Raw genomic sequence first — 288,358 nt, 5'->3', positions numbered from 1 at the left:
CTTTTTTGTTAGTTCATTGCATCTGATGCAAGGGGATCTTTTTAACTCTAGGCTTGTATGCCTCCTATGTTATCGGTTATTAATATTAATATTGTACAGGATTTATATAGCGCCAACAGTTTGTACAGCGCTTTACAATTTGAGAGAAGACAATACAGTTACAATACAATTAAATACAGGAGGAATTAGAGGGCCCTGCTCGTTAGAGCTTACAATCTAGAAGGGGGGTCAAGTGAAACAAAAGGCAATAATATCGGATGGGATATAAGATACTTTTGAGGAGAGATGCAACCCCTTCTTAGGTTAGGGATATTATACTACACTCACACATGGAGAAATAAAGGTAATTTTGTTGAAAAATTTGGAATGGTTTACTATTTGAGATATATATATATATATATATATATATATATATATATATATATATATATATATATATATATATATTTATTATATCTCTGCAAATGTATCGTTTGATGTTATGTGGATGTTGGCTAACAAATATAACTCACAGTATAAATACAATAATGCAATATATTTCCTTTGCATGTACCACAAATGGACTTTCTTGCAAGAAATGTGTTGGATGAAAAACAACTATTGCTAAATGGCCTGTAATGTGCACTGTATACGAAATCTGCTACAATAGATTTATTATGTTTTTAACAAAAATATTTTTTGTGTTGGGACTTTAAAATAAGATAAAAATATTTGTGTTTGATTTGAGTCATTATCATACCTAAAATATAATTTTCTTCTGACATACTTTTTACTACATGTTTAGTGGGAGGCAGTTATTTCCTCTGAAATTCCACAATACCTTCTTTTTTGACAAAGGGATGAACTCATAAGTCTCATGCTTCTCCTTTCACTATCCAGTTACAGGCTAAGGGGGCAAGACCAGTAAATATAACTGCAGCTAAAAAGAATCAGGATTTGTGGGCCACCAGCTAGGGCTGTGCGGCATCTCTGGACTGCATTGTAAAATACAGATCTTTGGTAGGTAAAGCAGTTTCCTTGTATGTACAGTATCTCACAAAGTAAGTACACCCCTCCCATTTTTGTAAATATTTTATTCTATCTTTTCATGTGACAAGAAATTACACTTTGCTACAATGTAAAGTAGTGAGTGTACAGCTTGTATAAGTGTGTACATTTGCTGTCCCCTCAAAATAACTCAACACAGCCATTAATATCTAAACCGCTGGCAACAAAAGTAAGTACACCCCCTAAGTGAACATGTCCAAATTGGGCCCAAAGTGTTAATATTTTGTGTAGCCACCATTATTTTCCAGCAATGCCTTTAACCCTCTTGGGCATGGAGGTCACCAGAGCTTCACAGGTTGCCACTGGAGTCCTCCTCCATGACGACATCACAGAGCTGGTGGATGTTAGAGACCTTGCGCTCTACCACCTTCCGTTTGAGGCTGCCCCACAGATGCTCAATAGGGTTTAGGTCTGGAGACATGCTTGACCAGTCCATCACCTTTACCCTCAGCTCCTTTAGCAAGGCAGTGGTCGCCTTGGAGGTGTGTTTGGGGTCGTTATCATGTTGGAATACTGCCCTGCGGCCCAGTCTCTGAAGGGAGGGCATCATGCTCTGCTTCAGAATGTCACAGTACATGTTATCATTCATGGTTTCTCTTAATGAACTGTAGCTCCCCAGTGCCGGAAGCACTCATGCAGCCCCAGACCATGACACTTCCACCACCATGCTTGACTGTAGGCAAGACACACTTGTCTTTGTACTCCTCATCTGGTTGCCACCACAAACGCTTGACACCATCTGAACCAAATAAGTTAATCTTGGTCTCATCAGACCTCAGAACGTGGTTCCAGTAATCCATGTCCTTAGTTTGTTGGTCTTCAGCAAACTGTTTGCGGGCTTTCATGTGCATCATCTTTAGAAGAGGCTTCCTTCTGGGATGACAGCCATGCAGACCAATTTGATGCAGTGTGCAGCGTATGGTCTGAGCACTGACAGGCTGACCCCCCCCCCCCCCCACCCATTAAATCTCTGCAGGAATGCTGGCAGCACTCATAGTTTATTTCCCAAAGACAACCTCTGGATATGATGCTGAGCACGTGCACTCAACTTCTTTGGTCAACCATGGCGAGGCCTGTTCTGAGTGGAACCTGTCTTGTTAAACTGCTGTATGGTCTTGGACACCATGCTGCAGCTCAGTTTCAGGGTCTTGGCAATCTTCTTATAACCTAGGCTATCTTTATGTAGAGCAACCATTTTTTTTTCCAGCTCCTCAGAGAGTTATTTGCCATGAGGTGCCATGCTGAACTTCCAGTGACCAGTATGAGAGAGTGAGAGTGATAACATCAAAGTTAACACACCTGCTCCCCATTCACACCTGAGACCTTGTAACACTAACGAGTCACATGACACCGGGGATGGAAAATGGCTGATTGGGCCCAATTTGGACATGTACACTTAGTGAATTTCTATCTGCTGCCCCATTCCTCTGCTATCAGCACAAGTCATTTCTGACAGGTTGTGCTGACTCCAAGGAATCAAGGGGGGCAGGGGTGCTCCAGCGCACAGCCAGAGATTACCAGCCGCCTCAGCTGTGAATGTTTCCCTATGAAATTGTGTAGAGAGGGGTGTGTCCTTTTTCTATAGTCAGGCCTCAAATTACACTCAGCTCTCCTCTATAAGCTGTGCAGTTTGTGATGTCAGATACCCAACTCCTGTCTCTGCAAGCTCAGACAAGCTGTGTACATTCTGCACTTTGAAATGATAGATAAGAGATACATTAAAACAGGTACAACTTATGTAGGAAAATTTGTTTCATCTCTGTGTACCACCTGAGGTAATCACTTCTCTGGATTTATGTATGTAAGGGTGTTCCTGCTACTTGTAGTTCTGAACATGTGTGCTTTTTTTGCGCACATTTTAAAATGTTATTGTAGTTACTGCATTTACCAATCCGCAACAAATGTCACTTGTACCAGAGGTTACATAGACCTTTCAGGAAATCAGGAAGCTCAATTGAAAGCCTAATTTAAGTACTAGAAATATAACAAAACATGAACTGGACAATTGTTAAGGTTTGTTTTTTCTTCTTCTTTAAAAGCTAGAATTTTGAACTTGTTCCACTTTTCAAGCATGTATACTGCAAACAAACATCTTTCAATAGTGTGTATTTTTAAAATAAAAGCTTTAAAAAAACATGCACTTGTAGCTCTACTGAAACCCTCTTCAATAGGATAGCATAAAATAAGTCAGGATGTTTTTAAAGCTGACTGTCATCTCCACATTTTCCATTTCTATCTATTGCCACAATACTCCATATTTATCAAGTTGTGTCTTTTGAAGAGTTTTTTTTTCTAAATGTTCCCATTTTATCTTTCAAGCTTGCATCCTTCCTTATATTACTGAATTCTACTCCCGAAGGTAACACTCTCTTCTCCTCTATTGACCACTGCAATTTCTTTGAGAATTTCTACATTATATTTATCAGATCCCTTTTCAGTCCATCACTTTCTGACAGCTATTTTTTATTACTTATTCAGTAAAATCCAGCTGCACGAATCTGACAAAGATTAAATCTGCACTTTTTCCCTTTATGAATTCCCTAAAAGGAACTATTGACAAAATCTCCATCATGCTCATTGAAAAAAAAAAACACCTTTGTGCTCAGGCGGTATTAAAGATTGCAGCTTTCAGATGTATACTTTTGTATTTGTACTCTGCAATATTGCTTCTTTAATTTCTTATCTCTTGCTTCTATAAATGTTACCTATTTTTGATGTGCCAGTGCTGCCGATAAAGTATTTTGTCATATACATCTATAATTACATATTGAACAGGTAAAGCATTTTGTAAAGTAAATATGAAAGATTTATAACATATGCAGTGATTTTTTTTTTACCATGTCTCCTGAAGGGCTATAACAGCAAACACTAAAGACTGTAGTATGTGGACATCCAACTCAATGGTGATACCTTGATACATCTTGCAAAGGCTGCATACTCCACACCTCAGTGAAGGACATAGGCTATAAGTCTGATAAATTAAGCCGGAGAATCACATACTATATACTAAGTGTCATTTCAAGGTAGATTATCAGATGTGATAATAATTCTTAATTCATCAAGGAGACAGGAATTTCAGTCTTTTTTTTTCACTTGTAGCTTTTTCAAAGTGAAGGTTCATGCATTATTAAACCATGGCATTTTCCCTTGCAGTTTTATCAACTGATTCAGGCAGTTTTGTCAATAGAGAGATTGGCTAATTTTCTGTGTTATGATTGCTTTAACATTTCACCTGTCAGAACCAGATGAAAAGCTAGTTATCGCATAGTATACAGTACAATGCTGCTGTAGAGTGATGATGAGTAAAAGTCATGAATTAGCAAACTACACATTTATTTTATATACATTATATATATATATATATATACACAAATATTATGGGGGGTATTCAAGAAAGCTGCTACACCACTTTTCTGGTGTTAATCGCTCTTATTAAGGTATTGTGCAAAATTCATAAAGCATATGCAACACTTTTGGCTCTGACAGCTACTCGTGCACCAAAATCCTAAATTTGACACTTTCATTAAATATGCCAGAATCAATTGGTTTATGTTCAGTGCCACAAATTCAAAATAAAATATTGACAATTTGTATCATACGAAAGTGAGCTTGAATAAGACTTATGCCTCGTACACACGCAACGATTATCGGCCGACCGATCGTCTGACTTTTGTCCAGAGTGGTGTTTTGTTGGTTGGAATGTGCCTAGACTGCACACGAATTTTCTCGGCCAACAAAAATCTACTTCAGAAGTGATGTGCTGGTTTACTTTCCGTGTGTTTTTTCTTCTCTGAGCATGCCCAGTCTTGCTCATCAGATTTTTGTCTGCCGAAATCTGTACTGACTTACGGAAAATCAGCCGTTGTGTTGATGGCCAGGATGGGGGTGATGGCGAGTGAGTGCCCCCCCTCCTGTACCATACCAGGCCACATGCCCTCAACATGGGGGGTGCTTTGGGGCAGGGGGGGCTCTGCCCCCCCACCCCAAAGCACCTTGCCCCCATGTTGATGGGCTGTGGTTGTGAGCTGTGGTTGTGGGGGTCTGCGGGGGAAGGCTTATCGAAATCTGGAAGCCCCCAGATCCCGCCCCCATGGTGATGGGCTGTGGTTGTTGGCCCCCAGAAATTTGGCCCCATGTTGATGGGCTGTGGTTGTGGGGGGGGTAGGCTTATCAGAAACTGGAAGCCCCCTTTAACAAGGGGCCCCCAGATCCCGCCCTCCCCATGTGAATGGATATCGGGTACATCGTACCCCTACCCATTCACCAAAAAAGTGTACAAAAAATAAAGACAAAAGCCAGTTTTGAACAAGTCCTTCATTAAAAAATAAAAAAAAAAATAGTGTCCCCCCTGATGATAAGTTGCCCGCACGAAAAATAGAAAACAAAAAAAAAGAAGCTCCTGTTTCTTCGGACGCTTCCTGCACTATGAGCTATTTTGAGTTTGACACCTCTTTTATAGGGATCTGACGCCATGAGCTGTCCCACAATGCACTGCTCAGGTACAGTGAATAAATTACATGTCAGTGACTGATCATAGGAGAACACTTTTTTGGTGAATGGGTAGGGGTATGATGCACCCGACATCCATTCACATGGGGGGGCCAGGATCTGGGGGCCCCCTTGTTAAAGCGGGCTTCCAGAGTCCGATAAGCCTCCCCCTGCAGACCCCCACAACCACAGCCCAGGGTTGTGGGAAGAGATCCCTGTCCCCATCAACATGGGGGCAAGGTGCTTTGGGGTAGGGGGGCAGAGCCCCCCCTGCCCCAAAGCACCCCCCCTCATGTTGAGGGCATGTGGCCTGGTATGGCTCAGGAAGGGGGGGGCGCTCGCTCGCCCCTACCTCCATCCTGGCCAGCCAGGCTGTGTGCTCGGATAAGGGTCTGGTATGGATCGTAGGGGGAACCCCACGCCAAGTTTTTTTTTTTTTTTTAAATCAATACCATACCTGAGGGGCCTGGTATGGACTTGGGTGGGGGGAGAAAATATGCCGTTTTTTTCATTTTTTTTATCTGTATTGCCCGGAGCTGACAATACATTACAGCCGTGAGCAAGTTTAAATGACTTTTTTTTTCCTTTAGAAATGTCAGTATTGCTGCAGCAGGCTACAAACATCGCATAAATGTGCCACTTTACAGGCACATTAAGGGGACCCCCCAAGCACGATATTTAATGGAATTTTTCATTTTTATTGTTTCACTTTAAGCATTATTAAAATCACTGCTCCTGTAAAAATGATTGTTTTAAATAAAATGTTTTGCATTGATTCATGTCCCCCAGGGCAGTATCCAGAGCCCCATACACTTTTTTGGGCCAATAATTTGCATTTAAGCCTTTAAAAGGACTTTTGACTTTACATGTGCGTGTCCCATAGACTAATGGAGTTCGCATTGTTCGCTAGAACATTTCCCCTGGTCGAGATGTTCTGGTGCAAACCGAACAGGGGGGTGTTCTGCTCATCACTAGTGTGCATTCTAAGAGTGGTGTAGCATGAGTAAAATTCAAGTACAAGTTCTGGACAGGTTCATGTATTTGGCTCATGTTGTGCCACTTTTAGTACACATGAGAGGCACTTTCGCAAAATATGTCTGCACCAATCTTTATGAAATCCTGAGTATGTGTTTACCGCTTGTTTTTTTTTTTCATTTGTAATTTTAATTATTTTTTTTGTGAATAATTAACAATAATTAAACCTTGTTAAACCCTGACACTCAATAAAGCATTCCAAACAAGATCACAACCAAGTGGCTCCTCACGCCTCTTAGGGCTTGGATATAGGGACGGTCCCACTTAGTATTGTTTAAAAGGCATTCAAAATCTTTTTGTTGTTTTAACCCGGTATTAGTGTAGTTATATCCCCTGTGCTGTTTGTTTGCCTTGCCTTGTAATGATGGGCACACATGGTGTGGCTGCAGTTTCTAGCGTCATGGCTCATCATTTCCCCATGTCCGTATATTGCTTCAGCTAGTTTTTCCCTATTCACCAAAGAGACAAGACAATTTCCTGTTCCAGGCTACACAGCACCCAAATCAGGTCTTGTCCTGGATTGGATGTTGTGTTGTATCACAAATGTGGGAGTTTTAATGTAAAAAATAAAATAAACATATTCCAGCTACATGATGTATCTGTAAATGTTTTGCCTGTTTGTGTCTGTTTCAGATCTAATAGCTGTGTAGCTCTTACCTGCACAAGCACAAGACGGAGAGACTCAGGGATTGTGGGATATATAGTTTCTTCACAGGAAATGTCAGACCTCACACCACAGACAGAGGTCATGTCTTAACCTGTGCAGAGCCATGCCAGGTACCTCATGTTTCTACACAAACAGAAACTGTTGATAGAGGAATTTGAAGAACTACTCTACTATAGGCTGTGTATACAATGCATATCCTTTGCAAGTGAAAAACAAAAGGTACAAGTAGAAAGGTTAGAATGCAGAAAACAATGAGGAAGTATTTCCATGGGACTTCCTATTATCCTAGTATGTGCAAGCTATATTAGGTAGAACACCAAATATGGTAATGTTTTTTTCTATGTTAAAAGCACTGTATAATCTCTAAACATTATATAAAGCCCATATGTCGACAATATCTATGGAGGGTGAATAGGGAGGTGAAAAACAACTCGCTCATTTAGAATAATTGCAGCTATGTGAGATGCTTGGGGATCCCTTGTAGGGTTTATACATGAATTTACTTTGTGAATGCTAATGGGGTCCAAATTTAAAGTGGGGTCAAAAACCCTACATTACGGGAAAAAAAAAAAAACCTTACACTAGTTGTTCCTCTAACACTTACTTGTCACCTCTTTTGATCCAGTGCTGTGCCCATCTGCAACAGCACTGGTCTATTCTTCTGCCTTCACAGGACAGACTGAGAGTAGTGGGAGCCATTGGCTCCTGCTGCTGTCAGTCAAATACTATGAGGAGGGAGCGAGATGCATGGCAGAGCTGCACTGTATGTGTCTATGGATGCACACAGCCTAGCTCTGGGGCTGACCCTCTCATGACTTGCTATGGGGGTACACATAGAGGCGGAGGAGCGGAGAGCACTGGTGGGAGCCTTTATTGTCACATAAACATCAGTAACCTAGCTACAAGACTGAAAATCACGCATGCAGTTTGACCTTTGTGGATTTATGTAAAACAAAAACAAAAATGTGGCAATTAAAATACTGCCTGTTACAGACTACCTGCTTTAATATTAGGTCAGAGCTTTTATGTTATACAGCTGGTTGCTGATTTCCTCTGGACCTAAGCCTGAAAAAGTGAAGGTCAATGTATTTCTTTGTTCCAAGGATGACAATATTTGAAGCTGAACCTCAGATGTAGATTGTGTTATTTTAACCTCTCTATTCACAGCTAGAAAAAGGTTTTATGTGGAATTTGGCTATCAATGTAATGAGAGTACTGTTTCTCATATGAAAATTACTGTACATTACATAGATGCCAATGCAATAATCGGATATGGTTTATTAGCAAAAGAAGACTGAAAGGATACATAGTGATATTTAAGAGCCATCTTTGCCTAAAACTGACATAGACAAGATAAACTCTTTTTACAGCTGGATTCTCAAAACATTATTTACCCAAAATTACAGAGAATTTTTTCAGGAAAACACGATACAAAACTAGAAATTGTGGTTATCAATTGAGTTATCATGGCCCTTGGGTAAAAGTAAAAGAAGCCAGCATGTGATTCAACTGATCATCATTCACATAAAAATGTTATCTTTGCGTTCAGCTAACATTTGACAAAAATCCACAAACCATTAAAGCTGGATACACACTATCCAACCTTTGTGGTTAGATTTCCTTCAGATTTACCTTTTCTATGTAGTGCAAGGGCCTGCCAGATTGCATACAAATTGAAAGTGTTTAGGTTTGACCTCATATTATCTGGTTTTGGTAAGTCTAAAGGAAAAAGTCTTCAGAAAATCTTATAGTGTGTATGGCCCTTAAGACCCATTCACATTCCTGTGTTCTTGTAATGTACAGTAAAAAGTGTGTTTTAATGCTCATTACTACAACACACAATAAAACATGAACACAATGTGGTGCATTGCAATGTTTTTGGATGGAATTCCAACACACCAGAGAGTGTAGCAGAACCCATGTGCATTTTAGCGCATGCATGTGAACAACTTTTGGATTGGAGTGTGCTGCCTTGCTAAATGTCCAGTAAAATATGCCTTGAAGAGCATTGACAATCCATTCTAAATGAATGACTGCCATGACAAAAAATACATCAACACACAAAATACCACCCACTAATTTGTGTGGAAGGCGGCAGTCTGAATGGGCTCTAGAACAAGTTAGGATTCATCTCTGATTTCTCTTGTTTATGAAGTACCTAATAACCTTAAAGCGGAACTCCACTTTTATTGAGAAAAAACATTTCCCTCTGGGTGATCTCTGTACATTACAAGGATTTTAACAAACTTTGTTGCAGATTCCAACCTTTTGTTATTCTGAAGGAATCCCTGTTTGTTCCTCTGTGCCTCTGTGCTGAGTGGGTCTAATGGGAGTGGTTTCATAATTATCTATCAGCTGTGGCAGCTGCAGGCCACTAATGAGGAAAGCTGCTGGGCCTGCATCCCTTTAGACGTGTTTGTATTGGAAGTATCTCACCAAAAATGACATTTTTGTTGCAGGGGTTGCCAGAAATCTTAGTGCAGACTTCTGGGAAAATTGGTTAGCCAATCACACAAGCAGGAAATGATGTTTCTGGGGTGTGGTCAGTATACATTCTGTGTACAGAACAGCTCCAGGTAGCCATATTGCATTGCATTTTCAGAAAATGACAACAGCTGCAGATTGAAAAGGAAAGGTAATTTTTAATAACATTTAAATACGATTTGTGTCGCAATTGTATACGCTATACTGTTTTTTCTTTATTTGCTATTTTTTTTCCCCACAAAAGTGGAGTTACTCTTTAAAGTAGAACTTCAGCTTTGGGTGTGCATCCCACACACTGGCCCACCCCCACTTCCTAAAGCACCAAGGTCTTTCATCTTAAAAACAAAGCCCCCTATTAATACTTTTGTCCTGCAATCTTCTAGTCACTGTGATGACATCACAGGACCTTTCTCTTCATTTGTGGTGGTGACAGGGATTCCTCCTAGACTGAGCCTTGGAGTACTGTGAGACTGTCAATCCTTCAGGAGTATGTGTCAACGACAGGCTGGACTTCCCAATGGGCTTCTTTTTCAGCTTCCTATTTTGAAGTATTTTTTTTTTTCACAATTTGGAACCGTATGGTTTATTTTTATTTTTTTTCCATAATTCGTATGGTTTATGAACATTGTTTTGGGTGGAGCACAATTTTTGTTTGGAGTGGACATTACTATTCTGTTGATTCACCCACTTATCATTTATGAGTAGGGACTTTGATGTGAATTCTTTCTAGCGTTGCCCCATTCACTTTTGGTGTGGTATGCACTTGTAAAGGTAGCAGCTTGGGAGGTTAACTTGTATTTCAGATTAATAATCATTTCTTTGGTTTAGCACTGCCCCACACATACTATTAAAAGCTACGTTCAAGAACTGTGCATCTAAACCACTTCACATTATATCACTCACATTCATACATCTGTAACCTCTTCATTCCTATATCAAACAGTTTCTTTGTGTATTTGTTGGGTATATATATATATAGGGGAGGAGATCAACTAGAAAAATGTGCCAGTGAAGGGTATCATCCCTACAGTAAATATATTGCAAAGAAAAGTAGGTAGTGGGATTTTAAATACCCCTCCAGTGATCACACAAGTACACTATGTACAAAATCTTTATTTTAAACAATAAAATATTTAAAAACATGGATCAAACTGTCATGGCTTGCATATTGGTACCAGTAAAACATTATCACCTACAAACATGTATTATATGGGTGTTTGTCAAGATAAGGAACTAGGGTTAACACATTTTGCGGAAATGACCGCTTCTTCAGGTCCTCTTAAATGTACATGATCACAAAAGTATATTCTAAGAACAAAATGTAAATCTAAGTATAATTTTCAGAACATCAAAAAACAATTACATTTATTTATATTAATCACTGGATCAGGGAAAGAAACAAAATACCTATCTCCAAAGAGAAACTGATAGCTGGGGAGGGGGGAGAGAAAAAAACGATATGTCTAAATATGATACCTTTTTCCGGAAGATTTCAGTTTATATATATTTCATACATCCTGTAACTAGACCTCACAGTATACAGAGATGTACTGGTGGAATATCAAGTGGGGTATAGTCTTGCCGACCCATGGGAGAAAGATCATCCCCAGAGTAGAGCTCTACAGGAAATGTGAAAAATAATTAATGAGCAAATGATAGTAGCTTGCTGAAAATGTGAGCAATTATGTAAATATATTGGGGGGTGTCCTCAATATGTGAAGGTGTAAAAAAAAAAAAAGCTAATTATTTGTAATCAATATAGATGTAGTGTAAACTAGTGAAAAGTGTGGTCTAGTTACAAGATGCAAACATATATAAACTGAAATCTTCTGGAAAAAGGTATCATATTTAGACATATTGTTTTTTCTCACCCCCCTCCCCTGCTCTCAGTTTCCCATTGGGGATTGGTATTTTGTTTCTTTCCCAGATCCAATGATTATTATAAATAAATGTAATTGTTTTTAATGTTCTGCAAATTATACTCATATTTATATTTTGGTCTTAGAATCTACTTTTGTGCTCATGTACATTTAAAAAGTCCTGAAGAAGCAATCATTTCCGCCAAATGCATTGACCCTAGTTCCTCATCTCAACAAACAGTCATACATGGTGATAATGTTTTGCTGGTGTCAGTATTCAAGCCATGACAGTTTGATATATGTTTTTAAATATTTTATTGTTTTAAATAAAGATTTTGTACATATTTTTTCTTTCATAAATGTACTTGTGTGATCACTGGAGGGGTATTTAAAATCCCACTACCTACCTTTTGTTGCAATATATCTTCATTTCTTTGGAGAGCTTGATAGAAATTGGGCAGCAGCAGGAATTGCATCAGTGAGAACAGGGACAGCTTTTAACCACTTAAGCCCTGGAAGATTTTACCCCCTTCCTGACCAGGGGGTATTTTGCGATTCGGCACTGCGTGACATTAACGGACAATTGCACGGTCGTGCGATGCTGTACCTAAACAAATTTGACGTCTTTTTTTTACCACAAACAGAGATTTCTTTTGGTGGTATTTGATCACCTGTGCGATTTTTTGATCATGCGCTATAAACAAAAAAAGAGCATCAATTTTGCAAAAATAACAATATTATTCACATTTTTTTATGTGAAATTCCCCCCATGCTATACATATGCACTGTTACTGTAAAAATGGCACTGGCAGTGAAGGGGTTAACTTTTTTTGAGAGGGAGGGGTTAAGTGTGTCCCTAGGGGCGTGCTTCTAACTGTGATTGGATGTGGCTTGAGGTGTAAGAACAGAGATCAACGGTCCTACATAGCAGAACCCTATGATCTCCATTCTTAGACAGGGAAGAATGACAGGTGGCTTTGTTTACATTAGCCGCCTGCCTTTCTCCCTCTGTAACGGGCAATCGCGAGTGCCCGGCAGACATCGGGTCTGCCTGGGAACACGCGCGGGGGGGTCTGTGACCGAGCGGGAGCGGGAGCGCGCCTCCGGCAGCTTGTGCTCGCTCCCTAGGGCCTTACAGGCTAGCGACGTAGTCCTACGTCGTTTTGCCTGTGTGGGGCTGACCGCCGCAGTAAATACTCGTGCGGCGGTCGGCAAGTGGTTAAAAGCTACTGGACAATTTTTAGTCACTGGTCAAAGGGAATATATTACTGTTTGATAAATAAGTGTTGGTGCTACATTTGAAGCATTTCTTCAAACTATAATGTATCAGGCTGCTGTGCTACTGCTGTATGTATGTCAAACTAATTCTAAAAAAAAATAAAATTCTTCAACTAAACATGCATGGCCACAAGTGTATTGTTCTCTAATGCCACATACAGATTTAAAATGCTATTTCTTTTTATTTTCCTTGTACTTGACTGGGAATTATTTGCATAGTGAACCCTTACCACTTTCACTAAGCTCTTGGGAAACTTTCTTTGTAAAGTAATCAGCCTATTTGCCTATAGTAAATCACCCCATTGTGCATTTTCAATGCTGCCCTTGAAGTCACATGAAAATACTCTTTCCCCACTGTAAAGTATTTTAATTATTATTTGTTATTATTAATTTTCTTTTGCATTGATACGTCTCCCATGTCAATGCTCAGCTTTCTATGACTTTTTGAGTTTTAGTTTCATAACAATGGTCATATTTGCCAAAAAGATTCACTGAACCCATAGCAAGTTAACCACTTTAGCCCCGGAGGATTTGGCTGTTTAATAACCAGGCCCTATTTTGTGATTCGGCACTGCGTGACTTTAATGGACAATTGCGCGGTCATGCGAAGATGTACCCAAATAAAATTGATGTCCTTTTTTCCCCACAAATAGAGCTTTCTTTTAGTGGTATTTGATCACCTGTGCGATTTTTATTTTTTGCGCTATAAATAAAAAAAGAGTGACAATTTTGAAAAAATAACAACATTTTTCACATCCTTTTATAAGAAATTCTCAAAAAAAAAATTTAAAAATCAAAACTTTTTAACATTTTAGGCCAATTTGTTTTCTGCTACATATTTTTAGTAAAAAAAATTTCAATAAGCGTATTTTGATTGGTTTGCGCAAAAGTTATTGCACTTACTAACTACGGGAAAGATTTATGTCATTTTTATTGTTTTTTTTTTTTTTTACTAGTAATGGCGGTGATCTGCATTTTTTTGCGGGACTGCGACATTGCAGCAAACAGATCGGACCCCTAACTGACATTTTTGACACTTTTGGGGGTACCAGTGACATTACTACAGTAATCAATGCTAAAAATATGCACTGTTACTGCAAAAATGACACTGGCAGGGAAGGGGTTAACCGTATAGGTGATCAAGGGGTTAAATGTGTCCCTAGGGGCATGATTCTAACTGTCAGGGGGTGTGGCTTGTGAAGTCATCACAGAGACATGCGATCCTATATAGCAGGATCCCATAGCCTCTGTGATCACTTCAGGGAGAATGACAGACGGCTGTGTTTACAGCAGCCGTCTGTCCTTCTCTCTCAGCTGCGGGAGATCGCAAGTGGCCGGCGGCTATCGGAGCCGCCTGTCACACCCACTGGCTCCCCGGCTGACGAGCGGGGTGGGAGCCCCCTAGAGTCTCCTGAGCGAGCGACATAGTACTATGTTGGTTTGCCCAGGAGTGGCTGCCTGCCGCAGTACATCTGCGGTGGGTGGTCATTAAGTGGTTACATTTGGGCAGAATCACCCATCACTACTCCCTAAAAGTTTGCCTTACTGTCTGTATCTCTGTTGGAAATTTTCAACTATTTTCCCTGTTTTGTCAGGTGTCAGACATAACTAGTGGGTGGAAAATGTCCCCAACATAGAACACATAAAGCAGTACAGGGTTGAGTGGAGAAGGTTTGAAACCAGGGGTGGACTGACAACTCATGGGGCCCCCGGGCAATCAGAGATCATGGGGCCCCCTGTGTCCACACTCAAGCCACACAAAGCCCCACCTACAAATTGCAGCTCAGCCACATAGAGTGGACATTTAAATATCTACCACAGCATAGCCTGCATGGAAGTTCCTGGCTTCTTTCTGTAGTGTGTAGCCTCTCATGGGGCCCCCTACTGACCCTAGGCCCTCGGGCAGTGCCCTAATCCCCGAATGGTCAGTCCGCCCCTGTTTGAAACCTTTTTCTGTTTCTTATTGCAGTCTAAATCTCCATTGAAAGAATGTATCCTCACTTCCTGTCTTTGTCACTGTGATCAGGAGATCACCTCTGCAATAGGGTACATACATAAATACATATAATTATAGAAGAATGAGCAAGCATTGGAAGCATTGTCAGGTTATACATCTGCTGTAGCTTGAACCCTGTAGGAAACTTTCCCTCTCTTCCTCTATGAATGACTGTGGTCAACAGAATAGGAAGGTGAAATCTCAGAGGAAAAAGAAACATAAAAAAAACACCAAGAGGTGAAGTACTTGTTGTTAGCAAACAGAATGTGCTAAAGTTTATGTTCTGTAAGTGTTTTAATAATGTCATTGAAATCTGTAACCACAGTATGTTATCATCCAGAAATAAAGAATGCATTAAAAACCCCAAGAGAGGTTCAAGGGCCGGTTCACACTTGTGCGATGCGGGAAGGCTGCGAATTTGCAGCCTGTTCCCGCATCGCAAACGCACATCTGGCAGTTCACGCTGCCATATGCGATACGCAGGGGGTGTCAATTAAATGTTAACGACACCCCCAGTTTGATCGCATATCGCAGTGCGATCTGACAGTTCGCACAGGATCGGATCGCACAAGTGTGAACCACTGTACGATCCGATCCTGATGCGGCTGAAAAAATGCCTCCTGTGCGTCTTTGGTGCGGGTGCAGTGCGAATTTTAGGCATACAAAGTGTATGGCTGAATTCGCATCCGCACAGGAGATCGCATGTAATGAAGGAGCAGTGCGCTCCGAATTACATGCGATCTCCGCAGCCGCACATATGTGAACCGGCACTAAAGGTCCAACCCTTCAATACTATATCCAAAACAAAAACATAGAGCTTGATTAACTAAATACAGATAGACTATGTACTTTTAAAAGTGCATTTGCACTCTGCGAGAGCAGTTGCTCCGTAGCTCAGTAGATGAGGGGAAGCTGTGCTGACTTCCATCATCCAATCATATGCAGGCAAAAATGCTGGATTTTTTTTTTTTTTTTCTTGCACATGATTGTGTATTCTTTGCAAGGTGAAGCTTTACCTCATTTACTAAGCTCTGGGGCAACTGCCCTTGCAGAGTGCTACAGCACTTTGCAAAGTGCAGAGCCTATTTGCCTTTAGTAAATCTTGGCTGGAGGTACAGTCTACATTTTATGTTTCTATTCTTTGCACATACAGTATTCATTGCAAAAGCACTTGCTTTTTTTTTTGTCAGCAGAGCAGTGTTAAACTCATCCTGGTAAATGTGTTTTGACATATACAGTGCATAAGGTGAATCATAAGTGATTTTGCTGTTTATATATGAGGTGTTACAATGTGTCTCAGTGCCACACTTTCAAACACTTTCCTTTTTTCAGTTTCCTGATTATAGTTTTTGCTACAACTGCAGATTTTACAAACAAACCTATACCATCTAAAATATTCTCCTATTGTAGTACTGCAAGCATTGTTGTCCAAAGTTAAAAATGCATATAAACCCTAACTATAGACCAGTGGTCTGTTGAATATACAATTGAAAGTGTTTTGCTATAACCAAGGCCCTGTCCTCTTTAACCTGTCACTAAACACAGCCTGTCACTTCCTCTACTGGTTTCTATGTGCTATAGGCACTCAGGGCATATATTAACTACTTTCCGACCGCCCCATGCAGATTTACTGCGGCAGGGTGGCTCGGCTGAACATAATCACATAGATCTACGTGATTATGTGCACGTGGATTGTTGTGGATGTTAAGACACAGTGGGAGCCAGGCTGCGGGAGGAGCGGGCTTGATCGCCACTGGCCTCCCGCGATCTAGAATAACAGAAGAGCTGCTTGCCTATGTAAACATAGCAGGCGGATTTTCTGTCAGAGAGGCAGGGAAAGATTGTGTGATTCAGCTAAGCTGAATCACCGATCTCTCTCTGCTTCTGTCCAACCCAATCCCTCCACACAGTTAGTAAGCACAAAAGAGAACACATTTAACCCCTTGATCACCCCCAGTGTTAACCCCTTCCCTACCAGTGTCATTTATACAGTAACAGTGCATATTATTTAGCACTGATTACTGTATTAATGTCACTGGTCCCCAAAAAATGTAAAAAATGTCCGTTAGGTGACCGATCTGTCCGCCGCAATGTCGCAGTCCTGATAAAAATTGCTGACCACCGCCATTACTAATAAAAAATAAATAAATAAAAAGTCCATAAATCTATCCCATAGTTTGTAAACACTATAACCTTTGCGCAAACCAATTAATATACATTTTTGGGATTTTTATTACAAAAAGTATGTAGCAGAATGCAAAATGGCTTAAAATTGTAAAAAAAAAAATTGATTTTTTAATTTTTTTTTATTGGGAATGTTTTAAAGCAGAAAGTAAAAAATATTGTGTTTTTTTTCAAAATTCTTTTTTTGTTTATAGCACAAAATCTAAAAAGTGCAGAGGTGATCAAATACCACCAAAAGAAATCTCTATTTGTGGAAAAAAAAGGACATCAATTGTATTTGGGTACAGCAGCACACGAATTGTCAGTTAAAGCAATGCCATGCCGAATCACAAAAAATGGCCTGGTCATTAAGGGGGTAAAACCCTCCCGACCTGAAGTGGTTAAAGGGTGCCCCGGGTCCCCAAGCCACAACTGCTACATTTTTTTTACTCATGTGGTGATTTGAGAGAACGCTCCTGTCCTACCCTACCTGTCAGATCTGTGTAGCACAGAGCTAAGTTAAGTGTTCTGAAACTCATCCTCGGCTCTGTGCTACAGGTCTGAAAATGGAAGACAGCACTGTATGGAAAAGAAAAAAAGCCCATGCACACCTAACACAGCATTGCTGGCTGCAACACTGTGAAGCTTTAGGGGTGAGAGAAAGCTGTGGAGGGGGGGGGGGGGGGCAGAGAGGCGTCTGTGGGGAGGTGACAACTGGGAAGTGGGGGAATTTGTGAAAACAGCAGTGAATGACAATGGGGATGAATTTGTGAAAAGAGTTGACTGCTGTAAAAGGAAAGGGGAGCAGGTTGCGCAAAGTGAGCTGTGGACAGGGGAAGAAAAAGGAGAACTGTGGACAGGGGAGGAAGAGGTGAGCTGTGGATGGGAAAAAAAGAGGTGACCTGTGGATGGGGAAAGAAGAGGTCAGCTGCGGACAGGAGAAACAAGAAGTGAGCTGCAGACAGGGGGAAGAAGAGGTGAGCTGTTGATGGGAGGAAGAAGAGGTGAGCTGTTGATGGAAGGAAGAAGAGGTGAGCTGTAGACTGGGGAAGAAAAGGTAAGTTGTGGAGGGGAGAAGAAGAGGTGTACTGTGGATAGGTGAAGAAGAGATGAGCTGTGGATGGGGAAATAAGAGATGAGCTGTGGATGGGGAAAGAAGAGGTGAGCTGCGGACAGGAGAAAGAAGAAGTGAGCTGCAGACAGGGGGAAGAAGAGGTGAGCTGTTGATGGGAGGAAGAACAGGTGAGCTGTTGATGGAAGGAAGAAGAGGTGAGCTGTAGACTGGGGGAAGAAAAGGTAAGTTGTGGAGGGGAGAAGAAGAGGTGTACTATGGATAGGAGGTATACAGTGGGTACGGAAAGTATTCAGACCCCCTTAAATTTTTCACTCTTTGTTATATTGCAGCCATTTGCTAAAATCATTTAAGTTCATTCTTCTTCCTCATGAATGTACACACAGCTCCCCATATTGACAGAAAAACACAGAATTGTTGACATTGTTGCAGATTTATTAAAAAGGAAAAACTTAAATATCACATGGTCCTAAGTATTCAGACCCTTTGCTGTGACACTCATATATTTAACTCAGGTGCTTTCCATTTCTTCTGATCATCCTTGAGATGGTTCTACACCTTCATTTGAGTCCAGCTGTGTTTGATTATACTGATTGGACTTGATTAGGAAAGCCACACACCTGTCTATATAAGACCTTCCAGATCACAATGCATGTCAGAGCAAATGCGAATCATGAGGTCAAAGGAACTGCCTGAAGAGCTCAGAGACAGAATTGTGGCAAGGCACAGATCTGGCCAAGGTTACAAAAAGATTTCTGCTGCACTTAACATTCCTAAGAGCACAGTGGCCTCCATAATCCTCAAATGGAAGACGTTTGGGACGACCAGAACCCTTCCTAGAGCTGGCCGTCCGGCCAAACTGAGCTATCGGGGGAGAAGAGCCTTGGTGAGAGAGGTAAAGAAGAACCCAAAGATCACTGTTGCTGAGCTCCAGAGATGCTGTCAGGAGATGGGAGAAAGTTGTAGAAAGTCAACCATCACTGCAGCCCTCCACCAGTCGGGGCTTTATGGCAGAGTGGCCCGACGGAAGCCTCTCCTCAGTGTAAGACACATGAAAGCCCGCATGGAGTTTGCTAAAAAACACCTGAAGGACTCCAAGATGGTGAGAAAGAAGATTCTCTGGTCTGATGAGACCAAAATAGAACTTTTTGGCCTTAATTCTAAGCGGTATGTTTGGAGAAAACCAGGCACTGCTCATCACCTGTCCAATACAGTCCCAACAGTGAAGCATGGTGGTGGCAGCATCATGCTGTGGGGGTGTTTTTCAGCTGCAGGGACAGGACGACTGGTTGCAATCGAGGGAAAGATGAATGCGGCCAAGTACAGGGATATCCTGGACAAAAACCTTCTCCAGAGTGCTCTGGACCTCAGACTGGGCCGAAGGTTTACCTTCCAACAAGACAATGACCCTAAGCACACAGCTAAAATAACGAAGGAGTGGCTTCACAACAACTCCGTGACTGTTCTTGAATGGCCCAGCCAGAGCCCTGACTTAAACCCAATTGAGCATCTCTGGAGAGACCTAAAATTGGCTGTCCACCAACGTTTACCATCCAACCTGACAGAACTGGAGAGGATCTGCAAGGAGGAATGGCAGAGGATCCCCAAATCCAGGTGTGAAAGACTTGTTGCATCTTTCCCAAAAAGACTCCTGGCTGTATTAGATCAAAAGGGGGCTTCTAGTAAATACTGAGCAAAGGGTCTGAATACTTAGGACCATGTGATATTTCAGTTTTTCTTTTTTAATAAATCTGCAACAATGTCAACAATTCTGTGTTTTTCTGTCAGTATGGGGTGCTATGTGTACATTCATGAGGAAGAAGAATGAACCTAAATGATTTTAGCAAATGGCTGCAATATAACAAAGAGTGAAAAATTTAAGGGGGTCTGAATACTTTCCGTACCCACTGTATGTGAGCTGTGAACAGGGGGCCCAGAGGTCAGCAAAAGATGGTTTCATTGAGGGAGATATATAAGTACTGTCCCTTGTGCTGATTTTTTTCTGTGCCCTATGTGGTACACACATCTCAAAACCACACAGTATACACTCCTGAGCCCCGTGTGTTATACACTCTAGAGTGCGGTACCTTGTGCCTTTTTTACCTTGACCAATGTGCAGATTTTACACTATACTTCTCTCCCTGGTGATTGGGGACAGAGAGCTGTCCGGGAGTTCCTGCACCTATTGTCTAAGACAAAAAGCCCTGGCTATATCTGTTTTAAAAGGGCAAAATACTTGTTGATCTTATTAAAAATCTTGTCACTCCCTGTAGTTAGCTGACAACAGATGTGTTGCATTGAAATCCCAAAGAGACTTTTCAGCCCTACCAAGCCTACTTCTGTGGATTACAGAGGGTATTACACTAGGATGGCAATGCTGCTGCTTCATAGGTAAAGTATACAAATGAAGGCTCCTTGAACCACTTTAGAAAAAGGGAGCCTTGACAGATGGAAGCATTGCTCGGGTATACAATGCATGAAGGTAAACAACCTTGTGCCTTTACAACAACTTTAAAGCAGAGTTTACAAAGTGGGTCATACCAAAGCAGAGCAAGAAAAAAAAAACAAGACTACAGTGCATAAAGTAAAGAACAGACACATCTCCAAAGAAGTTGACAAAGTGACCATTCTCTTATATTGCAGCAAACAAGGTCTAGTGCACAAACAAAGAAGCTGAATCTTTCCAGAACACAATTGGAGATGATTAAAGGAAAAGGCAAATACACTATTCAATTTGCAAGTTAAGTTGAGCATTGCAAGGGAATTTGCCCCAGAGGTTATTGAATACCATGAAGCTTGACTTTGCAAACAATACCCAGTAACATGCAAGGAAAAAAAAAACATATTTGCTTGCACATGATTGGATGATAGAAGTCAGCAGTGCTTCACCCCAATCACTTTGCTTTGGAGTAAATTCCCTTTCAAAGTGAACAGTCTGTCTGCCTTTAGAGAAACAACTTCATTGTAAAATACTAATTAAACTTTTAAATATTCTATGCATTTCTATGCATTTGTGGACAACACACCACTTGCAACAAATTCAAAAAATATCTAACGATAAACTATGTAGTTGATTTACAAAAGATAAATACACTGTATACTTTGCAAGGATAATTGCATTTTGCAAGGTCATTTTCACCAGAGTTTAGTGAATGAGGTAGAGTTCTTACGACTTCCATCATCAAATCATGTGCAAGCAAAATGCTGTTTTTTTTTTCCTTGCACATGACTGGGCATTCTTTGCAAAGTGAAGCTTCACTGTATTTACTAACTTTGGGGTCTATTCCCTTACAGAATTTAACTTCCCTTGTAAATTGAACAGTGTATTTGCTTTTCTTTAACCACTTGACCACTGTAAGGTGTTACTCCCTTCCTCCCTTCATGACTGAACCATGTGTTGCTATTTTATGTTTTTAATTGTACAGTCATGCAGCACTGTATCCAAATACCATTGATATCATTTTTTTTTCACACAAATAGGGCTTTTGGTGGTATTCAATCACCACTGTTTTTTTTGTTTTTTTTGTTTTTATTATTATATAGTCGATAACAGACTCATATGTGTCTTTGGTTAAAAAAGAAAAATCCCAATGGTCATAAAAAGAAAAATCAAAAATAATATTGATTGATTGATTGGTTTGTGGGACAGTTATAGTGCCTACAAACTCTATACATATACTGTAGACTATATACTGGAATTTACACAGATATAGATGCTATACTGTAATGATGATGATCAGTGACATATAGTGTAATTGTGATAGTGTGGCGGCCAATCTGTAATTAACATACGCTGGCTGGGAAGGTCACTAAATGATACTGATGTCTCTAGTGACACTAATACAGTGATCGGTGATAATAATGTATACTTTACTAATGGCACTGGCTAGGAAGGTGTTAACATCAAGAGGTAATCAAGGTGTTAACTGCCTAACAAGTGTAATGTGTGTAACATGTGCTGCTTTTACTTACTTTACTGATCTGGCTGTTTTTTTTTTTTTTCTCCCTGCTTTTCAGGGAGAAGAAACAGTCAGATCACTATTCTTTGTACACTGTGTATTTATAAACACTCAGTCAATACTGCGTCAATAATATTACCCCTATGTAGGCTATGTTTACACATAGAACTATCACTGCTGCATCCCTGAGAAGCTATCTGTGCTCACATTGCTTTTCAGGGGCATTTGGCAGGTGGTGTGGAGGTGATATGTCAATTCCTCCGAGCCTGTTTTGAGTACAGTGTTTGGTGAGCATTAGGACAGATCTTTTCACAAACGTACTTGATTTTAGGGACTGACTTGGAGCTGATCTCTGCCTAGAAGTTATTTGCAGAGCTCACAGTACGCTAAGCTTTGTAAATAAGGCACATCTTCTGTGCTCAGACCAATCAATCAGTCATGCACTTTAAATGTCTTTGTTTTTTCTTAGCACTTTATTGGTTATTCAAAATGAACATTTTATTTATTAAAATTTACTTTGAAAAATGAACATACAGAATACAAAGAGAACAACATTTGAGAGCACAAATCAAACCCAGTGTTTCCTTAGATAAATGATTGTTTCCTTGATCCTATTATCATCTCACATCTGTGAGAGACTAAGGTGTATGAACGGCTTTTTGTTTAAAAAATTGGGACAAAATGTTCCGAAGTAAACACTGAATTTGGAGTGTGGCTGAATTGTGTCACTGTTGGGTAACAGTTGGAGGGGTTTAAAAGGGCATGGTTAAATAAAAACTAAATCCACTACTCGAAACAGAAAACATATGCCACAGTCCTTTTAGCCCCCCATGCCCATATTTCCCACAGTACAGATCTCCACTATCATACCTAAATCCCCATTTTCCAGTACAGACCCCCTCCCCGGTACAGACCCTTCAGCCCGAGACCCCAATCCCTAGTACAGACCCCTCAGTACATAACCATTCCCTGGCATAGACCTCTTAGTACAGACTCCCTGTTACAGAATTCTTAGTACAGACACTTCTCCACAGGACAGTCACCCCAGTAAACCCCCCCTCCCAGTACAATCCCCTCAGGGCAATCACCCCCCCTCCCCACCCGACAGACACCTCTCCCCAGTACAGACACCTCAGGACAGTCACTCACCAGTACAGACCCCCCCCTCCCTGTACCGACCTCTCAGTATAGATAATCTTCAAGTGCAGACCTCTCAGTACAAACACCCCTCCCCAGTACAGACCCTGTAGGACAGCCATCCCCAGTATATACCCTCTTCCCCAAGAAAGATCCCTCAGTGTAGAGAAATCCCCCCCCCAATTTCCAGTACAGACTTTCTAAAATGAAGTACAGACAACACTCTTCTCCAGTACCGACCCGTCAATACAGATAATATAGATCCCCTTTTAAATACAGATCTCTCAGTACAGACACCCCCTCCCCAGTACAGACCCATTAGGCTAGTCATCCCATAGTACAGACCCCCTCTCCCCCTCTTCCCAGTATTAGGTACAGATCCCTCAGTGCAGAGACACCTCCCCCTTCCCAGTATGGACCTCCTTAAAAGGATCCCCCCAAAAAATGCATGCAGCCCTGTCCAACATAAGAAAAGAATGTTGGATGAACACAGCAACCCTAGAGAGATGGCTCCTGATGCAGACCACAACCTCCACACACCCCACTGTAACTACGTGGGATGGCATTTCATAGAGAAACCACAATGGGACCTCTTTCTTTCTAATCTCCATCACAATAGTAATATCTCTAATTACTTTAGTAGTTGTATTTATGCCATTATACTGTATTTGCTGCTAACCAATACAGTACTACAAGGTACATTTTAAATAAAATATTCAATAAGGAAACAAAATAGGATTTGTATGTAGAAGAGAGAAAATGCTTGAAAGTGTTGCACAATGGGACACATTGCAACACCTCATGTAAACAGACTGTGAAAACTCTTGTAAGATTAATTGTATACAGCATGTATGCCAGAATGCATTTCATCTATGATTCCCACAGAGCCATGTGTTAAATTATCCGAGAGGAAAGAAAGAATACTCTAAACTTGTGAATATGCTACGTATGTTAGCTTCAAACTTTGCGCCTGTAAATTATATGTAATTTCAGTTTAACATATTTACATACAGCAGTTGCTGTATGTAACATTTGTGAGCATGACTTACTAAAGTAATAGACCTTGTTAAGTTATAAAGGAAATATTAACTTGTAACAAATCTTCTGCTGCTATTGAGGAAGAAGTTTGCTAACGTGCCCCTTTCACGGGTCAATTCTTGTGTACAGCAAATGTTTGGGGGATTTGCTCTACATTAGTGGGTTTCTTGTAAGTGTAATAATTTTTTGGTTTATTTAAATGATATTCTATACTATCTGGTGCACTGTCTATGGGACACAAGGCTGCTAGCATACACAGTAGGGGTTAGCTTGTGCTAATACTGGATGAGTGTGTTCCTATAAGCTAACCATAGGGACGAGGGACTCAACTGAATTTGCATCCAGCTTTGGAAAACAACTTCAAAATTAAAAAAAATAAAAATAAAAAAAAATAAGAGCTTTTCATCAAACTAGGGGAAGGGAAAGGGGGTGATATTCAATTAGTTCCTTTTGTGGGGGTATTATACAAATTATTGTAAAAAATAGGCATGGAAGCTGGGCACTGGCATGGGAGACATGTATCAATGCTAAAATAAGAATAAAAATAAAAAAATAACCGTATACGTTATAAGCTTACGTACGCTATAAGCTATACATGGAGTTATGAAATAGCACAGTGCACACTAACAGTCTCAGATACTGTGCAAAACAAAACCAGAGAAATTCCTTGCTCAACATACCTGCAAACAACTGAATTATCCTGTCTAACAGTATGCATTAAAAACAGGGGTTTATTCTGCACATATTCGCAAATACATGTGTAAGCTGCAGTCACATCAAGGCACCCGGTATTTTCTGTAGTTTCAGCTCTACATTTTGAGAGCCTCCACAGTGGAAGTACATGCATGAAATGGATAGGCAGAGGGCAAGTGAGTCTGTAGGGAGCCCACCCCTTCTTAAAGGCACTAGGGTGCACTGAACAACTAGCACATAGCACTATGGCATCAAAGGTGTCCAGTGAGTCCCCTCAGCAATATTTTTACAGTACAAAAAGATGGCCACTGCCTCTAAGTGCCCTTTGCAGCAAGGAGCATATGGAAGGACAATGCATGCAAAACAAAACCAGAGAAATTCCCTGATCAACTTACCGACTAGCCTACAAACAACAAATCATCCTGTCTAACATTACACGTTAAAAACAGGGGTTTAGTCTATACACATTTGCAAATACAAGCGTAAGCTACAGAGCCCCTTCAAGGCACCCCTGGTATTTTCTGTAGTCCTAACTCTAAATTTTTAGAGCCTCCACAGTGGAAGCACATGCATTATAATAGATAGGAGGAGGTAAGGTGATCCTGGAGGGGGCCCACTCCTCTTTAAGGGACAGGGGCGCACTCATTTGTGCCCTCGCCTATAACTGCCCTTTGCAGCAAGGAGCATATGGAATGGCAATGCATGCAAAACAAAACCAGAAAAACGCTCAACTCACCCACCAGCCTGCAAACAGCCTTGCTGCAAAGGGCAGTTATAGGTGAGGGCAGTGGCCATTTGTTTTTACTGTTAAGATATTATAGATATCATACTCTGGCAGCTCATAATTAGCTGTTGAATTAAGTGGTTTACTTACAGCAGCACCCCTGTTTTATTTCAGGTCTTTTTTTTTTTTTTAGCTTGGTTTATAAGGAACACATACTGTATGTCATTGAGAACAATGTTGTCCTCCAACTGCTCAACCCACTTATTGTATGCATACTGCTTGTTTTGTGAAGGTGTATAAGTCCTCCCAGTAGCCTGTCTGCCTTCCTCCTTTTCCTCCCCTCCAGCACCCTCAGCTTTCCCCTTCTTGGCCTAATAAAGGCAGCACTGGCACATATGCAAAAGCCGATGCTATCTCCAAACTGGGTCTACACTCATACCTTGTGATTAGCAGCCTTTGCCTGCAAGTGGATAAAGCAAATAATTTGCTTTTTTTTTTTTTTAAACATGGACTTTATTTGAAAAAAAAAAAAAAAAAAAAACTTTGTTTAAAAAAAAAAAGGACAGTGCAAAACATTTTAGCCTAGCCTCAATAGGCTTACAAGTCAGAAGCACTTGATAGGAGTTTTTCTACAATAAAAATGCTAACTTTGCAGCTGAGACACACACAGCTACAAAATAAAAATAAAAATCCCAGTGAGAAGACATTGTGTTTTTTAGGTGAAATAGACCTCAAATTCAGCAACGTGGCCAGGGGTCTCCTGCAAACAATTTCTGAGACACAGCTACTAGAAAATCAATTCCAGTGTGAGGGCAACACACTTTTAGGCTAGGCATCAAATTCAGGACACAACTACTTAAAAAAATGATTTCTCTGTAAGAGGACAGCATGCTTTTAACCACTTTACCCATAAAAGGTTTTATCCCCTTCATTACCAAGGCATTTCTTTGCTATTCGGCACTGTTCTACTTGACCTGGCAATTTTTCAGTCATGCAACACTGTAAATTAACTGCTTGCCGACCGCCAACAGTAATATTACTGCTGCAGGTTGGCTCCCTTGGGTCCAGCGACGTAGACCTACGTCACTGGACTCCCAGTGATTCTGATTGCCGCCTTCCTCTCCCGACCGTCGGGGAAACGGTGAGAAGACCCACCTGCTTATGAAAACAAAGCAGGCGGATCTTCTCAGTGACAGACAGGAAGAGATCAGCAGATTCAGCATAGGCTGAAACTGCGATCTCTGTGTCTGTCATAGAACCCCCCCCCCCCCACACACACACACATGTCAGTAAGCAAAAGGCATACATTTAACCCCTTCATCACCTACAGTATTAACCCCTTCCCTGCCAGTGCCATTATTACAGTAACAGTGCATATTTTAAGCACTGATTACTGTAGTAATGTCACTGGTACCCCCAAAAGTGTCAAAAATTTTAGTTAGGGGTCCGATTATGCCCGCCGCAATGTCGCAGTCCTGCTAAAAATCGCAGATCGCCGCCATTACTAGTAAAAAAAAAAAACTATAAAAATATTGTTTTTTTTTTCAAAATTGTCGCTCTTTTTTTGTTTATAGCGCAAAAATTAAAAATCGCACAGGTGATCAAATACTACCAAAAGAAAGCTCTATTGGTGGGAAAAAAGGGCGTAAATTTCGTTTGGGTACAGCGCAGAACGACTGCGCAATTGTTTGTTAAAGTAACGCAGTGCCAAATCGCAAAATGGGGCCTGGTCAGAAAGGGGGCAAATCATTTTTTTTCACACAAATAAAGCTGTCTTTTGATGGTATTTAACCGCTTCCATACAGAGCAGTTAGACCCCCTTCCTGCCCAGACCAATTTTCAGCTTTCAGCACTCTCACACTTTGAATGACAATTGCTCAGTCATGCTACACTGTAACCAAACAAAATTTTTATCATTTTTTTCACACAAATAGAGCTTTCTTTTGGTGGTATTTGATCACAACTGGGGTTTTTTTTTTTCGTGATATAAGCAAAAAAAGAGCAAAAATTTTGCAAAAAAAACACTTTTTTTTAGTTTCTATTATAAAATTTTGCAAAAAATTAATTTTTCTTCATACATTTGGGCCAAAATTTATACTGCTACATATCTCTGGTAACATTAACCCAAATTAGTGTATATTATTTAGTCTGTGTGAAAGTTATTGAGTCTAGAAGCTATGGTACCAATTACTGAAAATTGATCACACCAGATGTACTGATGGCCTATCTCCTTTCTTGAGGCCCTGAAATGTCAGGACAGTACAAATACCCCCCAAATGACCCCTTTTTGTAAAGTAGACAGTCCAAGGTATTTAGTAAGAGGCATGGTGAGTTTTTTGAAGTTATAATTTTTTCCCACAATTCTTGGGAAAATGAAGAAAACATTTTTTTTTCTTTTTTTTTCCCAAAACGTTGTCAATTTATAAGCTATTTCTAACACATAGCATGTACACAGCAAAAATGACACCCCAAAATTCATTCTGCTACTCCTTCTGAGTATGGTGATACCACATGTGTGAGACTTTTACACAGCCTGGCCACAAAAAGAGACTCCACGTCCAAGTAGCACCATAAGGCGTTTTAGGAGCATAAATACACATAAAACTTTCTTACTACCTATCACACTTTTCAAGGCCCTAGAGCACCAATACAATGGAAAAGTCCACAAAATGACCCCATTTTGGAAAGCAAACACTCCAACGTATATTCTATGAGGCATTATGGGTCCTTTGAACATGTCATTTTTTTCCACAAGTTTTTGGAAAATGTGGGAAAAAAATAAAAACTTTTTTTTTTTACACAAAGTTGTAAATTTATAGAATATTCCTAACACATAGCATGTACATAGCAAAAATGACACCCCAAAATACATTCTGCCACTCCTCCTGAGTATGGCAATACCACATGTGTGAGACTTTTTCACAGCCTAGCCATATAGAGGGGCCTAAACTTCCAAGGAGCATCATCATGCATCCTAGCCACTTGCCTAGGCCTATTTTTGACATTTGGTGTTTACAAGCTAAAATCAGTTGTTTTTGCTAGAAAACTACTTAGAACCCCAAAACATTATATATATTTTTTTTAGCAGAGACCCTAGAGAATAAAATGGAGATTATTGCAATATTTTTTATCACACCGTATTTGCGCAGCGGTCTTCCAAACGCAATTTTTTGGGAAAAAAATCACTTTTTTTAATTAAAAAATAAGAAAACAGTAAAGTTAGCCCAATTGTTTTCCATAATGTGAAAGATAATGTTACGCCGAGTAAATAGATACCCAACATGTCATGCTTCAAAATTGCGCACGCTCACAGAATGGTGACAAACTTTGGTACTTAAAAATCCCCATAGGCGACATTTTAAAAATTTCTACAGGTTGCTATCTTAGAGTTACAGAGGAGGTCTAGGGCTCAAATTATTGCTCTTGCTCTAACGATCGCGACGATACCTCACATGTGTAGTTTGAACACTGTTTACATATGTGGGCGGGGTTTCCGTATGCGTTCGCTTCTGCGCGCGAGCTCGCGGGGACAGGGCGCTTTAATTTTTTTTTTTTTTACTATTTATTTTATTTATTATTTTTTATTTTTACACTGTTTTTTTAAAAAAAAAAAATTGATCATTTTTATTTCTATTACAAGAAATGTAAACATTACTTGTAATAGAAAAAGGCACGACAGGACCTCTTTTTTGTGAGATCTGGGGTCAAAAAGTCCTCAGATCTCACAAGTACACTAAAAGATAGAAAAAATAAAAAAAAAAAAATTAAATAAAATGAAAAAAAAAAAGGGACCTTTAAACTGGTTGCTAGGCAATGACGTTTGCCGTAGCTCCGGTCCTCCAAAACCATAGAGTCAAGTGAGGGCAAGCTTGCCCTCACTCGACATCCTGTCTGTGGGGATCTGGGACCGGATCGTTTTCCCCGCTGCCGGCGGGTCCGGTAAACGGGGAAAAGGACCAGAATGCAGCGGGAGGGGGGGGGGCACCTCTTTCGCCACCCCGGAAGGGTGATCCCGCGGCGAATCCGCCGCTGGGACCACCCTTATCGGAAAGCCAACCGTCCACCGTTTAAAAAAATACCAGGGTTATGGCAGCTATCTGCTGCCATAACACCGGTATTTAGGTTTAAACGGACGACGTATATAAACCTTTTTGGACTTGGACATGGTGGCTGTATGAAGGGTGACAGGTACTCGGGTACTTTGCTGGGCAGGTGACAGGTACTCTGGTACTGATGAGCAAGTGACAGGTACTCGAGTACTCCGATAGGCAGGTGACAGGTACTCGGGTACTCTTATGGGCAGGTGACAGGCAGGTGATAGGTACTGATGAGTAGTACTGATACTGATAGGTGATACTGATACTGTACTGATGATGGGTACGGATGATCAGTACTGATACTAATAGGTGATAGGTACTGATGGGTACTGATGAGTAGTGATGGGTAATGATGAGCAGGTGGCAAGTACTCGGGTACTCTGATGAGCAGGTGGAAGGTACTCGGGTACTCTGTTGGGTAGGTGACAGGTACTTGGGTACTCTGATGGGTAGGTGACAGGTACTCGGGTACTCCGATGACGGGTACTCAAAGTACCAGAGTACCTGTCGTCAGAGTACCCGAGTACCTGTCATCAGAGTACCCGAGTACCTGTCATCAGAGTACCCGAGTACCCGTCATCAGAGTATCCGAGTACCTGTCATCAGAGTACCCGAGTACCCGTCTTCAGAGTATCCGAGTACCCGTCATCAGCGTACCCGAGTACCTGTCATCAGAGTACCCGAGTACCTGTCATCAGAGTACCCGAGTACCCATCATCAGAGTACCCGAGTACCTGTCACCAGCCCATCAGAGTATCTGTCATCAGAGTACCCGAGTACCTGTCATCAGCCCATCAGAGTACCCGAGTACCTGTCATCAGAGTACCTGATGGGCTGGTGACAGGTACTCGGGTACTTTGATGGGCTAGTGACAGGTGCTCTTTATTGGGGGGGCAATCAGTGTGTTTGGGGTGCACTGTAGTTGGTAACTAGCTGTTACCACAATCTCCTCCTCACACAGGATCAGTGTGTGAGGAGGAGAACACGGTGACAGCTAGTTACCGTGTTCTCTGATGACATTTGTGACCGGCTGTGATTGGACACAGCCGGTCACGTGGTAAAGAGCCAATTTCATTGGCTCTTTACCTAGATCGGGGATCGACTCTGTCCGAGGGACGAGCCTCGTCCCCGATCGCCGCGCTGCGCGCCCCCGGGGGCGCGCATTAAGGAAGGAACGAGCGGCTCGCGCTGGAGCCGCTCATGTGATCGGCTGTGATTGACACAGCCGATCACGTGGTAAACAGCCAATTTCATTGGCTGTTTACCTTGATCGGGGTTGGGCTCAGTCCGAGGGACGAGCCTCACCCCCGATCGCCGCGCTGCGCGCCCCCGGGGGCGCGCAGTAGCGGGGAGATCCGGGCGCCGTCATATGACGTCCGCCCGGATCGAGAAAGGATTTGTGCCGACGTCATTTGACATGACGCGGTACGGAAGGGGTTAACCACTTTAGCTCCAGAAGGTTTACCCCCTTCATGACCAGGTTATTTTATGGGATACGGCACCCATTTTACCGACAATTGACCAGTCGTGCGACACTGTACACAAATAAAATTTTTGGTCCTTTTTTTCCCCACAAATAAAGCTTTCTTTTGGTGGTATTTGATCTCCTCTGCGGTTTATATTTTTTGTGCTATAAACCACAAAATACAGACAATTTAAAAAAATGTTTTTTTTTTACTTTCTGCTATAAACCATACGCAATAAAAATTGTAAAAAATCTAATTTCTTCATTAGTTTAGGCCAATATGTATTTTGCTACATATTTTTGGTAAGAAAAAATCCCAATAAGCGTATATTGATTGGTTTTCGCAAAAGTTATAGCGTCTACAAACTATGAGATATTTTTATTTATTTATTTTTTATTTTTTACTAGTAATGGCGGCAATCAGCAACTTATAGCGGGACTGCAATATTGGGGTGGACAAATCAGACACCTAGCTGACAATTTTGACACTTTTGGGAACCAGTGACACTAATACAGTGATCAGTACTAAAAAGAATGCACTATCACTAATGACACTGGGACAGTGTCATCTGAAGAGCATTAAAGGGCCTCGGGCAATGTAGTGCACTGGGGCCCTGCCTACACAATCACCCACAAGAATTAAAATGAAAATTACTGATAAGGCGATATTTATTGGTACAGCAGTGCCAGGCTAATGACAGCTTATAATTTCGGTGACTGGGTCCGGTGAACACACACAGACGGGAGTCAGACCCTACTGTCCTGTGTGTGCCTGTTCCCATGGAGGTGACAGGCATTCCTGCAGTTGTGGGCTCCCTCTCCATGGCCCAAGTGGTCTGACAACAGCACTGGGCCAACAGGCACATGGGAATCAGGACTAATGCTTGGCTGGAGATGGGTCGCTACTGCCCAGCGTGCCCATTCAGTAAGATGGCCCTGCACTGGGAGGAAAAGAGCTAACATCAGGGGCGATCAAATGGTTAAATGTATGCCTAGGTTGTGCTTTCTAATGGTGGGGGGGGTGATTTGACTAGGGGAAGGCAAAGATCCGTGTTCCTGCTTAGCAGTAACACAGGATCAGTACCTTCCCCTCTGACAGAACGACAATCTCCCTTGTTTACATAGGCAGGACACCCAAAATGATCCCTTTTTGGAAAGTAGGCAGTCCAGGGTAAGAAGCATGGCATGTTTTTTGAAGTTGTAATTTTTTGTCACAATTTTTTGGAAAATGAATACAATTTTTGTGTTTTTTCACATTTTTTAAAACAGTTTTTTTAAAAAATGTTTAATTATTATTATTATTATTATTAATAATATTATTATTTTTTTACATACTTTTATCAGCGTACTTTAAAACATATGCAGAAATGGGATTTTAAAGGTGCCAACACAAATTAAAATAAAAATATCCAAATTTTATTACAAAGATTAAAAACAACAAATTCATATAAAAACCATCATAGACGATCTATGCAGCTAGAATACAGATGCAGTGACTTCAGCTCAACATGTTTTGTCAAACAATGGCTTCTTCAGGATTCAGCCTGTAAAGGGGTGCATCTGTACTGTGTATAGAACCTCCTGCAGCACAGCTGACATTTATAAAGGAAAAAAAAATACATTTAAACAGATTTTCCCTGAAAGCTTTCTTTATTTTGGGAGCCAGTCTGTGTGCTGAGGCCAACATTTAGTGCACTCGGAAAAAAGATTAGAGATTTTTTGGATAAATGCTGGTGTCTCTTTGCCAGACTTTGGATGGAAATAACAATGATTTGCACCACATTTGCAAGCCTTATGTGAAGAAGGCAAACTATAGTACACTTGGGCCAAGATTAACATTTTTTTTTTTAGATAAACTCTGGTGTCTCTTTTGCAGACTTTGCATAGAAGTAACAGGTGCAGAAAAATTAGGCAAATCCTAATGAAAGCAAAAATTGGTCTTGCTGTAAAAAAATTGAAATTAAATGCCTGGTCGAACAGTTGCAGAAAAATTGGTCTTTGTGTGTTGGTGATGCCTTCACATTGTAACCCTATAGAGATACTCTTGATGAAAGCAAGAATTGGCCTTGCTGTAAAAATTGTAAGTTTATGCCCCTGTCAAGTAGTTGCAGAAAAAATGGTTCTTGGGTGATGGTGTTGGTGCCTTTACACTGTAACCCTATAGAGGTACTCTTGATGAAAGAAAGAATTGGCCTTGCTGTAAAAAAAATGAAATTACAGTATATGCACCTGTAAAACAGGTGTGGAAAAATTGATCCTTGGGTGTTAATTGTGCCCACCTACACCTACACCTACACCAACCCACCTACACCAACCCACACCAAAAAATTACTTCAAAATAAAATCAACACCCACAAAGCTAGGCAGCCTAGACAGTCGTGCAGAGACTCAAGATCCCAAAAACACTTAATCAGTAGAGATGGGCCGAAAGACCCCCTGTTCAGTTTGCAGCAAATCTCCCGAACAGGGGGAAAGTTCTATCCCAAACAGCAAACCTCATTGAAGTCTATGGGAGCTGAACAGGAAAAATCAAAAGTGCCCATTTTGAAGGCTTATATGGAAGTAATTGGCCATAATAGAGGCATGGGGGTCTGGGTACTGCCCTGGGGGTCTGGTATGGATTTTAAGAGGAACCCCACACCAAAACAAAAAAAATGGAAGACCCTTATCTGGACATGCAGCCTGGCAGGTCAGGAAAGGTGTGGGGGGGGGGGGGTGAGCGAGTGCTCTCCCCCTCCTGAACCATACCAGGCCATATGCACGCAACATGGGGGAGTGCTTTGGGCCAGGGGGACTCTGAAAGAAAAACCTCTGCCTTTTAGGATGGCTGCCTGCCGAATGCCTCCTACGCGCTTTATAAATCAAAAAATATCCTGCGCTAAGTCAAAACAATATAAAAAATGTGAAACAAAAAACAAGCTGCATACACTGCATAGACTCATAGAACAAAGTCCAAGCAATATGTAACCAATATGTGTTGCACTAAAGGATAAATGATAAACAAATGAAAAAAGGACACCAAACAATAAAAATGATTGTATAAGTGATGTGAACACCCTTTAACGGTGAAGATGGTATAAACCAATGATAAAAGGGACTACTAATCCCAGCGTATATAGTTGTAGTGAGCAAATATTTGGAAGCGTCCTCCAATGCTGAGATAGTCCAAAAAATAATATACATTTTGTAAAGTGAGAAAAATAAAATAAAAATAAATTGTGTCCAAAACGCGGTTTGACAGTTTTTAAACAGGTAAGGGGGGGCATCTGGCAATGTCCCCTGGTGGCCCCACCCCTTGTGACATCACTGGCCCAGCATGCACCAATCCATGATTTTACAAGGGGGGCAGGGCCACCAGGGGACATTGTCAGGTGACCCCACCCTTAGCTATATAAGAACTGTCATAAGAACAGAGGTGGCAGAAAATTTTTTTTGGTCAGCGGTGCAGTGGGATTAACGATGGATTTACATCAAGAGACACTGTTTTTTTTAATTTTTTAACCACTTCAGCCCCGGAAGGTTTTACCCCCTAATGACCAGGCCATTTTTTGCGATTTGGCACTGCATTGCTTTAAATGACAATAGCGCGGTCGTGCAATGTCATACCCAAATACAATTAATTCCCTTTTTTTCCACAAATAGAGCTTTCTTTTGGTGGTATTTGATCCCCTCGGCGGTTTTTAGTTTTTTCGCTATAAACAAAAAAAGAGCGTCGATTTTGAAAAAACACTAATATTTTCTACATTCTGCTATAAAACATTACCAATAAAAAAATTTAAAAAAATCTAATTTTTTTATCAGTTTAGACCAATTTGTATTCTGCTACACATTTTTGGTGAAAAAAATTTCAAAAAGAGTATAATAAGTGGTTTGCACAAAAGTTATAGCGTTTACAAACTGCGGGATAGATTTATGGACTTTTAATTTTTTTTATTTTTTTTTATTAGTAATGGCGGCGATCAGCGTTTTTTATCGGGGACTGCGACATTGTGGTGGACAAATCGACACTAAATTACACTTTTTGGGACCAGTGACATTAATACAGTGATCAGTGCTAAATAATATGCACTGTTACTGTATTAATTACACTGGCAGGGAAGGGGTTACCACTGGGGGTGATCAAGGGGTTAAATGTGTTCCCTAGATGTGCTTACTAACAGTGTGGGGAATGGATTGAACAGAGGCAGAGAGAGATCGGTGATTCAGCTTAGCCCAAATCACACAATCTTTCCCTGCCTCTCTGACAGGAGAGCCGTCTTACATTGTTTACATTCCAGACTGCTCTCCTGTCAGTTTTGCCGAAGATCGCGGGAGGCCAACAGCCCCCCTCCCCATGTTGAGGGCATGTGGCCTGCTATGGTTCAGGAAGGGGGGTGCTCGCTCATCCCTCCTTTCCTGACCTGCCCAGCTGCATGCCCGGATAAAGGTCTGGTATGAAATAGGGGAAGACCCCACGCCATTTTTCTTTTTTATCCAGCACTTTTTTTTTATTCAGCTGTCAGTGGGGAAACCCATTGACAGCTGATGACTCATCAGTTGTTAAGGACCCTGCAGCCACAATCCCAGCACCGTTGCCTAGCAACCAGCTTACACTGCACCCGGATTGGGCAAAGCTTTGCCCAGCCTAGGTGCGGAATGCACTGCAGGGTGAATACCCTGCAAATTCAGGTGTTCCACGAAAGGCTGAACATGCAAATATTTGGCTCAAACTCATGCTCGGGCCAAACTATTTTCTTAATACTATTAATCAGCGGCATCGGCATCAGGGACTTAATAGCTGCTGCTAATCCTGGACTGATTTTCTTTTGACAAATGTCAGACAGTCAACCACCAGGAGCACTAAATGCCCGTTTGCAAACTGTTCTGGCCAGTGGTCTATTCTCATGACCCAGTAACCCAGTGGATCATCTACTGGAAAGCCCTCCATACCTGTTTTCTCCCATAGATAATCTTCTACCATATGATGCAGACGCTGCAGATGAGCTCTTTAAGCTGATAGCCCTGGGCGCCGAGGACTAAAAAAAAATGTGAAATGCATTACTTAGGCAGCCCCCTTCTCCACCGCTCAATCTTTGACCAACAGAGCCTCAAAAACTACCTTTTCCATGAGACTGTAACCTACCAGAGTTGGGAAAGGTATTACATAAACTCCTCTTTAGGGTGTCCTCAAGGTATTTCATCCTGTGCTCCCTCTGTGAGGGCAGGATGAGGTTTGAGACTGTAACCTTGTAATGGTGGTCAAGGAGGGTTGCCAACCATTAATGATCCTTCTCTTTGATGCCATGAATTCTTGGGTCCTTTCGCAGGTTTCAAAGTATAAGGGAGCCCATGCACCACAAGTTTGTAGAGGCATGAAAAGCAAAGTCCTTGGGGTCACTGAGGATTACACAATGTAATTAACTTATTATGCTATGCACACATTGTTTCTTCTTCTTTGAGCACTGGTGTAATTTACAATGATTTCATGTCCCAGCGTTTTGCCTATGTCCAAGGAAGTATGTGTGCATTTTCCTTATTTATATTATTATAAATAAACTATAAACATACATGTTTTTCACGTCTTTCTCTTTTTGGATTAGTTATATTCACATATTATATTGTTGTTCTTATCTTGTAAATGTACATGTGTCAGTATGGAGATAATCAGGATGCGGGTGTGAGCCCTACGGAGCATATATTTAAATGGTGGTTTCCTGTTGCTCACTTTGTAGTAGAACAAGCACGCTGAGCTTGTGTGAAACGCGCCTACCATTTCCATCCTGCTGTACCCTGTACCTGTATATGCACGAATAAAGAACTTTGCTTTCAAACAAGTCTTTTGGGTGGTGTGCGGCCATTTTCTACCCTCTATTTAGTCTGCAGTGGCGAGCCGAGGTCCAGCACCCAAAATGGACTATGGATACAGACCCACCTGAGTGGTATACTCTTCTTTGAGGTTAAATGCATTGTCAAGCATGTAGTACCCAAATGGCTGGTGTTTTTGCCACGCCTTATCTGCTTGCGGCAGAGATTGCAAATTGCAACAGTGTGATCGGCTGAACATGTGCTGAAAAAAGGCCCACACAGCTGAGCTGTGGGAATTGGATCGGGAGATAACAGCTCCACAATGTGATGGAATAGGGTGACTGCTCTCTACTCTTCCATGATGGCTGCCTCTGGAGGACATCCTGCCTTGTTGGGGTTGTTCCTGTCCTCCACTTTCCTCCTCTACTCTATCCAGCACCCAAGTCTCGTCAGTAACCTCATCATCATCCCTCATCATCAATTTGCTGCGTCTAGGGAATATGACTGCCATGTTATTGTTGATCAGTGTTATCCCCTCTATGTAGGCTCAAGTTACTCCCTACTAGGGATGATCGAACGGTTCGGGTCGACCATCGGTTCGACCCGAACATTGGCTGTTCGAGGTTCGGCCGAATTCCGAACTTTTTGCTGAAAAAGTTCGGAATTCGGCAACCAGAACCAACCAAAATGCAATGGGCCATGAAATGGGCTTTAAAAGCCCGTGATTGGACCAGAACCATCAGTAAAAGCCAATTGAGGGGGCAGGAGAATGCTAGGAATGTGATTGGAATGACTAGGGGGTCCATAGGCCAATCATTAGTGAATACGCCCCCCAGTATATAAGATAGCCCCCGCCAAATTCCTAGCATTGTAATACAGGGACGTGGAAGAGAGTGGAAGCAGTTCTGTTACTTCTGCTACAAAGTGTCATTTAGCAATTTTTAGTGTGAGGAAAGTGATATCTAGTGTAGTTAGGGTGCTATTTTCCACTATAGTTAGTTTTAATAATCTAGTTTCTGCAGGGAAGGTTTAAGTGTAAGGGGACCGTAGTGTAGTGCAGTGGTTCTCAATTCCGGTCCTCGGGACCCACCAACAGGCCAGGTTTGCAAGATAACTAAATTACATCACAGGTGATCTCATTTGCTGCTCTCAGTGATTGCAGTATTCTAGTCTGCATCCCCCAAGGTAATACTTAAAATCTGGCCTGTTAGTGGGTCCCGAGGACCGGAATTGAGAACCATTGGTGTAGTGTAGGGTTAACTGACTCCGACTGCTATGGCAGGGCGACAAACCCCTTCCATATCAGGGTGACCGCTATAGAGAAAAGATCGTTTCTCTTTTGTCACTTTCAGAGCAGGGATATGGCTTCTCGCCGGTCAGCTTGCTTTTTGCTGCAGGCGTTTATAGGGCTTTTTTGAGGAGATGTTTGGAGTCAGGCATGACATCTGAACTTCTGTGTAGGGGTATATATACAGACACCCATGTCTGTATATATACACATATATAGGTGTGAAAGGAGCAGAACACTATACTTGCACTAATGAAATAATGAACACCAATATGTCTCCGCTCCTATCACACCTATATATGTGTATGCGTAAAATACATATAAGTGTGTGTGTATATATATACCCCTATACAGAAGTTCAGATGTTTTGTCTGCCTCCAAAGACCCACAAAAAAATTTCGAAAAAAACGCCTGCAACAACACACCTGGGCATTTTTGTTTGGCACAGGCATTTTTTTGGGCATTTTTTGTGGGTCTTTGGAGGCAGGCAAAACATCTGAACTTCTGTATAGGGGTATATACACACACACATGTATGTATATATACACCTACACATACATAGGTGTGAAAGTAGCAGAACACTATGCTTGCGCTAATAAAATAATTAACAGGCATATGTCTTCGCTCCTATCACACCTATATATGTGTATGTGTATATATATACATATAACTGTGTGTGTATGTATATACCCCTATAGAGAAGTTCAGATGTTTTTCCTGCCTCCAAAGACCCCATAAAAAATGCCCAAAAAAAACCGCCTGCGCCAAAAAAAACGCCCAGGTGTGTTATTGCAGGGGGGTTTTTTTGGGCATTTTTCGTGGGTCTTTGAAGGCAGGAAAAACATCTGAACTTCTGTATAGGGTTATATATACACACACACTTATATGTATTTTTACACATACACATATATAGGTGTGATAGGAGCGGAGACATATTGGTGTTCATTATTTCATTAGCGCAAGCATAGTGTTCTGCTATTTTCACACCTGTGTATGTGTATATATACAGACATGGGTGTATGTACATATACCCCTACACAGAAGTTCAGATGTTTTGCCTGCCTCCAAAGTCCCCCAAAAAATGCCCAAAAAAACGCCTGCTACAAAACCGGCAAGGTGTGAAAATAGCGGAGCCATATCCCTGTTCTATAAGTGACCTAATACAAACGATCTTTTTTTTTCTGGTTCTGGACATGCTACAGAGCTGAAACTTGTATGAATATATGTGAAAGTATGTCTGTGTTAATGAGGCTTAAATGTGACACTGATACTGGTTAACTTTTGTAAAGAGTAAAGAAGAATTCCAGGTATGAATATTTTTACATATTTACATTGGTCCAGCTTGGGCCAATGTAGCTATTCACATACCATACCTCTGGGATCCTTATAGAAGCTAGAAATCACTGTAGTAGGCACCCCAACTACACAGGTCTCCACTAGCTTCCAGGTCCCATGCTATGCGGTGTCCTCGCTGCATTGTGAACACAGGCCTGCTGGGAAAAGGCACCATTCAGAGAAGGCTTTTCATTCTCTCAGTGAATGCAAAGTAACCTGATTGGACAAGGTAGAAATATGAGGAGGTGATGTCTTGCTCCTCCCTGGTCCAATCAGAAAACAACTTTTCATTGCTAAGAGGCCAGCTTTCTGTGTTCACAATGCAGTGTGGCAGCTGCTCAGAAAGGGACTCTGAAGTAAGTGGAAATGTCTGTAGTTGGGGTGCCCAGTACAGAGATTTCCAGCTTTTATAGGGACCCCAGAGGTATAGGATATGCATAGTTGCATTGGGCCAAGCTGGACCAATGTAAATATATAAAAAATATCCATACCTGAAATTCTCCTTTAACTACTTCCGAACCACCCACCACACATATACTGCGTCAGAGAGGCCCGGCTGTGCAAAATCATGTACATGTAGATGATTTTGTGCATGCGATGTGGGGTGCGCGCCACCGGAGCGCTGCTGTGGCCGCAATGGCCATTGGGGACCCAACGATCACTCGGAGGAAAGGCAGAATGGCGGTCTGCCTATGTAAACAAGGCAGACCGCTGTTCTGTCAGGGAGTAAAAGAGAGATCTTGTGTTTCATCTAAGCTGAAACACAGATCTCTCTTTACGTCCAATGCATCCACTAACCCCACAGTTAGAAAACACTCCCTAGAAGCACACTTAACCCCTTGATCCCCCCTGGTGTTAACTCCTTCCCTGCCAGTGTCATTTATACAGTGACAGTGCATTTTCTTTTAGCACTGATCACTGTTTTGATGTCACTGGTCCCTAAAAAGTGTCACCCAGTGTCAGATTTGTCGCAGTCCCGCTAAAAATTGCTGACAGTGGCTATTACAAGTAAAAACAATAAAAAAAATAAAAAGTCCATAAATCTATCCTCTAGTTTGTAGACTCTATAACTGTTGCACAAACAAATCGATATACACTTATTGTGATTTTTTTTTTACCAAAAATATGTAGCAGAATGCATATTGGCTTAAATTTATGAAGAAATTAGATGTTGTTACATTTTTTTTTATTGGGTATTTATAGCAGAAAGTAAAAAATATTGTGGTTTTTTTTTTTTCAAAATGAAGGGTCTTTTTTTGTTTATAGCGCAAAAAATAAAAACCACAGAGGTAATCAAATACCACTAAAAGAAAGCTCTTTTTGTGGGGAAAAAATTTTTAATTTGGTACAGAGTCGCGCGACCGCGCAATTGTTAGTTAAACAACGCAGTGCCGTATCACAAAAAATTGCCTGGTCAGGAAGGGGGCAAAACCTGAAGTGCTTGCCGTCCGCCAGCAGTACATCTACTGCGACAGGTTGGCCCGTGAAACTGCGTAACTGTACGTCGCTTCACAGGACTGTGAGTGGGGGCACGCATGCCCATTCACCACAGGGGGTGCCAATCAGTGGGTCTGGTGCCCGCGATGTCTGCCGGGCACCCAAGATCGCTCCTTGTGGAGCCAGAACAGTGGTCTGCCATTGTAAACATGGCAGACCACTCCTCTGTCAGTAATGAACACAGAGATCCTGTGTTCCTCCTATTTAGGAACACAGGTCCCTGTGTTCATTCAGTAAATACATCCCCTCCACAGTTAGAAAGCACCCCCTAGGGATACATTGAACCCTTTGATCGCCCCTGGTGTTAACCCCTTCCCTGCCAGTGTCATTAGTACAGTAACAGTGCATATTTTTAGCACTGAATACTGTAGTAATGTCACTGGTTCCCCCAAAAGTGTAAAAAATGTCAGTTAGGTGTCCAATCTGTCTGCTGCAATGTCACAGTCCGGCTAAAAATTGCTGATCGCCTCCATTACTAGTAAAAAAATAAAAATAAATAAAAATGACATAAATCTTTTAGTTTTGCACAAACTAATCAATATACTCTTATTGGGATTTTTTTTACAAAAAATATGTAGCAGAGAACAAATTGGCCTAAAATTATGAAAAAAAAAAATATTTTTAATTTTTTTTAATGTCAATGTTATATAGCAGAAAGTAAAAACAATAGTGTTTTTTTTTTTTTTTTTCAGAATTGTCTGTCTTTTTTTGTTTATAGTGCAAAAAATAAAAATCGCACAGGTGATCAAATACCACCAAAAGAAAGCTCTATTTGTGGGAAAAAAAAGAACATTAATTTTATTAGGGTACATGACCATGCAATTGTAAGTTAACCACTTGTCGACTGCCATCAATATATTTACTGCAGCAGTCAGCCCCTCACAGGCAAAGCGACGTAGGGCCTGTGCACACTTAACCCCTGCATCACCAATAAAGTTAACCCCTTCCCTGCCAGTGTAATTTTTACAGTAACAGTGCATATGTATAGCACTGATTACTGTAGTAATGTCACTGGTACCCCCAAAAGTGTCAAAAATGTCAGTCAAGGGTCCGATCTGTCTGCCGCAATGTCGCAGTCCCGCAAAAGAAAACGCAGATTGCCGCCATTACTCGTTAAAAAAAAAACAACAAAAATGACAAAAATCTTTCCCTTAGTTAGTAAACGCAATAACTTTTGCGCAAACCAATCAAAATGTGCTTTTTGTGTTTTTTTTACCAAACATATGTAGCAGAAAACAAATTGGCCTAAAATGTTGAAACATTTTGATTTTTACATTTTTTTTGGGAATTTCATATAAAAAAATGTGAAAAATATTGTTATTTTTGCAAAATTTACACCATTTTTTTGTTTATAGCGCATGATCAAAAAATCGCACAGGTAATCAAATACCACCAAAAGAAAGCTCTGTTTGTAAGAAAAAAAGGATGTCAAATTCGTCTAGGTACAGCGTTGCACGACCGCGCAATTGTCCGTTAAAGTCACGCAGTGCCAAATCGCAAAATGGGCCCTGGTCAGGAAGGGGTTAAAATCTTCTGGGGCTTAAGAGGTTAAAATAATGCAGTGCCGTATCATAAAAAATGGCCTGGTCATTAAGGGGGAAAACCTTCCAGTCCAGAAGTGATTAAGGAAAAGGACATATTAAAAAAGAAATTTAACATGTATTTTGGGTTATTTTAAATAATACTTCATATATTTTAAACCAATGTTAAATGAAACATCATAGTAACTGAACTAGAATTGGATAATAAAGACTGCAATTCTGGATTATTCTATCCACATAATAGAGAAGCACTACAGATTCATTTTGCCATTCCACGATATGAAAGCACAGTAATGCACAGTTTATCAGAGAATATATTTAGCTAACTAAAACTGTCATTACTAAGGAAAGTGAGCATCAGGAAGCACTCTCTGCTCTATAATTGCATATGGTCCTTATGATCACTGATTACCATAATGCCCTTCAACCATTTCCAGGAAACAGTGCTAAAATGCTCATGAGTTAAACAGTGAGGATGAGAAGCTCAATGAAATTTGGTAATTCCTGTGAAAAATTAAGTGATGGCTTAGCTCTGCTGGAGTAAAGAGTCAGTTGATGCGCGCTACTATATTTATGGTTTCTTGGAAAAATTTCAATGAAGCAAGTAATATTTTCAAATGTATTCCATTGTCTTCTTATATTGAAGTGAAGGGGAAGCTTCTGATAACATTTTTTATGCCCCCACCTAATTTGTTTCATTTTTGTTGTCTTTAGTTAGGAGCACTTTTTTGGAAACCCACATTTTAATCTGGAGTTCAAGTGGATGGACAGATTAAGTAATGCCTTCTTTTTTGGAAGATAGCAACTAACTAAGCCCCCACATATTACATTGATTTAACATGACTTTCAGAATTTTTTATTAATTTAACATACAAAATAAGACAGCCAAACATTGATGTTTGCATCTGATCTGTGCAGGCCCCCTCACCCCTGTTTTTAGAAGTCCAATGGTAAAACCTCACTGCAATATATTCTAACATAGTTCCACCCACTCTGGAGTTTTGGGCAATACCCATAACTATGAGGTGCACCTATTTATCTATTTTATTTTTGTTGCATTTGACATAAAATAAAGTTAATTAAAATACAATTTAAGGAGTTGGTCCCATTTACACTGGTTGCAGCAGGTTCATTCACTTATAAAAAAACAACCTTTATGTGAACTCTCTGGTTTCAAAAGCCAGCATATTAGTTTTGTATGAATTCACCATCTAATTTCAGAATTATATAAATTAATTAAGTTTGCCAGTACCTGGCTCTGGTATAAAAAAGCCTTTTATTTTCATAGGCAACTGAGCTGTTTTTTGCACTTCATAGGCAAATGTAATCAGTGGATTAACAATGCCTGCATATGCAGTACATTGAAGTTAACATTCCTTTTCCAGTACTAAATTAGGAATCCAGCTTTTGTTACAGAAAACCATAGCATACGCTCCTTTAAAAAGCTGCTCCCTTACCTCTTTCTTAACATGGAGTACCCCCAGTAATTTTAATTCCTTTTCTATTATGGCGTGTTTTTAAATGGCGGACTGCTGGCCTGTTATTTACTCGCTGCTGCCAGATGGCTAATTGCTGAGCACCAAGCCATCATTGGATAGTTTGGTACACAAAGACACTGTACCAAACTGACTCAAGTGGTTTGGTACCATGTGATATCTGTGGTTATCCCATTGATCATGTGTTATTCTTTACATTATTGCCTCCCCTCTTAAAACAGAGGAAATAGAGATATTATATTATTTTGAGAATGGGGAAAGAATAAATGGATCAGCAGAAGTGCTTGCATATTAATTTGTTTAGTTTTAGTAATACTGGGATTTTTTTTAACCCTTTCACCAACCCTCCTCTCCTACACATTTGATCTAAATGCTGTCTCTCTATTTAAATTGTATATTATCCCTCCACTACCCTTATCCTGCACATTAACCCCTTTGTCTCCATCCTGCCAGTGAAGGCCTTCACCCCCTCCTCCCTCTGTGCATGACCTGTATCTAATGCACAATTATCTAGCTCCATGCCCCCCCCCATACTAGCATGCTTCTTTATTTAAAAAAAAAAAAACAATGGCAACAAAAATAAGATCGCAATGGGGTATCTACTACCTAAAAATGGGTCCTTTTGTTCTTAGTTTTTTTGTTTTTTTTAAAAAAAAAAAAGCTCTATCTCTCTACAAAAAATGGTACAAAATATTTTTAATAGAATATTGCAAGCACAAGTAATTGTTGGTCAAACTATCACAGCACAGAAATCTGAAAAATAGCCTGCTAATGAAAGAGTATTACAGGTTGGTAAGAAATCAGTTAAACTAAGTAGTACACAGTTTTATTTCCCCTACCAAATGTAAGTGCATATAAAACTGCAGCAGAGGACTGCACACAATGGGGAGTAGGAAGGTTTACGCTGCTGTTCAAAGACAGATACCGTCACAAGATATGGTAGCGCATGTGATATTTCATGTATGGGCAAAAATTGGCAGGAGACCATTGTTGGCAATACTAGCAACTTTTCAACCTTGTACATATCTGTAATTGTAGAGTAAGAGATCACCAGGCCTGATCTGCATAGAATAATACCTAAGCATGTATTACCAACCAAGAATCGTTTGAAAGTCTCTAGATAATTATTTCAGGTATTTAAAAAAAAAAAAAATAGATAGATCTCTCTCTCTAGACTATACTACTTGAATACAGTATACAGATAACATTTATGTATACTCTATGAAGTTTTTTTATAAAGCTTCATAAAACAGAGAAGTCACTATTTGTAAAATAGATACCTTCCCTGAAATATTAATCACATAAGGAATAACATTTTTATTGAGTAAAATAAAAATAATTTACCTATTGCTGACAATAGGTGGCAGTTCTTTAAGTGGGCCATGACACCCTGGGTCAATCGGAGGGGTTCCCGATCTCGGAGCTCTGGCTGCACAGTACTGTTGTCATCAAGAACCAATCCCCATCGTTGGTAGTTTACTATGGGTTGTCGATAATAGCTTGGTCATAGTTCTGGGAAAGCTGAAGGAACACACCCCAGAACAACACAGCAATTCATATGTGGGGCAGGTGGGCATTAAGACCCACCTACTCTGCTGCTACACACACCTATGTATTGCTGTCATAAAGGGTTAAAATATCAGTATTTTGCTGAAATGAAGAATGGAACTACCCCTTATTGAATAAATTCATCTTCAGGCATAGATTTTATGTTCCACCCGTTCCACCTGCAGCTTCTCCTCAATCCCCCTTCTAATTGTGACACTGGGCCAGAGATTTACTTCCCACACCCGTTGTCACAATTTGAAAAGAACACAGCATTATTCATTCACAGAGTTCTGTGACTGAAAGAACTACAACTACCGATAGCCTTTGTGGCTGATGGCTTTTAGTTCTCAGGGTGCTGGTGAGCACTCTAGTACTAGTAGTTCATTATGTATTCCTGCCATTCAGTAACTGCCTGCGCATACAACAGACAGTCTGCAGGAGCCTGAGATTGCACCTTCAATCTGCTGATCGTGGGTGCAATGCTTTACATGCTCCTAATAAAAAATAATAAATGCACATTTTTTTTCTACCTGCTATTGTCTTTAGAAAAGTGAACTTATCCTTTAGGACTTAGGAGAGAATAAAAATAAGATAATATAAAACCAAAGTGTTTTCCAACACCAGTGGATACCCTGTTTTGTTATCCCTCAGTAGAACACTATCAGCTGAGAATTTCCTTTTTTTCTTTCTTTGCATCCACTGGAATCTAATAAAAAGCAAGAATCAGCACAGCACAGATACATAAAGGCAAAATAATTCAGCTTCTGATATTGGAACATTTACATGTGTAAGTGTGAATGCTAGCAGTAGCTCTAATGCTCATAATATCATTATTTTGATTTCTGGTGTAGCAGCCCTTCAAGTCATAAAAAGTAGGAGATCATTTTTAAGTAAAGTGCATAGTAAGGGTGCCCAATAGATGTGCAAAGTAGAAAATTAGCATGCATGAGTGATAAAAGGACAAGACAAGGAAAATAAAAGTGATTTAATGCAGAAAAGGCACAGGTGTCTATTTAAGTTTATTAGCACAAAGCAAGGAAAACAACATTAGGTGATTCCAATATGGCCAAGTGACACTGCATTACAGGGAAATGTTTAATTTCCAATGATGCATACATAGACATAATCTGATATTTGTACTGGTTGATATGACAATAACACATCTGGTAAGCTTAGCTATGGGCTATGCTTGTTTTCAAACTCCATGGAAGCTGTGTGTTGCTTTTCACTGCTTTATATTAAACTAAGACCAGATAAGAATAAATTAAACCTTTGAATTAAATCCTCTTTGAGAACATACACATTGGGTGGCTGAGGAGAAGATTATAAAGTTTTCTCGTAGACAAAACTGCAATTAAGTTGACGCTTGTTTTTCTCTTGCTGGACTGTTAATATCAGTAAACTACAAAACTTTTAAACTACCTCCAGAGGGTCAGGATTTATTTCCTGCCAACTGTGTAATTCAATGGCAAATAGCATCAGGGCATGTGAAGCTTGCTATTATGACTTAATGAATCATACTGGTAGCATTTTGGCAACCGAAATGTATGTCATGTCTTATAAAAATAAAAATGTTATTAGAAGCCAAATATGTCATTAACTTGGATTTGGGGATATTAATCTATTGCAAGTTACAGTTGTCTAACGTTCAGACAAAGAGACCTTTGGTTTATTAAGTAGACCTGTTTTAAAGGCTTTAATCTAATCCAAAAGATTTAAGAATTTAATTGAAGTTCTGCACTAGTATATATATGGTCTTTTTAACATTGTTACTTTTCTCCACAGCGATTATAGCTTTATTTTAAAAAGTAGAACATTACAAGAGCACAAAGCCAGCAGGTCTGCATTATAAACATGTAGCAAAGCTAATGCTGTCAACCAGGTGGATATACTTTGATCTAGTGTATTCTCACAGATTTACTTTCTGGTTGTCCTTCCTGCTCTGGGGGCCGCTGGCTTAGCTTTCTCGGGAGCGGGAGCGGGTGCGGGTGCAGGAGCAGGTGCAGGTGCATGTGCAGGTTTAGACATCTGAGTAGGTTTTACTTCTGGTATTTCTTCACCATGTTTGTATACACTTACAGTAATATCCACTGTTTCGCCACCGTACTTGTTTCTAACATTAATTCCATATTTTCCAGAGTCCTCTGAGGTCACATCTTTTATCGTGAGGTTGGCAAACTTTCCTTGTTCAAGAGTGGATAGAAAATGGTCAGTTATCTCCAGATCCCTGTCATTCTTCAGCCAAGTCACTTCTGGATCAGGGTTTCCAAAGACTGTGCAAGTAAGACTCAATGTCTGAAAAGCAACAACATTGTATTATTATTATTATGAATATGGTAACATGAACATATACACATAAAAATACACAGATAAACTACATATAGCTGCCATAGAATTTAAGTTGTTGAGACTAAATATAGTTCAATGGTACTAGCACCAAGATGTCCATCGGGCAATCATAAACAAGGATCTGGCAATTATATTTAAAATGTCAAATCTATGGTTCCATATACTAGATTAAAACAACTCTGACATATAATTAATATGTACATAGAAAAATTAGTGAATAAGATGGTAAATCCAGTGAGCTTATATGCGATTAACACTTTTACCAAAAGGCTATACAAAACATAATGTAACCTGGAAGCTGGAGGGTACTTAATTTTAGGATTTTACAGATTTGCACACTTGATCTATTCAACAAGGTTTAGTGGAAGAACCGGGGGGGCACCTCCCCCATATTCGTGTTGTCTCAAACTACAGGTCTAGGATAGTCACCTTGATTAATGTCTAGGTTTGACTATCTAATGTCTAGGTTTTGACTATCCTTTGTATCCTGGCATCCAGCACCTAGCAAAAAGAAGCCAGTACTGTCACAACAGTTCATGAAGTGAAAGCACTGCTATGCTGAACTTCCTACAGAGAAAAATGGATTATACTTAAGAGGAAAGGTGTTTTTCGTGAGCAGAGAGAGCATTTAGATTTAAACACCTTAATAACATATTATGTTATGGATCAAATCTGTGGGAGAGGAAAAAGAAAAAAAAAAGTCCATCTACCTGCAAGAAAAATAGAGCCATGGGCATAAAGGTGATGTCACTACAATAAATGTAATCACTCTGATTGATGACCAGATATCTCTATAGCTCAGGACCCAATACCAAAGAGCTATACTGTTGTAATATGACATTGCTCTTACTGTATGGATTTACAATTCTTTATATTGTCCTTTGTCTCCAGATAACAGTTTAAAAGGCTTCTTTTGTTTACATAAACATAAATCTACCTGAAGAAGCCCTGTAACAACTGTGCATTTTCATTGTTCTTCCAAAATTCTGGACAATTAGCACATATGACATTTTGCAAGAAAAGGAGTGAGGTTATGGTAACAGAGAGTATTTGAAAGTACCCAATCCTCAAAGGTCTAGTCTAATTTGATTATCTTAGTAAAAAAAAAAAAAAAAAGCCTACCAATTAGTGCCACACTGTGTAAGCTAGCTCCATGTTAGTCCAGACACTTGAGGGGAAGTGGAGTCTTTTATGACCAGACTGGGTCCCCCACATGTAATTTACTTGTACTCATTAGGATGTATCTTGACACGTATCTATGCTTGTTATATGTCCTGTTTATTTTACTGTTTTTGTACTTAATAATATGGTATAGTATGCTTAATAGTTTCCTCCTGTTCTGTTGTTGTGTTCCAAGCTCAAATGTCCAAACCTCATTTACCAAGTTGCATATAGGTAGATGTAGAAGCTCATAAAGCAGACAACTGGTAACACCCCAGTCAAGATATTTTATTTTTTATGATATAGCTAAAGTTTAGAAACTCTACAAGGTTTTTATTGAAGTCCCTGTAATACAGTAAGGGAAATCTCCCCAATAAAAACAAAAAGCCCACATTATACATCTATGCCAGCTGGGTTTGCCCACATCCTCGGCTCTTTGCATCAAATAATTAGTCACTACTATGTCATAGACACATTTGGTCCTCTTTCATGTTTTTTACTGCTGTCTGTGTGTCTATTAGGAAGATTTCTGCTTATTTTCCTGCAGGTTGGATGCCATAACAAGCACTGAGAGAGAAGGCTCCTTATTGGGAAGAGAGAAACCAATAAAACCTATAAGAAGTTCTAACCTTTGTCATCTCTCTGGGGTTGATTTACTAAAGGCAAATAGGTTCACTTTGTAGGAAAAGTTGAACTTTGCAAGGATATTTGCCCCAGTAAATGTGGCAAAGCTTCACTTTCCAAAGAATATCCAATCTTGTGCAAGGAAAATGAAAGTAGAACAGCATTTTTTTCTTGCACATGATTGGATAATGGAAGTCAGTAGAGCTTCACCTCATTCACTAAACTCTGGCAAATGTTCTTGCAAAGTGCAACTTACCTTGCAAAGTAAACAGCCTATTTGCCTTTGATGAGCTCTCATATGGGACAATATTAAATAGCATTTGTTCCACTTAAATACGTGCACAAAGTTGAACAAATAAAAACCCTGACCAACGCATTGCGGTAAATGTCTTTACATAGATAAAATGAATGGATCGGTTCTGCATTTATTTTTTTAAGTTATTTTCCTCTTTCAATCTTAACACCTTAAAAAAATGGAATTGGTGGTACATGGTTGGTTTTGAATTCAGTTTTTAATTTTAGGTATGATCTCTTTAAATTGTAGATAGTCCATTCTGTATGTTTTCATGCATATTTATCATTCAAGAGTGCATGATTGTTTTCACTTTTGCTTAATGCTGAACAATGTGCAAGTCTAAAATAAAAGTATTTATTTAGCATCTTAATAACAGTAGGAAAAATTTTGGAGTTTGTGAGTGTTTTGTGTGCTGGTTTAATATTTTGTTCCTTTCTGTAGCTTACAGACATTTCATTTTAATGCATTTCTTTCTAGCTCTGTCTTTGTTAATACCAAAAGGTTCAATGTTCTTTAACATTGTATAATAAGCCTCGGCTGGTATCTTTAAAGCTTTTATGAATGCTTACAAGAATCCCCTTAAGGCAATATATTGTACAAAATAATTTAAAAGTAAGTCTTGCACTACTTCAAATAAAACAGACCCTCCCTTGCTACACTTTGCTGCCAAGAAAAATTTTAGAGTGAGTGTACAGCTTGTATAACAGTGTAAATTTGCTGTCCCCTAAAAAACACATAGCCATTAATATCTAAACCGCTAGCAACAAAAGTGAGTACACCCCTAAGTGAAAATATTGAACTTCCAGGGACCAGTATGAGAGATTGAGAGGCGATAACACCAAATTTAACACACCTACTCCCCATTCACACCTAAAACCTTGAAACACTAACAAGTCACATGACACCATGGAGGGAAAATGGCTAATTGGGCCCAAGTAGGACATTTTCACTTGGGGTGTACTCACTTTTGTTGTCAGCGGTTTACACATTAATGGCTGTTTGTTGAGTTATTTTGAGGGGACAGCAAATTTACACTGTTTTACAAGCTGTACACTCACTACTTTACATAGAAGCAAAGTGTAAATTCTTCAAGTGTTGTCACATGAAAAGATATAATAGAGTATTTACAAAAATGTAAGGGGTGTACTCACTTTTGTGAGATACTGCATATATATATATATATATATATAGATAGATAGATACAGTGCCTTGCGAAAGTATTCGGCCCCCTTGAACTTTGCGACCTTTTGCCACATTTCAGGCTTCAAACATAAAGATATAACACTGTAATTTTTTGTGAAGAATCAACAACAAGTGGGACACAATCATGAAGTGGAACGAAATTTATTGGATATTTCAAACTTTTTTAACAAATAAAAAACTGAAAAATTGGGCGTGCAAAATTTTTCAGTCCCCTTAAGTTAATACTTTGTAGCGCCACTTTTTGCTGCGATTACAACTTTTTGCTGCGATTACAACTGTAAATCGCTTGGGGTATGTCTCTATCAGTTTTGCACATCGAGAGACTGAAATTTTTGCCCATTCCTCCTTGCAAAACAGCTCGAGCTCAGTGAGGTTGGATGGAGAGCATTTGTGAACAGCAGTTTTCAGTTCTTTCCACAGATTCTCGATTGGATTCAGGTCTGGACTTTGACTTGGCCATTCTAACACCTGGATATGTTTATTTGTGAACCATTCCATTGTAGATTTTGCTTTATGTTTTGGATCATTGTCTTGTTGGAAGACAAATCTCCATCCCAGTCTCAGGTCTTTTGCAGACTCCATCAGGTTTTCTTCCAGAATGGTCCTGTATATGGCTCCATCCATCCTCCCATCAATTTTAACCATCTTCCCTGTCCCTGCTGAAGAAAAGCAGGCCCAAACCATGATTCTGCCACCACCATGTTTGACAGTGGGGATGGTGTGTTCAGGGTGATGAGCTGTGTTGCTTTTACGCCAAACATAACGTTTTGCATTGTTGCCAAAAAGTTCAATTTTGGTTTCATCTGACCAGAGCACCTTCTTCCACATGTTTGCGTGTGTCTCCCAGGTGGCTTGTGGCAAACTTTAAACGACACTTTTTATGGATATCTTTAAGAAATGGCTTTCTTCTTGCCACTCTTCCATAAAGGCCAGATTTGTGCAGTATACGACTGATTGTTGTCCTATGGACAGAGTCTCCCACCTCAGCTGTAGATCTCTGCAGTTTATCCAGAGTGATCATGGGCCTCTTGGCTGCATCTCTGATCAGTCTTCTCCTTGTATGAGCTGAAAGTTTAGAGGGACGGCCAGGTCTTCGTAGATTTTCAGTGGTCTGATACTCCTTTCATTTCAATATTATCGCTTGCACAGTGCTCCTTGGGATGTTTAAAGCTTGGGAAATCTTTTTGTATCCAAATCCAGCTTTAAACTTCTCCACAACAGTATCTTGGACCTGCCTGGTGTGTTCATTGTTCTTCATGATACTCTCTGCGCTTTAAACTGACCTCTGAGACTATCACAGTGCAGGTGCATTTATAAGGAGACTTGATTACACACAGGTGGATTCTATTTATCATCATTAGTCATTTAGGTCAACATTGGATCATTCAGAGATCCTCACTGAACTTCTGGAGAGAGTTTGCTGCACTGAAAGTAAAGGGGCTGAATAATTTTGCACGCCCAATTTTTCAGTTTTTTATTTGTTAACAAAGTTTGAAATATCCAATACATTTCGTTCCACTTCATGATTGTGTCCCACTGGTTGTTGAAAATTACAGTTTTATATCTTTATGTTTGAAGCCAGAAATGTGGCAAAAGGTCGCAAAGTTCAAGGGGGCCGAATACTTTCGCAAGGCACTGTATATATACATACACACTGTATATTTTTCAATGTTATGTTTTACTTATGTAAAATTTCCATGGTTTTTATTTTTGCATTATTCAATATATTTGTATTGTACATGTAGCACAGAAAGAATAAAATGAACTACAAAGCAAATGGCTATCAAAATAAAAGTCAGATTTGGGTTTTGGTCATCTAAGTCTACTGTCTGTGCTATTGCTCTTAGTGATTTATATCATGAGACAACTCAAGGTCAATATCGAGCTGTTCTTATTTTTTTTTTGGGAATGAAGAATTGGGGCTGGTATATTTGTGTTACCCCCTACTATACTGACTTTCAATAATGTTAGAGGCAAAATAAACAGTAATACAGTTGGAAAAATATAAAAACTGTACATTTTTTATACTGGTTCATACCTTGCCTTCCATTATAGTTACCACATCAGGCAGCCCACCAATCACTTTACCACGATCTGCAGAATAAAAACAAACATACTGATCATTACCACAGGTCTACTGTTTTAGAATGCATACTACTTAAGGAAAACAACACGTTACATAATTTTACATCAAAGCATATTAAGAGATTATTGCATATATTGCATATGGTCTTAGATATAAGCATTTTGTGCTCCCTTAAGCCCTGTACACATGGGCTGAATGTTGGGAGACAACGGCAGATTCAATAAAAAAAACGGCCAACATTCTGCCCATATGTTTGTCAGCCGGAAAACCAGCAGCCCACGGCTCCCAATCAGCGCTCTCAGACAATGGCTGGGAGCGCTGACTGGAGTGTTCTAGCAAGGTGGGTGGCGTCCCTCTGCCAGAACACAACAGATCATCGGAGAACATCACTGTACTAACGTCAGATAGTTAGTACAGTGGTTTTGATCGGAACTTCCAGTTTTCTGTTGTTCAACCCTCAAAAAAAAACTGATAGTGTGTTTCACACAGGGCAAACTCTGTTCAGATTAGCAGGAGATCTGCTCACAGAAACCCTGCTGATTAGAGCAGAGTGGGTGGATGACAGGTCCATATCTGTTCAATTTATGCGTAGTGAACATGAACAAAGACTGCTTTCCTCTATGGATGGCTGGGTGTAAACAGACTCTCCAGCTATCCAATCTGCTGACACAGAGGAGGACAGATCCTCTTCTGTTTGTTTTTAGCAGACTGGATTAGATTGGAGCTAGGTGGGTGTAAATGGACACAAGCCCATGTACAATCACCGGTCCATAGGGGAGAATAAACTGTTTGATCAGGCCTGCCTGAAAAAACTGACAGGTGGACCTGATCAGAATGATCATGTGAAAGGGGCTTTAAGGTGGCCATGGAAAGCTTTCTGTGTGTAGCAAAAAGTAACATTACTCCTAATTAGTACTGATGGCTCCGCACCCAATTTTAACAATGGTAAATTGGATTTGTCCAGTAATTTCCAAATTTGTTAGCTCTATTTTTTTTTTCAGGTAATAGGAGAGAAACTAATTTTAACCCTGATGTTTAAAGATACAAATTGAATAGACCTAGACAGAGATCAGGCACCTAATTCAACTCGGATTTTGGCTTCCATCTGACATCCACATTTATTTACAAAAATTATGGATATTTTACCTTGAATTCTGGTCTCTTTTAATATTCTTAAAACATTTATTACTGTTTCATTATCTACCATGCATGTTTTATGAACTTTGGGAGCTGTTAATATAAGGGGGAAATTGCACAATGCAGCTTTTGCTAATTAGGACCCTGAGCTCATTATTACAATAATTTGTAATATACATTCAAAGCTAATTAATATACACTTATAGAGGGTTACTGAACTGCACTTATTTGCACTAATATTAATGAATAAACAAAGATAATTGCCTATAAAGCTTTTTTAGACTATTGCTGAAATACAGTATGTTCTTTGTGGAAAGGAAAGTATGTGTATATTTAGAAATTAAAAAAAATAATGTAGATAAAGTAAAATACTTCGATTTTTTTTTTTTAGCATAAAATGGATAATAATAATAATAGTAATCAAAAAGGCAAATATTCTATTATAATAAACATAATATGGACCATGTCAGTATTTCAGTGTGGACGTATGTATAGTATTAACCATTGCATGGGATATGACAGTCCATTATTCATATATAATATGCACTTACTCTTCTCAGCAAAAGCTGCTGCCCTGTGGGGTAAAAAAAGAAAAGTAATTGTTTAACATAATATTTAATAAATCATATCCTGCACACAAAATAATGAATTTCAAACGTACTTAAGTCTCTGGAATTCAGCATAGGCTTCATCAAAAGCTGGAATTAAAAATCAGATGTGTCATTTCGTTGTCATGACAACAACAAGTATAGAAGCAGTAACAGAAGTTGTGGTTCTATTTCAAAAGACAGCAGAAGGAAAAAAAAGGGCAACATCATTTTTTTTTTTTTATCTTTTCTCATACCATTAATAATCTAGGAAAATCCTATAAAATGTCACGGATATGTAAGAGATTACCTTGCCCTGATAAATCAACTGTTCTTTTATAGGATGTTTTAGAATCAAATATTTCAAATGTATATTTTCCTTTGTCCTTCTCAGTAGGTTCACAGATCTGCAGCCAGGCAAATTCATCGGTGCCTCCAATTCTCATCTTCTCACTTGAAGAAATCTTTGACTCCCTGTGGTTGAAAAATCACACACAAATAAGGTGTATTTACACATATATAAAGGACAAAGGTATACTAGCCAGCTGTATACTATTTCCAATATAGTGGCAGATATTATGTATTTCCAAATGCCTCTGTTTTTTAGTGTTTCTTCATTAAAAAAGATCAATTTCTTAAAAATCCTATGTATAATTTAATGTCCACCCTAAACTGATATTTCCATGGTAGAAAGAAGTTGGAATTTTATAAGCACACAACAGCTACTTACATATACTTTGGGCTCCAGAGGTAAAATGTTCATGGACTTTTTGCTCCAATCTATTGTCCCAGCCCTGTCGTATAAAAGAAACCTCCCCGTATTTGCACAAAGGGCTGTACTACATAATCTAGTAGCAGCAGGATTTTATACCCTGAAACCTCTTCCATTTAGTAACAGTACATTGATGATTGACTGCACATAGTATAGAACAAAGCAACTTTGTCATTTTGATAAAACAGAACAGGCTAGGGTAAAAAGACAATGACAGTTCATTAAAACTTGGTCAACAAAATGCAGAATACCTATCCAAGAGCAGGATGCTGTAGAGACTACAGTAAATTCATCCATATCTGAACAAGGTAATGACTTATGTTACAGGGGATACGCTGTAAATTTTCCAGGCTTAAACTCCAGACATAATGTACATATACAGCAGGTTTGGTCTGTGACATGTCAGTACTTATAAAGTTTGTGCTTGAACTGCTTTAAAACCTTGGATGACCGGTGACTCTAATATTGACGTGCTATAAATTACTGGTATCCATCCAGTGCATGAAATATCAGTACCATATACTTGAGATACCCTGTTAAATTTGAGAAAAAGAATAAATAAGGATTGACTGCTCTAGAAAAATAATAATTTAGCATTAAGTGCTCTCAAAATAAGCAATCTAAGTGTAAGCCATTATATGTAAGCCAGTATATATATATATATGTGTAAGCCAGTATATTTTACTAGAGAGAGAAGAATCTTTCTGCAAAATAGCTAATTGGCAGGCCATAATCATGGGTCCATTTCTGTAACAATAACTCTTTTTTGCAGAAGTGAAGTTGTCTTTTAGAGTAACAATGAAAAACTTAAACAATAACTATCTAAGAAATGTCAGCTCCATGCATCACTGAGATACATTTCAGCAACATTATAGTTAATCAGCAAAACGGGAAAATTTTTGCTTGAAAACAAAGAGTCACCCCTGCAGTCATTTCCTCTCTAATTGGCACTGCTGTGTACAGCGTTTAGCATTGCAATAATGGCAGACTTTGAAAGAGATAATCTGAACCCATCATTAGCCTAGAAGATGAGAAACTACAGACTCTTGTAAATTAATGAACATTGCTCAAGTTAGGCACTCTCAGATAACTGAGGCATGCTTTGAAAATGAAGGTCTACATTGCTCTGTAAACAGATGCTTAATTAAATTTTCTTATGTTTCCTACATAAGCTAAACACAAATGTACCTAACAATAAAATATAGAATGTGAGCATTAAAAGGTTAACATAAAACTCAGCAAATCACTGCTAACACCATCTAAAACAGACTTGCAATCAAAATAACGACAACCTGCCAAAGCTAATGAATAGTAAATCACTGAGGTAGACTGCAAAGTAGAGCAGCCTAGATTTTAACTGTTCGCCCATAGATCATCTTTTAGGGAATTTGGAGATATTTCAATGCTAACTGGGGAAGGGAATCCACTTTGTCTGGTTTTATGTCTCCACTTTGTAGGAAATGTCTGGAACTGGCAAACGTAATGAAAAGAGAAAAAATATATAAATTTATTGTAAAGACGTTGCTTCCTAGTTCTTGTCTACAGGCCCATACTGGCCATTGGGCACACCGGGCATCTGCCTGGTGGGCCGGGGCTGCTTTGCCGAATCTCAGAAGGATGAATTATCAGACAGCGCACCATGTCCCTCCCCCCACCCACCATCACATACATGGTATGCCTTTGTCATAGTCAGCTGTCAGTGTCTGCTACTATGTGATCTCTATAGGTGGGCAGTATGTATTCTCCAATCTCTCCAGGGCAGTGAATGAAGTGTCAGTGTACGCATGCCCCACACCACCAGGCAGATGGTGAGCCTGGCTCTTGTATGACCCTATTCAGCCTCCTTCATCCCTGTCATGCGCTGCCCTTGAGGGCAGTATCAGCTCCCCTCCATCTGTGTGTGATCAGTCAGAGCATAGCCAGCCATGGAGGACATGGAGGAGGAGCCGGGTCAAGGGGAAGGAAAGCTCCAGGAGAGCACCAAGTTTGACATGTTCCTCGGTAGGCGAGCGAGAATTCTATACACCTGTTGAGCTACATAGGACCGAACGCTCAAATGTGAACAAGGACCATGCGATCTGGCTCGCTAGGTGTTTTGAAGCTTTAAAGTGATTGCAAACAATCGATCACCTTGTAAAGCAATCCATTTAGTCTGAAATAGAAAGACAAAACATTATAAATACCTATTTTTCCCTTTTTTTAAAAATGATCACATTCCCTCTGTTCTCAGCTGCATAAGAGCTAGGGCAAGGAGAAGCAGCAGCACACTGAGTTTGCCAGTGAATGGCTGTGCAGCGGGGGCATGTCAGGACAGGTGTGATCATTGGAGAAGAGAACAATGAGTTCACAGCATAGCTAGAGAATTGACCACGTTGTGCTCTCCTGCTTAATGTGGTCATTTTTTAATAGGAAAGCAGGGGGCCTTTAGGAACATTAGGGATTTAACATAAAGGAAGCAATACAAAGAGAACAGGATACTGTCTCACAACAAGTAAATGGTACAGCAGGCACATATCAAGGATAGGAAGTGTTGGGGTAACAAACGCTTTAAGCTACAAAGCAGTCAGGTGGGAATGAAGTACTAGAAGCTAATTCACACCAGATGCATTGTACTGTGCTGGGTATCCCTGTTTAATGCCGGCGCAATGCATAGGCAAGAAAAAAAGCTGCTACCTATCATGGTAGTTTATACCACCATGTTGCTGTGGAATGTGTTAATAAATATGTGCAGCTTTGGGGCTCATCAGGCCCGGACTTGCCATAGGGCACACAGGAATGCATGGAAGGGTTGGACTAGGCCAGGGGGGGAAGCCACTCTGATGCTCCAAAAAAAAGCCGCAGCCTTACTCACAGTGCTAGTCCCAGTTGAGACCCAGTTCCATTGGTCCCAATGCTGGTAGCCACTGCCCAATGTCTGGTTGTTAGGACTGCTTGGCGTCTAGCAACCAGTGACATCAGGTAATAAAAAGAGAGGCCCCAGTATTCATAGAGGAGGAGGATGTAACTTCCTACTCCTAGTGCTCATCTCCACCCACCTCCTCAAGCCTCTGCAGTGGCGGCCCCCTGCTCATAAAGGGAAGGGAAGGGAAGTAGATCTGAAAGTCTGAGGTGAGACCGGAGATGGAACCTGTTGGGCTGTCATGAGGGAGCCAGACAGAGATGCAGGGACAGAGAGGTTGGCAGCTGAGCTGGTGCTTGATGACAGATGACACCCTTGGAGGGCTAGAATGGGGAGGAGGAGGTCACATCCTTGGATCTCAGTGGTTCATGTTGAGACTTATAGTTATTCAATTTTGGGGCTGCGACCCCCCCAAATGTGAAGTCATACAAAAATGCCTATCATTAAGAAATACATTCTTGCTATGTGGAAATAGACACAGGGTCTAGGAGAGAGTTGACAGGTAGTTTTTTTTAGCAGTAGTAATGCTGGTTGCTTAATTTTAAAGTGTTCAAGGATCAATAGTTAGGTCTCATGTAGAATATTCAGAAAAGGCAGCATAATCTATTGCAATGTAATGCTAAGCTGGAAGAAAAGAGAAATATAGCTGCCTCCAAAATGTAATCCTTTTTATATTTTATGTATGTGTTGAAATTAAGAAATTCCCTTGTTTGTGGGTTGATTTATTAACACTGGAAAATGAAAGTGAGAGTACAAATTGAGTTATTGCTCACAGTGACCAATTAGAATTCTTTTTTTTTTTTTTTTAACTTTGCCATAAAGTAATAGGGTGAAACTTGACTGGTTGCTACTTGCCACAACTCCCCCTCAATTATTGATGATTCCCAGGTTCTTCATTGTAAGAACATTGGCTCTCACTTACCAACACTAAAGTCTTCATAATACTTATTTACACGCTAAGGATGTTTTTAATTAAATCAATGTTAACTGCTATATTTGGCACTGATTTGGGGGTTTTTTTGTGCTTATATATTACAGAAAGATATATAATATTCTTTCAAATATTTAATAAAATAAAGATAAATATATACTATATCAAAAAATAAAATATCATGTTTTGTTACTTTTATACTAATAGGAGGTGGATGATTAAAGACATAGTACTTTACATATACATTGTTGATTACACTTGTACGTCCAGTAAAAAATGTTTTTTTCATTTTTAGTTTTGTAGAGACTATACTAGGTTTAGAAGAAACCCCCGTCAGGTTTCTTAGGCTATCTGGGTGTCTGTCAAAGAGATTTCCCTTTTCCGCCTCAATGAAAACATTCTGCTATTAAGTAAATGAAAAAATCTCCAACAGCAACACAAACAGAAATATTTTTTTTTTTTCTATTAACTAGGGGAAGACCCATATCAACTTTTTATTATTCAAAAAGGTGGGAGTCACTATATCCAAAATTGTTTGTGTTTCTCAGTGTAAAGGTGAGTCCATACTATGGAAACAATGACTCTGGCTAGGTAGCTCTCTAAAAAAAAGGGGCTCCAATAGTTATTTTTGTGAACAATGGAATTTTTAAAGAGAAAATGAGTGTTGTAAAACTATATAAAAGTTTTTTAGTTCATCACAGAAGTCTAAAGCAATCAAGATGGCATGCCAATGTCTTTCAGGAGAAATAAGGAAGATTCACCTGCACTGAATATTTAGTGAATGTCCCATTCCCTGGTTCATAAATACATCCCTTTTTTGTTAATAGGGTTAAATCAACAATTGGCTCTTGAAATGAAAAAGAATGTTTCTGTACATTTTCAACAGAGCCGCAGATAGCAGGAAAAACCCAACAGAGGTTCTAATCCTTCCCCACTGTATTCAAAATTACAAAAAAAGAAAAACATTTGGCTGTGCATACGTTTTAAACACGGTAGATCCTTTCAAAAAATCTAATATCGATTTTGAGTTTTCATTAACAAAATCATGAAGTGGTTTATGCTAGAACTGTTTATGCTTTTTTGAAATTTATATAGCTTAAAGTCAAAAATACATGCTTATTTTTTTAATGCAATCCTGACATTTGCACTGTTATTTGCATAACTTTGCTATATTGGTTGCAAATTCACAACAATTAGATTCTGAAATCCAGTGTAGATACACTTTGTAAATTCGATTTATGTATAGCAAAAGTAATTTGATAGGTTAGAAATAGTTCCCAAGTGTTGAACATGCATCTTTTACGTATTAAATATCATTGTATGCAATTACAGTTAATTCCCATTATAATTCAGAAGGTCTGTTATTTACTTCATAAAATATGTGCTCTAATTATTTAATATGAAGCTGACTTTTTCCATCACAGTCAAGTTAAATCCTGGATGTGTCTATAATTTCATTTGGAATATGTATGTGTCCTTAGGCTTGTCATCACTAATTTAGAGAAGTGGCTGTAAATGTTCTTATTTTCCCCACTGACCACAGATATCAATATCCTCAACAGTGCTTGTGTTTTCCCTGAGTAAAACATGAAAGCACACGGAAAGAGAAGATAATTCATCATATGAGTAAATAAGCAACTGTCTATAAGCAAGAAATACATATTTTAAAATTTAAAGAAAAGAAGTCTTAAGTTCAGATTGTTTGACCCTTCAGGGCATACTACTGGGTTTTGTTAGGTCCAAAAGCTGAAATTCCAGACTACACTTGCATAGCCACCTGCTTTAGCAATCTGGTATGGCAAGTGTTTTTAAAATATAGTGATTGTACTTTATTCATCCAAGCAATCTAAACAACAGCTGAAAGGACTTTGGATGAGATACAGGTTTGCCACTATCATGGGTTCAAGGTAAGTCCTGTGGGATCAAGATCCATGGTCCTGAAAAATGTATGTGCTGGTTCACCATGCATATTTTTTTTTTTAATCCATAATGTACTGCATGACATTTGAGCTATGACTAGCTGGCTTAAAAGAGCCAATAGGGGACTTTTGGTTAAGCCACCCCCCCTACTATAAAAAGGATGGGCACACAAGAACCAATATGTCTGTGGATTGGAAACTGTTATAGTGGAAGCTGACAAGCAGCATAATGAAGTAATGATAGTAATTTAGAAAGGGAAAGTTGGGTTGGGGCTTTGGAGTGGAGGAGGAAAATGAGGGGAGGGGGAGTGGGGAGAAAAAGTAAAAGAGAAAGGTGAGGTATGAGGTAGATCTAGTGGGCCTAGAGGTCTTTAGCCATATAACTAGAAACTCAGGGCCATGAAGGAGTATCACAATTGTTGAAGTGGCCTGAATTCAAAAATGGAAATGTATTCCGGCCAGTAAAACAAAGTATTGCAGAATTTGAAATATGTGCCCTTCTATCTTATGTGAATACTGCAATAGCAAAATGACGTCACATTGCATAGCTCCGCCCAATGGAAGAGCATAATACCATTTGCTGGAGATGCCCAGTATGGCAACTTTCTGCTTCGGTAACACGCATGCATGCAAGTTGGATCAGTCGTGGTGCACTGCTGGATAGTGTCAAGGCTGCTTTATCCTGTGCAGGACCAAGAACACATACAATCTTGTATATGTGAGGTTAATTTTTTTGATTGTTTTATAATGTGTGACCCTTCTTGTGCAATTTTTTGAGGTTTTGGTAGCAATAAATGTCTTTGTTGTTGTCTTTGTTGTCACAGCAAAAGGGCTAGCGATCTGCTGCATTAATTTTCATATTGATTCATTAAATTTCAAATAAGCTACATTCTCAACATTGTACATCTGGTGAGCAATGCTTCACTAGGTACAGTGTTTTCAAGGTTTTCCATAATTGAGACATTTTTGCCTGTGTCAGGGTTCAAGTCTTTTTTGTGTGCCCTAGTCTAGAATCCCTATTTTGGAAATGGTATCTGAGATGTGTTTAATTGTTAGTCTGGAGCCATGTTTGAGAAGAGAACGTCTAATAACAGCTTTATGGGTGTTCCAAAGAGTGAAAGGTGGGAGATCCAAAGATATGTTGCATTCTAAGTGTGATTTCAACTATCATTCTACATCAGAGAGAGAAGAAAATGGGGAGAAAGGGGGAGAAATGTAAGCTAGAGAAGGTGGAGTGGGGTTGTACTTGGGGAGGTGATGGATGGAAAGAATAAGCAAGCAGGAAGAATGAGTGAAGAAGAGAACAAGTGACTATGTCTAGATCACCAACAGCGGAGGGGCAAGTGGGGGGTTGGAGTAGGTAAGGTGAAGGGTTTCCTTGGAAGTATGGAGAATGAAAGGGGGAATGAGGAGAGGGAAAGGAGGTAGCTGTGCCTCCAATGTGGTCCTAAGGATGAGGAGGGACCATAGGCAGAAAAGAGGAAATAATAATGGGAAGTTCAATGTCCTCTGGGCTGTACCAGATAAGTACCGAGGACACATCTATTTTCCATATATGAAGCTCTAGGGGGGCTCTTCATGAAGTGGTCTGTTTACGACTTGTGTATACAAATGATTTTAGGACAGAGGAGGTAAAATTCTTAAGGTCACATAAAGACTTTGGATAGGGGAGCAAGAGTGTGGCATTAGGGTCATTTTCAACAGTAGCGAGAAGGCAGGGGGCACAGGACAGTAATGGAAGGTGGAAAGTTTGTGAAAAAAAGTCAGTGGGAAGTCACTCCTAGGGTGTTGTTATTGAACCTGGTAGAGGAGGATTGTGGTTGTTTCCCAGGGTGAAATATCCAAAGCAGTGGGGGAGCCGCTGCCTCTTAAAGATGATGCACAGGGCCCCTCAGGGCAATCCCCCTTTCCTGAAATGAGACCCTGTATCAATTAAAAAGCAAAAATGTATTGCATAGGAACAAACCAATAATTCATATTACTGAGAACAACATGCATTAAAAGAAAATAAAAGAGAAAAAAAACAGAACTTTCAAGTAGTAACGGTGGGGAGGCTAAATCTTATCCTGCTAAATGACTGGGGACAGAAAATCCTACCATAAGACATGGCATGTTGTCCCAAACCATGAAAGCCCTGCTCTGAGCTATAAGGGAAAAAGTAGGGGTTACCCAGTAATCATCTAAATTGAAATAGCCCCCCAAAATTGGTTTTAAATGTAGACGATTTCCCTGGAGCTAGTATGGTGTGAGTCCAAGGCAGTTGGACTAGGGGACATTAACAGTCTCCCTGACAGGGAATCACATAAGGAATGGGAAACCAAGTGTGACTCCCTGTCCCCCAACTGGCATTAGCGGATGGCACACAGACTCAAATCTAAAGGAGTTCCCACATATGACAACACACACATGATCAGAATGAACTTGAAGGTTATTGTTATGGGTGGGATTATTGCATCTCACAAGGTGGACTTTGCGTTAGGGAGTGAGTGAAGCCCAGTGGGTGAGCCATCAGGTGTAGCACATATAGTCATTGTGTAGAGAAAGTACACCTGTGGTCAGGCTATAAGGGGTTGATGGGGTCCTTAGGGGGAATCTTTGCCATCTAGGTGGGATGGGTAGGGAGAGTGGACATATCATGGACCAGAGGGATCCATGATGTGTTAATTGAAGGTTTTAAACAGGTGCAGGTGAAAAACTGTAGCAGCTCTAGAGCTATACACTGATGGGGGTTTTTACAGCTCTGCATCACTGAAGGTAGTAGGAAATCAACACTGAGTTCACTGTGGCAGTGCATACTAGCACATTATGCCATTAACTTGCAGGAGGGTTGTACTTTTTTATTTTTTTAAAGACTTCAATACCACTTTAATGAGAGCTTAATAGAAATAGGCCAGTGGCAGGACTGTTTTGCATCACAGAAAACAGAGACAGCCTCAGTGAACCACTGGTTAATTTCTATCTGCTGGTCACAGCAGGTGACTATTGTTTGATAAAAAAAAAATGTATTACTGCTAAAGCTACCTGAGAAAAGTTTTTTTTTTTTTTTAAAACTGAAATGGATAAGATCGAGGTGCAGTTGCTGTATGTAAGCCAAGCTAATAATTGTAAAAGAAAAAAAAAAAAACATTTGTGAAAACTGTACTATTCCCTAACACCACATACATTTTTCAGTAATCAGCCAATTGTGTTCATTTAAAGATTTGTGTGTTGCTCTCAAAGCCACATTAAAAGTCAGTGCCTTGCTTCCCATTCCTATTTTGACAGTAGTTTCCCTATTAGCCCTAGAAATGATTAGACTTTAGCTTAGGTTTCCCTAATTTAAAACAGGACTTACAGAACCTTTGGTAAGCGAGCAGAATCACTAGAAGGGACTCCCATTGTTGGTTAGAGGGGAATGTAAGGAATCACTAAGGCTGGACATACTTTATGCAGGTTGCTTTCTTTCAACCATGGGTTAAAGGAAAGAAAATGGTTTGATTCCCCCATCCACACAACCAGTGTATCAGGTTTCCCAGGTGTCAAAATACAAGAATCAATGCTGCCAGCTATAGTCAGTGGCAGTGAAAACTTAACAGGCTGGTTGTATTGAAGTCAATCGATAGATCAATTTCAGTACAACCAGCCTGTCCATATATGGATCAAAATTTGGCTGGTTCCTGCTGAACAGGCTGAATTTCAATCTGTCTATGGCCGGCCTAACAATTGGGGGGGGGGGGGTCTACTGATAGCTTTCATGTGCATGATGAATCACGAGACATTTTCTCTAGCTGAGATATATTTGATTGCTAATATTTCAATATTTCAAAACCTTTTAAGCTAGATAATAGCTGTTTATAGATAATAACTCCAAAACCCTAGGGCTCAGTTTGAACGTTGAATTGTCAGATACTCTAACCTGGTCATAAATATGTATGCCATTTCCGGTCAATAGTCAATATTATTTTGTAGGCATGAATACTATGTTTGAATTGGGTTTTAATACATTGCGTTTCTGTTGAAGTCACATATGACGAAACGCGTCAGAACACAGGCACGCTGTCTCCCGGATGGTCACTGAGGTTTTGGCCGGATCCCGGATCCCACCCATAAGCAAAGCAGACAGATCCTATGCAGGAACGGTGAGCAGGCCATCACATCGTGATTACGGATTACATGCTTGAATTTTTCTATCCTAAATGTAAGCATATTGGATGTTGGGGGTTCATGTTGGAGTGTGGGTACTTAATAAAGTTTTGTTTGAAACGGTATCACACTATTGTGCCTCCTATTTTTCCAAAATTTCATGGGTATGAGCTGATCCCTGACTGAGACTGGAAAGCGAAGTTCTTCTGGTGAGAGCAGAGGTGGTCCGGAGTGTTAAAGGGTTCAAGCAACCAATGCTTACAGGCGTGTGACCAAGTTATTTCTGGTGAGTGCCCACTTTGAAGGGGTCACTGATGGTGTGGTGAAGGTGTATACCGGATTAATCATCTCTGAACACCGAGAATATTGAATAGCTGAGAAATAACTGGCTTCACCATGTATAGAGACTGTTTTTTTCGGTACTATTCTCTTTAAGAGGACTATATGATCATGATATGTTGAATACATATTTTAGCGCTGTTGAATGTGATTCATGCTGGATATTGATGGTTTTAGTATTTATTACATTGCATTTTAGACTGTTTTGTTTTTATACAGTAGCTGCGATCAGCAATATTGTATGATATTTATACCGAAACTTTTATGGTTATGTGGTGTTTTACCCTCAGGTTTTAAGCGCTGGGCGAGTGTTTGTTATTCCCCCGTGTTTTACAACCACTTTTTTATTATAGGGTTTTAATACATGTTGCTCCATTACCCTAATACTGATTATTTTTCGGTATACAGAACTACAGTTTAGTGAAAATCTGTTGGAATATAAATATTAAAAGTACCATTGCTGACTTATTTTTAAAGGTGCATGTTTTGGGGCTGTCATCCATATCTTTCATCACTGTTTTATTGGTCATTGACCAAGAAAAAGTTTGTGCATCTCAGGTTACTAGGTTATTCTATATGGACTTTCATGTTTATAAGCAGGGATCCTCAAAATCCGGCCCTCCAGCTGTTGCGGAACTACACATCTCACAAGGCTTTGGGAAACTCTGACATTCACAGAGAAGACTAGGCATGATAGGAATTGTAGTTGCTGAACAACTGGAACAACTATGGAACATAGTTTGAAGACCCCTGTTTATAAGCATCCACTTAAGTTGTTTCATTTACTATGATGACATGCAGGTTACATTGTCCATAGCAACCAATTAGATGTCTGCTTACTTGTGTCAGAGAAAAATAAATTTAGTCAGACTACTATGAGTTAAGACACTCTAGAACTTCTTCAACATGATAAGGAGCAATGTTACTAGACTCCATACCTCTGGTACCAGGACACTTTCATCTCTTCTGAGAAGTATTTCATGAAACAATGGAATCTAATTCCTTCTGGTGTGCAGTGGATTTTCAGCTCTGAAGCAGATGATCCTAAAAAAAGGAATAAAAAAACACTACATGAAATCATGTCCTTTTATCCTTGCTTAGAAATGTTGTTTGGGAAGGCAGAAAAGCACAGTAGTTCTCTGGTAGGTTTAGCAAGAAAAGCTATTTTCGTCATTGCACAGATGTATCCTTTATAAGCTTCAGTTATATTTGAAATAGTTTGAATAACTGACTTTGATGCATTTTTAGGACAGTCCTCCTTCAAGAATGCAGCCAGCTAGAATAAGACATTATTGTTCTCTGATCTTTCAGGGTATTATTCTTTTAAAAAAAATCATTTTTACATTGCTTTCTTAACAATGATCTTTCAAACACAACATGCCTTGGTGTGATTTTTTTTTTCTATTTAAAATGATAAACACTCAATAATTTCAGTAATTATCTTTATAATAGACTTTTCACTTTATCTTCCGAAGAGCCATAACAAGATATTTCAATATGTCTGTATCTCCTAGAGTTTATTAATATAATATATCACTATAAAATAAAAGGATGTAGTTTAATTGGGTTTAGGCAATGTAAATCACTTCTGTTATTTTACACTCTCTGTGTTAACATAATGGTCATTCTGTGTTTTTAGTTACTTTAAATGTAAATAAGAATGACAATATAATACACAATTGTCAAATTTCAGTCCATAAACATGCTTTAGCATATGTGGGAAAAAGTGAGGTGAGATGGCGCTGCCTAATAATGTGCAAATGATATAGGAAGAGGTTGGTTTAATGGTCACAAGGTAAAGTGCTAATGTGTTTACTTAAATAATGACATACAATCCACAGTATAGAACATAAATGTAAAAAAGAATAAAAAAGGAAAAAGTGGACTGGTTAGAGAGCACTCTCCCCAAATATGTGCTCAAAGTGATGTGTGCAATAAATAATTAAATAAGTTGATAGACAAAAACTTATGTACTGGTGAAAGAGTAATAGTGATGTTCACAAGATTAAGAAATGCCGTCTAATATAATCTGATTAAATATGGCGGCTGTAGATGTCTCCATGCCCCGGGAAGCCCGGAGCTCGGTGTCCGCTGCACACTGAGCGTTTTTTCTGCTAACTGGATATAAGGAAGCCCCGCATATCGAAATGGCTGGATATAGGATATTATATCAAGGCTCATTACCCCTGTAGGGGTACATATTTCTGGTGAGTGTGGGAGAAATTGGAGGGGTGCACTGGTTTTTCTCACCCATCACTCAGCACTCGGATCAACCGGAATATTACATAGTTACATAGTTACATAGTTAGTGAGGCTGAAAAAAGACACAAGTCCATCCAGTTCAACCTATGATGTGTGTGTGTTTGCTTTTAACCGTACATTGTATACCCCTGTATGTTGTGGTCTTTAAGGTGTCCATCCAATAGTTTTTTGAAACTATCAATGCTCCCCGCTAATACGACTGCTTGTGGAAGAGAATTCCACATCCTTACCGCTCTTACAGTGAAGAACCCCTTACGCACTTTAAGGTTAAACCGCCTTTCCTCAAGTTTTAGTAAGTGGCCACGTGTCTTATTGTATCTCCTTTCTCTGAATAGTTTGTTCCTTATGCTAGGGTCGCCAGTACAGTATTTGTACATTGATATCATATCCCCCCTCAATCGTCTCTTCTCCAGAGAGAATAGGTTCAGTGCTTGTAGTCTTTCCTCATAGCTGATGTCCTCCATTCCCCTAATTATTTTTGTTGCCCTTCTCTGGACTTTCTCCAGTTCCAGCACATCCTTCCTGAGGACCGGTGCCCAGAACTGGACAGCATACTCCAGATGTGGCCGGACCAGAGTCTTGTAGAGTGGAAGAATAATCTCTTTATTTCTGGAGTGAATCCCCTTTTTTATACAACCCAGTATTCTGTTGGCTTTGCTTGCGGCGGCTTGGCATTGCATGCCACTGCCAAGCCTGTTGTCTACCAGTACCCCCAGGTCCCTTTCCATCCTAGACTCACCCAGAGGTTCCCCCCCTAGTGAGTAGCTTGCTTTCTGGTTTCTGGCCCCCAAGTGCATTACTTTACATTTTTCTACATTAAATCTCATCTGCCATGTAGTTGCCCACCCCGTGCTTGCAAGATTTCCACATCCTGCATAGAAGATATTGGCATGCCTAATTTAGTATCATCTGCAAATACTGAGATTGTACTAGATATCCCCTCCTCTAGATCATTTATGAATAAATTAAACAGGATTGGCCCCAGGACAGAACCCTGGGGGACCCCACTTTCCACACCCACCCAACCCGAGTACTCCCCATTAATCACCACCCTCTGTACTCTCCCCTGGAGCCAGTTCTCTATCCAGGTACTCACCTTATGGTCCATACCTACCTTCCTTAGTTTGTACAGTAAGCGTTTGTGGGGAACGGTGTCAAAGGCCTTTGCAAAGTCCAGATACACCACATCCACAGGCTTACCTTTATCTAAGTGGCAGCTCACTTCATCGTAGAAGGTTAATAGATTGGTTTGGCATGAACGATTTTTCATGAATCCATGCTGATTACTACTTATAATACCGTTTTCATTACTAAAGTCTTGTATGTGGTCCCTTATCATCCCCTCCAAAATTTTGCAGACTACTGATGTTAGGCTGATCGGCCTATAGTTACCCGGGATATATCTCGGCCCCTTTTTAAATATTGGTACCACGTTGGCTTTTTTCCAATCAGCTGGCACCATACCCGTCTGTAAACTATCCTTAAAGATCAAGAATAATGGTCTGGCAATCACCTGGCTGAGCTCATTAAGAACCCTTGGGTGCAAGCCATCCGGTCCCGGGGATTTATTTATGTTAAGTTTCTCTAGTTTAGCTCTAATTCTATCCTCTGTTAGCCATGGCGGCACTTCCTGAGGTGTATTATTTAGTTCGGCCTTACAAGCGGGGTTCGTGTAGCCCCCCGATTCCTTTGTGAAGACTGAAGAAAAGAAATTATTTAACACTTCCGCCTTTTCTCTGTCCTCTGTGGCCATTTTTCCTTTATCATCTTTTATGGGGCCAATGTGCTCTGGCCTCGCTTTCCTACTGTTTATATACTTAAAGAACTTCTTGGGGTTCTTTTTACTCTCTTCCGCTATATGTCTCTTGTGTTATATTTTAGCCGCCCTGATTTCGTCTTTACATTTCTTATTACACTCTTTGTAGTGCTTAAATGCTGCCAATGACCCCTCAGCCTTGTATTTTTTGAAGGCCTTTTCTTTAGCTCTAATATACATTTTTATGTTGGAGTTTAGCCACCAAGGGTTTAGTTTTGCTCTTTTAAATTTATTTCCTTGTGGAATGCACTGGCCCACCCCCTTGTTAAGTATGCTCTTGAAGCACTCCCATTTTTCCTCCGTGTTCTTTGTTCCCAGGGTTCTATCCCATTTGATATTTTCTAGCAGCGAGCGCAGTTTAGGGAAATTGGCTCTTTTGAAATTCAGTGTCCTTATATTACCCATGTGTTTCCTATTACTGTAATTAATACTGAAACCAATTGACCTATGGTCACTGTTCCCTAAGTTTCCCGTATTTCTATATCCGTGAGCAGGTCTGTATTGTTGGTAATCAGTAGGTCAAGTACCGCATTGTTTCTTGTCGGTGCATTCACCATCTGACCCATGAAATTGTCCTGCAAAACATTTAGGAACTGCCGAGCTTTGGCTGAATGCGCGGTTCTTTCTGCCCAGTCTATATCAGTCATATCAGTGTATCAATCAATTACCAATTGATTGATACACCTGCTTCACTTCATAGCACTTTAAAAGACTATTTATCACCTTTTGTTGGATCACCACATTTTTTACTTTTTTGTATAGCACTGTATTGACATTTATCTTTTTTGTCGGATTATATTATTCTAATTCTGTGATCATTATCATCATTCCAATTTCTTTCACTGGCACACGGCTTTTTTGCCCATTAATTTATCTATTTATTGTATCTATTTTTATGAGCACATATTTAATCAGATTATATTAGACGACATTTCTTAATCTTGTGAACATCACTATTACTCTTTCACCAGTATATAGTTTTTTTGTCTATCAACTTATTTAATTATTTATTGCACACATCACTTTGAGCACATATTTGGGAAGAGTGCTCTCTAACCAGTCCACTTTTGACTTTTTTATTCTTTTTTACATTTATGTTCTATACTGTGGATTGTATGTCATTATTTAAGTAAGCACATTAGCACTTTACCTTGTGACCATTAAACCAACCTCTTCCTATATCATTTGCACATTATTAGGCAGCGCCATCTCAACTCACTTTTTCCCACATTTATTGATATAGTCTTCAGACTATATTTTGAGGTTGGCTGCAGCCTATTCCTTTGTCCATAAGCGCGGAATTTCTTTTACCCTTCATGCTTTAGCATATGCTTATTGGAAACATAGTGTTTCTGTTTTTAAAAAACAGGTGATCACAGAACTGTCAACTGTCCTTTTGTTCAGGTCACTGACAGCTAACTTCTGACAGAATGCTTTCAAGTGCAAATGTGCCAAGACCATGGACATCATAGTATGTACCTATTTGTAATATGTTACAAAATAACATTAAGACAAGCCATGGTCTCTTTAGATGAATGTAATGTGAAGTAATTGATTCTCAAAGATTCTTGAATCTCTCAACATAGACTCCAAAGTCTAATTTTAGTCAGTTTCTAACAACATCTGATTGTGATTTTAGGGCCTTTGTTGTGAAGTTTCAAAATTAATTTATCCACAATGCCTATAGCTACAAAGTGAATGAGGACTTATTTTAAAGTACTTTCTCTGCTTCAGAATATATAAAGGCTTTATTATGCATATCCTGGGAACAGATTCACTTTTAAATGATTACAGCTATTAATAGACCTGTATGCTCTAACAATTCAGACTAGTGATAAGGAGATCAGTTTACGCAAACTGATTCCATGATTAAGCCCCGGGGTCAGGGTAAAACATGTTGGAGTTGTGGTCTGGATAAAAGGAGCGGAGGCTGCTTTTACCTGCTTACCACACGGCTGGGAGAGGTGTGTGGCAGATGGGGTACCTTTTTATGTTTTGCATTACTCAAACTAGGATACACAGCAAATCAGATTGGAGATTCATAACTGGTAAATGGCTTATTTGGACCACTTCATGTGTGGGAATTGTCAATGAGGAGCCCACACGCCATAACGTATATTGGATTTCTATAAATAACATAGATCCTTGAGGAGTGTTTATCAGTCTTTACTCCTTCATATCGGTGACAGGGAGTTTGTGATATTCTGTCATGACTAAATAAAATATAAGCCATAGATGAACAATTCACCACATTTATACCTATCTCAATGCTTAGCCTAACAGTGTTCTTCTATTATATCAGGCAGGACTATAGAATATATCTTGTAAACTATTTTATTCTTTTAGTTAAGTAGCAATATTTAATATGTAGCCAGGTACAATCATATGGGACTAATTTCTGAAAAGCGATGTAAAGAAAATAGAAACAAAAAGTGTAGCTGCCCCTAATGAGCCATAAGGTGTCATCTTTCAAAAGAAAAAAGAAATCCTATTGGATGTTGTTGATATATCATTATTTCAATTTCATGCTATTTATGGCTGAAATAGTTCCTACATTTCTCTATAATGTATTTTTGAAGCACTCAGCATCTCAATAGACTATTTTGTTGACAATTTACGTGTGCTTACTCTGCCTTCCCAGCCTGCACATGTGTATATCTCCTTGAAAAACTGAACATAAAAATACACATTAGTCAGCAAGACTTTCATAATACAGATGCACTAAGGAGCATTAGCATATTCATTTTTAGACCCAGTAAAAGAAAATTTAAAATGAGGTAAAACACTTTAAAATTCATTTTGAGCAAGAGCTTTGCAATTACTCAGGGGAGGCTGAGAATGGAAGGAAGAAAATTAAAAAGATAAGATACAGTTTATATTCAAGTGTCTACGGAACCGGTATTGCAATAAAGGTTTGTCTTCTACAATTGCTAACAGACTGAAGGGTATTAAGGCTTTTTAAAATCTATTATGCAATATCAAAGTCAAATGTGGATCATGACTTACAAAATGTCATATGTTGCACAATATACAACACAGAATACAAATCCAGAGGCAGCAAAACCAGCTGTCTCTTTTAGTCTAACTGAAAATAACCAATATACGCAGTCACTTGGAAACTATGGATTCAATTTGTGTGTTTTCTTATTGTTATAAAACTAAACAAACAGACATCCAATCAGCTAAGGCTAGCTACTTATTGTTTGAATGCTCTCCAGCCTGGTAGTAGCTTTTTGGCTTTTATGTGAGGCTCCAAATGTCAGTTATTTATAGTTCTAAAATAGACAATATACCCCAAAAAGAGATATTTATTGCGAGATTGCACTGGAATCAAGCATTCATTTAGTCAGGTTTGAACTGCAGCTTATGATAGCCAATAAAAAAGTTACTACTTTAGTAGATTACACTCCAAATCTTCCAATTAAAGAGGTTTTATGTTTTGTGGTAATGATCCCTTACCAGAATTCACCAGTAGGTGGCAAATAAACTGATATATTAAATAGTGCTGCACAGTGTTCCATAAAATAAAACAATAAATAAATCTATATTATGCAACATATAATTTTTGCAGCAGAAAAACAAATATTAAAAACAACTGCGCATATCCATAATAATTGTCAATAAAAGTTCTTCAGTTATCAATGTAAATGTTTGTTATAGTTATCTTCCACTTATGCCATAAACACTTTCTTTTTTCTGCCACAACTTGTGAATCACTGGAACATATCTCTTCCACCATGTGTTGTGCAAAACCCATCTAAAGCAGCCAAAAAAGTAAAAAAAAAAAAGTCTAAAGTCTAAAGCAGCCAGACCAGATCAAGAACAAGAAAGACGGCACCATCTTTGTTTATGCCTAAACCTGCCAGACCAGAGCAAGAGCAAGAAAGATGGCACCATTTTTATTCAAGCCTCATCCAGGGTCACCATCTACTTCTTGGACTGAGATGCCAGTTCAGTGATAGATGAGGAATGTGGAAAATTGGGCTGGGCTCCTTTGTATATATAGCCATTAAAGGATTCCTGGGGATGGAGGTGGATTGAAGTACACCCATATTTAGCAGAGGAGAATAACACTTCTGGCATATAACACCCTGTTTAAAGGGAAAGCGCATAAGACCTGACCACGAGGTTAGAGTATTAGAATGTTGGTGATGGGTTTTGCACAACAAACGTGGAAGAGATATTACAGTGGGTCACAAGTCACGGTAAAAAATAAATAAAGTGTTTATGTCACAAGTGGATGATATTAATTATGGACACTTACATTGATAATAAAAGAACTTGTATTAACAATTATTATGGACATGCACAGCTGCATTTGAATTTGTTTTCTATGGGAAATGTGATTTGTGACAGAGGTGTACGTTTAGTAAACTGAGATAAGCCGAGATCTGGATGATCATGGCTTGTCTCAGAGCATTGCCGGTTTAAATTACTGAGAAGAGTAGTGGAGAACATAGTCTTCTCTTCTCATCTCAGCACACAAACGGCTTGCATTCACTGCAATAGAAACGGCCAGTTTAGTAACACATGATGTTACCTTATCACTGTGCTTCTCTTTGAAGATCTCCTCTTCCTACTTCTCCAGCTCAGAGGTGGAGATAGCAGGAAGAAATAGGAGATCTCTGCTGTGAATGTCCCCGTGCCCAAAAGTGAAAGTAAAAACTCTCCCTACTGCAGTGAAATATACATCAACAGCAGGTTAGAAACACATTAACTATACAATCACATCTATATCTGTGTGTGCATATATATATATATATATATATATATATATATATATATATATATATATATACTGTATGTACTGGTGTGTATGTATGTATGTATATATATATATATATATATATATATTTTTTTTTTTTTTTAATTTCAGGTACTTATATAGTGCTGTCAATTTACGCAGCGCTTTACATATACATTGCACATTCACATCAGTCCCTGCCCTCAAGGAGCTTACAATCTAAGGTCCCTAATGCCTCGTACACACGTACCAATCGTCGGCCGACCGATCGGCCGTCTTTTGTCCAGGGCTGTCCTGTCCGCTGAAAAGTGCAAAAGACTGCACACGAATTTTGTCAGCCAACAACAGCCGACTGCAGAAGTGATGTCATGTGATGGTTAACTTTCTGTGTGTTTTTTCTTTTCTGAGCATGCCCAGTCTTGCAAATCTGCTGTTTGTCGGCCGAATTCTGTACTGACTGGCGAACAATCGGCCGTTCTGGTGTTGGCCAACAAAAATTTTAATGCCTGCAGGACAGATTCTGTTCGGCCGAAAATGCGCTGTCGGCTGTCGGAAGCATCATACTAACAAGCATACAATCGGCCGATCGGTCGTCGGCCGAATTTTAACGGCCGACGATCAGTACGTGTGTACGAGGCATCACTCACATACATACACAGCAGGGCCAATTTTTTATACAGGATCCAATTAACCTACCAGCATGTCTTTGGAGTGTGGGAGGAAACCAATCTGTCACGATTCAACCACGCCCACGGCGACTAGCTAACCGAGACGTGATGAATCGTGACTGGGCAGTATAAGGGGATAACGGAAATAAAGAAAATTCCTACTAAAGGCCTGTACACTCGTACCGATTGTCGCAGAAAAGATTCGGCAGACGAACGATCGGCCAAATGTAGGCTTGTTAGTATGATGCTTCCGACAGCCGACAGCGCACTTTCGGCCAAACAGAATCTGTCATGCAAGCATTAAAATGTTTGTATGCCAACACCAGAACGGCCGATAGTTCGCCAGTCAGTACAGAATTCGGCCGACAGACAGCAGATTTGCAAGACTGGGCATGCTCAGAAAAGAAAAAACACAGGGAAAGTTAACCATCACATGACATCTATCCTACAAGCCAGAACCCCTGTGTTGATCACTCTTCCCACTGTCCCCACACCCACACACCACAAACAATAGCCTGCCACCACCCAACAGTTTGTCCGCAGACTGGTCTGCTGGGACACCACACACACGCAGATCTCCGTCTGGTGTACAATCTGCATGCAATCTGCCAACACACAGTGCAATTGCATACAGATTGGCATGTATGTATGTATGTACTGTATGTACTGGTATGTATGTGTGTATATATATATATATATATATATATTTATATACTGTATGTATATATACCGTGCATGTGTGTGTGTGTGTATAGATATGTTTTCATGTGTCAGAACATGTCATTACGAGTTCTTTTAAACTTTAGTTTCACTTTTTAAACTTAGCGGCACTGTAATCTCACAATATCTCGTGAGATTACAGGCAGTCCACCCAGTTATATACAGATCACGGCAGTTCTCAGAGAAAAAAATTCTCCTCTGATCACCCTGTGAGAAGTGAAGTTCTCCGCCTTCTAAACTGGGTGCCAGAGGAGATATTTTTTCTCTGAGAACTGCCGAGAATTGAACTGAGAGAAAACTTCTCAGTTTACTAAACGTACACCATAATGTGAGAACACAGGGGTTGATTTACTATAGCTGGAGAGTGCAAAATCTGGTGCAGCTCTGCATAGAAACCAATCAGCTTCCTGTTTTTTGTCAAAGCTTAATTTTTCGAGCTGAAGTTAGAAACTGACTGGCTACCATGTACAGCTGCACCAGATTTTGCATTCTCCAGTTTTAGTAAATCAACCCCATAGAGTGTATGTAGCAGTATGTAGAATATAACTATATGCACAGGTTTCCTGAGGTTTTATAGTAATTGCACACGTGTGTGTATATATATATATATATATATATATATATATATATATATATATATATATATAAGCTATCTTACCAAAAGTATTGGGACACCTACCTTTTCATGCACATGAACTTTAATTGCATCCAAGTCTTAGTCCGTAGGGTTCATTATTGAGTTGGTCCTCCCTTTGCAGCTACAACAGCTTCAACTCTTCTGGGAAGGCTGTCCACAAGGTTTAGGAGTGTGTCTATGGGAATGTTTGACCATTCTTCCAGAAGTGCAGGTGAGGTCAGGCACTGATGTTGGAGAGAAGGCCTGGCTTGCAGTCTGCACTCTAATTCATCCCAAAGGGGTTCTATCAGGTTAAGGTCAGAACTCTGTGCAGGCCAGTCAATTTCATGCTCCCAACCTTGTGGGAACAGTTTGGGGTTGGCCCTTTCTGTTCCAACATGACTGTGCACCAGTGCACAAAGCAAGGTCCATGAATACATGGATAAGTGAGTTTGGGGTGGAGAAACTTGACTGGCCTCAACCCAATAGAACACTTTTGGGATGAATTAGAGTGCAGACTGCAAGCCAGGCCTTCTCGTCAAACATCAGTGCCTGACCTCGCAAACGCGGTTCTGGAAGAATGGTCAAACATTCCCATAGACAAACTCCTAAACCTTGTGGACACTTTTCCCAGAAGAGTTAAGCTGTTATAGCTGAAAGGGTGGGCCAGCCTCTTAATTTATTTTATTCTGTGTTCTTTTTGTTTCCAATAATTGTGATGAGCTGCAAATTACTGATAAAATTACTGATATAAATAATGGCCTGGTTTAAATGTTATTTTGATCTTTGATGAGGCTTAAAGCTCTTTAAAATTGAAAAAAAAAAAAAAAAACAAGGATATTGACTGATTATTTACTGGTCTTATATGAATTTGAAAGTTTAAATTTATAGCAAATTAGTTGATCATTCACAGAATCCACAGTTTCGTTGGGCAAAACAATAGCATAGTTATTGTTGTCAAGATGAGCGCATTGTATGACCTTGCGTGCTAGTCAATTGGTAGAGATTTCAGTATCTAATTTCAGTATCCGCTTTCAGATTACTGAGGGACAATCAAAGCCTCTAACTTTGAATCTATTTATTTTGTTTTGTATAGGGGCTTTAGGTTCTTCATTAAAGTGGCGCATGTGGTAAAGTGGATACAATTAAAAGATTTTTCAGAGCAAAAGACTTTATGATTTAATTTCTTTAGCTCACACCAGTAATGGACACATCAATTTGATAACTAAATGCATCAGTGAATTGCAAACGATTCTTTACAACCAAATTTATACATATAGATGTGTCCATGTGTAAGGAATCAAACAATAATACATCTTGACTGCATTGATTTCTGAGTTGGCATAGTTCTCAGTAATAACACAGATATTTAATAGAAACCAAAAGTTCTGAATCACAAACTTTCCTGTTTTGACCATTCTTACTAATTCATTTTATTTAAAAAGCCAAGGGATGTGGGGCCTAAGACCTTCTGTGTTTACAGAGGCTGCTTGTTAAAAGAGGTGTTTCTACAAATACCTAACTAATCTCTCTTAGTACATCTGACTTCAGTGAAGATTTAAAATATTTTGTTTAGCTCTTGATTCTCAGAATTACTGTATGTGAATGAGCTGAGGACTATAAAAAATTAAATTGCACTACTCCATGAGCAAAAAATAAAGGCTAAACTCTTCCTTGGAAAATCAGTTTAAAGTGCCAAGTCCTGTGCCAAGGCACTCCTGTGGCTACAGACTCAGAGTTGTATATCTGCAGGGAAAAAGGCACTGCTACCTCTGACTGCTAGCCTAACAAGATTTGTAGTGATATTTGGGGCTATAACTACTGTGCAGCTAGCTGAAAGGAAATCTGTACATGATTGCCTGCACTGCATGCATCTCCTCATTTCTTCTTCTGTTTCACCCATTCTGTGAATCTATGCTGTACAAACTTCTTCTGCTGTTTCTTGAACATTTCCCAATTGTCTAATTTACCAGTTATTATCTCACTATTTATCAGGGGCAGCCTTTACTAAGGGAGCCACCCATACACAGAAACACAATGAAGAGCAAAGCATGGTAAGTTGATAAAGGAGAAAAGATCAGCTTTAGGCTACGTTCCTATCTTGGCGTTGCTATTTACAGGCGTTTTTATGGGCATTTTTTTCAGGCATTTTACAGGCGTTTTTATAGGCATTTTTGTGCAGGCATTTATAGGTTGACAAGTGACCAATGGAAAAAAATAAAAACGCCTGTAATCTGCCCAAAAAGAAGCTCATGTACTTTTTTGAGCGTTGGGCGTTTTGCTTAAAACGTCAAAATGCTCAGCTGTGAACAGGGGTCATTGAAATTAATAGGATTTGTCTTGTTGGGCATCTTTTGAGCTGATCCTAGAGCAGAAAAACACCCCAAAAATGCCCCAAAACGCCTACATGTGAACTTAGCCTTAGGAATCAAATAAGTAATATTGGTGACCAGTCATTGGCCCTATGTTTGTCATTTTTGGGCACTGCTACCAGAGATCAGGTCCTCCTTAACTGCATCTAATAGACAACAGGCAACTATAGTAAACATGTGAAAAAACTTTGACTAGTGCTATGAGTACCCCATATTTACGCATGCTTACAAAGAAAGAGATTGCATAACTATTTCTATTCTCAAATGTATTCACTGAGCTATCATTGCATGGGCCATTATCATTCCACTGGTAACCCCTAAAATGTACTGCTCTGCAATTGACTATGAATGTCTTTTCATTGAGTGGTCTTTGCTAAATCATAAGTTACTGGAATAAGAAAGAAATAATTGCCTTACCACTGACTTTGCTCATTCCAAGAATAATCTCTTCATACACTGGGGAGAAAAAAGGCATCTATTAACACAGAAACTAAAAATAAAAGATAAATACATAAGAGCCAGAACAATATGGTGCAAACACATCTACAGAAGGGTATTTTCCTTTTTAATCAAGCACATGATGGCATGACGTGCAATAAAGTCCCACATAATTCATCATCATTCTAATCTCGTGTATAAAATGCCAGATTACTTATTTGACTTTGTTTACACAGCGGAATTATAATTGCTGTTCTAAAATGTTTAGTCAGGTAAATGTCTATAAAAATATAATTCTTGCTGTAGTGCATGCTTAGTAAAATGTTGCAAATATTGTTGGGATGGAAACTGCATAATTTAATTAATTGTTTTTATGAGATGTACTGTGAGGCATAGTAATGTCAAATACTATACTAGCTTTACTTTATTTCTTTATATAAATACAGCTTCATGTGTGGAAAGATTGCAATAATTTTATGTACACATAAAATACACATTGAGGTTGATTTACTAAAAGTAGGGAGTGCAAAATCTGGTGTAGCTTTGCATGGTAGCCAATAAGCTTCTAACTTCAGATTGTTCAATAAAGCTTTGACCAAAAAAAAAAAAAAAAATGGAAGCTTATTGGTTTCTATTCTGAGCTGCACCAGATTTTGTACTCTGCAGCTTTAGCAAATCAACCTCAATGTGTATTTTAATGCGCGCAGAGCACATTATCCTGCCGCCGTCATATGACGTCCAGTCAGGATAATGCAACCACTTTCCCGCCGTCAATCACCTATAGGGCGGGAAGTGGTTAAAGTCTACAGACACATAGATGTTTATTGCACTGTTTACATGCACTAACATACGCCACGTTTTGTATGCAGCAGCTTATTGTAAATATGCATAGGGAAAGCACAATTGCCTTTTCTCATACAAATGGGGAAAGCTGAAGATCTATCTTGGTAACCTTAAAGTACCTACATTGGGTAGTTCACATGCATTTTAAAAATATACAGTATCTCACAAAAGTGAGTACACCCCTCACATTTTTGTAAAGATTTTATTATATCTTTTCATGTGACAACACTGAAGAAACGACACTTCGCTACAATGTAAAGTAGTGAGTGTACAGCGTGTATAAAAGTGTAAATTTTCTGTCACCTCAAAATAACTCAACACACAGCCATTAATGTCTAAACCGCTGGCAACAAAAGTGAGTACACCCCTAGGTGAAAATGTCCAAATTGGGCCCAAAGTGTCAATATTTTGTGTGGCCACCCTTATTTTCCAGCACTGCCTTAACCCTCTTGGGCATGGAGTTTACCAGAGCTTCACAGGTTGCCACTGGAGTCCTCTTCCACTCCCCCATGATGAGACCTTGCGTTCCTCCACCTTTCGTTTGAGGATACCCCACAGATGCTCAATAGGTTTTAGACCTGGAGACATGATTGGCCAGTCCATCACCGTTACCCTCAGCTTCTTTAGCAAGACTGTGGTCATCTTGGAGGTGTATTTGGGGTCGTTATCATGTTGGAATACTGCCCTGCGGCCCAGTCTCCGAAGGGATGGGATCATGCTCTGCTTCAGTATGTCACAGTACATATTGGCATTCATGGTTCCCTCAATGAACTGTAGCTCCCCAGTACTAGCAGCACTCATGCAGCCCCAGATCATGACATTTCCATCACCATGCTTGACTGTAGGCAAGACACACTTGTTTTTGTACTCCTCACCTGGTTGCTGCCACATAGGCTTGACACAATCTGAACCAAATAAGTTTATCTTGGTCATATCAGACCATAAGACATGGCTCCAGTAATCCATGTCCTTAGTCTGCTTGTCTTAATCAAACTGTTTGCAGGCTTTCTTGTGCAATATCTTTAGAAGAGGCTTCCTTCTGGGACGACAGCCATACAAACCAATTTGATGCAGTGTGCGGCATATGGTCTGAGCACTGACAGGCTGACCCCCCACCCTTCAACCTCTGCAGCAATGCTGGCAGACCTCATCAGTCTATTTCCCAAAAACAACCTCTGGATATGACACTGAGCACGTGCACTCAACTTCTTTGGTCGACCATGGCGAGGCCTGTTCTGAATGGAACCTGTTCTGATAAACCGCTTTATGGTCTTGGCCACTGTGCTACAGCTCAGTTTCAGTTTTCACCGGGGAGGGAAATGGCTAATTGGGTCCAATTTGGACATTTATACTTAGGGGTGTACTCACTTTTGTTGCCAGCGGTTTAGACATTAATGGCTGTGTGTTGAGTTATTTTGAGGTAACAGCAAATTTACACTGTTATACAAGCTGTACACTCACTACTTTACATTGTAGCAAGGTGTCATTTCTTTAGTGTTGTCGCATGAAAAGATATAATAAAATGCTTCCAAAAATGTGAGGGGTGTACTCACTTTTATTAGATAATATATATATATAAAAGCATAAATACATATTTACCTTTTCCAGATAGTTCAAGAATAGACACATCTTGCCCTCTGTCATCTTTTAGTGTTGCTTTATATTCACCCTGATCTTTTTTTGTCAACTGTAAAGAAATAAAATTTGTCAACTGTTTTTATTTTACATTTAAGATAATCATAAAAAGGAATTAGAACATCCATCTGTACACCTATAGAAAAAAACTACAGTATTGAGCTGTTTGTAAACAAGCTTATGGCCTAGTATACAGAACACGGTGAGGTTTTCATTTCAATATACTACCTTAGGAATGCGGAATATGCACACTCCTTGCTGCAGATCAGGAGCATCCAATGCTTCTGTTGGTATCTCATCTTTGTACCATTTAAACACTGTTTCCTTCTTAATATTTGCCACCTGTAAAATAAAAATAAAACTGCATGTATTTCATCCAGACACTGCCATTTCCACCCACAACCCAAAAACATATAGGTTGATTCACTTGTCTTTCTTCCAGGTACTTCTGTTTCTTCCCATAACCCAAAACCGTACAGTATCTGATAAAAGTGTCCCTAATGTGTGTGTAAGTGTGTCTCTGATTGTGGTAGGAACAACACATTGTAATCTACTTCAGGTAGGTGTAGGTGCTAAACAGGTGCATTTTATAAAATTAGAATATCATCAAAAAGTTAATTTATTTCAGTAGTTAAATTCAAAAAGTGAAACTCATATATTTTATATAGATGCGTTACACACAGAGTGCTAAATTTCTTTCTTTTAATTTTGATGATTATGGCTTACAGCTAGTAAAACCCAAAATTCAGTATCTCAATACTTGGTTGGGGCTCCTTTTACATGAATTACTGCTTCAATGCGGAATGGCATGGAGGCGATCAGCCTGTGGCACTGCTGAGGTGGTATGGAAGCTCAGGTTTCTTTGATAGTGGCTTTCAGCTCATAACATGAGGAAGTCAAGCCCCGAATCTGCCAAAATTGCTGCCTCCACACAGAGACACAGTAGATAACATGGCAATAATGGGAAAAGATCAGCTGCAGGGAGACCACAAGCAATATTGGTGACTGGACCTTTACACTTGGCCTGCCTTTATATAACTCTGCTACTAGAGTTAATTTCCTCTTAAAGTCAAACTAATAAAATACAATGATTTCCATATAGAATATCAGTATTTTATCATTACAGTACAAAGTAACCTATATTAATAGCTGGTGGCAATAAAGCTCTAAGTTAAACTAAAAGATAGTTGCATGAGGGTTGGTGTTAATTCAAAGAGCAGTCACAATTATTATCAGGGTATCCACCTCAGAGGTGATTTAGGGTTATACTCATACTAGGCATTGTTGCCTTGTATCAAGCATGAGTTCCCCATGTTTTCCAATGATACCCATTCATTTATGCACAACTTAAGGTTGCAGCAACTTCAAAGTAGTTAATGCACTACTTTGTTCTGACCTTCATGCAACTTGAGGGCCATAGACTTCAATGTTAACCCTCGGAAGTTGAATGAAAATCATACCTGAATGTTATAAAATGCAACAGGTGTCCATTAAAACTGGTCAAAGCAAGCTAAATCTCATGCTAATAAGTAATAGTTTCTAGTTTACAATTATTTCATTTGTAACAGATCATAAAATCAAGGACATAACTGCCAGTTAATGCCCCTTTCACACTTGTGTGACTTGTGCTGCGACTTGGGACTGCAAATTCGCATGACAGGTCGTACTCCATGATTTCCAATGAGTACCGTTCATATCTGTGTGACTTCAAGTCACAACAACTTCAAAGTAGTCCCTGCACTACTTTGGTCCGACTTTGATGCGTTTTGAGGTCCAAAGACATAGGCATTGTGTCAAGTCCAGTCACAATCGCGGTAAAATTGCGTCAAAATCGTGGAAAACCAATTGCAGTAAAATTGCATGACTTTTAGGTTGCACAAGTGTGTAAGGGGCCTTACAGTTGCTTTTCCTGACTCATGAAATCTTTGATTTCAATAATGTTCAATGAATTTAGGGCCAAAGCTTGACTGCTGCATTCACAATACAAAGAAGTTGCTACCTAATGAGTTGATTTCAGTCTAGTGATACTGCACTTATATTACTTTGGCATAGTGATTTTACTGTCCAACAGACTGCATCTGAATCTACCCTTTATTTACTTATTTATTTTGATACCACCATTTACTCTAAACCATACCAATAGATTGATTTAATTTACTACTAAACAGTCTTGTATTTATTTTCTGACACTAATTCACATCAGAGTTTAAGCATACTTTCCAACTGTCCTTGATTGGGAGGGACTGTCCCTGATTTAAAACAAAGTCCCTCTGTCCTTCTTTCCTCCTCATTTGTCCCTCATTTTGGTCTGATCTATATAGTTGTATATAAAATATACTTTTTATCTTTCAGAAATTGTTTCCCAGTGCTAAACCTTTCATCCAATCTCTAAATTGCTGCATTTGTAAATTCCAAAATCCAATTGAAATGATTAGTAGTGGTAAAAAAAAAAGCACTTGTGGGTTTAACCAATCATTTTTTTTTACAATTCTCCTTTAAGGGGGGCGTGGCAGGGTGTGTGTAGAATGCCTACATATGTTTGCTAACAGGTGTCCCTCCTTCCCATTTCAGAAAGTTGGGAGGTATGGTTTAAGGTATCTATGCTTGTGTTCCTAAAAGTACTTGCAGCAATTTTTATTCAACAAAGTGTGTCAGAGGAGCTGAGGTTATTCATTGAGTCAAGGCAAAGAACAGAGAACCCAATTAACCAAGCGGCTCCTGTGGGGATAGTGATATATATATTATACTGAATATATTTTTTTCCTTGCATACCAATGCTCACTTCACAAGACTATCTCTTTCTGGCATACAACACAGTTTTGTGGAAGAAATTCATGACAGGCTATCTACATAAAAATAACAGAAAACAATAGATATTCTTTTTCAATAGAACGTGAGTAGTTAAATGGTTAACCATACCTTACAAACAAGCAGAACTTCACATTCCTCTGATACCTCCCAGTACAAATATTCCTGGAAATGGGGGCCTGTATATTACAGAAATTAAACTTAGCATCAGAAACAGCTTTGATTTGATTATTATGTATTTGTACAAGTATTCGCCGAACTGATTATATATTTTTTTCCCTTAAATCAGGTCTGTTTACTGGCTGATCATTGATACTTCTTAGCTGTATATTCCTGTATTAACTGTGTATACATTTGTCTCTTGGGCATAAGAGGAAAATATGTCATAGGGCTGCAGTAAGTCAGTTTACTGTAACAACATCGCTCCTCAGACTGCTGATAAAGAAGAAATATGGAGAGAATATCTACATAAGTTTAAAATATGTGCTGTATGCTGCAATTACAGATGTTGAACCCAACATATTGGAGGGAGGGTGGAAGGAGGCCCCATATATGTAGAAGTCAGATAAAAGAAGCAGTCTGCTTTTGATTTTAAGTGGAGAAACCCAATGCAATGCACATACACTCCAGCTAATCCCCAAATGCCTATCCAAATATGAACAGTAAAACAATATCTGGTTAAAGCAGAATTACTGCTACCACTGTCACCGCAGGAAATAGTCACGAGTTCACGATATTGTATGAATATGACAACCTGGGAGATTGTCCCCAGCAGTTGCAAATGTGATTATTAAGCCTCTCTGACTCTTATTCTCCTATGAACCCCAACATACAAAATATCTGATCAAATCCTGCAAACTGATGTTCTGAAAATGTGGCTATAGTCCTGTCTGCAACAAACAATGAGAGATAACACTACATCAGGAAGTCCAGTAGTGGCTTTTACATTTTTGAGATGGCCCCTTTAAGCTTTAACTGTTCATGATATGTACCTAATATTTTAAAGTTCTCAGAATTGGCCTGCTCCTACTTAAAATTAATGATCTAGTTGCTCAACACAGATAAGTTGTACAGCATCTGAAGTTAAACCCTTGCATCAGCACCTAACTTTTTAGAGCCACTAGTAAACATAACATATTGCATAATAACAGCATCACATCAACATGATGAACTATGTCACATTAATTCTGTGAAATATATGAATGATTACATTTTATAAAATGCCATGAAACTAATTTTAAAATGTTGGATATGATGAGGGTGTACGAAGTACTTTCATCAGAGTTATTACCATAAAGGAATGAATAGACAGTACTTTTCCACTTTACGTTAAGTGTAATGGTGTGTGTTCAAATTCCATTTTAAATGATAAATTCCAGCAATTACTGAAGGAGAAACTCATAGCATAATTTTTTTACGATTTACTGCAGTTGTGCCACTCTAATGAACCTGCCTCTTTAACGCAGGTGTGATATGGATAACACTTTAACCCCTGCAACTAAAAGGCAGGACAAAATTTGATACTATTTTCTGTTTCAATATTAACAAGCTGTGCTGAATGCATGTTAATTAGAGGAGCACTTGTTGAACTGTAAAAACACAACAATTTATTAATGTAGATCATTTAAATGATGCAATACTTATTATTCCATTATACCTTGCTTTCTGATGTATTCCTTTCTCTGGAACTCAGCTTCAGCTAGTAATGCCTTGAAGGCTGTAAATGTAAAGATAAAGTGCATTAGAATTAAGCAATGTGCATTGATAAACAATTGAAATATACAATGGCAATTAAAAGAATTCTTACATTTTAGTTTTACTCTCAGAGAATAATAACAAAGGCATTTTTGCATTACCAATGATTTACATTAACTCATTGATATTAGGGTACATTCCCTTTTTTAACGTTCTTTAAAAAATTTAATGTAAACATCAAAAACATGCACACATTTATTTATTAGAGTTATTCATAGTGCAGGCAATTTTATGCAGCTTTTTACATGTATTGTATGTACTATTCATAACAGTCTCTGCCTTCAAGAAGCTTACAATCTATGGTCTCTACCGCACATGCATACTGTACATAGACAATTTACTATGTAATCAAAAGCCAATTTACCTACCAGCATGTTTTGGAGTGTGGAAGTAAACCCACACAAGCACAAGGAGAACATGCAAAACTCTATGCAGCCAGTTTCATCATGGTTGGGATTCAAACCAATGACCATAGTGTTGCAAGACAGGAGTACTAACCACTCTATTATTTTAAGAAAAGAGGCACTCAATTGATATGGATAATTGAATAATTATTCTATACTACACCATTGATGGGACAAGGTCCTTTATCACGTAAGGCATAAAGGCCAAAGGGCACCCCCATTCATGGGCAGAGAACTACTTCAACAGTATAGGTTGCAGGTTCTGTGCATTTTTGTGCCCCCTCCTACTGAAGTGTCCAAAGCCCACTCTTCTGCCCAGGCATTAAAAACAAAACCAGTTCTTTCACAGGGAGCTTTTTTAAGTGCTTTTCGTGATGACAAAGAACACTAAACAGCCAGTGTACATGAGACCATGTCAGGTTTATATTGATACTTTACTGCTTTTTTAGTACAGAAAGTGATGGGCAATCTTCCCAACAGAGACACACGCAGCAATAACAGCTTGTTAGGTGATTCCCCACTCTGCTAAACTAAAGTGCTTTTTTGTTATCTTTCTAGAGAAATTTCAGGACAAAAAGTAAGGAATATTCTCAGAAGAGACACAGAAAAGTGAAAATGATTCATCAGTGGTTTTTAGCTCTTCCAACTGTGATTTTAGCCTTAAGGGGAACTTCACCCCTACCTAGTTTTTTTTTTTTTATTCCCTGGCAATTGTTCCTGTATGTTTTTCCATGTCACAATGTTTTTCTCTGTCACTCTGCTCCCTTGCCACCATCTTGGCCCAACTTTTGCACATGCACAGACACACTACATCATCTATGAGACCTATCTGAGCCAAAAAATCCCACATGTGCAGACACACCAAGCTGCTCTTCCAGGTCCTATAGATTCCATAGTGTGTTTGTACTTGCACTCCATATGTCATGCTCACCTAGTACAAGGATGGAGAAAATTAACTGTGTAAAAATAAAGAAAATACCAATTGTGTAAGAGGGAGGAGACAGAAGAGAGAGAAACATATTTATAGGTAAAGGTCTGCTTTAAGTAACATGAAAAACCTTAAAGTGAAACGTTACCCAAAAAGGGACATTCCACTTTAAGTCCTCCTCCCCCCTCCTCTGCAAAAATTGGCATGTCATTTTTTTTTTGGGGGGGGGGGAACAGGTACCCACTCCCACTTCTAGGTACCCGCTCCCACCCCGAGGCGACCTAAATGGAAGTTTTCCTTCCCCCCTTCCCTCCCCTCAGCCTTCTGGGACTTGTCACAGTTTCCAAAAGACTGTGAGAACACTCAGAAACCATAGGGTGGCTCGCACATGTGCAGTGGGTAGTCGGCTGTGAAACCACAAGCAACACAGCTGGCTGCCCACACTTAAGATTTCAGCTCAGGGAACCTGAGGTTAGTGAAGAACTAGCCTGAGTGAGGAGGGTGCTGGATCCCTGTAAAGGGTAGTGTCCTGTTATTAAAAATCATCAGCTAGGGGATTTGTAGCTGCTGACTTAATTGTTGCTTATTGCTTTTTATAGAACTCCAAAATGAAAACTAGTCTTTCATGTAATTCTACAATTTCATTCAAGTTTAATATAGGTAACCATACCATCTCCAATGAGAACTAATGAAGACTGGTTCTTGGCTTTTCCATCCTGAATTTGTACAGTGTAGGTGCCCTCATTTTCAACTGTAAATCTGTCCATGACCATCTCAATAGTTCCAGCAGACTTATCGAATTTTATACGATGGCTCTATAAAATAAGATGCAGAACAGAGAGTGTGACCATTCAAATACAATCATAAAATGTTATTTTGTTAATTTCATTTAATAAAATATATCAAGTAGGATCATACTGATTGTCTGAAAGATCACTTTATATTTGTCTGTGAAGATTGAAGATAAAATATAGACCCATATACAGACCAGACATATATGAGAGGCTGTGTTCTATCTGTATGTTCTGGCATATCTAATAACAATCTTGGTGTATTGGAAAGGACACGTAGCCCTATATATTTTGTAGGAAGCCAGAGAGCTGATCTCTGAAATGGTTTCAGTGTCTGTGTCTATATTTGTCATAACCCACATATATAAAAAAACGATTTTCTATCATTATAGCATTAGGTGATCATATTCAAGGTTTTTCTATTATAAATTCTTCTTTGCCTTGATCTTGCTGTTCTATATTTTGATACAATATTTAGGCAGCACAATAATATAACATTTAAAATACCTTTGGTGTTCAATACAATGAAATAAACATTGACAAGTATGAAGCATAGATAGTGATATACAGGCAGTCCCCAGGTTACAAACAAGATAGGTTCTGTAGATTTGTTCTTAAGTTGAATTTGTATGTAAGTTGGAACAGGTACATTTTTTAAATTTAATTCCAGCCAGAAAAAAATGTTTTTGGACAGCATAGGGAAGGATTAACACCCCTATAACATTTGTTTTGCTGCCTGTGCCCCTGTTCAGAAGATTTCACCTCACTTTCTTTCCCTGTGACATTTTGGGTTGTTGTGGAAACAAGGATTGGTGATAAAGCTTTAGTGGAGACACTTTTTTATCATGAGAACTCTTACAGGAGTGAATTTCCCTTCCTAGGGGTAGATTTCCTCTCACTTCCTGTTGTCTCCCTCTCTATTGTAAAAATAAGTCGTATGTAAGTCAGATGTTTGTAACTTGGGGACTGCCTGTCAAACAGTATACAAACAGTATACTGATACCTAACGTGCTAAGATGGACAGCGTCTTTCTAAACTCAAAACTTGTTTTTTTTTTTGAGTGTACATTAATCAAAATGTATGGATGGACAGAGTTATCATCTTCTAGAACAATCCTAACAAATTTAAGAAGCATTATGTGGATTTAACCCATGTACCAGTCTGTCAAAAAAGACTTATATACTGTATTGAAAAAAAAATATTTTATAACAAACTTACAATTCTGTTTGAGTTTGAGACCTCCTGTATAGTTTTAATACTTATACAGTATACCTTAATGAAGACTTTAGGAATCTTTGTAGATGGCTACTAACTATTCTCCATTTATGAGATGTCAAACCGAGTAGTGTTGCATGCCAACACAACTATAATGATTGCATGCAGAGCACAACCTTAATTGATTCATAAAGTTAGCATTATTAGCAAGCATGTTGGAAAAGAAACATATCTCTCCTGAATGTGAATTATTGTGATAGAGAAATGATAAGGAACTAGTCATTGCTATCTTTCAGTTACCCAGTAGGATTCACTGTGAATGTTCTCAGTTATAAAACATAGCTTACTTTATCTATTCATATTTGTGTTTGTCCCAAAATTCTTTCAGAGCACACCTTGTCTCTACACTTTAATTTGCCTTATAGTCTTAAATTATTTGTGTAATGCTTTCAGTAGCCATTTTAGCAGTGGGCTTTCATAATGACTATAAATTGACATAGTAATAGCACTCAAGCATGGTAAAGCAATTGTTACTGGGGGGTATGGAATGTTTTATCTCTAAACTGATTTTTACATTTGTTTTGTGCCCATATTTACAATGTTGTTTCAAGGCTTCAAAAAAATAACATTATGATTCTTTATTTAATGGATTGTGACATGGATTCATGAATGCATTCATCTCCAAATATTACCACATAAAACCTTTTCCAAAACATTCTAATATTGTATAGAAATTTTGTATGGTCGGTCTTTAGACTGATGCAGAAAAGTACTCACAATCCTTATTAGTTTATAATGATCAGGCTATCTATATTTAGAGAGCTTTGTTATGCCAATAATTGGTGGAACCGATCTAATTAATGATGCATTTACAAGAACTCAAAGGATTATATCCTCTGCACAACAAAACAGCCTTTCCTACCAAAGCACTGTATGCAAGAAATTCACATTGTGTTACAAAAAGAGACATTGCTTTAGGGGAAAGAAAACAATAATCATATCTACTCCTTGAGGGGAAAACACAAATATATTTAGAGATTATGTAACAGATCAATATTAGCTGCAGCTTATTATAAAGATCAATATCCAAATACCTGCACACTTCCTTTTGGCAACAAAAATAATCCTTTGCTGATTCTGCTGTACATAAACTGTTTATATTGTAAGAAGACATAGGATTTTGGAAATCTGGATTCATTTGATTCTGGTACTTTGCAACCATGTTTTGATTCATCAGATTATCCTGAAAGCAATTGGTGTAATTCTTCTAAAGGGACCCATATCTTATTCCATTGCAATAAGTTACGATATTAAGAGGAAGCGAGATATGTGCAGAGAAACAGCATTTTTACAGTGGTGTATTGAAAGTTTTTTAAAGTGATATCAGCAGGGATATTGAAGTATACGCACCTCGCTGTCTTTAATCTCAACATCATTCACAACAAACCGGTAGTTCGTTTCTGCAGAGAGGTGTTGGGATTCAATCCAGAAGCGTACCCTGCCTTTTTCCAATATTTCATAAGCCAGTTCTGACTTAAGAGGAATAGCTAAAAGAGGAAACAAATTGTGCTGGTTCATATGTTTTGAACTGCATTCCGTACACAATGGCATCTATGCATTGCATGATGACATGAAGACACAAAAGGGGTAGATTCTCTATAACAATGAATTTTTTGTGCAGGCATTTTTAATCACTGTAGTGTCAGATAATGACCCTCTCCAATGAGATAACCACACAGCTAGATGCAAACAAATTTGGTGCCAACATGTAGCATATGGGACTATATGCGGTAGATATGGGGTGATATATCTATATTTGTGGCATGAATAGTTTTCATTCATGAGCAGAATAAACTCAATACAGTAGAAAGATTCTGATAGAAAGAAGAAAACTCTACAACACTCATTCTTAAAGACATGCAAGAATAAGGGTGTTTTATATGGCCTCATTTACTTTTTTTTAACTATTTCCTATAGTGGTATTCATCACAGTATTTTACAGTAGTTTAAGGAGATGAGCTAACATATAATGTTCCAACTGCAACCTTAAGAACATTTATTGATATGATTTCTTCTACAAAGGGTTGGAATAAATCTGTAATATTATGCCATAATAATTGTGTGATATACTAAAGTAATTCTGACTTCATATGAGATTCACTTCCACCCAGAATTCATGCATACATTGCCTACAAAGTCATGATGTGCGGACTGCAAAGATTTTTGGACACTAGGACGGAAGAGGCCACCCTAGCAAATGATGATGTCATGTTTTGCTAGGATGTTAGTGGTCACAGGGTCATTGATTGTTATAGTGCACTATATAATGAACCAATGACACCCTGCAAAAAATTAAAAATGTCTACTCCTCCAAAACAAATCCACACCAGACCATTATCCAAGCATGCAACTTGGCTGGCATGGAAAGGGGGGGGGGTGAGTGTGCACCCTCTTCTTCTAAATTACATCACCCCACATGCCCGCAACATGGGAAGTTACCCTGTCAGAGGGTCCCATTTGCAATGAAGTGTCAACGAGGATGGCCTTTTGTTTGACAGATTGGTGAACATCATTCTTCATAATTGACATGGGCAACATGACTGATGATGGATTTACACTGTTAGACATACCCTGCTTCCCCAAAAATAAAACAGTGTCTTATATTTATTTTTGCTCCCAAAGATGCACTAGGTCTTATTTCCAGGGGATGTCTTATTTTTCCATGAAGAAGAATACGGTACATATTTATTGTTGAACAAAAAAAAAAAAAAAGGAAAGGTATTACCTGTATATGGTACGGTAGTAGATGTCATCACAAACCAGCAAATTACATCCTCCTGTGTCATTTTGACCTCCCCCTTCTGATCCTCCTGTGTCATTTTGATTTCCCCTCCCTTCTGATCCTCCTGTGTCATTTTGATTGCCCCCTCTGATCCTCCTGTGTCATTTTGATTGCCCCCTCTGATCCTCCTGTGTCATTTTAAGTGATCCCACTCCCCCCACCCCTGTGCCAGCAGACACCTTCACCAGACACCCACCCCACCCCTTTCTCAGACATTTCCCCCCAAGGAAAGAAACAAAAAAAAAAATCATAAGCACCTCCAAAATCCATACATTGGAGCTCCCTACAGATCCTTTATTTTATGTGTAGGTTTATGGCATCTGGCTTATAAAAATACCCAGAGCTAATTAAACATAGACAGAAATACACTTACCTATATACATGTGAAAACAGGTACCAAGGAACAATCAGTTTGTGATGTTGTAATCAACAATAGTGTTAAGATTAAATCCACACAGCTTTTAGTGATAAACAGTCCTTCCAAACTTGAAATTCCACAATGAAAGATTATGTAAAAGTCCTCCTTTATGCGCTCAATTCTTATTTAAGTTGCAATACACCCCATGCACCTGCCTGAAAATCAGTTCATTGACCTCCTATTGCTAAGTAGATCTAAATACACTCACTACTACTCAGATACAGCTCCACATGTATCATCCTGGCTCTGTTATTTATGATTCCCCTTTCCACTTACATGTTAAGCATAAATAAATGCCCAGAATGTAAATCAATAAAAACTCTTTGTAAAGCAAACATAAAGTGTTCACTTTCATGGGTGCTGTACCTGCACTAACATCCAAGGCTTGTGTATTGGGTACCTACCCACACAACATGTTTCATCCAATGGACTTTCTCAAGAGCACAGTGCATCAGGCTACCCGTGCTCCCAGTTATATCAGTTCCTCATTCAGTCTCCATCAATTTTAACCCCTGCTGTTCCAGCACTGCTGAGTTTTAACATTCCTGCCCCAGATTGTGCTTAACCCTTTCTGTATATAACTCTCTCCCGGCATCCCTTTCTAGCACCTATCTTCAAGGTTTGACTATTATTTATTCTATTTTAATACTAATATTTAAATAAAGTCTCCCCATACAAACACCCTAATTCGGAACCGATATTTACAAAGTATATACTAAAATGGAAATAAATACAATTTATATGGAAATATATGTCTAAAAAAAAAACATTGTCCATGAAAAGGAATAGGTACAAAAAGGTACAAAACGAAAAGCATAGAGTGATCCGAAGGGCGGGGATAAAGGAGGAACTCCTATTTACCTTAGCCATCATAGCCAGCTTATGGCCTGTTCCCTCCCCCTCCTCAAAGAATGACTGTTGCATTAGATTTACTGTGGGGTGTAACATTCTCCAGACATCCCTAAAGCCCATCTCTGCAGCACGTCTTGAAAATGTTGATTGCCCTCTGGGCAAGGAGCCCAAAATGCTTTGCAGATCGCTGGAACGCCAGTGCATTCACTCAGTTACCTCTTACATTTCAAGAAAGAATCGTAGAGCATTTAGCCATAGGCTTCATGAGAATAAATACCCGTTTGGATGATCCACAAACTCTTTAATATTTAAACCATTAGGTATAAAGCAAAACCTTAAAAAAAAAAAATCCCTAAACAGGAACTTTGAACATGAAGTCCTTTAGGCTGCACAGATTATTCTTGATCTTTCTTAGAGGAATTTCAAGTTCAGGTCTGTTTCTCATTAAAAGCTGTGTGGACTTCATGTTAACATTATTGATTGTTACAATATCACACATTGGATTGTATGTGGCACCTGTTTTTACATTTAAATAGGAGTGTGTGCACTTAATTACAATTGAATCAGCACACGGTATATTTGTAAGCCTTTGCATGATTATCCAGGTGCATAGTTTGGGGTTAGTTAGCAGGTTCTTTTAAAGGAATTGTGTCTTTTTAATTTCACCCTTTAAGCCTTATTAAAAGAGCTGCTCCCTGCTGAAAGGTATTTCTTACATTTTTTTGCATTGGTATATATCCCCCTGGGAGTACCCAGCTCCTTTACCCATTAGCCTTGAAAATGGAGTGAATTTATTATTAAAAATAGCCCTCTAATTGACCCACTGACTCCTATTCAATGGGGTTAACATAATTTGCGGATGTTTGGAGATGTTCGTCAAACATGCCCTTAAACTGAACCCAAGAAGAGATTTGATAGTTAGTGCAGATTAAGCCTTCACCTCCACACTTCACCCAGTGATCTAGTAAGGTACTCCTTACCAGAAATATATGACCCCTTGATTATAGGGGGTCACATAGACATTTTCTCCAACTCAATGCACGATCCTCAGCTCCTCTGTCACACAATAGGTGCTTAATCTGCACTAACTATCAAGTCTCTGCTACATTGTGTGACACCAATGATATGTGGACTGGTTGATGCTGCATATGGACTGTTTGCACTTTACACTAATGTTGGGCACAGATTGATTGATGTTTTGAATTTTGATTGGTACTAATTATGAATTGTTGATCTAATATCTGCACAGGCACTTTATATTTATGTTTGAGCGCGACACTTTCCTTCTTTTAAACAATCGTTCAGCACATTTGCTTTTTTGTTGCTGCTCACTATAAGGAAGCAATTCCTTTAAATTAATAATTATTTATTTATTCACATATATATATATATTTTTTTTATATATTTATATACACGGTTGAACCATTTTCGCAGTTTTTGGTTACACCAAACCCCCTTTCTGATTTCCAAGAAGAGATTTGCTCATCACTTGTTATGATGTTTCATCACTCCAAGCTAAGACATTATACCAGGAAAAAAAGTTCTACTTACTTGGATTCCTGATTTCATGGCTTAGAGTCATCAAGCGTTCAAGTTCTAGGAGGTAAAATAAATAAAATAGTTTACATTCATTATTAATTAATATATCTGAAAAATGATTATATCTTATATCATATTATTTAGGTAATGTTTACAAGTAAATGTGAGTTTATTTTTTTTCACATGTTGCATTTTATAAAATATTTTCAGCTTTACTTTACAATACTTTGATGTATAATAGTATACATTTTCAGAATGACAAATACCATAGGATAGAAATAAATTTATATTTAGACATAGTGTCAAAAGGCAATACCCTTACCATCCGCATCAAGCACAAAGCTAGATGATATGCCATCAGTATCACTAACTGCCACTGAGTATGTACCCAAATCATCCTTGTCTGGGTCTTTAAAGTAGAGTTTGGAACTGAAAATAAAATAAGAGCAAAATTATTAACATATTTCCTATATATAATAATTACATTCAGGGCACAATTTGGTGAGGATTAAAGACATACTTTTCTCCAATGGTTTCAGCTTTGAATTTTTGGTCATCGCTAATTTCTTCATAAGATTTGCACCAGCTAAACTGAGATGCTTCAGAGATTTCAGAGCAATTGTATGAAAGGTAAATACTCCCTTCTTCATCCACGCCAGCAGTAATCTCCTGGACACCTGGTGTAAATGAAAAATGATAGTGATCCCAAAACAGTTACAGTTCTACCAACAAAAAGTAGCAATCAAGAGCAGAAAACACAGGTGGTCCTAAACTCAGTTAATAATTTTTTATTTTTAAACAAAGAGTTATAATAGTAAATCGGTATTAATGGAGGTACATGTAATTTAGTTAGGTAGGCAAATTAGAAAGAAAGAAAGTTGATCACTCCTAATTTACAGTAATTAAAGCTATGTACATCGACATTCAATGAAATGCATACAACAATATGACTTTTTATTATTTGTGTTGTGTTGAGTTTGCTTATTTGAGTTTTTAAAATACACATACCTGGTCTTGCATGGACAAATACTGGCTCGGAGATATCAGATGGTCTACCAACTCCTGAAGCATTAACAGCTCGGATTTGGAAAACATATGTTTTTCCTTCTTCCACTTCTTTGACCTGGACATCATCATAAAATTAAGCTTTAAATTAGGGAACAATTCTAGGAAAGTTTTAAAAAAATGTAAATGTATTATTTTATTTCTTCAAAAGACATTAAACAATGTTGAATGAGCCATTGTTACCTATTAAACCCTTTATGTGAGTCACTATATCGCTCCTGAAAGTTGAAGTAAGGCCTACAGTATATGCTTGGTTAACTGATGAGTTAATGGGGGGGGGGGGATGTTAGAAGGTTGTACACAAGCATGGAAGCTAAGGATAGTTGTCACCATCTTCATTGAATTCTTTAGTAGCCTAAAAAATCTCAAAATAGCAAATTTTAACTCTCCATTAAAGCACAGCAGGAGTATGGGGAACTGAAGGACATAAGCCCAAAGAGAAAAAAAACTCCAGTTCTTAAAAGCACATTACAGAGTCAGGTCTTAAGAGCATTACTTTACAAACACTCCCAGAACCCTATATATGTGTTTTATTTATACACTTAGCTGATAAGCTGGAGTTATCTTGCAACAAGAGCACACTGAACAAATGCAAGGCCATTTAAATGCTGATATTTTTGAGTTTAGCTCATACTATACAATAAACGAGAGATAGCTCTTTTGTCTTTTGTACTAACTCTGACTGGGTTAGGTCTACATAAACAGGAATACTGACTGACCAATGCAGAGAAAGACAAAGAAGTTAATTTACTAAAGGCAAATTTACTTTAAGTGCATTTGCTCTAGATCTGAGTGGAAGCACTGAACTGAGGGGAAGCTCTGCTGATTTCTATCATCCAATCATGTACAAGCAGTAATGCTGTTTTTTTTTTGTTTTCCTTACATGTGATTAAGTATTCTTTGCAAAATGAAGCTTTACCTCATTTACTAAGCTCTGGAGTGCACAGTATATTTTCCTTTAGTAAATCAACCCCAAAATATGACATTAAACTACTAACATGGACATAAATGGTTTAGAAAAGCTAAATATCTTTTCAATATACGATGGTCCAGTATACACTGGAACTGTCTATCAGGTATACCTTTAGGTAGCGGTTTACTGTTGCAGTCTGGTTCACTCTTGTCCACTCTTCTGCATCCACTTCTTTGTATTCTACAAAATACCCTGCAATAGGGCTGCTTCCTGAATATACTGGTTCTTTCCACAGAATCACAAGAGAAGTGTTTCTGACCTCACAGAATGTAAGATCGTATGCTGGTCCTATAATATTAGGAAAACAGGGAAAAATGTTAATTTGTCTCTTTATTGCTGATACAATTTAATTTACTGCAAACTGCATGATTGTGTATCTGGTGTGGTGTGGTTTACCAATGCAAGGCAGTGGCAAAACTACCAGGGTTTCAAAGGTCCCACTTGTGACCGGGCCCTGGCGATTTACCACCAGGGGGGCCCCAAGACAGCAGGAACATAGTTGCCAACTATCGGGACAGCGACATTGCTGCAGGTGCCTCACAAATAACAGTGTGAGGTTTCACATCGGGGCACTGTACACAGGCTGGAACAAAGATCCCTCCCCCTACCACCTCCCTCAGATCGGGGGCCCTCAGGGACTCTCTTATTCCTACTAAGGACATCCCTGAGGTAGACATATCTGTTTTCAGCTGATTGAAGGAAATTATTCTCCTGCCCAGTCACACTACGTGGAATGAATATTACCCACCATTTGTTTCTGGGAGGGAAGGAGAAGCAGTGCACAACCCAGAAGCTTTCAGGTACTATGCTGGAAAGCATTGCGTCTGCAGAGGGGGAGATTCTGAACCCAAATGTAAGGGTGCTGGTACACATTAACAGCAGGAAGTCTTTACTGGCCAAGACGCTTGGCACCACCTGACCCAGCATGGCCTGATAGACAACTGCAAGCCCCAGAATGGCCTGATAGAGAACTAAAAGCCCCACCATGGCCTGATATAGAACTAGAAGTCCCAAGATCACCTGATAGAAAACTAATGCCAGTATACCTTAATAAAGAACTACAAGTCATTCTTTATCAGAGCATGTTGAAACTTGTAGTTCTTTATCAGTCCATCCTGGAATTTTTAGTTCTCTATTGCTTCATTTCCACTGAGCGGTACGGTTCGGTTCGGTACAGTGCAATTTTTGCCATTTCCATTGTCAAAAGTTGTGAATAGTACCCTAATTCCGAACTGTACCGTACCACTTTTTTGGGACCCTTTCCTTGGGGTACCAAGCACATTAATACTGTACCAACAGGGTGGAGCTACACTGTTGAGGTACTGTTGAGCTAAGGTACTGTTGGCGGTGGAAACGCAAGCCTGATCAAGGTGTACCGTTCCAAACCGTATTGAACTGTACCGAACCAAACCGTACCGCTCAGTGGAAACGTGGCATATTAGGCCATGCTGGGTCTTGTAGATGTTTGCAGGATTTATACTATCGTGCCCTGCCAAGAAACTACAAGTCTCAACATGTTTTATCATCTGAGAGATTATCCTCTGATTGTCAGCACACACTGGAACTTCTAGTTCCTTAGCCAATAACACATTGTAAATACTAGGTCCCTGTCTTCAGAGCACACTGGTACTGGTAAATCCTCCCACATGGTTCCCCGCCTGTTGAGGCACACTGGGACTGATAGTTTCACAGCTGTCAGTGTATGCTAAGTTTGGTAGATCACCAGTTGTTGGGGCACACCGGGACTGGGGATTCCCCACCTATCTAATCACATAGCAGCCCGGGAAATATTTTGTCTACAGCAATGTAGGAAGTTACTGATGGATCACCCTGCTCACTGACTGCCCTGCCATACTGCTCACTGACTGCCTTGCCCTGCCATATTGCTCATGGACTGCCCTACCCTGCCATACTGCTCACTGACCACCATTCCTTGCAATACCCCTCACTGATTTCTCTACTATACTGCCCCCTGACTGCCCTTCCCTGCCATACCACTCCATGACTGCCCTGACATAACGCTCACTGACTGCCCTGACCTAACATACTGCTCATTGACTGCTCTGACATACTGCTCACTGGCTGCCCTGCCCTGACATACCGCTCACTGACTGACCAGATTGACACCCACTGACCGCCCTGACATAATTCTCACTGACTACCCTGAAATAATTTTAACTAACCACCCTGACATAACACTCACTAACCACCCTGACATAACACTCACTAACCCTCCTGACATAACACTCACTGACCAATCAGACATAACACTCACTGACTGATCTGACATAACACTCACTGACCGCCCTGTCACTACATACTGGCCACTGACCACCCTGTCAATACATACTGCTCACTAACCACCCTGTCACTACATACTGCTCACTGACTGCCCTGCTGCTACATACCATATCCTTCATACCTGTGAACTGCCTACAATGGCTTGCTTTGCAAGCCAAAAAAGGTGTCCCTGAAAAGGTTTTATATTTTTTTTAGCAACTATGCAGGAAGGGGACCCACTGCAGGACCATAATAAAGGGCTGCATGATGGGAGTAAAGGGTTCTGGACAGGGGTCAGGGGGGCCCTTCATAGTTTCTTGCACCAGAGCCCTGAAGGTTATAGTTACACCTCTGATGCAAGGTATATCAACAGGTTAATTTCAATGGTGGCCCCATCGGCTACCCATACTCACATTTCCTTCACTACCAGATAAGGGTGAGCATGATCCCAGTGTGCCATGTGACAAGGTGGTGCTTAAGTACCCAGTAATGACACATAGGTGAGGCAAGAGAGTCTCAACTGTTTACACGGGCCTATTTCTCTCTCTAATTACTGATTGTAAAAAGATAGGTGGTATATCTATAACAGAGCTTGCCCGAGACACCACCTAAGATGATGTATTGTGGTGACACTGCCCCAAACTATTTACAGTCTCCAACTAAATTAGCAATAGTCTGCACAGAAGATAAAATGGGGTTGATTGTCTAAAGGCAAAAAGGCTGTTTACTTTGCAAAGGAATTTTCCCTTAGTTTTGTGAATGAGGGGAAGCCCTGCTGACTTCCATTACCCAATTATGTGAAATCCAAAATACAGGGGTTTTTATTTTGTTTTGTTTTTTCCTTGGGTATTCTTTGCAAATGGAATCGTTACCACATTCACAGACTAAGTAAAACATCCCTTACAAAGTAAAAATTCTCTTTCAAAGTGAATAGCCTAAATGCCTTTAGTAAATTGGGACAATTCTGTCCAAAACTGCAAATTGCGCATGAATCATTAACATGACTAAATTAAGAGCAACGTCACACAGAGGAGTTGAGCAACAGTATATATAAACATTTAATTATATGCACATCATTCTGTTATATCAGGTATTAAACATAGTTTTACTACAATACATGTGCTCATAGAAAGCTTTGCATTGTGACCTATGGGATAATAGAATTAAAACCAGCTTTAGGTAGCAAGTGTTATTAAATCTGTAAAGTGATGTGTAATATGTTCCCTATACATGCTATTTAAGAATAAGTGCAATTTTTGTTGCATTATCCAGATTCTGTAACTCTAAACACACACATACAGAATAAACTCCACTGCATTTTGTCACAGGAACCTGAAAAAGCCAAGATACACTATGGCACCTCATTGCACCAGACTGCGAATTACAGCACCCTTATCTTTCAAGCTACCTGACCTCCTATTTATTTACAAATTCAATGTGTTTTCTTTTTTCACCTGAACTAGATTTTTCAGTTGAAAATTAAATAGTTGTACCAGGTTGTGATCAAATCATTTTTTTTTACAGAAAATACCCTGGAAATAACCATCTCAGTGTCATGAAAATATTAGTCTAGGAAATGGAGTTCTTTGCTGTGCCAGCAATATATCATACAAAATAATATATTGCATTTTCTTACATAGCTACTTATAAAATGTTCACATACATTATGCAGTAATAGAGCATTTTTTTTTGTCTGATGCAGAATACCAATATGTAGAGATAAATAAGGAATGAACATGGTACTGGACTATTCTATATTCACACCAATGATATCATGAAATCTCCAGATATGATTAAGGTGGGTGTATGGTTTGCTGTGTAATGTATTGAATTGAATATTTTAATCTCTTACAGTGTCCAAAGCTGCATTTGCTACATAAAATATACATAGCTGTTTGTTGTCACAAGGGTAATGATATTGCTTTCTGGGCTAAATCCAATGTATTTTATACAGAAATTGAAATTTTAGATGGATGAAGATAACATTTAAAGTTCACTATATGTTTGACATTTTTTCCAACAATTGAACATTGTCTTGTATATTTTAAAAACATATGTTAGGACAAAGAAAACTACAACATATGACTTTAAAAGCTAAACTCCATTGAAGCATTGAAAAACATGCATGTGGACTGTTTAACTTCCCTTCGTAATTCTGGACAAACAGTGACCGAAGAATTTAAGTGTGACAGCAGCAGGTCCTTCACCTCTACAGGAGCAGCAGTACAGATCCAGATCAACAACAGACTGATTGGGCTTTTCATACTGCTCTGCACTATCTAAGTCTGAGTGCTTCATTACAGACAATTATATAAGCTGATATTAATAAAAAATCCAGGCAGTTAAACTAGAGGCATTTATTTAAAAAATGCTATTTTGTTTTTTAATAATAAAACAAATATCAATTGGTGGTTGTGTATCTTCATAACGTTTGGCTTTAATTCAATTACTTTATCTGATCCCTTTTATATTGCAATTTAGAAGATTCCCCCAAATAGGTTTGGTTCGACCAGGGTTTGCAAACTTCACAAAATTTAGGTGGCAAATTCAATGAAGTCAATGGGAGCCGAATGTTAAGAAAAACAGTTCTAGACCAATAGGCAAGGTAGAATAAACTTCTGTTAATCACCATCTAAGATTCAGTAAACAACTGTGTTTTCAAAGCTGCAGTGGGGAGGGGGAGGGGCAGATTCCACACCGTACCCTTATCCTTCAAGCTATCTAACCTCATATTTATTTATAAATTCAGTGTGCTATCTTTTCTTATCAAAACAATATATTTAAGTTGAAAATTGAATAGCTATACCAGGTTGTGATTAAATCTTTTTTAAAAAAACCTGGAAATAACCATCTCATTGTCATGAAAACATTACTCTAGGAAACCGCGTTCCTTGGTGTGCCAGCAATATATCATACAAAATAATATATTGTATTTTCTTACATAGAAATATTTAAAATATTCACATACATTATGCAGTAGGAGAGCATTTTTATTATTCAGAATACCATATTGATAAGCACAAGGGCCTCTTCCCCACAAACCAGGCCTGGTGGTTGAGGGGGTTGGTGGGAGGAGGCTTACTGGGATATGAATGTGTAAAGGTTTACATGGTACCCCTACTCGTTAACAAAAAAAATGTAAACAGTAAAAACACACACACGCAGTTTTTGACGAATCCTTTAATAAATAGAAAAACAAAATGGTCCTGTGATGTACATCCAACATCAATCATGTTGTCCAGCAATGTAGATAGATCCACATCAAGCACAATGCTTAATGCCCGCTAACCCACTGTCTCTTTATTCCTGCCGAATGACAGTTCAAATATACAAAGGGGCAAGGTCTTTTGGTTGATATCATTGACCAAAAATGGAAATGACCATATTTAACCAATGATGTCACTGGGATGCACATGAATGTATATGGTGGGATTTTTTTAGGGGGGTCATAAAAATATTTTTCAAAATCTGTGTGTGTGTTTTTTTTTGTACTGTTTACATAAGGGGGGAAGTATCTGGGAACCCCCTTATTGTTAAAGGGGGCTTCCAGAATCCAATAATCTCCCCTGCAGACCCCCTAACCACAAGGCCAGGTTTGTGGGGCAGAGGCCCTTAACCTGATCAACAGTAGGACGATGAGGTGCTTTTCCAGGTAAATCCCACATTAAATAAGACCCCCCCCATGTTGCATAGAATTCGAGGGGGGGGGCCTCATGCTGCTTCTTTTTTGTTTTTTGTGCATGGGGGCCCCCTTAAAATTCATACCAGACCTAAACGGCTTGAATTGCAGGGGACCAAATTCCCTTTTTTAAATTATCCCCATCCCTTTGCTTGCATATCTGGGGGATCCTGTCCATGTAAGTGAATGGTGCCAGTGACATTACTGGTAGTACTAGTAGCAGGAAGCAGTCATGTATAGTAACGTAAGTGATGTAAATGGTGTTCAGCTCCCACAAAATAGGTAAATGTTTAGCAGTGCCATGAACTTGTAGTATATGAAACACTGATATGCTGGAACAATAGGAACATGCAAATATGTGGCCTTAAGCTTCAGAGAAGACAGAAAGCCACTCCGTTGAAAGTGAGACAATGACAAATTTGATTGAATGTATGCAGAATTTCTGGGCTCAACATGCAGAGCTATGGGATTCTAAATAAAGATATGTCCACTTTGATTGGCAAACAGATTGATGTATTATCCCTGATAACAATTCTACACAAGAACTAGACCAACAACACCTTGATACAGAATGACCAAAAGTAAATAATAGTGGAAAGTCACACATGGAAAGAAGGCATTCCCCCTTAATTGATACAAATAAAATGGGGCTGCAGCTCACCCTAAGTGTTAGTAAACCAGAGACAGAGACAAGCAAATAACTGACTTGGCTCTGACCCAAATAACACCCTGCAGAACCTCCTTAATACTGGTCTGACTTGTAGAGGAATCTTGTGAGACTAGAAAACAACCAGGTTACACATATTCAGGATATTATATGGCCCTGGTCTGGACTTTCAACAAGTTCTACCCAGAAAATATTAGCCTGACCCTAAATGTGAGATCCAGTGATAGTTAGACTACAAATTAAGTTGTCAGTGCTGGGAGTGCAAGGCCAGCACAGAGAGAACCCTAATGTGTAAAATTTGGGAAACCTGTGCTGAGTGAACTGGAGAGAGTTCCAGGATTTTATATATCTGACATGAATCTACCAGTGCACATTGGCTGACTGGTGAGACTTCCAGGATTTCATATGTCCGGCATGAATCCACCAGCAGCAGCTGATAATAAGTTTTTTTTTCCAAAAGAACAGTGAACAACGGAGCCAAAGAAAACACATGCACTCTCCTAAAGACCAAGCAACTGACACATGATGGTTGTGGGTGGGTCATTCTATGCTGGCCAAAAACTTTTTTGTTGTCAGTGTCCATTTCTTCTGTAGGAGAAAATGTAACCTGATGGTCACTATCTTATTACAAAATTAATTTCTGTCTGTGCTGTAATACCAGATTATATAAATATACTGTATATATTGTATAATGCAGATGACATTTGAAATGAAAGCTGCTAGTACTACTAAAACCCAGAAACTGCAGACAAGGGACAAGTCTGCATGTTACTGCAATAAAGTTTCAAATACTGGGATGTGCTAAATATTCTACTTTTTGAAAGTACCATCAACTGAATGACCAGTAGCAATCAAATTAAACTACTGAATATCATAGGCCATAGATATTTATTGTATTACTTTGTATATGCTTGTTCACCACATTAGGGTCCCAAATAATCTCTCTGTATAGGGAATATCTAAATTAATTGGAAATCCACTATAATAAGCCACAACACAATGCTCAAAATGCAATAGCACATATACTATAAATCAGGGGTGTCAAACTCAATTCTATTGAGGGCTGCATCAGTATTATGGTTGCCTTCAAAGGGCCAGTTGTATCTGTAAAGCTAAATACATTTATCCAGGTATTTTTTTTCTCACATAATAGGTGCAGGAACTCAACCCCCCCCCCCCAAACCAAACTGAATCAAATGATGGGTGTGGTCAAATTGCACTAACAGGGTAAAGGGTAAATAAATACCAGGAGATGTGTTTATTGCAGAGTTCAGGGGTACCCTATGTACATAATGCAGGGTTCGGGGGTTTACTACATACGAAGTGCAGGGTTTATGGGTCTGATACCTACCGAGTGCAGGGTTGAGGAGTGTGCTACATACAGACTAAAGGAATTAGGGGTGTGCAATGCATAGTGTGCATGGTTCAGCTCTCTTTCGCAGGATGTCCATATTTCACTTCTACCCCTCCTCGGCTCTGACCTCTGCACCACTCTTCCCATCACCCACCTTTGCACACATCTCCTTCCACAGCCCTCAGAAGAAGGCTTCTGTGTTTACAAGTGACAGTGGTGAGCAGGAAGTGTAGGGCAAGAGCCGGAGATGGCAGAGCAGAATTCTGCCTCGTTATGGCTGAAAAAAATCCCTGGGTGTGAGGGCCATATGAAATGGCCTGACAAGTCGGATTCAGCCTGTGGGCCTTGTGTTTGACACATGTGTTCTATGTCATCAAGAATTCACCTATTTTAACTAGAAAGAACTGATGAAAGCTGATTCCTGGTCAACTGTATCTACAGAGTAAAATTAAACTAACCATACTTCCAGCCAATAAAAAAACATAAAACTGCATTAAACATTTAATAAGCAATTGTTAGCATTTGTCATGGCTATCAATAAGTATGCACATTATCAATCCTAACTCCATATTAGTGTGCATAGCAAGAAAGTTAAAAAACTGATAAAAATGGCCTTGTATATGAAGGGATAGTAAAATAAAGAAAAATAAATTTGAGTAGTAAAGCTGTCATGGGTGATATAACTATTCTGCCGCTTGGGATTGTGCTCTGCTGTTGTGACATTGTGTCTTGTAATAATATAACTTGTTTTCTTTGCGTGCAGATTTTTTTTTCTTATATCTAAGTTTCAAAGTTTTTCTTGTGGTAAATTTTTATGTTTATAGATGCAGCTTCCTTTAATTTGTCTTTTACAAACTCATCAATATTGAACATATGTCAACACATTGAAGAGATTAAGGGCAGATCCTTTACAATGAACCAAAAATGTGCTTTTAGTAGCTTATGATATGGGGAACTAATAAGGTTTACTCATTAATATATCCCATAAATCTGTAAACCATAAAAATTGCTGGGTATGTCCTAACAACTGTTGATTAGTCAAGTCAACTTTAAATCAAACCATGCACTGAATTAATATTTTTTCTTAGAAAAATGTTGAAGATCATTTGAGAGAATTTTTCTAGCATGCTTTAATCTCATACACAAAGTCTGAGTTTTACCCAAGGCCTAGCAAGATTTAGAAGTGTCTTACCAGCCATTTATTTCTCACTGGACACAATAGGTTAATTGAATACATAGAGGCAGGACTAAAGATGTATGAATGTATGATGTATGAACTGAATAGGTCTTACCTGGCTCTGGTGATGTCCATGCCTCACATTTAAAGTGTTCACTTGGATCAGAGGGAAGGCCAAGCCCAGCAAGATTGGATGCAGCTATCTTAAATTCATAGAAAGCACTCTCTTCCAGATTCTCCACCTGGCGAAAGTCAAGATACAAAGTACACACTGTTACTGTCTAAGTAAGTCACACATTACATGCTTAAACTTAGGCATGTGTTTACACTGCATATTTCTTATTTGCTCCTTTGAACTGATAAATATATGACTCAAAGCATTTTGTAATAGTTACATAGTTGGGGAAATTGAAAAAAAAAAACACAAGTATAAGAACAAAACAATGTAGTTCAACCAATAGAAGAAAATTTAAAAATAAATTAAAAACCTCCATAAACAGAACACTATACCCATAGATGATCAAGAGAAAGGCAATAAGAAAACCCTTAAAACATGGTCCAATTTGCTTCACTGAAGAAAAAAAAATCCTTCCTGATCCCCTAATGCTTCATTCACATGGGCACATTGACCCGTACTTTTGCACAACACCTGTAATTCCCTGGGCACATAAATGCAAATGTGTTCGCTGATTCTCCTAGCTAGAATGAGCCTGCAAGTGATGTGTAAAACACTCCTTCCAGGTGCTAGTGTCACATTCTTGACCCTTGCAGGCAGAAGCTAATGGAGTGCAATCTGTGCTCCATTAGCTTAAAAAGAAGGCATGTGCGACATCAGGGGTCTAAAAGACTCTGTCTTTAAACTATTATATAATATAGGGGACTTTATTTTTAATAAAGTTTTGGTAAAAAAAAAAAAAAAGTAACAGAAAAAAAAGTTACACTTAAGCACTTACAGTATCCCCCCTATCATTTTTTTTTAGCACATCCCACCCCCAAGTATGTGCACACATAAACGTAAATGCACCTGTCAGGGTGCCTACATATAAAAACATTGCTTGCAATACGCATGTTACGTAACACAAGTTGGACTGAGAGCAATAAATCCAGATCCATTATTTATGGTTAAACCATCGTAGTTTTGTGAGCATACGCAAATTTAAAGCTTGACATGCTTGACATTGTGGGTATCTATTTACTTTGGGCAACCTAGGTTTCTTTATCTTACAAAATTGGGTATTGTATTGAGTATATTGATATCTGAGTTGAGGGAACAGACACACCCCCTCTTAACAGTCTTATTGGGAAACATGCACATCTAAGATTGACAATCACTTGCTGTGTCCTAGAGGGGGCTGTGCTGTCACTATGGATTGCCTGGTGTCAAAGAAAGCTATCAGAAGGGACAGATGCAGATTGCAGGGGAAGGAGATATCAGCCAGGATTCACACTAGGTGCTATTGATAAACGCAAGTACACTTTATATGGGGATATGCATTGTTCAATTTGTCATTGTAAACCTTTACAATCATTTTAAATCAATAATTATTTACTATGCCTATCACACTGCCAATAAGACTTCTAGTGCACCATGCCATGCCACGCTTGATATACTGTAATCTGCACCTGTAGCACAATTACTAAAAAAGGAGAATAAGAGGAGATCTACTAGTGTGTCTTTAGTGTGCAAAATCTGGTGCAGCTTTGCATAGAAACCAATCAGCTTCCAGGTTTTACTTTCAAAGCTTAAATAAACAAGCTGAGGTTTGACATTTATTCACTACCATGCACAGCAGCACCAGATTCTGAGTCCTCCAGTTTCAGTAAATTTTACCCGAAATGTTTAATGTGTATATGTTCTGGTTGTGCACAGAATATAAAGTCCTGGCCTTTAGTCCCTTTAGGTCAAGTGAGCTGCACAACCCAGGCATCATCGTGTCTGCAATGTAAGTTGTTCTTCCTCCCTGGTGGTGATGGACAGGCCAGCATAAAAAGAGGGCGATAACAAGTTGTATTGGTGGCCAAGAACCTAAGATCTGCCCAGAGAACATGGAAGGAGGGCGGACATGTCAGGTGAGAGAAGTGAAAAGTGGTGAGGACCACAGATGGGAGAAGAACCTACTAGACACCAGAGAGACCAGAGTATAGAGTTACCTAAACCTACACTGCCCCTGCATCAGGATAGTTGCTATGTGAACCAGGAGAGGGAAAATTTTAAGAGCAGGCCGGTAAAAGCATTGAAGCCTACCTCCAATCCATCTGCACCCAGCCCACCAGAGCACTATCAGAGGATAGATTTTGTTCAAGTAGACATTTCATCAGCTGTTGGATTTGTTAGGCTTTGGCCACCTTCCTATAAAGAGGACCCTCGCCCACCTTTTTTTCAGTTGTTTTATGATACTTTCTGAAGATATTATTACTTTTTTGAATTTCAGATACCTTCGCTTGACAGTTGGGTGCTCCCCTATTGAGTTTAAAAGGCCCATCCCCAGAAAACTCACCCTCTTGAAAGTTGATACCTCGAGACTGATTGTAGTTAGGCTGCGACAATGAGCCACATTGCTTTTATTACTCACCCACAGCGTTTGCTGCATTGAGAGTTGTTTCCTATTGCTTTCCGTGTTGTTCTTCACACCTAGTGTGCTTGAGGCAAAGCCTCTGTCAGGTGGTAAAGAGAATGAACACTAGTATTATTTTTGCCTGTCTGTGGGAGAACCCATCCTGTAGCAGCAGCTTATGCCAGGGTAGTGCTACAAATATAGGATACTTTTTTTTTTTAGATAAGTGGTTTGTTGGTGTTTTGAAAGTCTCAGTGGAAGCTGAAAAATTATAACTGTAGTTCCAACTACAAATATCTCACTAAGAGTATACATAAATAGACAGACACTCAATATGACCATTTTTTTTTTTTTTTTTTTTTTTTGCTGGATCAGATCAGTATTTCATGTGTTTTAGTGCCACTAGACCTTACTGTGAGCTGGAATCAATTGAATAGAAAAAAAGTAATGCTGATTGCTGTACCAACTCCATAAGCCAACAGCAGGAGCCTCTACACTGCTGCCCTTTCTGTCCCCTCTCTTCTACAATTTGTTAGCTTTGCAGAGTCATACAGACAAATATAGGGAGAGCTCTACTCTAGAGTGGTCTTTATAATCTGTGCCTTGAGGCTGTCAAAATGTGCATCCAACTCATTTTATTAGGGTAGCCTATATTCAGGGTTAGGCATTTGATATGTGCAGTCCAAACAGAAAAGCATATTCACTTGGGGAGAGAAGAGAAAAGGAAGAAAAATGGAGGGCTGTGTGTAAGAACAGAGTATCTATGGGTCATTTGGAACTCTCTTTAGAGGGACTTGTCAGTTTGAAAATGAAATACTTTAAATGATGTGGCAATTTGTTAATGATGTTTGTGGTATATGAAAATATGAAAATGGTGCTGGAAGCAGCCAAAGTAAATAGAGTTGTATTTGGTAAAATGTGGCTGGGAACAGATACAAAATTAAAACAGGTTTGCAGGTTCCAGATAGTATAGGAGACACTAAGTTCTTGATGTGTGTTCTTGATGAACACACTTGGTCACTTGTGCATACATAGATGAACAACTATGCATGGGTACCCAAAAGCCGAAGAAACCGCTTGATAATGTTGTTATTTGTATGTTCCTGTCAATATAAATCTAGAACTCTTACATAAAAAAAAATAAATGAATAAACCGGCATTGCTCATGTCAACCCATTAGCTGTTTAGGTTCACTTTCTTATTTGTAAATAAATATTGACATCTATATAATTGACTGATAATAGGCAGCAACTTTGCTATCCTTTGCATCCCTAAACATTAGGTTTAATAAATGAACCCTATTAAAACCAACCACTGTTTAATTATTTTTCCTTTTTTTTAATATTGCGGCTGAAGCTGTATGTATCGTCCTGTTTTTAAATCATTAAAATAAATGAACAAAAGCAAATTCAACAGAGTATAATCAATAAGAACATGCTGGTTCTATGGTATTTCTCTGACTGATACTGTAATGAGCTTGTGAACGACGAGCCTGTAAACAATTGCAGTAATTATAAACAAACAACATTAAGGAAATACATTTATTGCCCGTACTATCACACAGCTCTAAAGGATATGCTTTGTGTAAATTTAATGTCTTAATAATCATAACAAAATCAGCATAATATTCTAGGGATTAGAGTTGATTTTTATTTTGAGCTTCATGTCAATTTAACTGTTGTGGCAATGAGAACAAGTTAAATTCGCCTTATCTCTGTTTTTATAACTCTGTAAGCTCTATACTTACAAATAAAGAGTTATAAGAAAACTTACTTGATGAGCTGAAAATTGCATATGCTCTGTCTTGGAAACTTTTAGAGAATTACATTTTTAATTTGCCAGTATTAGTAACTTAAAAGGTTTTTTAATGTATAAAAGTAACGTGTTACCCTAATGTGTTCTTGTGGTATTCTTTCCTGTTTGTGTGTGGTTGTTTATTTTGCCCCTGCGGTTTTCCTTTTTTAAGAGTGCCTGTTTTTTATTTCTATGTCCCTTTCAGTCTTCCTCTCACCTATTATTTTTAATATTATTGATCCTGTTCTGCACTGCAACGTATTTTCTGTACATAACAATGCTTAAAATATTTGGAGTCCTCTGTAGTTACTAGAGGCATGTGTAAACTACTACTGCTATTTCACTGACCTTTTGCTTATTCTTTTTTTTTTATTCCATAAGGATTATTGAGTAAAAGAAAAGACAAAGGAGTACAGATACATCATAATCATAAATATGTACGTTCCAAGTTAACAATTCGATAAATACAAACGTAGTAATAACAAAAACTTGTAGAGAAAATCTTTTTGCGGCTATGTAGTTTTGAACAGGTAGAATGCCAAAAACGTATGAAAAAAGCTGCAACTCAAAACTCAAGAAGATGAACGTGTATAAAGGTAGAACTCTGAAAGTGTTGAAGAGGGACATCAAAATAGGTGTGTATAGACACAAAGGCACTTTTGATTTTATCCCATAAAAGGGGGGACTGGAGGAGGTGCAATAGTTCTAACGATGTGTTGTTGAGTAGGTATGGGGGAGTGCTTATTCTTATTGGTGCAGTATGGGAAAATTCAGGAATAGAAATAGAGAGTTCAAGTGATAAAAAAAATAAAAGCTCTGCCCCAATAAACCAATAGTAGATGTCCCTTCACAGCCCTAAAGTGGAAGTAAAGGCTACATATAATAATGCTTAAAACCACTGCTCCATCACCCCTTCCCTCTCCTCCTACCCATGCTGTATGGTGCTTGTAAAAAAAAGATTTGTGTAAATACCTTATTTCATATCCACTCCAATCCAGCCAAGTGATGCAGAAGCTCAGGTTCCCTCGTATGTATCATGGAGCACTAAAAAAGAAAAAGGCTGAATCCTGGGAGCCGTGATGTCACTTATCAGCTTCCACTGCCCATCCATTTTTGGTGCCCCATCCTCTACCCTACACAAGAAGCTGTATCTTCTGCATCACGTGACTAGACTATGATTGAGCACGTGACTAGGACGTGACTAAGCATATTTATATGCAGCCTTTACTTCCACCTTAGGTTTTAATCATGGTGATGCTATGATGAAGATAAAATCAGATGCAGTCTTCTAATTATCTAAAATCAGGGTGGGCACAGGCAAGAAAGTGTGCCAACAAGTGCCAAGTTTGCTGAAACAAATTACCAGCTGGTAATGAGGTGAAAAACAGGAACCTTTTAGAGACAGTCTGACTGCGAACATTCTAGTTTGTTTCATTTTTTTTCTCTAAAGCTGTGCTTTAATAAATTGGGGGCTTTAATGCTTAAACAACAATAATGTTGAATGCAGAAAGGAAAAGGATGATCAAATCATGTTTTCCCTGTGCCTGTGTGGGTTTCTTCCAGGTACTCCAGTTTCCACCCATAGTCTAAAGCCATGATGGTAGGTTAATTGGCTCCTGTAAAACCTTGCCCCAGTATGTGTATGTATGTGCATTAAGAACCTTAGATTGTAAGCGTATTGAGGGCAGGGACTTATGTGATTGTATAATATAAATATGTAAAGCGCTGTGTAAATTGACAGCGCTATATAAGTCTCTGTAATAAATAGATAAAAAAAGAAAATCAACATCCTGCATATCATTATCACTGTTATCCTCAGATACTGGGGTGAAATTGTAATTAGGTTAAACTTAGGAAATTTAGGCAAACTTTAAAAAAATAAATAAAGTAAAAGGTATTTTTTGGATATAAAAGGAATAGGGGTGATGGCGCTGCCTATATAATTTAGATATAATAAAAATGTAATAAGCTGTGATGCAAAGTGCCTTAAGCTAAAAACAATAATGTGTAATATTCAAACAATAATATATTCCATAAAAACTTCAATTAAGTGCAAGTGCAAGGTATAAAAGTGCCTGCAGAAAGATTGGAAAGTGACTGGTGCAATAATTGTATGAGCAATAAATAATATTTAACATGCAATATTAATGTGCTAAAAAATATGGTGCTATATAAAGTGAGCTGTTCCACTCATACCACGTGTTGATATGGGGAATAAAAAAGTGCCAACAGAGCAAAAAATAGAAAAAAGTTATTATTTTAAAAAAATACAGCTTGCAATGTCCAATAAGGAAAGATCCAGTAGAAAAGTCTATATCATGTGCGGTGACTTCAAAGGCAATAAAGGTGACAGCACTCGGAACAAACCGACACTCAGGTGAAAAGGTGACCCCGTGGTGGGTGGTAAGGTGCTGGGATTCCTTTGATAAAATTGCACACTTACCAGAGACACCCACCCCACACAGGGGTATAGAGCGGGTGTATTTATGGGTCTGGCAACCTAGCGGTATCCTCCTATCCCTGGGTGGAGGGCGTGTGCCGAGGATCAGGCTGGTCCTGGTGTGGATGTACCCTAGGATGGTCCCCTGTGTGCCTTCCTGCCTAGGTATGTTCCGAGGGATCCACTCAGCTCCACTCCCGATATTTAAACCTGTTTCTCCTGATCCTCATTCCTCATGTCTGCATTAAGGGCTTAATGCAGACATGAGGAATGAGGATCAGGAGAAACAGGTTTAAATATCGGGAGTGGAGCTGAGTGGATCCCTCGGAACATACCTAGGCAGGAAGGCACACAGGGGACCATCCTAGGGTACATCCACACCAGGACCAGCCTGATCCTCGGCACACGCCCTCCACCCAGGGATAGGAGGATACCGCTAGGTTGCCAGACCCATAAATACACCCGCTCTATACCCCTGTGTGGGGTGGGTGTCTCTGGTAAGTGTGCAATTTTATCAAAGGAATCCCAGCACCTTACCACCCACCACGGGGTCACCTTTTCACCTGAGTGTCGGTTTGTTCCGAGTGCTGTCACCTTTATTGCCTTTGAAGTCACCGCACATGATATAGACTTTTCTACTGGATCTTTCCTTATTGGACATTGCAAGCTGTATTTTTTTAAAATAATAACTTTTTTCTATTTTTTGCTCTGTTGGCACTTTTTTATTCCCCATATCAACACGTGGTATGAGTGGAACAGCTCACTTTATATAGCACCATATTTTTTAGCACATTAATATTGCATGTTAAATATTATTTATTGCTCATACAATTATTGCACCAGTCACTTTCCAATCTTTCTGCAGGCACTTTTATACCTTGCACTTGCACTTAATTGAAGTTTTTATGGAATATATTATTGTTTGAATATTACACATTATTGTTTTTAGCTTAAGGCACTTTGCATCACAGCTTATTACATTTTTATTATATCTAAATTATATAGGCAGCGCCATCACCCCTATTCCTTTTATATCCAGTGCATAGTCTCCGGACTATCATCCAGGGAGGCTGCAGCCTATTTTTAGATATATCTATATATATATATATATATATTTTATATTTTATACATTTACTACATATTTTTTATTCATTTATTTATACACATTTTTTTCACTTAATTATTCACTTATCTATCCATTTAGTCCATAGCGCGGAAGTTCTTATTTTTCTTAAAAGGTATTTTTTGCTTGTAAATGATTAGATTACCTCATTAGGCTAGGGGAACATTCACCTTGCATTATGAAAAGACACTTTTTAAAATGAACAGTCTTTCCTTCCAGTAAAACAGACCTATCAAAGAAGCCAGCCATGGCAGCTGATTTATTTATCTCAGTACTGGCTTCATTAAAGATATGCCTACTTCACACTACATATATATTTTTTTCTACATTATGTATAGGCTTATCTAGTCCCTATTTACTTTCTCAGTAGTTAAGCACTTAAGCCCCGGAAGATTTTACCCCCTTCCTGACCAGGGGGTTTTTTGCGATTTTTTACTGCGTGACTTTAACGGACAATTGCGCGGTCCTGCGATGCTGTGCCTAAATGAATTTCACGTCCTTTTTTTCCCACAAACAGAGCTTTCTTTTGGTGGTATTTGATCACCTGTGCGATTTTTTGATCATGCGCTATAAACAAAAAAAGAGCGTAAATTTTGCAAAAATAACAATATTTTTCACTTTTTTTTATATGAAATTCCCCCCAAAAAATGTAAAAATCAAAATTTTTTAACATTTTCGGCCAATTTGTTTTATGCTACATATGTTTGGTAAAAAAAATTGCAAAAAGCGTATTTTGATTGGTTTGCGCAAAAGTTATCGCGTTTACTAACAAAGGGAAATATTTTTGTCATTTTTGGTGGTTTTTTTTAACGAGTAATGGCGGCGATCTGCGATTTTTTTTGCGGGACTGCGACATTGCGGCGGACAGACATTTTTGACACTTTTGGGGTTACCAGTGACATTACTGCAGTAATCAGTGCTATACATGCACTGTTACTGTAAAAATGACACTGGCAGTGAAGGGGTTAACTGTATTGGAGAGGGAGGGGTTAAGTGTGTCCTAGGGGCATGTTTCTAACTGTGATGGGACATGTCTCCTATTGTAAAAACAGAGATCAATGGTTCTACATAGTAGAACCATCTGATCTCCATTTTTACACAGGGGAGAATGACAGGCGGCTTGTTTACATAAGCTGCCCGCCTTTCTCCCGCTCTACCGACGATCGTAGTGTGACCGGCGGACATCGGGTCCGCCGGTCACACGCGCAGACTCCTCCGTGAACGAGCCGGGGTGGGCGCGCGCCTCAGCGGGTGCGCTCGCCCGCTATTGGCTCAAAAGCCGGTCACAGGCTAGCGACGTAGATCTACGTCACTCTGCCTGGCCGGGGCTGACTGCCGCAGTAAATATACTGTGCGCAGTCGGCAAGCGGTTAAAATAAAATGGTTTCAATTCAGACCTTCACTCTACAACTTATCATACATAATTCCTATCACATCCCAAAATTTGTTTATGTTACTGGTGGGTGGTTATTTGGAGCCTGGCATGTCATGGATGTCTTTAGTAATATTACTTGCTGAAGTCAGCAAAACATTGTATAAAAGGCCTTCTGTCTTTTTTATTTCCTCTTTAATGCCATAATCATATTTGCCACAAAATGAATTGTGGAAATGTAAAATTAACCTGCACCCTTGGAATTTATTACATATACTATTACAATAATACATAATTACAGAAAAAAAAGATTTAAAGGATTAAAAACGAAGGAAACCATTAGATTGGCAAAGAGCTGCTCAAGAGATAAAGATTCATCACTAGGAGACAGAGTAAGCTCTAAAATAATTGTGCGAAAGTACTATTAGATCTGCTTTGTCCAAATTACTTGCAGATGTAATTTGTTTCATGAGGGTACAATGGTATATTATCTCATTGAATTCTGACAGATTGATGACTGCTAAAATCTACTAGTTGCTGTGTTCCTGGCATATGAACTCTAAATGCATCAGTCTGTCATCTAAAAAGAGTACCACAATTGTGTTAAATCCCATTTAACTTAAAGTGCTCTTTCAAGTTGCCTTCAGCTCAGCATCGTACAAAATTACTTGAATGCGGAATTTGTTTTATTTGAAGCATCACACATGGTACACCAAATTCTATTTCACCAAGAAATTGGTTTCTATGACCTTTGACCAATCAAGGTACCTGCAGACATATGGATGGGTAATCAGAGAGATAAGACAAATGAGAGTATGTTAACAATAAGGCTTAATTATTGAGTGCTAATAAGCACAAAGGCACTTATCACTAGTCATAGTGAGTGACCTTTAAAAATGAATAGTGTTTCTGTAAGAAATGTAATTACTACTATCACAAATATTTTCCCTTTATTTTTACAAAAATCTATGTGCATTTTTGTAGTTACCCTTTTTGGTAGATATTAGAGTGATTGTAAATGCTCAAGGTTTTTACCCTCATGAATTCTCTGCATGAAGGTGAAACACCTTCTGTGTGCAGCAGCCCTCCACAGCCTCCCCTTATACTTACCTAAGTCCTATCTCAATTAGGCAATGCGCATGAGAGCCTCCGCTCTCCAGGGTTTCAATGGCTGAACTATTGGCTCCTCCTACTGTCAATCGCAGCCAGTGAGCCAATGAGGAGACAGCAGAAGTGGCCCTGAGCTGCGCTCTGTATCTGAATAGACAGACAGAGCAGCGGCTCGGGAATAAGCCTACTTGGGTGCTCTGGGTGCACTGGGCAGGAGAGAGGCACCAGGAGTGCCAGCAGGGGGCTGGAGAAGTGAAGGGTCAGGGCTGCACTATGCAAAGCCGCTACACAGAGCAGATAGGTATGACATGTTTGTTATTTTAAAAAAAGTCAGCCTTTACAATCACTTTAAAGGCCACCTTTAAAAAATCAAATAATAAATGCACAGTATTTTTTAAGGTAAAAAAAATTTGCTTTTTATTATTTTTTTCTACAGGAGCCTGCAACATATTGCACCCGCATCTACTGATGCAATGTCAGGCTACTGTAGACATGTCCTCCAGCCCTCCAGCTTTCTGTCTATACCTCTGTACATGCTTTCAGTTTAAAAGGTTGAAGAGAAGAATGAATAGAATACTAATATCCTGATCAGCACACGTGTAGTTCTTTCTAACTACAAGTCTGTCTTTCACTGCAGTGTGACTTGTAATTTATTCATTAACAGATCCCTGCGAATGAATGATGCAGCTGTGTGGGCAGACCATGGCAATTTTAAAAGTGACAGTGGGTGCGGGGGAGAAGAACCTCTACCTACTGTCACTGGGAAAAGAGGGGGGGGGGGTGCTGGAGCATGTTACATATTACACCCTAAATACAAGTGTAACATGTAACATATTCAAAAGGTAAACTTATCCTTTAAGTGGTTTCTATATGCATCAAGCAGTGTTGGAAAAGTCTCAGCAATGGGGCATGGTAAAAACTGTTGCTCAAAGTGGGACTACATAACAAATTCTTAGCCTTATTATTGAATATTTTTTCTTTCATTTGTATAAATCTTAAATCTAAACTTCAGGAATTATTTGCATTGCATACTTATATTGGTCCACTTACTTACATTGGCTTGGCACAATATAAGTATGCATTGCTCATACTTGATAGACTGCTGAGGAAGCTGGAATTTACTGTAGTATTCAGTGCTGCTACAGCTGCTACAGTGATAACCAGGACCTGTTCAGGTTTTATGCAAACTGCTGCACTGCATACTGACCACAGGGGGTCACTCTTTCAGCACTGCCACTATTTGTTGTATGCCTTATATTTTTTTCAATGAATACATGGTGTTGTCTGATTGGACAAGAGGAGGGGAGGTGATGTCAAAATTACTCATACCTGATGTGATAACTACCCCCCTAAATTCTAGCTTCTCCAGCGTTCCAAAAGTAATGCATACTCACATTGTGCCAAGCTAAACCAATGTAAATATACAATACAGATAATTCCTGGAGTTCAACTTTATACATGCTTGAAGCACTCCCATTCCTTTAAGATGATGTATCAATAAAGTGAAACTGTAAGTCCTTTGTAGGAAAGAGATTGGACAACACCCTCCTTCTTGGTTCAGTCATGGTGGTAAAGCCACTAGTTCGGACCCTGGCTGTGAAGGATGCCCTTCTATGTCTGTCCGCATGTTTCCTCTCCCTGCTTAAAAGACTATATTGAGGATTCACTTCTCAATGGTCTCCAGGACAAAAGACTGTGTAGAACTGGTATTGGGCAGACAAGCCATGTGTATACCCAGGCCAAAGAGACTGATACTAACTTTGGAACCTCTGGTGTGATTCATGCCATTTTTAATAGGTTGTCCCCCCGAATGGATTGATTGTGAATATGTATTTTTATAAAGATTGGATGTATAGTTTTAAAGTTACAGCATGTGGGTAAAACTGCATTTTTCCTGCCTGTGATAATTATGTTACCCATTGTTTACCATAATTGCATCCCAGACAGAAGGGAGGATTTTATGTGGATTGTAACCTTTATGTTATTGGTTAATGTGTATTTGTTGTGGGTGTCTCCCTTGCATGGGGGCAGGGGATAAAAGAAATTGTAGTTTTAAATGCCTGTGGTTGCTTCCAGTAAAATCGTTCGAGCATTCAGCTTTGGCTCATGTGTGGAATTATTCAGCGATACCAGCGATTTCTTATTTGGCGAATTGGGGATTCTTCAACTATTGGGGATTAAGGAATTACAAGGCGGTGAGATACAGTGATACCGTCACACTGGCATATACTGAAATAACTGTACTAGTATTTATGCTCTGTAGGCCTAAGAAAGTGAAAGCAGTGTTAGTACATTAAAATAAAAGATCAAAATATTGCGGTAGGACATAAAAACATAAATAAGCAATAATGAATGTAAGTCCAGTGAGTGGGTCTTGAGCTGCTAGCACAACGTCCTATTGGTAGAGGATAATACAGTACATTCAAATAAACAGCAGCGCATTTAGTACATTAATATGACCTGGTATTAGTTTTAGCAATTCCCTATACATCAGAGCTCAGACAAGGAGAAGAAGAAACCGAACAGAGAGCCAGTAAGTTTTACTCATTTAGCGACAATGAACATGTTGATAGGAGAAAAAAGCATCTTCCTTGGGACTTTGTTGCAACTAAAAATTGTTATACCAAACAATTTTTGTTAAAAATAAAAAAGTTTATTTTTACAAAAAATGGTTAAAAAGTCAGTCTATACATAATATACTCTGGTCTTCCTCTTAACAGGAATTCAATTTACAGACACCATACAAGATTAAAAAATTGTGTTGCCACCAATCTTTCCAATGCGTTTCAATTGTAACCAATCTTCTTCATGAGATGTTTGGTGGGACATTCACAGATGGAGCAGATTTGTACAAGTGTCAAATCGCTGCAACACATCCAAGGGGGATCTAAGGTCAAAGTGGTGGAGCCACAAGTCCCACAAGGGATTAGAGGGGATAGACAAGCAAGGCAGACCCAATATGAACAGCATGCCCTCCCGAAAATTTAGTCAATGATATGTAGAGGCATGTATGAAGGTATTGAGAGCTAGATATGAGTAGCCATACATAGTAACATACAGTGCTTTAAGTGGCCCAAAAGAGGTGCCGGTACTCTATTATAGCGTATAATTTTTATTATATCAGGGCCCCCACAGAGCGCCCCCTTCTCACATCAGGGTCCCCACAGAGCCCCCCTCACATCAGGGCCCCCACAGAGCACCTCCCCACATCAGGATCCCCACAAAGCCTCCCCACATCAGGGTCCCCACAGAGCACCCTCCCCACATCAGGGTCCATACAGAGCCCCCCCTCACATCAGGGTCCCCACAGAGCCTCCTCTCACATCAGGATCCCCACAGAGCCTCCTCTCACATCAGGGTCCCCAAAGAGCCTCCTCTCACATCAGGGTCCCCACAGAGCCTCCCCTCACATCCGGGCCCCCACAGAGTGCCTCCCACCTCACATCAGGGTCCCCATAGAGCCTCCCCACATCAGGGTCCCCACAGAGCCTCCCCACATCAGGGTCCCCACAGAGCACCCCCCCCTCACATCAGGGTCCCCACAGAGCCCCCCCCTCACATCAGGGTCCCCACAGAGCGCCCCCCACCCCACATCAGGGTCCCCACAGAGCCCCCCTCACATCAGGGCCCCCACAGAGCGCCCCACCCCACATCAGGGTCCCCACAGAGCACCCCCCTCCTCACATTAGGGTCCCCACAGAGCCCCCCCCATCCCACATCAGGGTCCCCAGAAATGCTCCTACTCACGTTTTTAGGCTGAGGGCCGCTGACACACAGGACTCACTGTGATGTGGTGGCCTGGAGTAGCTGGAGGGAAGAGGTGGGTGGAGCCAACACTCCACTCATCGCGCAGCAGAGGAGGAAGGAGGCTCCGCAGTGTATGCTGGGGCCTCACTCTCCTCCTCAGATGACCTCACTGGTTGCTAGACGCCGAGCGGCGATAGCAACAAGTGCACTGCAGTACAGGCCAGCAGCGTGGCAGCTCTGCCGCCGCTGCTGGCCTGGGCTGGGACTCCAGAGCCAGGGGGACTCACTGGTGGTGACTGGTCTGGCGCAGATTTCCAAAATGAGCGTACTGGTAACGCTAAGGCGCACAGAGAGGTGGCGGTACCCTCAAGAGCAATATTTGGAAGTGGCGGTACTGAGTACCGGTGCGTACCGGCCCACTTAAAGCACTGGTTACATAGTTACATAGTAGGTGAGGTTGAATAAAGACAATAGTCCATCCATTTCAACCTGTGTAGGTGTGTGTCGCTGTAATCATCTCACATAGCCCTGAATGTTCTGATCCTTGAGATGTACGTCTAAGAGTCTTTTGAAACCCACCATACTACCCACAGAAACCACCTCTTGTGGTAGAGAATTCCACACTCTTGTAGCCCTAACAGTAAAGAACCCCCCACGTTGCCTGAGGTTAAAACGCTTCTCCTCTAATTGCATTGTACATTAGCACTGCTTAGCAGTAATGCACCATATGTGACCTGGATGGCAATCTACTGATCACGGGTGCAATGCTCTGCAGGATCCCAAAAAATGTGCATTTATTTAGTTTTTTAAAGGTGAACTTATCTTTTAACCTCCCTGGCGGTATGATTATGTCAGGAATTACATACCAAAAGCGGTACAATTCTTTTCATGGAAATTTGGCGTTATGTATTATAGGCCTACAATTCTTAGTAATTACTGACTTAAACCTGACCAAAACAAGACTCTAGTAGACATCCCAGATGTGATAAATTTGAAACACAAACACGTGAATTATAATCGAATCAATAATATTATTTTATTATTTAATATATAATATATATAATAAAATTATATTATTGATTAGATTATAATTCATGCATTATATATTATATATAGATATATGTGTGTGTGTATATATATATATATATATATATATATATATATATATATAATATATAACGCATGAATTATAATTGAATCAATAATATAATTTTATATATATATATATATATGTGTGTGTGTGCTGCGCTCTCTGCAATCCACCCCGAGCGTGACTCAGGGTTACCGTTCCTGATATGAAAAATCAACCCCGAGTCACGCTCGGGATTACCGCCAAGGAGGTTAACCAATTTGGATCAACAGAGTCAATTTCATGTTAATGTGAAAACCAACTTGTATTACTTTGTGAATGCAAGTTTTGTGTTTAACAGAAAAACTAGCAAAATGGGACTCTGAAAATATCCAATTGCATTATATAAATGTAATCTATGAATGCATACATTATGTTAGTTTATTGACAAACACAGTTGGCATAGCACAATCGTTAATCCTGAGTGTGTCTTTATTGCCCTTATTTTTGAGCAGGGGTAAGTGGGATAAATGAAGACTAAAGATTTTCCTTTGAGAACTAATGTTTTTCTACCGCACTTTATGGAAGATAAAATGCCATATTTTTTTGCTAAATTGAATGTGCTTCAAGCACTTAGAAGATAGGACAAAAGCTGTAAACTCTCACAATAACCAATCGCTGGATTGAAAATATGCCTTTTTTAAACATTTTGATTAGTTTTAAGATGTTTTTAAAGTGTATTTTCCATAGATAAGTTAAAGGTTTCAATAAGTTTCAAAATGAAATTTAGGGTAAATATTAAAGCCTAGCCTAAAAACTTGTTTTTAGAGCTGGATAGTGGAAAGGGTTAGAGCTTTTTTTCATGTTTTCTAAGGTCCTAAGCCTTACAATACAAAAAAAGGTTTTGGCTAGAGTTGAAATTTAGCATACTGTACAATTTACACAGTTAACAGGTTGAAGTTAATTATAAGCCCTAAAATGGTTCTAAAGCCTTAAGGTTTTTACTTTCTAAAGCCTTAAGGTCTTTCTCCTCACTGGGTAGATTGATTGGCCATTGGCTCCCGCTGCTGTCAATCAAATGCTGAGACGAGGGAGTGGGGGCAGAGCTGAGCCGCCCCGTCTGTGTCAATGGGCACAGACAGGGTGGCTCGGTAGTGACTTTTTATGGGGGCACTCCCTGAAGAGGAGGAGCCTGTAGTGACAGGAAGGACAGAAGAGAAGGATCGGGGCTGCTCTGTGAAAAACTATTGCACAGAGCAGGTAACCATAACATGGTAAGTATTTAAATTGGAAAAGACCCTGAAGGTTTAATGTTACTTTGATTCAAAATCTTTCTTTCACTCTTGCTAACAATAGGACCTAGGTGATAGACTCTTGTAAAGTTCAATGCTCTTATGAATTGAATTTTCAGTAAAAAAAATGCCTTGACATGCAATATAATGAGATGGATTGCTCAGAAACTTGTTGTAGCTTTCCCAGACTTAGGTACAACAGTGTTCAAATAATCATGCTCAGAAGAAGAAAGCATGGGTAATGTAATGGATGGCTATGTTTTTCCCTGTTCACAGCAGATGGTACCAGAAGTTAAATAAAGCACTGTGACTGTGATTCAATGGGGTAGCCCTTAGCAATTTTATTTTAGGCCTTGGGTGCATTAGCTGTTCCTTGGCAAGTCTTTTAAGGAGAACTATGAAAGCATAAATTTACAAAAGCTGGTATTTACACAGCATTGCAAAGCTCCAAGTTTAGACATGTAAATGTAAAATGTTTTAAATAAAAACATCTATATTGTTTAACTAACCTTGTAGATTCTTTCAGTAATAAGGCTAGTATTCACTTCATGCCAGTTGAGGTGATCAGCTTCCCGTTTGTCAATGTAGTATCCAGTGATATGAGATCCTCCAGTGAACTTGGGCAACTTCCAGCCCAGTGTCATTGAATGACCATCACAGTTTAGTAGGGTAATACCGTAAGGGTGAGATGGAGCAGCTGAAAAATTACACATAGATGTTGACAAAGCCAGCAGAAGTAAACATGTGCTTTTATGTTCATGTACAGAGTAGTTGAAACAATCAAATTGTCCAAAAAATCAAAATGATTAATCAGTTTGAACAATCTAAGATGCTGATTTCAATGTTTACAACAATAAAACAACATATTGGTGATGATGCAATAAATAGTAGTACTTAAGAGTACATGCAAGTGAAATTTAGGGAAATACTATAAGCTGTTAGAGTGTGAAATCATACCTCCGATTCATTGTGTGACATATTAGTCTCTCAGCCTCACCCTGTGCAGAAATATTTTAGCTAGCAGTACCACAATCTAAGTACCAATAGATTCAAAGTGTTTATCACTGGGGCAGGCTAACGTTGCAGTTGACCCTTTACACGGTGGCGTCCACCACCTGTTTTATTGGAAACATGCACCATTCACACCATCTGCAATTCTGACCTTTAGGAAATGTCTGTGACACTAATCGCAGTGCACAGACAGGAATGAAACTGAGTTTTAAAATGCAGAAGCATTTACAGAGGCAAATATTCTTTAATTTCTGATTAGGGCATTCAGAGATTCAATATAATGTATAAATATAATTTAAAAAAAATAAAAACAGTGCAAGAAATATTAAAAAAAAAAGGTATTACACAACAGTCAATAAGCAACAGTAAAATAAATGAGATTAAAATTGAACAATAGTAAGTTTTGCCTGGTCTTGGTTCTGTGCAGAGTAAGTCCAATTTAATATATCGGACTTTCTGGCTTTCATCAATCACCATGTGCATTCCTTTATAGTTTGAATGGTAAGCAACTGCTGCAGCTGCCAACTATAGCCATCTCCTCAGGTACCCCAAAAGGCCATTTACAGAATCAACATAATCAATTAAAAGGTCTGAGGGGTGTGCTAAAGAGGCTGGAAAGTATTTTATGATTCTCAGCAGACACACCCAAATGCCAGTTTTATTAATTATATCTTTATTTCCAGATAACAAGGTTTCACATAAAAATTAAATTACAATTTGTTAAATATGATATTGATTTTGTTATATAGGCATGGGTACAAATGAGTGGCATTGTGTGCAATATAACATCCCCATTCTTGTCACATAGTTTAAGGTCTTCAAACCTGTTTATCATGTCTAACCTACATCAGGATGAATGGGTTGGTTTGAGAGGACAGGAAGTAGTGACAACATGTCAGAAAAAAAAATTGAAAAGCCTTAGAAAAAGGATCACCCCCCCCCCCCCCCCCACACACACACCACACACACACACACACACACACACACACCTTATGTCAGTATTTTGTTAGACCACATTTTGCTTTAATTATAGCCTTTACTCTGTTGGGATTTGTCTTTAGTAACTTTGCACATCTAGACTTTGCAATTTCTGCCCATCTGCATTTTTCCCCATCCATCTTTCTTCTATCCTGAAAATTGCTCCAGTCCCTGCTGCAGAGGAACACCCTTATTACAGGATATTACCACCTCCATGCTTTACTGCAGGAATGGTGTTATTTGGTTTGTGGGCTGCATTGTATTCTGCCAGACATATTGTTTGGTTTTGAGGCTAAATAATTCTCCTGACCACCTTCAATGCACCTTGAAGATTCTGAGGCCACATGGAAAAAGGTGTTATGGTCAGATGAGACTAAAATTGAATTATTTGGCCTCAACACCAAACTATATATCTGGTGGAAATCCAATACAGCTCATGGTCCAAAAAACACCATTCGTACAGTAAAGCATGGAGGTGGTAATATCCCGTTATGGGGGTGTTTCTCGGCAGCAGGGACTGGAGCATGTGCCAGGATAGAAGAAAAATGGATGGGGCAAAATACCTTCAAATTCTTGAAGAAAATCTGCGGCCCCCTGCCAGAAAGTTGTCAATGGAAAGAAGGTTCACCTTCCAACATGACAAAGACCCAAAGCACACAGCAAAAACGACCACACAGTTGTTGAAGGAGAAAAGGGTGAATGTCCTTGCATGGCTTAGTCAGAGCCCAGACTTAAACCACATTGAAAATCTGTGGAATGACTCGAAGACTGCAGTCCACAAACAGTCACCATCAAATTTAATTGATCTTGAGCAGTTCTGCAAAGAAGAGTGAACAAATATAAGTCTAGATGTGCAAAGTTAGTAGAGACGTATCCCAACAGACTAAAGGCTGTAATTAAAGCAATAAATATTGTCATAAGGGGATTGATCCTATTTCCAACTCGACAATTCTGTTTTTAATTTTTTTTATTGTTTTCCTACATGTTGGTGTTATATCATTCACTTGGATGTTACAAGTTCAATACAGCTGAATAAAACAAAAACTGCGCATGTCTTCATTTCAGGCTGCAATGCCATTGATGGTATTATTTTAAAGGGGGCGGTTCTTTTTTATACCCACTGTATATTATCATTTACTATCATATCTGATTTTTCCTTAATGCCGCTTTAATGTAAAACTTTCCTAAGAAAGGTATGGGGGCTAAATTCCCTTACTTCTCATTCTGTTTGTGCTAATTGCTTGGCTGTCAGGGGAGGACTGGGCCAGGGGGCCGCTCTGGTGCCCCGTAAAAAGGCTGCACCGCTTCTGCCACAGACATGCCTAAAGGATTCCTGGTGAAGAGAAGTAAAAAGTCCCCACTGCTGACCTACTGAGTGTGGGATGAAGACAAGGACAGAGCACAGCCCCCCCCCCCCCAGAAACCGGTTCCATGGCCCACTGGAGACTCTCCTCCCCCCAACTGCCCCCTGCTGGCCAGGTCAGCAGGGGGCAGTTGGCAGTCAACCTGGATTCCATGAGTATCTAGTAGCTGGAGCAGAGCTTCAGCCTGGAATGGGGTTCAAGAGGAGGCTAGGAAGAGGGGACGTGGGGAGGTGGGCCGAGTTGCTGCACCATGCGCCTCTGGTTTGTATTTGCCCCCTGGGCCGAGAGTTGCCAGTCAGCCCCTGTTGGCTGTCATGGTGGCTCTCTGGCTTTAATATTTTCTGTAAATGACTTAGAAAAAGTATTTAGATTAGGAAAGTTCTTCTTTGTACATACTTGACTCAGGTCAGTTACTCAGAATGATTAAACAGGAACACCAAACTGGGAAACTGGAATTTGCAGAAACAGATGTCTGCAATGACAGCCTCATTGGTTCTCTCAGAAAATAATTATTTTAACAAATCAAGAACTAACTAACTAATCAAGAATCTGCATGTGAAGTTTGACATAATTACAATCACTAGTGTCACTCAGTGTCCCAGCATTTGATGAATTAATCCTTTGGTCTCCAGTCAGGATAATGCTATTTTCGTGATCAGTTGACAGCCTTTAAACAGATCAATCACTAAAATACTGAATTTACAGCAGGTTGTGTATTCCATTTTTAACAGAAAATGCAAAACTGTTCAAGACATGTATTCATTTCTCTGTTTAGTTTGTCCCCTTTTATTGACATTTTAGTCAACTTGCGCATATTTAATCAGATACCCTGAAATGCACTGTTTCAAATTTGCAGCTAAAACGATGTTCCAGCTGGGGAAATAAAAAATAAAAAGTCAGCAGCTACAAATACTGTAGCTGCTGACTTTTAATATATAGACACTTACCTGTCCAGGATGCCCGCAATGTCAGCACCCAAAATGATTTTCGGATCGGCTGCCAGGTGCTGCTGCCACCATTCGTTCTAAGGGAAACTGCCGGTGAAGCCTTTCAGGTTCACAGCCGGTTCCCTACTGCGCATTTTAATTGGATCAGCAGCGGGGGAAGGAGGAGGGGTAAAACTTCTGAGGGATGGCGCCGCAGCGCTGTCTCCCGGAAGTGGCGAAGGTTACCTGTCAAAAACAGGTACCAGTTCCCCCCCTCCCCCCTAAAAGTTGCTAAATGTGGCACAGAGGGGGGGGGGGGGAAGCAGATGAGCAGAAGTTCCACTTTTGGGTGGAACTCCGCTTTAAGAGTAACATACATGCCAGACATCAAATTTGAATAGCGATAAGGGTGCCTTAGTAAAAGTTTGGTGGAAATCATTTTAATAAAAGAAAATTCACCAACAATTAAACACTGACATTAGCAAAATAGTATTAACACAAAGTTATCACATCTAAAGCCATGTTTTTCTTGATTTTGAATATAGTCAGAAATAGTTAAGTCTCCTGCCAGTTTTAATTTTTTTTTTCAAACTGTGTCTATTAGGTAGATTGTCCTTCTCTCTAATGTGAGGGACAGCCCCTCTTAGGGATCAACTGAAAGAAGTAATAATGTTTATTTTTCTTATGGTTAAAATACTGATGACGTAGTAAGTGGATTTTGAAGATGGCCATGCAAGGAGTTTTTTTTTGGATGGTAAAAATAAATGTGATATCTAGGGGATGATATGTGAGGAAAAGCCCCTCTTAGGGATTTACTGAAAGAAGTCATGTTTATTTTTCTTATGGTTAAAATACTGAGAACACAGTAAGCTGATTCTGGAAATGGCCATGCAAGCATTTAGTAGTAAAAATCAATGTGATCTCTATTGGGATTGCTCTAAATCAGGGGTCTTCAAACTATGGCCCTCCAGTTGTTCAGGAACTACAATTCCCATCATGCCTAGTCATGTCAGAGTTTTACAATGAAGCAAGAAGAAAATGACAGCACTCCGATGTAAATCAAAAATTGGAGTAAAATTTATTCCACATCAAAACAAATGGGCAAACTGGAACAACACACTGTGGATGCAGGACACAAAGGCAGACGCGTTTCACGACTTAGAGATGTCGCTTACTCATTGCCAACGGCAATGAGTAAGCGACATCTCTAAGTCGTGAAACGCATCTGCCTTTGTGTCCTGCATCCACAGTGTGTTGTTCCAGTTTGCCCATTTGTTTTGATGTGGAATAAATTCTACTCCAATTTTTGATTTACATCGGAGTGCGGTCATTTTCTTCTTGCTTCAAGTGATTCCGGATCAACGGATCCGACCAGCACCTGATACCCAGCCCACCTGGAGCGGTCTTTTTCCCCCTTGGATTTCAGAGTTTTACAATGCCTCATGGAATGTGTAGTTCCACAACAGCTGGAGGACCATAGTTTGAGGATTCCTGCTCTAAAGCTTAATAAATGTGGCGAAGTTTCACTTTGCAAAGAGTAACTAAAAAAAATACAAGAAAAAATGCTTTTGGAGAAGTCAGTAGAGCTTCACCTTGTTCACTAAGCTTTAGTACCGGTTCACATATCTATGATGCGGGAACCCTGAGAATCCCACATCACATTCAAATCGCAGGCAGTTCACACTGCCATATGCAAATTGCTGCGGGCATCAATACAAAGTTGACGACACTTCCAGATCAGTTTGCACATCACAGTGTGAAATGTCAGTTTGGACATGAATTGGATCTTATAGGTGTGAACACCCATGCGATCCGATTCTGCTGTGGGCTCAAAAAAGGGTCCTGTGCATGTTGTGTCCGAATCAAATGCAAATTCAGCCATAGTATGTATGGCTGGATTCACATCGCACAGACATCACATGTGATTTTCAGAGCAGTGAGCTTCGAATCACATGCGATGTCTGTCATCGCTATAGTGTGAACCGGGACTTCCATTAGTAAATCAACCTCCTGGAGTGTACGCATGTGACAGCAATGCAGCGTCTAAAGAAACATGAATGGATGGAAAAAACAGTTATCTAAAAAAGAACCCTATCCAAAAATGGATGGTTCAATGGTCACTCTTAGTTCAGCCATACAGTGCCTGCAGTCAGCTCATTGACCATAGGGCAAGCATTAGTCTGCATAGGGTTGACTGCTAAGGATAGACATACACACATAGATTTCTTTTATCCAGCCTGCAGACTGAACGTAAGAAATCAAACAGATTCCTCTTTCATTCCTAAATGTAGATGGATGAATGTCCCCTCCCAGCTATTGTATTCTGACAGTCTGTGCCTGTTGGAATACCTGAACAGTGGCTGCAGCTGATTGACTGCCATCCAATAGTTTCGTCTCCCAGCTTTTTCAGTCAAAGTTTGGTGAGCTGAGTGATGCAGGTCACCCCACGCACAGATCTAATTTCAGCTGGACCAGCAAACAGCCAAAGTTTGATCTGTGTATGATCATCTTAAGTTGTAAAAAAATACATTTCTAACAGTCAGAGACACTGCCGACTGCCAATAATACATATATTATTATATTAAGTTGGCTCTGTCCCGCAAAACAACATAACTGTATATCGATTTGCGGGGCCGCTAGTAGGGTCGTGCGTGCTCCCACCAGAGGCACGCACACGCGCCAATTGGCTACAGGCAGGGCCGGTGCAAGGATTTTTGACACCCTAGGCGAAACCTCATTTTGCCGCCCCTTGGCTCCGCCCCTGACGCTGCCCCCTTTGCCCTGCGCATGTACACGGTGGAGGTAGCAGGGGTCAGGAGTGTGTAATACACAGAATTCACAGGTCAGGAGTGTGTAATACACAGAATGCAGGGAACCGGAGTGTATAATGCATAGAGTGCAGGGGTCAGGAGTGTGTAATACATACACTCTTTTACTACATAAAGGGTTGTGGGGTGCGCTTTGTACTGAGTGCAGGGTTGTAGGGTGCGCTATGTACTGAGTGCAGGGTTGCAGGGTGCGCTACGTACTGAGTGCAGGGTTGCGGGGTGTGCTACGTACTGAGTGCAGGGTTGCGGGGTGTGCTACGTACTGAGTGCAGGGTTGCGGGGTGTGCTAAGTACTGAGTGCAGGGTTGCAGGGTGTGCTATGTACTGAGTGAAGGGTTGCAGGGTGTGCTACGTACTGAGTGAAGGGTTGCAGGGTGTGCTATGTACTGAGTGCAGGGTTGTAGGGTGCGCTACGTACTGAGTGCAGGGTTGAGGGGTGTACAATGTACTGCGTGCAGGGTTGAGGAGTACGCTACATACTGCATGCAGGGTTAAGGGGTGTGCTACGTACTGCATGCAGGGTTGAGGGGTGTGCTATGTACTGCGTACAGGGTTGCGGCGTGCGCTACGTATTGAGCAAAAGGTTGAGGGGTACACTATGTACTGCATACAGAGTTGTGGGGTGTGCTACATACTGAGTGCAGGGATGAGGGGTACACTGTGTACAGGGTTGCGGTGTGCGATACGTACTGAGCACAGGGTTGATGGGTGTGCTATGTACTGCGTGCAGGGTTGAGGGGTGTGCTATGTACTGCGTACAGGTTTGTGGGGTGTGCTACGTACTGAGCTCAGGGTTGAGGGGTGTTCTATTTACTGCATGCAGGGTTGAGGGGTACACTATGTACTGTGTACAGGGTTGTGGGGTGCGTTATGTAAAGAGGAGGAGGAGGGAGAGAGACGAGGGGGGAGGAGAGTGAGAGACAGGGGGCAGGGGAACACAGTACAGGGGGGGGGGTTATAGAATTCTGTGGCCTTGAAAAGACATTGTACCCAGGAGTAAAGGGTCAGGCTTACTGGTCTGGTACCATCTGAAGAGCAAAGCCATCCAGGACTCCTGTGTGCAGCTCCAGGTGGTCTGACTGCTCTCATGCTTCTCAGTGGAGGGGGGGGGGATAACACACAAATTCTGACCTGTCTTTTATCTGCTCAGCAAGCTGGTATGTTCTTTGCAGGCAGTGTGGGGAGGAGAGGACCCCTCTCTGTAAGCACTGCGCTTTGAGCCACCGTACATGTGGCAGCGGGAAAATGCCAGGCTTCCGAGATCTTTAAACACAATGTCCGCCCCCGAGTGTCACCAGACGGCACTCTGAGCATTAACCCATTCCATGCTCAACTGATAAAGAACGGCTGGCTGCTGAACTGTGCACATGATGTTTGCATTTGCTGGCAGAACTATCATTATTACTGACAGGCAGCTCCCCCATGTTCACGGTCTCCCGGAACCTGCACTGGCCCCCCATGCACCTGGTGCCCAGCAGTGTCCGACTGTCCATGCGTTAGGACTGCTCTGCAGTGTCTTCTCCCCCTCTCCAGTTTCAGTCTCCTGCAGGTTCCGCTCTCCCGGCTCCTCATAGTTCTTCTCATCTGAGCCATCCTAGGCTCTGTTCTCGGGGGACATCCGGCAGGTTAAGGGCATAGAGAGAGGGTGAAGCTCCCCGGGCACCCCTCCCAGCGGCACCCCTCCCCCCTCTCCTCGTACCGTGGGTAATGTTTTTTTCGCCACTGCACCGGAGCGGGACACCTGGCGCCGGCGGGCGGTGGCAATTTCGGATAATAAAGTATTTAAAAAAAAAAAAAGTTCATTTTTCCGCCCCATCCCCGGCTGCGGACCTGCCCACCCCAAGCGGCCGCTTGGTCCGCCTGGTGGTTGCGCCGGCCCTGGCTACAGGGGGAGCCAATTAGCGGGTCCATTAGCCATGCATGCGATCGCTCAACGTGGTGACACAACAGCGGTCTGCCGCTGTAAACACGGAAGACCGCTGTTCTGTCAGTAATGAACACAGGGATCCTGTGTTCCTCCTATTTAGGAACAGAGGTCTCTGTGTTCATTCAGCAAGCCCATCCCCCACACAGTTAGAAAGCACTCCCTAGGGACAAATTTAACCATTTGATCACCCCTGGTGTTAACCCCTTCCCTGCCCATGTCATCATTACAGTAACAGAGCATATTTTAAGTACCGATTACTGTAGTAATGTCACTGGTTCCCCCCAAAAGTGTCAAAAATGTTAGTTAGGTGTCCAATCTGTCCATTGCAATGTCGCAGTCCCGCTAAAAATTGCTGATCGCCACCATTACTAGTAAAAAAAAAATAAAATGACATAAATCTTTCCCCTAGTTTGTAGACATGATAACTTTTGTGCAAACCAATCAATATACTGTTATTGGAAATTTTTTTAACCAAACATATGTAGCAAAATACATATTGGCCCTAAATGATACGTTCCTCCCCCTTCCACCGCCTTCCGCTGCTCTACCCCTGTCTCCCATCCCACCAGGAGACCTGAGTGACCAGCACATCCGCCGGCTGGACAGAGTCCTGAATGAAGCCGGATTCGCCTTCGATCGGGTCTCTGATGAAGTAACCCGGAAGCAACGTTGCAATGTCACTTCCAGTTTACTCAGCTGCTAATGGCGCCAATTTAAAAAAAAAAATGACAGTATTCAAAAATGCAGATTTTGGCGTTTGGAATACTTTTAAGTGCAAAGTAGGGATTTTTGGACCCCAGATCCCTCCATAAAGAGTATCTGTCACTGCCTGTTACTGTCACAAGGGATGTTTACGTTCCTTGTGACAGCAATAAAAGTCATCAGATATTTAGTTTTTTTCTTTTTAAAGGAACAGTGAAAAAATAAATAAATATGTAAAGCGCCCCCGTCCCCGCATGCTCGTACACCAAAGAAAACATTTACAGTAAATAAGTCTCGCCCGCTAATGTAAATGGTGTTCAAATCACACGTGAGGTATCACCACGATCATCAAAGCGAATGCAATAATTCCAGCAAAGGACCTACTCTGTAACTCTGAACTGGTAGGTGTTAAACATTTTTAAATTGTCATGTATGGAGATTTTTAAGTACCGTCGTTTGTCGCCATTCCACGAGTGTTCGCAATTCTAAACTGTAACATGGTAGATATCTATTTACTCGGCGTGACATCATATTTCACAATATACAAAAAAATTGGGCTAACTTTGCGTTTTTTAAAATTCAGTGAAGTGTATTTTTTTTTTTTTAAATAGCTTTTGAAAGACCGCTACACAAATCTCATGTGACATGAAACATTTTAATGATTGCCATTTTATTCTCCAAAATCTTTGCTAAAAAAAATAATAAATAAATATATACTGTATGTATATATATATATATATATATATATATATATATATATATATATATATATATATAATGTCTGGGGGTTCTAAGTAATTTTCTATCAAAGAATACTAATTTTAAAGTGGAGTTCCACCCAAAAGGGGATTTTCCGCTTTAAGGACTCCTGACCTCCTGACATGTTATTTTTTTTTACCTAGTTTCCCCCTCCCTACCTGCAGTCACAGAAGATTCAGGACACACAGCGCAACTTGTGCATGGACATGCGCAGTGCGCACCCAGCTGTGAAGCCAGCACTGCCGGGAGGAGAGGGAAAGGAGCGGGGCTTTGGGCGGTCGCATCACTGGATCGTGGGACAGGAGAGTGTGTGTTTATTAAAAGTCAGCAGCTACACTTTTTGTAGCTGCTGACTTTAATTAAACACAGAAACTGCTGGAACTCCGCTTTAATTTTAAAAAACATGTGTCTGCAATAGGCTTGGTCCTTAAATGGTTAATGGTTTTATATTTTTCTTTAAATATCCCTGCGTAAGTCAGCACTGATGTTTCCATTTTCTTTGTAAAAAAGGGAATAAGTATTTCCTCACATGTACAGTTTACTACCCACATCTATGACCAGAATCTAGACAAAAACATTGGCCAGTCCCAAAAAGGCTGCAACGAAGAAAAAGATGGCAATATTCTCTCTACTGGTCATTCTCTCTGTATGATCAACTTTACTTGAAATGTCACTAAACCCACATCATAAAAAACTATCAACAAATGGTGTATTACATGCTGTTCATGCTCACTGAGATTCGTTTTCTGTATTCTGAAAAAAACCTGGTTGATCCTGCTGCTCTCTATCTCCACCTTCTGTCCTGTGTGGCAACTCCTCCCTATCACATCTAAGCAGCTCACGTGAATGTAGAGTCACACATGTGGGTGTATACACAGTGATAAATGACATTACACTCCCTCCCTCCTCCATGCCCTCTAACCAGCTAAACACAATAGGGACGGGATATTACATGTAGATTAATGGAGGCTTGACCTCCCTTCTATTCTAAGACAGGCTGAAGGGGTGTGACACAACCTGTGACTGGCAGAAATCCACAATTTTATTGTCAAAAAATAATAAAGATTTGATTTTTGAAATATATATTTGTATGACAATTTAAAGCAGTTTATTGACATTCATTATTTATTTTTACTCAGTATTCCAAAGGCTTTTTTTTAACATGTGACCAGCAGCAGAGGACTAGAAGCTCCTCCTGCTTACGTTTCCCTGCAGACAGACTGGGAGAGAGTAGGGTCATGTAACAGCTGTATATCGATTAGGAAAAAGGTATTTCAATTATTTTAATTTTTTTATTATTAAAATAATTACAGTGCCATCATCAATATACAGAAATAGAAGGCAAATGTAAATTTAACAGTGTGTGTTTAGTATCACTTTAACGTTGATTACATTTGGTGATAGCGTGCTTTGTGAAATAATAGTGATTCAAAATTGAAAATGAAAATGTGAACAGTGTGATATGTGCAACATGTGACATCCCTTCTCGTAAAACCTACCATGTTGAATACCTCCTCCTAAAACAATGAAATTAAAAGGAAATGCAAAATATGTCAGAACATGCAAGAATAACAGAATATGTCATTTTATTACATACAGCACCTATAGTGGGGTTGATTTAATAAAACTGGAGAGTGCAAAATCTGATGCAGCCATGCATGATAGCCATTCAGCATCGAACTTCAGCTTGTTTAATTAAGCTTTGACAAAAAATCCTGGAAGCTGATTGGTTTCTATGCACAGCTGCACCAGATTTTGCACTCTCCAGTTTTAGTAAATCAACCCCAGAGTGTCCACCAAATGCTAAGGGGGTGGTTTCTGCTTCTAGCCTGCATTTGTGCAGCTGTTTTGGAGCACTTAGAAACTTGCCTACATACATTTGCTTTTGGTTGAAATCACCATGTTAACCAGAGTCAAAGCAGAAAAGGCAATTGAAATGTAATTCAGACTGATCTTAAATGAAAGCTTTTTAAATCATGTAACTGACTTGTCTCTGGGTCAGGAAGTCATGTACACAGACATTTATGTTGTTTTGAGGGTGACACCAAATACAGCATGACTCCCAATGACTCCCACTGACCTTAAAACAGGTGAGGGCAGAAACAGAACTTTGGCTATGTATAGCATATTAAAATGATAAAAATGCATTGTGGCTAGTACGAGGTGTTTTGCTATTAATATATATAGCAGATTACAGTATACATATAGTACATTAATTGACAGGTGTACATGTGAGCATGAACATTCTTAAATGGCTTCCAAGCAGAAATTATATTTTTAAACTGCCTTATGTTGCATATTAGCCATGTGCCGACCACCAGCAGTACATATACTGTGGTAGGTTGGCTCTGTCCTGGGAAACAACGTAACGGTACTAACTGTATGTTTCATTCGCCAGACCACGAGTGGGGGTGCGCAAGCCTGTGGTGACACAGGGGGAGTCAAGCAATGAGCCTGGCAGCTGCGATTGCCGCCGGGCACCCACGATCGCTAACCTGTGGAGACAGAAGGCGGTCTGTTGTTGTAAACACAGCAGACTGCTGTTCTGTCAGTAATGAACACAGGGATCCTGTGTTCCTCTTATTTAAGTGTTTATTCAGTAAATACCTCCCCCACACAGTGAGAAAGATACATTTAACCATTTGATCGCCCCTGGTGCTAACCCCTTCCCTGTCAGTGTTATTAGTACAGCAACAGTGCATATTTTTAGCACTGATTACTGTAGTAATGTCACTGCCCAAAAGTTTCAAAAATGTCAGTTAGGTGTCAGATCTGTCCGCTGCAATGACGCAGTCCCGCTAAAAATGGCTAATCTACGCCATTACTAGTAAAAAATAAATAAAAATGACATAAATCTTTCCCCTAGTTTGTAGACACAATAAATTTTGCGAAAACCAATCAATATACGATTATTGTGATTTTTCTTTTTTTTACCAAAAATATTTAGCAGAATACAAATTGGCCTAAAATGCTGAAAAAATGTTATGAATAAAATAAAATATTATATAGCAGAAAGTAAAAAATATTGTTTTTTTTTTTTTTTTTTTAGAATTAGAATTGTCGCAATTTTTTTTTTGTTTATACCCCAAAAAATAAAAATCGCAGAGGTGATCAAATACCACCAAAAGAAAGCTCTATTTGTGGGGAAAAAATACATACATTTTTTTTGGGTACAACATCGCGCAATTGTCTGTTAAAGTACCGCAGTGCCGAATCGCAAAAAATGGTCTCGTCATTAAGGGGGGAAATCTTTCAGTCCAGAAGTTGTTAAGTAACTAACCAATTAACAAAAATAAGTAGTCTGCACAGAAACATAAATGTCTCAATATCTATATAGCACTTAAATATAAAAAGGCCATTATACTATAACTTACAGCACACAATATTATTTTCTAATTTCACCATGGAAAATCATGTTGATCACTTCAATGCAGTGCATGCTCTTGATGTATTTTTTTTGTGTGTAAAAACAATTCACAAAACCAATTACACAGGTTTCTACATTTTGAAGTACTTCTAATTTCTGACTACAATAAATTGTGAGTCAGCTAATCTTTAGCAATTAATCTATGAGATATTAATTGGGGAAAGCAGAACACAGAGCCTTTGTGGTACAGATAAAATGATGATCCATTATAAAAATACTGATGCATGAGAAATAAAGGCTTAAGATAATCAAATTACTGTTTTTATGCCAAAAATAACACCTGCACACTTATTAGAGAGTTATGTTAATTACAAAATTTCATTAGAAAACTCTACTAAGAAAAAAATTAACCCAGTTAAAACTCAAGACACTTTTTGATCTGAACCTATTGTTATAAATGTTGCTGGTAACTTGTTCAGTTTTCTTTTTGATATAGTGATCTATTTACAAGCTACATTTGCATTTTGCTTCTGATCTTTATTTTTTTTTTTATTACTGCTTAGTTAGCTGGACTGATGTGTTTAGAAATCTGCTTATGAAAATAACATGAATATCTTAACAGACAGAAGCACATGGCCGAATACTTACTAAGGGCTGCTTTAACGGATATTGCCTCTGATTCCTGAGAATTCTCGCTGACACCGACTGCATTTACTGCCTTTACACGGAAAATGTACTTTTCTCCAAATGTTAAACCATGCACAATAAACCTAAGGAAGGAAATTGGTCAATGTTATTACATGTTCATTGATTTGTACACTTTTCCCCTGAAGGCGATGAATTAAAATCCTCAGCCTGACAGACATAATCAACCGCATGACAGTTAAACAATAAAAGTAATTGCAGGATTTTTAAAGGGATACATGGTAAATAGAATTAGGAAGGGGTCATTGCTGGCTTGGTATTAAATGTCCAGGATGCATGGCTGCCATCCTCTTCATGGTTTTACAAACAAGAACAAGTATACAGCTAGTGAAGTCAGGACTCCTAGTCAAAAAGGAACACAAGGGGGCGCCAGCTAAGTGCAGTATCTATAGTTTTATTGCTATTAAAAGGCCAAATGCAAACTTACAGAAATATAAAATCAAAGAGCTTATCTGCAGCCAGCTCTTTGATTTTATATTTCTGTGAGTTTGCATTAGATATTCTATAAAGCCATTGATGCTGCACTTATCCGGCGCACCCTGTTCATTTTTGTAATTTCAGAGATTTGTTCCGGTTTCATGTGGAGCTGCATACTGAAGTACAACACCCTTCCTTTGGGATTTTTTTGAACTTCTAATGAACATTTTATGAACTACCAATGATACACAAGTGTATCTTCTTATTTATCTAGGGGGATAGAAGCTAACTTATCCGGATGGGGCATTAGCATTTGTTTGCTTCACAATTAATTTTTTTGTTTTTAGCACTCCCGGTCAGAATACTTGTTCTAGGCTAGTGACTAGTAATAAAGAAAGGATGAAGTAGAAGCATACACTGAGCTGACTTTGGACTTGATAAAACACATTGGACCAACACCAGCAAATGACATGGGTCCCCAAACATCACGGACTGTGGAAAGTTTTGTATTTCATTTGGAAATAAAGGTCCCAGAGTCTGTAGGAAGAGTGGAGAGGCACAGAATCCAAGTTGCATGAGGTCCAGTGGGAAGTTTCCAGTCAGTGATGATTTGAGGAGCCATGTCATCTGCTGGTATTGGTCCACTGTGTTTTATAAAGTCCAAAGTCAGCACAGCCCTCTACCAGAAAATTCTAGAGCACTTCATGCTTCCCTCTGCTGACCAGCTTTATGGAGATGCTGATTTCATTTTTACCAGGACTTGGCACCTACCCACACTGCCAAAAGTACCAATACCTGGTTTAATGATCATGGTTTCACTGTGCTTGATTGGCCAGCAAACTCGCCTGACCTAAACCTCATAGAGAACCTGTGAGGCATTGTCAAGAGGAAGATGAGAGACACCAGACCCAAGAATGCCGACGAGCTGAAGGTCACTATCAAAGCAACCTGGGTTTCCATAACACCTCAGCAGTGCCACAGGCTGATCGCCTCCATGTCACGCCGCATTGATGCAGTAATTCATGAAAAAGGAGCCCCGACCAAGTATTGAATGCATACTATACTGTACATGGACATACTTTTCAGTAAGCCAACATTCCTGTATTAAAAATCCTTTTTTTTTTTTTATTGGTCTTATGTAATATTCTAATTATCTGAGATACTGAATTTTGAATCTTCACTAACTGTAAGCCGTAATCATCAAAATTAAATCAAAGAAATGCTTGAAATATATCACTCCGTGTGTAACACATCTATATAAAATATATGAGTTTTCCTTTTAGAATTGAATTACTGATATAAATTCACTTTTTGATGATATTCTAATTTTTTGAGATGCACCTGTTTGTGCTGAGAGGGAACATGTTGACAATAGTAAGAAATGTGCTTCTGCTCCTGTATAATTGCATCACCAGGGTTGGGGTTGTCCTGTAACTGCCTTGGAGGTCCAAGACTTGCTCACCCTGCCATGCAGGAGTGCAGAAGTTGGAAAAGTGGCTACCCAGAATAACACTTTACTTGAAAGGTAAAACAATTTTCATATATGTGTTTTTACTGTGTATTTAGCTACTTGCCTTAAGCTTACCTTTCAGCAGAATACAAAAGATGCATTAAAGCTAAAGCAAATTTGTACAATAAAATAATATATACATATATATATATATATATATATATATATTAGAAAAATTTACAGTACATCTAAAATTAGAAAAGAAGTGGTTTAACCTTAAACTGCGTAAAGGGTTCTTTACTGTCAAAGTGGTAAAGATGTGGAATTCTCTTCCACAAGCAGTGGTATCAGCAGGGAACATCGATAGTTTCAAAAACTATTAGGTGGGCACATTATTGGCCACAACATACAGGGGTATACAATGTACTGCTAACTGTAAACACACTCATCATAGGTTGAACTGGATGGACTGGTGTCTTTTTTTCAACCTCACTAACGATATCCTGCTCAATTCTGTTTTTACAGACTTTTCACTGTTGTTATACAGCATATAGTGGGAGTTCTACTAATTTTACTTGGTATCATGCCACAGCCTGGGAGTCATTTGAACCCTGTTCTCAGATTCACAATCTCATAGTTATTCAAAAAATTTTACCATGGTGATTTAGAGCTAATAGGTAGATGGGTCAAAAGAATAACATCATTTGTAAAGTAATATGTGCCAAATCTAGCATTTAAAATGTGCACTCTTCCATCTAAATGCATATCTTGGTATCAACTCCATTTAAATAATGAACAGCAGCACTAGAAATAGAACACAACCGTTAAAGACCTAAAATGCACAGGACAGAAAGATGTGCCTTCAGCCAACACATCTTCCCACTTGCTGCTGCTGTTTAATACACATGGTTGTATTATACGGGGATTACAGGTCAGTTGACTGTCCGCCCCTCTGCAACTCACATCAGTTTTAGCTTGATATAAACAGATTTCAAATGAAGCAACTGTCAACAAATCACTTGCAACATAGTAATTTAAAAGGAAATCTGGTGTTGCTGAATCTATATTTTATGCATGCAAACTAAAGGTTTGCTAAACTCATAAAGACCAGATAACGCATGGAAGCCAAGCTGTGTCTGCTACTGTCTGTGTATTATACATCTACAAATGTTTGTTGATGTATATACAGTGGGTAAAGAAAAAAAATCACCCCCCTTTAAAATAATCACATTTTGTTGCTTTGCAGCCTGAAATGAACACAGACACCATTTTTGTTTTATCCAGCTGTATTTACGAGTGCAACTTATAACATCTAAGTGAATGATATAACACCAACATGTCAGAAAAAAATACAAAAAATCAAAAACAGAATCACTAAGTTAAAAAAAAAGATCATCCCCCTTATGTCAGTATTTTGATGGACCAAATTTTGCTTTAATTGAATCCTTTAGTCTGTTGGGATATGTCTCTATTAACTTTGCACATCTAGACTTTGCAATATTTGCCCACTCGTCTTTGCAGAACTGCTCAAATTCAGTTAAATTTGATGGTGATAATTTGTGAACTACACAGAATTTCAATGGGATTTAAGTCTGGGTTTTGATTAAGCCATGCAAGCACTTTGTTCTCATTCAACCACTGTGTGGTAATTTTTGCTGTGTGCTTTGGGTCATTGTCATGTTGGAAGGTAAACCTTTTTCCCATTGACAATTTTCTGGCAGAGGGCAGCAGATTTTCCTCTAGAATTTGATGGCATTTTGCCCCATCCATTTTTCTTCTATCTTGACAAGTGCTCCAGTCCATTCTGCAGAGAAACATCCCCATAACAGAATATTACCATCTCCATGCTTTACTGTACAAATGTGTTATTTGAAAAATGAGCTGTATTGGATTTCCGCCAGACATATTGTTTGATGTTGAGGCCAAATAATTCAATTTTAGCCTCATCTAACCACCTTAAACATACCTTGAGGATTCTGAGGGCACATGGAAAAAGGTGTTATGGTCAGATAAGACTAAAATTGAATTATTTGGCCTTAGCACCAAACAATATGTCTGGCGGAAATCCAATAAAGCTCACCATTCAAATAACACCACTCCTACAGTAAAACATGAAGTTTATAATATCCTGTTATGGAGTACTTGTGAAGAAAAATAGATGGGGCAAAATATCATCACATTCTTGAGAAAAATCTGCTGCCCTCTACCAGAACGTTGTTAATTGGAAGAAGGTTTCCCTTCCAACATGACAATAACACAAAGCACACAGCAAAAATGACCACACAGTGGTTGAAGGAGAAAAAGGCGACTGTCCTTGCATGGCCTAGTCAGAGCCCAGACTTAAATGCCATTGAAAATCTGTGGAATGACTTGAAGACTGCAGACCACAAATGGTCACCATCAAATTTAACTGAACTTGAGAAGTTCTCCAAAGAAGAGTTGGTAAATATTGCAAAATCTAGATGTGTAAAGTTAGTAGAGACATAACCCAACAGACTAAAGGCTGTAATTAAAGCATCAGGTGGTTCATCAAAATACTGACATAAGGGGGTGATCCTTTTTTCAAAATCAGTGATTCTGTTTTTGATTCATTTATTTTTTTCTAACATGTTGGTGTTATATCTTTCACTTGGATGTTATAAGTTGCACTGGTAAATACAGCTGAATACAACAAAAACTGTGTCTGTCTTCATTTAAGGCTGCAAAGCAACAAAATGTGATTAGTTTAAAGTGGAATTATTATTTTCTATACCCACTGTATGTAAGGTTAGCTAATCCATTGCTCTACAGCATGAACAAAACAATATTTTAAGCTTGGCAGTAAGATCATGTGACATTACCTAAATAGGATATGCCGCAGCTCTCCTAAAGTGATTGCTTATGCATCTTTTAACATATCTTGAATACTGTTAGCTCTTAACTGTGCATTGTACGTTCATGAGTATGTATTTTCAATATATATGACTGACTAGAAGTGTTAACAAGGCTTAGGTTGTATAGAATTTCATTCATAACAAAAACTCTACATTTAATAATAAGGACTTATATGGATTGATGTTTGTGAAGGTGGTAAATGACTGAAATACCGCACACAAGCATTTTGCTATACTTTGAGAGACTATGACAAGTGGGATAAGTCGTTACTTTGCCTCCTGCTCTACAAACAAGCCACATAAAAATACACATAGTTTGAAAGTCAAGTATCATTTGTCACAAAACCTAGCATCTAAAAAGGCTATATATATTTTGAAATAAATTTCACACCTGTTATACTTAATGGGTTTGTGGTTGCAGTGTTCCCAGTGGTTAGACCCCACAACAGATTTATCTATATAGTATCCAATTAATTCTTCCTCTACTTTAGCTCTATCAAACTGTACAATAACTGATGTTCTGGTGTTTCTAGATGCCAATATACGACCAGGAGCAGATGGCACAGCTTTAAAGAAGAAAGAAAAAAAAATACATCAGCATATAACTCTAAAATAGGTGACTGCAAGCACATAAAAAACAGGCATATAAATCAGTACACAAGTACAAATAAACCCAACTTTTACTACCAAGAACTACATACTAAATATATTCTAAATTATAGCTCAGTGGATTTTTAGGATAAGTATACTAAACAATTGAATATGATAATTTGGGCTTTTGATTGGTCCAAAAACAAGCAAACAAATTAAATGAGTAAATAAAAATAGTACATTTTGGTACAAAGTTGAAAAAAAATAAATAAAAAGGCTTTTAACATATGGTTAAGCAATTGATCCAATACACTCCACATGTTTCGCCATTAAGTATTAGCTTCCTCAGGAGATAGTTGGATAGTATATATGTAAAATATCGCAAGTCACCCGGAGAGAATCATATAGCAAAAATGAATGCTTATATAAGCAGATTGAGATGAAGGATGTTTTTAGGGAAAACACTTCAGCTTTTTTTAGCTCCTGCCTGTGAAGGGACATCAGCAGTCATAGGGGAAAGTAGCGGACCACAAACAAACCTTCACTTTAATTGCAAGGTAGTAGGGACCAAATTATGAAACCTGAAATCAACCATATCTGAATAATACAGGTATAAACTAATCTTCCTCCTGGTGTAGGGACTGGCCACAGGAATTCCTACTGAGTCACTAAGTGTCTCTCTTATCAATGATCCTCCTCCATGAGTTTTACTCCTCCTAGGCATAAAAATCAGTAAACCCAACTTTTACTACCAAGAACTAAATACTAAATATAATCGTAATTATAGCTCAGTGGATTTTTAGATAAGTAGATAAGTATACTAAGGAACATACTAAAGAAAGCAATGCACTATATAGTAAATATATAACATTTATACAAACAATGCATTACAAAACATGGATTACCCAGTCGCTCCTGTGCCTGTATTGGTGGTGTTACTTCGGAAGGTTCACTGACACCATGCTTATTGACTGAAATAACTCTGAAATTATAAGACTTTCCTTCCACCAAATCAAACACTGCATAGCGAGGTGATCTTACTGGGATCTGAGAATTGACCCTCTGCCAGCTTCCGCTACCAACCATTGTCTATAAGAAAAAAAAAATCTATATTTCATTAGTGCATAGTGAAAAACCATTACCCATTCAAGAAAATGTCTTGTATGATGATTAAAAGTAACACACTATTGCCACTGTATGATTTGCACTAGAGACCAAGCATGTTTTTTGATCCTTTTTTTTTTTTTTTGCCCATTGGTAAAGATTGGATGTATGGCTTTAAATGCATCTGATAATACTTAATAATAATTATACTTTCAGGGGAATGACAATTATTCTTTGGGCGTATGCAAACATACCTGTGGCCCAGCCAAAATATTAAGACTTTTTAGCAATAAGCTTCTTTCCCCTGCCAGTGCCTCAAGCCTTTCTGCTATAATAGTTCCATGAAAGCATATGGGGTGTCACTTCTCAGATATGGCCAAGGGATCGAAGATTGAAACTCAAGGTTCCCTGTTTGATTCCCTGTTTGATTCAGATTCCTTTGAAGTTCATGACATTTTAAATTGTTGTTTGATATCTATTTTAACTATCTACATATAATCTTTATTTTACAAATAAACATCTCACACATGACAACGTATTCCTGAAGCAGTATGAGTGGGTGGGGAAGCTTGCTATGCTGCTTCATTTTATCTTAGACTCAGTTGTGTGCTAAGAGTTGAGTCATTTCTCTAAGTTTTGTAAACAACTTTAAGCAAAGCTGAAAAAGTAATGTCCACAAAAAAAGGAGTAGCATATGTACAACACATTTAATTGTGAAAAGAAAGATGTTTCCATCCTTATATATCCCTTTCCATGACTTCACCAAGTTAACCCTCACTATAACCCTTGTTACCTTGCTGTACGGATGTCCCCTAGATAGAAGATTGATTCTTCCTTCTTCACTTCTGTCTCTACTGCTTAATATTGTTGTAACATGCTGTGTTTTATATAGGTGAATCATGACAGGAGAAGTAGGGGTTGCATGGAAAGGAGGAAATTGCAATACTTGCAAGGAAACCTAAATCATACTCCTTAGGTGACCAGAGAGAACACATAAAGTTAAACGCCAGTTAAATACACATTTGAACATAATTCAAATCCATAGTTTTGAACATAATTTAGACATGTGAAGAACAGAAAAACGTGTTGAGTTTCATTTCGGATAGATTTTTTATGTTACTAATTTTGTTTTGTTTCGGAATTTGTTAATTTCCTTTCATTTTAGTTAAATTCCGTTTTGTTTATGAATTTTCTGATGAATTCCAAATTTTTGGAACTATTCGAATTCGGATCGGTCAAAAAATAATCGACCAATTTGAATTCTGTGTTGAGAATGGCTGGTTGTTCAGCAGCGGGCCAGGAAACCGTCGGCTGTCTACAGAAAAGGGGCGGTGAGTGTCCCTCCCATTCTAAATCATACCAGTCCACTTGCCCTCAACATAGAGGAGTTCTTTGGGATGGGGGAGCTCTGCCCTCCCACCTCAAAGCACCTTGTCCCCATGTTGATGGGGACAAGGGCCTCTTCCTCACAACCCTGGGCTGTGATTGTGGGGGTCTGTGGGTGGGGGCTTGTCAGAATCTGGAAGGCCCCTTTAACAAGGGGGCCTCCAGATCCCGCCCCCCCCCCCCTACGTGAATGAGTGTGGGGTATGTAGTACCCATTCACTAAAAAAGTAATTAAAGACAGCACATGAGTTTTTGACAATTCCTTTGTTAAAAAAACAAAGCAATGTCCCCAATACAGATTCATCGTCAATCACCGGACCCCAAAAAATCTCAGGCCTTAAGGCCTTATCGAACTCTCCCCTTATCGAACGCTCCCCGCAGAGTCACCTGATGACGTCAGCAGGTGACCCCCATCCCCGTGTGACATCACCAACTAGGCTATGTTGGGAAAGTGGTGTCACAAGAGGACAGGGTCACCCGATGACATCATCGGTTGTTGAAGATAAGTCATCTGTTGCTAAGGATGTGGAGGCCAGCTTCCCGGCCCGCTGCTTAACAATCGGTCAATCATTTTTCGACCGATCCAAATTGAAATTGATCTGAAAATTTGGAATTTCTTAGAAAACAATAAATAAAAATTTCAACCAAAAATGTGTCCGAATTTGTATTCAGACCGAAACTAATTGCACATGTCTAATACATATGTGAACTGTTTTACTTGCAGAGTATTGGTATTTCTGTATATTTAGTCCTGAGATTTAAACAACTCTACCAGACAGCTTAGCTATGCTGGTAACCCGACTTTTCTATATTAGACTTATGAAATAGAGATCACCTTTTACAATCAACCAGTGATTAGACAGTGAATGGGGTAGCAGCACAATAATGTGCTTTTCTCTCCTGTTAGCAATTTCCATGACAGCAGATGTGCATGCTGCATACCTAATGGGTTCCTTTTGCTGTCCCTCCTCTCCCTGTTTATGTTCTTGTAGTGCCACCCCCCCAACCTCCAGAGGCCTGGTGGGGATCCCCAGAGACAGGGAGGGCTAACATTCCTCCCCAGCGTGCAGGTTACTAGGCATTGTGAGTGATGTACAAGGTAGAACAAATTTATTTCTCACAACAGGAAAAATGTGGGAGAGAGGGGTAGGGCACAGGAAACCCTTAGTCAAAAACAGCAGCAGATTTGCAGATCAGCAGACTTCTTAGACAAAAATGTAGAAAAGGTAGACAGCAGTACAGAAAAAGAGCCTTTAAGCTGGAACCAGCAATCTGTACTTTGTAGCATAAGCTATCTCCTATAGCAGCAATATTCAGCTTACAGCATCGTACAAATTTTTCTTGGATGAGTTCTCTCTTGAAGTTTTTCCAGCCACTTCATAGTCCCTGGCTCATGAAGAGTCACCTCTGGTACTTCCTCAGAACTCCATCCTTCTCAGTATTGCTTCCAGGTAGCAAAGCTTCGAGCACATGGCTAGGCTTCATACTTTAGGCCTACCCAGCATCAGCTGTTCCTCACACACCCACCAAGACCATAGTCTGGTTGAAAAAGGGCAAAGACCACCTGACTTCCTCCAAATAAATACATTCTCCCAGCATGCTCAGCAACCAGTGTGAATGACTGAGATAAGTATACATATCCTTAACCTAGACTCACTGTAATTCATCACACTAATGCCAAAGGTAACAGTGCCACCTATTGACAAAAGGGAGAAACCACAGCTAAACCAGACTCAGGAAGAAAATCCAATGATCACAAAGACTACAAATTAGACAGGCTAACTACCACCTAGCACATCTAAATTTATTTGCAGTCCAGTTTAGGACAAGGGCGCTATGTTCTTTTGTACAGGGGATTATAATAGGCTGATATCAAGAAAGATTTTAGTAAATGCACCAGGTAAATTTTACGGTACTTTTACTTGTTTTTTTTTTTTTTAACATTACATAACTGCATTCATTGTTTTTGTTTAATAAATTCATAAAAATCAGATTAAATTTGCGTGGTGTGGTGCATTTATGATAAGGTCACACATTTTCACATTAATGACTACTGTTGACAGTGATGGCCATATCTTCACTTGTGATATTATTAGAACTTTTGATTTCACGGTTTCTTGGGAATGTTTTTGACGATACTGGAAAGGTTTCACTGGTAATTAAAGTTTATGTCAACCAAAGAGTAATCTTCTGCACAGACATTGTATGACTTTTTAACTTCCACATGTTTTCAGCTTGTCATACTTCAAAGTGAAATGAATCCTCTGCCCTACGTAAACTTCAAACGACACACAAAAGTAAAGAGTTCACATTTTCCATCCTCAAGTAGCTAAAATTACACAGAGTTAATGGTGTCTTTTATAACACATTACACATTTTCTCTGATCCTTATCAAGAGGTGCTTACAGACAAGAATAAAGAAAAATAATTGACCATTCACTCTACCTTTTCAATGTAATAGACCAGTGGATCTCTACCACGAGGAACTGGTGGCTCCCAACTAAGCACAACATAGGTTTTGCTGGTTTCCAAAGCCTGGACATTAGTGGGAGGCCCAGGAATTTTGACATCACCTAATAAAAAGTCATACTTAGTAAATAGGAAAATTATTTTTCAAATTGTTTGCCACTATGTATATATACAGCTGTTATTTATATATACCCCTAAGCTTTCCTCTGAGGCCCCGTTCACCTTGGGGCGACGCTACTTCCCGGGGCGACCTCACAGGTCGCGGCGCGCTGCTCGCACCGCGACCTCGGAGCGGCCGGCACGGACTTCATAACATTGAAGTCTATGCAGGTCGCTCCGGGTCGCCCCAAAGAAGCTCCGGACCCTTTTTCTAAGTCGGAGCGACTTGTGTCGCTCCTATTAGAACGGGTCCAAAGCTTCTCTATGCCAGGCGACCTACAGCGACCTGTCAGGCGACCAGGTCGCCCCAGTGTGAACGGGGGCTGAAAGTGATTGTAAAGTCTCGATTTATTTATTTTTTATTAAATAACAAACATGTTATACTTACCTCCTCTGTGCAGTTGGTTTTGCACAGAGTGGCCCGGATCCTCCTCTTCTCGGGTCCCTCTTCGCTGCTTCTGGCCCCTACCTCCTATCGCGTGCCCCCACAGCAAGCACTTGCTATGGGGACACCCAAGCCGACCTGAAGCTCGGTGTGTCCATTCAGACACAGGGCTGCTGTTTCGGCCCAGCCCCCCTCTCCTGATTAGCTAACTTACTTTGATTGACAGTCGCAAGCCAATGTTGCCACTTCTGTGTCTCAGCCTATCAGGAAGGAGAGTCCTGGATGACTAAGGGACTCGAGAACATCTCTGAAAAGAGATGGGACAAAGGTAAGTATTAGGGGGGCTGGGGAGGCTGTTACACACAGAAGGTTTTTTAGCTTAACGCATAGAATGCATTAAGATAAAAAAAACCTTCTGACTTTACAACTCCTTTAATTTTTTATGTTTTTCTTTCTTATGTATATATATATAGAAACACATACATTGTAAAAGTCATTATTAAAGAAAAATGGTGCAAATTGGAGAAATTGTTGCAATTTCCAAAACATTTATATTGAACAATAAAAAAAAAAAAACACACTGGCCTGTACATAAATCACAAATAGCCTTTAAAAGCATCAGCTAGGAACTAATACTAGAAAATATTAGCATCCATCATTTTAAATGCTCAACTCCTTGATATTAAAATCTAAAAACATATTTAATTGCAAAACAGTAAAATGACCAACTAAGCCAGGACATTCAGGAGTTGTTTGAACTTGTTCATATGCCAAAGTACTTAAACATAATCAGCATTGCATTATGCAACTACCCATGTTAAATACAATTTATATATCTAGATTATTTTTAATCAAAGAAAAGTGAAGATTTACTAAAAAAAAAAAAAACTATCATCATTTGATACAAAAATTAATAAGATACCTTCCAAATCATCCTGACAGATAACAATTTCTCGTCCCCCATCCAAATTGATTTCTAAAAAGAGAAAACATGTATTTTAGATAACCTTATACATTAATTTACAAAATAAACATTTTATGTATCTGTTTTATACTGTCACAGTTTAGTTCAGCCTCCTAGCAGTTCTCTCCCACAAATTACAAATTCACTGGTCTGTTCATGGAATGAGCCACTCTACTGCCTCCTCTCAGTTTAGCCAATTATACTTCTGGCCTTGTCATTTCAGACCTTACCCAATGTTCATGTCCTTCAGTTCACTTTCAAGTAAAGCTTAACTTTGCAATAGTAATTAGCCCCAGTTGATCAGGACTTTTCCGATCATGTGACCGCCGTGACAGCCAATCACGGTAGTCACATGACCATAAGCCCGCCCCTCTTTGCGGCATAGCAAACCCCTGAAAGGGCCAGGGGCAGCAGGCACCAAGGGGTTAAAACAAAAAAAAACAGTGCTTTTGCTTGCACAATATTGGCTGATGGAAGTCAGCTAAGCGTCTCCCTATTCCCTAAGCTCTGAGGCAAATTCCCTGCAAGGCAAACAGCCTATTTGCCTTTAGTAAATCAACCCCACAGTCTGGTCTAAGTGTATCTCAGTTCTGCAGTTCTCAGTAAAAAAAAAAAAAAAACCTTATTAAACCTAACTCAAAACCCGAAACATTTAAATAGAGTGGTAAAGAGTTAGAAATGATCCTATAGGATCAGGAAGAAAAAAAAAATGATTAACATCCATAGGAAGTCACAAACAAAAAAAATCAAAATCTTTTTATGTTATCTCTGGAAAGATTTCCCACCACTTTTTGCCCCAACTGATCTAATGAGGACACAGAAATCTACAATTAAAAAAAAAAAAAAAAAAGAATTTGTCTAGAGTTGGGCTTTACTGATATAAAAGGAAAAACAAAAATATGACATAACTAAGGCCAACGCATTTCTGATTATATAGGCAGATTTTCCATCTCATCTCTTTAATTACTGATGCATATGAATTACGCAAGTTCTGTGACCGATAAAATGAAGCTTAGGCAATGACTAAAGCCTGGAACCAGCATCACACAGATGTGTCAGTAATAAAAGGTATAAATTGGCAACCATGGAACTGAACGAAGGCATAGAACTGCTGATTGTTGGATGGACATATTCTTTATGTTTGTTTCATTGTGCGCATCTACGCTTTTTTTTTTCTCAACTTCACATTTTAGTTAAAATCTCTTATATATGATACCAAGATTTATATGATTAAATCAAGCTTCTGGGCTTAATGTTCATTTTAAAAACACAAAATGTGCACTCTGTTATAATACAGCTCTGTGATTTATTGACACTAAGGTATAACAAGCTTTTTTATGTTCTTTTTTTGGTGGCATATAGCCTGACATCTGTTTTTATACTGTAAGCTCTGCAGGAGCTATGCACAATATATGCTTCATCGCTCTGCATTAAGAATAATAAAGTAGTTTATTGCGCAAATGTTTACTACTACCACACAAGGAAATAGGTAAATATATATATATATATGTATGGGTTGTGGAGGCGCAGTAGACAGATGCTCCTGAGGGTCTTGCAGTGTTTTATTGACAGTACAAGCAGTAAGAACATGTTGAAAATCAGTTCATTATGGTTGTAGAGCTAAGCAACTCTCTGGCAAAGAGATTTATGTACAGAAAAAAAATGACATCTCATCTTTCAATTTGTGTTACTATACCTTGTTATCTTTACAATTTGTCATATAACAATATTATGATCACATCTTTTGTACAACCAAGATGATTGTACAAACTTAGGAACAGAATATCATGTGTCCATGAACTTTAAAAAAACAAAAAAAAACAAATGAACCCCTAAAGTTAAGAATAATATAGATGTGGCTTATTCATAATTTTAAATATATGCTAAGTGAGATGAGTGGAATCTAAATTTGGTTCTCAGACACATACTCAATATAATCAGATACAGATTGCTAGAGCCAATGTACCTAAAAGCTAGTCATTCATGACAAATGGGAACAAGAAAAAATAAAATAAAAATACATGAACCAAAATATATGTTAATCAAAGAATATAAATAATTTAACATGTGTAGGAGTGAGGAGGGTGGATTAAGATTTGCAGCAACTAAAGCAAACAGTCTAAAACATAGCTAGTGTTATCATAGTACTCATTTTACATTTCTAGTCACTCATCAGGCTAATACATGAAAATATAAATGGAGCTTGTTGTCAACTAGATTTATGTTGCAATCTGCAAGCTTTAAACCAAACAATGCATAAAGGTCTGGTTCACACTATGCTGCAGTGCAGAAAAGGTATGGCACAGGTGAACGTACTGCCCTTGCGATTTGCATACAGGTACCAATGGGCACCAAATGGCATGGTACCCTAGTAGCAGTGCAAGCGCTACTTTTTGCAATTCAAGGTCCAGTGTTTTTTTGCAATTCATTGAAATAAATGAACTGTAAAAACGCCCCAAACCAGAGTGCACGAGAATCCCGGTGTGCGCCAGCCCTAAAGGAAAATTGTACTAAGAAAAACAAGGGCTGTTATTGTTGACCGCCTTCCCAAAATGCTATTTTCCTGGCCACTATTAGCTTCAATATTTTCTGATACATTGACCCAGACTCGAAATGTTTAAGCCAGGGGTAAGCAAGATAACCAAGCAAGTATTTTTTTTAAGAATGAAGAGTCGGAAATGGCAGCCCTCATGTTTCACGAGTTTCATTTAAAAAACAGTGCATCCGGAAAGTATGCACAGCACTTCACTTCTTCCATATTTTGTTATGTTTCTGCCTTATTCCAAAATTGATTAAACTCACTATTTTCCTCAAAATTCTACAAACAATACCCCATAATGACAATGTGAAAGAAGTTTGTTTGAAATCTTTGCAAGTTTATTAAACATAAAACATTTAAAAAACCACATGTACATAAGTATTCAAAGCCATTGCCATGACACTCAAAATTGAGCTCAGGTGCATCCTGTTTCCACTGCTCATCCTTGAGATAATTCTACAACTTGATTGTAGTCCACCTGTGGTAAATTCAGTTGATTGGACATGATTTGGAAAGGCACATACCTGTCTATATAAAGTTCCACAGTTAACAGTGCATGTTAGAGCACAATCTAAGCCATTAAGTCTAAGGAATTGCCTGTAGACCTCCGAGACAGGATTGTATGGAGGTACAGATCTGGGGAAGGGTACAGAAAAATGTCTGCAGCATTGAAGGTCCCAATGAGCACAGTGGCCCCCATCATCCATAATTGTAAGAAGTGTGGAACCACCAGGACTCTTCCTGGAGCTGGCCACCAGGCCAAATTGAGTGAGCGGGGGGGAAAGGGCCTTAGTCAGGGAGGTGACCAAAAACCCCATGGTCACTCTGACAGAGCTCCAGCATTTCTCTGTGGAGAGAGGAAAACTTTCCAGAAGAACAACCATCTCTGCAGCACTCCACTAATCAGGCTTGTATGGTAGAGTACAGATACAGTCTCCTGCGCTTGAGTGCTGTGTTAAAGAGGTGGCTGTTTTGTTGGCTTTTAGGATCTTGCTGCCCTCTCAGGATGATGGGTATCCATATAGACTGAAAACACAGAGAACAAGAGAAAGGTGCACTGACCTAGTGCAATATCACAAGACATTTATTGAGAGATTAAAAGACATGCCATACTCACAAATGCATGCTGAAGGTAAGCATAAGAAAGGTTTCTTTTTGCAATCCGGAGACCTCCAGAAAGAAAGTGCTTTTCGATAAAGCAGGAGGACTGGAAGGCATCTGTGGTGATGGGGCTGACACATTTCTGATAAAGAGGATTCTCCCTTGAAATGCATCAGCCCCATCACCATGGACGCCTTCCAGTCCTCCTGCTTTACCAAAAAGCACTATCTTTCTGGATGTCTCCGGATTGCAAAAAGAAACCTTTCTAATGCTTACCTTTAGCATACGTTTTTGAGTATAATGTAGGGCTTGTCTTTTATTCTCTCAATAAATGTCTTGTGATATTGCACTAGGTCGGTGTGCCCTTCTCTTGTTTTCTATGTTTTCTGTATGGTAGAGTGTCCAGATGAAAGCCATTCCTTAGTTAAAGGCACATGACAGCCCGCCTGGAGTTTGACAAAAGGCACCTGAAGGACTCTCAGACCATGAGAAACAAAATTCTCTGGTCTGATGAAACAAAGATTGAACTCTTTTGGATGAATGGCAAGCATCATGTCTGGAGGAAACCAAGCACCGCTTATCACCTGGCCAATACCCTCCCTACAGTGAAGCATGGTGGTGGCAGCATCATGCTGTGGGGATGTTTTTCAGCGGCAGGAACTGGGAGACTAGTTAGGTTTGAGGGGAAGATGAATGCAGAAATGCACAGAGACATCCTTGATGAAAACTTGCTCCAGAGCGCTCTGGAGACATCAGTCTGTGGTGAAGGTTCATCTTCCAACAGCACAAATACCCTAAGCACACAGCCAAGATAACAAAGTACGGGAAAACTCTGTGAATGTCCTTGAGTGGCCCAGCCAGAGCCCAGATTTGAGCCAGATTTAACATCTCTGGAGAGCTCTGAATTAGGCTGTGCACCGATGCTCCCCATTCAACCTGATGGAGCTTGAGAGGTCCTGCAAAGAAGAATGGGAAAAACTGCCCAAAAATAGGTGTGCCAAGCTTGTAGCCTCATACTCAAAAAGACTTGAAGTTGTAATTGGTGCCAAAGGTGCTATAACAAAGTATTGAGCAAAGGCTGTGAATATTTCTGTACATGTGATTTTTTTATATCATTTTTAATAAATTTGCAAAGATTTCAAACAAACTTGTTTCACGTTGTCATTATGGGGGATTCTTTGTAGAATTTTGAGGAAAATAATGGAATAGGGCTGTAACATAACAAAATGTGGAAAAAGTGAAGCACTGTGAATACTTTCCAGATGCACTGTATGTAAAATTAAGTTTTATTCCCTCTGTATATATTCTATCTATCAATTTTTTAACAATAATAATAATAGTAATTATTATTATTATTATTGTCATAAGCATTACTAGAATGTCTTTTATATATCCTGCAATAATTTATAAAGCCATTTGTCAGCTTTGTATGGATACATTCTCTCACTGTTATGCCCCATACACACGTGCAGATTATCTGCAGACTTTTGTCTGCAGACTTACCAAAACCATATAATATGAGGTCAAACCTAAACACTTTCAATTTGTATGCAATCCGGCAGGCCCTTGCACTACATAGAAAAGGTAAGTCTGCAGACAAAAGTCTGCAGATAATCTGCAGGTGTGTATGGGGCATTAGAGGACCCAAAATATGTTCATTACCAGCTCAGAGAGCCTTGGAGGTTTAGGAGATGCTAAAAACAAAATTAACCATGACAAAATCCAATGCCCATGAACTTAGCATGATATTCCCTTCAAGGTAAAATTGACCATACGACGACAGAATAGAAGGTTATATGATGTAGATCTTTTTTCATGATTCAAACACCAAAAGGAAGCAACAAATAGCAGTTTTATTAGGTTTGAATTTTTAGAGTGATTCCTTATCATGATCATGATATTTTTGTTTCCTAGTGCAGTGCTAATATCCACCATGTATGGTATGCTATTAAAGTGAATTTCCACTTTTGCCAACACATTTGTGAAGACTCTACTATATGTTTGTTATGTGTTCCATTTGCATAGCATACCTATCTTTTTTTTGAACGTTTATTACCTTTTAGATGTTTTTGAGGAGAAGCTGCCAGTGTTAACTGCAAGCATTTCTCAACAAGTTTAATGTGATCTGTCCCAGTAGAAAGTCTTAGGGCAGGATGAGCTTCCTCTCATTAAAGGATAAGTTCACCTTTCAGGGAAAAGTAATAAATGCAAATATTTTTGAAGAAAGAAAGATGTGAGCAGGGCCCTCTATTTCCTCCTGTATTGAATTGTATTGTAACTGTCCTGTCTGCCCTCAAGTAATAAAGCGCTGTGCAAACTGTTGGTACTATATAAATCTTTAATAATAATAATGTTCATAGTCCATTGAAATAACAAGTCTGCCTGCCAAGGTGGGAGATGGGACTTGCAGTTTATTTATTTCAGAGGCCGACTGGGCCAGGAGGCATGGAGGCAATTGCCCCCTGAGCCGCCTTGATGCCCTGTAAAAAGGCCGCACTACTTCTGTCAGAAGCGATCAGCCAGGAAACTGGGGGGGAATATGAAAACCAAACATTGCATGGGGATGACAGGGAATCCAGAAGAAAGCCGGCCGGATCACACAGAAAGAGGATCTCACACTGTAACACAGCTTGGAGCTGAAAACAAACAAAGTCCCTCCTCCTAAACTGGCTCCTATGATAGAAAGCACACTGGTTCAACTTCCAGGCATTGGACCAGTGTGCTGTCTATCATAGGAGCCAGACTAGGAGGCAGTATTTTGTTTGACAGCAGCCGACCTTTTAGCCTCACTGATGGGCACTGATGAGGCTGCACTGATGGGCACTGATAGGCTGCACTGATGGCCACTGATAGGCTGCATTGATGGGCACTGATAAGATTGCACAGATAGGCACTGATGAGACTGCACCGATGGGCAATGATAAGGCTGCACCGATGGCCACTGATGAGGTGGCACTGGTGGACACTGATAAGCTGCACTGATGGGCAATGATGAGGCTGCACTGACAAGGAAGTCCTGCTTTGCTGCACTGATGATCATTGATGAGGCTGCACTGATAAGGCAGCACTGATATGCTGCACTGATGAGCACTGATATGCTGCACTGATGGGCACTGATGGGCTGTATTGATGGACACTAATAAGGCTGCATTGATGGGCACTGATGAGGCTGCACTGATGGGCGCTGATGAGGCTGCATTGATGGGCACTGATAAGGCTTCACTGATGGGCGCTGATGAAGCTGCACTGATGGCCATTGATAAAGCAGCACTGATGGCCACTGATGAGTTGGCACTGATAAGCTGCACTGATGGGTACTGATGAGGCTGCACTGAAAAGGCGGCATGAATATGCTGGACTGATGACCATTGATACACTGCACTGATATGTGGCACTGATGGGGCTGCAGTGAAAATCAGTGTAAATGTCCCCTGTCACAGGAAAGCCGATTATCTACTTTCCTTTCCTCACACAATGACAGCTGTAAGGAAAGGAAATGTTGATAACCGGAATTTGTATACATGTGATCATCTGTTATTGGGCACAGTTGATCACATGGTAAAGAACCAACATCATTGGCTCTTTACCCTGATTGGTGAAGAGCTGTGTGCAAGAAACACAGCTCACCACTGATCGCCCCGGGGGCACGCATGTGGGGAGGACATCAAATAATGCCCACGCCGGGCACTAGTTAATGACTGATCACTTCTCCATTTGTAGGAAATTGTTTGTTTTTATACTATAATCAGAGGCTCTTTTTGCACTGGAATCTTTGTTTATTTTTCACAACTTAAGGGCCCGTTCACACAATGAATTACACAGGAATGTGCTATGGGTTCCTGTGTGATTCACATGTGATCTGGGTGCAGAGCAATGTGAAATCACACCGCACCACGCTGAAAGTAGTGCACGCACTACTTTTAGAAATGCACTGCAGCTGGATTACATGGTACTTCCGTCTGACTTTTGGCCCACGTGTACAGCTCCCTGTTTGACAGATGCCAGTCTCAGGAGCATGCTGGAAAACCAGCATCCAATCAGCGCTCACAGCCAATGGGTGCCGTGGCGTTTGGGGTGGGTGGTCTCCCTGTCAGAACATAATAGCTTAGTGGGGAGATCCCTGTACTAATATCACATGTGTTAGTACGTCGATCTGTACATTTTTTTAAATTCAGACTGCTGGGTTCAACAAGTAAAACTTCACATGTGTACTCAGCATAATGCTGTGCTCCCTCTCCTACCACACACAGCATAGAAGTTTTAGTTTACCTCACTTGCCAACTGTCTGTAGCCTGTTAGGGGAAGCAGGGAATGCATAAGTCCGCCCAAGCACACCCTAGAGCGCAAATAAAGTGTATGATATATCATGGTGGGAGGTTGCTTTGTGAGTGGGGGGGAGCAAAACGCATCTTTGCCTGAGTAGACAAAAATCCTTGCACTGGTCCTGCAGACATGCCTAAAAGCTTCCTGGTTAAGAGGAGTAAAAAGTCTCTGCCAGTATTTTACTAAGTGCGGGATAAGGACAGAGCGCAGCCCCTCTGGCATGGGTGGCGTACACCATGTCAGAGCAGAAGCTGGCTCATTGACCCACTGGAGGCTCTCCTTTGCCGGCCAGCCCCGACCAAGCTTCTCAATCTCCCCCTGTTGCCCTCGGCTGCCCCCCTGATGGTCAGTTCAGGAACCCGAAGTCAGTGCAGCAGGTGCAGTTCAGTCCGACTGGCCAGGTGAGAAAAGAGTACAGGGAGCAGAGCTTCAGCCTGGTATGGGGTCGGAGGAGGAGGCCAAGTTGCTGTACCATGGGCCTCTGGGTTGCACTTGCCCTCTGAGCCAAAAGTTGCCAGTCAGCCCCTGATTCATTCACAGATCCCTGTGAATGAATGACACATGGAAGGTATTATTCTGATGTGGCTGCAAAAGTGGAAATACAATTTAATAACAGATTGGCATGTCAGGTGAAAAATATAACTGTATCCAAATAAGGTACCTTCTTTTTTTAAAAGTTAGGAAATGCCAAGAGTAGTAGTTACTGGACAGAGTAATAGACTACTGTGGAGTCACAGAAGATTATTTTGTTAATAATGTGCATTGCAGAGCCTGTCTGCCATAAAGAAATAGCATGGCAGCCATACTCCAGAGTGTCAGCTTACGCATTACCTTAAAAACATGCTAGAAAAAAATTATACATGGTTATATAGTCATTTCCAGTGATCATACTTTGCAGTCTTGATAAATCAGCAGGATCCAAAGCTGCGACTGCTATAGAAACTCTTGATGGTCTACTGATTCCTGCTTTGTTAACTGCTCGGACACGGAAAAGGTAAGATCTTCCTTCATATAAGCCAGTTACAGGATATCTACAGATCCTAACGGGTGAATCATTGCACTGGATCCAGTTGTCAGTACCCACTTCGCATCTGTCATAAAAAAAAAAAAAAAATGTTCCGTTAAAAAATTGAGTAAATTGGCTTTCAGAAATAATATTAATAGATAGTGATTCATAGTAATTAGCGATGGATGCTGCGTTTCATTACTATTTTCTTCCACGGCATTAATTAGTTCACACACCTGTTATCTGATGATATTTTCTGTTTGGCATTTGGATATGTTCAAAGTTGAGGAACATGATGGTGCTGCCTAGACAAATGTCTAATTATCCTTTACATCTACTGTTAGAAAGGTATTTTAAATTATATATAAATGAATGGGTAGGTGGTTAAAAAAAAAAAATGGTTGCCAAGTACTTACTTATCAACAAAGTATCCAATGACTGGAGCTTCGCTGGCAGTGTTTGGTGGCTTCCATGATACAATCACATAATCTTTGTTAGCATCATGGCACTCAACATCCATTGGTGCACCTGGTGCCCCTAAAACCAAGGCTGCAGCATCTTCAGAGAAGAAAAATATAGGAAAATAGGAATCAGTGCCAATTTTATTAAATCTTGGTAATCCAGAGAAAATAAAATGTTTAACATAACTGTATTAATGCTGCTACTGTATATTATATACTGTATCATCATGTGACCTTGAATGTTCTGATTTTAAATTGTAAAGCACAGCAATCCCCAGATATAAAAAAGATATGCATCTTCTTTCTTATTTTATGTATTCAGACACTCTTCTATCTTCACAATGTTAACTTTTACTTACAAAAGAATTTTGTAATGCTGTGCAATCTTAAGTTTATTGTTCTTTAAAGGGAAACTCAACTTTTGTGGGGAAAAAATAGCAAATAGAAATAAAAAAATAATATAGCATATACAATTATGACATAAGTCATATTGTACTTAAATGTTATTAAAAATGACCTTTCTCTTTCAATCTGCAGCGCTGTAATTTTCTGTAAAATGCAATGGAACATGGCAGCCTGGAGGAGTACTGTATACTGATGGTGCACAGAACTCTCCCCAGAAATGTCATTTCCTGTTGGTGTGATTTGCTAATTGATTTTCCAGGAGTTTCTACTAAGATACAAATCAGATTTTAAGTATCACCTGCTACAAAAAATGTCATTTTTGGTGAGATACTCCCAAAGGGAAATCGCGTCTAAGGCTCCATTCACAATTGTGCGACTTGTCACGAAACTTTGGACATCAAAGTTGCATGACAAGGCGTTCCCCGTGTTTTCCAATGATAACAATTCATATATGTGCAACTTAAAGTTGCAGCGACTTCAAAGTAGCTCATGCATTACTGAGGGCCATAGACTTCAATGTTAACTTTTAAAAGTTACATGAAAGTCATACCTAAATGGTATACAGTGCAACAGTTGTGCAACCCTTGTCTATTATCACTGGTCAAAGCCAAAGTCGTATCCAAGTCGCACCCATTCAAAATTGTGTCAAAGTTGCACCAAAGCCGCACCCCAAAGTCGGTGCAAGTTTGGAGTCGTACAAGTGTGAATGGAGCCTAAAGGGATGCAGACCTTGCCCCCCCCCCCACACACACACACACACATGGGCACACTCCAAGGGTTACATGCTTGTTAGGTCTACAGAAATAAGGCATAATACTCATTAAGTGGCTTCAAACATGCCTGGGACAAACATAGGTCAGACAATAAAGTTAATAAAAAAAAAACCCAAAATAACAAACCAACAATAAAATGGCCAGACTCGGGGGACTACTCTGTCTTTTTCTGTCGTCACTTTTTTATGTTTCTTTGTTTCTATTATCTTATACCCCGTCCTGGCAGGCTCCCTCCATCTGTGCAACTGGTCTTCCGAAGCCTCCTCTCGAAGGCACCCCTGGCATCAGTTGCACACTTACCTCCTCACATACAATGTAGGACTAATAGTCCTGCATTGCACATGATGATGCTTACGGACCCCCCACCCCCAGTCCACAGTGTCAGGGAGAAGCGGGGAGCACTGGAGCCTACCAGAGTGGAGAATACAGTGAGTAATACAGCTTCTCCCTGTACCCTCTACACCTATCGAACTGTGGGCACCACTGAATGTTTTTTTTTTAATTCTAGAGTTTAGGTTTAACCACCCATTTATCCTAGAGTACCCCTCTATACCAGCAATGCCATGCCCTACCAGAATTTCAAGTTTTTTATTGCTAAATGCTATGAATAACTATCACCAACGCCTCCCCCAACTTACACTTACACAGAATCTAGAACATCAGAAGACAAGTATAAATAAGTACTGGAAATGAATATCATTATGTTTTTTTAATTCGATATGACTGATCTTTTTTGAACAAAAATAAGAACTTGCTCTAAGGTTTCTCATTTCTTTAGATTAATATGCTCCAATAACAGCGCTGCTCAGAGAGCATGGGCACTGCATACTAATGGCGCTTTTCCACTGCATGGAACCGTACCGGCTCGGCACGCTTTTGTGCTTTTCCACTGCGGTACAGCATGGTATAGGGTCAGAACGGTTCGGTACGGTACGGTATAGGTTTGCTTTTCCACTGCATGGAACTGAACGGTACGGTACGGTACGGCTCTGAAAAAACAGTACCTACTCGATTGTGGTTCCAACAGGTACCAAACTGGTACCATATCCCACAATCCTTTGCATGCAGTCACTTCTAGCCACTGATTGGTCAGAGAATCACACCCACCCCGTTGTTATCCCACCCACTTAACTTTAGTACTACTTTAGTGGAAAAGCAAACCTATACCGTACCGTACTGAACCGTTCCGACACTATACCATGCGGTACCAGCAGTGGAAAAGCAAACCGGGCCAAGCAGGGCCGAGTAGAGCCGAGCCGGTACTAGCCGGTACTAGCCGGTACTTGCAGTGGAAAAGTGCCATATGAGGGGTGTCAGAAATGGAGTTCCGAATCGATGTGCTCTGCATGGAGCTGTAGTCTGACTCTCTAGTATGATTTTAGTGCAGGGCATTTTAACCTTTTCTGCAGCAAATAGCACTGGTAAAATGTAAGAAGGAAGCCCTTAGTTTTACTGTTTATGCAGCCTGACTACACTGCAGTAACTAATGAACCTTCGGATGGGCTTTAAGCTGTCATGGGCAAGTACCCCCTTCTTTCTTTGTACTGTTAATCTATGCAGGTCTATTTGGGAATTTTTCCCAGATTGACAACACCACAGAATATGCATGTGCTCTATCAATAAATAGTAATTATAATAACAGAAACACTATTATTGTGCTACTTTGTTGTTAAAATAAAAGAACAATGTCAGTAACAACTTGCTGTTTTCATTTTTAATAATTACAGACATTTAGAACAGAAAATTTTAAAAGGATTGTTTAACCACTGTCTGAATTGTTTACATGAAAATTATTAAAGACGCTTGGAAATTGGATGGCTAACCCTTTTATTTTTGGCTTTGCTAGATTACAGAGTATGCCTGATTTTGGATAGATTCCTTATGCTTTCATTATAGTTTTTATGTATAAAAGAAATTAAGAACATTTGCAGTAAATATTTAAATTGTTTTTCCAAAGAATTAGTCACAACATCAAGTGATTAGTGATATTTAGGCCGTATTGTTGAGGGGCATTACTAAAATAATTGTAAAGTGTTTCTTGAAGTCTTGCTTGAAAAATGCATTTAAAGGATATTTGTCAGCATAGTGATTAGGGATGATCGAACTTTTGAAAAGTTCGGTTCGACCAGAACACCCGAACTTCCCGAAAGTTCGGTTCGGATTTCAGAACCCCATTGAAATCAATGGGACCCGAACTTCTGGAATCAAAAAACACCATTTTTAAGCCCTAAAACCCAATAAATGCCCCTAAAAAGTGCCTAGGGTTCTGGGTCATGCCCCAGGGACTATTAATCACACAAAAAAAAGTTCTTAAAAATTGTCGTTTTTGATAGAGAGCCAATTATTGAAAAAATTAAAAAAAAAAAAAAAAAAAGAGAGATTTCTTTGGATTTAGTGTCTGGGGGGTCTAAAAGGTGTACCTGTGAAGTTTCAGCTCTGTAGCATGTCCAGAACCAGAATTACATCATACCAAACCTTCAAAAATGACTTTTTTGCTTAACCGCACCTTTCTTTTGCTCCTAATCAACGGCTCAGCCAATGTGTATGATGAGGACATAATGCAGTGCACTGGGAACAAGATTAGAGTTTTTTTTGGAAAAGGTGCTGTCTCTTTAAATGTGCATATAATTAACGGGTGTATTTCCACAATGGGGCTATTATTACCAAATGTTTCAAGAAGTCCAAAGATGTATGTAATTGCACTTTATTTCATGTAAAATGGTGTTTGGTGCACTTTAACTTGAATTCTCACAAGAAACAGACATATATGCACGGATACATTGAGGGTTAGGGGTAGGGGCCACAATGTAGTGCACAGTGAACAAGATTAGAGATGTTTTGGATGAATACTGTTGTCTCTTGACTTTGAATAGAAGTAAAGGATGCTTAAAAATTGGGCATTTGGTGGTGCGGACGATGCCTTGACACCATATCCCTATGAAAGTGCTGGTAATGAAGGCAATAATTGCCTTTGTAAGGAAAAAAATTACAATGATATGCATCTGTGTGACAGGTGCGCAAAAATTGTTGTTTGGGTGGTGGCGGAGCCATACCACTGTAAGCCCAAAGAGCTGGTGTTGAAGAAGGCGTAAAAATTATGAAGGTTTGCACATGTGGAACAGGTGTGCAAACATGGTAGTTTTGGTGTTGGCGGAGCCTCCCCACCATAACCCCAAAGAGCTGGCTTTGAAGGAGGCCCAAAAATTGTAAAGGTGTGCACCTGTGGAACAGGTTCGCAAACATGGTAGTTTTTGTTTAGCATAGCCTCCCCACCTTAACCCCAAAGAGCTGGTGTTGAAGGAGGCCCAAAAATTGTAAAGGTGTGCACCTGTGGAACAGGTGCGCAAACATTGTAGTTTTTGTTTTAGCATAGCCTCCCCACCTTAACCCCAAAGAGCTGGTGTTGAAGGAGGCCCAAAAATTGTAAAGGTGTGCACCTGTGGAACAGGTGCGCAAACATTGTAGTTTTTGTTTTAGCATAGCCTCCCCACCTTAACCCCAAAGAGCTGGTGTTGAAGGAGGCCCAAAAATTGTAAAGGTGTGCCCCTGTGGAACAGGTGCGCAAACATTGTAGTTTTTGTTTAGCATAGCCTCCCCACCTTAACCCCAAAGAGCTGGTGTTGAAGGAGGCCCAAAAATTGTAAAGGTGTGCACCTGTGGAACAGGTGCGCAAACATTGTAGTTTTTGTTATAACCAAAATGAGGTTCTGTGAACGTAAAGAGAATGAGAGGAGGGTTTGAGGGTGGCACTATGGTCCAGGCTTAAACTGAGGCTCAACTGCCACATCACAACGATAGCCTAGTCTACAAGGTCTGCATCAGGTGCATCAAAGCTTGATATCCACGACTGATTCATCTTAATGAATGTCAAACGGTCGAATGAATGCCGGTTCCGATAGGACACTGGAAGCAGGGCAGGCCAACAACTCCATGGCATACTGGGCCAGTTCTGGCCAGTGGTCTAATCTTAAGACCCAGTATGCCAGTGGATCGGATTCGTCACATGAAAAGCCCTCTGTGTCACTTTGTGCCCTCACGTAATCGTCCACCATGTGATGCAGACGCTGTTGATGCGATGTGGCAGCTGAGAGGCCTGGGCGGTGAGGACTAAAAAAAGACCGAAAGGCATCCGTCAACCGCACGCCTTCTCCAACGCTCCTCTCGTGACCACCAGTAGAGTCCATGGTAGGTTGTCCCCGCCCCTGCACCCTACGGGAGTCGGGGAACATGTTCACCAGATTCCTCTTGAGACTGTCCTCAAGGGATTTGATCCTGTGGACTCTCTGGGTGGATGGGAAAAGCTCCGAGACTTTACACTTGTACCGGGGGTCAAGTAGGGTGGCCAACGTATAGTGGTTAGTCTCTTTAATGGCCTTGATTCTGGGGTCCTTTCGCAGGCTCTGAAGCATGATGTTTCCCATGCGTCGCAAATTAGCGAAGGCCTGAGAAGCTGACTCCTCGGGGTCACTCATAACGACATTATCTTCAACGGGCTCCTCCTCCTCCCAGCCACGTACTACTCCAAAGTGTCCCGAGGGAGTCAAACTAGGCCTTGCAGATTGCCGCATGTCTTCCTCCTCCTCCTCCTCAAACCCTGCAAAAGTTCCCGCAGAATCGTCCTCCTCCTCCTCTTCCACCCCTGGATCCTGCTCGGGCCTCTGGGAGCTAGGCATAATGGGGTCAGGATTCTCAGGATAAAGGGGGCCTTGAGAGGCAAGGAAGTCCTCCTCTTCCTCCTGCTGCTCTGCCTCCAGTGCCCTGTCCATAATGCCACGCAGAGTGTGCTCCAACAAAAACAGTACCAGTAGGGTGTCACTGATGCATGCGCTGTCCCGGCTGACCATCCTTGTGGCCTCCTCAAATGGCGAGAGGACAGCGCATGCATCCTTAATCAAAAGCCACTGCCGTGGTGAAAAGAAGCCCAGGCGCGCAGAGCCAGTGCTGGTGCCGTACTCGCATAGGTATTCATTGAGGGCCCTCTGCTGCGTGTACAGGCGCTGCAGCATAGCCAAGGTGGAGTTCCAGTGGGTGGGCATGTCACAGATGAGGCGGTGTACCGGCAGGTGAAACTCGCGCTGCACTTCGGCCAAACGTGCAGTGGCACTGTACGACCGCCTGAAGTGACTGCACACCCTTCTTGCCATCCTTAGCACATCCTGCATTCCCGGGTACGAGTTCAAAAACCGCTGTACCACGAGATTCAGGACATGCGCCAGGCATGGCACATGGGTTAACTTTCCCTGACGAAGGGCGGCCAGGAGGTTTGACCCATTATCAGTAACCACCATCCCTGGCTGCAGCTGGCGTGGTGTCAACCACCTCTGGGCCTGTGCCTGCCGAGCCCCAAGAATCTGAGGGGCAGTGTGCTGCCTGTCCCCTAGACACACAAGCTGCAGCACTGCGTGACACCTTTTGGCCTGAGACATAGAATAGCCCTTTGAACGTTTACGTGGTACCTCATCATATTCAAAGGACCATTCTGCAGAGGAGGGCATGGAGGAGGTAGAGGAGGAGGAGCAGGAGGGGGTAGAAGTGATCGATCTACCCGGATCAGCAACACCACCAGCTGTTTGCAGATGTGGGGGCAACACTGGCTGCAGCACCGAGCCCTGGCTACAATCCCTTCCGCTGGCAAGCAGTGTCACCCAGTGAGCAGTGACAGAAATGTACCGTCCCTGCCCGTGTTTGCTTGACCAAGTGTCAGCCGTCAAGTGTATCTTACGGCTGACTGACTTGGCCAGGGACGACACTACATTGCCTTCCACATGTTGGTATAGGGATGGCAGGGCCTTACGGGAAAAGTAATGCCGACTTGGCACCTGCCACTGTGGAACTGCACATTTTGCGAAGTCACGGAAGGGAGCAGACTCTACCAGGTTAAATGGTAATAGTTGCAGAGCCAGTAGTCTAAACTACTGTTTAGACGCTGGGCATGTGGGTGGCGGGGAGTATACATTTTTTTTTTGTTCCAGCATGTGTGGAATCGAAATTTGGCGTCTAGATGTTACAGCTGGTGGTGTGCTGGAGGTAGATGCGACACTGCCTGCTATATCATCATCCCTGCCAGTGGAGGCTGCCAACAGGTGACGAGTGACTATAGTAGGGCCAGGAACAGACTGATGTGCAGGTGGAGCAGATGGAGCATGAGGAGGAGCGCGAGGAGAACTAGGAGGCCGACTGACCGATCTTTGGCCCTTTTGTGGGTTCTTTAAATGCTCCTGCCAACGGGCCGAGTGGTGGGTTGTCAAATGCCTGTTTAGGCAGCTTGTACCCAGGTGGTTGACATTTTTGCCACGTTTTATACCCTTCTTACAAATCTTGCAGATCGCAACTTTTTTATCTGCATGGGATGTCTCAAAAAAGGCCCAGCAAGATGAGGTGTGTATAGTGGCCCGGGAGACAACAGGTGCGGCCTTAGATGGAGAGGGCCGTCTGCTCTCCCCTCTTGCTTGCTCTGCCTCCTCCTCAACCTCAGACCCAACATCTGACTCCATCAAAGACTGAGCATCAGGCCTGGCCCGGGAGACAACAGGTGCGGCCTTAGATGGAGCGGGCCGTCTGCTCTCCCCTCTTGTTTGCTCTGCCTCCTCCTCAAACTCAGACCCAACATCTGACTCCATCAAAGACTGAGCATCAGGCCTGGCCCGGGGGAGACAACAGGTGCGGCCTTAGATGGAGCGGGCCGTCTGCTCTCCCCTCTTGTTTGCTCTGCCTCCTCCTCAAACTCAGACCCAACATCAGACTCCATAAAGGACTGAGCATCAGGCTGGAGTAGATGGTCGACACTGTGGTCAAACAGCTCAGCTGACTCCTCTGCCATGTCTGAAGTTGGGTCTAAGGGAGGACATGAGGTGGACATGGACTCATCTGTATTTGTTCTGACAACTGCAGAAGACTGACCACTTTTCTCTGCCTGGGTCACTGTAGTTGCAGATGATGCCGATGATGAGGGTTTGGTCATATAGTCCACCACCTCCTGTACATACTGTGGATGTATAGCTTGGCCACTGCCGGAGAACAATCCAAATGGTGGCCTGGCTGAGGACTGACCACCACGTCCACCCCGGCCTCTAGACAACCTAGAAGCTGTGCCCCTTTCCGCAGCAGGGCCACGTATGCCTTTTCTTGGTCTACCAGGCATATTTCTATCTGATGCGTTGGCAACTGTGTGCGGTGAAAAACGCACACTGCTATGCGACCCACAGTTGTCGCTGGATACAGCACAGCAGATGTGTCACGCACAGTTGCAAAGGCTTTTGCACAGTGGACCTAACGCTTTGAACAACAGGCGTTAGGTTGTCACTGATGCGTTGGCAACTGTGTGCGGTGAAAAACGCACACTGCTATGCGACCCACAGTTGTCGCTGGATACAGCACAGCAGATGTGTCACGCACAGTTGCAAAGGCTTTTGCACAGTGGACCTAACGCTTTGAACAACAGGCGTTAGGTTGTCACTGATGCGTTGGCAACTGTGTGCGGTGAAAAACGCACACTGCTATGCGACCCACAGTTGTCGCTGGATACAGCACAGCAGTTGCGTGTCACGCACAGTTGCAAAGGCTTTTGTACAGTGCACCTAACGCTTTGAACAACAGGCATTAAGTTGTCACTGTATTTTGCTGCCTAGCAAGCACGTACACCTGCTGTGATAGAGCAGCACTGTGCCACGTGCTCACTAAACAGAACCCTCACACTTTCCCTACAGAAAAACTCAATTTTCAAATCTAATGTAGTACAAAGTTCCCTAACTACACTAGATATCCCTTTCCACTAAATAGAAAGCTCCATACAGCAGAAGACTGACACTGTCCCTTAAGTTTTTTTTTTTTTTTTGTAACTCTAAGAACCAGCACAATCGCTGTATCTATCTACACTGGCTGTAAGCTAAATACAATTCTGCTATATGGAGCTTTAGAACCACTCGATATGTAGGAAATGTAGTGTAGCAAGCAGGAGTCAGACAGAACTGCTTCAACTCTCTTCAACAGGCTCTGGATAACTGTGCTAGGGGTTAGGCGGGGCCATCTTATATAGTGTGGGGCGTATTCACTCCTGATTGGCCTCTGGTCCCCGTAGTCACTCCAATCACGTTCCTAGGAGACTCCTGCCCCCTCATTGGCTTTTGCAGACGTTTCTGGGCCAATCACGGGCTTTTAAAGCCCAGTTCCTGTCCCAGTGCATTTTGGGCGGTTCTGGTGGCCGAATACCGAACTTTTGCCGCAAAAAGTTCGGTATTTGGCCGAATATCGAACATCCAATGTTCGGGTCGAACCGATGGTCAACCCGAACCGTTCGATCATCCTTAATAGTGATATGGTAGCTCCCATTGTTGACGTGCTCTTGGAGATGGCATGCTCTGGGTCTGTCATCCTGATCCTGCCTTCACTTCTTGGTCAATCACTCACCTAGAACAAGCATGTGCTCTTCAGGATCACCAGCTTGTTTCGGGTCATTGATCAGAATACCAAACTCTAGAGCAATGTCAAAAATAAATCAACAATGGCCCATGTTTTTTTAACCATGACAGGTTCCTGTAAATGTTTTTTTTTTTTTTTATAGGATCCATCTGAGGTTTTGATTCCCTGCTTTCAATTTATTAACCGTATAAATAACACGTTGATTACTTATACTAGGTAAGCTTATACCTCTGTTATACCTATTCCCCTCTTTTAACTGGGAGCTTTGGGACACCTATTTCTGCCTCTATATGTTCGGTTTGGGAATTAGCACTTTTACCTATGTATCCTTCTCCCTTAAAGCGTAACTCCACTTTAGTTGAGAAAAAACATTCACCTCTGGGTGATCTCTGTACACTACAAGGATTTTAACAAACTTTGTTGCAGATTCCTACCCTTTCCTTTTCTGAAAAAATCATTGTTTGTTCCTCTGTGCTGAGTGGATCTAATGGGAGTGATTTCATAATTATCTATCATCTGTGGCAGCTGCAGGGCTCTAATGAGGAAATCTGCTAGGCCTGCATCCCTTCAGACGTGTTCCTATTGGAAGTATCACACTAAGAATGACATTTTTGTTGCAGGGGATGCAAGAAATCTGACTTGTATCTTAGGCAGACTTCTGGAAAAATCTATGAGCCAATAACACATCCAGGAAATTAGGTTTCCGGGGTGTGGTCAGTACACATTCTGTGTATAGAACACCTCCAGGTAGCCATCTTGCATTGCATTTTAAGAAAATTACAGTGGCTGCAGATTGAAAAGGAAAGGTAATTTTTAATAACATTCAATCACAATATGATTTGTTTTGTAATTGTATACGCTATATTGTTTTTTCTATATTTGCTATTTTTTTCCCACGAAAGTGGAGTTACCCTTTACGATAACACATTGGAACTTATACACCACCAAACTGGTGAAAATATAGGTGAGATACTTATACTTTCATTTTGATAAAAATATCTGCTTAAGACCTAAAGATCCATCTGTGTTCCATCTATCCCACCGCCTATTTAGCTTGTGATCTTCTCTGTATGCCACGGTGGTATGCATTTTATGTATTGCATGTTGCTGTATATCTGTCAACAGTGCATTGCAATTTAGTATTATTTTCAAATATTATAACACATTGTATTATACAGTATCTAGCACCCGCAGGTGTCCCTTGGATCTGCTCCCATGCTCGCCCGGGGGCATTAAACTTGGTGCCTCTTTTGGTCTGCTGATTGGGTTGACTCAGTCTTTGAGGTAAATATCCTTACATAAGTTATACATTTTAATCAGCACAATTAGATAAATGTAAATAAAATGAGGTGGAAAATAGGTGAATTGATTGCTACCAGTGTTCTCATCTCACTCACAATAATATAAATATAGAATTAGTACAGCACTATCATCTCTTTCAAAATAGTGATCTATGTGCGCAAAATTTGCTACACATGTGAAAGTATATGTATAAACATATATTAACTGCGTCAAAATGTAACTAATCACTAATCACAATACACCCCACTGAAGAAGTCTATTGAAGACGATACGCATCTTGAGGCAGGAGCTGACATCTGAACCTCACCCACGTCCATTACTATACTGACGGCTGCGAGCCGGAGGATTGTATCGCATGCTGTTCACAGCTGGCATGGCTCATAGTGCTGCTTAAAGAGGAAGTAAACCCTCTTCTGCAACTTTTACCTATAGGTAAGCCTATGATAAGGCTTACCTATAGGTACTGTAAATATCTCCTAAACATGTACCGTTTAGGAGATATTTACCTTACATGCAGCCAGTGACATCACTGGCCGGATCCCGCCATCCCGGAAGACGGGCGACTGGACATGTCGCCCGTCATACAGATAAGCGGGTGGCACAGCAGGGGCTCGTTCTAAAGTAAGTATTTCATAATGAGCTAGTATGCGATGCATACTAGCTCATTATGTGTTTCTCTTTCAGGTTGAAAAAAAAAAAAATTTATGGGTTTAAAACCTCTTTAATGTGAGCTTATTTTATTGTGTGGTATAATAAATTTGTTTTTACAGAGAGCACTAGATACTTTGCTTTTGTTTTATATAGCCGATTATCATGTAAGCACCTGAATAAAAAGAGAGTGGGATCCTGATAGATCCAGGGACATCCATTCATCCACACTGAGCTTGATTATCCCCAAAGGGGAACAGCGCACTTTGACTCCCTGGTAAAACAGGAGTCAAAGATAGAGGTGAGCTGCTAGTGAATACCGGTGGTAGATTTCTTTGAACACCTGTTCTTTTGATTATAACACACAGAGGTGGCGAGATTATTCGTTTTTGTTTTTTTTGGAGAATTTTATTGTTTTTTGGACTTTTTTTGATGCCAGTCTATTTTCTGATAGACACATTGTACTGTATATATTAATATATATATATATATATTTTTTATTTCACTCAGGGTGTGTTGTGATTTAGTTAAATTTAACACAGAAAACATATGCCTATACATATGATTTCACATGTGTAGCAAATTTTGTGCACATAGATCACTATTTTGAAAGAGATGATAGTGCTGTACTAATTATATATTTATATTATCCTTACATACTTCCTCTGGAATATTTGCAGAATATGTAGTCTAATGTTATCAACCGAACATCATGTTATGCACTTATGTGCTTTATTATTATTTATAGTGCTTGGTCCCTCTCTTTCGCTGTCTTTTCTCCTGAAGAAGTGGGCAACCACGAAACATGTTGAGAGCTTGAATGCCCATACCTACATTCTTTCTGAGGTAGCCTTCGATAAGCATCCTCCTAGAAAGGTGTAAAGGACAATACAGAGGGACTCTTTCATTCACTCTGAATGTTTTGTTGTGATTTTAAATTTGAATTTTACTTTTGTTTTTTGTACATGTGAAATAAATTTGCTTGATTTTATACAAATTGTGTAATGTCTCAGGACGGTACAGAAAAAAACCCTTTGCCCCACCTCTCCAAACATACTTTTCTATGTATTTTGAGATGTGGGTACCTGTACTATACATAATGTTCCTTGAGCAACCTTTTTAAATATTAGGTTCCTGTAAATGATATACAGAACTGTAAATGATATGCAAAGTATTCTGAGACACATACCAGCTACAAAGAGGAATCCGCTGTGCTGATTGACTCCACCTCTGGTGACCATTCTTAGAGTGTACAATCCTTCATCATCCTTATTCAAATGTGTCAGTGTCAGAGTGGTACGACCTTCTCCAAAATGCAACTGGTGCCATTTGGATTCTTTCACCAACACATCTAAGGAAAAATCAAATTGGAAAGAAAGAATGAAATGCCTTTTACAGTTACAGATACCCAGGCCAAAATAGACTGTGCTAAGTATTTATTACTCTTGCTAATGATTGCTGACACTTATAGTAGTGCATAAATTAAGTAATTGTTAAAGTGGCATTAAATACAAAAGAAAACATTTGTTATATTGCAGCTTACCAATTCTTAGATGTGATCGCTGCATTCATTTTCTGTTTTAGGCTTTCTTTCTTCTATTTTCATCTGGTGATCTGGGCACTACGTATTTTTTTTTTCAAAAGAACTCGCCAGAAAAAATCTCGCCAGCAGAATGTATCAGTTACAGAGATAAGGCAAACTATTTACCACTACCAGGGGTGCTTACAATGTGATCAGCTTTAATTTATTGATGTAAAACCTTTATCTGAAATGGAAAAAAGTGATTGCTGTAACTGCTTTTAAAGTGTTAGCAGGAGTTTGACTTTAAAATGTTGGTGTATCTAAATCTGCTAGTACATCTAACACTCTCCTCCCCCCAGACTGACAATGCTGCTGTCCAAAGGTGTCCCCTGTCTCCCTTTATCCAGAGAGTGCAAACTCTCATATAGGAGGTGTGTTACTGACCAGATAACCAGATGAAAACTGAGGGAAAAAAGTCTATGAAAAGAAAACTAAGGCAGTCACCACCTCTAATGTTTGGCAATGGTAAGCAACAATATATTACATTTTTGGATTGGGGTTTAATGCCTGCTTTTTTGCACAGAATGTCTTCACCTGGCATGTGTCATAGTTAACAAAGAACCACAAGTTGTACATATATCCTTTGTATAACAATAAGACACATATAGGTAGAATCACAATAAAACATACTGTCACACTACACATCACAAAAAGCAAACAAACACTGATGGGGTGAGATAATACTCTACCATTCGCTCATTTCATATTTCTTTGACTGACATCATTTGCTGTTGTGGTGTGATATATAAGATACAAATTTGGTCTGCTATAATGCATGCCCCCACCAACTGTGTGTCTGTGAGATTTTGGCAATGGAACAGTAAGAAGTCGTTTGTGGAAAAAAGGAGTGCAGAATATGTGTACAAGGTATAATGTATGCACGGTATACATATATTTTCTGCCAATGTGTAACAATGAAAACCTTGTGCTTGTGGTAAAAAAGTTAATATAAAAAGTGCTGGAATTCGTGCTAAACCAAATGAATGGTTTAAAAATGTATATAATAATGGTGTCTGTGCACACGTGAGCTGCTTGCTGCAAATAAAGTGCTAGTGCTCTTTAAATCATATAAGTCAGTGTTGCAGCGCTGCTTCAACCAATGGTGAATAAAACTACATATAATGTGCAAATTTCAATATCACATATAAATAAATAATGAGCATTTTTTTTCATGTATTTTTTTTCACAAATTTTTATGAATTTTTATGGATTTTTATGAATTTTGATGCATTACTGCTCATTATTTATTTACCCTATTTTCCGGCGTATAAGAAGACTGGGCATATAAGACGACCCCCCTAATTTTCATCTACCGGTAATACTTATACTTAGGTTACCTTGGAGATATTATACTCGGCGTATAAGACGACCCCCCATTTTTGGGGGATTTTTTTGAGGTTCAAAAGTAGTCTTATACGCCAGAAAATACAGTATATGTGATATTGAAATTTGCACATTATATGTAGTTTTATTCACCATTGGTTGAAGCAGCGCTGCAACACTGACTTATATATTTTCTGACACCCATGTTTCCCTCTATCTTACAATCTAAAGTGAAGTATATAAAAACGTGCTAATGTGACATGATATAACTCAACTATGGCAGCATTGCATAATGCGCTGACGCAGTTTGTCAAGCTGGATGATATAATGCAGGTATGATGTGCTTTTGTAATCTGTTTTGCTGCAGCCTGTTATCATTTGTTATGATGGGCTTTTATGATGATATAATGTGCTGTTGAAGCTTGATATAATGTAATATTTTGTCATAATGTGGACAGCTTAGTGGTTAGCATTTCTTCTGGTCAGAAGTTCAAATGCCGACAAGGACTCCACAATGGAGTTTGTGTGTTTTCCTTGTGCTTGCATTGGTTTTCTCCCACACTCCAAAGACATGCTGGTAGATTAATTGTCTCAGTTAACTGTCTAAAACTGGCCCTGATGTGCGTATGTATGCATGTGAGATAGGGAAGTTTAGATTGTAAGCTCCTTGCATGAATCCTATATATTGTGTTAATTGTCATCTATATAAATATTTTTGCTATAATAAATTTAAACAGGAAACAAATATGTTTATGTGCTGTAATAAAAAAATGATGTAATGTGCTATGGTGGAATTGTATAATGTGTAGCCATGCAATTAAAAATGTCTAAATTTTAAAAACGGTGCATTGCCTGTACAGTTATATGGTGAGTCCCCACCAACATTTCCTCTGGTGGACCTCAGGTACCCTGGAAAAATCTCTCCAAAATGAGAAACTATCATCTTTTAAAGCATAGTTGCTGCTGGAGAGTTCCTTTTATTTTCCTATGACAAGTAAAAAAAAATACCCCCCCTCTCCTCACTTTACATCCCAGTGACAGCTGTTACAAAGACAGGGAGGTGTATTTTCCCTACAGGGCTATAGACAGCAATACAAATCTGACAGAGAGTCTAACCTTTTCCACTTTATGCAAAACTAAAAAAATAATAATAATAATTAAAGATACACTCTAAATTGTAAAATGGTGGGAGAGCTTCTTGCAGGCCAAAAAAAATGACCATGCCTGTAAACCATAACATTGAAATGGCTGTATACTCTTGCAGTACTGAATGAGTAAAAACTAAAAGTCAGGATAAAGTTAATGTTTTACATCTCCTTCACAATAAATGTCTGCTGTAAATGTCAGCCCTTACTTTCTGTGTGAAATGTCATGACAAGATATATTACACAAACTGCGTGCAACCTTTCTGAGCAAAGTATATTGGTTTTAGCACTGCACACACCTGTAGTTGTTAAGTTCTGGATGCTGATAGAAATTAAGCCGAGACAGACCCTGACTGCAAATCAGTTTCACAAATCTAAGGCCCCTTTCACACGGGTGCCTGCATTGTACTGACTCTGCTTGCTCAGCGGAGGATCGTTCTGTTGATCCCCGCTGAGCAGGCGGATGAGAGGTCCGTCCCTGCTAACTGTGCAGAGCGGAGTTGGACACAGTCCAGCTCTCCCCTATGGGGAAATCAGGTGAAAATGGACGTCCACCAGACGGATGGAAAATAGGGCCACCGCCTGTCTGGATTTGGCAACAGGATTGGATCGGATAGCGGTGGGTGTCAATGGACATGTCACCGTTAGGGGTGCCACCTCAACCACTTAAACCAGGACACACATTAATAACACAGATTCTGTGGCTGATTAAGGTGGTAATTAAGCTCACTTAGTGCCTTATGTGCATTAAATCAGCCACAGAACCTGTGTAATTAGCCTGGTTTAAAGGGATCAGGTGGCAACCCTAGTCACCACTGACATCCGCTGCTCCATAGGGGTAAATAGAGGGTCCGTTTAGGTCCACCTGAAAAACTGACAGGTGGACCTGATTGGACAGCCCATGTGAAAGGGACCTTATACAAATCCTTTCAGAACCAGCTGGATCACTGGTTCTCAACTCCGGGCCTTGGGACCCACTAACAGGCCAGGTTTGCAAGATAACTGAAATACATCACAGGTGATATATTTTGCTGCTCAGTGATTGCAGTATTCTAGTCTGCATCTCCCCAAGGTGATACCTAAAATCTGGCCTGTTAGTGGGTCCTGAGGACCAGAGTTGAGAACCACTGAGCTGGATACATGATAGGAAACTTCCAAAATGTTCGTAGAAGGTTTTAAGGGGTATAGGCCCAAAGTATCAATGCATTCATCCAACAAGTGGAAGTATTTCCCCACTGCCACCGATCACGTTTAGATTTTTAAGTCAGGTGTAGCCACCCTGCACTAAGCTTGCATGACTTTAAATTTAGTGTTTTTCTGTTTTTCCTTAAAGTGGAACTTTAGTCAAAAAATTAAGTCCTGCTAGATCACTTCAGGCTGGTCCATTTTGCAGGTATAGCTATGTAAAACATAAAAAATTTGTGTCTACTGTGTACTGTTTAAATTCCAGTAATATACTGTTTTACCCTGTTTTGCACATGCTCCGTTTCTCTCCATTTTTAGGCATTTTTAGCCACTACCGAATTTGTAGAGGCCAATCTGCTTTATAGCCAAGGAAGCTGCTTATGTTAGATCTGCAACTGCTATGGTGCTGCAGGTGATCCGTTATGACAACAGCCATTTGATAGTTTGACAATTTGGTTGAAGACACAAGCAAATGGGACAGTTAACAATACCGGCATTCCAGGAATGTAACAGTTTTTTTAAACTGTTAAATCGATGGGTTTAGTTCCATTTTATGATTTATTGCTGGGGCTCTGGGCTTTAGCAAAATGGCCACCTCTGGCAAGGAGAAACAGGAGCAATGTTGGAGGCAATTTACAACACGCACTTATTTTGGTAGCATAATTGTTATTGTGGAATGTCTGTTCCTTGCTAAAGAACATGACTTCCTATCAAGTTGTTACAGGTAAAGTTCTGCTTTGAGTTATTGTTTGCTTCTGCCTGCTGTTGGCAATAGTGTGGGAAGCTGCAATGATCTGAGTTATGTATTTTAATATCTCCCTGGCCAACCACTAGGAGGTTTATTGCCAGTGATGCAGACTGGGGGTGGGGGAGGATATAAATATTTGGGGGAACCTTCTGGAAGCTCTCTTGCCTCACCTGCCTGGTGAGGAGGTGTTGCCGCCGATGTTCTTTTCCTCCCAGGCCTGCTGCCAGGGGAAGGTGTGCTGAGTTACAAAGAGACCCAAGCCTGGGGCCTGAAGCTTCCGGTTATCCTGCCGGAAGATATATCCAGGGGAAGTGGTACAGAAAGGTGGTTGCCTGGATCAGAGGGCCGGGGATAAAATTTTGTCTGGAGGATAGTGTCCAGAGAAGTTGTATCTTGATCCTTTCTGTTTGAGTTTATTGGCCTTATTAGGCTCTGATAACGCGTCCTTAAGTGACTGGTGCCCATCACAACCCCACTAAAAGTCACCGACTCCACCCTGAGATGAAATGTCAGCCCGTCTGGCCTCTGGGGGTCCCTGATAGTAGGGGATGACAGGGTGCTACAGAGGTTGGAATCTGATTGGTGACTTTGGGTAAGTAATAATTACTCTGTAAAAACACGTTGATACATCAGGATTGTTAGTGCACTCTATATTAGCAGATGAGCTTTTCATATCATCCTAAATATTCCTAAATACTGTAATTATATCTGCCCTGGTGGCTGAAATTCCATTCAGGCATGAAAACTGTTGTGTAAAAACTATACAGAAATAACATGCAACAAATTTAATAGCTTTAGGTAAATGAGCACCTTTGAAAATTATGTGATTTTCCTTGATATGTGATTCTGTGCGACTCAAGGGGCATCAGAAATCGCACCACTGTGAACCAGCACTTAGATCGCATTCACACCTTGGCATTTTGTATCAAAGCACCCACGGGTAATTGACAAATAACAGAATGCACGTTTGAGATGCCATTCATTTGAATGGCACCTAAAATCACGACGCAGTTCTGCCGCACTGCAATCACAGCAGACTAAATTGCGTTCAGCTAGTCTCCCAAAAATAGTTCAGGAGCTACTTTTGGACAAAATGCTTCATGCGATGTGGCTTGAAGCCCGATTTATCAGAACCGCACCCTGATTATAGGTGCCATTCAAATGAATGGCTTCTCAAATGAGCGTTCTGCAAGTTGTCATTTACACCTATGCACTTTGAAATCATGAGCAGAATCACGGCAAATCTGCAACCCTGAGGTGTAAATGCAGCCTTAAAGGTAATCTGTTGAATTCTTCTTACACTATTCATTAAAACCCGCTATCAGCACAAATGAAATAGAACACTAAAAACACTAATAAGGTTTTTTTTAAAAGTGCTTACCATCTCTGTACCATTCCGCCTCTGGTCGCAGTCTGGTAAGGTCAGGAGTTAAAAGAACTGAACATGACAAAGTTAACGTTTCACCCTCAACTCCAAATGTCACACCAAAAGTTTCCAGAAACTGAACTTCAATGTGGGTAAAACAAACTGCAGCTGTCAGGGGCACTGAAAGAAATTGGTGTGTGTTAATTATACATTAAAAAAGCAAGGGTCATGGACAGAGCTAGATTTATCGTACAGTTCAATAGGTGCCTGTAGGTGGAAACAGACAACTTTGTCTGGATAAATCACGACAACATTTTTGTTTTATTTTTAAAAGAAAATTAAGTCATATAGTATATATTTATTCTACATTCATTTATTGCATTACAAACTGTCACAATATTCCAATTTAGGGTTAGACACAGTAATACAGTAAAATGTTATATATATATATAAAAAAGTGATCCGAAAAAAGGGTGTTGCTTTAAATGCCATAGGCTGTACTCCTACAGGCTCCAGTGATGGGAATTTGGCCATGAATAAATTGATGGGTCAGATACCAAGGCATTGTTCCCTAGAATTTCCTATCCTATTGATAAAAGGGACATTACAAAGCCTTGTGAACTGCTGCTTTTTTTGCAAGGACATGTTCTATTTCAGGTATAATTTACAGCATTTTTTTTAGTATTTATATTTTCAGGTTCAGTCAAAATGCACAAGGAACAAACAGAGAGGGTACTGGAAGATGAAGTGATAGCAATGCATACCACATGGCAAAAGTGCCACTTCAATTAATAGTGGGGGTTATTTACTAAAGCTGAAGAGTGCAAAATCTGGTGCAATTCTGCATAGAAACCAATTAGCTTCCAGGTTTTGTTTCCAAAGCTTAATGGAACACGCTGAAATTATAAGCTGATTGGCTGTCATGTACAGCTGCACCAGATTCTGAGTGCACCAGTTTTAGGAAATCTCTCCAACAGTCACATGTGACAATAATATGTTGAAGAGGAAAACATGTCAGGCATTGTCAAGGCAAAAAATGACTACCTTTGTGATGTAAACACCTGCTTTACATTTTTTTTCTAAAATCAAGAAGCTTATTTTGGGTTTCCAGTTCTTTATAGCTTTTCACTTTCTCACATATATCTGGAACACTGTTCAATATATTTTTAATCTAAGCACATTAATAATTTTAAAAATGTTTTTTTTTTTTCTTTTTTAATCTGAATATATTTAATAAAACCTTAATTTCACTCAAAAAATAAGGGGGACCTGGCAGGGAATGGTTTTAAAGTATGATTACAAATATTTTCTTTTTTTATATATTTTTGGGATTTCCCATACAAATTAGACTAGTTGTCCATTTACGAGTTCTGCTTTAAGGGTAAAGAAAGTTTCCTGAGGGACATCACTGAAATCGAATTCCAAACTAAACATTAGTGCCTGAACAAGGTCAAGGACCTTAATGGCAGGATCACCAAATATTGTTATATTGAAAGCAGAAGATTCAAAAAGACTAAAAGCCACGTTATCAATTATATTACCATATTAAAGTTTATTTTTTCTTTAGTGATTGGGTTTAGATATGTTTTAGCATGGTAAAAAATGTAAAACATTAAAACGAATAGAGAACACAGTGATGCCATAGGGAACTACACATCCTTACATTTGGTCTTCTTCCTAGGTCTGGCTCAAGTGGGAATGAAGTTGGGAGTTGTACTCCTGTTTTCGAATATCCCTCTTGGAATTGTAAACCATGACAGGGATTGAATTGAACAAAGAATAGGGGGCTCTGCAATATCTCTGCTTCTTTAGAATGAGTTCCGATCTGGGAACATGTCCAACTTGTTCGTAGGTCCAGCAAAGATCAGCGCTTGCAAACAAAAGAGGCTGTGAGCACGGCTCAGTGTTTTCTGGTGGGGGGGGGGGGGGTATCCCTGTCAGAACAAAAAGGTACAGCAGGGGAGATCGCTGCACCAACATGCTTGGTAGGCAATCTATCATTTTTTTTTTTGTGTACCCAGCTTTACAGGATTGTACATGTAAATATATGTTTGCATCTTTGAAAGTTTGCAAGTCGAATGTTCATATGTAGGAAACCTACTGTATACTTAAAATAAACCTTCAATAAACGTAGCTACTATAACCTAGTAAGGAATTGAAAGCTAAATGTAACCAAAATGCATCTAGAAGGGCATATCCCTTTTTACTATTTGTTATCAACTCCATTTGGGAGCCTCAATCCTGGGTTGTTACAATATGCAAATTGAATACTTTCTAGCAGTGTTAAAGGATGACCCACTGCTGGTGTGCAGGGAATTACAGGAAGCTAGTATGAAGACTGATTCTGGCATACAGTGTATATACTAGCTGTTTTTAAATAATTTGAATGATTTTATTAATAAAATACTGGATTGAATAGTGATTTTTAATATCTATAATATAGTTGCGATTTAAGTAGCTTGTTTTTTTATTGGTAAAGTGTACATCAAGCACATTTTGCAGCCCTTCAGCTGTAATAATTTGTAATGATCTTTTTCTTGTGGATAAAAAAAAAGGTTGTAAGCACATGTGAAAGCATCAAGTATGATAAAAAGGCTTCAGCTCCCTCACAAGCCATGCCCCTCTAACACATTTCACCTGTCATGGGCTTAAAGTGTTTGTTACCCTAGAAAAAAAAATTGATCCTGATGATGTTATAAGGCACAGTGCTTGTGCTGTGTCATTTGGCCCCCTGTATCACCTGAAATACCTGGCTGATTCTCAGTTATTACCCTCCTCCCTGTACACTGACCACGGTATATCATGGCTGCTGAGCCCTGACACCATGGTAGTGTACGTGCCTACATCATCAGCAGCCCTGCTCTCTACTCTCCTTTGTGGTCCTCCCCCCTCCCCTACCTGCCCGTGAGCTCCTTGTCACGGCCCGCCCGCCCCTCCTGCTGCTATAATAACTGGTATAGAATTCTCTTTGTTTCCTAAGCCTGTGTACCTCTGTCTATGTGTCTTTGTTTCCTAAGCCTGTGTACCTCTTGGGAGGGGAGAAGGATAAAGAGAGAGAACTGGCCGGTCACGTGATCGCCGAGCAGCACACTGAAATCAGGTATACACAGCATTATTTTTTATAAAACACATAGAGGTACACAGGCTTAGGAAACAAAGAGGATTATAGAAAGTCATACAAGTGGCTTAACAACCATTTTAATCGTAGATCTCTACAATTAAGCCCATAACATGTGAAATGCGTTAGAGGGGCATGGCTTGGGAGGGGATGAAGCTGAAGCCTTTTTATCATACTTGTGTTAGGGGAGATGGGTGCGCTGATAGGGTGTTGAAGCTGCTCCCGGTATTCAGTGCTTCATGAATATGTGATAAATATAGGTGTGTATAAAGGTGCGCTAAACAACAATAATAAAGACCCAAACGAATTGGGATAAATGTTTAAATAACATAAAGGTTATTAACATATGCCGGTGACACAAAAGTGATCCGTGAGTTAAATCAACTGGTTCCTTAAACAAAAAAGTTCATAAGTGTCCATTGATGAAGTGAAGATTTACGCTGAAGATGAAGAAAAATAAACTTGCTTGCAAATCCAAAATAAATCCACCACCAAGTGAAATTTCTCCTTACCGGACGAAAAAAAGTAAGGTGCCACTAACTTAACATGTGTGCTGAAAGCAAAAACGAATTCCCATAGTGATCCAAAACCACCTCCAGGAGGCATACCCGTCACACAGGTTACTTGCGATCCGTGCTACAGCCGGACGCAAGCTTCTAGAGAAAATTTCTTGCATGAACTGAATATATGCTGAATACAAGACTCCTAATTGTAAGTGCAATACCGCTTGTTGGAATAAATGTTTAAAAGGTAATACACTATCAGTCTGCTTCTGTCTCTTTGTCATACGGTGGAGATTGATCGGCAGTGTGGCTTGTTGGAGAGACTCAGGTGAATAAAAGGAGGAGGGGAAGATAGTGTTCCTTGAGAGCCAGTTTTCAAGCGTTTATTGATTTCCATCTGGTAAGAGACTAAGGCCCCTTTCACACATGCTGTCCGTTTGTCAGTTTTTCATCCATCCGTTGACGGATGAAAAACGGACATCAATGTATCTCTATGTAAAAACGGATGTCAACGGATGATCATCAGTTAACATGCGTTTTCATCCGCTTCCGTCAATGTCCGTTTTTTTGAACGGATGAATGCCCTATTTTTCATCCATCAAAAAAACGGATCGGACGAAAAATGGATGACAACTGATGAAAAACGGATGACAACTGATGAAAACGGATGACAACGGATGAAAACGGATGAAAAACGGATGACAACGGATGACAACTGATGAAAACCGATGACAACGGATGAAAACGGATGACAAATGGATGACAACGGATGAAAAACAGATAACAACTGACGAAAAACGGATGAAAAACGGATAACAACTGACGAAAAACGGATAACAACTGATGAAAAACGGATGACAACTGATGAAAAACGGATGAAAAATGGATGAAAAACGGATGGGAAACTGATACATTTTGACGTGACTGAACTGATGAACTGAATGGACCGTATGTGTGAAAGGGGCCTAATTCAGGTGTTTCTCATGAGGTGGTTTTGGATCACTATGGGAATTCGTTTTTGCTTTCAGCACACATGTTAAGCTAGTGGCACCTCACTTTTTTCGTCCGGTAAGGAGAAATTTCACTTGGTGGTGGATTTATTTTGGATTTGCAAGCAAGTTTATTTTTCTTCATCTTCAGCGTAAGTCTTCACTTCATCAATGGATCACTTTTGTGTCACCGGCATATGTTGATAACCTTTATGTTATTTATACATTTATCCCAATTCGTTTGGGTCTTTATTATTGTTGTTTAGCGCACCTTTATACACACCTATCATACTTTAAACTGAGAGACTTTCGGTGTGCGCTTCCATCCTTTCTTCTTATCCAGTTGGTGATCGGGCAAGATGAGCCTTTGGTGAGTTGCACTAGGCGGGAGGTGAATCACAGGGCTAGCCTGGCAGTGGGGCTTGGACAAACTACATATAGTTGACATTAAATGGAAATATATGCTTCGTGTTTGTTTGGCTCTTAGTACTTAGCAATATAAAAGTAGACTTTTAAATAAAAGATCAAAAAAACTTGATGTTTATGTAGCATGGACATTTGTATTCCTTACCATTCTATGCTGAAATAAATAAAAAAACACTATATACCACTCCAAGTCAGTCAATTATTTATTTCACCTCCAAAAGTTTCCAGATGCTGGTCTGGCCCATAACACAGAACCTCAATAGCAAAGGTGGATGACTGCACACTGATTCTGATATAGCCCAAAACATTTATTCGAAAATGTAAAAATCCATAACAGAACATAGCATACACAAAGAGCAAATGTTGATGTCTTTCATGCAAGTGGGGCTTAATCACAACATAATGCATGTTATGAATAAGTGCTCACTTGCGTGAAACGCGTCAATAGTTGCTCTTTGTGTGTGCTGTGTTCTGTAATGAACTTTTACATTTTGGAATAAATCTATTGAACTTTATTAGAATTAGTGTGCGGTCAACCACCTTTGCTATTGATATGCTGACATAAGGTTTACTTACAATGTGGCACCAAACCAGGGTGAAGAGGCTCTTCTTCTCCTCTGAATCCTATAAAAAATATTACAGTCTGTTAAGCATATTTTAATCACACTTAATGCACAGATTATTTTAAACTGATAATTAAATTATAAGTAACTATTCTACAAGCAATCTGCAACTGCAGCATATATATTAGTGATTATCTCTTATGTTCAGTGATTATGAGTAAGTCAAAGCAGGGGGCTAATTGGCAAGCTGTGACAGCAGTGAAGTCCCTGTCTCTCCTAACACGTTGTCAGGTCAGCAGGCAGCATCTCTATACAAAGCTGCTGCCTCTCTCAAGACTGACAGGAAAAGTCAGCAGGCCATATGTACTGTATTATTGATGTGATTTAGAATGTGTGAACCTGGGTATCCCTCGTTAGTTGTGACAAAAGATCAGAGACCTGCCTGTTAGCACAAAAGTGCCAAGGCCACAAAGGCAGATGCCCAGTTTGAGCCTTTTTTTTTTTTTTGCTCAACTCTGTTTTACTATATGCAAACATTTCAGCAGGCTGAAAAAATCTACACCCACCCAGTGCTAAGCATTTCTACTTGTTATCCATTGTACCCTTCCATCGAACCTTTATTGCACTCTGCTTGCTTCAGAGAGTCAGTGAATGACTGCAAATGGCTGAGCAGAATTGCTATTGCAGACACCAATTCTCCGATGTCCAGCTTTAAGGCAATCCCACCAGGGAGCCCTGTGCAGTAACTAGCAGGAAGACCAACAGCATGGATAGCATCCTAACACAGACCTGCAATACATTTATTTTATAACAATTTGTAACACTTCCTATGTCGCTCTGCAGCTAGACATTGGGTCCCTGGAGGATTTTCTCTATGCGCTTGTAACATTTTTAAAATACTGTTGCAAGGGCACATATCAGATATATCCGAAATGACCTTTATCTAAATAAGTGATCTATCAATGATTGACTGTTATAACCACAAGTGCTCAAAAGTTCTTAGGTTTCCCACTGTTTTCTGCTTGTGGCAAAAAGCATTTTATGTATGAATCGATTCCCCAAAGAGACCATGATAAATCATTTTATATCCTTGAAGACAATTTACTTACTTCTAACAATGACAGCTGCATTGGTGGATGATTGACCATGCACGTTTCTTGCCACTGCCGTGTAAGTAGCAGTGTCATTTGTGCTAGTTCTAAAAAAAAAACAAAAAACAAATTAAAATTACAACTGTTTTTACTTCTTTACGGTAAAACAAAAGGTTAATCTTTTTTTGTTTTAGTTGCTTAGTGTGCCCCGGCTCCATTCACACCTGGGCATTTTTAAGCGTTTTTCAGCTCCAAAAACGCTAAAAAAAGACGTTCCAAAACGCCCAACAAGTAAAACTCCATTCATTTAAATGGCCCCTGTTCACATCTGAGCGTTTTGCAAAACGCCTGTAGCTGAAAAAAGTACAAGAGCTTCTTTTTGGGCTGATTACCAGCATTTTTGATAGATGTCAATGCCTGCCTCCAAAAACGCCTGAAAAAAACGCCTGAAAATCGCTGTAAAAATTGCGGTAGAAATCGCTGTAAAATCGCGGTAAAAAAACACGGTAAAACGCTACGCTCAAGTGTGAATGCAGGTATATTCCCCTCTCTATTTGTCCTGTTTGCTGTTATCACCAAGGGGGATAGTGAAAAAAAAACATCCCATATCTTAGATCAGTGATGGCAAACCTTGGCACCCCAGATGTTTTGGAACTACATTTCCCATGATGCTCAACTATACCTCAGAGTGCATGAGCATCATGGGAGATGTAGTTCCAAAATATCTGGGATGCCAATGTTCACCATCACTGTCTTAGATTGTCTCCAGAACAGGAATGGAGGGGAAATCTTCCATTGACAACACTAGTTTTGATGACCCCAGGGACATCCAGGGATTCCTTTACTTGCATTTTGGCTATGAGACAAGAAGTGAAGGGAAGACATAGATGACAAAAAAAGAACTGACAATGGTTATAACTCTCCCTTACTCTATAAAAAAAGAAAGGAAAAGTTTTGCTTTCAGTCCTACTTTAAACTTTATATGAGGATGTATACCTCAGATAAAGCTAACGGGTTGATTTACTAAAGGCAAATAGGCTGTTCACTTTTCAAGGGAAATTGCACTGTGCAAGGGAATTTTCTCCAGGATGTGATGTGAAGTTTCACTTTGAAAAGAATAACCAATCATATGCAAGGAAAATTAAAAAAAAACAGCATTTGTTCTTGTACATGCTTGAATCATGGAAGTCAGCAGAGCTTTACCCCAGTCAATAAGTTACTGTGTAATTTTTCTTTGCAAAATGAAAAGCCTATTGACTTTAGTAAATCAACCCCAAAGACTTTTCAGCTGCTAAAGAAAAAGCCTCAGATCTCCATGACAAACAATAAGTACACCCTTCAAACATGTGCTAGTGTACCAAGTGATTGACAAATAGTTACCAGTCTACTCCATACAGTAAACATATCAAAATGGTAGAAGAATGGAAATGTTGCATACAAAGTATTTTATATACAGTACACATATATATATATATATATATATATATATATATATATATATATATATATATATATATATATATATACCCCATTGAAGAAGTTTGTTTGAGAACCTAACGCGTCTGGAGGCAGTAACTAACATTTGGCTATACCCACACAACCATTACTGATTTTTATGGCTGAAAGCCAGTGGATGTATACTAGGAGCATATTACACATGGCACGGCTTAGTGCTACATTATGTGAGTGAGCTCTTTTCATTTGTGTGATTATAAAAGTTTTTACAGAGAGCACTAGATATATTGTTTTTGCTCCCTATGGTGGACCATTATAAATGAGGAAAAACTGGGAACCTGATACATCCAGAGACATCCATCCATCCATCCTGAGTTTTACCATCCCTAAAGGGGGACAGCGTTCTTTGATTCTCTGGTGAAACAGGAGTCAAAGCTGGAGGTGAGCTGCTAGGAATTACTGGTGGTGGAGTCTTTTTGAGCATCCATCCATCCAGAGTTTGCCCATCCCTAATGGGGAACAGCGTTCTTTGACTCTCTGGTGAAACAGGAGTCAAAGCTGGAGGTGAGCTGCTAAGAGTCTTTTTGATCACCTGTTTTTGAGTTGATTATCTCACACAGAGGTGGTAGGATTATCCGTTGATCCTTTGGACTGATTACGTTTATTATCCCTCACAGAGGTGGCAGGATTCATTTGTTTATTTATTTTTTGGATTGATTGAATATCACTGAAGACTTTTTTATTTGGAACATGCTGTAATAGATACATTGTATGCTTATTTCACTTGGAGTTTTTTGTATTTAGTCATCGATCCTTACACACGATAATAAAAGATTATTTTTGTAGATACAACGTTGGTTATACACAGATGAGTTGAGATTGCGCTGTATTTTCATTACATATATATATATATTTATATATAAAATATCATCTTTTCACATGCATAATTACAACTGCATTTCCCAGGTATGCCACTTGATGGCACTCATTGGAAAGAAAATGTTTCATTTTACCAATACACTGCTTGTAATATAGACAGCTTTGAGTATTAGGAATGCCATAAAAAAATATATTTCTTTTTACCTAAATACAACTTTAAGTTACTCTATGAGAAAAGTGTAATAGCATTGTTAGTAAAAGTGCCTGCAAACACTCTAATGCAGGTACAGAAGATATGTGCCTTGTATGCAGTGTTTTGAGATGTCTCCCCTTTACTGGTGTGCCAAAAGTACAGTTAATGATCTCTGTTTATTACTATGCTGATTTAATGCAGTTTATCCGAGAAAGGAACGTGGGGGTACATGTACAAGTTCTCTGTAAAGAAATGTGGAATAGCTTGTTTATCATCACCAGTCCAGCTCACAAAACAACCAGATTCACTTGAAAATGATTTTATATCTTGCTGCATGGGGGATGCACCAGTAAAAGGAAATATTCCAACTACCTAGGGTGCTGTCATTTGATAGAACTGTAGCATGTAGTGATTTTTTAAGATAAGAGCAAAGTGGGGTCACTGAGGAATGTTCCAGCATCTGTTCTGTCCTGTATCACCTTCACCTTTATATCACCAGCATTTGTAAAATCATCATAAACTGATCAATTCAAAGTTAAATGTGAATATGAAATATGAAATATGAAAATATAGATTTGTTTTAAGAAATCAATATATAGTCATAGGTGTGCCCAGCCTATTGCATTAGGGCATGCACCCCAAAGCTCAAACACGTGTGTGTGTGTGTGCATGTGTGTGCGTGTGTGTGTGCGTGTGTGCGCGTGTGTGTGTGCGTGTGTGCGTGTGCACGTGTGTGTGTGCGTGTGTGCGCGTGTGTGTGTGTGCGTGTGTGCGTGTGCACGTGTGTGTGTGCATGTGTGTGTGCGTGTGCGCGTGTGTGCGCGTGTGCGTGTGTGCGTGTGTGCGTGTGTGCGTGTGTGCGCGTGTGCGTGTGTGCGTGTGCGTGCATGTGTGTATGTGTATATATATACATACCTCCCAACTTTTTAACTTGGGAATGAGGGACACCTATTGGCAAAAGTAATTAAGCATAGGACACACCCCCCTGCCACACCCCCTTAAAGGAGAATTATACAAAAAAATGATTAGTTAAACCCACAACTGTTTTTTTTTTTAACCTCTACTATTCCTTTAAACTGGCTTTTGGAATTTACAAATGCAGCAATTTATAAACTGGATGAAAGGTTTAGCACTGGGAAATGCTTCTGAAAGATAACAAGTGCATTTTATATACAACTATCCAGATCAGACCAAAATGAGAGACAAATTAGGAGGAAAGAGGGACAGAGGGACTGTGCTCCAAATTAGGGACAGTCCCTCAAAATCACAAAATCAGGGACAGTTGGGAGCTATATATATATATATATATATATATATACAGTATACAAGGTATAATAAAGTGAAAGTGTATATCAACTAGCCGCGCATACACAAAAATCAAATAAATAAATAATTATTAAATTGACAAGAGGTGACAGTAAATAAGCAGTGATTGTTCAAAAAGTGCAAAAACAAGAGTCTACATTCAATCTACTGCAATTCATAAAGTGACTAGTGATCAGATTGTAAGAGTCCTGTGCTAAAAATTGGATCACCACAAAATCCACCACCTTCGTGATTCCACTCCCATCAGCTGGCAACTCACCCCATAGGGTGACCTCTTGTCAATTTAATAATTATTTATTTATTTGATTTTTCTTTCACTTTATTATTTTGAGTTTTTTCTTTAAGAGCTGGTTCACACTAGCGCGACTTGTCAGGCGACTTGTCAACCTGACAAGTCGCGCTCCCTCGCGGTCCATTGACCGCTACAGGACCCGTTCTAATAGGAGCGACACAAGTTGCTCCGACTTAGAAAAAGGGTCCTGTGCTACTTCGGGGCGACTTGCATAGACTTCCACTATGTGAAGTCCCTGCAAGTCGCTCCGAAGTCGTGGTGCAATGTAATGCACAAGTCGCCCCCGAAGTAGTAAGGTGTCGTGTCGCCTCAGTGTGAACCGACTCTAAAGCCGCAGCATGATTTTGTGATCATCACTTTTGATTACCTTATTGGATACACACATTGATTATTTGTTTAAAGATTCACTTGAAGAGCGAGAGCTTTCCCGTTATATAGTATATGAGGTATGTCGATTAAATAACGGGTTCCACCTAATAAACAAAGCAGTCAGAACCGGTTATAACTGCATGCGTGGTGACCTTGAACATGTTTGAACCTGCATGACAAGCAGAAACACTCTATGACGTTCAGTTGATTGTGAGTCGCCATTTGTGTTTTCTGTAGTGTGCCAAAAAAAATGCTAAGTTTGGTTGGAAAACACCGACATCACAAAGAATGAAAAAATCTCGTTAAAGCAAGTCAAACTTCAAAGTCTTGCTCATTGTGTTTATCCATATCAAGGGTGTAAATTTGAAAGAATGAAAGGAAAAGGGGCATATACTTGTGCCCCCCTTCTCCTCATGGGATAGTGTTTCGTCAATGCGTTTGACGTCTTCAGAGCGGTTTACTACATTTTTTTACTTTTTCATGTTCTGTATATTACCGATACCTATTAAAGAGTTTTTTAAATGGTAATACATTATCTGTAGCATTTTTTCCATTTACCGATTGGAACCCGCGGAAAAAGGACACCCAGGAGTGAGCAATCCAGAGCTCTGTGGCACTACAAGGTCCAGCAGTATCCATTCTGGTCCAGGAGACCAAACAAGCACTATTAGTTCTTAATATCATAAGATATATAAGACCCACAACATCTGGTGAGTGTGATATCCTAATAATCCTCATGGTGACACCAACTAGCAGCAGTGGATCATTGGAGGATCCTACACAGAGCACCTGCACTTTACATCCACATTGCACTGAAGACTGTTTTGCAACTTTGCACCAAAGTCACTTATGAACTATTATTTATGAACTGTTTGCAATATGTACACTATATTGTCAAAAGTATTGGGACGCCTGCCTTTACACACACATGAACATTGATGGCATCCCAGTCTTAGTCCCTAGGGTTCAATATTGAGTTGGCCCACCCTTTGCAGCTTTAACAGCTTCAACTCTTCTGAGAAGGCTGTCCACGAGGTTTAGGAAGTGCATCTGTGCAGTAGGGCACTGATGTTGGATGAGAAGGCCTGGCTTGCAGTCCCCACACTAATTCATCCCAAAGGTGTTTTATCAGGTTGAAATCAGGACTCTGTGCAGGCCAGTGAAGTTCTTCCACCCCTACCTTGCTCATCCATGTCTTTATGGACCTTGATTTGTGCACCACTGATGCACAGTTATGTTGGAACAGGAAGAGGCCATCTCCATAATTTTCCCTGCAAAGTTGGGAGCATGAAATTGTCCAAAATGTCTTGGTATGTTGATGGCTTAAAAGTTTATTTCACTGGAACTAAGGGGCCAAGCCCAACCCCTGAAAAACAACCCCCCCCCCCCCACCTCTACCAAATGATTTGAACCAGTGCACAAAGCAAGGTTTATAAAGACAGGGATGAGCAAGTTTGGGATAGAGGAACTTGACTGGCCTTAACCCATCTATATATAGTGAGAGTTAGCTGATTTATTATTACTAGAAGTGTATATATATGTTATTATTTACAGTGTAAACAGTATATACTGTATACATGTACTGTATTTATGTACTTTATATGCAAAAAAAACACATTTTTCTCCTCTACAGGTTAATTTCCTGATCCCAACAAACTTGTCAAAAGATCTGGATGACACATGCGTTCACTGTGCAAGCATCAAATGCTCTTGTAAGTGAACACAATGACATTTTCATTTTTTTTATGTGATCACAAATGTCACCATCATGCTAATTTAAGCCCTCATCAGCCTAACTTTAATTTATTGTATCCTAAAAAAATATGTAAACCAGATTTATTTTTTTCCCCCTACATGCATTGCAATGTAGAGCCAAAAGGGAATAAAGCTCCCCTAAAATAAAACACATACATACATGACAAGAAAATGCTTCTTTTTTTTTTTTTAATTCCTAATAAAAACCCAAGGAAATAGTAATGTACATATCTAAATGTGTTACCAAATGTTGCAAATATATATATATAAATATATATAAATATATATATAAATAAATAAATATATATATATATATATATATATATATAAATAAATATATATAATATATATATATATATATATATATATATATATATATATATATATATATATATATATATATATATATATTGTACTAGGGTATACCATCAGCAAAAATGCCCTGGAACTAAAGGGGGTTTATGTAAAAACAAGAACACTGGGGACAGAGATGGTTAATAGGAATTGTGAATCTATTAAAACATCCTCTGTAATGCCATAAGTACCCTTTGGACTGAATTCTACAAATTTACATAAAGAAAAAAAAAAATGTTAAGCCCTTTGCTGAGCTGCGGTAGAAGGGCAGAGAAATCCTTGGGAATATGCCCAGGATTTTTTGTGTGCTGAATATTGGACAATCCACCTTAAATTGTAATCCTGATAAAAAAAGAAAAGAATGAACAAATGGAGAAATTAAAGGAAGTATATTGGCTGGATGGGCATTTATAATTAAATATGATGCTCTCAATTTGGCACCTTAAGTATTTTCCAGTCCAGCCAAAGAACACGCAGCATATACCCATAGACAAATGTCACTAAGCAAAAACTCGCTAACATTAGAGTACAGTCACGATGACAGCCAAGACATTCCAAGCTGTTTTAAGTATCAACAGATCAGATTGCACACAGCTCAGCAATATGGTATGAACAGCTGAGAATACAGAAGAAGCACAGGGACACTATAATCTCAAGTACCAAGATAAAAAATTAACAAGTGCTTCTACCCATGAGTTTCATTCATATACTGTACTTCACTTCCTGGTCTAATATTCCTATTGAAGTAGAAATGTCTGCATTCTGTTCCTTTCATTAGTGCTTCAGACAGCTGCAGTGTCATAGTCTAGGTTTTGCTATTGTTAGCTCTCCAAAGGAATTAGACACAGACTTCAGTATGACCACAGATTAAAGCTTTATCAAGTGCAAGAAAGAAAATAGTTGACATCTGTCTTTGGAAACATTTAAAAAAAAAAAAAAGGATCAGTAAACAAGACACATAAGTACAATGATGGAAGCTGATATTGGATTTCATACAAAAGTGCATTTATATATATATATATATATATATATATATATACACAGTATCTCACAAAAGTGAGTACACCCCTCATATTTTTGTAAATATTTTATTATATATTTTCCTGTGACAACACTGAAGAAATGACACTTTGCTACAATGTAAAGTAGTGAGTGTACAGCTTGTATAACAGTGTAAATTTGCTGTCCCCTCAAAATAACTCCACACACAGCCATTAATGTCTAACCCGCTGGCAACAAAAGTGAGTACACCCCTACGTGAAAATGTCCAAATTGGGTCCAAAGTGTCAATATTTTGTGTAGCCACCATTATTTTACAGCAATGCCTTTACCATCTTAGGCATGGAGTTCACCAGAGCTTCACAGGTTGCCACTGGAGTCCTCTTCCACTCCACCCTTAATGACATCACAGAGCTGGTGGATGTTGGAGACATTGGGCTCCTCCACCTTCTGTTCAAGAATGCCCCACAGATGCTCAATAGGGTTTAGGTCTGGACATGCTTGGCCAGTCCACTACCTTTAAATACAAATAAATCAACCAGGTGCTCCCAGTGAATGGTGCTAGATTAGCAGCTCACCTCAGGGTTAGACTCAGAAGAGTCATGCAAGCATTGGAATGATTTAATGGACAGCCTGTTTCCTCTCCACACCTTCCACCTCTCCTTCACTGGTAATCAGAGTGCGATGATACTCAGCAAAACAAAATAAAGAGGGATCTAGTGCTCTCCGTCTAAATAATTTATTGTAAAGCCAAAAGGAAACACACTTACATTTGTCGGCACTTCAGACAGTGCGGGCTGCAAACAGCTGATACTCTCTGCGAGGCAGAACCTCCCTGGGTGTGGCGTTCACTGTAGGAGCCTACTCAGTGAACGTCAGACCCAGGGAGGTTCTGCCTCGCAGAGAGTATCAGCTGTTTGCAGCCCGCACTGTCTGAAGTGCCGCCACATGTAAGTGTGTTTCCTTTTGGCTTTACAATAAATTATTTAAACGGAGAGCACTAGATCCCTCTTTATTTTGATTTGCTGAGTAGCATCGCACTCTGATTACTGGCGAAGGAGAGGTGGAAGGTGTGGAGAGGAAACAGGCTGTCCATTAAATCATTCCAATGCTTGCATGACTCTTCTGAGTCTAACCCTGAGGTGAGCTGCTAATCTAGCACCATTCACTGGGAGCACCTGTTTGATTTGTTTGGAGCACAACTGCACTTTTAATACACTGAATTACGGATGGAGATATTTCAAAACTCTCCCTTGGATTAAGATCGAGTTTTGGGACTTTTCTTTCTGATTACTTTACTATAGCATCTTTGGACAATTCTTTTGCATTCACACTTTTTATAGCAATTGCACTTCACATTTATATTTGACCACTTTATTATATGTGCTTATGGTTTATGTTTACACCATTTTTTCATGCATATTAATCACATTATATTCATTTATTTATATTGGATTTGATCACTTGGCGCAGCAATATTGATTTATTTGTATTCACTGGTGGTTTGTGTCAACACTGATTGCTTGCTGCCTTGTATTTAGTTATTCATTTTATTTTTCATTGAGTATTTGTATTTACTATATTTACTTTGATCATTGTGGTTTGCGCTGATTACTTTCCGTTTTTGAGTCCATCACCTTTACCCTCAGCTTCTTTAGCAAGGCAGTAGTTGTCTTGGAGGTGTGTTTGGGGTCGGTATCATGTTGGAATACTGCCCTGCGGCCCAGTCTCCGAAGGGAGGGGATCATGCTCTGCTTCGGTATGTCACAGTACATGTTGGCATTCATGGTTTCTTCAATGAACTGTATCTCCCTAGTGCCGGCAGCACTCATGTAGCCCCTGACCATGATACTCCCACCACCATGCTTGTCTGTAGCCAAGACACGTTTGTCTTTGTACTCCACACCTGGTTGTCGCCACACACGCTTGATACCATCTGAACCAAATAAGTTTATTTTGGTTTCATCAGACCACAGAACATGGTTCCAGTAATCCATGTCCTTAGTCTTCTTGTCTTCAGCAAACTGTTTTTCGGGCTTTCTTGTGCATCATCTTTAGAAGAGGCTTCCTTCTGGGATGACAGCCATGCAGACAAATTTGATGCAGTGTGTGGCGTATGGTCTGAGCACTGAAAGGCTGACCCCCCCACCCCTTCAACCTCTGCAGCAATGCTGGCAGCACTCATACATCTATTTCCCAAAGACAACCTCTGGATATGACGCTGAGCACGTTCACTCAACTTCTTTGGTCGACCATGGCGGGGGCTGTTCTGAGTGGAACCTGTCCCGTTAAACCGCTGTATGGTCTTGGCCACCATGCTACAGCTCAGTTTCAGGGTCTTGACAATCTTCTTATAGTCTAGGCCATCTTTATATAGAGCATCAATACTTTTTTCAGATTCTCAGAGAGTTCTTTTCCATGAGGTGCCATGTTGAACTTCCAGTAACCAGTATGAGAGTGATAACACCAAATGTAACACACCTGCTACCTATTCACACCTGAGGCCTTGTAACAGTAATGAGTCACATGACACTGGGGAGGTAAAATGGCTAATTTATCCCTATTTGGACATTTTCACCTAGGGGCGTACTCACTTTTGTTGCCAGCGGTTTAGACATTAATGGCTATGTGCTGAGTTATTTTGAGGGGATAACAAATGTACACTGTTATACAAGCTGTACACTCACTACTTTACATTGTAGCAGAGTGCCATCTTTTCAGTGTTGTCACATGAAAAGACATAAACAAATATTTACAAAAATGTGGGGGGTGTACTCACTTTTGTGAGATACTGTATATACATTTTTCTTTTTTTTTTTTTTTTGCAAGCTAACTGCTCCTTCTGAAATGTTCTGGTTGTCATGCTGAATCAATAGCTTTGATCATTTTTGAATCAACGCCCTGGACTATGCTGATCAGGAAATAAGGCTTCATTTTGACTTTTCTGATCTGCATGTTTATTCCACGTGTGTGGACCTATTGAGGAAAAAAGGCAGCCAGGCAACTTGCATCTTCAGAAGGAGCTCAGTCGAGGAATTTTTGTTTCTCTCTAAGTAAAGATTCCCTTTAAACATCTAAAAATAGTAGTTCCCCAGCTGTCATGCTGATCTCTGACTTTCTGAGTCACTCATCTGAAACATTTATACACGTTGGAGCTGTGACTTTACTCTGACTTTACTCATCTGGATGAAGTAAGCAATGCCAGCCTCTCTACTGGTACTTCAAAAGAAAAAAAAATGCACACCATTTAATAGATTACTCTGTTTATAATACCAAATGTAAGGATATAACATTACCAAAAGGTACTAAAAAGAAAACAAAATTAGCTTCCATACATTAGTGTTAGTTGGGATTTCCCACCTTTACAAGTGACGGCTCCTGTCATTTAAGTGACTTATCCACAGGGTATTTAGGGGAAGACTTGGAGTGGGTAGTGGTTTGTAAATGGGATCTCATAGTGACAAGATGCAGGGTTGACAAAGATTATACACCCACTTTCCCCACTTAAGGGAAAAGCTAGAACACAGCCTATCCCCTTGATAGGAAAGACGTTGGGATGGAGATACTTGTTTGAAATTACAGCAGAAAATAATGCAAGTTCGTTTTGTGAGTACCACAACACTTATCCTGTCACCCCTGATACTGAGAGGAGCTATGTTCAAGCCATAGTGTGTTTAGTGTTCCAGACCATATTTTTCGGAGAAATCCATGGATACCCTAAACTTGATAAGGTGCATGAAGCAAGCACAGATGTGCGTTAACCTGTAGTACACTCATTACAACCTAAATAGCTAAATTCAAATTTTGATTCCATTTTTGGGGTTGCAACTAGGGTGAGCAAATTTGTATTAGGTATCATTAGACCTTGTTCAGACATTTAAGTAAACCCTACTGCTATTCTTGGAAACACATCCTGATATCATAGTGCTATCTGCATTCATTGCCAGGTTATCAGGATATGTTACACAGCCACAAATACACCAGATAGCTTAGATGAAAGACAGAAGATATCACTATAAAGAAATATATGATAAAAGTATTTCTAAAGCAATTACATATTTCATAGAGGTACACATTTCTATATGCATTTGCTAATTTGTAGTAAAACTGATGACCAACTGTAAAGCAGCAAGAGGAGAAAAAAAATTCAATATCCTACAATTGCATTACAGAGAGGCGCCACTCCAAGCCTGCAGTATCAGTCCCCCAGATTTATACTCTGTAACTAAGGTGCTGGAAGAGACAGAGTACATATTGCTCCAAGATACAATACAGCATACAAGTATCTCAGCCCACTGTATTGAACAGTGAAAAGCAGGGTTTACCTCAAGTCCCATTCCATTGGTCATGGCCCTCTGGTATGTTTTACTTACATTGGTCTCAATCATATGATTATGACCAATGTGGATGTCAATGGGGCATGAATAATTGGCGGGGAGTTGAGCTGAAGCTTGTCTTTCATTCACTTCACACTGGAGTTGACTACAGCGTACGATGGTACTTGTATGCTATATTGTATCCTACAATTGCCTTTTTAGCACTATCCCCATAGGGCTTGCTGTGTGATGACTTCTTAGGTCTCCTCTGATTAACTGCAGACAGTCACTAGGGGACAGTTCACTCATCCATCCTTACTCCCAGTTGCTCTTTACTCAATAAACAGTCCAGGGGATTTGATTTTTGGTATTTATTGTTGAACTTGGATAGGAGAATGGAATAGTGGGATACTCCAACTTCAACTATTCACAGTAGATAAGAACAACTCTAACTTGGCATCACTGGGTTATTTGTGGAAGCAGACACACTACTTTAACCATACTGCCACTTGCATGGAAGGGTAAGTCTTCTTGCTCCCTCTAGCAGCAGACTTGATGCAGCTACATTATCTTCAGGACTCTCTCTAGCATTCCCTTGACTGATACCGTCCACTGGCTATTATAGTGGAAGGGGTTGCCCTCTTCAGGGCAGGCCCCACTACACAGATCTTTACTCACTGTAGGCAGAATCAGATCCTCTCCAGTGTCTCCCTTCCAGTCTACTGGGCATCTTGGTTTAGCTCCTCTCTGACTCTCATGCCCTTAGGTCAACCGTCTGAGGCCACAAGGCAGCTTCTACAAAGAAGGGGCAGCTGCCCCCTCCCTTAGGGACTACACTGTCCAGTTGAAAGACCCCGAGCACATGTGCCCTTGGCATTTATACAGTATCCCAGCATGCACCGATGTACTTTCCTCGGCCAATCACCATGGCTGTACTAAAGGCCTGTGCACTCATTTGTCAGATTTCCTCCCACTATCCAATATGCCTCCCAATTGGACCAGTGTGAAACACTTCAGACAAGCTAAGTTGCACCTGAGCACCATGAGCAGACCTCACTAACAGATCATGCTCTCTGGTAGGCAGAGAGCAATATAAATGTACATGGCAATCTCTCTGGTAAGCAGAAAAGTTCCAGAAACTATACTCTCTCTTCGAGCACCTACCTAGGAGGGTGTTACACCTTTATACCCGAGGTGAAACTGTTAGTATACTAGGCAGTTAGCCATACCTGGAATCTGAAGTTGAAAAAGGATCCACTTTACCAAAAAACTAATGGCAGCTTGTTTAATAGGAATTTAGTGGTTATTACTACTCTGGGATAACTTGTGTCATGGTCATCCTCTAAGGTTCACTGTACCTGTTAAATAATTTGGCTGTTTTTAGATGTCCTATTTGAAACAAATTCTAATTTTTGTTATTTCAGCAGAAATAATCAATACAAACAGATAGTTGCACCAGTGAACCCCAGCTAGTCATTCAGTAAGCAGAGGGATTTCCATTCAAGGGCGCCTGCAAGTTCTTGAACTAATTTAATTTTAACCACTTCTGGACCGGAAGATTTTCCCCTAACGAACAGGCCATATTTTGCGATTGTGTTACTTTAACGGACAACTGCGCGGTCGAACGACGCTGTACCCAAATGAAATTGATGTTCTTCTTTTCCCACAAATAAAGCTTTCTTTTGGTGGTATTTGATCATCTGTACGATTTTTTTTTTTTGCAAAATAATCAAAAAAGTGCGACAATTCTGAAAAAAAAAAAACAATATTTTTCACTTTCTGCTATATACAGTAACATTCTCAAAAAAAATAAAAATTTAAAAATCTAATTTTTTTAAACTTTTATGCCAATTTGTGTTCTGCTACATATTTTTGGTAAAAAAAATCGCAATAAGCGTATTTTGATTGGTTTGCGCAAAAGTTATTGCGTATACTAACTACGGGAAAGATTTATGTAATTTTTATTGTTTTTTTTTATTTTTTACTAGTAATGGCAGCAATATGCAATTTTTTGCGTGACTGCGACATTGCGGCAGACAGATCGGACTCCTAACTGACATTTTTGACACTTTTGGGGGTACCAGGGACATTACTACAGTAATCAGTGCTAAAAATATGCACTGTTACTGTAATAATGCCATTGGCAGGGAAGGGGTTAACCCTGTGGGTGATCAAGGGGTTAAATGTGAGCCTAGAGGAAGTGATTCTAACTGTGGGGGGCGTGGCTTCTGAAATGACCATAGAGACATGTGATCCTATATAGAAGGTTCACAAGGTCTCTATGATCATTCCAGGGAGAAGAACAGTCAGCTGTGTTTACAACAGCTGACCGTTCTTCCCTCTCAGCGGGGAGCGATCGCGGGTGTCAGGCAGCAATCGGAGTAGCCTGACCTGCGCATCGGCTTTCCCGCTGCCGCGCTTGCCCCCTAGCTTCTCGCATGCGATCGATGTAGGTCTATGTCGGTTTGTGCAGCAGAGCCACCCTGCCGCAGTAAAAAGGCGGTGGGTAGTCGGGAAGCGGTTAATTAAGCCAAAGGTGGGACTGATCTTCAATGCTAACAGGCACTTCTCCCACTGTCACCAATAGAAAAATAGTACACTTCTCCCACTGCCACCAATGTAAGAGGGCCCATCTACCACTGATACCGATGTAAAAGGGCCCATCAACCACTGTTACCAATGTAGGGGGGCCTTCTACCACTAACACCAATATAAGAGGACTTTTTCTTTTCCATTGCCTTCACTGAAAGGGAGTCATTCTACCACTGACATCTATGTAAGACAGCACTTCTCTCCCTACCACCTAATCTGTACTATTTGTGACAGCTGAGTGAATGCTTGAGACATTCACACAGAAATGTTTCATAAATAGACCCTTAGTGTGTTGGGAGGGGGAATAAAGCATAATTTTTGCACAAGGGCTTCTTGTTGACTTTGTCTGTTATGATTTCAAGTATACCTATTGCTAGTGTTGGGAAAATGGTGATTTTGGGCTGAACATTGGCTGTTTGACCATTTGGCGAATAACCAAATTGTCGGGGCATTCAACTGTTTGTTCATGCCCACCCGGATGTCCCATAATGCACTAGATGCAGCAGAGTGAACCGGAAGCCCTAATTGGCTGAAGCAATTAAGGCTTTGCCCAATCATGACTCATTGCTTATAGTCCCACACCACACTATAAAAGATTCCTTCCCAGAGCAGCCATTTGCTGTGTAATATTGGAGTGGTGATAGATAGAACAGGGCTCTGTTGATTTCTACTAGTGAGTTAGTGTGCTATAGTGTGTTATTGTGATTCTATTTTCAGTGTAGAGTATCAGTGTAGTGTGAATCTAGTGATAGTGCAGTGAGAATGCAGTGTGACCGTTCATTTTTTACTTTAGTGTCAGTTTCGTGTGAATATAGTTATAGTGCAGCGTGAGTGTAGTGTGACCATTCATTTTTACTGTGGTGTCAGTTTAGTGTGTCAGGGCAGGTTTACTGCAGTATATTGAAGTGTGTCAGTGTAGAGTGTCAGGGCAGTTTTACTGCAGTGTATTGTTGTACGTCAGGGCAGTTTTACTGCTGTATAATAGTATGTCAGGCCACTTTTACTGTAGTATATTGAAGTGCGTTAGTGCACCTATACTGCAGTATATTGAAGAGTGTTAGTGCACGTTTACTGCAGTATATTAAAGTACATTTGTGCATGTTTACTGCAGTAGATTGAAGTACGTTAGTGCACATTTACTGCAGTACATTGAAGTGTGTTACTGCACTTTTACTGCTGTATATTGAAGTGTGTTAGTGCATGTTTACTGCAGTACATTTAAGTGCGTTAGTGCACGTTTACTGCAGTATATTGAAGTGTGCGTCAGAGTACTTTTACTGTAGTATATAAAAGTGCGTCAGTGCAGTTATACTGCAGTATATTGAAGTGCGTTAGTACACTCTTACTGCAGTATATTGAAGTGCATTAGTGCATGTTTACTGCAGTTTATTTAAGTGTGTCAGGGTACTTTTATGGCAGTATATTGAAGTGTGACAGTGCAGTTTTACTGCAGTTAATTGTAGTGTGTTAGTGGAGTGTTTGTGTAGGGAGTACTCAAGTTAAAGTGCAGCAAACACCACTTTCCTTTGAATAAAGTGCATCCAAGTACACATTTCACCGTCTCTTTTACATTTCAGGAATAAGCCCCCCATCATGTCTGGGAGGCCAACAATGAGAGGCAAATGTTCCCATGGCACTGGTAGGGGGACCAGCAGCATATATGTCCACAGTGAAATGAGGAGGTGCTCTGTCCTTAGGCAGGGCACCATTTCCTGTTTAGTAATGTTGCCCATGCTATCCAGTCACAGCATGCAGAGGAGATGGTGGAATGTCTTACTAAATCATTCTCATCTTCTATCACCCAAGCATATAGTGTACAATCCACTGCAGCTGCCAGAGTGGTTTACTCTGCCTCCTTCTCCACAGCTACTCCAGCCATAGCCCCAGCATCATGCATGGAGGAATCAGCTGAGTGTTTTGAACACAGCATCAGCCACTTTCTCCTTGTCGATGCACAGCCATTACTTGATTCATTAGCAATACCTCTATGGGGTTACTGTGTGAAGGCAATACCAACACCAGCACCTGTTACTTCTATCCAAAGTCTGCGCAACAGACACCATAATTTAACCAGAAAATCTCTAATCTTGTTCTGAGTGCACTCAATTGTGGCCTCATCATACAGACTGGCTCCCAAAGCCGTTTAAAAAAATAAAGAAAGCTTTCAGGGAAAAAGTATTTTTTTTGCTTTGTAAATGTAATTTTTGCTGCAGCAGGTTCTATACATGGTACAGATGTGCCACTTTACAAGCAGACTAGGACTCCCCAGGCACTATATTTAAAGGAATTTTTAATTTTTATTGTTTCACTTTAGGCATCAGTAAATCATTGCTTAAAAATTATGTTTTTTTACATATTTTTTTTTATTGATACATGTCCCCCAGGGCAGTGCCTGGACCCCATACCCTTTGCCCAATAATTTGCATCTAAGCCCTCAAAATAGGCAATTTAGATTTTTCCAGTTTGGGTGCTATAGACTTCAAGGGTTTCTTTATTCATTTTGGAACTTTTGCGATGTTCAAGAGTTCTGGCGCGAACCGAACTTGTGGTGTTTGGCCCATCTCTACCTATTGCTATAGTTGGGTACCCACATACAGTTTTTTTTCATTCAGTCAGTGTGTTGAACGAAAATAAAACCTGACGGATCCCTGCATCAATATAAGCAATGTTGATGCAGGGATCTCTCTCATTGAGACTTCGTATTCTGGCAGGAGGACTCACCCCCACTAGAATTCACTGCAGCCATTGGCTGCGAGCGCTGATCAAATGCTGGTTTTCCAACATGACTGTCAACAGAAGCTGGTCATTAAGTTAAGCAGACAGCTGTGTACATAGGCTAAAAGTTATTCGGTTTCTGCTGAACTGCTCAATTTACAGCATAAATAAAACTAGTCACTTTGGCACCAAAACATTGGGGGGGCGGATAATTAAAACAGGAGCGTGCAAAATCTGGTGCAGCTCAGCATATAAACCAACCAGCTTCTAGGTTGTATTTTCAAATATTAATTGAACACGCGGAAGTTAGAAGCTGATTGGCTTCTGTGCACAGTTGCACCAGTTTCTGAGTGTTTCAGTTTTAGAAAGTCTCCCCCATGGTGTATAGAGACTGTAGCACCACCCCCAAAGGTGATGTTTGGTAAATTTGGGTTCTATGTTCTGTGCCTTAAAACTAGGAACAACCTCAGACCCCTGACACACTTGGTTAAATGCAAATAACTGCAAACACGTATAAGGACAAAAGTGGAAAATATCTTTATCCTGGCTGTGAATTTTTCTCAGACAATAGACACACACCCAGTTGAAAATAAATGTACTTACAGCATGTTATTGGCTAAAGCTTAGTATAAACAGCAGTAGAACATAAATTCACACATAGCAGATAAAGTTGAACGTAACCTACTAAGCAGAGTAGTAACTATGCTAGGATTACTGAGGTTCACTTTCTATATCACTAACTGGATTTTGTACTGGTATTAGCAGTTCAGAAATAAATAGTGCAAATAAACAGTTTGCAAATACAGTATAAATGACAATAATGCTACAGTGGTTTAGTGTGCATTCTAGGGGTTGAACAAGGTGTAGCACAGCATCTCCTAAGAGGTACCTCTTTAACTGGCAATGGGGCAAAGGTTGTGGGGCAGCAACCGTTGGGAGGCAGTTTTTAGTCCTGACTCTTCAGTTGGCTAAAATGTTGGAGCTCTTTAACCGTTGGTGTGCTTTGAGGCAGTCAATTATTGATTTATTATTCAGGTGAATTATTGAATCAGCCTCATGCTCCTACCTTTGTTGCCTCTGATCTGCCACTCAGTATCACTCTCGAGGTCATTTCTGTGCATTAACGACAGCACTCACTATGTACCCATTGTCAAGCAGAGTCAGGCCTGCGCTGGGAATATTTGTTGGTAGGCAGCAGATCACTCTGTCTGCTAGCCTCTCTCCCCTCCCATTAGCCAGTGGTTACATACGCCTGCCCTTTAGTTGCCCTGACCTTTAGCTGCCCTGCCCTACTTAACCCAATGCTCCTGGTGCTGTATCTAGCTCCCTTCCTGTCCTGCCCTACCTGCTAATTTCTGATGACCCTGGCCTGGTATCCAGATTACTCTTTCGTGCTGCTGTCTGAACTTAACCTTAGACTGTTTTCTGGATTATGCTTGCTTGCTACTTGTCTTGACCTTAAATTGTCTTGCTACCTGCCCTAACCTTGGAACTGTCATTTGAAATACACTTGTCCATTTCCTGCCCTGACTTAGGACTGTCCCAGAATTCTGCTACCAAACTCTGTCTTCTGCCTAACCCAACCATGAGACAACAGGTATATCCTTCCTTGTCTCTTTCGTTCAGTCCTATTGACATCTGGCCAGGATCTGTAGAATCATATTCTTAGACCTGGGGGCAACCAACTACTGCCACTAATAGCTGATGTGTCTTTTTCTACATAGAAAAGTTAAAAAACCTTCACTAAAGGTGCACTGTCAGTCAAAGTTGGAAAAGGACTACTGTGGTCTTGGGGACATATGAGTCCTTTGATAGAATTCGGATGTTTTCCACTCTGTGATTCTTTAAACATAATATTTAGGATATGTTGTGTACTAATATACTTTTGACATCATATGCCATGGTAGTATGGACAGTAGTTTGATAAATCTGTGGACTGAATAGGAACTTCATATAAGCAGCAAAATGCAGAGTTCAAATACACATGTTAATTATTTTTGCTTCCAAAGGATTTGTAATTTTGTCCAGCCAATTTTTGTGAATAATATGCCCTTGCTAAAGGGCACAGCTAGGAGGCAACACCTCTTTCTTTGCAAGAGTTACAGAATACTTTGGTATCATCATGTCAGCCACCTCCTGCAGACTGGGCAACAAAGGAAGTCATCAACTATGCTCATGATTTGCATTCCTTTGTATGTTTGTACTATGCCAGTAAATGTGCATGCATAAGAACTGGATTAGCCTTCTATTTCGCCCCTCCCTTTTACATTCTGAGTGGTGTTGTATAGAGAATGAGACTGGCATTAGAGAGGCAGGTTCAAGTAATTATGCCATTTGTACACTTGAAAAATACAACTGCCCAATGGTCTACAGAAGACCACAGTATCTATATATGTTTTAAACAAAGCTCTTAATATTCAGTTAGATACATGTGCATTTATAAATACAATTTATGCTTTCATAGAGATTTCATTGTACTTGTGGGATGTTCAAATTCAATCAATTTTCCGCAATCTGAGAAGTGGTTTTAGTTTTTGCCATTGTCTCCATTTTATTGTCTGTCTTCTACATTGAATTTTTACAGCATCCTAGAAATACATTTCAGTAATTCTGGGATTCATATAATGAAACCACTTCAGATTTCAAGGCCAAGGGTTCCCACATCATAAAATCCTTTTGATATTCACAAATGCATTTTATACCATTGCACTGAAATCAATCAAATCTTCAAATCTTTTATATCTTTCTTTCATTCTATAGTGTACCTATTCTGCATTACATGTCAAGCAGTCACTCCTTCCACCTAAACTTCATTTGAGAATGGCTTCTAGAAGGTTCTTCTGTGCAGACTCTTAAAAGCAGAATAATGTCTGACCCTAAGCCAAATTTAAAATATTATGATCAAGCCCACTATTATGAAAGTGAAAAGCACTGAACGACATTAGTCATTTCTCACCGGATAACAGAATTATTTCTAGTTCACTCCCATTGCCTTTATACACGATCTGTTGACTTCAGATTGTCAATTATATATTCCTAGTCCTGATTTAGAGCTCTTTGAAGTAAAAAAAAAATGACCCAATGTTCCCCGTTTCAATGCACTATAACCGGGACCCACAATAATTCATTTTATGCACTTTCATTTAAGCCGTTAAATCGGTTTGAAAGGGAAAAATCTTAAAGGGCACCCATCATTTTGTAGTAGTTATAGAGACTGCTGTCAGGGGAAAATGAACTACAGATCTCATAAAACTGGAACATTATCTCATATGTTTTGTTTACTTTCATTTTTTTTCCAATTTCACAGATTTCCCTCTCTTCTTACTTACTTAGTCGCGCCGTACAGATATAGCCCTTCTTGAAGCAAACCAAATCACACTACCTAGTGCAGTGAAAAAAATTGGACTGCAGTATACTTTAAAGTGGAACTAAACACTTTCAATCAAAATTAACTATTTTTATTCCTTATGCTGTTAGCATTAGTAAGTAGATAGAAAGGCTCACTATATATTGACTTGTTTTCATTTTTTTTGTTTTACATTTTTTCAGTTGCTTCCTGGTTTCTGGCCAAAATGATCTGTTTGATTGCTTCTGGTGCCACTCAAAGTAGAGGTTAAAGCATATATATGTGTCCCAGAACATGGAGGTGCAGGCTTGTCCTATTACCAACCAGGGAGTAAAGACCCTCTGACTAAGCCCCGATGGGTGGGGCTAAATCCATTAGGGTGTGTGGTTTTGGGAGGAGACATGTAGGCAGAGGTCACTCTTTATTGTTTATTCACTAGGACTGGTCGGGAGTAGTGGCCACCCTTTCCTTTTATCTTTACAAATCCCCTTGGCCAAAATGATGCCATACATCCCAGGAGTCATTAAGTTCATTTATTTCTTTCATTTGGAGAACATGAGAAGGGGCTTTCTCAGCTAAACACACCCTTCTGCCTTGTGCCTGAGCTAGGGGCAGATGGAATCCATAAGGTAAATGTTACATGAATCATTTGCCCTTACTCAACAAAATAAGGCACAGTAACACAGATGCATGGATGACTTTGCTTTGCATATTGAAATTAATTAAATAGAGTTTTCAGTTTGGGTTGCTCAGATACTGTACATTTTATTTCTGCTTTAAATCTATGCACTGAAAACAAATAGTGAAATTGCAGGCCAGTGTCTGCATGTACCTGCCAGTGTTAGCAATATACACCTCATGCACATCCTTCCATATACTTTTAAACCCTCCACTGAACTATCAAAATATTTTTATAAAAGAAAGAGAGGAAAACTCACCCTTAGGCCCCTTTCACATTAGCAGACCGATCACGCCTGCCTGTCAGTTTTCCAGGCGGATCCGATCGGACCCTCCAGTCTCTATCCAATCCAATCCTATTCATTAAAAAAAAGATGGATGGAGATCATTCCCCATCCATCTGCCAGTTTAGATCGGGTGACAGTTGGTTGTAAACAGACAGGCCCATTTACATGCAATTGCATATAGAGGTGAGCGGGCTGTGTCTGTGTCCGCTTAAGCTGACCGTACATGTTATAATCTGATTATACAATCTCTTTTAGAACTACCACCAACTATGGTTATATTTTGATACTAATTAATTGGATAGTCCAGTTCAGGGGTGTCAAACTCAATGTAATCGCGGGCCGCATCAGCATTATTATTGCCCTCAAAAGGGCCGGTTGTATCTGTAAGACTAGATGTCCAGAGCATCCCCTACTCTTACATAAGATGTCAAGAGCCTCCCCACCATCAGAAATTGAGTCCCCCACCCTCCCTTACATCACAGTGCATTTCCTTATCTTGTGCTGTTGCTGGGAAGAAGCTGTAGGCATTGCTGAAAAGCAAAACGTACTGTGTCTGGAGGGGGACCAGAAGAGGGCTGGAGCTCACCTGCAGCAGCAAGAGAGGTGCAAGGGCCACATGAAACGGCCTTGAGGGCTGGATTCGGCCCGCGGGCCTTGTCTTTGACACCTTTGGTCTAGGTAGATCCTCATATTGCATAGGTTTGGTAACTTGAAAGTTTTCCATCTGTTGTGCGCTCAAAACAGTTATAGACCTTGACAAAGGTTTTAAGTGTCCACAACTCTATTATAATCAAAAATGATAATTTACTTTGGATGATATTTTGTTTTTTTGGCACACAGTGTGAGAGTCTTCCATAGCTGGTGGTCTGGTATTGAGCTGACATATCTTAGTGGTGGGCAAACAGTTATGCTGTGTTAGTGATTTTAATGGCTTTTGCTTTTAACTTCAACTACAGCGACATAAATGAAGTGTACTATTGTATACTTTAAAAAAAGTTTGAACAAAAATTGCACACCATACTGACCTCTACCGCAGTCGGCAACAGACAGCTGACAGAAAGGTAAAGCGCTCCGGCAGCTTGTCTTTTCGAGTGGAAATTTGCCCTTGATAAATTATTTGTACTATGATGGTCTCCTTCTTGCTCGCTTATCTATTTATGAGTGTTATCCTGAGACCCTTAGAGGAGTGGTTCCAGTATTGACAGTAATATAGCTACGAATATGATATAAAAGTCTTCTGAAACCCACTTCTTGGTTTAAGAGGTAATTTTGGATTGATGAGTTTCTGTCTTTTGTTTCTGTGGTGGAGAAGTTAACATCTTCTTTGATGTGCAGCACTGATTTGAAATGGACACTTTATGAGCTTTTCTGAATTGCTTACTGCTAATGCTACACAGGAACTTCACTTTGAATTGAATTGCTGTATGAGTTTTTTTATGGATGTTTTCCACCTAATGTCCACGCGCTTTATGATTTGGGGTATTTTTAGCACAGATTTATTTATCACACATATTTTTCACTAAGATTCTATTGCTAGATTATTTTTAAACTCTGTATCAAAAATAATCTGTTGATATGATGTTAGCAAATTTCTGCCTTTACCAAGAAGACGTCCACAAAAAGATACAAGAGTTGATTTACTAAAAGCAAATCGACTGTTCACATTGGAACGGAATTTTTCTCAGAGCTTATTGAAATAGGTGCAGCTCTGCTGACTTCCATCATCCAATCTTTTGATGATTGTATCAAAAATAATCTGTTGATATGATGTAAGCAAATGTATGCCTTTACCAAGAAGACGTCCACAAAAAGATACAGGAGTTGATTTACTAAAGGCAAATCGACTGTTCATGTTGCAAGAGAATTTTTCCCAGAGCTTATTGAAATAGGTGAAGCTCTGCTGACTTTCATCATCCAATCGTTTGCAAGAAAAAAAATGTTTCTTTTTTTTAATTTCCTTGCATATATTTGAGTATTCTTTGTAAAGTGAAATATCACAAAAAAATCAATAAGCCCTGGGGAAAATTCCCTTTAAATGTGAACAGTCTGTTTGCTTTTACTAAATCAACCCCACAATGTGGAACAAGGCATGGCTTATTCCACAATGTGGGGTTGATTTACTAAAGGTGTTCATTTTGCAAGTGCATTTGCACTCTGCAAGCAAGTTATTCCCAGAGCTTAGTTAATGAAATAAGGTTCTGCTGACTTCAATCAGCAATTCAATAGCAAGCAAAATTGCATTTTTTTTTTTTTTTTTAACAAACATGTTTTATTGAGAATTTTCAGAAAATGACACAGTACAGAAAGAAGAAAATTGTGTGTAGTACATTGACAAACATTGCAATACTAGACCAAGTTATCATAATGTGCAGAGGGATCCATAGCCCAGCAGTGAATCTGAGCATGCCACCCATGACCCGGACAATCCACTGGGTGTTTGTTTTTTTCCTTGCAAGTGTTTGGATATTCTTTGCAAAATACAAATTTACCACATCCACTAAGCTTTGGGGATATATTTCTTGCAAAGTGAACAGTCTCTCTTCCTTTAGTAAACCAACCCTACATTGTGTAATAAGGCATGCTGAGTTAGTAATGAGTAAATGATCAGTTGCAGGTAGCCTACAGGCATGCTGGTGACTAGTCTTTTGTCATCTGCAGTCTTTTTCCAGCACAGCTTCCAGAGTTCAGGTCCTCTTAAACACTTGCCGACAGCTCACTCGAGCTCTACTGCGGCAAAGTGGTTAGTTCCCGTCCAGCGACGTAGACCTACGTCGCTGGACTCCTCCCCTTGTGGGTGGCGCACGCGCGCTGCCAGAGGCTCGCTCCCCCTGTATTCAGTCACAGCGGGAGTCGGGCCAGAGGAGGAGCGGCGGTGATCACCACCGCTCTTCCCTGATCGTCGGGGAATCGAGTTTGGAGATCTGCCCGCTTTTGTAAACAAAGCGGGCGGATCTCCTAAGTGACAGATAGCGACAGATTGCAGGGTTCAGCATAGTTGAACCTGCGATCTGTCCCTGTGTCACTCAGTCACCTCCCCCCACACACGTCAGTAAGCACCAGGCATACATTAACCCCTCCCTCTCCAATAAAATTAACCCCTTCCCTGCCAGTGTAATTCTTACAGTAACAGTGCATATTTATAGCACTGATAACTGTAGTAATGTCACTGGTACCCCCAAAAGTGTCAAAAATGTCAGTCAAGGGTCCGATCTGTCCGCCGCAATGTCGCAGTCCCGCAAAAAAAATCGCAGATCGCCACCATTACTCGATAAAAAAAAAAAAACACCAAAAATGACAGAAATCTTTCCCTTAGTTAGTATACGCAATAACTTTTGCACAAACCAATCAAAATACGCTTATTGTGATTTTTTCACCGAACATAGGTAGCAGAAAACAAATTGGCCAAAAATGTAAAAAAAAATTGATTTTTACATTCTTTTTGGGGGGGGGGGGGAAATTTCATATAAAAAAATATGAAAAATATTGTTATTTTTTCAAAATTTACGCTCTTTTTTTGTTTATAGCACAAAAAGTAAAAATCGCACAGGTGATCAAATACCACCAAAAGAAAGCTCTGTTTGTTGGAAAAAAAGTACGTAAATTTCGTTTGGGTATGGTGTCGCACGACCGCGCAATTGTCAGTTAAAGTCGCACAGTGCCGAATCGCAAAAAGTGGCCTGGACGTAAAACAGCAAAATCCTCCGGTGGTAAAGTAGTTAAAGTGGTTTTAAAAGTCAGACATGAATTGAAAAGCACATCCTATTGTGTATTTGTCTCTCTCCAAAGCTCTGAGTGTCATCTCTCATTTCTCTCTGCTGCCTGGTTCTTCTATTATTAGCATGACTCAGTTCTGGCAGCTTTTCCCAACACCAGCAGTTAAAATGGTGACAGGGGAGGAAGCTACAGTACTCAGCCTGTGACTGTTGTCCACAGCTGTGCTTGCTCTGTATTGGGTCTCTTCCATCCAGAGTTCAGAGTTTTTTTCCGGCTGTGTGAAGACTTCAGATCCGCACCCCCTGCTCCTAAAACTACAAATAAATTCTTTCTTCTGTGTGTTTTCAGAGGGATCTACACAAAAAAGATACACTGCAGATACACAGCTGCAACTTATGTAGGAGGATTTGTTACATCTCTTTGAATCGTCTAGTCACTTCACTTGGTACACATGAGAGTTAATAATAATAACCACTTTAAAGATCATACTATTACCAATGCAACAGTTACTTAGTACAAGAAAATGCTGTCTACTTACCTGTAGATTTCCAAACTATTCACTCCATATTTACTTTCAATTCTGTACTTTCCTGGTTCACTTGCTGGGCTAATCAAAGATTCATTCTTATACCTAATCAAAATAAAAGAAGTGGTAATTTTATCCCCATAAAGGAAATTGTTTTATTAAAAAAAACAAGCACATTATAGTTACACAGTCCTGAAGTGCCCCGACACTGCAATGTAAAGAGGAAGTTATTTTGTGCATTGCAAATGCAACACACCACTTAATTATAGCTAATGGCAAGCTTAAGCTGGGCATTCACCTTTTAGAGCTTTTCAAAATTGGATTGAAGTGTTTGCTGTGCAGCTATAGGGCATGTGAACCATTCAAAGTTTTAAAATGTGCAAGAAAGACATTAAACAGGGAATAAAATTGAAAAATGAATACTGAAATTACGTTCAAGACTAATTTGTTATAAGATGTGTGTAATAAAAACAAGTTGGTGAAAAAAAAAACAGCTTGTGAACTGAATGATATGACATGCATGGTAGTGACATGCAGGAAATTATTACTAAATATAATATCATTTGCATAGGAGGAAATACAGTAGAAACCTCAACTAGATCTAACACAAAGATCCCAAATACAAAGATGCTAGAATTTTCAGTTTAGGAAAATACATTTCTGAGATAAAATATTTTTCAGCGGTTTGAGTATGCACGATTTATGCTATCATGAATGAGCTAATCATTTCTGTAATATATTTTTAGAGGATTATGTTGACACAATGAAATTCACCTTTATAAGCTGTATTTTCTACATTTGCAGCCATGTTGTTAGGTACTGTATAAAACACTAAAAATCAGATCTGAGAATTTATTTTTCTGCTATTGAACTTACCTATGGCTAGTTATGTCTATTGATAAGTGCAAGCATCAAGCTCAAGAATAATAATATACAAAAGTGTATGCTGAGTATAAATTTAGTTTAGGACAAGGCTTAAATTTTACAGAAAAAACGAATCTAACCACTTGCCAACTTCCAACAGTAATCCTACTGCGGCAGTGTGGCTCCCTCTGGGTCCAGAGACGTAGACCTATGGCGCTGGACTCCTAGTAGTCTCGGCGGCGCGCACGCGCCCCCGGAGGTTCGCTCCCGCTGTGTTTAGACACAGCGGGAGTCAGGCCGGAGGAGGAGAGGCAGCAATCGCCGCCTCTCTTCCCTGATTGTCAGGGAAAGTGTGAGAAGATCCGCCTGCTTATGTAAACAAAGCAGGCGGATCTTCTCAGTGACAGACAGGGAGAGATCACAGGATTCAGCATAGCTGAACCTTTAATCTCACAGAACCCCCACACACACACACACATCAGTAAGCATGAGGCATACATTTAACCCTTTGATCACCCATAGGGTTAACCCCTTCCCTGCCATTGTCATTATTACAGCAACAATGCATATTTATAGCACTGATTACTGTAGTAATATCACTGGTCCCCCCAAAATTGCCAAAAATGTCAGTTAGGGGTCCGATCTGTCCGCCGCAATGTTGCAGTCCCGCAAAAAAATCGCCATTACTAGTAAAAAAAAAATTATAAAAATTACATAAATCTTTCCCGTAGTTAGTAAACGCAATAACTTTTGCGCAAACCAATCAAAATACACTTATTGCAATTTTTTTTACCAAAAATATGTAGCAGATAACAAATTGGCCTAAAATGTTAAAAAATGTTGATTTTTACATTTTTTTGGGAATGTTATATAGCAGAATGTGAAAAATATAATTTTTTTTCACAATTGTCACGCTTTTTTTGTTTATAGTGCAAAAAATAAAAATCGCAGAGGTGATCAAATACCACCAAAAGAAAGCTCTGTTTGTGGGAAAAAAAGGACAACAATTTTATTTGGGTACAGTATTGCACGTCCGCGCAATTGTTTGTTAAAGTACTGCAGTGCGGAATTGCAAAATAGGGCCTGGTCAGGAAGGGGGTCAAATCTTCCGGTCTTAAAGTCGTTAAAGTGATACTAAAGCCTCTTCTTTTTTTTCCTTAAAAGGCGGTGAGCTGTGATTTTTAGTGGGACTGCAACATTGTGGTGGACAGATCAAACACTTTTGACACTTTTGGGGGAACCAGCGACATTACTACAATAATCAGTGCTAAAAATATGCACTGTTACTGTACTAATGACACTGGCAGGGAAGGGATTAACATCAGGGGCAATCAAAGGGTTAGGTATGTCCCTAGGGGGGGCTTTCTAACTGTGTGGGGGATGGACTTGCTAGATGAACACAGAGACCTGTGTTCCTAAATAGAAGGAACACAGAATCCCTGTGTTCATCACTGACAGAACAGCGGTAACATCGGCAAACTGCTCTTCTGTCTCCATGGAGAGTGATTGTGGGTTGCCGGTGAACATTGCATCTGCCGGACCCGCTGGCTCCCCCTGAGGCCAATTGGTGCGTGCCCCCACTTGCTGTCTCACGAAGCAACATACAGGTACGTCATTTTACGGGACAGAGCCAACCTGCCGCAGTAAAAGTATGGCAGCCTGTGGCAAGTGGTTAAACATGCATTTATGTGTGTGTTCATATATGTGTATTTTTTAAATCATATTTCATGCACTTCTTCCACCTGCAGTACCTGGTTTATCCCGCCTCTTTTCTTCCTTGTTCTAAACTAACTACACAAAGCACAGAGGCTGATCTGTATTGGCGTGATCAGTTTTCATTTGGCTGTCAAATCAGAGGTACAGAACACTGTGCAAACACACAGCATGCCTGTATTGGGGAGTTTGTTCATCTACCACACCCCCTGACCAATCACAGCTTGTTTATAGCACACACCCCCTTCCAATCACAGCCTGCCTCTTGAAAATGCCTCTGGCTGAAGTATATCTTGCCCGTTGCCCCATGCTGAACAGACTATGAAATATAGGCATTCTGTGTGTCTGCACAGTGTCCTGTAACCCCACTCCCAGTATCAGATAAAAAATATGCAAGGTCACACGACAGAAGATAAGAACGATCATTTCTGAAACTAAGCATGTTATGGTGCCTGCATAGTTATAACTGTCACACTACTTTAAACGAGGTGAAGGTAAAACCAATAAGAAAACCTGTTTTGATGCAAACTGTCTAATAATGGAGCCTTCCTCACTGTGTAAAGCTTTCCCCTCACTTTCTGTTGTATCTGTAGGACATGAGGAGAAGAGAAATCTACCCAGGGAACACAAAAAATAAACTGACAGGGATTTTAACTAATCCCTCTCTTAACCAAAAATGTTTCAGCTATACATACTGACAGCCCTGACAGAGGTGACACAGTTTTTTTTTTTCAGCACTGTCCATATTTGCAGAGGGAAAGGTGACAATTCTAGGTCATGAACTTTTTTTCACCTTGCCACATGGCAGGCAATGTCTTGTATGAAAGCTGCTGGAGTTTCTACTCACCACTGCACAAGAGGTGTAGGATATCCTTGTACTGTGAAGAAAAGCTTTACAGGCATGCCTTCCCAAACAGTGTGGGATCTAAGTCGTACTAAGATATCTGGAGCACGAATCATACATTCTTCATGGATCTGTCTCTGCAATGCCATTTTTTCTTCTACCTGCCAAATAGAAATATGCATACGTTTAGTTAGTAATATGTATGCAGCAGGGGCCAAAGGGCTGATTCCCAAACCCCGTATGTGTAGCTGGGCCCTTGGATACCAACATTTCCCCCGCATTATCATATGTACTGTTCCTGCTGAATTTGTTTCTTTAACATGTTATTTAGTCATTATAGAAGGGTTTATAGGACAAGTATTGCACAAGAGAAAAAGTACAGAAAACGGGCCTAGAGTTTAAGAACAATGCTGCAACCCCATGGGTTTGTGCTTTTTCAATGCCATTATTATAATGTTTAACTACTATGTTTTAACACCTATTGTTCATCACTTCAGTAAAGGCACACATTAAAATACCATGTGTTATTATGGAAATTATATATTATTTGCCTATGCAACAAATAGCCCTTGATCAAATTACAGTAATTCTCTATAAGAATTAGCAACCCACTGCACAATGTAGCAAAAGGTTGAGCCTTGTGTGTGATATTTGTGTAGGGAATGTGTAACGAATGAGACATAATAGGGTTGATTTGGAAAATAGACTGTTCACCTTGCAAGTTCAGTTGCACTCTGTAAAGAAATGTCTGCAGACCTTGGAAAACGAGATGGAGTTCTGCTGACTTCCATCATCCAGTCATTTGCAAGCAGAAGTGCTGTTTATTTAATTTATCTTAGATGTGCTTGGGTATTCTTTGCAAAATGAAGTTCCACCACATTCACTAAGCTATGGGGAAAATTACCTTGAAAAACGAAGTGCATTTGCCTTTGGTAAATCAACCCTGATGTGTTTTTAACTCATTAGTCTTCCAATATTGCAGAGCATTTCCATCGTTGAAATAGAATGCCCCGTACACATGCATCGATAGTTGGCCGAGAATTTTCGGCCAACGTCCGATCGGCAGATTTTCGGCTTGTTAGTATGATGCTTCCGACAACCGACTCCGACTTTTCGGCCGAATAAAATCTGGTGTGCAAGCTATAAAATTTTTGTTGGCCGTCAACAGAATGGCCGATTGTTCGTCAGTCAGTGCAGATTTCGGCAGACAAAAATCTGATGAGCAAGACTGGGCATGCTCAGAGAAGAAAAAACACACGGAAAGTAAACCAGCACATGACATCACTTCTGAAGTTGGTTGTTGTTGGCCGAGAACATTCGTGTAGCAGTCTAGAGCACATTTCAACCAACACAAAAACACTGGACAAAAGACGGCCGATCGGTCGGCCGATAATCGTTGCGTGTGTACGAGGCTTAAGTCCAAATTAATAGATCTTAGCCAAGGCAAAGGGAACAATCCCTTGTGAATGCTCATTTTGTTATTTAAAATCTCTTGCAAGAAAGATTCCTATATAATGCTGAGACACGGTAATCATTTTGAAACAGGTAATCATCAGAACTATAAATGCTGGAAGGGCTCAATTTGCCTGTATATAGACACTTTTATTATTATTACTATTACTATTATAGCTGGCATGAATCAATTCTCTTTTGTAGCACTATACACATTAAGGACATACAGGATCAACAATAATGGGTATTAGATTATTAAAAAAAAAAAATTATATTATCTGAATAAGAGTCACCCCCAAAGAAGCTTAAAATTAAAAAAATGGTTATAGACCTCAGAGGACTGTTAGGAATGCAGACACAAAACACTTGTTAATGAGAACTTTTTTAACAGCTTCATACATTCTATAAGTATGTTTTCTCTCCTGGGGAGAGCTATGGTGTCTTCTGGTGCATAAAATAGCCCCCTGAAGTAGTCTAAATTTGAGAAATCTTGTTAGTACCCCCACATGTCTATGGCCAGATTACAAGGAATGGTATTATTACAGCTAGGGTTGGTGAAAACAGTTGTATAGGAAGTCTAGAAATAATATGTGTTGGAGGAGAATGGTGGGATGGGGCAACCTGGATATAAGGTGCCTGCAGAGATCAGATGATACATTTTCAGATGATGTCTGTAGGCATCCACTGCTATTGCTGGAAAGTTTGGTATGCAAACATAGCTGTATAAAACAACAGGAAGGATTTCATTAAAATGTAATTTAAAATAAATCTATTTAGTCAGTGAAAGAACTCCACTTGATAAACCCCATTATCCTTCCTGCAATCCCTTACAGACAAGTCACGGGAGTCATGTGTTGTCTGTCTAATTAGCGCCCTTTCATGTCTTATGGCATCACTGGCATATCTGGTTACATTCGTCTTCCATGCCCAGTCCTTTCTACTTGAAATGCTAAGTATGGAAGCTGGCAATAGAGTGAATGTAGATATGCGACGATAGATAGATATGAACAGTAAGAACAACACATGTATTGTCAAAGGGATAACTTTTATTAGCTAACATAAAAAAGGGTAGTATTCAAGGACGCACTAGACTTTCTACTATTCAGTGGTGTTTATCATTACTTAATAGGGTTTGAATAGTGTAGTATAACATTGTTTTGTGGCAGCAAGAAAGGCAATCATTGCATTACCAATCTGTGAATATACACTTTATCAATCTGTTCTCTTGCTAAAGCACGTGCGATGCGAACATCTTCTTCCAAATGGGCCAGCTCCGTGGCATAATGCACACTTCTGTCATAGCTTCTGTGTTGCTGGGTATGCTGCTCACTGTATTGCTGCATTTGTTGTTCAGCATGTTGCTCCTGGGTCCTGCAAAACAAATATACAGCTATAAAAGGATAGTGATGCAGTGAATGATAACAAACAATAAATGAACATAAGGCCCCAAAAACCAAACTGCTGAACTATGAAGTCTTTTTAAAGCTAAGATGCACATTTATTTTAACAAGTCACTATGGTGTACATAGCAGACAGCATTATTGGACCAATTATATAAAGCTGTTACCACAAACATACACACTCATAAAAGCATAAGTAAAATTAGAAAAAATTATAAAATCCATATGGCAGAAATGTCTATATATTGTGTTGCAAGTTAGAATTTACTAAAACTAATATTGTAAAATGTATAACATTACTTTAGGTTATGTAGTCTAACAAAAAATGTTCTAGTGTTTTTAATACTTCCTACCAGATTAACACGCTTAATCTTGCTCTATTGGTACTTTAAGAGCCGGTTCACACTGAGGCGACATGACTCTGTACTACTTCAGGGGCGACTTGTGCATTACATTGCACCACGACTTTCGGAGCGACTTGCAGGGACTTCACATAATGGAAGTCTATGCAAGTCGCTCCAAGGTCGCCCCGAAATAGTACAGGACCCTTTTTCTAAGTCGGAGCGACTTGTGTCGCTCCTATTAGAACGGTTCCTGTAGCGGTCAATGGAAAGCGAGGGAGCGCGACTTGTCAGGCTGACAAGTTGCCTGAAAAGTGGCGCTAATGTGAACCAGCTCTGAATGTTTTTCAGGCCTAACTGATATAGGAAAGTCATAAAATGTCTGAAAATAAAAACGCGCAATATTGGCAGGCATGTTGTTTCACAGAATCCAACAAATAGATTTATTTTTATAGGTTTATCACTCCAGTGACTTTTTATTGAAATGCAAATTAATCTGATAGACCTGCCCCTCCCACTCCAAAACGCAAAACAGCTATCTTTTTCAACAAGTGTTCCTCATTGTAAATGACTAAACTGCGATATGTGAAAGGGGAAACAGATGGAGCTAAGTTGTTTCAGCTAAATAGCACACTTCAATGCTACGTTGACCTTCTGCATTCACATAAACTTTCATGTGAGTGTGGTGGAAAGAGGCACCTATCCAGCTTAGTAATGACCAATGCCATATGCCTCTGAAATTATAGTGAGGCACTGTAAATCAGACAGAGATAAAAAGGAACACAGCTTCTAAAAGAATGTGTACAACCTAAAGAACACTTTCTTTGCAACGTCAACCAATCAAACCATACATCCTCAACTCTATTATCTTTTTTTTACACACACACAAACATGAATATTCATTAATCATACTCATCCCAAACCTCATTATCACAAAATGAAATGCATCACTGCATACATTGGGAACCTTACCTGTGAACTATAAAAGTATTGAAGATATCAATATTTGGTGACTGGGCTGCAGAATTTAGATAAATTAAAAAAAAAAAAAAAAAACAGCTACACAAAGAATTCATACTTGAGAAAGTGGAAATTTAGTTTGGACCCTTGAAGTTATCCTATTGGTGTTGCTAACCTGCTACCCCTTAGTATTGCAAAGCTGTTAATATGAGTGATCTTGTTACCAGACAGGCAGATTCAACACAACAGAGGATCTCCCAGTTTCCTTGGTTTGTAGTACAATACAGCAAAAATCAGAATTAAGGTGCCACACCACTGTCCAATAATCCAGATATAATTTTATGCCAGTAAAGGATAGAAGGACAGTCAAAAGAGTGGCCAATGTTCTTTGGAGGCCCAAGAATACCCTCTTCATCAGGGCTTGCAATAGGAAACAATGTACAAAGACTGAATACTGACTTGAACATGAATAATACTTTTATTCAGTGTGATAATCTGCTCATCAGATGTTTTGGCTACTCCTTTGATTATCCACTTGACTCTAAGGCCCCTTTCACACACGCTGTCAGTTTGTCAGTTTTTCATCCATCCGTTGACGGATGAAAAACGGACATCAATGCATCTCTATGTAAAAACTGATAACAACGGATGAAAGACGGATAACAACTGACGAAAAACTGATAACAACTGACGAAAAATGGATGACAACTGACGTAGTGTGAAAGGGGCCTTACTGAAATAAAATTGTATCTAGATTATTGAACAGCAGGTGTTGCGCTTCAGCACTAGGAAATCAGTCAACCTATGTAGAAGACAGAAAATCTTGCACTATATGAAAGATAACATAAAATAACACTCGTGTAAAGTAAATGAAGAAATAATGCTGTGAAAACTATATTAAACTATTATATATACAGCATTTGTCAAGCAAATTTTACATACTAATTTTTAACTGTTACATCTTTGTTAGAAGAAACCAATGTAAGTGTTAAAAATAATAAAGTCCTATAAATATTGGCTAGATGGACCTCTGCATTCCTAGATCTGTAATCAGTTTCGAAGTAAGGTATGAATGTAAGAAAGCACTGAATTTTACTTTTTGTCTAATGTGTTAAGAAAAGTTAAATACTGTGAAATGAAGCTGTGTTGACTTCCAAACATCCAATCATGTAAAGGGGAATTAAAAAAGATCACAGATGAACTTTTCTTGAATTCACTGACTGTAAACTTTTATAAGTACAGGTAATGCAATATACACAATGTACACTGCCGACTGTGGTCATGGAACTGACACCTCATCCTTGCTCAAAGTTGTTTTTTAGCAGGTTGTTTTAACTTGCTATAACCTAGGTACAAAACATTTATAGAAAAGCAAAAATGCATGGGACTTTAAATGTACATTCTAGGGTATAGTAGACACAAACTCAGAGAGTATATAAAAATGTAACAATTTTATTAGATATCACATATGTTAAAAAACTGGCTTTAAAAACAAATTCACAAGTTAAGCAGCCACATATATAGCTATTTTGGCCTTGGGATCCAGTTGATTGGCCAACGCATTCTGTGGGCAAACCCGCTTCATCAGGGCCTCATATCATCTAATAAGTACTGTAATTATATACAAAAATATATATAAGACATTTATTTGTTAAATGGCATAGTGTCATAAAACATTTCACATACATCTTTTTAGCTCAACATACAAATTAACCACTTAAGCCCCGGAAGATTTTACCCCCTTCCTGACCAGGGCCTATTTTGCGATTCGGCACTGCGTGACTTTAACGGACAATTGCGCGGTCTTGCGACGCTGTATCTAAACAAATTTGATGTCCTTTTTTTCCCACAAACAGAGCTTTCTTTTGGTGGTATTAGATCACCTGTGCGATTTTTTGATCATGCGCTATAAACAAAAAAAAAGCATTAATTTTGCAAAAATAACAATATTTTTCACATTTTTTCATATGAAATTCCCCAAAAAAATGTAAAAATCTAAATTTTTTAACATTTTAGGCCAATTTGTTTTATGCTACATATTTTTGGTAAAAAAAAAATCGCAAAAAGCGTATTTTGATTGGTTTGCGCAAAAGTTATTGCGTTTACTAACTAAGGGAAAGATTTTTGTCATTTTTGTTGTTTTTTTTAACCCGTAATGGCGGCGATCTGCGATTTTTTTTGCGGGACTGCGACATTGCAGCAGACAGATCAGACCCTTGACTGACATTTTTGACACTTTTGGGGTTACCAGTGACATTACTACAGTAATCAGTGCTATACATATGCACTGTTACTGTAAAAATGACACTGGCAGTGAAGGGGTTAACTTTTTTGAGAGGGAGGGGTTAAGTGTGTCCCTATGGGCGTGATTCTAACTGTGATTGGTTGTGGCTTGAGGTGTAAGAACAGTGATCAACGGTCCTACATAGCAGAACTGTATGATCACTATTCTTACACAGGGGAGAATGACAGGCGGCTTTGTTTACATTAGCCGCCTGCCTTTCTCCCGGTGTAACGGACGATCGCGAGTGCCCGGCGGACATCGGGTCCGCCGGGCACACGCGAGGGGGGGTCCGTGACCGAGCGGGAGCGCGCATCCGGCGGCGCGTGCTCGCTCCCCAGAGCCTCACAGGCTAGTGACGTACCCCTACGTCACTTTGCCTGTGAGGGGCTGACCGCTGCAGTATAAGTACTTGCGGCAGTCGGCAAGTGGTTTAGAACATATTAAATACACCATGAATATGACAAGGAAGGGATGGATTACAGCTTCATAGTATAACCAATAACTTAATATCCATCATAACTGTGTAGTGCAATCCATTACTTAATATGGGTCGACAGTACATCAACCAGACATAGAAAATATTTGAACCCGATATTCTAACATTTAGACTTCCATTTCTGGCAACCTTTTTGGATATGAGGTAGCGTTGGAGATTTGGTTTTGTTCCCCACGGGCCTGGCAGGCTACCTATTTTCAGCACTTCATATATTCCTTTTATGGGTAACTATGTTCGATGTACTGTCGATCCAAATTAAGTAATGGATTACACTACACAGTTATGATGGATATCAAGTTATTGATTACACTATGAAGCTTTAATCTATCCCTTCCCTCTTCATAGTCATGGTGGATATAATACTTTCTTACATTGTATGTTGAGCTAAGAAGATATATGTGAAATGTTTTATGGCACAATGTGATTTAACAAATAAATATCTTATATATATTTTTGTATATAATTACAGTACTTTTTAGAGGATCTGAGGCCCTAATGAAGCATGTTCACTGGCCAAACATGTTGGGAAATCAACCGGATCCCAAGGCTGAGACACAGTACCTCACAAAAGTGACAGTACTCCCCTCACATTTTTGTAAATATTTTATAATATCTTTTCAGTTGGCAACACTGAAGAAATTACACTTTGCTACAATGTAAAGTAGTGAGTGTACAGCTTGTATAACAGTGTACATTTTCTGTCCCCTTAAAATAACTCAACACACAGCCATTAATGTCTAAACCGCTGGCAACAAAAGTAAGTACACCCCTAAGTAAAAATGTCCAAATTGGGCTTCACAGGTTGCCACTGGAGTCCTCTGGTGGATGTTAGAGACCTTGCGCTTCTCCACCTTCTGTTTGAGGATGCCCCACAGATGCTCAATAGGGTTTTGGTCTGGAGTCATGCTTGGCCAGTCCCTCACCTTTACCCTCAGCTTCTTTAGCAAGGCAGTGGTCTTCTTGGAGGTGTGTTTTGGGTCGTTATCATGTTGGAATACTGTCCTGCAGCCCAGTCTCCAAAGGGAAGGGATCATGCTCTGCTTCAGTATGTCACAGTACATGTTGGCATTCATGGTTCCCTCAATGAACTGTAGCTCCCCAGTGCCGGCAGCACTCATGCAGCCCCAGACCATGACACTCCCACCACCATGCTTGACTGTAGGCAAGACACACTTGTCTTTATACTTCTCACCTGGTTGCCGCCACACACTTGACACCTTCTGAACCAAATAAGTTTATCTCATCAGACAACAGGACATGGTTTCAGTAATCCATGTCCTTAGTCTTCTTGTCTTCAGCAAACTGTTTGCGGGCTTTCTTGTGCATCATCTTTAGAAGAGGCTTCCTTCTGGGACGACAGCCATGCAGACCAATTTGATACAGTGTGCAGCATATGGTCTGAGCACTGACAGGCTGACCCCCCACCCCTTCAACCTCAGCAGCAATGCTGGTAGCACTCATATGTCTATTACCCAAAGACAACCTCTGGGTATAACGGTGAGCATGTGCACTTAACTTCTTTGGTCGACCATGGCGAGGCCTGTTCTAAGTGGAACCTGTCCTGTTAAGCCACTGTATAGTCTTGGCCACCATGCTGCAGCTCAGTTTCAGGGTCTTGGCAATCTTCTTATAGCCAAGGCCATCTTTATGTAGAGAAACAATTCTTTTTTTCAGATCCTCAGAGAGTTCTTTGCCATGAGATGCTATGTTGAACTTCCAGTGACCAGTATGAGAGAGTAAGGAGTGAGATCGATAACACCAAATTTAACACACCTGCTCCCCATTCACACCTGAGACCTTGTAACACTAACGAGTCACATGACACCATGGAGGTAAAATGGCTAATTGGGCCCAATTTGGACATTTTCACTTAGGGGTGTACTCACTTTTGTTGCCAGCAGTTTAGACATTAATGGTGGTCTGTTGAGTTATTTTGAGGGGACAGCAAATGTACACTGTTATACAAGCTGTACACTCACTACTTTACATTGTAGCAAAGTGTAATTTCTTCAGTGTTGTCACATGAAAACATATAATAAAATATTTACAAAAATGTGAGGGGTGTACTCTCACTTTTGTGAGATACTGTTGATATCTATGTGGCTATTTAACTTGTGAATATGTTTTTTTTAACAAACTGTATGGGATATACAATAAAATTGTTATATTTTCATATATTCTCTGAGTTTGTTTCTAATATACCCTAGAATGTTCACTTAAAGTTCCATACACGTTTTGGTTTTCTATAATAATTTTTGGCTATGGTACCTTTTAATGGTAGACTCTGTATGACACTCCATCCCCACACACTGAGTCTTAGGTATAAAAACAGTTGTTCTAGGCTGTTAAAGTATATGACATCGCCCCTTTTTTTTTTTAATGTTTCTGTGTAATTTTTGTGACACTTGATCCAATACATAATTTAACAATGAAAGTACTTCATACTCCTATACACCGAATCCACCAAATATTAACATTTTACTTTTAATTCATGCTATTAACACTTTTTTAGTATTTAGGTTTTCAGTATTTTTGCCATTTTTTCTCCTCTTCGTCATTTGTAATTCTTGTGATGATAGCAATAGTTCTTCTAGACTTAATAGTCTTTACCATTCCTTTTCTTTTTCATTACTATCTGTCTTTTAATTGCGCATGAGGCTCATATTGCTTTACTCTTTTTCTATCCTGACTTTTCTGATCTTTCTTTCTTGCCTTTCTTCTTGCAATACCATCTTTATTTTCTTTCTTGCTTTATTTCCTGCTGTTTATTCTTGCTCCTCACAATCTCCTTTATTCTCTATCTCCCGCTTGCTACTTTATATTCTTAAACTGCTTACGGATTCTTTCTTTTTTTAAATTCTTCCTTCAAAATTGCTCCTATTTTCTTGTCAGCTTTTTGTCCTCTTATGGCATATTTGCCCATTTTGCTTGAAAATGTAACATTCATAGTACTATCCTATTCCCAAAGTGTCTCAGTGCTGCCCATCTCTCTATTAGTAGTGGGTAGATTGTAGTATTAATAAAGAAGAATTTGATAGGCAATCTAGTATAAAGGAACAATTGTACAATTGCCATCATCATTAAAAATGCAAATTGTGCGAAGGTAAAATGTCTAAATAGTGTGAAATAAGTGTTATACAATATTTTCTATCTAGTGGGTTAGGATATGGAGTGCATCAATTTCCATTTTCTTTCTTAATCAGAGAAAAGTACAGCAAAATCTTCCTTGGCTAATAAAGCTAAGAATATGAACCTTGTAGAATCTGCTCTTGACATGGACATTTACATTTAGAAGTTTAAACTTCTGGAGTATGTGTTTGCTTTAACTCTTTTTTCATAACATTGTTCTCGAAGACGGTTCCAGATTATACATTAGCAATGCCCTTTGCTACCTTTGATGATACAACTTTTGCTTGAATAGAAACAGATCAAATATTTTTATTACACATAAACAGCCTTTGTCTTCCTAAAGATGAACAGCCATCTTCTTCCTAACTGATCCAAAGCACAAATATCAGGATGCATGTGCCAAAGAAAAAATAAATCTCATTATTTGTTACGGCATATTATGGCTTATAGAGGTGAGGGAATTGAGTTACCCATATCAAGATATCACCCATAAAACGTCATTCACACACTTACATACACTGTTGGCAGGGCAGGTGTTGAAAATAGAATAAACAGAAGTAATTACTGACCTTATCTTGAAGAATTTAAGTCGGGATTTAGCATACACTTGCATATGATCATCAGAGCTAATTTGCTGATATCTAACATTTTTCATACAAAAAATTCTAGCAAGCTGAAAGAGCTACCCAGGATGCATGTATGAGTTGCATACAGCATGCATATGCACTAAGCATTCTTAGCAACATTTTACAGTGATGATTTTTATGGCAATTAGTCAAACAAAGCTTAGTGTAGTAGGCTGTAAACTCCACATTCCCGCCAAGCTGTAAAGCTAATGTTTGTTTGAATATATTTTGAGTAGGGCACAAGATAAAAGAATAAAAAAATGCCTTACCTGGATGCCTGGGTCATTCAGGCTGTAAACACTAGTAGCACTCATCTTCTTAACACAGTTAAAAACATTAGGCTGATAAGTCTACATTTTGTAAAGTTTTGTTTTACCAATATAACTTTTTGGTGGGTGGTACTTTAAAGGTAAAAAAAGGGAAAGGAATTTTAGGCTACATCCACACATTTTACTAAGTGTGACATAATGGTCCAGGGGATCCTTAATTTGAAAATATTGAAAGTGCACCTGTTTTTTTTTTCATTCTAAGAGCATTTTTTTCAGCTGCCTGTGTCCCCATGGGCACAATTTATTTACTGTCCTAGAAGTGCACCATAAAATGAAAGGAAATCTTTAAAATGTGACGGTAATTCCTCTTGCAATGGGAACACTTATTCCATTTTTTACCAAAATAAGTGTTCTTATTGGAAGGTCTACCGTCATGTCTTGCTCTGGCGACAACTTAACAGTATTGTCTCTTATGTAGACCACAACAAACTGCTTCTATGTATGGTATGAGAATGTGGGCCTAATATACTAAATAGAATTGTGCATGTGGATGTAACCTAGAAGCAAAATATCATGCTTTAATAGGGATGCCTACTTTTTCACTTTAAGTTCATTTAAATCTCTGAAAACTACACATATTCATTAAAATGTTTATTAATAGATGTTAAGAATTTCCATCACCCCAAAAACATTATGTTTAATTGGTTGCTATGTATTATTAATGCTAACTACATGTTTAAAAGTTTAAACATATTCTAAATGCAATTTAGTTAATGAATGCATTCTCAAAGGACACTGAGAAGTTAAGCTGTATGAAAAAAACCAATACCTGCTTTCAGTAATTTAGTATAAATGTTTTGTATTCTCTATTTCTTATCTTTTGCAAACTCTACTGTATATTTATAATAAATCAAATAAAAAAGAACAAACAAGAACATTTTGTGCAATCTTCTTTGATCACTGGGTGGCATTTAATTTTATATTTATGTACAGTATGTCATTTAAGCATTAAATTCATTTTTTTTCCCAGTTAAATTAATAGTAGATTATATAAAATATTATGTAAAATATTTATGTCAAATATTCAAATATTTACATTTAATAACAGGTAACAATCAAAACGAACATATTATTACTGACAGTATAGGAATAAAGTATAAAACAAATTTTGGTTGTTAGACTTGCTGATGCTGATGGCCATCATGACATTGTCTCTATTGCATGTAAAAATGCAACTTAATATTGTTTCTATAAAGTCTAAAGATTAGTTCACCATGACTTTGAAGAAAGTATCAAAATATATACAGTACAGCTTTAATAGTTAAAGCTGATCAAAATCTATCCCAATAAAGGTATATTTATATTTTTTAATGTCCACACATCTTGTGAAATGTATTTATTACTTGTGAAACATGAAGCTTTGTATAATTTATATCTTTAGCATTTTTCTCTAATGGTAGGACAAGCAGTGTAGCAATAAAAAGTCTGTTACCCCTTGTTACAGAGCAATAGAAGTTTTAGGAGTCATTGCCACACCCACACATTGAGTGGAAAGAGCAAGGCCAGTTTATATTGCCATTTTGCAGCCAAACAGCTCAGCAGGAGTCAGTTCATGAACAAAAAAAAAATACCATCTCCCATGAATTACATGGTATTTTATAGATGGCTACAGTTAAGTTTTAAACCAATTAATTGTGTCAGGGTTTTTTAAAGACTGAACATTTTCATCTGAATAAAAAGCCATAAATTAACAATAATATTACCCAAGAGAAAGATATGTTTAAATGAATCAGTATAATTGGTATACCTTTATTCCCACTAATGCCATTGAATTTAGTTCCTGTACTTGTAAATTGTATTCACAATGACATCAAAGAGTCTCAAGGTTGCTCAGTGCATCATTGTTTGACGTATATGTTCATCTTGTTAGTTAGTTGTAGTACCTTGTTGTAATATAAATAAGATATAGGAACCATGATAAAAAGTTGAAATTACTTTTATGTTTTCAATACCAAGCTGCAAAAGTAAGCTTTTAAAGTAGAGCTAAAAGCAAAACTTTTTTTTCCTTTTGGATAGAGCAAGAGAGGGTTATAACTTGAATCATTTTTTTTTCCTATCTGTGTACCATTGGTGAGATTTCCACTCATTTCCTGTCCCATAGCTAAAGCAGGAAGTAAAAGGATATCCCTCCAAAGTGAGGGAATGTCTGATTGTCACTGGATTCACATGAATTAATGTGGAAGATTTCAGCTCTCTTCCTGTTCTAGAGACAATTCAATATTTTGGATTTTCTTTTTCTTTCAATTTTGGGGTTATTGGTAAATAGGACAAATAGAGAGGGTGAATCTCCCCAACAGGTGGCACAGACAGTAAAGATCTATCCACAGCAATAAAGATCTATCCAAAAAAAAAAAAGGTCGCTATTAGTTAATTTAAGGTTAATGTAAGCTGTTCTACTACAATGTACTACTACTACTGCTACTACTACTACGACTACTACAGCTACTAGTTTGTTAATGATCCAAAGCATATCAAAAGTAAAAAGTATGTCATGATTTTAGTTTGCCTCTAACCATCCATGCATGGTACACAGTTGCATGTACCTTTTTTTAAATGCAGGGATATAGTATTCTTGAACATCTCTATCAGACCCACAAACGCATTTTATTCTTGAACCGGAGAAGGAAGCTGCTGAACTTCTTACAGCAGAAGCTGAGGTGCTTCTTCTGTAGTGACAGAGAGATGATGTCCAATCAATCTATTGCAGCACTTTCATTAGACAAACATTCCACCTTCTTGAATAAACCATTTTAGTGTTATTCTTGTTTTATTTTTTTTTTTCCTATTTAGGAATATAATGTCATGTTATTAAAATTCATTGAATTGAAAACATTTTTATTTGATTTTTTTTGTTTGTGTTTGAAGTTGCCCCAGAACTGTAGGTTATCTTCCTGAAGCCCCAGAATATTAGCTGTTTTTCCACCCAACCAAAAAGTCTGTTTGATTCATTCAGAAATGTATTTATTAAGTGATTATTACTTCATTAAGAAGACACCCAAAATGCTCATTAAAGTGGAACTTAAAGTGTATGTTACTCCACAAAGTAAGATTTAATAAATGTGTGGTAAACATGTTTTTTATTTGGCCTTCTAACTTTTTATTTACCCTACCTTTTTTAAATCCCTTGTGATCCTGACAGTTCCCTTGGGTCCTTTCCTCAAACAGACCGAGGTAAACACGGAAGAAAATCCATGCTGCCATGATAAGTCTGTGTCCCTGTGATGACTGTCAGGATGGCATGCTTACACACGGTGTGCCTGAATCTCCCAAAATCAGCTGCAGGGACTTCTTAGGCAATGAACTGCTAGTCCTTTGCCCTCTGCCTGCCTATTTTGAGAAAAGCTTCCAGACTTCAATTCCTCTTTAAATGGAGGGAGCTCTTTATTCCAAATAGGCCATGCAGGTCTAACCATTTGACCCAACTATCACTGTCAAAATTATATTGCTAAATATTAAAACTACAGTAGCCATTTGGCTACTAAACATAATTATAATCTATAAAAACGTATTGAGTAGTCATCATGTATTGAGAACTGTATATACTGGTCCAGTAATAATCTTCTGTAAGAGGTGAAAAAAAGCCTCAGTCTGATAAGGAAAGACCAAATTGTAAGATAATAGATCCAGTAAAATAGTGGACACCTATATTTCCACTGTTATTCAATTTCTATAATTATTTCTTTACAATCAAAGTTTGGATCCATCTATAACAGTAAATTCTATCAGAAACCTGTGTAGAGGTGGGCCCAAAAGACAGACTTTAACATACACTATATTGTTAAAAGTATTGGGGTGCCTGCCTTTACACGCACATTAACGTTTAATGGCATCCCAGTCTTAGTTAGTCAGTAGTGTTCAATTACTGACTAAACTGACTGTTAAGGCAGGTGTCCCAATACATTTGGCAAAATAGTGTATAATACAGTGTTGCAAATTATATTTTTCTGAGCACTACTTACCTTTGTGCTGAATATTCCTTAACTACATATCTGGTGTCAATGTTTCTGTATGATTGGTCATAATGCCTGTGCCTCTTCTGATAGAAAGGGACAACCTTCGAAGACATGGCACCAGCCTGTCCTTATAACTAGAATAAAAGATATTTAAAATTAGATTATGGTTAAAGCACATATAGCCATATTAACAGGTATATCCAGTTTACTAATTCATTCTCACAAACCATGTAAAACCACACAGCAACATTATAATAGGCAAAAAATATATATGAAAATATTGATAGGTTAGGTAACAAAAAGTCCAAAATGACAGATAAAATAAATAAATATGGATTGGGCACAAATAAAATAAATTATTAATTTGATTATGTAGTATAAAGCAGAGGGACACATCCTAATTAAGTGTAATAATTCAAATAGATAAAATAGATAGTCCAGTGCAAATCACTCTGATCTGTTCTGGAAGCCCTGCAGAAAGAAGGAGAAAAAGAGCAGGGATTTCAAATCGTCAGATCACTATTCTGGCTGCATGGGCACTGCCAACTCATCATCCACGACAGCAGGAACTGGGCCATTGGTTATGGTGTATGATGTTAGGTCACTATTCCCTTTTTTCTGGGAAAAAAAGACACCCAAAGTTGTCATTAGGTGATGCTTTATAAGACTTTACAGGTCATCATTTTAGGGTAAACCATGAATGATGACCCTAGAATTATTGACCTTACTCTGCGTGATGATATGTATGATGTAATTATCATTTTCCTACGTAAACATTTGTGCTTTTACTTTCATATGTGTGTAAATGCAAGGGGGTTAAAACATGTATTTTTAAATTTATTTCATGCAACTTTATTTTTTAAACCTTTTTCTTTTTTTCACTTAACTTTATTCCAATATGTGACATCATATATGGAGTGACAGGTTCTCTCTAATGAGACATTGAGTGTATATTAGACCCCTAATATCACCTCTGCACTTCATTGAAGCTAATCAAGCCCAGATTGTATTAAGTAGCTTCTTCCTCGGCCACAGTGGCTGAGGAATGACAGCACTGAAACCAGATGCAAAGAAATGCTGGAAGAATGATAAGAAAATGGATATTTATTGATCTAGTTTCATTCTACTTGCTGACACCCACAATGGATGTCCCAGGCCAGTCCAGCAAATTCAGCCCAAGAGCTGACCAACTGATGCTTAAAGAAGTCTCCAAGAACCCCAAAATGTAATTGTGGGATTTTCAGGTAACTCTTACCACATTTGGGGTCAAAGTGCATGCATCTACGACCAGAAAGAGATTACATTATCCAACTAGCATGAAAGGTATGTTAAATAAAATGCATTTATTATCCAAAAAGTACATTAGAGCAAGAATACAGTTTGTCATTGAACATATACACAAAGACTTGGCCTTCTGGTACAATGTGCTGAAGACTGATCAATCTAAGTAAGAGTTGTTTAGTCACAGTAACAGTAGACATGTGACATGTAAAAATGAAGACAGTATTTCAGAAAAAGAAACTCATAACAACTCTAAAGCATGGTGATAGAAATGTTGTGGTTTGGAGTTGCTTCACTGCTTCAGGACCTGGGTAGTTCACAGTCATAAAGTCAACGATGCATTCTGTACCATGTCAAAAAGTGTTTGATGAGAATGTGAGGCCATCTGTTGAACCGGAAATTTGTCTTTAAACACGATTCGAAGCACACTAGAAAATGGCTCAAAAGAAAAGAATAGAAGGTTATAGACTGCCCTTGTCAAGGCCCCTTGATTCTTATTGAAATATTTTAGGGGGGCTTTTTTAAATGAGTAGTTAACGTAAGAAAAACCACAAACAGTTTCCAACTGAAGAATTTTTGCATTGAATAGAGTTAAAAATGTCACTTAGTCAATGTCGGAGACTGGTGGGCAGTTATACAAAATGCCTAGAAAAAGTCATTTCTGCTATAGGGGGAAATATAATCTTTTGATGCCAAGGATATGCTTCCTTTTATCTCAGTTTACCATTACATCTATTGCCATTTTTGTTGAATAAATGATTGAAAAGGCCAAGTTTTCTTGTATTCTTATTCAAGTGTATCATCTTCATCTGCAGACAATGTTTGAACAAAGATCCAATGTCTGCTTGTTTATATACAGTAAGTTGAAAATATTGAATATAACAACAAATTCAATGAAGTGTACTTAATTTTTCTGCTGTATATACTACTGTATATAAAACCCACTGTCCGCTGACATCACAGAGCTGGTCCAGGCTCGGTAAAGATTGCATCCATAGGGTCAGGATCCGCCCACATGTCTGGACTGGCACTCAGCTCAGCCTCTGAGCTGCTCCCACCCCCTCCACAGCCCAGCACTCCAGTGAGCGCAGGGGGGCAGAGCAGACAGTGGTGACTAACAGTCACCAGCTCTAAGCTGAGGGAGCTCTGAGAACTGAGCGATTGGTGGTGTTTGATTACTCAGTTCTCAGCTTTAGAGTCGGCGAGGGACAGATGCAGCATTGGACCGATGCTGCATCCACCTAGTTAAGTATGATTCTAAAACTTTCAAACTTTCAAAAATTCCATATTTCTCTTTTAATAGCTTTATTTTGTTTTATTATGGGCCCCATTACACATAGTTATGACTATGACAGTGAAGCTTCCAGGGCACCACAATCTGCAAAATAATACTGCTAATTCTGTTATGTGGAGTGACTAGGTACTCTTGGGTATCCTGCATATCCTGTAAATCCTGTAAATTTGCAATGTGAAATTAGGATACTGTTGCCACTGACTGCTAGATGGGGAGAGATATTTGGCACTACTTTGTTGCTCACTGCTGTTCTTTCTGGAGGTTTTGACACGAACAAGCAAAAAAGCTGTCTTTAGCAAGCTGACTGCCTCCACACAGAGACACAGTGCAAAACAAGGCATGGTAAGTCATTAATGGGGAAAGATCATCTTCAGGGAGACCACAGGTAAAACATGACTTGTCTTTCACCCTCTTTTTGTTTTGACACAGCTTCCAGAGTTCACTTCCCTGTTAAATCTTAAAGAGCTAGGACAACTAATGCTGGGGTGAGGGGACCATCCTGCCTTGAGTCCCTTTGGAGATCAAATGGATTAGAAAGTACGTTATTTCATGCATGCTGGTAATAAGACTCTAAAGACCCTAAAAATTTGAAATCTTGTGAAAAGATGCTCCTGCACATTGCTAGAGAGTTTTTTCTTGAGATTTGTTTAGAGCACAATCTCGTATTAAATTGTCAAGCAGAGATCAATCACTAGGGCAAGTGATATTGCTAGGCCTTGGCAAACAGGACACATGCCCCCAGTCTCAGGCAACTGACCTTCAAATTCGCACCTAGTCCTTTATCCAGACATTTTTGTAAACAGCTTTTCATTAATGCAAAGCATTCCCTTCATCACACTTTTGAACAGACACTTCTGGGCAGGGCCGGGTGGTTGATACCCAAGTTGGAAGAATGGCACATGGGGGAAATATACCAAAACTGGGTGCACACAGAATCTAGTGCAGCTGTGCATAGTAACCAATCAGCTTCTAGGTTTTATTGTCAAAGCTTTAAGTGTTTTGAAAAGGCTTAAGGTTTTTTACCTTCATGCTTTCTATGAATGAAGGTAAAAAACCTTCTGCCCCCCCCCCCCAATAACTCACCTGAGACCCCTCTCAATTCAACGATATGCACGAGGGCTGAGCTTCTCCCAGGTCCCTCATTCCTCATTGGCTGAGACAGCAGCGGGAGCCAGGAGCGCCAGCAGGGGACCTAAAAAGAGGAGGATCAGGTTGCTCTGTGCAAAACCAATGTACAGAGCAGGTAAGTATAGCATGTTCAAAAAATAAAAAATAACAAACATTTAATTTAATTGAGCAAGCTAAAGTTAGAAGCTGATTGGTTACTATGCACAACTGCACCAATTCTGTGTGCGTCAGTTTTAGTAAATCTCCCCCATAGAGTCCAAAGGTAGATTTTATTTAGTTGAGATAAAGGTAAACAGATAATACGTGGAGCAGCAATTGTAATCACCAGTATTAGTAATGTGTGTGCAATAACTGCAGCAAAGTACTTAGCATAACAGTACCAAACAGTATGGTATCAGCGACACCATCACAGGTGCAGAAGTTGTCAGCACTGTTAACAGTACAATGGAAAGTTTCCAGCAGCAAAGTTGTTAACTTAGGGGGTGGTTGTTAGGCAGGGTAGCAGTGCAAGTGGCAGTTACTAAATTGGTGCAAGCCCTATATCATAGCACTTGAGACCAGAGAATAACAGCGCACACCAGGCTTATCTTTATTTGTCCCTCCTCACTCAGAAACCTTTCCCTGAGCTAATTCCCTGTCCCTAGTGCAAATGCAGCAGGGCACTGGTATATATTACCAACTGCCTATACTAAAGATGGCCACCAAAGGTCACTCAGTTTTGCAGTGTCCAATTGCACTACAGCTTTTCTGGTGACCCCTATGTAGTTTGCAGAGGAACAATGTTCCATCCAGCCTCTGCTCCAGCTGCACAACGGCACAGTAACACAGTGCATCCTACAGGATGGAGGAAAAACTGCACTTGTCTACTTGCGCACAAAATGTGAATACCTGACTAATTAATTAAAGACAAACACAGCATGGATAATCCAGGATCCAAGATGAAGCACAGCCCTCCATTTGTCTGTGCATAATATCACTCCAGAGCCTCGGACGGATGCATGGATTGTAACCCCAAGAAAGAAAATGCTTCATATAGTGTAGTATAATAATATTCAAATATTTATTAAAAAAGAATTATACTCAAAAATACTTAGAAACAATGCTAGTTTGTTAGCCATAAAATCTGCCGGCCACTCAGCTCCAAGCCACTCAAAAGCCCCACAAATCGCACAATACTTGCCTGCCTACAGCGTCAAACTCTGAAACCTTAATCTATATGAAAAATAGATATAACATTTCTTTGGGTAGAATGTTGCATGACTGAGTATTCCTCATTCAAAGTGTGACAATGCTGAAATCTGAAAAACGGCTTGGGCAGGGAGAGGATGAAACAGTCCAGTCTTGAAGTTCTTAACATGATCACTAACAAACAAAATAACTTTATTTGATTGCAGTCTGATTGCAAGCTGCACTTTCTGGCTACAAGGGCAATGTGCAGCTATACAGTAAGTGTTACTATAGTTACTCAACTAAGTGTTTTAATAATTGTAAATTGAGACACAATGAAAAGGAGGACAACTGAAAACTATACAGGATGAGCATCAATACTTTAAGTATGTCATATGTAAAAAAAAAAACAAAAAAACAAACAGAACGGCAAATTTATCTAATAAGGACAAGGTAGCAAAGAGATAAATACCCAACACTTTTAGTTTGTAGCTGAATTCACACATGGTGCGGTGACAGAACTTTCCTGTATTGTAAAACACCTGTCACCACAAGGAGGCAGAAAACAGTTGTTTCCTGTGTGTCCCATTCACACTGTAATGCAGCCTGGAGTATACTGTAGACATACTGAATTTTATCGCAGTGCACCATACCAAATCACATGGAATTGTACAGCAACACAGAGCATTGTGCTGTGCCATGAATGAAGAAAAGAAAGAAAGGGTGCCATGTGATGTGCTGAACCTTGCAACTAGGGATGGGCTTCGTGTTCGAGTCGAACCTGGCGAACAAATGGGCTTCTTCACGGGAACTTTGAGTCCCCTGCACTGCGCACTGGCAGTGCATTATGTGATTGGCCAAAGCATGGACTCTAACCTCCATGCTTTGGCCAATCAAATCATCTGTGCCATGATTGGCAAAAGGCAGGTGCCTTTAGCCAATCATGGCTTAGGGACAGCTGCCATGCACTGTGTGTAAGGTGAGATAGAACTTAGTTAGTTAGGCAGGGAGAGTGTGTTCAGCCTTAAGCAGGGTTGATGGTGGTAGAATACCAGGCTTGCAATTGAGAGGTTTTGGGTTCGGTTCCCTTGGCCAGCAGGTGATTTATGAGTGGAATTCCTTCAGGGAGAGTGTAGTGAGTTTAAAAGATAGTGTAGTATAGTTAATAATACATTGCTGGCAGGGAGAGAGATTTTTGCTTTTTACAGTTTGTTGAGATCAGAGATGCAGTGTATATGACAAAGTTTATATATATATATATATATATATATATATATATATATATATATATATATATATTAAAACTTTGTGGTGTACATCTATATATATATAGGCACATTAGGTTAAAACAGTTTATGTCAGTATTGCTGAAAAAAATGGCGTCCCCCCCCGTCCATACCAGGCCCCTCAGGCCCAACCGTGCCAAAATGTAAAAAATGGCGTGGTGTTCCCCCTAAAATCCATACCAGACCATTATCCGAGCACACAGCCTCTCACAGATTGATGCCCACTGAGCAAAACTGAGTCTTTTGGGCGGAAAGCCCATGTGAAACACCCAAAGACATGTTATGAACTGCTCTATAATAATATATAGGTATACCAGTCAGCATGCACACTGTTACCATCTCATATACCAACTGGTACAATAAATATATATAAACTTTTATCCTCCTTTTCATAATCTTAAAAGAAAATATAGCTTAAATAGAAAAAAATGGAAAAAAATATTGTCAATTTCACAGTCAGCTCCTGGTTGGATCTGATCCAAAAAAATTCAGCACAGGAGAGCCCTGTCCTAAGTATAGCACTGACCAGCTGATCCTCCAAACTGCACACAAGTGGTTCCACTTCTTACGCACTCTAGTCTTAACCTAGTTGTGTTATATGTCAAGATAATAATAAGATAATCTTCCCTTACGCTGAAACCTGAGGCCAATACTTAACTGCCTGAATTCGCTACCTGACTCTAGCATTTGAATCTGATACTTAATCTGATTCTGAAACACATAACCCTGAAGTTTTATTCTGCCATGTAACTTTGACGTTTCACTCAGACTCCTGATTTAGACCTTCAACCCGAGAGCAATATTAACAACAAATATTTATTATAAACAGCTTACGAATTTTTAAATGTGGGGGCTTTATTCATTTTCTTTTTTTCAGTTTTTTTCTTCTTTATTTTCACCTGGTGATCAAGCCATTAAATCTGTTATTTTTCAACTTCCAAGACCAAGCTGTCCAGTGAAAGTGCTGCTATGCATGGTAGCCAATCAGCTTCTAACTTCAGCTTGTTCAGTTAGGCTTTGACAATAAAACCTGAAAGCTGACTTCTATGCACAGCTGCACCAGATTTTGCACTCTCCAGTTTTATTAAATCAACCCCAATGTGTGTTACTGGCCCGATTACCAGGTCTAAAAAGAAAACAAATGCAGCCACCACATTTAGGTATCGTTAAGCAGCAATATTACATTTTTGTATTTGGGTTTGATATAATTTTATGGTTGGGCTATGGTGCTTAAATTTTTTGTCTGAGACTAACTGAGTCTGCAGTGATAAGTATTGGCTAATTTTTGTGGGAGGATCAGATTTGGGGCTAACATAAATAATCATTGCCAACTAGCTATATAACTGTTCTGGGGGACAGAGATGAGCTTGTACGTTGCTTTAGGCATCTCCAATGGGCATAAGTACTGTTGCAAAGGTGTGCAGTGACCTCACAAAATAGGAATTAAAGCTTGGGCTCTAATAAACAACACTTTCATTATTGGCACCTATACTTGACCAGCTATTTTTAATTGTTGCATGTATGCTGTAAGTTTTTTTTTTCTAAGAGGTGACCAAAAGTGCCATTTAGTTTTTTCAGTACCCTCAACAATGCTCCTAGCAGAGCTAAAATAAACATATGTTTAATTTCTGAACCATCTATCCACAATTTAAAAGGATCTGCTGCAGTATATGTTGGAAAAAGCTGTATGTGGCTCAATCGAGTCCAACCAGAACTTTCAACCTGCAATTTGGAGGATTAGTAACAGTAAAGCCCGTGGTTCTATGGATCCAAGTGTTCCTCCTTCTCCTCCCAAATTGTAGTAGAAGGTTCATAATCCAAACTACCCATAATGTGTGTGGTGGAGACATTAGAATCTAACCCCTTTTTGGCAAGTTTTGATTTTAGAAGGTCCATGTCCTCTATAATGAATACATTTTTAGAAAATTGTAAGAAATGCTAAACCTTCCTCCATTTACCTTGCCTTCCCATAATGAATAATCATGGTTTCCCAGCATTCTTCAAACCGTAGTCACCTTAGGTAAGTAAAATGAAATCATAGCTGCATTAATTTGCTACTGATAGCCTTCCTGTAAACTTCTTCATCACAGCAAAGTCCTGATATTTACCTATTCTCCAACCAAAGAGAGCCACATAGATCCAATGTCATACTCCTGTTGACAATTTTATATCACATGGTCTGTGGCTTAGACCCTTTTGAGTTTTGGGGGCTGATTAAGATATGATATTATACATATTGTAAATTCACTTATTATTAGGCATAATTAAAGTCCTTCAAGGTCTAAACTTTTTAGCAGCGTAACCAATGTCCGTTTACACAAATCAATGTAAGCTAATAGACATTTTTCAAAGTGTTTGCCATTTTTGATGTTGTGATTCACAATGCTAGATATGGTAAGCTTAAAATTCCTTACAGTTGTTAATAGGAAATTAGGAAAATAAGATCCCCAGTGACCCTTGCACATTGGTATATCCAGTGACCCCCAACATGTCCAGTGACTACTGCACTCCTGCATCATCTTGTGACCTTACAACACTCTGTGATTCCATTACATCCTCTGTCTCCCTGTGATCCTAGAGCATCCTCACCCAGTGACACCAAAGGATCCTGAGTCAACCTGTGACTCCATTGTCACGGCCACTAAGCCTCAATGCTCAACCCCAGGTTACTTTCTGTATTTCCTGAACAGTTGAGCTCCCCTTGTAGATGAGAACCCCTGTCTATGACATTAATATTTATTTTTTTTCTCTCACATTTTTCAAAGATTATGTTGTAAGCCCACTAAGTAATACTTTTTTTTTACAAACAATCAGCTAAGAGCAATTGGTTGCTTGGGTGCTAAACAATTTGATATTTCATAATGTAATACATTTGTAGAATAAGACTACTTTTATCAGTTAAGGGGTCATGCACACAGACATTGTTCAATTTTATCTTGTAATCTTAGCTTGTAAATACTAGTCTCAAGTACATTAAATTCATCAAGCATTTAAAAGGCCTTGGGCAGCTTTTATGAAACCCTTCGAGTACTTTTCAGCTCCAGGCTTGGAATGCTGAATACAGATCATAATGAGTGTGCCTTCTGTAGTGCTGATGTGTCTAACTGATATTGCTCTAAAGCTTCTTTGCTAAGTATCTGTTCAACCTGTGCTTGTTACAAAAAAAAACAAAAAAAACAACTTTATACATTCAACATAGCAGACAATGCCAATCAGAGTTAAAAAGAACTAAACTGTGGAAGCTCTGGCTAATAAAAGGCAGACAGAGGACAAAGGACAAGTAACCAGAGTTTTCCCTGCAGCTGATCTTTTCCTTACTACGGACCTACCATGGCTTGTTCTGCACTGTGTCTCTGTATGGAGCCATTTTTTTTTTTAGAAGCAGGACTTTTTTATTTTGCCTCCAGCAAGGAGAATAGTAAATAGCACAGTAATGTCCTTACCAAATCTCACTCCATATCTGCTAAGACAACAGTCAGAGGCAGTTGTGTCTTAGTTCCCACACTGCATATATGTAGCTATGAAGCCATAGGCAAATGATGCATAGGCAAACCCTTGCATACAAGGAAGGGCACAGCTTTTTTCCAGAAGAATTTAAGAAAAAAAATATATAAATGTATATTCAGGCTACTGCATGGGCCAATTAAAATCTCTAAATGTTACCTATAATGTTGTAAATCTTTACTTTTTGATTTCAGTTTCATTAAACTAAAGTATAAAACTATCTACAACTAGGAAAAATGTTTCAGCTTTGACTAGGCTTTTTCTATTATACCTGACCTGACCTCTTGGTGTCCATAAAATTATCACATGTTTAAAGAAATAGATAAAATCCTACACTGGAATATCCCAACAAAAAATATTGTTCATGGCTCATAAGACCATTTCTTCAATATATAAATGGATGAACCCATTCCCCCAGTGTATTCCAGTGAAAACTGTTAACAAACGGTTAACAAAAACTATAAACAAAAAAGAGAGGCAATTCCGAAACAAAAAACAGTGTTTTTTTTTTCACTTTCTGCTTTATAACATTCCCCCCAAAAAATGTAAAAATCAAATGTTTTCATCATTTTAGGCCAATTTGTATTCTGCTACATATTTTTGGTTAAAAAAAAAAAATCCCAATAAGCATATTTTGATTGGTTTGCACAAAAGTTATTTATTATTATTATTATTATACAGGATTTATATAGCGCCAACAGTTTGCGCAGCGCTTTACAATGTGAAGGAAGACAATACAGTTACAATACAGTTCAAAACAGGAGGAACTAGAGGGCCCTGCTCGTTAGAGCTTACAATCTAGAAGGGAGGGTCAAGTGAAACAAAAGGCAATAACCATGGGGGATGGGTTGATGGAGAAAATGGAGGTATATTTGTTAGGTGTGGGTAGGATAGGCTTCTCTGAAAAGGAGGGTTTTCAGAGATCACCTAAAAGCTAATAGAGTGGGAGATAATCGGACAGATAAGGGTAAGGAGTTCCATAGGATTGGAGAGGCTCTGGGAAAGTCCTGGAGGCGAGCATGGGAGGAGGTGATGAGTGAGCTAGAGAACAGGAGGTTTTGAGAGGAACGAAGAGAGCGATTAGGTTGGTATTTTGAGATGAGGCTGGTGATGTAGCTGGGGGCTAGGCTGTGGATTGCTTTGTAAGATGTTGTAAGTATTTTGAATTTAATTCGTTGGGTGAGCGGAAGCCAGTGGAGGGCTTGACAGAGAGGAGCAGCGGACACTGAGCGATTGATGAGGTGGATGAGTCTGGCGGCAGCATTCATGATGGATTGAAGGGGGGATAACCTGTGTAGAGGTAAGCCAATGAGAAGGGAATTGCAGTAGTCGAGGCGCGAGATGACCAGGGAGTGAACTAGGAGTCCAGGACAACACCTAAGACCTTGCATGTGGGGATGGGTTGATGGTTATGCCATTGATATTGACGGAGAAATCAGGGGAAGGGGCACGCAGTGGAGGAAAAATTATAAGCTCGGTTTTGGATGGATTGAGTTTGAGGAAGTGGTGAGACATCCAGACCGATATATCTGATAGTAAATTAGTGATGCGTGAGGAGACTGAAGGAGAGAGCTGAGGAGTGGATAGATAGATTTGGGTATCGTCAGCGTAGAGATGGTATTGGAAGCCGTGGGAGGCTATCAACTGACCTAGAGAGGAGGTGTAGATTGAAAATAGGAGGGGTCCAAGAACAGAGCCTTGGGGGAGTCCAACAGAGAAGGGAAGAGGAGAGGAGGAAGTAGAATTGTAGGTAACGCTAAAGGTGCGGTTACATAAGTAGGAAGATAACCATTGAACAGTACGGTCACGGAGACCAAAGGCATGGAGTTTTTTGAGGAGGAGGGGATGGTCAACCGTATCAAAGGCAGCAGAAAGGTCCAGAAGTAGACTAGTGCATGTTTTAGAGAGTTGGGGAAGATGCCAGAAGAGAGGGAGAGATTGAAGATGTGGGTTAGAGAGTGTAGAATAGGGCCAGAAGGTGACCGTAGCATTTGCGAGGGAACAGGATCCAGAGGGCAGGTTGATAAGTGGACGTTAGCAAGTAGTTTAGCAACCTCGTCTGTAGTGGCGGGGTTGAATGAGGGAAGTAATGATTGCACTTGTGGGCGTGAAGCATAAGGCATGGAGGAAGGTATCTGAACAGCAACGATCTCCTTACGAATTGTGCGCGTCTACAAACTGTAATAATGACACTGGCAGGGAATGTGTTAACCCAGGGGCGATAAAAGGGTTAAATGTGAGAATAGGGAGTTTTTTCTAACTGTGAGGGTGATGGGCTTATTGGATCAACACAGGGATCTGTGTTCCTAAATAGGAGGAACACAGAAGCCCTGCGGTGATAACTGACCGAACAACGGTCTGCCGTGTTTACAACGGCAGACCACAGTTCTGTCTTCCTGGGGAGTAATCGCGGATGCCCGGCAGCAATTGCCCGTGCCAGCCCCACAGATCAGCTTCCCCTCTCATGAATCGCCCTCCATATTTGCTCCCGAGGAGCGACCTATGGGTACGGCGATTCGCACAGCCGAGCCAGCCTGCCACAGTATATTTGCAGCGGGCGGTCGGCAAGTGGTAATATGGATTGGACCCTGGGCAAACATTTTCTTTGGCCCCCAATGCAATTTTGCTCTCCACCCCAACATCACAAAAAACAAACAAACACACACATAGACTAAGGTCCCTTTCCCGCCATGGGACCCGAATTGATCCGCCTGTCCTTTTTTCAGGCAGATCCAATTGGGCCACCCATTTTCCTGGCAATGGGTGGCCATCCGGCCAGCTGGTCAGATCTGATGACAATCAGATGGAGACGGATATGCAGTCCGCTTCCATCTGACCGCCCCATAGAGGACAGCGGGCTCTGTCCTTGTCCGCTCTGCATAGCATAGTGGACACAGACCTGACATCCGCCTGCTCAGCGGGGATCGGCGGAGAGAACCCCCCGCTGAGCAGGTGGATTTCGCTCAGACGGATCCACCCCATAAACATAAAGAACTGGTCCACAAACAAGTCCTTAGCTTGATCTGTAACAGTACGTACTCGCCAACTGTAGTAACACTTATATGTTAATATCTAAATAACTTTCAGTTATAAAGTGAAAATCAATATTATATTGCATGTGTAAAACAATTAGCTATGTTGTCTAGTAACACAAAATAAATAATAATAAATAAAACAACAATTTACAACAACACATAGCAGTTAACCACTTGCCAACCGTGCTATAGCCGAATGATAGCTACAGCGCAACCGGCTACTTCTGGGAGGCCATCATATGACGGCTTCCCGTGATCGCACCTGCCGCATGACTGCAGCAGGGCGCAAGTGGCATGCTCTGTGATCGCAGTGTCCTCAGGACACTGCTGATCACAGATTGAGGTAAAGAGCCAATCAGTGGCTCTTTACCATGTGATTAGCTGTGTCCAATCACAGCTGATCACGGATGTAAATAGAAGCCGTGTTATCGGCATTCTTTTTGTCACACTGACAGAATGAGGAGAGAAGAAGAGAGCCAATAACCGGCTTGTGTAAAAGGTACCTCAACACTGATTATCAGTGCAGTCCCAATAGTGCCCATCAGTGCCCACCAGTGCCTCCTCATCAGTGCCACCTGTCAGTGCCGCCTACCAGTGCCCATCAGTGCCACCATTCAGTGCCACCTCATAAGTGCCACCTATCAATGCCACCTACCAGTGCCCATTAGTGCTGCCTATCAGTGCCCATCAGTGACCACCAGTGCCGCCTCATCAGTGCCCATCAGTGCAGCCTCACCAGCGCACATCAGTGAAGGGGAAAAATTACCCGTTTGCAAAATGTTATAACAGAAATGAATAAAAACGATTTTATTTTTCAAAATGTTCAGTCTTTTTTGTTTATTTAGCACTAAAAATTAGAAAAACTCAGCGGTGATTTAATACTACTGAAATAAATTTCTATTTGTTTGTCCAAAATGATAAAAATTATCATAGTGTGACAGTGCTGAAAATTTGCCTGGGCAGGTAGGAGGTAAAAGTGTCCGGCACTGAAGTGGTTATAAAAGAAGGGACCCTAGTGGCCTCTTCGGTTATAAATGCACCCCCTGCTTGCCAGTAGTAATGTGATTTGAGCTGCCCATGCACAGCTCACATCACATATAGAGTCTACCCTGTGTGCTGCAGTAATGTGTCGCTGCAGCCTTTCCATGCAAGCGGTCAAAGGCTGAGAACCCAGAAAAGAAGACTGGGAGAGGAGGCATGGGCCAAGGGCCAAGGGAAGCCATGAAGGGCTCATTTTCCAGGTAAGTGTGTCATTATGTGCTAGTATGCAAAGCATACTAGTGGATTAAGACTTAAACCTGCTTTTTAAAAATGACTTTACTACTACTTTTGATCTGGTTCACATGCATGCTCAAGCACAACAGCCCATTCATTTGAGTGGGCTGCCATACTTGCCATGCTTGCATTTACCGCAGAAAAAAAGGTGTGTGCAGCATTTTAAAAACTCAGTGGCCTTGAAATCGCATCATGCTTTTGTACCTGCAGTTTCCACACCCGCAAACGTGCTCTGTTTTTAGATGTGTGGCCTACGCATCTAAAAACGCAGCACGTTTGCAAGTGCAGGAATGGCAGGGAAATTGCATAGTGCAAAAGCATGGTGTGATTTCAAGGTCACTGTGTTGTTAAAATGCTGCACACACCTTTTTTCTGTGGGAATATCAGGCAAACTGTTTGCCTGCACAAACCCACATACATGTGAACCAGGTCTAAAAGAAGCCCATCAAGCAGTGCTGCATTTCATTGTGTGGAAGATGTCAGCACAGTGCCACCACTGGCCTTGTGGGCCATGCTGCATGCTTTCTAAATAAAAGCCACAACCATGTCAGAAAATGGAGAGCCAGGAGAGACGAAGGACCTACCTGGTTCTGGTTGGCCAAGCTCCGCTGATTCCGCTCACCATTCGTGGGCTCACACTCCGGCTGACACTAGCACAGCACTCTGACATCGGCTCCCACCCTAGGCCTCCCGGGGTGGGTACTGTTGTACAGGCATGACATGGGGCGGTGTCAGAGCATCATTGGTGCTCATGGCCCCACCCGCTCCTTGTTCAAGATTTACAGCACGCTTATGCTGGCTGTTGCCCGTGCGTAGTGAACTAGAGCGGTTGTTTTGTGGCACCGATGGGGCTCCCAATTTGTGGGCAGTGTGGGCAGCTGCTTTGGGTCCTAAAACAATGACAGGGCCCTGGACAGCTGCCCCATTTACCCCGCCTTAAAGACGGCCTTGACATCTTTCCCATTGTGTACAGCAAATATGTTGTGCTATGCTGCCAGACAGAAATGTCCCATAGATTTGAATCGGACATACGGATACTGTTATATTATACTTAACGCAGTAGTAAATCGCAGTTGGTGGAAAAAAAATAATAAATTCCCTGCAAGACAATGTCATAATGTGCTAGTAGGCATCACATACTAGCACTCTATGCGAAACTTACCTTAGAATGAAGCCCCTTAGCGCTGCCCTGTCACAGCTGAGAGGGCTGGCATTCCCTGGTCTTTCTTCCGGGTTTGCGGCCTCCAGGGTACATGAATGGCTGGCGGCACGATGGCGTCATTCCCACGCATGCACATGGGAGTTGCTGTTTACGACACGGGCTCTGAAGGTCCGGCACTGTATGTCGGACCTTGGCATGCATTTGTGACATCACCGGCTGCATGCACTCTGAATATCTACTAAACAATGCAAGTTTAGGAGTTGTTCAAAGTACCTACAGGTAAGCCTTATTATAGGCTTACCTGTAGGTAAAAGTAGTTTAACAGAGTCTATTACCACTTTAAGTAATGCATTTTGTAATTAATGTTATTCAATTATCTCTCTACTTCAGTCTGCTACAGTTTTTTTTTTTTTATAAAGGTGACCCTTTAAGTGCCACTGTGTCAATGCCCATTTCTCTGACTACATATGTATTATCCATAAGCCAAAATCACTAACACATCCTGATCTTATTATAAAAGCTGACTTTATTAGAATAGATGAGAGAATCAATGCTTACATGTTTCAAACAAACTCATCTTTAGTCATAGCGCAAGCCTTTTTTAGCATTCTAAGATGAATTGAGCTGTCATACTCATAACGAGCAGTTGATTGCTACAACAGAAACAGGCTAGCACAAGGGGACATTTCTGTGTGTTATTGACTACCAATGTTTCATACAACATCAAGCTCATGGAGATGACTTATGGCTGTTATACAAATAGTGAGACATGAACATAGGGGGTATTGAACTGTACGTGACATGCTTGATTTCTCTTGTGAATACAGCAGAGAAGAAGATTGCCAGACATACGCTGGATAATAGATGTTCATGTTGAGTGACCATTTATTTTATTTGTAACCACTGATTAAATTTTCTATATGCCATAGATTTGTTATTAGCTTATACACACATAAAAAGTAGACTCACTTTACAAAACATTGATAGTATGTACCTAATTATTACAATAACAAAAAAGTCAATTTATAGAACAGATGGAAAGCATCGGACATTGGATTTAAGGCTGTGCAAAAATAATGGTTTAAAAGTTATACGAAAGAGCTGCAAATTTGCTAAATCGCCAATTAATAAAATTGTGAAACAATCCAGTCTCTGGACAGACTCAGAATTCATGCCTACTCCAACATGGCAGGCTCTTCTGATGAAAGGTTTGGTAAGTAACTTACCAAAACAAGCTGTGAAAACCTATTCAGGATGTATAGATTAATAAAGCTGTAAAAGACTTCTGTAAATTGGGATCACACTCAGAAGCAAATGGAAAGAAACCACAAGAAAGCAGTCCAATTCAGAACACTTAAAGACTGGGTTGTAGATAGAGTTGAGCGGACACCTGGAAGTCTGTGTTCGGTGGGTCCGGCCGAACTTGAAAAAAAAGTCCGGGTCCGTGACCCGGACTTTTTCCGAACTTGACCCGGACACCGAACCCCATTGAAGTCAATGGGGACCCGAACTTTCAGGCACTAAAATGGCTCTAAAAAACCAATGGAAAGGGCTAGAGTGCTGCAAATGGCAGCAAAATGTAGTTACGAGCATGGCAAGTGCTCTGCAAACAAATGTGGATAGGGAAATAACTTAAAACAACAAAAAAAACTGAAAAATAAAACAATTTTCTTCATCTGTGAAGGACGAGGCCCATATGGAGTAGGAGGGAGGTTGAGGTGGCGGTGGATGTGGCGGTGTAGGTGGAAGCGGCGGTGGAGGGGAACGAGGTAGCCAACACTGCTTTTTTTTAGTCATTTTCAATTAGGGTACACCCCAAAAGAGTGAGAAAGATCAAAAATATAACAATGACTGGGTAAGGCCGGTATCCATCTCAATTCTGCACAAGGTACGGAAAAGTCCTGTGGGATCCATGCCTGGTTCATTTTAATGAATGTGAGCTTGTTCATCGGCGCCCCGGAACAGTGTATCACGGATCTTTTTCTGCAACGCAGCCCCTCTATATCCCTACCACCTCTAGAGATGGCCAAAAAGATAAAAGACACTGGCCAGCCGCGGCAATTACAGCACTTCTTCATGGCCCAGGAAAAGCAGCAACGGCAAGATGGCGCCGGAGGCTGCTCGCCGGCCTCCTCCAGCGAGACGTCTCACTCCCCACACAGTCCTCCGCTTCCTCCCTCACAAAAAGCAGGGCAGCCACGGTCACCTACCGCCTCGACTGCACTCTCCAGGAGCCCTGTGAAAAGCAAACCCAGGCTGTCTGTGGACGTCCACCCCGAGGAGGTAAGCAATGGGGATTCCTCCTCCATGAACTCCACCAGGGAATTAACAGCCAATATCAATGCCTTTCCTGCCTTTAATCAGTCAGTCTCTGAGACTAAGCTAAAGGACATGATGGTGTCCCTGCGTGCTTCTTTACATGCAGATACGATGGAATGTGTCAGCTCCTTTAAGGTGGAAGTGCAGGCCTTGGGGGGACGCATGGATAGAGTGGAAACTAAGATGGGGGAGTTTGCTGCAACTCATAATGAACTGATAGACTCTCACTATACCCATGAAGATGAAATAGATAAGCTTAAAAATAAAATAGCTGACATGGAGGACCGCTCTAGGCGGAACAACGTAAAGATTAGGGGTGTCCCTGAGTCTATACAGCCTAGTGACCTGGATCAATATGCCCGTGACCTCATTATGGCGGTTCTCCCCTCCACCCCCAAGTCTGAGCCTGTGATAGACAGGATCCATCGCCTCCCCAAGCCATCTTATCTCTCGGATGATGTCCCCCGGGATGTCATCATGCGGGTCCACTTCTATCATGTCAAGAATCACTTAATGACTGCATTCAGGAAGATGACCCCGGTTCCGGAGGGGTATGCCAGGATTCAGCTCTTTGCAGATTTATCGCAACACACCTTGCAGAAGAGAAGGAACCTCCAACCACTTACCATAGTGCTCAGGATTCAGGAACCATACTATCACTTACAGATGGGGGTTCCCGGGTAAACTCACCATCACTTATAACAACCGAGCGCATGTCATCACTTCACTGCAAGAGGGCCTGGATTTGCTGCAGTCCTGGGGTATTCTCCCGGCTCAGGGCCCCACTCCTTCAGGATCCTCTGATCGCATCTCACCATTCCCTAAAGACTGGCACACAGTCTCTTACAAAAAGAAGGGGAAAAAGGCCCCCAAGGGATCGCCGTCCCACGGCACCAACAACTAAGCCTCTCCCTGAGTCTGGCTACCAAGACCACCTTTCTAACCCCCACCAATATGTGCAGTACGACTGCTTACAAGTTTGTTCTCTATTTTTTACTCGTTGTTTGTGTTTCTCACCACTTTTGTTCTTTCTTTTTTTTTTCATTTTTTCTAATTTTTTGCTGGTCAGCTTATTTTCTTCAGGAACTCTGTGCCTTGCTGAATTCTACCCCGAGACTCCGGTTGACCACTGGACCAGGTAACATTATCATTACTTTTAAACCTCCTACATGACCATTAAGTTCACCTCCTTGAATGTCCATGGTCTTAACCACCCCACCAAGAGGGCATCCATGTGGCGAGAGGCCATTAAACTCAAGAGTGACTTACTGTGCATTCAGGAAACCCACCTCCAAGTATCATCTTCACCAACTATATCCCACAAGAACTTTCCACACATTTTCATGGCCTCAGCCCCGCAGAAACGCAAAGGAGTAGTAATAACAGTTAAGGACTCGGTAGCCTTTTCTTTAATTGACCTCATCACAGACCGAATGGTCGTTACATTATCTTGCTGGGCGAGATCAACAACCTACCTTTTACGGTGGTCAACGCATATACCCCCAACATGCACCAACTGCGTTTTTGGAGAAAAATGTTCCAACTAGTGGCCAAACACAGGAGGGGCTCTACGATAATATGTGGAGATTTCAACCTCACAGCTGACCCCACGCTGGACATTTAATCTACTCCCAAACGCTCTCCCCCTGCCTTACACCATGTGTTCCATGCAGCGGAGGTCTACGACACCTGGAGATGCCTCCACCCGGGAGAATGGGACTACTCCTTCCACTGGCAATGTCATAACTCTTACTCCCGCATTGACATGATTTTAGTTGACAATCACCTACTACAACTTATCCATACCTCTGAAATACACAACATCACCTGGTCGGATCATGCTCCAGTATCTGTCACCCTGCAGTAGTCACGCTCTCCGGGTCCTGCCTTCTTGTGGAGAGCAAATAGCCAAGTCTTGGACTCTCCTCAATATGCCTCCCAAATTGAGGCCTGTCTTGAGGAGTACTTCAAGAATAAGGAAGGATCAGTGTCTGACCCGACCGTTGTTTGGTGTAACCACAAGGCATACATACGTGGGATTATTAATAAAATATGTGCACGTCTCAAAAAGCAGAGGACTCTGCGGTTTGAACAACTCCTGGGCGAGATCAAATGATTGGAACCCCTGAATAAATCCTCCCCATCTCCATCTTTGGCCCAACAATTGTCCAAACTTAGGTCTGATCTTAGGGAGCTTTTGGTAGAACAGCAGGATACATTTTTTAGAGCTCTCAAGCTATCCCATTATTTAGCTGGTAACAAAGCTGGCAAATTGTTAGCCAACAAATTGAAAGCAAAGTGAGTGAAAAGGTAGATAGATGGAGCCAAATACAAGGCAATCTTAGAAGAAAACCTGTTAGAGTCTGCAAAAGACTTGAGACTGGGGCGGAAGTTCATCTTCTAGCAGGAAAACAACCCTAAACAAACAGCCAGAGCTACAATGGAATGGTTTAGATCAAAGCATTTTCATGTGTTAGAATGGCCCAGTCAAAGTCCAGACCCAATTGAGAATAGTCTTGAAAATTGCTGTTCACAGACGCTCTCCATCCAATCTGACAGAGCTAGAGCTATTTTGCAGAGATGAATGGGCAAAGATTTCACTCTCTAGATGTGCAAAGCTGGTAGAGACATCCCCAAAATGACTTGCAGCTGTAATTGCAGCGAAAGGTGGTTCTACAAAGTATTTTCAGATATGTATTTGTAAAAAAAAAATTCCTTCCAATTTACAATTATGTGCCACTTTGTGTTGGTCTATCACATAAAATCCTAATAACACACATTTACATTTTTGGTTGTAAAATGACAAAATGTGAAAAATGTCAAGGGGTATGAATACTTTTTTCAAGGCACTGTAAGATCTGTGGCAAAAGTGGCACAACTGTCTAAAGCTAACAGTCAGGTATTGTCTTTCAAATAACATTGGAATGTGTTTGTTATGAGTATCTCTTTCAGTTTTACTCCATTCATTTTTTTGTAAATTAGCACCCCAGTAATAGGTCATTGAGAAAACCAGCAGAAAAAGAGGGTTAGCAAAGAAATTCTACTTGAAATTAGAACATTTTACTTCCACTCAATTTCCTTATCCCAGTTTCTAAATTGATAGTGCTATGGGAGGGTCCAAACCGAGGCCAAACCAAAGCCTTTATTATCCAACATTTTAGGCAAAATTTAGAATTTGTTTCTAACTCTAAGAGGTTGGTTCTATGGAAGCCAGATCAACCAGTTCCTCTTAGTCAGACTCCGTTTTTCTGCTTCATCGGAGTAGGGTCTAGAAAGCCTCAATAGATTGGTCTTTGAGCTGTAGAATAGTCCTTAGCTGCCCGTCAAGACTTTCTACTTAGAAATTTGCATCCATAGGCAGATATAGAGGATGCAGACACTTTACATATTTATGGACTTTTTTAAAAAATAGGGAGAAGGTACTACGGGTATTACTAAGGTAGTATACCACAGTAACCAATTCAATATCAGTTTATTGAAGTCAGGACAGGATTGGATTCTAATTGGTCGATAGGAATATACTGCACTTTGCTCTTGGTGCTTTAACCCCTGCACTGTTTTAAGTCCAATAAACTTACCATTTCCAAAACTATACACATTACCAAGTTCAGTACATATAGACACAGCACAGTAAAGCCTTCTTAAAATAAAATATATTCATGTCCCACATGACATATCTTAAAAAAAAAAAAGGGTTATTCCTCATTTCAAGACAGTGGGACACAAAAATCATTGCTTTACGCCCCATTGACCAGATGTACATCCGGAGCTGGTGGTTGACCTAACAATGAAAGTATCCTATGCCTAATATTACAAAATGATTAATTCCAGACTGTATTCAGATATTTCAAGCTATTTGAGCATCATCAGTGTAGTGTATGGAGACCATGGCTTCTATGAAGTAAGATTTGGGACCCAACAACTGTATAATCCTCTTAGTTTTTAGATATGTGATATAATGAATCATTTCTGTTTTAAGAAGACTTTACTGTGCTGCACATTGAATGAGTGAGTGTCTTGTACTGTCCCAAATAAACATAGGAAAAGATGTTTATAATACATGCAAGCATAAGCATTAAATATGACCCATACACTGCACATACAGTGTAGGCAATTCAAACATCAATGAACCTGGAATAAACTATGTATGCCCAATGAGAAATCTCAAGATCAAAAGTGAAATTCTAACAGTTTGTTTTTGCAGCACTGGGTAAAAAAAATGACTTCTAATTGACTGCTATGGACAAGGGCAAATCTTTTAATCCTTCCGTTTTATTTAAATACCCTCCATTGTGAACCTTATCCAACTATTCATAACATCAGCAAGCCACTGGATTATAGTATTTGATACCCTTGAGTCACTGGGGAAACCCTGCTACATAAAATAACAAGAAGAACCAATAACATGTTGATCCTTATAATCCATTTGTGTCCTTATAATCCCTAGTTTCAGATATACTTAGGAGCAGTGCATTGCTTGAATACGATCCAAAGTTATCACAAATGGACCTCAAATCTTTAACAGAGGAACTCCTAATAGGAGCTGCCTGTAAAAGATTATATGTATGCAATTGCTTCTAAATTAGATTAATATTACTTTTTAATAATATTGTGGTCAAACAAATTTCATATATGCAAATCTGTCTGTAGTGAAGTGCGATTTACTTAGTGTGAAGTATACAAAGTGACACTTCATTTTTGTCACTGCAGTTGCTGTGCAGTGAAATGCAGGGCCATCCAGAGAGGTGTGATGCAATGCAAACATGTTGCATAATATCACTCAGTTCTGGAACGCAGTGAAACACCATGTTATAGTTTATCCATGAGAAAAAACACTGGTAAGGTAACTGCACATATTGTGAACTGGCCCTAAAGTGTTGTGAGTGCTCCCTGTCTGCTGGATATCTCTTTCCCCAACATAAGGCAGGCTCTGTGAAATACTTATAGGGCATAGTAAATATATGTCACAGAATTCAAGGAATGATTGGGGTTCTTCACAAAGTAAGTTTACAAACTTCAAGATCAATTAGATTAATAGGAGTAGGCTAGAAATAATTGAAATACAATAAGGAAATTAATATATGATTATACATTTTGACCATAGATATGTTTTAACCTCCCTGGCGGTATGATTCTTTCGCATTTTAGGTGCTGAAAGAAGTACCATTATTTTGCATGTAATTCTTCAGAATGAGCAGCCCAAACCAACTATTTACATATTTTTTATTTTACTGTGCGTTATTCTTTATAACATCTTGGGTATGATAAAGTTTGAAACACAAAATCATAAATTATAATATAATAAAAAACTATAAATAAGTTAAAGTATGTATGTATGTATATATATATATATATATATATATATATATATATACTGTGTATATATATATGTATATATATGTATATATATATATATATATATATATATATATATATATATATATGTATATATATATATATATATATATATATATATATATATATATATATATACGTATATACATATATATACATAAAAAGTACAGTAAAACTGCAGGAAAGGGCACTGGGGGGCAATGTAATGTGAATTTATTTTATTTTGAATGGTATCAGTGTGTTTGGTATGTTTTACATTTGAATTTGCTGCCGGTTCCACCCCCATGCGAACGTCACGTCGCAGGAGATGGAAGCCGGGGCACGGAGACGATCGGGAGGAAGATCCGCCGCCGCATACCGCTCGCATACATCGCTGGATCCAGGTGACAAGGTAAGTAACCTCTTTTACAGGATCCAGCGATGCTTCTGGCAGTACCCGGAGTGTGTTTCGGGGTTACCACTTTTGGCTCTGAAATTTAACCCCGAGCCACGCTCGGGAATACCGCTAAGAAGGTTAACTGACATTTAGCTAAAGTAGAACTATAGGAAAAAATGTTTTTTCCATTTTGGATAGAGTAAGAGAGGGTTATAACCCCTGTCCCTTTTTGTTGCCATCTTTATCCCATTGGGGAGATTTACCTTAATTTCCTATCCCAATTCCAAAACTGGAAATGAGAGGAAATCCCTGTAAATCATGGGAATCCAATTGTAATTGGAAGATTTACCCAATATTACTTTTTTACTTTTCTGGGGACTAACGGGGGCACAGACAGCAATGAAAACCTGACAGGGATTCTACTCCTTCTCCATTCTATTCAAAAAACATTTAAAAAAGTTTGCCTTTAGTTATACTTTAACTTGCGCTAGTCTGGATTTTCTGTGCAAGAGAGTGTCCTGACAAAATAATCGTAATGTCATTACTGTACCTAGCAAAGAAAGAAAAATTTGGACAGTCATTACAGGACCTAAATCCACAATGGCTTGACTGTGCCACACATGTTACCCTGGAAGAAAAACAACTCTTAATCAAAGAATGCATTGCTTTTCTGAGAGAATATCAATTGTATATCACCTCTAGAGCTATTTTATGCATTGTGTGCAAATGATGTACAATTTTAATGGTGTGTATAATAAATAGTAATATGTAGGGCCATATTTCCCACTAGGCACAGTATGCACATGCCTACAGTATAAGCAGCAAAGGCAACGAGGCAACCTTTACCTGTTTAATTATTGGCCACATTATAAGCCACATATTTTTATCCATTATCAGTAAGAATATTTATCTCATATATGGGTTTTTACACATTATCACATTATTCTAAACCACAATAGGAACAAGAAAACAAGCATATTTTTTTAATAAAGTAAGTGACTCTAGCTTGGGAGTATTGCTTAGGACTCCAAATATTGCATGCCTATAGGCTCTAGTGATGAAACCCATATGAACACATTTTGCTTCTCATTCAGAAATCTTCCCTTGTGTATGTGTATATTGCTTGCCTAAAGCTGAACTCAGTTAAATACATCTATGGGAGCTATTGCTGACCTCACCTTTATTTACTGCAGATAAGCAGTATAGCCAGCATACCTCCATGCCCATGCCAACATGTTTCTTGCTACTAGAGATAGAAACATAGAAAAGTGACGGCAGAAAAAGACTGAGTAGTCCATCCATTTTTTTTCTTGTTAACTTTATTGTTTGAGTATAGATTTTATAGATATAGATGTTTGTCCCAAGCATGTTTGAAGCCATTTATTGTCTCACTACCTCTGCTGGTAGTTTATTCCAAGCATCAACTACCCTTTCAGTAAAATAATACTTTCTAAGATAAGTTTTGAACTTTCCCCCAGTTATTTTGAGGTCATGTCTCCTTGTTTTTGATTTTGGTTTCATATTGAAAAAACGGTTCCTGAACCTTATTCACCCCCTTGATGTATTTAAAGGTTTCAATCAGATCTCCCCTTTCCCTTCTTCCCTCCAGACTCTACATGTTAGGCTCCTAAAGTCGCTTTCGTTATGTTTTATCCCCCAAACCTTTAACCATTTCTGTTTACATCTCTGGACTCGTTCTATCTTATCAATATTGTTCTGTTAAGGAGGTCTCCAGAACTGGACACAGTCTTCTAAATGAGGTCTCACTAAAGATCTGTATTGAGGAATCAGAACCTCCTTACACCTGCTGGTGATCCTTCTAGTGATGCATCCTAGAATTATATTTGCTTTTCCCACTGCCTAGTCACAATGTTTGCTCATTTTGCAATCATCTGAAAAAAGGAACCCTGAATATTTTTCCTTTCTACCAGCAATGCCAAATCATGTTCCATGTTACAGACACCTCCAGGGATATCAACCCTATTACACACCTTTGTATCATCAGCAAAAAGACATACCTTGCCCAACAAACCTTTAGTTATATCACTTACAAATAGATTCAAAAGAACAGGACCTGGTATAGAGCTTTGTGGTAACCCATTAGTGGATGGTCTTTGTTCTGTGTGAACCCCATTTACAATCACACTCTGGTATTTATCCTTTAGCCAACTGCAAATCCACTCAACCACACAAGGGTTAAGTCCTAGCTTGTACAACTTGGTAAAACATTGGTAATACAGCCAAAAAATTCAGTCAGATTAGTCTGACATGATGTTTCCTCAGTAAGGACATGCTGCTTTGGGTCAATGATCCTTCTTTTCAGGTGTGATTTTATTAAATTTACTACAACTGATGCTAAACTCACTGGCCAGCAATTGCCAGCTTCTACCTGGCTGCCCTTCTTGTGAATAGGTACAATATTAGCTGTATGCCAGTCATGGGGAACTTCTCCTGTTGAAGTGATTGCTTAAAAAGATCCATTATTGGTCAAACAAATATATCTCAAAGTTCTCTTAGAACTCTGGGATGAATATAATCAGGGCCCGTTGCTTTATTAAGCTTTAACCGAGCCAGTTCCTCTGCTACCTCTATAGTCGAATTGCTCTGGGTTCAGTTCAAGCAGGGTTCAGCAAACTGTAAAGAAGTTCATAAGGCAAATTTAAACCCCGTTGAAAGCAATGGGGGCCAAATCTGTCAAATCAAAAAAAAAAAAAAAATTATTTTTGGGCTAATTGGCAAAGGGTTGTCATAAAAGTAGCATGAGGTGCACTTCCCTGAGGAATAAGTACCAGTACAAAAAAAAGCATAAACATTCCATTTGGCCAGGAGCAGTGATTTTTAAAGCACTGACATTTACAGGGGAAAATGGTTTTAAATTGCTAGAAAATTAAATTTCCCTATTAAAAAAATGGCATGCAATCCCCTCCAAAAGTTTCCCAAAAAATTTGGCGGACTTTTAGAGGGTTTAATTGAAACTGTATAATATTCTTCCTTGCAAATGTCACTTTTGCTCTAGCACATCCTACAGCAAAAAGAGAAAAAAAAAGTTTGTGTAGAACCCTCCCCCCCAAGTTTGATACCAGACCCTTTATCTGAGCATGCAGCCTGGCTTAACAGAAATGGGAGACATGAGCCTGTATCTCCCCACTCTTGAACCATACCAGGCCACATGTCCCCAACATGGGGGTTCTGCCTTGCCAGAGGACAAGGGCCTCTTCCCCACAGCATGGCCCAGTGGTTGTGGGGATCTGTAGAGTTTGGGATAATCGTATCTTGATTCATTTGTGTTTGGAGGTCTGGAGGGTGTTTCATAGTGCTCAACATTTTTATTCAAGTCTATGAATCTATCATTGTTTATGAACATTTATTTATTTTCATTACTGTGTAGTTTCTATTTGTTTGGGGCAGCACAGCACTTTTTAATTAATAGTTGGTTTATTTTTGATGTGGAAGCACATTTTTGGTGCTTGCAGCAGCTCATGGTTTAAGTAAATATTCTCAGTTAGATCCTGTGGCAGTGGGTGAGGTTTTTCAATCTATCTGGCCCATCATCAATGCCAGCAGACCTTAATTTGTAAATTAAACATTTATGGGGTACTGTATCAAACGCTTTGACAAAATCCAGGTACACCACTTCCATAGCCCTTTCTCTATCCAGATTACAGCTCACTCCCTCATAGAATATTTACTGGTTGGTCTGGCAAGAATGATATTTTAGAAATCCATGCTGTTTACTACTAATGATACTACTTTCATTAGCAAATTATTGGATATGGTCCCTTATCATCCCCTCCAATAGTTCACTTACTATTGATGTTAGGCTGACTGGTCTGTTTTTTCCAGGAATATATCACAGCCCTTTTTTTTTTTATATTGTTACTACGTTAGCTTTTGGCTTTTATTGAGAGCTGGAAAGAGGGATGGCGCATAGTGGTGTGATGAAAAAATAATACTCCTTGATGAAGACAGGTGGTAAGCAATGATCACAGGAAAGTTTATTAAAATAATAATGTTAAAAAAGCCACAAACCGGTCCTGGTGTCTTCGGTGTCACAGAGGACATTGTGGGGGTCCCGCTCTGTGTGGGGAGAAGCAATATATCGAATCCGGGGGGAGATGGAGAAGGGATCCGGATGGTCTAGGGAACAGTTAAAGGAGATCACTAGGCGTGTGTGTCTGCCGTACACACAGGCTGGGCGCCGGACCTCACGCTTCCGGGATCCTCACCACACAGCGTCACAGAGAACGAACTGCTGAAGACAGGAAGAAGGACGGGCCGGCGTGAAACTCAAACATCGGGTTACCATGCGCTTTGTCAAGTTACGGCAAAGCGGCAACCCAAAGCTATTTGAAGCCAAGGAGGGGGGCAAAGAGTGGGCAGAACAACAACAACAAAACTATTGAAGGACAAAAACAGTGGCGGCCGGTGCATAGGGGCGCCAGGGCGCCGCCCCCCCTAAAAAAAGAAAAATAAAAGATTAAAAAAAAAAAAAAAGATTACAAAACGAGCAATAAAGTTTGGAAAAAAAAAATTGCGTTCGCCGCCGCCGCCGGCCGATGTGGAGGGGGTGGGGGGTGGGGTTACCACCCAGAAGAGGCGCCGATTGGCTGCCTTCTGGGGGGCGTGGGGGCGTAACCTGGGCGCAAGGCAGATTGTTTGGAAACCCCCACTTCGTGGATTCCTGGCTGTGATTGGTCCAGCCTCCAGCCTGGACCAATCACAGCATCCAGGACATCCAACGCTGACCCCGCTGACGTCACTCGCAGCAGTGGACCGGACCCGGACGGACGATGGAGTCGGGTGGACACCGGACGGGAGTGACGGCGGCACCGGAGAGGAGACCAGACCACCAGCATCTGATCCAGACGACCGGACCGGTCACCTCACCAGGCCGCAGCTCGAGGAGCGGAGGTCATCTGCTGGAAGAAGACATCACCACCGGTAAGTGAGTCCTCGTGGTCCCCCTGTCCTGTCAGTCCTATATGACCATCCATCCATCCATCCATCCAGCCTTTCCACCGCCATCCCCCTCTGCTCTGCCTCATCCCATGACCATTCATCCATCCATCCATCCAGCCTTTCCACTGCCATCCCCCTCTGCTCTGCCTCATCCCATGACCATCCATCCATCCATCCATCCAGCCTTTCCACCGCCATCCCTCTCTGCTCTGCCTCATCCCATGACCATCCATCCATCCATCCAGCCTTTCCACCGCCATCCCCCTCTGCTCTGCCTCATCCCATGACCATCCATCCATCCATCCAGCCTTTCCACCGCCATCCCCCTCTGCTCTGCCTCATCCCATGACCATCCATCCAGCCTTTCCACCGCCATCCCCCTCTGCTCTGCCTCATCCCATGACCATCCATCCATCCAGTTTCCACTGCCATCCCCCTCTGCTCTGCCTCATCCCATGACCATCCATCCATCCAGCCTTTCCACCGCCACCCCCCTCTGCTCTGCCTCATCCCATGACCATCCATCCATCCAGCCTTTCCACCGCCATCCCCCTCTGCTCTGCCTCATCCCATGACCATCCATCCATCCATCCATCCAGCCTTTCCACCGCCATCCCCCTCTGCTCTGCCTCATCCCATGACCATCCATCCATCCAGCCTTTCCACCGCCGTCCCCCTCTGCTCTGCCTCATCCCATGACCATCCATCCATCCAGCCTTTCCACCGCCATCCCTCTCTGCTCTGCCTCATCCCATGACCATCCAGCCATTCCACCGCCATCCCCCTCTGCTCTGCCTCATCCCATGACCATCCATCCATCCAGCCTTTCCACCGCCATCCCCCTCTGCTCTGCCTCATCCCATGACCATCCATCCATCCAGCCTTTCCACCGCCATCCCTCTCTGCTCTGCCTCATCCCATGACCATCCAGCCTTTCCACCGCCGTCCCCCTCTGCTCTGCCTCATCCCATGACCATCCATCCATCCAGCCTTTCCACCGCCGTCCCCCTCTGCTCTGCCTCATCCCATGACCATCCATCCATCCAGCCTTTCCACCGCCATCCCCCTCTGCTCTGCCTCATCCCATGATCATCCAAACATCCAGCCTTTCCACTGCCATCCCCCTCTGCTCTGCCTCATCCCATGACCATCCTTCCCACTGCCATCCCTCTCTGCCTCATGCCCTCATCTCTCCCACCGCCATCCCTCTGCCTGATCCCATCTCTCTCACCTCCATCCCTCTGCCTGATCTCATCCCGCCCACCGCCTGATCCAATTTCTCCCACCTCCATCCCTCTGCCTGATCCCATCTCTCCCACCTCCATCCCTCTGCCTGATCCCATCTCTCCCACCTCCATCCCTCTGCCTGATCCCATCTCTCCCACCTCCATCCCTCTGCCTGATCCCATCTCTCCCACCACCATCCTTCTGCCTGATCCCATCTCTCCCACTGCCATACCTCTGCAGGGGGCATGTACGCTTGTCACTGCATTGGAAGGGGGCCTGTACGCTGGTCACTACATTGAAAGGGGGCATGTATGCTGGTCACTACATTGAAAGGGGGCATGTACGCTGGTCACTACATTGAAAGGGGGCATGTACGCTGGTCACTACATTGAAAGGGGGCATGTATGCTGGTCACTACATTGAAAGGGGGCATGTACGCTGGTCACTACATTGAAAGGGGGCCTGTATACTGGTCACTACATTGAAAGGGGGCATGTACGCTGGTCACTACATTGAAAGGGGGCCTGTACGCTTGTCACTACATTGAAAGGGGGCATGTATGCTGGTCACTACATTGAAAGGGGGCATGTATGCTGGTCACTACATTGAAAGGGGGCATGTACGCTGGTCACTACATTGAAAGGGGGCCTGTATACTGGTCACTACATTGAAAGGGGGCATGTATGCTGGTCACTACATTGAAAGGGGGCATGTACGCTGGTCACTACATTGAAAGGGGGCATGTATGCTGGTCACTACATTGAAATGGGGCATGTACGCTGGTCACTACATTGAAAGGGGGCCTGTATACTGGTCACTACATTGAAAGGGGGCATGTACGCTGGTCACTACATTGAAAGGGGGCATGTACGCTGGTCACTACATTTAAAGGGGGCCTGTATACTGGTCACTACATTGAAAGGGGGCATGTACGCTGGTCACTACATTGAAAGGGGGCATGTATGCTGGTCACTACATTGAAAGGGGGCATGTACGCTGGTCACTACATTGAAAGGGGGCCTGTATACTGGTCACTACATTGAAAGGGGGCATGTACGCTGGTCACTACATTTAAAGGGGGCCTGTATACTGGTCACTACATTGAAAGGGGGCATGTACGCTGGTCACTACATTGAAAGGGGGCCTGTATACTGGTCACTACATTGAAAGGGGGCATGTACGCTGGTCACTACATTGAAAGGGGGCCTGTATACTGGTCACTACATTGAAAGGGGGCATGTACGCTGGTCACTACATTGAAAGGGGGCATGTACGCTGGTCACTACATTGAAAGGGGGCATGTACTGTGTGGTCTGTGCTAGGGGGTCTGTACTGTGGGGTTTGTGCTAGGGGGGTCTGTACTGTGGGGTTTGTGCTAGGGAGTCTGTACTGTGGGGTTTGTGCTAGGGAGTCTGTACTGTGGGGTTTGTGCTAGGGAGTCTGTACTGTGGGGTTTGTGCTAGGGGGTCTGTACTGTGGGGTTTGTGCTAGGGGGTCTGTACTGTGGGGTTTGTGCCACTCTCAGTCAGTGTATCCCATAATAGGGCCCCTGCTCCCTTTTATGGGATATACTAGTACTGATGGTCACTACATTGAAAGGGGGCCTGTACGCTTGTCACTACATTGAAAGGGGGCATGTATGCTGGTCACTACATTGAAAGGGGGCATGTATGCTGGTCACTACATTGAAAGGGGGCATGTACGCTGGTCACTACATTGAAAGGGGGCCTGTATACTGGTCACTACATTGAAAGGGGGCATGTACGCTGGTCACTACATTGAAAGGGGGCATGTACGCTGGTCACTACATTGAAAGGGGGCATGTATGCTGGTCACTACATTGAAAGGGGGCATGTACGCTGGTCACTACATTGAAAGGGGGCCTGTATACTGGTCACTACATTGAAAGGGGGCATGTACGCTGGTCACTACATTGAAAGGGGGCATGTACGCTGGTCACTACATTTAAAGGGGGCCTGTATACTGGTCACTACATTGAAAGGGGGCATGTACGCTGGTCACTACATTGAAAGGGGGCATGTATGCTGGTCACTACATTGAAAGGGGGCATGTACGCTGGTCACTACATTGAAAGGGGGCCTGTATACTGGTCACTACATTGAAAGGGGGCATGTACGCTGGTCACTACATTTAAAGGGGGCCTGTATACTGGTCACTACATTGAAAGGGGGCATGTACGCTGGTCACTACATTGAAAGGGGGCCTGTATACTGGTCACTACATTGAAAGGGGGCATGTACGCTGGTCACTACATTGAAAGGGGGCCTGTATACTGGTCACTACATTGAAAGGGGGCATGTACGCTGGTCACTACATTGAAAGGGGGCATGTACGCTGGTTACTACATTGAAAGGGGGCATGTACTGTGTGGTCTGTGCTAGGGGGTCTGTACTGTGGGGTTTGTGCTAGGGGGGTCTGTACTGTGGGGTTTGTGCTAGGGAGTCTGTACTGTGGGGTTTGTGCTAGGGAGTCTGTACTGTGGGGTTTGTGCTAGGGGGTCTGTACTGTGGGGTTTGTGCTAGTGGGTCTGTACTGTGGGGTTTGTGCTAGGGAGTCTGTACTGTGGGGTTTGTGCTAGGGGGTCTGTACTGTGGGGTTTGTGCTAGGGGGTCTGTACTGTGGGGTTTGTGCCACTCTCAGTCAGTGTATCCCATAATAGGGCCCCTGCTCCCTTTTATGGGATATACTAGTACTGATGGAGCCCTTAATATGTGATATATTGGGAGAATTGGTTCACGCAAGCAAAATACAGGGGACAAAATGGGTGGGGTCTATAAGGGGTATGGCTTCTGAGAAATGGGAGGGGCCAAAATAGAAGGGCGGGGTCTTGCGCCCCCCCATCTTAAAACTTCACCAGCCGCCACTGGACAAAAAAGAAAAAAGGGGAAAACAAGGAGAGGGAACCCCATGGTGACCCCATGGATCACCTACAGTCACATGAGCAATAACAAACACAATTTAAGTTTAGAACTAAAAGCATATTACAATGTTTAAATACTTATGTGCATACATGAAGTGCCATCTGTTAAATATTTATGTGCATACATGAAGTGCCATCTGTGAGTACTCATATATGAATAAATATGCGTGAGGTCCAGCGCCCAGCCTGTATGTACGGCCGACACACTCGCCTAGTGATCTCCCTTAACTTTTCCCCAGACCATCCGGATCCCTTCTCCATCTCCCCGCGGATTCGGTATATTGCTTCTCCCCCACAGTGTCCTCTGTGACACCGAAGACACCAGGACCGGTTTGTGGCTTTTTTAACATCATTGTTTAAATAAACTTTCCTGTGATCATTGCTTACCACCTGTCTTCATCAAGGAGTATTAGTTTTTCATCACACCACTATGTGCCATCCCTCTTTTCAGCTCTCCCATTCATACACACTGGCAGCACTGTGTGTATATTTCAACTTATTGTTTTCATTCACACAATTTTGTGAACAATGATTCCCACAATTTAATTAGAGGTTGTCCGGAAGAACAGCGCCTGGACTTTTTTGGTTACTTTTTGGCTTTTAGTGACAGCTCTAAATTGCATTTTTTATATCAGCCAAGAGTTTTGTTTATTTCTACCAGCTATAAACCACTATATGAATGTGTAGCATTTTTATGGAAATTTGAAAGTGATTAAAAAAAATACACACACTGCATATTGTAGTCACCACTCTTTGAACAAGCTACATAATGACCAAAAGAACCAGGCAAATGTGTACCTACCCTTACCGATCCACCTTGAGAAAATATTAAACCTTAAGGGCTCTTTCACATGGGCGTTCCGATCAGATCCGCCTGTCAGTTTTTTAGGCGGATCTGATCGGATGACCCATTCAGCCCTATGGAGCAGTGGGTGTCACCGCTGACACCCGCTGCCATCCGCATCCGATCCTGTCCTTGAAATCCAGACGGATGGAAACCCTATTTTCCATCCATCCTGGGGATCTGATCGGATCGGATGAGAGCGGACAGGCGGTCCGCTTTCATCCGATTCCCCATAGAGAGGCAGCTGAGCGGGGCTCTAACACCTCCCTCTCCGCACACGGTGCGGAGACGGAGCTGTCATCTGCCGGCTCAGCGGGGATCGGCAGATCGATCCCCGCTGAGCAGAGAACGGTCCGCAGCGGAATGCGGACCGTGTGAAGGGGTCCTAAGACTAAGCAATATAAAAACAGGTGCACAACTATGCATACATATTATATATATTTATATATATATATATATATTTATATATAACCTATTTTATATATATATATATATATATATATATATATATATATAGATATATATATATCTATATATATATATATATATACATATATATATATATATATAAAATAGGTTATACTGGTCTGATCTTTTTTAACATGAAAATTCTTTTTGGTTTTGCTGAATGATTACTTTTTTTATTCTGTTAAGGCACCACATTCAGAATGTATGCTTGCTAGATTTACACAAGGACAAAATTATTTTCTTCTCCAGAGTCTCTTCCACTTATGACAGGTGTTAGGCATGATAATATCCAAAGCAGCCTTTGCAGCTGTTCCAAACATTCAGCATGGTTGCTAAGACTTCCATCCACATAAGCGCTTACACAAAATCTTTCTACATCGACTTAGACATGCACTCCTAAGATTGCAAGACAAGCGTCTGCTACTATGCCACTTTAAAACTATTTTGTTTCACAAACTCAAAGCCAATAACACATGTGCAATGTTACTTGAGTTATACAGATCCTTGAGGATTATGCTATAATCTTAAGTTATTTGCTATATCTTCCTTATAGGACATCAAGATAAAATTAGATGTGTTTAAATTAAAGTTGTAAAATATAGAAGACCTTAAATTTTTTTGGTTTTAGTCTTCATTTGTTTTCAGGCATAAAGTGAATATTCTCAGAATGACAGAGAAAACAGAAGTGTATCACATTTTGGAACATTCTATTTAAATCTACAATTCCACCCATAGCAGAAATTTCAAAGGAGTCATGAGTGCTCAATAATGCAATGGGCCAGGAAACAGCAGGTTGATATGCAAAATGCTGTAGTAGTAGTAGAGTCTGGTTTTATTTAGTATAATATAATCAAACTTTTTATATTTGTATTGGCAAATATATCAGACATTCAATATTGTGTTATTCTATAATATTTTAAAGAATTAATTCCAAAGTTAATAAATGTTATACATGTTGAAAAAAAAAAATCCTTAAATATACAACTGTGTCTTTCTACATAAACGAATAATAATTCAAACACTGAAAATTAAGTATAACTTTATTATTCAATAGGTTAAACATGGAACTTAAGAAATGAAGAGATTTCTAATGGCAGCCATATATCAAACATACAGCACCTTATTTACTAAAGAAGTCACTCTAGAAGGTGTTTGTTGGGGTTCAGGGGAAACTATTTTTTACTTTAAAATTGATGTGAACATGACTGGGTATATAAACTGAACACATGATAAAATAAAAATGACTTACTTAGTGAATTTGGCTCCTTTTGTTTACAGGAATTTTGTTATATATAGAAACTTATTTGAGCTATTGTGTCTGTCCTGTTCACTCATCACTTATCTGCATCCTGAAATGTCATGCAATACCATGCCCATAAGTCACTAAGATCAGCTGGTTTTAAAGTCAACATCAAGATTCTATTACACTCACATCTATCATATGGGCCTAGGTCCAACTTTAGATATACTGTAGTTAGAGCATTATAATAGCACATTTTCTGAAGCGCTCAATAATTTCTTTTTTCACATATCATAGCATAGCTTTCTTCATAGCACATTTTAAGGGGTCGAAGAACCTTCACAGAACACAAGACTCTTGCTACTCTTTCTGGGAACCCTTCACTTCCCGAAGTAAAGCTTCGGAGGAAGAATTTATTTCCTCCAGCTTTTCCTCACTCTTAGAAACAGAGACACCTTCTCAGGTCACTGGGCCTTTTCACAGAGATTGTGAGAACTATCAAATCAAGAAGCTCTAGTGCAGTGGTCCTCAACTCCGGTCCTCAGGACCCACTAACAGGCCAGATTTTAAGTATTACCTTGGGGAGATGCAGACTACAATACTGCAATCACTGAGCAGCAAATGAGATCACCTGTGATGTAATTTAGTTATCTTGCAAACCTGGCCTGTTAGTGGGCCCTGAGGACCGGAGTTGAGGACCACTGCTCTAGTGGACACAAAGGATACATTTAATCTCATCGCAAATCTCTTGTAAGAGCCTCATTTAAAACAAAAAACCTCCAAGAATGAGTGTAGTTTTTTTCTCCTAGTGAAAATGTAAGGAAAGCGTTCATGAGAAAGTACATGTAAGATTCCTAAGATCAAACTGTCACTCTCTGACTCCCAGTCTGTATACTACAGCAGTGAAACTGAACCTATTCGGCTTCACTCCAAGTCCCTGCCCCAGAACAGCAGCTTTAAATCAGAATCAGAAAACTGATGCTTGCTCATTAGCTATAATATCCTTTTATGTCCAGCAACACAAACCACCCATTTTAAATGGCAATGTATTTATTAGCCCACAAGTTACAGTGACACAAAAATGTCAGTCCAGGCAAACAACTTTGCTTCCAGTTTTACTGCTTTAGATTATCTAGTGTAATCATTTGGACCTCATTTATGGTCCAGTATCAAACAGGTAAGCCAAGATCTCCAGTACTGGACAACAGTCCAAGCATACAATTTTACACTATCCCAGGGAAAAGTCTATTTCAAACATACAACAAAGTTTGTTGCAAATTTAAGTTTTTTTTAATTTTCCTTTAGAACTCATTTGCACCATAATGCATGCATTAACATGTGTTGCATTGATGTATGCTGACGTGTATTTCACTTTGTTCTGGGTCCTTTTTTTAAAGAATGGTATTGACTTAAAATAAAGGGTGAATGCATTCAAAGTACTGCAGACAGGCCTTTTTTAGGCACTACAATACAATTCACTGGTCCCTTTAAAAATCATTGTAATTCATATGTCCACACATTTTTCCTGCATTGAAAATTGTAGCAAAATTATTTACAACTCTTTTGAAGCTAATAAACTCCAAGGTGATGGGCTATAAAAACAATCTTATTCAATAAATAAACCATTTAGTATTGATTGGCAATGTAACAAAAACAAGTTTTACCCACACTGTTGCAGTTGTGCATATAGTGATGACTTAGGAACCATTTGTGCTGGAATTGTAGTTTTTATAAACCCTTATCCACCAGAATCGCTTTAGGACCTGAGTGCTGACAGCTGAATATTTCAGATTTGGCTATGCATTAGTAAGTTTTAATCTTGACACAGAACTGGATGTCCTGTTTGGTTATTGGCAACATATTCTCTCATAGTTGCCAACATTTGAAAATATATAGGAGGGACACCAATACGCTAAAAGAAAAATGCAGCATGCAAAGCATGCCACCCATAAAGTACATAGGATTGTGGCCAATACTGTGGATGTGGTCAATAAAGTGGGTGTGGTTTTACAGCATATATCTTGTAGCGTCGTACCTTTCTCCCTAGTTTGCCATGTTTAAGGCAGGCAATAGATTATGCAACCCTGGGCTGCAGGAAAGAAAGTCATTTGGTTCCCCCATCAACACAGTCAGTGTTTATGGGGGAATCCCTCCCGCAGCGCTATTGTTTTCTCCCAGGGGGGGCAGGGTGCCATCCCTTCCAGGAGTACACAGTGATTACTGCTAGTGGCTATAGCGCCTGGCGATATTCACGCTAGAAATCCAACATGTTGGTTGCACCCAAGCCAAGATGAATCAACTTTGGTACAATCAGCCTGCCCATACATGACTTGAATCTCAATCGGCCTACAGTGCAGAATCAGCTGGGGTGGAATAGGGAATATAAAATATCAATTTTTCTGCTATATATATAAGGGCTGATTCACAGTAAAACACAGGCACTAACTCTTGTGAGTTGAGACAGCACATTCTTATTGAATGGGCTATAAACACATTTGAATGCGCAGATAAGTCACACCTGTAGAATGCCATGTAACTTTCTTGTAAACTGATATATAATGTTTTAACACCAGATGAAGAATCTGCCCCACCAAGTTGCTAGTGTTACCACTGATTATCACTTCTAAACTCCATGCATGCAGGGGCAGGTCTAAGCAGTGGGAAGATGTGAAGCCCAAGTGTATCCTAGACAAGTCTTTTCCTTTGGGGAACCCCAAAATACAGAAAATACAGAAGAGTGAATTAAAATATATGTAACCCCCCCCCCCTTATAAAAGAACCTATTCAGTTTAAATTGACATGAAAGGCAAAACATTTGTATACAAAAAAATATATATAAATAACTTGTTTTCCCTTTTTTATAAGTGATCACATACCCTTTGTTCCCAGCTGCAAAAAAAGTTATGGGAGAAGAAACAGCAGCACACTCGTCTCCCCAGTGAATGGCTGTGCGGGGGGGGACATGCCATGACAAGTCTAATCATTGGAGGAGAGCAGGCTCAGTTCCCAGAACAGCTAGAGAACTGACCACGCTGTGCTCTACCACCTAGTGCAGTCAGTTTTAATAAGGAAAGCAGATGGAATGGCAGGAACACCGGGTATTTTACACAAAGGAAGCAATACAAAGAGAACAGGAAACATCATCATACAAGTACATGCTACAGCAGGCACATACCAGGAATATGAAATGGGTTTACATATTTCTTTTAAAAAAGTAGTGCGTACCCATGCTATTAAGGACCTTGCCCTTAATAGAAAAGTATTCTGGAGATGGACAGATGGACAGAGTTTGCACTTTTTTATGGTCCTAACTAAGAACCTGTGACACTATAAACACCTAAGTACTAGCAAGATGTTTGTTCTATTAAAATGTGCCTTAAAGTGGATCTTCACTTACTTTTACAAATTTCATATATCCTTTTTCCCCCCTCAGCTTCATCTGCATTGCTTTAAGGATGGGGTACCCTTTTTTGAGGTGTGCAGCTGTGATCCTGCTTTTCTCACCTTGGCAAAAATGATGCCCCCTTCCCGTTTCAACCCTCCTGGGATACCTACATTACACATCCAAAGAGGCTTTGAAGTTATGTAGAACACACTGATCAGGCACATTGGAGCATTATCAGGTGGCTAGCTGCATGGACCCAAACCACCTTCTAATGATGTCATCAGAAACAAAATCAGAGATCAAAATTAACCCAAGGAAGTTAAGTTCATCTTAAAGCCATCAAGTTGTAAAGGCCTCTTCGTAAAACAAGGCTGTTTGCTAACAAATTGTTTTAAAGTAAATCTACTAAAATGCAATCTGAACCTGACTGGACATTCCGAGGTCGATTTACTAAAGTGAAATAGACTGTGCACTTTTAGTAAATGAGCTAAATATTTACTTTGCAAAGAATACCCAATCACATGTAAGGAAAATTTTAAAAAGCAGCATATTTGCTTGCAATTGATTGGATGATGGAAGTCAGCAGAGCTTCTGCTCATTTACTAAGCTCTGGAGCAACTGCTCTTGCAGGAGTGCAACTGTGCTTTGCTAAGTGCACAGTCTATTTGCCTTTGGCAAATCAATACCTCTGTGTCTGTAATAGGCTGAGATAGGGTGTGAGCGCAACTGGGAGTAGAAAAGGTCCTTGGCGCCATCACAAGCTCTGGTTCAGATTTGATTTATTTGGTTTTTGGTGGTGGGATGCAAGAGTTCCTGATGTTCTAAAATGTACCATGTACCTTGTGCAAATACTTCTAGCTACCAGTGTTAAGAGAGGCCTTTTGAATTAAATGTTACTGTGACAGCACAGAAGCTGTTAATAAAGAAAGTGATTTGGTTTCTAACCTCTTTTAACTGTCTTATAAGGAAGATGGCCCTCCAGCAGGAAATGGCTTATGAACCTGCTGGAAGGACTGCTAACATGCTAGCGTAGCCATATCCCAGCCACTAGGGGTAGCTGCCTTTACCGTGCAAGCTACACACAGCTGTAGTCATTTTAGCACAGCTTATTCTTGCCACTGTAATGGCACGTTTCCACTGCAAGTACCGGCTCGGCTCTACTCGGCCCTGCTTAGCCCTGCTTGGCCCTGCTTGGCCCTGCTTGGCCCTGCTTGGCCCGGTTTGCTTTTCCACTGCTGGTACCGCATGGTACGGTGTTGGAACGGTTCGGTACAGTACGGTATGGTTTGCTTTTCCACTAAAGTAGTACTAAAGTTAAGTGGGTGGGATAACAACGGGGTGGGTGGGATTCTCTGACCAATCAGTGGCTAGTAGTGACTGCATGCAAAGGATTGTGGGATATGGTACCGGGTATGGTACCTCTTGGAACCACAATTGAGTAGGTACTGTTTTTGAGAGCCGTACCGTTCGGTTCCATGCAGTGGAAAAGCGCCACCATACCGTACCTTCCCGAACCGTTCCTACACCATACCATGTGGTACCAGCAGTGGAAAAGCACAAAAGCCAGCCGAACCGTTCGGTTCCATGCAGTGGAAAAGCGCCATTAATCAGCAGAAACAGCCTCATATACTATGGTAGCATCAGTCTATCCTTGAGTTTACTGCTAGTATTCCAACTCATGTTGGACAGGCCACGAAACACAGACACTGCAGAACAGTGCCAACATTTCTGGAACTAACCTGCAGACTTCAAGACACTTGGTAACTATGGTTGCTAAGAGTTTCTGCACAAACCAGCTGTTTATACTAAGCAACAAAATAACACTACACAGTGTAAATACAACCAATCTCTTTCCCAAGTTACTTAGAAATAAAAAGGGATGAGCTGAAGCATGGCTTTTGCTAATATATACCAGCCAACTATTTATCAGATTATAGATGCTTTGCACAGCTTATAAATAATAGCATAATAAAAGCTAATTCTTGATTGGTTATTTAGATCACTGATTGCTTTACTCTGTTCAAGATCAGGAACCGGTTATGGAATATTGGAGCTGGCTTGAGACTTGTTTTTGAAGACACGACTTCTCAAGTTTTAATGTTTACCCCACCTTCTCTACGTGGAACATCTCTGACCTCTAACAAGCACCAGAGTACCAGGATACCTGATATATACATGATTGTTCCAGACCTTGTGAAGCAGCTAAGCAATTATGAGCTCACCAACCCAGCAGCATGTACCTTCACAATTAAGCCAGACAGCTACCTCCTCTATCCTATCATTCTAAAAAGATTTGTTTGTTTTACTTAATATTTTTTCATTAAAGTAATTTAAATCCAAACTATATTATTTTTTTAAGTTTGGAGTGGGCATTTTTTAAACCCCTTTTAGTTTTTCCCCCATTGTGGAACTTTCCATTCACTTTCTGTCCTGTAGGCAGAACATAAATTAAGGAGCCTTTACAAAGTAGAAATTGCAATTTCCCTTTTACAAAGTTGTCACTGAAACAAGTGTCCTCATAGAAACATTTTCCTTCTATTCCTTTTCTATTGACTCGAATGTTGAATTTTCCCTTCTCAGTCCTGGTAGTACTAGTCTTTAGCATAAAAAGAGACAAAAAAAAAAAAATGACGGGACCCAGCTTTCCGTTATTCTATTTAAAACTCAAGGAAAAAAGTTTTGACTTTAGATACACTCTAAGAAGGCAATGCAAACAGTTTGCAAAGTCCTGAAACCCACAGTAGCAAGATGTTATCATAGTCCTCTATGTGTTTTGAAAATAAAAATATTCTTGCTATATTGCTTGCTGTAGGTTTAATGCACATTCTTCTTTTATTTTCCAAATGGTTCCTTTTAAGCCACATTTACCCACATAAAAAGAACTTCCAACACACCTATGTTATTTTATGGGTTTACACTGATATTTCTGCAAACATAATAGATAGCATATGGAAGTAAATATATAATGTGGTGAAACAACCAGTTGTAAATGCCTTTAATAATGTATTTATTATAAAGCATAGAAAATATTTCTATGTTTTTCATCCCACAGATCTTACTTGGTTGTTCTGCAGTGAAATATCAGAATACGTAGTTGAAATGCATGGCATTTGCCTAATAATCCCATATTGCAAGCAATTGCCATGTAATGCCTTTAATACCACTCTGGAAGTGTTAGTTTATTAGCTATCTGGCTTGTATTCAAGGTGCTGAAGTACACAGATTTTTATAGTAGAATCTAGAGCTAAGAGAGCTCATTAGGTGATTCAGAGGCTTACAATAAATGCTTTTGAAAAGCTGCCATTCATTTTCTTCAGTCTATATAGTTCACATCTCACTTTTACTCTCTAAAAAAAACCTCAAAGACGTAAGCAAAAAAATAATTAGTTAATTAAATGCATTGACCTTGACATCATTAATTACCTAGATGCTGACTATTCACCTGTGAGCTAAATACACAGCACAACGGAAGGACACAGTTAACTTCAGAGCAAAGTGACATAACCTCTGTTAAGTAATTAGGTGCAATAGACTTTTCCACACTAATATATGTTTTACAGATGAAAACTAACTTACCAGTGATGAGAGGAGAACTAAAACCTTCCAAGCAGGGTATTGCAGAGTCTGTGTTAACCTACTAACCAGACCCAGGGTGATGAAAACAAAAATAATATCTATCTGTAAAGGAATGCTGCAGCCCTTCCATCCCATGTATGGCAAAGCATGATGCTATATATAGCTGCCATGGAGTTGGACTACCACACTTTTAGGTCATCCTGATAAAGTATATCTTAACTCTAAGCATATTAGTTCACATTTTGGTGGTTTAATCATGCATTGGTGAATACAGGATTTATTTTGTAAGATGCTATCTCAAAAATAATTTTAATCTTATCCTTTTATCTGATACTTACATTTCTAACACAACAATTTGGCATGTTAATATCTATCTATCTATCTATCTATCTATCTATCTATCTATCTATCTATCTATCTATCTATCTATCTATCTATCTATCTATCTATCTATCTATCTATCTATCTATCTATCTATCTATCTATCTATCTATCTATCTATCTATCTATCTATCTATCTATCTATCTATCTATCTATCTATCTATCTATCATCCTTATTGCTAGATATAACATATATTGTTATTTTTATCTTATTATCTAATGTACATTGCTGAAAAAAAAAATGATTGCAAACCAGTTACCAGTTACAAACCAGTTACCCTATTCCATAATACAAGGACAAATTTGTTGCTGCTTGTCTGTATATATAGACATGTAGTCATGTAATATGTTCCATTAATTTTAAGGATAGTCATAAACAATGTATTATGTTATGATATGATTTTTTTAAAGGCAGTGACATGCTTTTGAAATCTTATATCTATGATAAATATAGTTCTCTGAATATCTGTCTGTGTGTCTGTCTGTGTGTCTGTCTGTGTGTCTGTCTATCTATCTATCTATCTATCTATCTATCTATCTATCTATCTATCTATCTATCTATCTATCTATCTATCTATCTATCTATCTATCTATCTATCTATCTATCTATCTATCTATCTATCTATCTATCTATCTATCTATCTATCTATCTATCTATCTATCTATCTATCTATCTATCTATCTATCTATCTATCTATCTATCTATCTATCTATCTATCTATCTATCTATCTATCTATCTATCTATCTATCTATCTATCTATCTATCTATCTATCTATCTATCTATCTATCTATCTATCTATCTATCTATCTCTCTATCTATCCAGTGAGCTTGATAGACTAAAAGTCAATGCAGAAAAGCAGGGAGATATCATTAGGATGAAAGTTGGTATGCTTGTAATGCAGATTCTCTCAGTGAATGGTTTAAATGATCTTTGCTGCTCTGTTACAGAGAACTGGTACTCTGGAATGCAATGCAGAACTGAGACTTCTAGGATTGCCCATCTCCTGGGGTTGCTGCAAATTTTGCTGATTTTGCTGATTCCCCCCTTTGATCGCACGTCACTACCGTATTATACAAAGATGTAAGGTCAGAGAGAGCAATCAGCGTGGTAGAGTCAGAGTAAGGTCAGAGTGTTAATTAGGACCCAAAAGATCGACACTCCCAGAAGTGTCAGTAACTCTGTGGACTTTAGGAGAAATAGACAGATGAATGAAAGGTCCTCCTTTCCCATTCATAGAATGCTTTTTATTGTTTATAGCTATAGTACAGCTTCTATGAATGGAACAGAAGGAGGAAAAGGTGGGCATAGTCATCACTTTTGACGAGTGCCTATGACAGGTCCACTAGTTTGTATTAACCTCTACAGCACTGAAATATTACTGCTGGGGGTAAAGGGGAGGGACAAAGGACTTCAGAACTCAGGGCAGCCACCTGCACAAGGGACATTTCTCATTCAATGTAAGTACCCTACGTGCTCTGATTTAAATTACTTTAATGAAAAAAAAAAAAAAAGATGAAGTAAGCCTAGGCTTTAAGGCATTCCTTAAGCATTATATTTAAAGTATGTGTGTATTTTCAATGTTGAACCTCCCCCCACTGTATGGCATTTACAATAGTTTGTCTATTAGCCATAGAAATTAGCCCTAGAATTGAAAGAGGTAAAGAGGAACTACAGTGGACTGTGTATTGGCTCTACCCTCCTCTATTCAATATTGAGTTGGCCCACCCTTTGCAGCTATAACAGCTTCAACTCTTCTGGAAAGGCTGTCCACAAGGTTTAGGAGTGTGAGTCTATGGGAATGTCTAAACATTCTTCCAGAAGAGAATTTGTGAGGTCAGGCACTGATGTTGGAGAGAAGACCTGGCTTCCAGTATCCCCTCTAATTCATCACAAAGGTGTTCTATTGGGTTGAAGTCAGGACTCTGTGCATGCCAGTCAAAATCCTCCGCCCCAAACTCGCTCATCCATAACTTTATGGATCTTGTTTGTGCACTTGTGCGCTGTCATGTTAAAACATGAAGGGGCTATCCAGAAACTGTTCCCATGAAGTGGGGAGCATGAAATTGTCCAAAATGTCTTGGTATGCTGATGCCTTAAGATTTCCCTTAACTGGAATTAGGAGGCAAAGCCCAGTTCATGGATAACAACCCCACACCATAATCCCCCTTCTCCAAAGGATTTGGACCAGTGGACAAAGCAAGGTCAATAAAGACATGGATGAGTGAGTTTGGAGTGGAGGAACTTGACTGGCCTGCACAGAGTCCTGACCTCAACCGGATAAAACACTTTTGGGATGAAATAGCGTGGAGACTGTGAGCCAGGACTTCTCATCTACATCAGTGCCTGACCTCACAAATGCGATTTTGGAAGAATGGCCAAACATTCCCATAGACACACTCCTAAACCTTGTGGACAGCTTTTACAGAAGAGTTGAAGCTGTTATAGTTGCAAAGGGTGGGCCAGCTCAACATTGAACCCTACGGACTAAAACTGGGATTCCATTAAAGTTCATGTGTGTGTGTAAAGGGAGGCATCTCAATACTTTTGGTAATATAGAGTGTGCGCACACACAGGGACAAGCCACACAAATGTCATTCTTGCCTAGGTGAAAAATAAGGGAGTACTGCTTTGCAGCACAAATAAATGTCACAAAAAATAAATTATTTAATTGTGAAAGAGGGAGGGGGGAAGAGATAGGGCAACATGGCATTTCATGTTGCCTCCATAGACTTCAAAAGGATTTATCTTTTTAAGGTTTGCCAAAGTTTGAGCAAGATTCACCAAACTTTGGCCAATTGAACCTACACAAATTTGCCCAACACTGCTGTAGTCGAGTATGATGTCCTGGCTGTAAAACCCTCTTCAGTCATAACTTGAAAATTTACATTATAAGTAAATATTAAAGAGTATACATAATATTTAGCTTCAGTAATTTACAGTGTAAGAAATAATGAAAGATGCATGAAGTTGCTTCAGTCGTTCAATTACCCAAGGTACCAAGGCATGCATTCATTTTATAAATACTATTTACAGTTCTGTAGACATCTATTATTATTTAATTGGAGAACATACATGGTAAATGGTTGACCTTGAAGACATACAAGTAACGTGCATTTCCCTTGTTTCTTTACTCTTGTAACTACTTATTATTTGGAAAAGGAGAGCTTCAAGGCTTTAAAGTAGCCATTTGCAAATACATAGAGGGGAATATAAGCATATACAAGTCCCCACTACCACTACAACTAATGTTCTAATTTATAGCTAGAAAATAAGCAATAGATGTACAAGTGCTGTTTAAGAAAGCTAGAGCTGAAGATTTATGTTGTCTGGACAGAGATCAAAAGTATGTATATAAATGTCTGTCTCAAAGACCGGTGGCATGATGTTTTGGTCAGTGCTTAAAATAAGATTCAGACAGATGAGCAGCCTCCCCTGCTGTATATCATGCCAAATGTACCTTCCAGTCAGCAGGTGACCAGTAGAAAGTGACATTCAGATTTTAAATCCATTAAACACCTTTCAAATGAAGCAGGGTGTTTAATAAAAATAGGCTACATGTGAAAATGATATGGAGTGATAGGCTGTCATTATATGCCTTGATATTTCAGCGTGATGATTTTGGTCTAGTTTCCAAAGAACATCATATGAAAAAAATATAAATAGTTTTCTATTTACTAGTTGGAATACAAAGATATTACATTGTGGGTGTATGCTACTGTGTTCAAGAGTGAGCCTCTGCAATCCTCACTAAAGAATACCTGTCAAGAATCAAACCAGAAGATAGCCATTGGTGGCTTCATTCTGAAAATCTTAGTTACCTGGTTGTCGTTCGTTGACTTCAATGGATTTAGCTTGCAGCACATGTCAGAAAAATGTTAGAATGCCTTATCTCTATTCTGGTTCTGGGTCCCTGACTCAGACAATTTAGAAGCCAAAGAATCAGCATGATAGATTGGGAACAAGCATCTTAACCACTTAAGCCCCGGAAGATTTTACCCCCTTCCTGACCAGGGGGTATTTTGCGATTCGGCACTGCGTGACTTTAATGGACAATTGCACAGTCGTGCGACGCTGTACCTAAACAAATTTGACGTCCTTTTTTTCCCACAAAAAGAGCTTTCTTTTGGTGGTATTTGATCACCTGTGCGATTTATTGATCATACGCTATAAACAAAAAAAGAGCGTCAATTTTGCAAAAATAACAATATTTTTCACATTTTTTTATATGAAATTCCCCCAAAAAAATGTAAAAATCAAAATTTTTTAACATTTTCAGCCAATTTGTTGTATGCTACATATGTTTGGTAAAAAAAAATCGCAAAAAGCGTATTTTGATTGGTTTGCGCAAAAGTTATCGCGTTTACTAACAAAGGGAAAGATTTTTGTCTTTTTTTTTTTAACGAGTAATGGCGGCGATCTGCGATTTTTTTTGCGGCACTGCGACATTGCGGCGGACAGATCGGACCCTTGACTGACATTTTTGACACTTTTGGGGTTACCAGTGACATTACTGCAGTAATCAGTGCTATACATATGCACTGTTACTGTACAAATGACACTGGCAGGGAAGGAGTTAACTGTATTGGAGAGGGAGGGGTTAAATGTGTCCTAGGGGCGTGTTTCTAACTGTGATTGGACATGGCTACTGGTGTAAGAACAGAGATCAACAGTTCTACATAGTAGAAACATCTGATCTCCATTTTTACACAGGGGAGAATGACAGGCGGCTTTGTTTACATTAGCGGCCTGCCTTTCTCCCTTCCCGGCGAACGATCGCGAGCGGACATCGGGTCCGCCGGTCACACGCACTGACTTGTTAGGGAACGACCTGGGGCGGGTGCGCGCCTCAGCGGGCGCGCGCTCGCCCGCTATTGGCTCACAAGCGAGTGACAGGCTAGTGACTTACCGGTACGTCACTTTGCCTGGCCGGGGCAAGTGGTTAAGAAAGATAAGTCAGAAATGGAAGCCTACTTCTCTCTCTCATGACCGGTGTACTTTAAAAGATAACTAGATCCCAAAATCTTAAAGGCAATACATTGCAGCTTATGACCCTAGATGTGGTGTCTGCATACATTTTTTCTATTGTTTTTTTCAAGCTAGAAGCATTTTCAGAAAATACCTATTGATTTTGCCAAAAAATGCAGTGTCCTTGTAACCTCCTGTGAACTGACCTGAAAAATATAATTCTCCTAGCTATATTCTATAAAATAACGATTCCGTATTTAAAAAGTGAAACACTCTATCATGCCCACATTTAACTACACCCCCAAACCCACACCCCCATGTTTAGTCATGCCCACAAAATCACGCCCCCATTTTTAACTAACCCTCAAATGATTTGTCACAGATTTTTTAAAGAGGGAGAAATTGAAGGAAAAAAGACAAAATGCATTGGATAGGATGAAAAAATCATGAACGCGACTAAGTTGCAGCAACAGTGGGAAGTTTTTAGAGGGTATGTTTAAAAAAAAAAAAACCTAAGCCCACTCTGTTCAAGAGTGCCTAATGTGCAGACCAAAGGGGGCAGGAGTAATGGGGTTCAGTAATGCATAAGAGAGAGCACAGGAGCGCATGGTGCAGAGTGCAAGAATCAGGAGGATGTAATACACGGAGTGCAGGGGTCAGGAGTATGTAACACATTAAGTGCAGGGGTCAGGAGCATGTAACGAACAGAGTGCAGGGGTCAGGAGTGTATAACAGACAAAGTGTAGAGGTCAGGGATGTGTAAAGCGTGAAGCGCAGGGATCAGGAGTATACAGTGAACAGAGTACAGGGTTTGGATGTATATAATGCAGCGTAGGGTACAGAAGAATGTATCATACAGGGACAAAGGATCAGAAATATTTAATGCCTGAAATGCAAAGACCAAGAGTGTGTATTGCATGAAGTGCAGGAGTCAGGAGTACATACTGCAGCACATAAGCTACAGGTTGGTTTACACATAAACCAAAATCAACCCCCTCTTCCCAGGACAAATCCCCCCAACACAGATCCAGAGTGTGTAACACAGAGAGCAAGAGGTCAATACTGTGTAAAGCATAGAGCATAGGGGCTAGGAGTGCATAACAAAGAACACTGGAGTCAGGAGTATGAGCTACAGGGATCAAGAGGCTGTAATACATGGAGTGCAGGGTCAGGCATGCCTAGTGCAGCATATAGGGGTCAGTAATACAAAACATACAGGTCTGTGTACACATAAACCAAACTCAACCCCCTCTTCCCAGTAAATATCACCACCAGTCCAGATCTCTTCCTCAAATCACCCTCATCAGTACAAATCTCTCCCACCCAAACCCCTCCCAGTACATAGCCTTCTCACCCCAAATTACTCACAGTAAGACTTCCCCACAAAATACCCCCCAATACAGACCTCTTTGCCCCAGTAGAAACTTTCTCCCACAGTAGAAATATTTCATCCCAAATAAAGACCCCTCTCCCCATTACAGACCTCCCACTCCAGTACAGACCTCTTACCCCAGTACAGACCTCTCTTCCACAGCACAAACCCTTTCTCCACAGTACAAACCTCCATCATAAATACACACTACAGACCCCCCAGTACATTTACCAGTAGCAGATACAAATACAGCGGCAGGTTACAGTGAGTGAGAATTCCTCAGTAGTGTCATGTGACATTGCATATTAGAGCCAAGGAGCAGCTTAGAGAAAGCCTTCCTCTGCTCTGTACTGCTGCAGTGTCTGCGGTCTGTAAAAGCTGGAGGCTGCAGAGCAAAGAGCACTGTAGGGCCAAAGCTTAAAAAAAGTCAGATGGTCATGACATTAGGATCCAGGACACCACGCAAGTGGTGTGGGTACCCAGGGCTAGATGCCCCTGCAAAGCATGGTCAGTCTGCTAGGGACAACTCCAAGAACGCTTGACTCCCTGGAACAGACCCCAAAAAGCAGGGACCGCCCCTGTCAAACAAATGGTACAAATGGACAAATGGTAACTATACTGTAAACTGCCTCCTGCCCTGCCCCATGTATTGAAGATGAAGATATAAAGACATGTTTGTAGTTCATATTAGGAGAGCAGCCTAGGGTGACAACCATGGCTCCCTCAGTTGGGTATTGACGTATCCACTAAGTAATAGTAAGTGTGGTGATTGCAAGATTATTAGGTGAAAATAAAACAAAAGATGTTTAAAAAAAAAAAATGAATGCACACCAAGGACTAGAAACGTGCAATATATAAAATGTTTATTTGGGGTTTTGACACACTTTAATTGTTCTTATAGCCACAGGACTTGGAGTGGTATTTCTGACTGGTGGCCTCCACCAGGATCATTTTGAGAAGTAAAATGCCTTTATATGAACTCATCAATGCCCACAAAAACTTTAGAAATATTTTTTCAGTGTCTTTTATAAAATCAAATTATTTCATTTTTTTTTTTTTTAACTACTTGCCGACCAGCCAACGCACATATACTGTGGCAGGTTGGCTCTATTATGTGTAAAGACATACCTGTATATCGTTCCCTGTAATAGTCAGTGGGGCGCACATACACCGCAGGGGCACAAGTGCATGCTGATTGGCCAGAGGGGAAGCCAATCAGCGGGTTCAGTGGACACGATAACCACCGGTCACCCACGATCACTCCCCATAGAGACAGAATGGCGGTCTGCCTATGTAAACAAGGCAGTCTGTCATTCTGTCACAGATGAACACAGGGATCCTGTGTTCCTGCTGTTCGGGAACACAGATCTCTGTGTTTATCTAGTTAGTCCCTCCCCCACACATTTAGAAAGCACTTTCTAGGGACACACTTAACCCTTTGATTACCCCTGAAGGTAATTCCTTCCCTGCTAGTGTAATTAGTACAGTAACAGTGCATATTTTTAACACTTATTACTGTAGTAATGTCACTGGTTCCCTCAAAAGTGTCAGTTAGGTGTCTGATCTGTCCGCCGCAATGTTGCAGTCCTGCTAAAAATTGCTGATCACCGCTATTACTAGTAAAAAAAAACAAAATACAAAATGCCATAAATCTATCACTTAGTTTGTAGACCCGATAACTTTTGCACAAACCAATCAATATAAGCTTATTGGGTTTTTTTTTTTTTTTACCAAAAATATGTAGCAGAATACAAATCAGCCTAAAATGATGAAAAAATTAGATTTTTTATTGGCTGTGTTTTCTGTTTCTAGTATTTTTATTGAAGAATGCAAATGAGTAACAACGTTTGACATACAGAATAATGAGAAAAAGTGCAGTCAAAGATTGGTAACAGAGTATAATAAACAACTGTAACTACAGATAAATTGTGAGGATTGGTAGACAAGGGGCGGTAAGATGGGTGTTCATGAGAGAGTGGTGACTGGCGCTGTCAACCCACAGGCACCCCATAAAGGGAGCTCGTTGTGCCTAGACGGGGAGGTGCAACCAATCAACTGTTGTACTGGAAGGGAACAGTACCCAAGTTTACAGTACCGTGTAGGAAGGGGCAGGGGGGTGAGAGGAACCCCACGGGTATCCAACCAAACAGGAGAAACATGGGTTACAGTGAGCCAGAATGAGGGAGTAGGTTGAACACAGTAACCATTAAGCTGTATTTAAAATCACAAGGCAGAACCAAACTGAGACGTTGTAGGTGCTACAACATACAGTATGTATGCAGAAGGGAGGAAATAGGGCAGGGAGGGGGGTAACAAGAGGGGCAAGGAGAAAGGGGGAGAGGGGTGGATGGAGGGGGGAAGAGGAAGGATCGCCCGGGGGGGGGGGGGGCTATTGGCTGTGTTTTATAGCAGAAAGTAAAAAATATTGTTGTTTTTTTCTTTTTTTTTTTCAAAGTTGTCACTCTTTTTTTGTTTATAAATGAAAACAGCAGAGGTGATCAAATACCACCAAAAGAAAGCTCTATTTGTGGGAAAAAAAAGAACATTGATTTTATTGGGGTACAGTGCCACATGATCGCGCAATTGTCAGTTAAAGTAACGCAGTGCTGTATCGCAGAAAATGGCCTGGTCTTTAAACCAACATACATTTCCACTATTTAACTCACCCTTCTGTAGTAGAAAGAAGCAGCCTGAAAGTGGGTTCCTATATCAGGTTATGTATCCATAAGCCTTGCACAGTGATGAGATAAACACCAGCAAGGGAGAAGCAGGGATTTTACAAGCAGTTAGATAACTGCAGTATGACAGCTATTCTATGATAATTGATTTACTCATTTACTGCCAGATACTTTCCTTCTTAGGGTTCCAGATTGCTGAACCAGTTTTGGATAGAGTAGGGACAGTGAAATGTCTGTGAGGTATTTATTGCTGTCTCTGGCAGAATCTCCTTTTATTCTGGTGATTATTACCATAAGGACAAAAAGCAATGGGAAATGCAAATGTCTTTCATTGGGGACTCTAAGGGTCCTTTCACACAGTCTGCATTCCATTGCGGACCGTGCTCTGCTCAGCGGGGATCGATCCGCCTATCCCTGCTGAGCCGGCGGATGACAGCTCAGTTTTAGCGCTGTGTGCGGAGAGGGAGATGTCACAGTCCCCGCTGTTCTCTATGGGGAATCGGTTGCTAGAGGACCGTCTGTCCACTCTCATCCGATCCCATCCGATCCGATCCCTAGGACGGATGGAAAATAGGGTTTCCATCCATCCGGATTTCATGGACAGGATCGGATGCGGATGGCAGCGGGTGTCAGCAGACATGTCTCCGCTGACATCCGCTGCCCCATAGGGATGCATGGAGGATCCGATCAAATCCGCCTAAAAAACTAACAGGCGGATCTGATCAGACCGCCCGTGTGAAAGGACTCTTATTCTAGCGACAACCTTCCTTCTCAGGAGATTTCTCTCCCTTATTCTGTGTCTCTGTGACTGAAAATGAAGAGAGACCACCAAGACAGGACAGAGACATCAAAAATAAAATTTGATACTCTTTAACCAGCCCCTATCCTGATCAAAACTGGAAAAATAAGTTTGGGTTTAGATATACTTTAAGGCCTCATGCACAACATGAGTTCAAAACTGAAAATATGATGAGCATAAAATTCATGAAATTTTACAGTTTTGCATACCTTTTTTCTTAATATTTTTCAAACATTAATGGCTTTAAGCATACACATATTTTTATTTTATTATCGTAGAAATGTCTTTATTTTTTTACTTAGTAAGAATTATTTTGACAATTTTTGCACAGTATTATAAAAATCACAGATTTTTCAAAAATGAAAAGATGAAGGTATGCAAAACTGTAAAAAAGTGATACATACTAAAACCTTTAAAGTGGTAGTAAACTTTACCTTGTTGTTGTTGTGGGTTCCTTGCAGTGTATACTATAATGTGCTAGTATGCACTGTAATGAAGACACTCATGTGCATTGGAGTCATCATGGCAGCATGGAGCTCTCTTCAGACATGATACAGTTAGTGTGCCCTGCTGGAGCCCATGTAAATAACTTCTAAATGACAAGTTTAGGAGATATTCACTTTACTTACAGGTAGGACTTATTATACGCTTACCACAGGTACAAGTTTTACAATAGCTTTTACTACCAATAATAATAATAATAATAATAAAATTAATATTTTATTCCCCTCACCTATTACCCCATGTCTATATCTCTTTGCAACGTTTATGTTCTACGATTTTTAGTGTTTACATATACCAATACTACTATGCTCTAAAACATGCTGTATGTTATTAGTATGTATGTTTTCAAATGTTTCCAATAAAAATATATGAAAAAAAAATATATATATATATATATATTATTTGTTTAACTAATTCTGAATTCATGCCCCTTAAAATCTAAAATCATGCCCCAAAACGATTCTTAAATCTATAACATGTATGGATACCAGATGTAAATAGTGCAATAAGTCTTTAGTTATACCTGTGCATCCTAAATGTGCCTATGAGTAGTATGTTATGTGTGTATGAATGTGTAGTGTGTGTCTGGGGGATTTGTAATGTACTTCACATTTTTATTTCATAAAAACTACTATTACAAAGAGGCAGAGTACGTGTAATTGGTGACAGATCTGATTTATGGAGAAATAAGTGTTCTGAACATATATTCCTAACAGGACAAGCTTTTAAAGGTCTCCTTTTACAGGGTAATCTCTCTATAACAACGCAGTCTTTAAGAAGGCACCCTATCACATGGTGGTGTCCACAGAGCAATCTCTATCTCTTTCCCTCCCGCTCCCTCTACTATTCATTTTTAATTCTCTCTCTCTCCAGCTGAGTGCCCCCCAGTAGCTTGCTATGGGGGCACCCAAGCTTGCTATGGGGGCACCCAAGCAGGCTTGCTCCCAAGCTACTGCTCTGTGCGTCCATCCACACAAGGAGCGAGGCTCAGGCCCTGCCCCCCTCTCTCCTCTTTGGCTCACTGGCTGGGATTAACAGTAGCGGCAGCCATTGGCTCCCACTGCTATCTCAGCAAATGAGGATGAAGAGACCAGGAGAGACGCTACTCTCATGCACATCGCTGGTTTGAGATGGGGCTAAGGTAAGTATTGGGGGGCTGGAGGGACTGCTGCACACAAAAGGTTTGTTACCTTCATGTATAGAATTCCTGAAGGTCAAAAACCTTGAGTCTTTACAACCACTTTAATACCCACTGGCTCTGATGAGGTGGACATTGAGGAGGGGGCACTAATGACGGGACTGCGATGAGGGGACACTGATAATGGGGCTATAATGAGGGCACACTGATAATGGGGCTGTGATGAAGTGACACTGATGACAAGGTTCTGATTAAGGAAAACTGATGGCAGGGCTGCGATGAGGGGACACTGGTGACAGGGCTGGGATGAGGGGGACACTGATGATAGGGACTGTAATGAGGGGACACTAATGAGGGGGGTCTCTGATATGGGGGATACTTATGAGGGGGGCTCTGATGAGGGGGACACTGATGAGGGGGCTCTGATAAGGGAGACACAGATGAGGGGGTTTCTGATGAGGGGACACTGATATGGGGTCCCTGATGAGAGGAACATGGATGAGGGGGACACTAATAAGAGGACTCTTATGAGAAGAACCCAGATGAGGAGATGACGATGAGGGAGTCTCTGATGGGGGGGGGGGGAACAATGATGAGGGGACACTGATGAGGGGACACTTATGAGGTGGTTTCTGATGAGGGGAATAATGATGAGGGGACACTGATGAGGGGGACACTTATGAGGGGGTCCCTGATGAGTCGAACACTGATGAGGGGGGCCCTGATGAGGGAACACTGGTAAGGGGGACACCGATGAGTGGGCACTGATGGGGGGGGGACACTGTAGAAGGGAAATTTATGAGGGGGCAGTGATGAGGGGAACACTGTAGAAGAACACTGATGAGGGGGCACTGATGAAGGGTCTCTCATGAGGGGGTGCTGATAAAGGAACATTATTAGGTACTGTAGGTTTCTGATGAGGGAACACTAATAAGGGGGGTCTCTAAAGAGGGAACACTGATGAGGGGGCTCTGGTGAGGGGTGCACTGAAGAGGAAGTGATGACAGGATGTGATTTAAATCTGTGCATAGAAAAAATGCACACCCTAAAAAACTGATGTCAAGGTTCATTAAAACTCACCGAAACTCACATGAAAACTCAAGTAAACATGTGTCTCTGCAAGGTAACTGCACATTTTTTCCCTTCGTTTTCTCTGTGCATATGGTGTGATCAAGGCCATAATATGTATTCACATATTTAAATATATGTATTTTTTATAGCAAAATACAGGATACACTTCATACATTCTTTTTCTTTTTTGTACATAAGCACACACACATTGTTTCCTTTCTCTGTTTCCGTCATTCATCCTTTTACTGGCCAAGGACATACGGAAAGTCACAGGTCATGATCTCATCACATGGAATAGTTATCACTCCCATGTTGCCTTCATAAAAAATCTTATGTAGGAGTTACATTAATAACAGCATAAATATAAATCTCAGTGTGAATGATATAATTTATGTATTGGCTACTCTCTAATTTCCTAATATATATATATACACACACTGCTCCAAAAAAATTAAAGGAACACATCAGATCTTAAATGGGAAAAATAGCATGCTGGTTATCTATACTGATATGGACTGGGTAATATGTTAGGAACGAAAGGATGCCACATTGTTTGATGGAAATGAAAATGATCAACGTACAGAGTGCTGAATTCAAAGACACCATGGAAATCAAAGTGAAAAAATGATGCAGCAGGCTAGTCCATTTTGCTGAAATTGTCATTACAGCAACTCAAAATGGTACTCACTACTCAGTAGTTTGTGTGGCCCCCACGTGCCTGTATGCATGCCTGGCAATGTCGGGACATGCTCTAATGAGACAACGGATGGTGTTCTGGGGTATTTCCTCACAGATCTGGACCAGGGCATCACTGAGCTCCTGAACAGACTGAAGTGCAACCTGGTGGCGTCCAATGGACAGAAACATAATGTCCCAGAGGTGTTCTATTGGATTTAGGTCAGGTGAGCGTGGGGATCATTTAATGGTATCATTTTCTTCATCCTCCATGAACTGGTTGCATACTCTGGCCACATGAGGCTGAGCATTGTTGTGCACTAGGAGGAACCCAGGACCCACTGCCTAGCGTAGAGTCTAACAGTGGGTCCAAGGATTTCATCCCGATATCTAATGGCAGTCAGGGTGCTATTGAGGTGAGTGGCGCTGCCAAATAATATTAAGGTCTATTTGTACTGGCAAAGATGGAATGTGTTATGTCACTGAGAAATGTGTAATAGATAATGATATAATAAATAAATATAATAAAAACAGTTGGCATTAAATAATGGTAGTAATACAATAATAGCAATCAATAGTATAATAAGTGCATAGGTGCAATAAAGTGATAGTGACCGTAATATTATGATCAATATATAAAATGTAAAAATTGGATATAAAATAAATAAATTAAGGTGCTAGGTGAGCAACATGTGGCAATTTAAAAACAATAAAATCAGAAATAAATAAATTGTGAAATGTGAGGCCAATTATCCAATTGGCAAAAAATGATTAATATAAATAGATATAATATAAAGTGATCTGAGGGCAAAATCCCAAGTGTGCCAATATAAATTAGCAAGTGAAACTGGTGAATAAAAATAAAAAATATAAAATATATATATATGTATAAAATTATTTTTCTATAAAAAATTGCAATAAAAGTCCATAGGTGGTAAATTAGTGGATGAGGCTTCAAAGTAAGCTCAATGGGTGAATTCCGAGGTGATCCAGGTATTGGGTGCCAGGTGAGGAAACCAGTGCTCCCCTCTCAGTATCCCCCGCACTCACCAGAGCTCGGCACCCCTGCAGGGGTAACCAGCATGAAGTAAATTAGGTATTCCCTCAGCCAGGTAAATCCCGTGTGCCAATCTCCTCAGGGGTTATTCCTGGATCAATTCTCCCATAGGTATAGTAAATTCAATATAAATGATATGGCCTCATATAAGTATCACATCCATCGGTAAAATAGGCAGATTCCAGGTTATATAGAGAAGCTAAGCGTCCCGGAAGTTACCGCCAGCGAGGGGTTTGCGGTCCCTATTACCTTTATGCATTGGCTTACCTGCTTTTAAATGTGAGTACTATACTTTTATACTAATAAAGAAGTGAGTTTATACAGTACTTCACCATATGAGGTTCTTCTCCTTTATATAACCTCACCATCCCTACACACATTTGAATATAGCCGCCCAGACTATATTTTGAGGTAGGCTGCAGCCATTAACTATATCCATTAGCGCAGAATTCCCATTTTTCAAACAGTCAGGGTGCTATTGTCTAGCCTGAAATGGCCTGTGCGTCCCTTCATGGATATGCCTCCCCAGACCATCACTGACCCACCACCAACCTAGTCATGCTGAACGATGTTACAGGCAGCATAACATTCTCCACTGCTTCTCAAGACCCTTTCACGTTTGTTACTCTGATCTGTAAAAAAGCACAGGGTGCCAAATCAGGTGTTCAATGGCAAATGCCAATCAAGCTTCATGGTGCAGGGCAGTGAGCACAGGGCCACCAGAGAACGTCAAGCCCTCAGGCCACCCTCATTAAGTCTGTTTCTGATTATTTGATCAGAGACGTTCACACCAGTAGCCTGCTGGGGGTCATTTTGTAGGGTTCTGGCAGTGCTCATCCTGTTCCTCCTTGCACAAAGGAGCAAATACAGATCCTGCTGATGGGTTAAGGACCTTCTATAGCCCTCTCTAGCTCTCCTAGAGTCACTGCCTGTCTCCCGGAATCTCCTCCATTGAGACTGTGCTGGGAGATACAGCAAACCTTCTGGCAGTGGCATATATTGATGTGCCATCCTGAAGGAGTTGGACTGCCTGTGCAATTTTTATAGGGTTCAGGTATCGCCTCATGCTACCAGTAGTGGCACTGACCCTAGCCAAATGCAAAACTAGTGAAAAACTGTCAGAAAAAAAAAAATATATATATATATATATATATATATATATATATATATATATATATATATATATATATATATATATACACACACATACAGTATACAGTATAGGTATAGGAAAAGTTAAGCCATATTATTCACAAAAGCTCCAAGTTCATATGAAATGTTTTCATTTGAAAGGGAATACTAAGATGTTTTACTCAAAAAGAACTGTCAGTATAAGGTAATAAACAATCTATATGCAGGCTGCAACTATAATGATTTCCTAGCTCCCAGGTCCTGTGACGAGCTGCTTACTGAACACAGGAGGATGCTCACTCAGCACAGGAACTATTCAGAGAACACTGCATGTTTCCCAGTGAATACAAAGTGTTCTCTGATTAGACAAGGTAATGATTGTGATGTCACCACCCCACCTGTTTACCTCCATGGGGATCCTACAGGTATGGCACATACATACAGTGCAGGTAGGTTGGAAACAAGACTAAGCAATTCAACTATGCACATAAACAAGGGAACTGGGGGTGCAGAAAAATTGCAGCAGCTGCTCTGGACAGATGAGTCCAATTTGAAATATTTGGCTGTAGCAGGAGGCAGTTTGCTTGCCGAAGGGCTGGGGAGTGGTACAATATTGAATGTCTGCAGGCAACAGTGAAACATGGTGAAGGTACCTAGCAAGTTTGGGGCTGCATTTCTGCAAATAGATTTGGAGATTTGGTCAGGATCAATGGTGTCCTCAATGCTAAGAAATACAGGCAGATACATATCCATAATGCCATACCATCAGGGAGGCGTGTTATTAGCCCTACATTTATTCTACAGCAGAACAATGACCCCAAACATCCAAACAAATTCATTAAGTACTGTCTTTAGAGTAAAGAAGAACAAAGTCCCGGAAGTGATGGTTTGCCCCCCGCAGAGCCCTGATCTCAACTTTATTGAGTCTGTCTGGGATTACATAAAGAGACAGAAGGATTTAAGCCAGCATACATCCACAGAAGACCTGTGGTTAATTCTCCAAAGCTTGGAACAACCTTTTTTTAATGTTAAAAACTATCTATTGACATAGCATCCCATCCCAACAAACCAATTGGTTTATTATATTATCCATTGAAATCCTTGAGAATTCCTTTTCATTGCTGAAAAGTATCCAAGTATTAACATGGTAACAGTTTGTGGTCTATTTATACATTCTTCACTCACAATATAGACTTTTTTTCCGGAAGATATAAAGTTGTGTGAAAGCAAATATAAATAAACCCCTTTGTGTCTTACATTTTGGTCTTTCAGTCATTTCCATTTCTGACATTCTACTGAGGAGCTTAGTCACATGTACAGGTCAGTCTTTTAAATGACTGCCAACAGATTTAGAACATAAACATTTGCTAAATATGTCCCACTTGTAAATACAACACATGCTCTCGTCATTTTGTTCACTTTAAGGTCACTGAAAAAATACTACCTCAAGGTAAAATACGTTTCTATTTGTGCTTGTATTATTTCTGTAATGTGGCATGATGAAGCCTAACCCTTTGTAATTATTCATTTAAATAATAAAACTCAAAATGTAAAATGAAAGATAAAAAAATAAGAATCGATTTTGAGAACGCTGTAGAACACAACTTCATCGTAGAAGAAAGTCAGTAGAATACTGATCTCACAAAAGAGAAGATACTGTAGGTACATCAATGTACCTTACACCTACTGCCAGTGGCTGAACCATACCCACAACA

The 288,358-nt window shown here is 39.9% G+C and overlaps 1 protein-coding gene across 2 annotated transcripts; it reads right to left on the bottom strand.

Moving 5' to 3' along the window:
- Window positions 1-46,661: 46,661 nt before the first annotated feature.
- Window positions 46,662-270,999, bottom strand: MYOM2 (myomesin 2). Of its 2 annotated transcripts, XM_082249653.1 has the most exons (37): window positions 270,868-270,999; window positions 229,052-229,179; window positions 227,636-227,758; window positions 216,718-216,898; window positions 214,079-214,236; window positions 210,667-210,759; window positions 184,877-184,965; window positions 183,781-183,828; window positions 178,184-178,348; window positions 172,009-172,170; window positions 159,229-159,370; window positions 158,698-158,897; window positions 149,802-149,855; window positions 148,312-148,439; window positions 144,282-144,465; window positions 143,177-143,351; window positions 137,989-138,110; window positions 123,988-124,175; window positions 107,092-107,218; window positions 97,929-98,107; window positions 96,790-96,904; window positions 96,302-96,458; window positions 96,104-96,210; window positions 95,794-95,838; window positions 91,541-91,677; window positions 88,795-88,939; window positions 86,695-86,754; window positions 85,149-85,216; window positions 82,458-82,571; window positions 82,194-82,281; window positions 79,731-79,769; window positions 67,054-67,159; window positions 55,444-55,607; window positions 55,208-55,244; window positions 55,098-55,120; window positions 53,362-53,417; window positions 46,662-47,986 (listed from the first exon to the last, which is right to left on the bottom strand). In XM_082249653.1, exons 2-37 carry the CDS (start codon window positions 229,156-229,158, stop codon window positions 47,609-47,611), a joined length of 4,464 nt encoding a protein of 1,487 aa, XP_082105779.1. In that variant the 5' UTR covers window positions 229,159-229,179; window positions 270,868-270,999; the 3' UTR covers window positions 46,662-47,608. The 2 variants fall into 2 exon arrangements, with proteins under 2 accessions (XP_082105779.1, XP_082105778.1); XM_082249652.1 differs by lacking the exons at window positions 46,662-47,986; window positions 53,362-53,417; window positions 227,636-227,758 and having other exon boundaries at window positions 55,104-55,244.
- Window positions 271,000-288,358: the final 17,359 nt, after the last annotated feature.

The sequence above is a fragment of the Pelophylax lessonae genome (assembly GCF_965119305.1).
Source record: "Pelophylax lessonae genome assembly, chromosome: 3".
In the NCBI taxonomy this organism is placed as follows: domain Eukaryota; kingdom Metazoa; phylum Chordata; class Amphibia; order Anura; family Ranidae; genus Pelophylax; species Pelophylax lessonae.
Note: the sequence above shows the minus strand (reverse complement) of the source record. Positions and strands in the feature narration are given on the sequence as shown.

What these genes read in the sequence shown, in the direction of transcription:
- MYOM2 (XM_082249653.1), bottom strand. Translation starts at nt 229,158, where the DNA reads ATGTCTTCGAAGGTTGTCCCTTTCTATCAGAAGAGGCACAGGCATTAT. An exon ending in ATCCCTGCATTTAAAAAAAG is followed by an intron (nt 216,899 to 227,635) that starts GTACATGCAACT and finishes TTTGTTTTGCAG; the next exon opens with GACCCAGGAGCAACATGCTG. An exon ending in AAAGTGTCCTGGTACCAGAG is followed by an intron (nt 55,608 to 67,053) that starts GTATGGAGTCTA and finishes TTTCAACCACAG; the next exon opens with GGAGTCAAAGATTTCTTCAA.